Source organism: Diospyros lotus, chromosome 3 (assembly GCF_014633365.1).
Source record: "Diospyros lotus cultivar Yz01 chromosome 3, ASM1463336v1, whole genome shotgun sequence".
NCBI classification, from domain to species: Eukaryota; Viridiplantae; Streptophyta; class Magnoliopsida; order Ericales; family Ebenaceae; genus Diospyros; species Diospyros lotus.
This window is the reverse complement of record NC_068340.1, coordinates 29,717,511-29,920,085: the sequence shown is the minus strand read 5'-3', so window position 1 is coordinate 29,920,085 and position 202,575 is coordinate 29,717,511. Positions and strand designations below refer to the sequence as shown.

Sequence of the window (202,575 nt, the reverse complement as noted above, 5' to 3'; positions counted from 1 at the left end):
CAAGATCAGATAGGCCAAATCCAACAAGGAGACATATGCAATAATGAATAATCAATCTGCTCATTAGCCATAAAAAGTCTTTCCCAAACTGTCAAAAGATAATGAGTAGCTTAAAGTCCTAGGTACTGGTTGGTAAACACTTCATAGAAGAAGATGGGGATGCTTATGCTTATCTATTGCTGACACCCTTAATAAGAAGGAACCAAAATACATGTTTCCCATCAATTTACACGACAGAAAGAGGATGCGGAGAATTAAGCACTTTCTGCTTCCCTTTTCATTCCAACTACTAAGATGCAACCTGGATGGACCATTGGCCCAGGAAAGAAGAACACAATAAAATTTCACAAGTTCTATTCCATTTGCACTTTCTGACGAGAGCAAAACAAACACACACACACCCTGGCTCACGATGAAGTTAAAAGCAAAGAGCACAAGCAGACTTGTTGTCTTCAAGTTGCAAACAAGAACCAGAGGTAGACCCACCTCCATGCTGCAAGCAAAATGAATAAAGTAAACAATAGCTTCACCAGCAGAACAGGGTCCTCGCCGGCAATGTAACAAATCTTTAATCTGCCAGAGCGATTCTGCTCTATTGAGTTCAGCACTAATCCTTAAACTATAACCAGATTAAATTTACAAGACTACAACCAAATATTACCAAGACAAACCAGTACATTTATATGCTGCTATCCTCATAATCCATAAGCATTTACCAGACAAGGCAGGTACCATCAGAGAGAATCTGGTATCAAGAATCAGCAACATCAGCTCCCATTCAACTATTGGCCAAAATTTACTTTTTTCTTAACCTGGATCAATTAAGTAACTAAACTTGAAGGAAACAGTACCATTTCCCAAGTTGCATCCTTGCCCGCTCCCTAGGAGAAACTCGAAGTCTTGATCAGAGTCGTAGCAGAAATGCCTCAAAGGCTTTTATGCAGGAACCCAGCATGAGCTAGCACATATAATCCTACCCTTCCATCCCTGCAACATCCATTTTCCATCTTCATCTATCACAAAATCTTTGTGCAATCCTTCCTTCACTTTACTCCTCAGTTTCTTCAGAAGCCCCAGATTTAATGGAAGGATCCTCAAGCCTGCTCTTGTGTTCCTAACCTGCCACTGCTTGTATGTCTCAGGCCTCTCGACCCTTTCCACACCCTCACAAGCAATTATATTCATGACCTCACGCCCATAGAACTCTTTCTCAAAGTTCATCCTTTCCTGATCTTCTAATCTTGTGTTAGTGTCAAACATATCAAACAATGAGGAGTAATGAAAGAGTGCCTCACGAAAACGAGTGATGAAGAAGGGCGCACTGTACGGCCCGTTCATAACACAATGGACGAAAATGTCCGGATTAATCTTCCTGATTAGCCCAAGAACAGCGTCCCTTGGACTGTCTACCACAACCGTCTCATCAAGAAGATTCTTAAACCGGACGAGACAATTCACAGCAAGCACCTCGTCACTGTTTATGTTGAGGTCCTCCAGTTTGATAGTTTCCCATTTCTGTGCAATGGCACAGTATTGAAATGGAACATTAAATCGTTTACAATACTTTGCCAACCGACGTCCTGTCTCCTCGACAAGTTCTGCGGGATGGAAACCAGGTTGAGGAAGCTCTATCCCAGTAATTCGAAGCTCAGGGGCACCACCAGGCAGGGTATGTAGATATTTGATTAGGATGGGCCATTGGGAACCATAAAGGATACCGAAATCAACAATATGAAGTTTTTTTTTTGTTGATCCTGCGGCTGTATCCAAAATCATTTGGTTTGCAAATAATATTGCCATCTTCGAGAATGGGCAAGCTGAAAGAAAAAACTGGTAAGCTTTTAAAATTTCAACAGTTGAACTCCTCCTGGTAGCTAAGGCCGCATAATTCTGGGTTCCAGTTCCCGCCAAGCGAGCCTGAAGACCGTTAGCAAAGACATGTGCCACCCTCTGTATCCCATTACCCAAAGGAGAAGAGTGCAGCCTAATCTGCCTTACTAGTTCGTTCGCAGTCCTGCGATCATCAGCAGCAACAGATTGTGCACAACTAATCAATAGAGCCCTTAATCCCACGGCTTCGTTTTTCTTACTTTGTTTCCAACCACGAGTCCTTCCGCCACTAGGACCATGCGGTTGTCCAATCAGCTGCAAACTCATGCTTGCTTCATTTTCCACCACTTCTTTGACATCACAGCATGCATGGTCACTTTTTACTTCGCCGAAAAGAAAAATCCTATCGAACATGTCAGACAACTCGGCATCTTCTTCCTCACAACCTGCCCACTGCTTTCTGCTTCTCTCCTCTTCTAAATTACTATCTTCCCTTTGATGATTCTTCTTACCCCTCGAGCTATTAGGTGATTGTTCCTTCTCGTTCTCCTCCACCTTGACTACCACCTCAGAAGCCATTTGCATTGACCTTGCAGGCAATCTATAGCTCTCCGAATCCGTAAACAGCTGATCACTACTGGGAAGGAACATACTAGCTTCCTCCACCCCTCTCTTGAACTGCAGAATTGACTGGCTATCCCTAAAGACGTTGGAAACCAAATGGCTAGAATCCATTGGGTCATTAGCATCATTAACAAGTGGACGACTTTGTCCACATGGATTTTGATGTCCACGATCAACAATCCAACCAGGGTCAATGGTGTTGTCACTGTTAGTATTGCTGTTTGTACTCCGATCACTAGAACTAGCAAACAAAGAATCATCTAAGCTCGAGCTTCCATCATTTTGATTGAAGTAAACAGGCAGTTGATTGGTGGAAGTGGGGTACTTCTCGCCAATAACTTCATACAAGGATTGCTCAGTAGCTTGGAGGGCCAAAGGATCATGGAACATACTGGGCATCTGCTCAATGTTCTCCTCCATGAGAATTGAATTCATGTACTTAAGAACGTTAACAGAGAAGTCGCCATCATCAAGAGAGTCACCTTCGGAGGTTCTTCCCGAGGTCCAAGCAACATAGCCAGGTTCAGGATTTGGGGGAAGGGGGCAAAGATCCGAGAAATTGTTGGAATATACTGTTTCATCTCTAAACTTGATTGTGTTTGCAAGACTTTCAAAATGATGAAGATTGGGAAAGAAGGCATTACTATCAAGTTGGTATCCCTTTCCAGTATCAGATAATTCAGTGAGGTGTGGATCCATGATCATCTGAGCTTAAAAATCTTAGATAACAAATGATACATGACCACCTCTTACCCAAATTAATCACTTTCTAGACTAAAATCAATAGCTTGCCAAAAGGAGGGAAAACGGCTAGGCAAGTCAACACCGCCAACACCCCAAAAAAATAATAATAATAAATAAATAAAAATTTCTTAAGAACACACCCTAGCACCGTAAATATTTTTATACGGAAAGCTTAAAGATCATCGTGGCCATGGCTTGAAAAAAAAAAAGTGACTCACTGTATGGCAGATCATATTATCGGGAAAAATAAAAAGTTCAACAACTGCATAGAAGAAAAAGGCACGGAGAAAGAGAGCCTGAAAAGGTTGATTCTGTTGCTACCAATTAATTCTTAACATCAATTGGCAGCAGAGAAAGAAGGTGAAGAGGGAAAGAAAGAAAGAAAGAAAGAAGAGAATCCCAACTACAGGAAGCCATTGAAGTCCATGAACTCACAAAGGAATTAAGCATAGATCGAAGGCAGAGAAATCAAATGACATGAAAGGAAGAGAGATGTCTGGCAAGTACCTTACAGAAAAGAGGAGAGAGAGAATGCAGTGGAGAGCGATGAACACTTTCAGATGAATTGAAGGGTTAATAACTGTTCGTTGGTTTTAGCTTTTTCTGAAATGTTGTGAACCTTCCTGGAAGCAGGATGCCACTGAAGGTTCCGAGACTGGAGGAAGACGATTGGCGAAGGACTTGAGAAAAATAATTGGCAAGGAATTGAGAAAAATAAAACTTAATCCGCCAGGAAAGATTAATTTACGAACAGCAACGACTAGATGTTAACGTTACCAATCGTTTCAAATACAACATGCCCCAATTAGAACAAGAAAAAGGTCAGCGATACACACTCTCAAACTTAAATTATTCCTTATCTTACTCATCAAATATCATTAAGGATCCCTTTTGAAATGCGGAGCAATGCTATGTTGCCCACTGGCGGGCAACATAGGATTGCCGTCATATGCGTGTCCTATAAATAATGATTACTGTCGTTATTAACGTGTCAAAAGGTCGAAGTCTGGAGGTTAATGACCGAATTACACGACAGATGAGGTGGACGCGCATTGACCACAAGCTGGTTTCTTGTAGACAACGGAAAGCATCAAATAAATATAATTATAATAATAATAATAATAATTACAATATGTAGGTTAGATTGGTCTGGATTGGGCCCTGCTGTTGAGAGAGAGGGCTTCGTACGGGTAGACTGGGTCAGGCTAGGCCCAAATCTTGTGGGCCTAGCATCTTTAGGGCCACGTCCACTTGCTAAATTAGACTAGGCTGGACTACCCAATAAATTTAACATGTCTTACCTCCACCGTCGTCTTCGCAGTTCTAAAGCCTAAACTAGCAATAGCAAAAGGCCAGGCTACTCCTCTCGTCTAAGACGTACATTAATTTGAAACATGAATATAACATAATGTCAAATGCTAAACTACAAACTGTAACCTTATTCTATAAATACAACAAATGAATTTCAAACTATATATGATGCCAGCAACAGAATTGCTACCCAGAAAGAAAAACCAAAAGTCCCAAATGAGTTGTATGAACAAGAGACTACCGGCATCAAACAACAGTTCCACCGGCACTCTCTCGTTCTGCTAATAATTTACGAGCCCCAATATTCTATAAGCTACAAAAACTGTTTAATTAGATATGTACATATACACACCTCTTTTCACGTAAAAAGAATGCCAAGAAGAGAACGCATTTGAACGGGAGGAGACCGCCTCTGTTTAGAAAATGCATGCCACGAGCTCCGAGTTGATGGAAGTAGTAGTAGTACTCAGAGAAGATGGAGAGACTCCGGCAGCTGTTTCAGGTGCTGCTTTGGTTGTTGCTGGGACCAGTAAGCATGGGCTGCCAGGACGCGGTCCAAGAGCTCCTGCGGCACAGGCTCGCCCCTCCTTTGCTGGGGCGATATTCTTGCCGTGTGCACCAGTGTTTTCCACTTATCCTGCCCACCACACATCACATTTTGATCAATCACAATTCACAACCATAGGATTAATTAGGGGTAAGCAACAAGTCATTTATAGCGCCTTTTGTTGTGCAATCCGATCCGATCCGATCCAGGCGCTAATGATTCATCGGCTATGTATATTTTAGGCAACTAAAGAGAAAACATTGTCCAATAACAGCAACATAGCAAGCTTTAAAATCCCAAGATTCCAAGTTGTTGAAGTCAGGTTTTTCTAGATACTCCCAAGTTAGATTAGAATATTTGTAATGATATTTGGCTGTGGAGGGTTAGTAAAAAGGAATGGATGTCCTTGTTTTATGGAAAGTTTTTTGTAAGGGCTGCTAAAGGGAAAGTTGTAATAGGTATGGCCCCTCCTTAAATCATGGGATTATGTCTTTTGTGTATATATATCAGCAAGTATCAATGAGGCATTATTAAGTTCTGAAAAACAGGAAAGTGTGCTCCTTCCTTTCTATGCTATAATTCTAACAAATGGTATCAGAGCTGTCTTCTTGAGGGATCTGTGAGGAAAATTCTGAGAGTGTTTGTGAGGTGAGAGATCAAACACTTGAGAGAGTGAGATGGCTTCCAGCAATTTCCTAGGGACGGGTCATCCAATGTTTACAGGAGAAAATTATCACATATGGGTGATAAAGATGAAGGCATACCTCAAGGCTTTAAATTTGTGGGATGCAGTGGAAGTAGGAGCAGATCCTCCGCCTTTGCTGCCTAATCCAACAATGGCTCAGATTAAGAATCATGAAGAACAGAAAGCTAAACAACCAAAGGCTCTCACATGCATTCATTCAGCACTGTCAGATGTTATCTTCACCAAAATAATGACCTGTGAAAGTCCTAAGGAAGCATGGGAAAAGCTAATATCAGAATTTGAAGGAAGTGACAGGGTAAGGGCTGTTAAACTCCTAACTTTAAAACGTGAATTTGAAATGCTAAGGATGAAAGAAGGTGAAACGGTGAAAGATTATTCTGCTAAGCTCATGGAGCTTGTAAATAAGATAAGGCTGTTTGGAGAGACTTATGAAGATAGTAAGGTGGTAGAAAAAATTCTAATCAGTTTGCCAGCAAGATTTGAGTCCAAGATTTCAGCCATTGAGGAATCTTGTGATCTCAAGACTTTAACAATTGCTGAGTTGATTAGTAAACTGCAAGCACAAGAGCAGAGAACAAGTATAAGGGAGGAAGAAGTATCTGAAGGGGCATTTCAAGCCAGGCATAAAGGGAAACAGCCTGCTAAAGACTCAAAACAGCCTACATCAAACAAAGGAGGTAAAGGAAAAGGTATTATGGGGTCCAAGGAATTTGGAAAAAATGGCAAGTTTCCACTGTGCAACACTTGTCAAAGGACCAATCATCTGGAGAAGGATTGTTGGTACAAAGGAAAACCTCAAATAGAATGCAGGTTTTGCAAAAAGCCTGGTCACATAGAAAGAAATTGTAGGGCCAAGCAAAGTCAATCTCAAGGTCAGTCCACACAACAAGCAAATTTTATAGATGAGCAGGAGAATGAATCTGCTAGTCTGTTTATGGCTTTCCAGGAAACACAAAACTCCTATAAGCAGACTTGGTTTATTGATAGTGGCTGCACTAGTCACATGTCCAAAGATGAGCAGATTTTTTCCAATTTAGATAGGTCTGTGAAGACAAGAGTAAAGCTTGGAAATGGACAGGTGGTTCAAGCAGAAGGAAAGGGTTCAGTGGTAGTAAACACTAAGCAAGGTACTAAATACATTCATGACGTGCTATTTATACCTTGTTTAGCTCAGAATTTATTAAGTGTAGCTCAAATGCTTGCAAATGGGTACTCATTATCATTTAAAGGGAAATTCTGCTATATTTATGATCCTCATGATTGCTTGATTGCTAAAGTGGTTATGGTTGACAAGGCCTTTCCTTTAAACTGGAATGTTGTTGGTGATAGTGCTAATTTTGCAAAGATAGATGAATCTGTGGTATGGCACAGAAGGTATGGGCACTTTAATTTGGCTGCTTTGAAATATATGCAAGCAAATGATTTAACAAGGGACCTACCTGAAATCCAAGTGACTAGTGATGTGCGTGGTTCTTGTCAATTTGGAAAAATGCATAGACAAACATTTCCTGCTAGTGCAACATGGAGAGCTAAGGAGAAATTAGAGTTAGTGCACACAGATGTTTGTGGACCAATGAGCACAGAATCATTAAGTCAAAACAAGTATTTTGTGCTCTTTATTGATGATTTCACTAGAATGACTTGGGTATATTTCTTGAGAAGCAAAGGGGATGTCTTTTCTGTGTTTAAGAAGTTTAAGACTATGGTTGAGACTCAAAGTGGATGCAAGTTGAAGGCTTTGAGATCTGATAATGGGAAGGAGTATACTTCTCATGAATTTGAGAGGTTTTGTGCAGATTTGGGTGTTAGTCATCAACTAACAGTGAGCTACTCACCACAGCAAAATGGAGTTTCAGAGAGGAAGAACAGAACTGTTGTGGAAATGGCAAGGTGCATGATGGTGGAAAAGAATTTGCCTTTGAATTTCTGGGTAGAGGCTATTCATACAACAGTGTATTTACTCAACAGGCTGCCTACTAGATCAGTGGATGGGAAGACTCCAGTGGAAGCTTGGTCAGGGTTAAAACCAACAGCCAAACACTTGAGGACATTTGGTTCAATTTGCTATGTCCATGTGCCCTCTGCAAAGAGAAGCAAGCTAGATCAGAAGGCTGAAGTGGGAATTTTCTTGGGCTATTCATCCATGTCAAAAGGCTACAGGATTTATAATATGCAAAGTCAAAAAGTTTATGTGAGCAGGGATGTGGTGATTGATGAGTCTCTACACTGGAATTGGGACAAAGGTCTTGCTGAAAAAGACAAAGTTTTCTTGCAGAAAACTGAAGGGAAATCTGATTCACCACAACTTTCTGTTTTGACTTCTAGAATGAATTCTGACAAGGCTGCTGATTCCCCTCCTGATTCTCCTATTCTCAAGACAAAATCATTGTCTGAGGTATATGAGAAATGCAATTATGCAGCCTTGGAGCCTTCCTCCTTTGCTGAAGCAGTAAAGTATGAAGAATGGAGATTGGCAATGCAGGAGGAGATTGATATGATAGAGAAAAATCATACTTGGCAGCTTGTGGACAGACCTGAAGTAAGAAATGTGATAGGGGTGAAGTGGATTTTCAGGACAAAGTTGAATCCTGATGGCTCTATTCACAAGCACAAGGCTAGACTTGTTGTCAAGGGATATTCACAGCAAGCTGGTGTAGATTATGGTGACACGTTTGCACCAGTTGCAAGGCATGAAACTATAAGGTTGCTATTAGCTTTGGTTGCTAACTTGAAATGGGAAGTGTATCACTTGGATGTAAAGTCAGCATTCTTGAATGGTGAGCTGCAGGAGGAGTTATTTGTTGAGCAACCAGAAGGGTTTCAGGTTTCAGGGATGGAGAACAAGGTTTACAAGTTACAAAAGGCTTTGTATGGCCTGAAACAAGCTCCTAGAGCCTGGTACAGCAAAGTAGACTCACACTTGCTGCATTGTGGTTTCACAAGAAGTGAAAATGAAGCTACACTCTATGTTAAAAGGTTTGAAACTGGAGAATTGTTAATCTTATCTATCTATGTTGATGATATGTTAGTAACTGGAAGTAATTCAAGGCTAATAGCTGAATTCAAGAAGGAAATGGAAGCTGTATTCGAAATGTCAGACTTGGGGCTTATGACCTACTTTCTAGGGATGGAGATTAGCCAATCATCGGCTGGCATCTTCATTTCCCAAAGAAAGTATGCACTTGATTTGTTGAAGAAGTTTAATATGGAAAGGTGTAAATCTGTTGCTACACCTCTGGCTCAAAATGGAAAGCTGTCAAAAGCAGAAAAGGGTGAAGATGTGGATCCTAGCCATTATAGAAGTTTGGTGGGTAGCCTCTTGTATTTAACTACTTCAAGACCAGATATCATGTTTGCAGCAAGTGTGTTGTCCAGGTATATGCAATCACCTGGTCAGGTTCATTTAGGGGCAGCTAAAAGAGTCCTAAGGTATGTCAAAGGTACTTATGATTCTGGAATTTGGTATACAACAGCAGAAAATGGAAAGCTGCAAGGGTTTTCTGATAGTGACTGGGCAGGATGCCTTGATGACATGAAAAGCACCACTGGTTATTGGGTTCAGGAGTTTTTTCATGGGTTTCAAGGAAGCAAGATGTTATTGCTCAGTCAACTGCAGAAGCAGAGTACATAGCTGCTGCTGCTGCTGCTAACCAAGCCATTTGGTTAAGGAAGGTTTTGGCAGATTTGTTTCAAACTCAACAGGAAGCTACTGTCATTCAAGTTGACAATAAATCAGCCATTTCAATGACTAAAAATCCAGTGCAACATGGGCGTACAAAGCACATAAATGTCAGGTTTCATGCCATCAGGCAAGCTGAAAAAGAAGGTGAAGTGCAGCTGATTCATTGCAGCTCAGAAAACCAACTTGCAGACATTATGACTAAGTCACTTGCAGCTGGAAGGTTTGAAGATTTAAGGGTCAAACTGGGAGTCTCCAAGAAAAATCATGAGGAGGAGTGTTGAAGTCAGGTTTTTCTAGATACTCCCAAGTTAGATTAGAATATTTGTAATGATATTTGGCTGTGGAGGGTTAGTAAAAAGGAATGGATGTCCTTGTTTTATGGAAAGTTTTTTGTAAGGGCTGCTAAAGGGAAAGTTGTAATAGGTATGGCCCCTCCTTAAATCATGGGATTATGTCTTTTGTGTATATATATCAGCAAGTATCAATGAGGCATTATTAAGTTCTGAAAAACAGGAAAGTGTGCTCCTTCCTTTCTATGCTATAATTCTAACACAAGTCATCCCTTTGCGGGCACAATCTTAATAGTAAGTTCTTTCTGAAGTGAAAGAGTGTAATGACTGGAAATAATTGGGCAACCTCATTTAGAAAAACTTCAAAATTTCAAGGCAACCAAATTGATGGGTGCATAGGAGCTATCTAACTATCAATATCAGTAACTAGTCCAGTTAAAAATGGAACTCTCTAGTTCAAATGCAGGACGGTGGCAAATCACTTCCATACCTTCAGATCCACATAAGTTCGATGGTTCACATTATCAAAAGCTCGCAGTTTGACGTCACGCCATCTGCAGAGCAAACACGTGTGATTAGGGGCGAGACAACAAACCAAATAAGTTTAAAAGAGCACATCCCCAAGTAATAAAAACAACAAGGTGCAATATCTTCAGATTCATTAATTGTTTCTAAAGTTTTTTTAGTTGTACATGCCAATCGACTTTGCTTGTGCTCATGAAAGACTTGATGGTTCAGGCATAAGGTTAATAAAAGACTTTCCTGTGTTAGGTTTGACCAACATACCTTCCTGTTCCAAGCTTCTCAACAGCTTGAACCAATGCCTCCACTTCAGAAACTGAGAAAGGTCGACGAACCCGACGCTGCACGGCTTCAGACTTGATTTTCATCACAGGAACCACAGCCAGTGCCTCAGCTTTGATTGTTGGAACAGTGAACAACGCTTGGGAATTTGCTGGGTTTTTGTCTATTGACAAATCAGGAGGAGAGGGCATCAAATCATGATCACTTTCAAGAATGTTGCTTAAATTTGCCAAGGGAAGATCTGACAGGGAATCAGAGGTTCTCTTTCGAACTGCACTTTTTACTCCGCTAGATGCAGGTGTGTACCTGGTGAAGGCAACACATATTATCAACTCAGAGACAACTGAGCTGCATGAGCTGTCCTTAGAGCAGGTTATATGGCAATATTATCAGATCAGATTACCCCTATATGGCAATGGTAAAATTTAGCCCATAAATAAAAACTCTACTTGTGGAGTCAGCATTGCTACCTTCATGATGCTATACAGCAAGGGAAACAATAAGTTCTACACATTCTAATTTCCGGGACATCCTAAATTAAATTGGGGCAAACTCAAAGATGTAGTAGGACAAGAAGTAAGGATCTCTAATATGTACTAATAGTAAATGACGTGTATGAAATCTTGTAGCATCTAGGATTCTAGATTACCTTTTTAGTGCCTGAGGTGTGCCACTGCCACAGTTGAGTAGAAAGGGCCGATTTTCATGATTCACAGGCCCAGTAGCTTGGGAAGCATTAGGTTCCAAAGAGAAACCAAGAGCATCAAGCTTGCTATCATGAGATATTCCAGTCTGCAATAAAGTTTTGTTGTCATCTCTAATCTTCTTACCCTGAAGAAGTACACCAACTCTCAGTCCACCCCCTAATATGGAAGTCACTGCTTCCATAACTGTTCTCTGCACAACAGAGAAAATTGACTCCACTTTGTTAGCACTAATCCAAGGATAGAAGAGGAACCAAATTGCACATGAAAGAGACTTTGCAATATCAGGCACAACTAATGAGGCACAAACAGAAGAAGAATGCACCAAGTGTGCCAGAAGGGATTACATGACAAGAATTTCACACAAGTGTGATGATCTTCCCAACAAACCATGAATTTTCTGAAAATGGGTTAAAGACACGGGCTCCATGGAGTGCCTCAAAGCATGAAATGCGTGAAGTTCTTCACGTGCATGACAATGTTAAGATTTAGTTAAGTAAAACATAATTCTGTAAAACAGTCATGTTCAAGACCATGATGCATATGACATACCTTTAATGAACCGACTGTTGCCGACTCTGAAATCTCAATAAAAAGATCTGGAACCTTGAAGGACTTGATCCTAAGCTTCACTGTTAAAAGGATGACAAATTCATGTAAGAACCTTCAAATATCAGACACCAATGAAAGAATATATGAATAACTGCTTCAGAGGCTCTCATACATTGGGAATCACTGGAGCTAAAGGGTGTACTTTTACCTGCCTCACCAGCTGATGTCCGAGGCACTGTATAAGGTTTAGATTATTAGTGAAGAACCAAAAACAACACTAGTTCCAACCACAGGTGAAAAATAAAAAATCCCAAATAGAAGGGAAGGGATAGGAATAGGAATAGAAGTAGACACCTCCATGCTCTCTTGAAGCCAAGGGAGTAGCACCAGAACCGAACACCTTATCAGGTGTACTAGCTATTCCTTCAGTACCAACCCCACCATGCGAATTTGATGCTGAGCAGAAATTGCGAAATTTCCTCTTTTTGAAAGGATAATCCCTTTGAGACTTTTTCCCTTTGCAACAAATTTCCCAGTTGTGGTTGACAGGCTTTATTACTGAATCTAGAGACATAAATATAATGAACTAAATAAGAGTATTGAGAATAACAATAATGACTGCATACAATCATGTTTGGAGGACTGAGTACAATTAATGAGCAACCGCTCACCAGCATTAGGACATTCCTTATCCTCCAAATTTGGAGTTACTTTCCAATATTCTGATGCCAATGATTTCCCTATTCTTTGATTGCCAATACATGGTGAAGGCCTGAAAGCCTCTGATGTGATGCTAGGTTTAATGCATCTGGAAAAATTTTGATCATCATCTCTAAAAACTAACTTTACATCTTCCTGATTTGCACTAGGACTTTGATCAGGACATGAGAGCAACTTAGGGGTATTCTCTACACTAACAAAAGGAGGAGATTTCCCATCCCTAACTACCAGATCACAGAAACAACAGAAATCAGCACTGCTATTATTTGATACACTTTCTATCTTTGGTGGACCTATTTTTATCTGTCCCTTACTTTCACCCTCTAATGTACAATCAAAAGATTCCACATGCCCACAGGAAGCCGCAACTACTTTGTTGGCAAAGCTTCCGTGTTGAAACTTGTTTTTGGCATCAACCAATTTTATATCTGATATATCTGAACCAACCTTATCTGACAGAGTAGTTTTTTTACCAGATGCATGTTCCAAGCAATCATCATAACAAACACATGATGGTTCCTTTAAACTATTATTTAGAACAGGAGATTGATGGCCATGCTCAGAAAAAGAAAAGCTCCTATTGGGGCTTCCTTGGTCAAAAGTTTCTCCTTTTAAAGGAACTTCTTCATCTTGCTGCTCTTTCTTAATTGGATCTTTCAAATTTGAGCTCAGGTCTCTTCCAGGTAATTTATTATCTGTAGGATCACATTCTTCAGCCAATGAAAACAGGCCAGCTGCAGTAGCCAATGCGTCAAATGAATACAAATCCCTCCTCTAAAGCAGAAAGACAAGAAATAAAAGTTAGAATAGCTTGGAAAAGGAAAAAAGAAATGTCAAAAGATTGGCAGGGAGTGTATATTTACCCTTGCTGATCTAGTAGTTTGAGGAATGGGAGGCACCTGATAACCATTAAATCCATACTCTAATCTCTTCTGCAGTGCCATCTCCTGGAGATCATACCAGAAGCTCAACAAATACAAACAACCAGCCCTCTAAAATACCATTCACCATCTAAAGAAGCCATAGAAATTAACATGTGATAATCATCTAAGCTCAGGCACCTCAACAATCCCCTGCAAACAAACAAAAATACCAATCTAAGGTAATGTAAGGAAAAGGGGAAGATCAAAATTGATGGGGATCAAGGTGAGGAAAAAAAGATATCATGGCATGGAAAATTATGATGTATAGACAAAGAAAAATGGCAAGTTGGGATCTTTCGAAAGACTATACTAAGTTAATTTTGAGTATAATTTGTTGTTACATCTATACGTAACATACAAAAAATGAGGCAAAAAACATGCAGGTCGTCTATCAAACTAAAGTACAAAGCAACAGAGACTAAAATCTGTTGAAGAAAGAGCATCAGAATTTAAATGGAAAAATCCTGCAAATCTGCACAATCTCTTAGAGATGATGAAAAGGAAAATATATATATACATAAGCGCCTAGAGCAACATTCACCATTTCCCCAGAAGCCAAGAACCTAATAAAGGAATAAATTACAACTAAAGAGAGCAATCACATCCTTGTCGTCTTCTGATTGCAGGAGATACAAAAAAAATTCCTTATTTTTAAATGCTAATGCCACAGCTGAAGAAATTACAATCAAAGCGAACAACACCAAAAGTTGTACCACAGCACTACTCCAACTTAAACCATCAAAAAGTCAAAATAGACAACCGAATTGGAGTATAACAGACATTTCAACTGTAAAACCATAAAGGATACCAGGAAAACAATAACTTGTAGTTCTACAAACAGCCAATCCAACTGTAACTTATCACAAAATTTATATTTTCTTTTAGTTCTCTCAACTATAAAGCAGAGGAAAATGTGTGTAGAAATAGCCAGGAAGGCATGTTTCTCATTATTTAACAGCTATATGCCGACATGCATTTCCAAACTCTTGGAAACTGTAACAGCAAGTCCAACTAAAAATATCAAAAGAGTCGTCTTTTCTTGTTTAAGCAACAATCAAACAAAACATAAATACTGCGTTGGAACAGATCCGACAAATTGTCCCACTTTCCATAATCCAAATGGCTTTATCTACAAGAATAGAATTGGATAGACCTACTCCAAACTGAAAACATATGCAATCAGAACATAAATAATGTGTAGGAACAGATTCGACAAAATGTTGCACTTTCCATAGTCCAAATGGGTATATCTGCAATACCAGAATAGGATAGGCCAGGAATCAGAACATAAGTAATGTGTAGGAACACATCTGACAAATTTTCACTTTCCATATTCCAAATGGCTACATATACAAGAACAGATCGGCTAGGCCTACATGAAAAAGAAAACATATGGAATAAGCATCAAAAGTTTAAATTTAACCAGGGCATAAATGGAAAAGATGAACCTCAGGCAAAATTCTTGTAGTTTGCTGGATGGAACCAATTTCACATTGCTGAGGCATGATTATATGATCCATCAGATGCACTGAGGATAATATCCATTGGCCAAGATTATAAAACATGACCAATAGAAACTCCAAAAATTAGTCAAAGATAACGTGATCAGAGAACGGGCAGGAGGGGGACTATTCATAAACCCTCATAAAACCCTTATAGAGAGGACCAAAAAGATTGGCGTCAGAAACAATACAGAAGACGAATGTAAAAACCAAGAAGAGCAGGTCAAGCCAGGTAAGAATGGATCTCAAACATCTCCCTGATCTTGAAAACCTTCAAACCACACTGCACATCAAACCCACTGGAAAAGGAATTCAAGATGGGAAATACAAGTCCAGAGCAAAAAGGGTGCAATCAAATGAGTTAAAATTCAGATGGAAACTATCGCACAACAGCAAGACATTAAGCAAAAATAATGCTGCCTTTGGCTGGAGAGAATCATACGGAACGCCCAAGAATCTGGCCAAGAGATGCCAATTAAGTTATTGACCTCGCATGTAATTGGGTTCGAAAATTTCTCCTTTTCCTTCGGTTTCCGGCAACCAGCCTCACTGTTTAAGGCCAAAAAACACGTAATTTTCCGAAACATAAACCAAGAAATTCGACCTTCTCACCTCTTCGGGCCGGTACTCACGAAGTTTCTTTCACAATCCAAATTCTTTCTCAGAAAATGAACTTCACCGACAATTCATACAGAATTCCCAGGTGGAGCTAAGATCGGAGAGTTGTCGGAAAATTCAAAGAACAGATCCCATCCGAACAAGAATTCCGAGCGATCACGAGACTCTTCTCGGTTCGCCTAATAATCTACGTTTCTGCCTCTCGAAACATCCCATTCTCTAATGTTCTCGGCGAACAAACACACTGTTTCAAATGCCTTCTATGTCTTTCTCTCTCCTCACAATCTCACAGATGGTATAAACCCTCCAAAACCACCCACCCTTTAGCTTAAACCCCAGTTCTTATACAAATACCGTTGGCTTCCCTCCGGTTACCGGCTATAGGCAGGTTGCATGAACCACCTGAAGACCGGTTCTTCGCTCGAGGCTAACCCACACACTCTTCTCTAGTTCGTCCTGATCGCCCCACGTGGAGGCTTCTCCAATCGTGCATGGTCGAGAAAAACGTTGCGTCATGAATTTGCATGGTTTTTAATCTTATTCTGGATTTCGAGTTTTCCTTTCTAAATTTGGTCAAGTTTTTATTGCAATTTACAAGATTCAATTTGATTATATATATATATATATATTACTTTGATTTATCAAAAATATTATAAGATATGACGCTTCTATTACGGCATGAACACGTGATGGCAAAACGGGGACAAAATACTTTTTGTTTAATGTTGTCATTCCCACGTGATTGAAGAAAACCTCTCAAATTCTCACGTGATTGTCTAAATCTTCTCCAACTCAATTAATTGCGTCATCCTGTACCAGCTGGACAAATATTAACTTGAAGGATTCCACCCAAGAACTACTGCCGCTTCAAATTCAAGTTCATTAATATGAATTATCATTATTATATAAACTCCCATATCTCAATGCTTTGTAAACCCATTATCATTAGAGTCAGGTTTGGGTTAAGAGTTTTGAAAGTCAAAATATTTTTGTTAAGAGTTTTAATTTCATAATTTTTTTTAAATAAGGTTTTAAATGTTACAACTCGATCAGGACTCCTCTTATAGTTCACGATTTAATTCAATTTAAGTGATTTAATTCAATTTAATTTTCATGCTAAAAAGAAGGCGGGACCGGAAAAAAACGCCTTTTAAAAGAAAGTTTCTACTTTGATAATAATAATAATAATAATGATGATGATTATTATAATAGTAAAAATTTGAAGGATGCCTTCCCTTTACACTACGTGGCTTGAGCTGGAGTCAGACTGGCCTTGGCCAACCAAAACATGGGAAAATATTGGTTTTGATCTATCGAATTTTCTTTATTTATTAATTATATAATTATTATACACGCATGTGTCAGTCCAAAAATCATTCATCAATCATCTCGACTGACACGTCGTGCAACCTTATAATCAAGTCGATTGACCGATTAAGGGCAATCATCTCAATAATCGTTCACCAATCACCATTGCAGAAACTTTTTATTGCAGAACAATCGGTTTGACATGTGATAATATTAATTTAAAAAAAATAAAATAATATATAAGGGTATTGTTTAGTATGTAATAAATATATTTTATTTGTAAAAACGTATACTTGTTGTATTTTATGTTTGAATTAAAAATTATTTTATTAATTAATAAATACTTTAAAATATAATATACTTATTATTAATTATTTAAAAATTAAAAATAAAATAAAAAAATGCGTAATATCTCAATGAGTATTTATCTCACATTCTCAATTAAGGTTTGGGATTTCTGAAATTTTATATTGAGGTCATTGTTCTTTCTTTCTTTCTTTTTTTTTTCAAGAGGGTTATTGTTAAATATTATTTGAACACAAATATCTTTTGTTATATATTTTGCAGGTTAATCTTAAAATTATTATAAAAATATACTATAACACTATTCATAGAGGCATACCTTGAGCTTGAGTTAGGGGATATAAGTCTAAAATCTGAATACTAATTTTTTTTTAATATTACTTAATTATCTCTCTTTTTTTTTAATTTTAAGAGAGATAAGTATTATAAGACATAATAATTTATACGTATAATATCAAAGAGTCAGATAATTTAAAAAATTGAGGAAGTAACAGTTGCCCACATTCACATACATATAATTCTGCTTCTGTCTCGATGCATAACTAATTACTTAGGGTGTATTGCATCAAAATTATTGTTAAACACTAAGGGCATGTTTTTTTTGTTATTTTAAGATCGTTTTTAGTTTTTAATTTTTAATTTTAAAATAATAAAAATATATTTATTTTTATATTTTTAATAATATATTTTCGAGAACCAAAAAAAAGTTTATAAATAAAATTTAAAATAATAAAAAGTCGTTTTAATTGTTTTCATCACAAACACGTTCAAAATTTCAAAATGCGAAAAGCGCTACAGACAAAAAGAACCCGTTTTCAACTATCTCAAAATAAATATTCAAAATACAAAATTAAAAATATATTCAAAAGTCAAAATTAAAAATTAAAATACGAAAAAAATAGTCCTAATTTTTTTTCAACTAAGTTTAAACATTTATTAGAGTGAGTCTTACACGTATTTTTATGTGTTTATTTATTGTGGGTGATTTATGTTAAAAATCATTAATTAGAAATTTTGTAGGTTAATCTTAAAATCATCACAGAAATATACGATAATAACAGCTATGGAGACATGCTAGAGACATATTTAATTATTTGGACTTACATATTTTTATGTTTTTATTTGTTGTAAGTCATTTATAATAGAAATCATTTATTGGGGTGAGACTTAACACATACTTTTATGTGTTTATTTGATGTATGTGACTTATTTAAAAATCATTTGCTAGAAATTTTGTGAGTTAATCTTAAAATCATCACAAAAATTTATGATAATACCAACTATAGAGATGTATTAGAAGCACATTTAGTTACTTGGGCTCTACTACATCAAAATTATGATTAAATAACTTGAAGTTTGCTTAAAGGTAATACTTTTTTTGTCTCATCTAAATTTAAACATTTATCCGGGTGAGCCTTACACATTTTTTTATACTTTTATTTGGTGAGCGTTACTTATGTGTTAAGCTTATTAATAATATGAGGATTTTAAACTATTAAGTAATGTAATTTTTAGTTTTTCAATTAAAATTTTAATATATTTAATTATTTAACTATTTTTTTATTATCTTAAATTCTTGGTATTAATTTTTGTTAAAATATAAATTACACACGCATTACAAGTATGTGAAGGGGATGGAGAATAGACAAGTAAGCAAATTGTTGAGACTTAATACGTAAGAGTAAGAGGGTATTTAGATTATTAAGAAATACAATACTTAACTCCTCAACTAAAATTTTGACATATTCATTTATTTAATCATTTGTGTTTGTTGCTTGAAGTTCTTTAATTAATTGAAAGTTAACGATTTAATTAATCGTGACAAATAAAACTAAATCTCTTTAACAAGTTAGATTAATTTATACACATCAGACTAAACCTTTACATATAATTATTTATAAGAACTGCAAAAATAAAAATTATTTCCCCACATTGTTGGTGATTGAGGTGATGGTAATGGTTGCAGTCATTTTAGTATTTGAATATTAGAGAGAAAGGGAGAGATGGAGGGTTGAAAGTGAAAAAATAGGGAAATAAAAGTTATAAACTTCTTGATAGAATTTAAAATTTTAATCATGGCGACGGTAACAAGTAAGGATAATCAATGTTGGCTAGAAATTTGTGAAAACAAGTGAGGCAGAATCTACTGATAGGTTTGGAGGGATGACAATGGTAAATGGAAATGCCTTGGTAGGTAAAGTCACAAATTTGAGAGTTTAATTTTTAATTCACATTGCTTAAAAATGGAAATGTAGTATTTAGGCCGTTCAACTAAAATTTTGACATATTCCCTCGTTTGCAAACCAACCCGTAATCATCAAACCGCCCGAAAAGGCAACAGGGGTATGATCCGTGGGCCGCCACTCCCTCACTCTCGACAACTCGTAGCCTCTTCTGTGATTAGATAAAAGAAAGATAATTACAACGCCGCAGCAAAATTGCCGGCCTCTCTGTGCTCCGTTTGAAATCTCTGGACTACCAAATCTATAGCACAGACCCAATCTTTCTCTGCGTTTCAATCGCCTTCGTTAGATCTACGCCAAAGCTTTCATATACTCCGCTGTACGAAGTCAACTGCTCCTCTCCTCTTCTCGATCGCATCTCCAACCCTAGCTAACACTCTGATCAATTTTGGAAATTTTGACAGTTTACTGCAATTCGAACTACTACTTTTGGTGAAAAATTCGCCGAATTTGTTCAGTATGAAAGCGAGAAAGTCCGCCAAGTCCAATCTTCAGCAGCAGCACCAGAACGGGCACTTGTCTCCGTTCAAGTTCGCGAAGTTGTTGGATCCGGAGGCTTCTTGGGACAAGGTTCGCGGTTTCGATCTTTTAGATTGTTCAATGGAATAGTTTGCTTAATATGTAATATATATATATGTATATATATTTATTTACTTGTTGGATAGTAGTCCCTTGTTTCTCGATTCTTAGGTATTTGGTTCGATCTATTTAGCGGTGAATGTGTTTGGATGCTTCGGCACTTCCTCGTATTCTGAAGCGAATAAAGAAAGCACAGTATTGCAGTCTTCTCGAGTTCAGTTGCTGCTTTTATATGTTTTACATAATAGTAGACGAGTAAAGTCTTCGCCAGTTACATTCTTGAAAATCTCCAACATATAAAGCTAGCAGCCACATTTTTTAATTTTAGTTTTACTTTTATCTTTCATATTTTGACTTATTTACGAAGACCAAACAGTAAGAGGTCAGAATCCAGAGACCGAAGACTAGTGTTTCACTTTATCCTGGTGGAATTTGAAATATTCTGAAAAAAAAAAAAGTAAGAGTTATTCTCAACTGTCTTTATAGCCTTCTAGACTTTTTAGTTAGAGGTCTTCGTAGTAGGAGATGGGAATTTGTAGTGGAGTGATGTGCTGCTGCTTGTTTGCATATTTTAATTTCATACACTAATGATGATGCCAATCAATGCAAGAAAACAGAATTTACAGCAAGGTGAATGTTCTCAATTTTTAAGTTTCAGACAGGCATGATTTCAAATAGTGGTAATTGGTAGATTTTGAGTTTTACCTTGTTCTAAGTGTATAAGTTAGTGATGTAAATGGAGGAAGGAAATGACAGATGAAAAAGTTACTGATTGCTGAATAAATTCATACATAACCATCAGACATGTCCATTGAATTATGTCTTGCTAGAGCTATAAACATGTTCTTATTGCTCAAGATGGGAGGTGAAACTTCAATCCTTTAGTTCAAAGAAATTTAGAATTACCTAGCATGTGATTCTTAGTGCAATATAAGTTGGGAAGTTTTGAGGTCTTGAATGGGCAATTTTCCTTGACTTGAAACGATTTGATAAATATTATTCTTTTATTCATAATCTAATATGTGCACCATTCTTTTGCAGGATCAACTAGGAGATGTATTGCATTGGATTCGACAAGTGGTAGCCCTCATATGTGGGTTGCTTTGGGGAGCCATTCCCTTAGTTGGGGGCATATGGATTATTGTGTAAGTTGATAGTTTTACCCCTCTAGCAATAGTATATAGTGTATAATTCCATTTTTTATTCTACTTGAAAATTTCCTTTATAATGTATTTGACATTTATTAGCAAGTGCATAAAAATAATAGGTTCTGAGATGTAATGATGATATGGTTCCATTGATAAAACCATGACAAAAAATTTCATAATGTCATAATGGCTTTAAAAGATAGAATTGCTTCCTTCTAAGGTTGTTGGGTTTTGACCTTGTCTAAGTTAGGCTTTCATTTCATTGGTAATGCTTATATTCTATTTTGGTAGAACAAGACATCTAGTGTTTTCATAGATGTTTGTACTTCTTTGCCTTTATGGTCTAGAGTACTGACCTTCTGTGCTAGTTATTGGATGATAATGAGCTGAGATGACCTCTATTCATCAGAATCTCATCACTATAAACTTCAACACTTACTACTGCTATGAACTATTTTGGGAATATTATATTCACATATTATGAAAGGGTTTTATGTTAAGGAAGATTAATTTTTGGTGGTTGCCTTTTACAGAAACATGAATCCTATATGTTCAGATGGGACTGTGTAGTCAGATACCTCCCGGCATGGCTGGATATTGCAACCAGTAATGTCAACTGAACTTGTAGAATGGCGTTGAAACCAATTGATGCTTATTGTTAGAGCTTTATATTCGCTGAGATTATTGCCTTAGGTGCTTATTACATTGCTCAAGCAATAAACGGGGAAAAACTGTCTTTAAGTGAAGCTCGAGCTTCTTTAGCTTCTTGTTGTGTCTCTTCTTTTATTGACTCTGCTGTGCACAATACCTGTTGTGCCAAGGTCACCACATGAACTTTCCTTTTTTCCTTTTTCTCTACATTATTTTCCCCAGTTGGAGTCTTTAAGAAAGGAGGTAGAAGAAGATCAAGAAAATCTTGGTGGGAGATTCTTAGACAGGCCAAATTACAAAAAAATTCCTGAACTTTACCTTGCGTAGCAATTATATAACAAACTTTATCTTTTATCAAAGATATACCTGAACTTCCATATATGTAGTGTAGGAATTACATAACACTGTCAAATTAAAACTAACGGAGCAACTTTCCATCCATCCGCAATTTGCCATCATGGAATCCTTCTATCCCAAAATCACCATCTCTTCTCTCTGGTTTTGGGAGAAACCATTACCACCCACCCTTTCCTTTTTGCCCAAAATTACCATCTCCAAGACCTTCCCCAAAGTGACAGCAGCACTGATTCACCCAACACTTCTACTCGATCCAATGCCCATTCTCACAGAAATAGGAAATAGAAATTGACATCCAAAACCAAATCCAAAACGCCATTGTTGGTCTTCATGCCTGCCAAAGAGCTCATCATAGACACATACAGGCTTGCGACATTGGCCAGAGATATCGACATGGACTTGCATCCAAGCCCCTCTCTCCCTCACAACACTGAATCACTCAACACTTCTACTCAATCCTATGCCTGTTCTCACAGAAATAGGAAATAGAAATTGACGTCCCAGACCAAAGCCAAAACGTCGTTGTTGCTCTTCATGCCTGCCAAAGAGCTCATCATAGACATGTACAGGCTCGCAACATTGGCCAGAGACATCGACATGGACTTGCATCTGAACCCATCTGTCTCACACATTATCTTCTCCTGGCCATCTTCTGCTTCTCCATCGTTTCATACCCGTCTTTCTGGTCATTGACGTTGCTTTCATCAGCTTCCTCCTTGTGTGGTTGCTGCCAAACAATGCTGTTCCCCTTCCTCTCCATTCCCTTGCCGCTGCTTCCCTATCTCACCTCTGCTACTTTGTCGGCGTTTCGAGATTGTGGAAACAACCCATCTTTGGATTCTGGAAACAACAGAGTTTGTGGGATGAAATCAGTTTATCTCAATTGGGAGTAGGGTTTATCACAATCAAAGAATTGAACTCAATAGGCATCTGCTTACTGGTACATAGAGTTTAGGGTTGGCAAATCATGGGCGAAAAGTTGCTCTGTCAATTTTAATTCGATGGTGTTATGTAATTGCTACAGTTATGGAAGTTCAGGTATATATTTGATAGCAGTTAAAGTTTGTTATATAACTGATACACAAGGCAAAGTTTAGGATTTTTTTGCTAATTTGGCCTCTTAGATATAATGAGCTATAAGGGCCTTACAAAAGATAAGGCCATAGATAAATTTATGTAGCTGACTCCACATTGTAGGATTAAGACTTGATATGTTGTTTATTTTGCCTAATTTGTGGAAAATTCTGTTTAGGTTTCAAAATTTTCTGTTTTATGTTACTGAGTAGATATAAAAATTTTGTTTTATGGTGCTAAGAAAGTTATGTCTTCTGTATAAGAACAAGAAGTATTTAAATTTGTAATTTTTGAAATGTTTGAATGGAACTGGGGAAATTGTTGGAAGCCTTTTATCTCCATTAACAAGGGGTGGATAGTTATGTTGTTTGGTTTATTGATTTGGTGATAGAAAGGAAAAGATGACCAAGGAACGCGTTATTCTAGTCCCTTCCTGGGGAAGTAGTACAAGGGAAACCATTTTTTGATTTCTGACCTTTGCTGTTTTTTTTTCCCCTTTTAAAATTAAAGAAACAGGATGAGTTTGGAGGGATTTATCTTTTTTTTTTTTTTTACTCCGCTTCATTATTTTTTGGCCCCCAATAGAGTGCTGTAACATTTTGGTAAATTATGCAACTTATGTTGTTTGCTTGTGGTGTGTGCAACTTAGATTATTGAATGGTTAAGTATGGTACAGTTGTATGGTTCAAGTTCATGATATGATTTTATATATGTAAGTAAACATGACCCTGGATGTAACGCAAAAATAGGATAGGATTCTTACACCCGCCTTAAATAATTGAGTTTGGAGATACTTGGAGTTGGTTCAAAAGTGAGGCACCTTTACCTGACTTCTGAAGAAGACATTCTGGTTCAAGTATAGTTTTTAAGCTGGATAGTGTTGTGGCATGATACGGGCAAAGGGGATAGTTGAGGTTGAGGAGGATTTTATCTAGTCTTTCAAGAGACTTTGAAAGATAGCATTTGTTCATTGAGTCAGTGGTATGCATTGATCCATGTTTGCTCTTCTGCTTGCTTGTTTTATATACACATGCACACATATATTTTATTAAATGTGACCTCTATGTTTTCTCATTCCATAAATTTTTGATTTTTTTTATTATGAAAATTGCTTCTTCTCTTATTATTACTATTTTTGAAAGGATGGATAAGGTTCAGGTTTATTGTATCCTCTTACTTTCATGTATTCCATGGGAGGCAACAAAAAATACTTTCTAGAATTTTATATGCCATGAGATCTGCGTAAGCAGCAATGCAGGAAAGTCCTTTCAACTTTTTAATTCTCATAGCCTTAATTGGTACTGCTTCCTTGTTCACTGGAAATTGAATTGGTCGTCCATTAAGTTCTATTAGTCCTCGTGTCCCTAAAATAGCTGTTCTGGAGAGTTCCCCCCAGAGAGGTCTATCTTTAGACTTTTTTTTTTTTTGGCTAAAACTTCTATCTTTATACTTATGATGTGGTGTACTATAATAGGCTAAGCCAACTGGATGATTTGTACTCTCTTTGCTATACTTTTAGCTGGTTGTCAAGTTCTTATTTGTGAGGAAAAAAGTGGCTGATTCTGTAAACTCTTGTCCTCAAAATAATCATGGATTCAACATACAGAAGCTGACAATGAACTTGTAATACCTGGTTTGTGTCTCAGGTTTCTGGTTATTTCCTCTGGGATTATATATGGATATTATGCAATGATATTAAAGGTTGATGAAGAAGAGTTTGGCGGTCATGGAGCTCTCCTTCAGGAGGGTCTCTTTGTTTCTATAATGCTCTTTTTGGTATCTTTTTCTTTCTTTCTTTCTTTCTTTCTTTGCTGTTGTTTGTTCTACAAGTACCTTTCCTGGCTCACTAACGAGCTAACTATTATTCTTTTTCGTTCATCAGCTTGTTTGGACTCTAGTATACAGCTTGGCACACTTCTGATTGGACTCTGGCCGAGGACTACCTATGTGATCGTTGAATTGTCTTAACACTTTTGTTTGTCCGAGCTTTCAACTTTCTGCATTGAAAACTTGGAAGTTCCATGATCTTCATTGTTAAATTTCGGGATTTATATTTCATGATTGTGCAGAACTTAGTTTTGCAATGTATGGGATGGAAATAGTTGCTTTCAGGTCAAGGTAGATCAGCTGTTTCCATGATAATATACATTGTTTGTTCATCAAGCCGTGGAATGTGGCAGATTGTGTCTGTATTCTAACATGTGAAAGTTTTGTTTTCGCTGTCTTCGTTGGCATTTCTGGTGGGCATTGTAAAAGTGACAATGTTCTGCAATAGAACACAGAGAATAATGCAGATCAGGATTTTTCGCTTTTCCCCGCTTAACAGTTTTTAAGTTTCTGTTATCAGTTGACGAAGCATCAAACATATCCCAGAAACTATCTGGGGTCACTTCACAAGCTTGGCTTGTAACTTTCTCCATGGACGACAAAAAAAACAAAAAAACAAAACAAGGGCTTCTATGTAAAACAAATTTGCGTCTGCCGGGAGTCGAACCCGGGTCTATTGCTTGGAAGGCAATTATCCTAACCGTTGGACTACAAACGCTAGACTGCTAGTTCGGCCTACAATTTTTACTAGTTCTATAAATTATTTTAATAATAAAAATAGTCTGTCATTTTGGTCGAAAAATGAAAAATTTACTTTTAGAGTAAACTAAAAATATACAAATCACAGAACAATCACGTTCATGCAAAAAGTAGATATTGAGTCAATATGACAGGTGCAATAGAAGGTGGGCACTTATTGTAAATATAAGCGTTGGCCTTCATTCATTGATTCATGGCATGGGACGGAAACCAGAAGGAACCAGGCAATGGCATCCTATTTCCTCACCCCTTATTCTGCAGACTGCTCCTGCATAATAATAGTAATAATAATGATAATAATAATTTAGCCACATTGCCCCCCCCCCCCCCCCCCCCCCCCAATTTAACGATTCGACCACCTCTCCTCTTCAACAAATCCTTCCTCCTGAAATTCACGTTTCAACCACCCAAATGGCCATTCTCTGCTAAACTCAATCCTGGACGCTCGTTGCTTCCTCGTTTGACGCCCGGCACGGCCTTGCCCCGCTCCGCTGGTCGGCGCCTAGAGGAGGAGGAGGACCACGAGGAGCTCCAGATCAAGATCTATCACCGCCGCAGCAAGGCCTGTTCGTCCGCCACCGGAAATGTACGAGCCGTTCGATAAGCACTTCCCATGGTTGGTGCCCCTCTTCGTGATCGCCAACATTGGCCTCTTCGTCCTCACAATGTACATCAATGACTGCCCCCGCCACTCCTCCAAATGCTTCGCCGCCGATTCTCTCGGCCGCTTCGCCTTCCAGAGCCTCAAGGAAAACCCTCTCCTCGGACCCGCTTCTTCTACGTAAGTCCTTTCAAGTTTCAAGTTGTCACTGCGTCATACTTGTCCAATCTGATCTTCGTTTTCCGGTCTATGGTTTTTGTCTTAGCGTTTGGAAGAAACAAAATAGTTTTGAATTTGGTCCAGTGTTGTCGTTCATGTTTTCAATTATCAGTTGAATTTAGAAGGAATGCTTGTTTGCTGATTATTTATTGTGCAAGCTTTTTATATGAACAGGGATTGTTCGATAAATAATAGTTTAATTTCTTTTTTTCATATCTGATCTTATAGAACTTTTGACAGAGTTTTCACATTGTCTGATTAATTAGACTCCAACTCCAACTTTATAACTGTTTGTTGACGTGAGCATGGTAAATCAAGTATATCTGATTTGCAGCCTACAAAAATTTGGAAAGAAATGGCAATATCAAGGAGTAGGATGTTGGAAAAGGGTGAGATAGGCCTCCTGCAACTTCATGAAACTTTGATCGAAGATTGGTAAAAAAATCACGCATTTGATTAATGCCACGTGTTTGTCTTCACAAAACTGCATGTAGAAGTACACTAGAAAATATGCCCCCCCCCCCCCCCCCCCCACACACACACACATTATCTATGTTGATTGTCGTTTCCCACTAGGTGGGGTCCACTACTTGAATTCGAGCTCTCTAATGATCTCTATGCCATTTCTTCATTAAGACCATTTTATCCGATCTCATCTCTTTTATTGGACTTGAGTGATACAGTGAGCCCCTAAAAGGGTTATGCTTATGCCCCCAACGACTCAATATTTGTGCAGAATTCATGTCGAAAGATCTATTGGTTTTTATGGTAACTATTGGCTAACTAACACAACCTTCGTTTATCCAAACTTGGGGCTCTGTGAATAGGAGAAGCCTTCAGCATTGCCCCAAGTTAGACCCTAGTATTTATTTCTTCGTCAGTCCTCATAATTAAGAGACGACATCCAGTTCAAACAATCTTTACCCAAAGGTTTTAGTGGAGTTACTTGTACCTGACTTATTTTGAAGCTGTTAGCTGGGAAAAAAATTTAGTCGCAGGTCTTGGTAGCTCCCTCTGTAATGCTCCACTTTTTTTTTTGAGCGTTAAATAATTTAAATTTTTTGATAATATATATATATATTTTATATAAATTATTTCTCAATAATTTTATTTTACCTTCTCAGCATACTAAATAAAAATCAATAAGATAAGCCAAATAATCATCATAAATGCAGAAACTTAAAATCAAAACCTGATATGGTATATAATTGAATTCACTTAATTATAGCATAAGAATCTGTATCATCATATCATTGAATACTTAAATACATAAAGACTTAACATCAAGAGATAACAATTAAACACCTCATATACAAACTAATGATGCCTCAAAAATACATCAAACCGTAATGATTATACATGATCATTAATATAGTACAATCTTCTAAGAACATGTCATGAATCCTCACGAAGGAGCATACATCCAAACAACTCGCTAAATCCATTGGCCACGTCATCAATAATTCCCTCGCTATAGCTGCAAATCCTAATTGGAACGTTAAATGTTCTAGGGGCACAACCCATTAAAAGATGAAACTTTTAGTGAAGGTCCAAAATATATATGTATATGGATGTATGATGCAATAACGTGAACAAACATTCGCCCTAGTGTAATTTTCCTAGCCCACAAGCCCGATACGGAATCCTAGGTAGAATCTTGGCACCTCCGACAAGATAATCCTAACGTTATTCCATCAATTGTTCTTGGAAAATTAAACATCAATATGACAATAATATCGTGTCATGCAAATATCACGACTTTCCATGTAATATGACAAAATGAATCACATCTTTCATAAATATTATACATATATAAGTAATCATATATTTCATAAATATCATGCATAATAAACAACCATATCTTTCATAAATATCATGCATAATAAACAATCATATCATACAGGATATGACAACTCATCTTTTGACATTTACTTGATTTTTCTCAAAAAATGCACATCACATCGATATGCGTACCCGACCTCAATTATCGTATCAACTCCCAAAAGTTGCACCAATTACTTTTTCTTAAGCACATAAATCATAAAAAAACATATTTAGTCACTAAATATTTCAATATTCCAATTTCTTTCATTTTCCTTCATTTTCTTCTATTTTCCTTTCTAAAAATCCGAATAAATACATTCAGGACTATTTTCTCGAATCTTTTTCCACAACAATTCATAATATCCAATGAACTTCAAAAGAAAAATACTGAACTTACCCGAATGTTGCGTTTTCATGCTAAACAAGGCTGTTCGGTGCAAAAACTAAGACATCAGGAAGGTAACCCTCAAAACTTTTTGCACAAACCCTCGTAAAATAATTTTCTTGATTTTTTAAATATTTTTGTAGATTTTTCGGACGACCCATGCGCCCGCACGTGCCCACACGCGCTAGGGCGAGCGACGACGCGTGGTGATTAGCGCGTGCCGGCACGCGCCGGTCTTCTTCTCTGGCGACGGTTAGCTGAAAAATTTTGCCGACTCCACCAGCTGGTTCTCCTCCTCCATTCAATCATGATGGCACTATTTGTGGCCTGAAAGGAGCACCCGAAATGCCTCAACCGAAAGCTTAAAGCCTTGGCCATCACTATCGCCTCCCAACTCCAGCGACTTCAATTACCTCCTCAAACCACCTCCAAAATGCATCAAAGTTTTCAGAATTGCTCTTCAAGCTATGGGAAACAAAAGTCCCTTATTTTGAAATTCCAATTCGTTCGATTTCGTGGCCTGATTTCAAGCTTCAAGGCTTCTCATTTTCGGTCTTCATGGATGCCTATTTATAGGCGAATTCGAACCCTTAAACGCTCTTACTCTGCCAACCCAAGGCCTTAAGAGCTTCTACCTCCCTCAGATGGCCTTGGAACGAGCCCTTGCTAACCACAAAAAGTAATTTGCAGGCACTCGATCGAGCGACCACTTTCAGTCGTTTTTTCTTACTTTTTCGGCCAACCCAATGGTTGTTGTCGAATCTTCCTTTACAAAAGATACTCCCCTGACCATCTCTCGTGTAACCCTGTGGCCAAAATTGGCCGTGGATGACCGGCCATATGCTGGTCATTGGCCAAATTTTTGGCTTTTTGCACTTTGGCCCCTTAATTTTTGGCCTTTACCTTTTTGGCCATTTTCATTTAACCCTTGAACTTTTCATAATTGCATTTAAGACCTTTAAGTCCTAAAATATCTATTTGACATCTGAAGATTTCGAAAAACTGCATTTAGGCCTGAATATTCGTTTTGGCTCTAAACCTTTTCGTTTCTTCTTGAAACCACTGAAGGGTTGTTTCTTTTGAAAAACCAAAGCCCTCACAAGCTTTCGTCGACTTCTCAGAAGTCGCCTATAACATGTCGATTTTGTAGTTTGAATGGCAGCTATATTTTAGCTGTACCGAAAATCGTTCCGAATTCCATTTCTTTCGATGCCATAAATCATGTCTCGAAATACTCATCACGACTATATCATTTTCCTTTCGCATCTTGGCTTCGGGGCACTCCTTGCAGTCGATTCTGTCATTCATACAATAATAAATTACCCCCTTATACCCTCAATTTATTTGAAATTTCACTTTTGCCCCAAGAAAATTTACTCTTGAATCTTTTTGAAATTCTCGAGTATTACAGCCTCTATATAAAAAACCTTACTAATTTCATCTGTTTCATTTGTTCAGGCTACAGCGAATGGGGGCTCTAGTGGTGGATAAAGTCATTGAAGACCACCAGATATGGCGCCTGGTCACATGTATGTGGTTACATGCTGGGGTCTTCCATGTTCTTGCCAATATGCTGAGTCTGCTGTTTGTTGGGATTCGGCTAGAGCAGGAGTTTGGATTTGGTATGTATCTTGGCATTTCCTGTTTCACCTTATTATTTGTCTGTGCACTATTACATAATCTCAAGATTCAAATTGTCTTAAACTAAAATTGGTGGGAGACACTTATATGAGCATGTAAGTAAGTTGTAAGGACCTTATTGAAGATAAGTCAATAGACAGAAATGACTGGCAAGCTAGAATTCTCAATCCTACATAGTGGGATAAAGGCTTGGTAAGTTGTTGGTAGTTGTTCTCTGTGCTCTTTTTCATATCTTGTAATGTCTGCAACTAGGCTATCAAAAAGAGCGATTGATGCGATTCTGTTATGAAGATAAACTTTCCAACCAAGGGTTCATAAGATAGATTTGTTCTAAGCTTTTGACTTGACTGTAACAATCTAGGTATTTGTATAAAACTTTTAAAGCGCATTTTCTTCTTAAACAAAGGGAAAGAACTCAACTTATTTCTTGGCATGTCCAAAAAATATAGAGGTTTCAAGTGGAACAACAAATTTTTTTTTTTTTTCTTTCTTCTACGTATGTAGTTTGAACCCTTTTTAATGTTAGTTTGATCCTTGAACAGTGCGAATTGGGTTGCTCTACGTTATATCTGGAATAGGCGGGAGCTTGTTGTCGGCGTTGTTCATCCGGAACACAATTTCTGTGGGTGCATCTGGAGCACTATTTGGTTTACTTGGAGGCATGCTTTCAGAACTTCTTACAAATTGGACGATATATACAAATAAAGTATTTGAAAACTATTCTTTGCTTTCTGTTTTGTGTTTGCCTTAATCAGCAACATCCAAATTTTTATTATGTTTCGTTTTTCCTTTTTCATCAGTTTGCAGCGCTACTGAGTCTCGTTCTCATCATTGCAATTAACTTAGCAGTAGGAATCCTGCCACATGTGGACAACTTTGCACATATAGGAGGATTTATGAGTGGGTTTTTCCTTGGATTTGTGTTCTTGATGCGCCCACAATATGCTTGGGTGAGAGAAAGAAGCTCTCCTCTTAACTACTTTGGGACCGCCCCTAAATCTAAATATAAGGTCTATCAGTATGTATTGCTGGTTCTCTCTCTCATAATTCTTATTTGCGGGTAACTTCTCTTCTCTTCCCTTTCGTTTTGGTGGCAACCTTTTATGATAATCACTTGAAGGTCATCTTTGCTCTTGCTTTCTAAATGCACAGTGCTTGGATATGCTCTTGCTTTAATCAAAATAACCCATATATTTCTAGTTATGGAAATGTGCCTGAATGAATACGTAGGTATTTCCAGATCGTGTCAGGATAAGAGATTTTAGCTGCTTCCTTTTTTTTTTTTTTTTAATTTTCTGGAATCCAAATGTAGTCCATACTGGCAATTCCTTGTGACTATAAGATGTTGTCTATCTGGCTTTACAAATTCAGGGAGTCCTCTTCTGACCAGATGCCATGAACTTTGGCAGATTCGCTATTGGCCTGATTTTACTCCTCCGCGGGATTGATATGAATAAATACTGTTCTTGGTGTCATTATTTAAAATGTGTTGATACCTCTTTATGGAAATGCCAACCAGAGCAACAAGGCTGTGAGGTAAACTCATTCTGCCCATTCACGTTGTTCTTTTATTTTCAGTAATCTCATACTCCTCTGTCAATATTCTTTTCTGAGAATGAGTACCACAAATCTAACAAGAAGGACAACAGCAAGCCTTACAGGAACTTTAATTTGTCAATTATTTTTATCTATATCCTTATCTTTTGGAAAGCCCTTATAATTATGAGTTGGACTGGTGATGAAATTGCTGAATATAAACCTGTTGAATAGGTATGAATATTTTTCCTACCATGATTTTCATTTCGTTTCCGAACTCTTTCCTGTCGCTGCAGACCAGAACTATCGGAAATCAGGTGATGATGAAATGCCTGAGCAATGGGAAGAGCAGTATCTACATGTTGGATGGTCATAACAGCAGCCCAAGTCTGGAGGAGCTGTGCTTCGAGCTTTGCAGTTGACGTGCACGTTGATGCGCAGGAGATGGCCGAAGTCGAAGATAGTTTGAGCCTTCATTCTAAACAATCGAGAGTGCATCTGCTTCACTTTTTACATCTCCATCCATGTACTATAATTCTGTACAAGTATCCTTGTTTCCAGAGTTACATAATATCATCATCTTCCCACTTGGATTGGACTATTGTCGTCGTCGAGATCTGTTTGTTTATCAGTGCTGTCTGCTTTAGAATGGAAGGAATGATGAGAAAATTTTGCTCGGCTTTCTGGTTTATTGGAGAACTTTCTGTTACTTCATCCATGGCAAAACTGAAAAGAAACTATAAGAAGATGGATAGGCAAAAAGAAGGATCTTATTTCAGCTACAAATAGAGGTAAAATAAGTATTCCCTCAGAGGCTCCCTTTATTTCTCCCTGCTAAGGTTCGTTCCATGTCACATGCATAGATAGAAGCGGTGTTCTAATATATGCTTCCAGGTGACTTCTTTGGACAATTACCATTCAAAGAATGTTAAAAGAAGCCCACGTCAAACAAATGAAATCTGAACAATGCAAAATTAAGATTCCATAATAAATAAACAAAATAAGTTAACGTGACTAAATATTTACGTTATTATGCCATGTAAATAGAGAAGATATCATGTTATACGTCAATATAAGTGTTTGAGTCAATGCTAAGAATAGGAAGTGTTCATTTTTTTTCTAGTGAGTTTACCTCTCACTAATTTCCATAGCTCAAATTTGATTATTTAATTCTCCTCTAAATTTGTATTTATAATCAATTCTTAGAGTTCATCCATTTTTTTTTTTTTTTGGATTCAATTGCCCATTTTTGTTTATGTTTCTCGAAATTATTCATTATCCTTTAATGACCTTAATCAATAACACAGGTTTTTTTTTTCTAATTTATTCTCAAAATTTATATCATCAATCCTAATTCCTCTTAAGCAAGAAATTAGTTTGCTTTCAAAGTTTAAATAGACAATTCTTGCTTAATAAGAAATTGGTTTGTTTCCAATTCATTAATAAATCCTCATCATTAATCTCAAATTCTCTTCCACAATAAATATATATATATATATATATCATTTTGATTTATGGCAATTTATTTGAAATCAAGATTATTATCAATTCAAATTTCCAACCCAATCTGAAAAAAGTAGAAATTTGACTTATTACACTTAATTATTATATATCTATTTCTGAATCACTAGATATTATATTTAATGATTTAATTTAATTAGTTTCATCATGTATTATGTGACTTAATATAAAATTCCCCTTGTCAAGACAAAACAACAATGAAAGAATAACTAACCCTACCCGCAATGCAAATTTAAAAGCTTTGAGTTGTAGATTCCATAACATGAGTTTTGGATCAACATCAAGTGTTCTATAAACTTTTTGAACTATTTCTTTCTTGCTTGCAACAAAGCAAGAACTTTTTGTCATAATATATATATATATATATATATAATAATCTAAACTACACAAATTAATAAAAGGTAATTAAGAACCTTCCGCATTCTGTCTTTCCCTTGACCATTTTGAATTTGCAATTGTATTTTTCTTGTTTTCTTCTTCTTCCTCTTCTCCTGCCTGCTTTATCCATTCCTCTACTTGGTTTTGTTCATCACATTCTTGGTCCATTTTATTTGATTTTTGGTCTACATCCATAGACGTCTCTTCAAGCTTTTCTTTCTTCTCTTTTCCCATTGCAATTCTTCAGCAGTTTCAATTTCTTCATGCACTGCATATATATATATATAGTTTTATAATCATCTTCGCTCTTGAAAAATTACCCAATTTTTTTTATTTTCAAAGATGTAAAGATTATACATTCGAATCTTTAATAAACATTTATACTTTGTTTCAAGTGTCCGTAACACCAGAAACAGTATGTTGTTTTTCTTCGTTTTATATGATTTTCTTTTTAAAGAATGAGGAGGATATATGCGTTCCAAAATTTTAACCATAACCACGGGGGCAAATGTGTAATTAAAATTATGTACGGAAGACTAATCTCGAAACTCTCCGCGCCGCTTATTTCTTTCTCTAGCTGCCGTCTCTTTGCCCCCAAACCCTCCCTCGCATTGGTTTCACCGGATCCAACTCCATCTTCAATCGTTCGAAGACCAGAGGTGAGTTATCGATTTGCTTCCCTTAATTTAATAAATTTACAACTTTCCTTCTCATTACAACTCTAGGGTTTTGGATAGATGGATGACGTTGGGCCATCGGCTTCTGTTTTCTCTGTTTTATCGGCGGGGAAAAGTTGGGCAAAGAAAGATGCGCATAGAATTTGTTGGCATTCTGTGCCCAGAATGTTCCACATAATTTAAGCGTTCGACTTATTCTTTAATTTCTTTTTTCAAAAATAAACTTCTTGGGTTTTCTGAGCACCCAAACAGAGACGAGGAATTTTGTCGTTTGTTCTCCTTTGATTGCGTTTGTAGCCGTTAGTCAATTTTTTTTTTTTTTCGTTTTCTTGGCTCTAGATTTCGCTGGCTTGTGGATCGGCTTTACTTCTTGCGATTTACATTTATGTGTTGGGTGAAATTATTCACATCTGATCTTCAACTCCGTTAAGATGCTCTCTGATATATGAGTAATTAGGAGACGAGAAACATGCATCATCTTTATTTTCTTGTTGTATTTCAGTGTCCGATGTTTGCTGTGATGTGATGATCTTCCTTCCCTTGTAAAGTTTCGTAATAGCATTATTTTTCGATAGAAATTTTTAACACTTCATGTTTTCTGCTTTTTCCAGAGTTGCGTCTATTTTCTCTGGCAGTTCTGGCTTTCTCTTTCTCTCTCTAGTATTGGTTTATTAGAGAGGATAAGAAATGGCCAAAAAGAAAGGAAAACGTACTGTTTCTAGCTCCTCCGTAAGTCCCAATGCTGATGTCCCTCCCATTGCCTCTCCAAGTGAGATAACCATATCCAAGTTGAAAATGACTGTCAAAGAAACTGGGTATTCTTTTGAGAGTGAAGATAAGTATGAAAATACAAGCAATGAAATACTGCATGAAGAAACTGCTGTATCTGGTATGAAGAAAGAAAAATTTGCAATAGCAAAAGAGAAGAATAAAGGTGCCGCAATGTCAGAAGAAGAAAAGCATGAAGAAAAGTCTATGGATGTAGACCAAGAATCAAATATAATGGGGCAAAAATGTGATAAACAAAATGAAATAGGAGGAGTAGATAAAGCAGAAGAAGAGGACGAGCAGGAAGAAGAAGAGGACGAGGAAAATACAAATGGAAATTCAAATAACAAAGAGAATGTAAGGGCGGGTTCTTTGGAGAAAGTCAAAAGATTATGGATGCGGCGCAAAAAGGAAGTGGCATATATGGGTTCTGAGATTGAGGCAACTAGAGCTGAAGATAAGCTAGGTTCATGGAGGAATAAAAAGGCATCAAAGAGGATTGAAGGCATGGGGATGGTTTTTATATGCAACTCTGAGACGAAGAAGGATTGCTATCATTACAAAGTTCTTGGTTTGCGCTCAAGCAAGAAAGAAATAGTTCAAAAAGTTTATAAAGGTATGAGACTGTTTTTGTTTGATGTTGATCTAAGACTAATGTATGGAATTTACAAAGCCAAAGGACCTGGGGGATATAATCTTGAATCGAAGGCTTTCAAGTCAGCATTTCCAGCACAGGTTAGTTGTACTTTTATCATCGTTTCAATCTTTCGGTTAATTACTTGATGTAAATTTGATTTTAAAATGTTTAATTTATTCGTGACCACATTTATTTTTGGGACCTTATTTTTGCGTTGTTTAGATTTACTTGGTTAATATCAGCTATAGATTTAGATCTTTTACACTCTTTGACTAGTAATTGTCCAAAAAGTTCCTTGGAAGCATTTAGAGCACCACTCCTTTATGTGTCAAATGGAACATTTGGAGAGAGGAATAGAAGAGCTGTTGAGGGTGCAGTAGAAAGACCATTACATTTTCTTTTGGGAACACTGTTGTTTTAGCTCTATTGTGGCTGAAAGGGGATCCTTCTTTTTGCCTATCTTTTTTTAGTTTCTTTTGGGAACATTGTTGTTTTAGCTCTTTTTTATTCTTTTGGGTTTGCAGTTCTTCCCTTTATCGGTGCTCCCTTGTTAATGAAACCTATGTCAAGACCCTAGGTTTCGAATCTAGGATTTCTAGTTGACAATCGAGAAAGAAGAAAGAAAGAGAGAGAAAAGAGAGAATTTAGGGAGAAAACAGAGAGAAGAATAGAGGGAAACAGAGAATAGATAGAGAGAGAAAATGAGAGAACTTCAATTAATTTCTTGATAATCCCGGATCTAAGTGGCATAGCTTTATATATGGCTATCCACAACAGCTACTTGATATTTGCAGCAGTTATTTATAGTAGTTTTGGTATTTATAGTAGTTATTTGGTTGTATTGTCAATAAATTGATAGATTCTGCTAGCAATTGTAACTGTAAAATAAAACTTCAATTGCTACTTTCGGCTATCTCCTAATTCTTTGGGTCACGCCGTTTCCCTTCCCTTCAAAATTTTGTTGTCCTCAAAAAAATCAAAGAAACTGAGCAACTTGAGGAAATTGAGCTAGGAGATCTTGCAGAAATTCTCAAGTATTGTTATCTGGGTGCAAATGAGTTCGTTGAACGAGCACTTGAATAAGGAAAACTTGGTTCCTATAGATGCTTCTTGAATATAGCCTCTTTTGTCAATTACTGCAATTTTGCCTTCTTTGCTGCCTGCTTAATTGTTGCAGGTTGCAACATCTTCAATGTTGGCCTAAGTTCTTCACTAAGGCCACTTATTAAACTCAAAACAAAATATGCTTCCAAAAGAGAGGGGTTGGTAATGATCATTAGTGATTTAAGTTCTTCAAACTTGGTTTGATATTCCAAAACTGTTCCAACCTATCTCAACTTATTGAATTCTTCTATAACATCAGTCATTTCCTTGCCCCCAAATCTCTCGCAAAATTTTCCACAAGTCCTGCCAAACACATTCTTCTCTAAGCCTTGCCCAACCTTGAAACCATGCATTAGTTGCATCATTCAAGTAGGCTGAAGCCAGGTTAACCTTTTGAGACTCTCCTATGTTGTAGAACTAAAAAAACTTTCGACGTCTCCTTACCCACCATCTAGGGTTCTTGCTTTTAAACATAGGAACAACACTACGAGTATATGAATTATTCACTGAATTGTTTTTCATCCTTCTATCATTCATCCTATTGGCCATAAACTCCCTATCATGCATATTTTCAACTTCTATTACAGGAATCTTGTTTGTTTGAGATTTAAGCTATTACCTTCCAAGATTGGATCCCCATTCTCCTTGGGTGGAAAATTGTCCAATAGGCTTAACTATTGAATTTTGGAAAACATTTGCAAGAATCCATTTAGCCTTGTTAGAATGTTGTCTCAAGTAGATCCAGATTTTAAAGCAGTCAAATGAGTCGTTTTTTATGGGTTTAGTCAGGCGGTTTCTCAGCTTGTAATTAGTTTTAAGTTTGAGGGTAAAATCGGGAATGTCTAATCCTATTTATAAGCCTTAGATATTATCACCTATTATTCTATAAATAGGGTAGGGGTCTAGGCTTTTGTTAGGTTGCTCATTTTCTCACGAGTAAGTTCAAGAGTAAAGGCTGTGTGTTCAAGAAATAGTCTTTGTAATCTTGGAGTGACTTGTAATCGTGAGGCGAGTGTTGTACTGCTATCATTCTGAATTAAAGAGGCTGCTATCAGGAGGCTTTAAGAGGCTGGATGTAGGGTTGTCCTAAGGGCAATCCGAACCAGGATAATCTGCTATGTTCTTCTTGTGGTTTGGTTTAATTTTCTGTCATATACATTATGTTTTCATTGTCATTCATTTGTTTTCTGTTATCATTGAAATCCGAGTGTGTGCGCAAGGGTGAGGTTGAGAATTCTGTCCAAGAAATCCAACTCTAAGTGCTCCTAAGTTAACAAGCCTCTTGGCCAAACGCTCCATCGAAGCATTCGACTTGTTTTCCAATGACTGAATACTTTCTTGATTCTTGCTCACCCCAGACTCCAATGCTTCCATTCAAGTTTTCAAATTGGTAAGTGGGGAGTTAACTTGGTTGACTTGGGCCTCCAGTTGTTCAAGTACTGTTTGCCATAGCTCCAAAACTTGCAAATGTAGGCTGTCGTGAATAGAAATCTGTTAGATCCTTAGATCTAAGATGGGGTTCTTTCGGAAAAAACCAAAAATAGAGAGAATTGGAGGGAGAACTAGAACATAAAGAGCTGAGAGAGAGAGAGATGATTGGAATTTAGATTATCATTCAACAACTACCCAATCCTCTAGGTTTTAGCCTATTTATAGGCTTTCTAAGCGTTTAGTTATTAGAACAACTGAAAGGTATAAACAGGGAAAATAACAAAGCACAACAAGAAAAAAATACATATAATACATAATTACTATTATATCCTATCAAGTCTCTTGCGTGAGGCTTGAGATCATAGAGAATTAAGAAGAGTCAAGAGAGAGATAGAAGAGGGTTTTGGATGGAAATGAGAGAGGAAAATAGAGAGAATTCAAGAGGGAAAGTGTTACTCATGCAACATAGTACTCTCGTCCTCCTACAACCGACCTAATATAGGCCCTTCCCACTGGTTCACATCACAACCGTGGGGAATATTCTAGCAACTAGCTAAGTAAATGGCCATGTGGCTGCGGTTATTATAAGGAATTATAAGAAATTTCAAAATTGCCATTAGGGTCATAACATTTCCCACTCTTAGAAATTATTCTTGTCCCCAAGAATCTATAATAGCCTTGTAGCCTGCAAAAATTGAGCGAGCAGCTTTGGTAGATACTCCCAGGTCGTGTGGAGAGGATCCTTGTGAGACCACCTTACCAGCACCTGGGTTAAGGGCATCGAGGCTCGGTAAACCACCCGCTTGTCTAGGATGGCTTGACGCTCCACCAACTCTTCTTCTTCTTGTCATGGTCCTAGGGTTCAGCCTAAGACTAGAATGGAAATCGGAAGGATCCAATACTGTTGAAGTTAAGAACAGAATGTATAGAAGGGAAATTGAAGAAGAATGGGGGGAGAAAATTAGAGAGAATTGAGGGAGAATGGAAGAAGAACGAGGGAGAGAGATTAGAGAGAAATTGGAATTTCAATTATCATTCAATATCGGAATCCCCTCCATTTACATCAGCCTTATATAGGCATATTTGTCTCCTCACAGCCTTGCACATGCAGCCATGTGCACCTAACTAATTGCTAAAATATCCAAAACAACCTATTCTACCCTATTATAATAATACTCCTTTATTATATCCCTATCACAATATTACCCTTCTAATTCTCCTAGGGACATGACAATTCCCCCCTCCTTAAGAGAGTTCTTGTCCCTAAGAACTTGCCGCAAGTAGCCATTACTCTTCATCCAATTCCAACATTCTCTATGCGGATGATCCTCCTTTCTTTCTTTCTACTTCTAGGTCTCTTCTTCTTCATTCTTAGGTTTTCAAGATCAATTCCAAGTATGAATTGGCCCAGAATTTCAATAGGGAAAACTTTATTACCATCTAATACAAGTAAGGAGAGCAGATCTACAACCATAGTTGCTATTATTGTACCCCCATTCAAGCCATAGCCATGCTTTGCTATAAAAATATCAACAATAGCCTCGAAATGCAGCAATGGGGGATTGTCGACTTGACTTGTCTTGAATGCTCATACCAAGGCTGTTTGTGAGCATTAACATTAGGAGCTGCTGCAACTTCAATTCCAGCCAACGATTGCTCCATGATTGACATCTAACCAAGTGTCTTAGCACTAGTAAGAGTGTTTGAGAGGCTGTCAATTGATTGAGTGCTGTTGGGTTTTTGCATGGAAGATTAGCTCTAGAAGTTGAAGAGAAGAACCTATTAGAATGAAGATATTTTTCTGACTGTGTTTTATTCTAAGTTAGATTAGTTAACTTAGTTATTTTATTATGAGGGGTATGTTATTCTTTTGCATAGGCTAAGTTCTAACCTTGTAATTGCCGCCTCCCTAGTTTATAAATAGGAGGCGAGAGGCTTGCAGTCGGTCATAACATCACATATCATTCTGTTAGTCTCTGTATGCTAGTGATACTGCAGAGAGAGAGAGAGAGAAAGAAAGGCTTAGAGATAAAATCAGTCCTTGTATTATCTTGAGAGAGTAGTGAACTTGTGTGAGGGAGAGAAAGAAGGTTTTTGTATCTTGTTTCAACCGGTTTCTAGTGGATTTATCTCTCGGAGAGAAGGCTGGATGTAGGATTGCTTTAAAGCAGTCCAAACCAGGATAATTCTGTGCTTCTTAGATGGTTTGATTGTTCTTATCTTTCATTTCTTTACTGTTTTCAATTCCTGTTATCTATATTCTGTTGTTATCTTGATTTCCGGGTGAGGAGTGAAGAGAGATTGGCAAATTTAAGTCTTGAATCAGTTTCTAAGAGCTCCTAATCATAACAAGTGCCATCCTCCAATTCCTTCTCCTCACTCTCTTCTTCCACCTCCTCTTCTTCCTCTTCTCCTTCTTCCTTAAAGTTGGACTGATCTTGTTGTAGAATCCCAAAAACATCACCATCGAGAACTTCTTTTCCAAAGGAATCGGTGTGTTCCTTCAATTTTCCTTTTGTCTTTGCTGCCTTATCAATTTGTTCATTATAGATTCCCTTTGGATAATGCCATTCACTTTTAATATCATTTCTAATATTGCACTTCTCCTCCGGCTGCTTCATTTTTAGGAATTTCTCTTTGTTAAAACTTCCGTGATATCATCAAAGTATTCCACCGGAAAATTGTAATGATACTTTTTAATAAGTATCATCGCAAACTCTTGCAGTTTCTCGCGTATCATAAGACCAAATTCCTTGCCCGTATCATGTATCTCATTGCTTGTCCCTTTGTCCCTATTGCTGCCAACTGAAAATGCAACCTTCTTTGACTGCCATTAAGGCTCCATTTTCGCTGAAAATGAAACATTCTTTTGTTGCAATTGAGGCTGCTCTGTTGCTTGAAAATTAACCACTGAAAATGCAGCATCATTCGGCTGCAATTGAGACTCCAATGGTCTCATGTATGCACTGCTCCCCATGGCCGACTTTTCACCAACAACATACTTCGACGACCACAGAATGGAAGTTCTGTACATGCTTTTGTTTTGCCTATTATAGCAGTTCCTATGCTCACCTCAATTGCAACTCAATAGTTGAAGAACACCTGCTCTACTTCGCCTCCCTTCAAACAAAGTTAACCAAATTTCAAAGCTTAAATCAACCTTTTGTTCCTTTTGTTCACAGCCTCAAGTGCCAATAATCAACTAGTTGGATAAGCTGGAAGAATCCACTTCTCACACGGAATTCGCCGAATCCATTGTGCCACTCTGATCTGCAACTGAGTTGCCACTTAGAGCTGACTAACACAATGGATAAACAGCCTCTTGACTCGCCTGCTGCAAGCAGTCTCTATACTTGCTGGAATTGCGTCGGTAACACCGACCAAAATGGTAGCTAAATCTGATCTTGCCTTCAAAATTCAAACCGAGAGTCGTCGGAATGTTGCCTATGAACGATTAGAAATTAGTCATGAAGCGTTGGAAATTAGCAACGATGGAATGGAGTAATCACAGCCTGAGGATCCTTGCACTCGCCACCAAGAATTGGTAGGAGGACTCGCCTGACCTACTTCCCCTCCCAGCAAGTGTCTAAATTCACCGCCCATTCAGAATCGACTAACGTAGGGGATAACACCCTCTGGACTTGCTCGCTATCTGCTCGCAATAGCTATAGCTTCCAGATCACCTGGATCTAGGTCCACTTCACGCCTTCACTGCTTGCTAGAATTGATATGTTCAGTGATCTTCCCAGTCGCACCTCTTCTTTCGGCCTCGGCTGTCCGCCTTCCTCTTCAAGACTCAGAATAGGAGTGCCTGTTGCGCCTTCCAAGTTCGAACTGAGGGTGTTTGCCTAGATGGCTAAGATCGGCTCTGTTCGCGATTGCTATGGAGGCAACGATCGCCTCCCGCCGACTATTTTTTGTGTTTCCATTTTGTACTTGTTGGTTTCACCATGTCAACTAAGTGATGGAACACAACTATATCAATTATCTTCATTCACCACCATCTCATGAAACTTCTTCATATGAAGATGGTGTTGAAACTTCATTTCATCATTACTCCGTCAGAGGATATTATCCACTGCCGGTCCCAAGCCCGGATAAAGGAGGATGGTTGCGTTAGGTAGTCGACAGCCAACGTAAAACCTAGTCGGATCCAAATATGAATTATAGACAAACTATCTGTTGGGATGTAACCCACATAGAAGTCTAGAATTCATGTAGCCAACCCCACATAGTGGGATAACGGCTGGATATGTTGTTGTTGTTGTACCCAATCACCGACCACGGTTGGAGGACCACTGCACTCCTTGAGTTCGCCTTGATTGACAATCGAACTCGTTGGAATATTTTCTTCGCCTTACTAACGCACCTGCAACAGTCTCGGAAAAATCAGTCACAAATGAACCTACTCTTCCGCTTCTATGAATCGTCGGAGCTTCCTTTGGAGACGTCTTGTCTGCTCGTCCACAATCTCCCACCAACACTTATTGAATTTCAACCCAAGAATCATCAAAGGCACTGTCCGAACCAATTGGCCAAGTCGCCTCCAGCACAACCTCCCAAATGGATTGACTCAATTATTCAATCCATTCTTTGTTGTGTCCAGGATCACTTTCTACGATCCTTTCCGTTTCGCAACCAATTCACCTACTTTTCCTTCAGATCCAAGCCAGCACTCCCTTCCTCGATCTGGACCTTAATCACGGAAATTGATTTCATCAGCCTTCAACTGGAATCAAAACCATAGCTAAGGATTGACTGTTCTGATACTATTTGTCATGGTCCTAGGGTTTAGCTTAGGACTAGAATGGAAATCGGAAGGATCCGATACCGTTGAAGTTAAGAACAGAATGTATAGAAGGGAAATTGAAGAAGAATGGGGGGAGAAAATTAGAGAGAATTGAGGGAGAATGGCAGAAGAACGAGGGAGAGAGATTAGAGAGAAATTGTAGAAAGAAATTAGAATTTCAATTCTCATTTAGCATGTGAATCCCTTCTATTTACATTAGCTATATAGGCATATTTGTCTCCTAACAACCTTGCACATGTAGCCATGTGCACTTAACTAATTGCTAAAATATCCAAAACAAACTATTCTACCCTATTACAATAATATCCCTTTATTATATCCTTATCACAATATTACCCTTCTAATTCTCCTAAGGACGTGACACTTCTTCACTCACAATAGGTAATTCCAGGCTAGCCGTAGCTTGTGGCTCGATGGACTTCTTCAATAGGGATACATGAAATACATGATGCATTTTGACCTGTGCTAGTAACCTTAGCCTATAGGCAACCTTCCCTACCTTAGCTTTTATGTCATATGATCCAAAATACTTTGGACTTATTTTAAAGGCCGGGGTGGATGTAAAGGGTTGTTGTAGAAATCTCTTCACCCGCAGATACACCTTATCACCCACTTCAAAAGACCTGTCACTTCTTCTTTTGTCAGTATTTTGCTTTATCCGATTTTGAGCTATAGTTAATTCCCTCTTTAACACCTTCAGAATCTCTTGCCTCTATTGTAAATAGTGTTCCACCAAAGCCATGGTAGTTGTGGAGCTTGTTAGGGCTGGAATTAGTAGGGGTCTATACCCGAACATTACTTTAAAAGGGCTCCAGTTGATGGCATTGTGGTGGCTAGAGTTATACCACCACTGTGCTAGCGATAACCACCTGTTCCAACTCTTAGGCTTAGTGAAACACATACATCTCAAATAAGCTTCTAAACTCTTAGTGACTCTTTCTGTTTGGGGGTGGTAGGCTGTGGACGTATGCAACCCTACCCCCAAGCTCTTAAATAGCTCCGGCCAAAACACACTTGTAAAAATCTTGTTCCTATCCAAGAGAATAGACTTAGGCACCCCATGAATCTTCACCACGGAGTCCATAAACTTTCCTACAACCTCTTGTGCTGAGAATGGATGGGTTAGACTGATAAAATATGCAAACTTGGTCAGTCTATCTACTACTACCAATACCACATCCTTACCTTTTGATTTGGGAAGTTCTTTTATGAAATCCATAGAGATTCCTTCCCAGACTTGCTTTGGAGTTGCCAAAGGTTGTAGCAATCTAGTGTAAGCCACATTCTTGTGTTTGCATCTTTGACATGTCTCACACTATAGCACAAAATTCACTACTTCTCTTGTCATGTAGGGTTTAGCCTAGTATTGAATTGGCAATCGAAAGGATCCAATGGAATAGAATCAAGAATAGAATGATTGGGGAGGAAAAATGGACAGGAATGAGGGAAAGAATGTAGAGAGAAATGAGAGAGAGTGCAGAAGGATTGAGAGGGGGGTTGGGAGAGAATTGTAGAGAAAGAATTAAGAATTCATTCAATTAATTAAAGCATAAATCCTTCCATCCTTAGCTGTGGCTTATATATAGCCTAACAACCCCTCACTTGCACCCATGTGCAATGTAACAAACAACTCAACTGCTTATTAGCTAAAGACAAAGCCCAATAACAAAAAATACAAAGGAATTGTAAACTTCTATTATTATATTTACTAATCTATCCTTAGGAATTCCTTAGGGTCATGACAGCTCTCTTCTACCCTGTGTTAGAGTAGAAACACAACAATTCCCCTAGACTTTCTCAGCCCAATGACTCACAGAAATCTCTCACTACCTCTAAGAACACAAACGATAAAAGAAGGAAACAAGAACAATCGAAAAATAGTAAAGAACAACAAGAGATTTATCCTGGTTTGGTCTCAAAGAAAGACCTACGTCCAGACTGAAGCACCTCTTTCCAATCCACTATCTTGAAACAACTATTTGGATGATTACAAAGAGTACCCTGAATCCACTCTAGCCCATATACCCTGAAAAATAAATGGATTCCTGAGATTACAAGACTTATGCCCAACCTTACTCTCTCAAACTCTCAATCGATCCCAACCCACAAGATAGAAATAGAGAATACTCTTAGAATGAAGCACCCCACTGCCTATCCCCACAATCCCTATTTATGGACCATAGGGATGTGAGTTTACAACTGCCTAACTGACTGACTAGAATTAACAAACGAATAAAACTCTGTCAGCCGCCCTTCTAGAAACATACCTTCTAGAAGAATACTTATTTTAACCCTAAAACAGAAAAAAAAACATACAAATGCCAATATACATGAACTCTCTGTTTACAAATATAATTATAATCTAGTACAAATGTCATAACAAATTCTCCACCCATTTGAACTTGATTAGGCTTCTTCTCGGTCCTGCACCTTCATTCACTGCCCTGCATCTTCAAATACCTCCTAGATCAATTTGTAGAATCTTCATGCAGTGTTTCAACTTTGCTGTAGGCACAAATTTTGTAAACATGTCTGTTGCGTTTTCTTCCCCTGCAACCTTGGTTAGAATTACAAATTTGTTTTCAATAATTTGTCTTATAAAGTGGTGTCTTACATCTATATGCTTAGTCCTTTCATGGTGTGCTTGGCTTTTAGACAAGTGAATGGCACTTTGACTATCACACATCAAAGTGGCCTTGACTTCTACACCTAGGAGCTCACTTACTAGACCCTTAAGCCACATAGCCTCCTTAATTGCCTCTGAAACTGCTATGTATTCAGTCTCGGTAGTTGATAATGCTACCACATGTTGGAGACTAGATTTCCAACTAATTGTTGAGTTCCACAGCCTAAAGACATAACCGGTTGTTGATTTTCTTTTATCTATATCAGCAGCATAGTCTACATCCGAAAAACTTAGGATACTAGCTTGTTCTCCTACTCTTGCTCCACCATAGGTCAATGCATTATTTATAGATCCTTTAATATATCTAAACATCCACTTGACTGCCATCCAGTGAGGCTTTCCTGGATTGGCCATAAATCGACTTATAACACTCATACCATGTGCCTAATCGGGTCGAGTGCATACCATGCTATACATGATACCTCCTACTACACTCGAATAAGGAATGTGCTCCATCTCCCTCTTCTCTTCTTCACTTTTAGGGGACTGATCTAGGGATAGTTTAAAATGGGCAGCAAATGGCAGGCTGACTGCCTTTGCTTCAACCATTCCAAATCTAGCTAATAACTTAGCTAAGTAGGATTTTTGAGAGATATATCTTCCTATGATGCTTATCTCTAGAGATTTCCATTTCTAGAATTTTTCTAGCTTCACCGAGTTTCTTCATTTCAAATTCAGCCCTTAGTCTTTTCTTAAGCAGCTGGATTTCTTGTGTGGACTAACTTGCTATTAGTATGTCATCCACATAGAGCAACAAGTATATGGAAATGCTAGGAGAGACATGTCTAAAATAGATACAACAATCATAGGAGCTTCTAGAGTACCCTTGGCTTTACATAACCGAATCAAACTTCCGATACCACTGTCTTGGGGATTGTTTAAGTCCATAAAGGGACTTTCTAAGAAGGCAAACCTCTCCACCTCTCCATTAGCTTCAAAACCCTTTGGTTGATCCATTAGTATTCTTTCCTCTAGGTCCTCGTGAAGAAATGCGGTTGTTACATCCATTTGCTCAAGATTTAAATCTAATTGAGTAGTAATGGCTAATAAGATTCTTATAAAGGTGTGTCTCACAACCGGGGAGAACACCTCATTAAAATCAATGCCCGGAACTTGGGTAAAGCCTCTAGCAACTAGTTGTTAGATTCCAGATCTGACCGGCTAGCCGAGAGTAATGTAGGAAGAGGAAATAGAAGACTCGAGATAGATGGGAGGGAGAATAGAGAGAAATTTAGAAGGAATAGAAGTGAGGAGGAAACTAATTTCTTGATTTCATTCAACATACCCAACTAAGCGCCTTGATCAGATTATATACTAATCAAATCAGTTAGGCGCCAAAAGCCGTTGGTTCTCCCATGTGCACAAGTGGCCATGTGCACCTTACAAGTGGATAGTGGTCTACGCGCGTCTTGAATCGCTTCACGCAATTGTGCATGCTGGAACAGTTTCTCCAGCTAAGCATACTGCTTTATTTACATACTATCAATGCAATTATACTATGACTTCTACCAACACTAGTTAGCGTAACACTAGTCTTGCTTTATACCTAGGCTTAGGATTTTCCCCTGCTCCTCCTTTAATTTTGTACAGCCATTTGCAGCCTACCACTCGCTGCCCTTTTGGTATTTCGACCAACTCCCAGGTATGTTTCTTCTTGAGGGATTCAATTTCTAACTGCATGGCTGCCAGCCATTTGTTAGCATCCTTTGAGGCCATTGCCTTTTCATGGGTAAGGGGTTCCTCTCCTATAACTTATGCTGCACTAGTAAAGGCATATGCCACTAGGTCTGAGTAACCATATCTTTGGGGTGGCCTACGAGTTCTTGGCTGTCGGTCCCTTGCCGCACTATACCTATCGGGATTAGGATGATCCCCTAGGCTAGAATCTGCATCACTGTCACTAACTTCCCCTTCAATTTTGGAAGGTTCTTGGTCCTGGTCATGGTCACCTATAGGTTCAGGTTTAGGTATATTATGCTCATATTCAGGAGCATCTTGAGGTAAATTAGGGCTAATTTTTGAGATCTCCATTTAAATGGCCTTTGTATTTCCTTCTTGATCATGTTGAGATTCATCATTTCCTAATTTTATGGTAGACTCATCAAATTTTACATCTCTGGAGATTATGGTTCTCGGTCCTTCTGTTTCTAAGTTCCATAATTTGTAGCCTTTAACACTAGATGGGTACCTAATAAACAGGCATTTATTGGCCCTAGACTCTAATTTTCCTTGCTTCACATGAGCATAGGCTAGGCATCCGAATACTCTAAGGTGGTCTAGGCTTGGTTTATGTCATGTCCACCTTTCATAAAGGGTTTGGAGGTTTATGGCTTTGGAGGGTGTTCTGTTAAGAACATGGGCTACGGTTGCAACAGCCTCTCCCCAAAAAGACTTGGGTAATTGAGCATGGAAAAACATGCATCTTACCCTTTCCAAGAGGGTTCTATTCATTCTCTTGGCCACCCCATTTTACTTGGGGTTTCCGGGAGTTGTAAGGTGCCTAATGATCCCACCATCCTTACACATTTGATTAAACTCTTTATTACAAAACTTCCAATCCATTATTGGTTCTTATAACTTTAATCGATCTACCCTTTTGATTTTCTACCATACTTTTCCATGTCCTAAATATCTCAAAGGTATTATCTTTGGATTTTAAGACATATACCCACAACATTTTTGAATAATCATCTATTATTGATAGGAAATATCGAGAGCTCCCATGAGTTACAGACTGAGCTGGACCCCACAAGTCTGAATTTATATAATCTAGGGGTGCTTTTGATGAATGAATCGCTGTTTTATTGAATTTAACCTTAGCTGCCTTCCCTAAGATACAGGATTTACACTTGCTTAATTTTAAGGACTGCCCTGATTTGCAAGTTCCTTGAGCCCTTGCTCACTGATATGTGACATTCTTAAATCCCACAAACTTGCCTTGGACTTAGGGTTAGAATTAACTGTTGCAGCTTCACCACATAATGTGGTGGCCTGCAAGAGATAAATCCCATTCTTTAAAACAACCCTTATACAAATTAGAGATCCTTTTGAAATTTGGACAGCTCCACCCTCACCTTTAAACTTAAGTCCATTCCTATCCAGCTCACCGAGAGAAATCAGATTTCTCTTTAATTTAGGGGACATATCTAACTGATGTGAGAGGGTTCTAAGAGCGCCATCATGAAGTTTTAACCTAACATCTCCTACCCCTTAAACTTTACATTCATGGTCATTGCCAAGCAAGACCTTTCCACCATTGGTTTCCTTAAAGTTTTGTAACCAATGTTTCTTTGGAGTCATGTGAAAGGAGCAGCTAGAGTCCAGGACCCACTCTAGGCTATCTGCACTTTCACAAACAATTAAGGCTTCTGAACTATCATAACCTGAGTCACAATAGTTTGCCCCTCCACCTAAATTCTCCTTCTCGGCTAGGTTCTTCTTTCTCTTTGGACAGAGCCGTTTAATGTGACCTTCTTGCTGACAGAAATAGCATTTTATTGGGCCTTTTTCCACTCCTAGATTTAGACTTTGATTTACTCTTATTCTTTTGGTATCTTTTTGAGCTTCTTGACCTAACTGTTAAGGCATCCCTAGGAGAAGTTTTGTCACTCATCTTAAACCTCAATTTTTTGGAATTTAATGCACCTATGACATTTTCTAATATGAGTTTATCTCTACCATGTTGAAGGATGTCTACGAAATTCTCATGAGACTTAGGCAGTGAATATAGAAGTACTAAAGCTTTATCCTCATCTTCATATTTCACTCCTATGTTTTCTAGGTCTAGGCAAAATTTATTAATTTCATCTAAGTGTTCATGCAATTTTTGGGGTTCTTGCATTTTAAAATTAAAGAACCTGGCCTTTAAGTATAGACGGTTGGACAGAGTCTTTTTGAGGTATAGGTCTTCAAACTTCTTCTAGATTTCTGCCACTGTCTTCCACTTCGAGATTTCTCGAAGCACTTTGTCTCCAAGGCTTAAAATTAGCGTGCTGTAGGCTTTCTTGTTGATTTCCTTCTAAGCCTTTTCTTGCTCTTCGATCATCACCGGTACTTCTTTCCCAGTGGTCGAGTCTACAGTCTCATCCTCTTGTTCCAGAGCTTCCTCTAATCCTTGACTGCAGAGAAGAGCTTCCATCTTTATCCTCCACAAATCGAAATCGTTTGTCCTATCAAATTTGTCGATATCAAATCTTGAGGCAGTTGGCGTCATATCGATTTTTGGAGATAATTATGTCTCCTTGAGTTTCTTGAAAATCTTGATCACCGTAGAGGCCTTCTTGGCTCTGATACCACGTTGTTAGAGTAGAAACACAACAATTCCCCTAGACTTTCTTAGCCCAATGACTCACAGAAATCTCTCAACGCCTCCAAGAACACAAACAATAAAAGAAGGAAACAAGAACAATCGAAAAACAGTAAAGAACAACAAGAGATTAATCCTGGTTTGGTTTCAAAGAAAAATCTACGTCCAGATTGAAGCACCTCCTTCCAATCCACTATCTTGAAACAACTATTAGGATGATTACAAAGAGTACCCCGAATCCACTCTAGCCCACATACCCTAAAAACTAAATGGATTCCTGAGATTACAAGACTTATGCCCAATCTTACTCTCTCAATCGATCCCAACCCACAAGATAGAAATAGAGAATACTCTCATAATGAAGCACCCCACTGCCTATCCCCACAATCCCTATTTATAGACCATAGGGATGTGAGTTTATAACTGCTTAACCGATTGACTGGAATTAACAAATAATAAAACTTGGTCAGCCGCCCTTCTAGAAACATACCTTTTAGAAGAATACTTATTCTAACCCTAAAACTGAAAAGAAAACATACAAATGCCAGCATAGAACTCTCTGTTAACAATAATTCTAATTTAGTACAAATGTCATAACACCTTGGCCAAAAAAAAATAGTTGCCTTACTTTTTGGTAGGTGACTTGGATCCCTGAGTGGCCTCCCACGGGCGACTCATGTAAGGTAGTTGTGATCCTCCTTTTGAGTGCCTCATCATCACCAACCACCAATCTTCCCTTAAATCTCACCAACACATTAGAGAAGGTGTACCTTGAACTTCCTGTTGGCTGAACTGCAAATTGAGCTGTTATATCCTGAACCCATGGTGTCTGGTCATAGCTCCCTACCACCTCATTTACCCACTTAGGAACCACCATTGTTATGGATTGACATGGACCCTTCTCCTCCTTTCTAGACAAGGCATTAGCCACCACATTTTCTTTCCCCTTGCGGTAAACAATAATGTAGTCTAGATCCATTAATTTCAAAATTCCCTTCCTTTGTAATTGAGTGTGCAATCTTTGTTGGGACAAGAATTTCAATCAGCCACCACAATTCTTGTCCCAACAAAGATTGCACACTTTTATGATCCATGTTAATTATGAAGGGTCTGGCCTCCAAGTAGTGCCTCCACTTCTTAATAGCCCTCAGCACTGCCAAAAGCTCCTTGTCATAAACACTTAGGCCAAGGCGTCTCGGAGCCAAAGCCTGACTGATATAGGCCAAGGGTCTTCCCTCCTGCATTAGCACTGCCCCTATTCCATTTTCACATGCATCGGTCTCGACCACAAAAGTTTTAGAAAAATCTAGAAGGGCTAACACTGGGGCTTCTGTTATAGCCTTCTTTAGTGTTAAGAAGGTTGTCTCAGTTCATGGGTTCCACTGGAAGTTGTCTTTCTTGAGGAGCTCAGTTAGGGGTTTACTAATGAGGCTATAGTTTAGTATGAACTTCCTATAGTACCCTGTCAAACCAAGGAATCCCCTTAGCTCCCTCACTGACTGTGGTCTAGGCCACTCCACCATAGTCGTGACCTTGTTAGGATTAGTGTTTGCCCTTTCCCCAAAAATTATATGGCCTGAGTACTCCACTACTTTTTCAGCAAAAGTACACTTTGATAGCTTAATGTTATGTTTTGCATCGAGTATAGCCTAGAAGATTTAGAAGAAATTAGGGGAATTCTCGAGTGAATCAAGCGGCTGAAATTAACTAAGTTAGAGAGAGTCTAACTTATGTAGTATTATAAGGGGTAGATTAGAGATTGTGCTCTCTTCTATTTAGTCCTTGTAATTATCGCCCTAATTTGTCTATAATTAGAAGGCATAGGTGGGCAGTCTCGATCTATCATTCATGTTATGCTATACGAGTGAATTGCTGTAAAGTGAAAGGAAAGGCTTGTAGGGAAAGTTCTTTGTAATCTCATAAAGCATTGTACTCGTGTGAGAAGAGGGTTCTTGTACCGATTTTATCAAGATTTCATAGTGAATTGCTCTCGGGACTCAGGCTGAATGTAGGATCGCTATTGGCAGTCTGAACTAGGATAAACCGATTGTCTTCTTGCGTGGTTTACATTTTTTTTTCATTATCTTTTGAATTTTGTTTATACTCTGATTTCTTGTTTTTGTTATTGGGGTCAAAACCGTGTGTGTGGTTGTGAATTGGCAAAGATTGAGTATTTCCAGTGCTCCCAATTCAACACTCAACATACAGCTTGTTAGAAGTCAGGACCTCAAAGGTGGTTTGAAGGTGGGTTAGGTGCTGTTCATAATTTTGGTTGTATATAAGGATGTCATCGAAGAAAAATATGATGAACTTCCTTAAGTAAGGTTGAAAGACTTGGTTTATTAAGGCCTGAAAGGTGGCTGGGGCATTTGTGAGCTCAAAGGGCATTACCACAAACTCATACAACCCTTGATGTGTACAAATTGCTGTCTTGGGTATATTAGAGGGTGTCATCCGGATTTGATGATAGTCGGATTTTAGGTCTAGCTTGGAAAAGATTTGGGCCCTAGACAATTCATTTAAGAGGTCATCAATAAAGGGTATTGGAAATTTGTTTTTGATGGTGTTGGAATTGAGTTGACGGTAGTTAACACAAAACTTCTAGGATCCATCTTTTTTCTTTACAAGTTGTTGAAATTGAGAATTATAATCTTTCAAGAATCACTTAAGAACCGTACCGAACTCAAACAACATTCAAGACTGAAAGTAGATAATAAAAACAGACCCACCTTACCGCTAAACCCTATGAATATGCCAAGCTATGTTGATGCACATTATAATACAATATCAACTGGGCATCATTTAGTGTATTTTTAGAATATACTATAATTTTAGTTTGCTTTTTTTATTATTTTTGATTTATCACTTGTATATTGCTGGTGTGAGGTTGCCTTAATCATTTTGTACATGCGATATATATATGATCAACAAGATGAGTCTGTTTTCCATATAAATTTGATGTTCGTATAAAAATTAAATCGACAACGAAAGCATCGCTCGCCTTGTTTGCGACAATAATTATAGTTCATTTTGCGACAATGGATGGTAGCAGGATAAATCAATTGATATGAACAGTAAAGCTATGCCGAATGAGTCGTTATCAAGATTAGGTATTTGCTCCAACTAGATACCAGGCAAGTACAGATAGTAAATCAACGAAATATTTTGAAATTATAAGAAATATCAACGTCTATTGCCAATAAAGAAAGTTCGATGTTGACCGCGATAAGAGAAAAATATTACATATCTTGAAAGTGCGAACAATGGCATTGTATAATTAAGAGAAATACAGCAAAGCACTATGATATTAAATTCGAATATAGCCTTCGTGCTCTATGACATCGAGATGGGGACAGTAGTGGTCAACTTCGCGATCGATGCCTTGATTGCGCCACTCCCAGAGTGCCATGTCATCCTCAGAGCGATCTGAGATAACCCAGTCAGCTATCGCCGCTGCATTGCCCGGCATTCCATACCCACAACGAATGTACTTTCGTTGATCTTCCTCGTGTTGCATCGCCCTCCTAGTTCTGATATTAATGGAAAATTCTGCTCTCTCGCCATTTTCCAATTTAGCCGAGAAATTGTAGCATCTGGTTGCGGTTGTCAGCTTGAGGTGGGGACACATCTTTCACACTTCTGGGTCTTCTTCACATAATAGGCAAGGCGTACCGCGGCGTAGTCTGCGTTGAAGGCTCTAATGACTTCCAGATTGTCGCATAGGCCCAGTTGGTCAGGCTTTACCCTGGCCATCACAACATGAACTGCGACGACCCTCATCGTCTGTCTAAGCATCGATTCGATCCAGGCCTTTCCTGCTGTGTAAAGGTCCTCTACGGCAATGTCGCCGGGATGGATTAGTTTTGCCAACCTTGGAAGTTCTTGAGGGAAAATCACCGGCATCAGGGCCACGGTCTCCCGCCAGTCAGACGCTGGGCTAGCCTCCTTGACCGCATCAACGAACGCGTCACCACTAGAGTACTCGAATGTGTAAAAAAGAAGAACCACACGCTGATGGTGTTTCGGGCGGTGGCTTAGCCAACCAACAATAATGTGGGCCTCAAAGTCGCGACCATCCAAAAAAATGGTCGCACCTGGATTGACCGAGAAAACTTTATCCAAAAGAGGTTCCAGAAACGGGACGACGTCATTTGTTACAACGTATGAATCTGTGATCTTTCCATTTGAAACGTCTCGAATGATCACCGGTGTATTCTTGATTTCTATTGAAGAAAGTTCTCGGACAAGTTTATCCGGCATAGTGGATATCCGCCACATATTGAATTCGTGAGACACGACGGGCACATTGTCGGAAGTAAGTGTGGCATCAAATTCAGAGAGATTGCGCCTGCCCACCTCTCCGAGGGCAGTGAGCAATGAAGTTTCAGTGCACTCCTGTATGCCTTTCCCTAGGTTGTACATGCCCCGATGTTCTATAACTTGAAGAGGTAGTTGTTGCTTGAGGTGTTGAAGAAGATTTGGTACAGAGTGGCGGGCGAGGGCGTCCTCCACAGTGACGCCCACCGGAAGATCCCACTGGAGTTTCCACTCGGGCCAGCCCGTACCTTTCACGCGGAAGGGCTTGCGCTGACAAAGGACCTAGCGACTGCAGGAGAACTTATCACTATCCATTTTGACAGGTGAATTGCCAAAAGGTTGGGCACCTCGCTAGGCCACTTGATAAAGCGAGATTGCATTGTTGAACCATCTTGCAGTGGGTAGCTTTAAACCTACAACCAAGAATAAAAGGCTTTTCAGTGTACTATTACTGTGGCGTAAGAATAATAGTAAAGATATATATTTTGGATAATTTAATTATAATACAAAAATAGATATCATGCACAAAGTGTCGTTAACTTTAATAATTATACTAGATTTCTACGCTTAAAATAAAATTTTGAATCAATTCTTATGAATATGAAATATGAAATATGACGTGCTTTTATTGATTATGAGTTTTTTATTGAAAGAATCGATGGAATACCGGTCAATACGGGGCACAAACAAGGAGCATTTTATGGCTCCATCGAAGGTTTATTCGATAATCTGTTGTTGAAATAGATTCAATATGAAAAGTCACAAAACATCAAAGCAAAACAGAATCTCAATCCTACAGCATCCCATCATGGTTGCTGATACAACAGATGGAAAACGTTAGATCGGTGCAATCATTTGTTGCGATCGGGAAGAAGGTCGTCGAGTTCGCCGAGAATTGCAGAGAGAGCATCCTTATCCGGTATGACGAAGACGTTCGATCCAAAGGGCTTCGTCTTTGTAGTTCCGACCCAGAAAGCAATGCTGTTTTCCAGGTTGCCGACAGCTGTCAGCATATCCTTATCGTTTTTGTCATTTCCGCACGCGATATGGAGGCCGATTGTATGGGGGAGGCCGCCGACAAAGGCGAAATAGCCCTTGTGCTTGCTAGGCGTGTCCACGGGCATAATACAGTGACCCTCCGGAATGGCGATCGCCCGAAAATGGCGGTGTGAAGGATCATCGATGCGCGGAAGAAGCGATGAAAGGAGGTCTCCAGCCTCTTGGTAACGTTTGTGAGATTTCCACATTTGGCAGCCGTAGAAGTGTTCCATCGGGATGTTGCGGATTCCGGGGATGCCATCGAGTTTGTTCTCCATAATCGCGTGGACGGACGACCAGTTGGGCACGCGAACGGGTTCAAAGCGTTGACCTTTGAAGATTGTGACCATTCCGTCATTGCCTTGGAAACCGATATTTGGAATGGCTTTAAAAGGAGAGTTAGCGATTTCCTCGCATTGGTGTGCAGATGTGAGCAACTGGTAATGCCCCTTGCACGCGATCGCAGTCAGGTTGCTGATGATGTTGCTGGCTGGATTGATCTCCCAAACTTGGTGACTTCGGTCTTGCATGAAGGTGGTGCCGTCGTCGTTGAAGGCGATCAAAACTCGCAGGGAGGAATTGGCTGCCATGCATGTCATCCACCCTGTCATGTCGGGAATAAGCTTGCTAAGCGACATGATGGGGAAAGGGTTCAAGTGAACGGCGAACCGTAGTGACGTTCAAAACTAGCAACGCAAGTGGCGTCCCGGGGATGTTGGCTTTTAATCGCAGGAAATATGTCGTTCACGAGGAACGGTATGATCTGGGCGAGGTTGTTATAGCTGGCACGCGGACAAATGGTCCCTGCTCTGGAGCGCCTATAAATCGGAATAGCTTTTTGTCCTCGTTGACCTCCTCAATCACAATTACTGCCATCTCATTTCTTTGTCTGCTTTTGTTGCTTGCCTCGTGGCTATCATGCCTGCCTGTGACGCCACATGCGCTGCAGAAGTTGCCTTCCCAAAGGTTGACTGGAAGAGCGAGCTTGCCTGCCTTAGCGACGTATCTAATCCAGTCGAAGTGATCAAAGTCGCCACTAGCAGTGGGCTTGGTGGTGTCTGCAATGTCGTTGTCGGTATGAACCCCCAAAAGGTCGCCGGCTTGGGTGAGATCCTCGAGCGCATGCTGAGTTTCAACCAACGTATCGCTGTCGCCGTGGCGGAAACTCCTTTTCGAGATCTCGGGATCGGCTACCAGTGTGTCATCTGCCATCTGGATATTGCCAATGCAATGATAGCCACTTCCAAGGGAATCAGCCACTCTGTTCGCAAAAGGATCAAAGATGAAGTCGCAAAGGACATCAACGAGGGCGCCACCGTCCATGTCTTTGTTCAGCCAAGAATGAGCTCCAGCAACACTCCAGTCTCTGTCCATTTCACCCTTCAGTTTGTGGGAGCGGGGACCACGTCCGGCAGCCGCATGATCGAGAGCTATAATTTCATGAAAGGCAATGGAACAGTGACCGCAAAGAATTTGAGAGACCATTGGGAAAAGCACGAAATTGAGAGGCCAGCCATCCTCTCGCCCACATCCAAATTCGAGCTTCTCTTCACCTCGCTCCCCCACAACAGCAAACTTGCTGTCATCGACTTCACCCATCTCGGCCTTGTCGAGTGCGATAATGAACTACTCGGCAGCACGATTTTCGGCATTGCCGCTAACAAACCCGGTACGATCGTTTATCAATGCGACAAGGTTCTCTGCTTGGAGGTCGATGTCCAGGCGCATCGCGCGCTGGAAGTACTTCACCGCCTTGGGGAGCAGGCTTATAGCAAGGGCTGTGGCACTAGCTTTGGTCTTCACACCGGTCTCTCTTCCTACCTTAATCTTTCCACTGCCGCACTCGCCACGTTTTTCAAACGCTCGGATCTTTGTTCCCTTTCGTTGAGCGATGTTTTTGTCCTCTTCTGCGACCATGCCACCGGCGCCTACACCGCTAAAGAGAATGGCCTTCCACTCACCGCCTTCTCCCCCATGGATACTAGTCAATTCGAACTCATGGAGCTTCAGACCGTCAAGGAGTATGTTCTCGGCCTTTTCGACGCGCCGACGATGGTTGCTCCTCGCGATTCAAGCTGCGCCAGTTTCTGCAACCAATATATCCGCTTCCGGGAGCCGCATCCCGCTGCAGAGTTCAATGAAATTGGTGTTTTGATCCTGAGTGCCGCTGCCCAAATGCTCGAACGCTACGCCAAATTCCTCGAGGATGGTGCAAAGGATGACAGCGAGAAGGCGCAACTTGCGTCTATATTCAGATTTGGTGCGCTCAAGCTCGACTCCTGAATATTTTCTTCGACAGTTTCTTGTAAAGATTCGCTTGTCTCTGATATTTTCTCAAATGTGTTGGATATTTTCTCAAATGTGTCAGTTTCCTTCTTTCCCACCGTCAAAGAAACGTATAGTTTGATATTTTACCAATTATATTATCTTGATTATGAATTTCTAGTATAACAAAATCCTATTTTGTGCGCTCTACATTGATAGTTAACGAAATTGACATTTATTATATTAATTTTATTACGGTTTTATATTATTTTTTGTTGCTATTATTATAGTTATTCCTTTTCAACCATTTTGGCGTTGATTGCAGTATCCGATTTTCTATTATTTCCTACTCGGTAAGACTTTGCATTGGAATGGGACCTTCCTCCTGATTTTGGGGCATGCTGATCCATAAAAGTGCGACAAATTGGCAAGAAAGTAATAATGAGTGTTTTTCATCAACTGTGGTTACACTATCAAAAATTATCGACACAATATTTAATTTCTAGATGCTCGTTCATAGCTCATTAACAGGCTGAGTCGTTTGTCTTCTCGCTCAGATGAGTCGCAATTATCTCCAATCCTTAATGGATATAGTTCCATACAAGCGCCCACACTTCACCGTATTTGCCATCACTAACCCGCCTAGTCCAAGAAATTTGCATCGCGCAATTTCTAAAGCTTTTGTTTGCTATGCTGAGTTCTGCGAGTATTTGTTGCAATATCAGCAGAAGTGGACGGATTGGGTGTTTGACTCCGGCTTCGCAGAAGCCATTGAAGATGTGGCGTTGGCATTCCAGATCGCACCGTGCCTTCATGGTCCCAATCCGGGCGACTTGCAGGTATTGGCTTCTCATCACACCCCGATTTTCATTTATACGTCGTATAGACGTTTGCGGTGGTTCGTGGAAAACCGATGCATTGCTCCACATGGCGGTACTGTGTTGGCCTGCATGATCCCGCCTTACATCAATGATGTCTCACTGCAAGAAATGGCATGCGCACATAACGAGGTTTGTCCCGGCAACTACAGAACGTCCGCGACCGTCGAATGCTTTATCACCATCCAACTCAATAGTCGGTTCGTTGAGGAACGCACATGCAAAGTGCGTGGGTGAAATGATTTAGAAAGAACGTGCCGCTTCTTTCGTCGACTGGCTGACCTCTTTAGCCAGTACGACATAGTGGCTATTGGGTCGGCGTTATTCTACGATGAGTTCCATCGCACAATGACCTTTGATGCTCCCCCATGCCGCGTTGATCTCTTGTACGACTATGAGATTTTTCTTCAGGAGAGCGAAGCGCATGATGGCATAGGGCGTTATCTGAAATGCGCACCGCCGCCTAGTGTTGCCATTGTCGGAGGTGGGTGATGTGAATCAGGTTGCTAAAGCCTCACAAGATCTGTTGAGCATTCATGGAGGCCCAATAACAAGATTACAAGATTTGGGGTTGATAGATTGAATGATTGATCGAGAAGATTTACAAGATTGCAAGATTTGGGGTTGATTGATTGATTGGCTGATTGATTGACAAGATTGCAAGATTTGGGGTTGATTGATTGATTGACAAGATTGCAAGATTTGGGGTTGATTGATTGATTAATTGACAAGATTTACAAAATTTGAGGATGATTGATTGATAAGATCCAGGCGCATAAAAGGGAATGGTTGAATATTTGACCACTTCTCTTATTTCCTACTTTGTTTTTAAATCTTTTCTATTTTAAATAATTCTTGTTTCTTTATTATCAGATTATGTTATTTCCTTCTTGTAATCAATTCCTACTATGCCTAGGATTTGATTTATTTCCTTTTAGTTTAGGATTGGTGCTCGGCTATATAAGCCAATGTAACCCGAGAGGAATTTAGTTTTTGATCAATATTAATAGTGAGAGTTTTCTCTTTGGTTCTTCAACGAACTACTTTGAACTTATCAAGATTTTATCTTGTGGCGTTCATTCTTGACTTATCACTCACGACTCTTCTCATCTATCTTGAGTGTGGCGTCAACCCTATCTTCTTATACCTTTGGTTCTTATCTCTTTATAGATAACGGGTCAAGGTCCTTTGTTTTTTTTTATTGTGAATCTGTTTTAGAACGATCCTTGGCAAATAAACCATTTTTGATCGTCGGGTCTCACCTTTCTTCGTGGGGTTCACATCATTTGGCATCAGAGCTTGGCTCTAAATCAGGTATGAACTATCCTTATTTTTGCTTTTATTGTTTATTATTTCTCTTTATTCTCTCACCATTGTTTGTTCTTCGATTCTACAACTTTGCCTATTTCTTCATCTTGATTTGTTTAAGATTTGTTATTTATCATTATATATAGAAAAAAAAAGTGGAAAGTTGGGAATTCCAAAAAAAAAAAAAAGGGGGGGGGGGGGGGAAGTTGGAAATTCCAAAAAAAAAAAGAAAAGGGGGAAGTTGGAAATTCAAAAAAAAAAAGAGTGGAAAGTTGGAAGTTCAAAAAGAAAAAGAAAGTGCGAAAATCGAAAATTCAAAAAAAAAAAGTATAGAAAATTCAGAAATCAATTAAATCTGAATTAGTTGAAGTGTTGCTTGTCATCTAAGTTTTGATTGCATAAAGTGTGTATTCTGTCTATTCAAAGCAGTCGATCCTAGTTGCATCAAAATTCGTATCTCCTTTTCCTCTGCCTTTCTTATTCATTGTTTTATTATAACTTTGTTCTTTCGGCTTCTTAAATCTTGCCTATTTCTTTTTCATCCTTTGTGAATTAACCCATTCTCATTCTTAGTGATCTGATTGGTTGAGGTTGGATTGGTGCAAGGAAAATTTTGATTGAGTTCATTTGAGTTCAATAAAGAACTAAAAGAGGAGGCTAAAGAGTGGAAAAAGGCAAGAGAGTGTGAGCTCATAAGAGGGTAAAAGCCAAGTTTGAGAATACATGAGTGTGAGTGCTATCAATCTTGAGAGGAAACACGTGAGGGAGTGTTTGTGAGGTTCCCTAACTTTGTTTTGCAGGGTATTAAACATGTCTCAAGAGAATGAAGCTCAGGAAAAGATAGATTTCAAACTCTTCTTTCAGTCCTTAGAGCAAAAATTTGAACGAATGGAGATGAGGTTTGATGAGATAAATGAGAGAATAGATAAAGTGGAATCTAGTTCACAAAGGGGGCAGCCACCTAGAGCTCCTACTGTGCAACGAAGAGAAAGGCATCCACCTAGGTATGATTATGAAGATGATTATGGGGATGACCTAGATGATGATGATCGTGTCTCTAATGTCAGTGTATGCCGATTTAGGCGAGGGAATAAAGATAGAGGAGTTAGACATGGATAAAGGATTGATAACAACTTAGACAACATTAAGATGCAGATTCCATCTTTCCAAGGCAAAAACGATCCAGAAGTTTATTTGGAGTGGGAAACAAAGGTTGAAATGGTGTTTGCTTGTCACAACTACTCTGAATTGAAAAAGGTAAAATTGGCCACCGTTGAATTTACTGATTATGCTATTATTTGGTGGGATCAACTTATTTTGAGCAGGAGACGGAATCGTGAAAGGCCCGTTGAGACATGGAAAGAAATGAAGGCTATTATGAGGAGGCGATTCATTCCAAGTCACTACTATAGGGACTTATTTCAGAAGTTGCAACGCCTTACTCAAGGTTCCAAAAGTGTTAAGAGGACTACGACAAAGAGATGGAAATAGCCATGATTCGAGCCAATGTGGAGGAGGACCGACAAACTACCATGGCCAGGTTCCTAGTTGGATTGAATTGTGATATTGTAGATGTGGTAGAATTACAACATTATGTTGAGTTAGATGACATGGTGCACATGGCCATTAAAGTGGAGCGACAATTGAAGAGAAAGGGGTCCACACGAATTGGGCAAAATTCAGGTTCTTCTTCAACATGGGAATCAAATTGGAGTGGGAAGGATGAAAGGCCTAATGTTGAAATCTCAAAAAATAACAAAGATGGAGGAGCACCAAATAAGGTAAAATCTGATACTCTACCCCCTAGAAATAGAGATATCAAATGCTTTAAGTGTTTGGGGACATGCCATATTGCATCTCAATGCCCAAACAAGAGAGTGATGATTTTGAAAGATGATGGTGATATTGAGACCGAAGATGAGTCTGATAATAAGTCTGATAATGAGTCCATGCCACCTTTAGAGGATGCAAGTGGCATTGAGTACCCGGTTGATGGGGAGCTCTTGGTGGCAAGGAGAGCTCTTAGTGTGCAAGTTAAAACGGATGCGAAGGAGCAACGTGAGAACATTTTTCATACTAGATGCCATGTCAACGATAAGGTATGTAGCATGATTATTGATGGGGGGAGCTGTACTAATGTGGCTGGTACTAGCTTGGTTGAAAAATTAAATTTGATGACTTCGAAGCATCCTAGGCCGTATAAGCTACAATGGCTGAATGATTGTGGAGAATTTAAAGTAACTAAACAAGTCTTTGTTTCATTCTCGATTGGGAAGTATACAGATGAAGTTTTGTGTGATGTGGTGCCAATGCATGCGGGCCATATTCTTTTGGGACGACCATGGCAATTTGATAGGTGTGCAATTCATGATGGTTATACCAATAGATTCTCCTTTGTACTTAATGAAAAACCAATTACTCTTGTACCCCTATCCCCAAGACAAGTGTATGAAGATCAAGTGAGGTTAAAAAAAGAGAGTGATAAGAAAAAGGAGAGTGAGAGTTCAAGAGTAAGAGAAACTGAGATGATGAAAAAGGAGAGAGAGAGTTCAAAAGTAAGAGAAACTGAGACCAAACAGAGAGAAAAGGAGAGCAAAAAAGGAAAAGGAGTTTCGGTTAGTGAGGAAAGAAAAGAGAGAAAACAAGTGAACTATTATGTAAGAGAGAGTGAGTTCAAAAAGGCTTTGTTTCTAAATCAGCCCATGATTGTACTTTCGTACAAAGAGGTTTGTTTTAGTACTACTGACCTTAACCCTTCTTTTCCTAGTGTTGTTTCTTTTTTGTAGAAATTTGATGATGTGTTCCCTAAAAAGATACCTATTGGTTTCAAGAAAGTTGTATTTGATCCCGTGATTGGGTTTGGTGGCATATAAGAAAGGAATGATTTCCTGTTCAAAGGCGTTCAAAACAACTTTCAAGGGGAGATGTTCCATTTCAAGTGCTTGAAAGGATCTACAAGTTCCATTTCATGTAGGTGACGATTTGAGGACAAATCTTTCTCAAGAGAGGGGGAATGATGTGAATCAGGTTGCTAAAGCCTCACAAGATCTGTTGAGCATTCATGGAGGCCCAATAACAAGATTACAAGATTTGGGGTTGATAGATTGAATGATTGATTGAGAAGATTTACAAGATTGCAAGATTTGGGGTTGATTGATTGATTGACAAGATTGCAAGATTTGGGGTTGATTGATTGATTAATTGACAAGATTTGCAAAATTTGAGGATGATTGATTGATAAGATCCAGGCGCATAAAAGGGAATGGTTGAATATTTGACCACTTCTCTTATTTCCTACTTTGTTTTTAAATTTTTTCTATTTTAGATAATTCTTGTTTCTTTATTATCAGATTATGTTATTTCCTTCTTGTAATCAATTCCTACTATGCCTAGGATTTGATTTATTTCCTTCTAGTTTAGGATTGGTGCTACTGCTCGGCTATATAAGCCAATGTAACCCGAGAGGAATTTAGTTTTTGATCAATATTAATAGTGAGAGTTTTCTCTTTGGTTCTTCAACGAACTACTTTGAACTTATCAAGATTTTATCTTGTGGCGTTCATTCTTGACTTATCACTCACGACTCTTCTCATCTATCTTGAGTGTGGCATCAACCCTATCTTCTTATACCTTTGGTTCTTATCTTTTTATAGATAACGGGTCAAGGTCCTTTGTTTTCTTTATTGTGAATCTGTTTTAGAACGATCCTTGGCAAATAAACCATTTTTGATCGTCGGGTCTCACATCAGTGGGTTATCTAGCTTAGTCACTGCAACAGAATTATTGCGCACTGGCATTAGAGATATCACTCTTTTTGACTCACTTGATGAGATCAGGAATATTGGGGCGCCGCCGATACCTTATGGTGACGTTCAGACTTCTTGACTTCGTTCGGAGTAATGCCCTTCTCAGCCAATCAAATTTGTTTGGCGTACTATTTGGACAAGTTTAGGATTGCGTCCGACGCACGTTTTCCTAACGCAGGCAAAGATCACATAGTTCTGTATTACTGGCGGAAACGCTACACATGGCCCGCCAGTCAAGCTCCCCCATCTATATTTCAGCGGGCGTACGCCGGCTGGAAGGTACTACTGCGTGAAGGGTGTGAACGGGATGGCCGGAAACTTATCTCTTCAATGAAAATCACTTCCATGTTGAAAGAGCGGCGTTACGATGAAGCCTGCGAAGCATGGCAGGCTTGGCTCAAAGAGTTTGGTCACTTCACATTCCATGCCGCACTAGTGGAGATCTTCACTTGTGCTGACCCCCCTCCTGGTGGCAAGGCGTGGCAAGGACCCGATGATTTTGAAGTTTTCGGGATACTAAGATTTGGTTTCGGACGAGTTTCGTCTTGTTACCACCGCGCCCGTTTTGCAAAGATCCTGGAATGGGTAATCAATGGCTACGAGGAGGATCAACATCTTATCATCGGCGACGTCCGGCTTTTGCTGGCACGAATGCGGACTGAAATATTTCAAAAAAGCTAGGCACAAACGTGATTGTGTTTTGATCCTGTGCGCTGCATAGGCGAGGAGGAGGGAAAATTCAGGGTATGCTTAAAGAGCGACCAATCTCATGTTTTTGACCGGGTCATCATTAGCGGCAATACCGGGAACATGCGGATTGTACCCCAATTGGCCGGCGATGAGACCTCTTTCAGCTATGATATCCCGCACGCCATCAGAAACTTGGCTGCCGGTGTCACTTCAGGACTACTGATGGTCACCAAGCATAAGTTTTGGATCAACACTGATTTCCCAGTCGCGATCTGGACTGACGTGCTTGTTCGAGAGTTGTATTGCGTCGATATTGAATCGCCAGCGGGAGTGGGCTTAGTCCTATTTCATTATGCTTTGAAGGATGATCCTTGCCTGCTGATCCAACCTTATGACAAGAAGCAGCGGTGTTTGGAACTGGTTGGGGAGCTTGTCGCAGTCTTTCCCAAGTTTGCTGCGTACTTGGTCTCGATTGATGACGACTATGGTCGGTATGTGTTTCATAACCACCCAACGGACAGTTTCGACGGCATTTCCTCCAAGCTGAATGATCCGGCTAAGATGAATGTACCCAGCGTCTTTTTTATCAATTTTTGGATGCAAATCGCATAGAGAAGGACAGGGGGATATATTTGGTTGACAGCGACTACTCCTTCATCGGAGCCTGGGGTGAGGGGGATGTGCAGGCGGGAATCAACGCGGCTTGCGCTGTTGTCCGGAGCATCGGCGGGACGCTCGCCCCCCTCAATCCTCTGGACTGCCTACTGAGCAAATAGAAATATTAATGGCGACTGCCTCACCCTTGTTCTATTGTCTTTCTGCGTATTAATCTTGTAGGTTTGTGATAGCCATTGATGTAATGCAAATCATATCAACTACATTTGTGCTTTTGGATAATATTATGAGACTCGTTTTTATATTATTCTAGCCAATTCGTCCATCACAATAATATTATTAAACATAATTGCACTTGAATGCGATGCGCAGAGCTTATTTCATTCCAGTTTTTGTGAAATTATACACCTTCTCAAATGCTCAGGGGCCATTCCATGGGCCTCATCGCTAAGTATAATCTGTACCATTTTAAGTTTTGCTGAAACTTCATTTGAAAATTGGCGATCCCGTGTCCATTGCATATGTATTTTGTACAGTGATGGCCAAATGCGCATCATTTGAAGAGCATTTGCTGGCCACGCAAATCAAGATGATTCCGACTTATACATCCCATACATGAGGTTGCTGCTCCCCTTGGCGGATGCGACGATCCGCCTTGGTTGTCGAAGACCTAGGAGAGCAGCGATGGAATATTACGTTGGATTGGATGTCAGTCTCAAGAGCACACACATCTGCGTTATGAATCAGGATCGGCAGGTGGTGTGGCGCGGGAGTGCGGACACGCAGCTGTGGATGATCGCGGAGCGGCTGAAGAGATGGAAAGGTCATCTTGCGAAAGTCAACCTTGAGACGGGCTCAATGACGCCTTGGCTTTACCACGAGCTGAAGGGTCTGGGTTTTTCAATGGTCTGCATGGATGTGCGACGTGTTGTAGATGACCTGAAGGCACGGTCTGAGAAGACGGACAAGGCGGATGCACAGGCGCTTGCCGAGATGCTGGCAAGCAGTTGGTATTCTGCGGTGTATGTGAAGACCATGGAAAGCCACCGGCTGAAGGCGTTGCTTGGCGCGCGTGAGCAACTGGTCAATGTGAAGTGCCAGCTTTACGGGTAAGTCCGTGGGCTATTGCGTCCTTTCGGTATCAAGATCTCGGCGCGCGCTGGCAGCAAACGGTTTGACGAGGAGGTTCGGTCTTCCTGCAACCGGCATGATGCGCTCTATATCGGTGTCGCGGCACTTCTCGACATGCTTGCGCGGGTTGAGGTCGAGCTAGCCGGCCTGGACAAGAAGGTGTGGCAAATAACGGCTGCATCGAAGCCGTGTTGGCATCTTATGTCGGTACCAGGTGTTGGGCCGCTCACCTCCCTGGCCTTCGTGGCGACAGTGGAAGACCCGTGACGATTTAGAACGAGTAGATCCATCGGCTCCTACGTTGGATTAACGTCGAAGAGGTATTAGTCGGGCGATTGGGATGTGACAGGCTCGATTTCGAAGCAGGGCGATGAGATGTTGCGGCACTATCTTTACGAGGCTGCGAGGTGCCTACTCACGACATTGATCGCGCCGTCAGCCTTGCGAAGCTGGGGCTTGAAGCTGGCCAAACGGCTGGGTCCCAAACGTGCCTGGACGGCAGTTGCCCGCAAATTGGCAGTCCTGCTGCTTGGTCCTTGGAAAAGGGAGGATCATTTCTGCGCCGCGCCGAGCGGCAAGGCTTTTTAGAAACCGAGATCGTGAAGTTCATTTGCAGACAAAGTCCTCAATGTCCATGAGGTGAAGCGACCGGACCGGGACGGACGAATGTGAGACAGTTAGATGCGGAACCGAAGCAACACCACGTTTTATATACTGCATCGGCCCCTGGATATAAGCCCCGGATAGTGATGGCGTACAAGGACATGCCGCACATTGAAGAGAACCATGGGACGCTTGTGATGCTTCGACCGGATTGGACAAGGGTAAAGCGAACAAAATTCTTGACGCAGCAGCCAAATGTAGAGAACCAAGCCTCACTAAAGCTGACTCACGGGATTCCCTTTTTGAGCAAATCATGATTGACCATTGCAAACGGGAGAGTTTGCATGGGCCAGCCGATCCGCCTTCGAGACGATTATTGTTCATCCGACCTTCGAGCGCTTGCACGGGCGAGTAAGGATGCCGTTTGGACGCAGCGTCTTCTGGCGCTTTCTCTGGTTTATGACAGACGCTCGCGAGGAGAAGCGGCCGCCTTTGGCGGTGTTGGCCTGCAGATTGTCTACGACTGGTGCATTCGGTTCAACGCCCGTGGCCCGGAAGGCCTCAAAACAGGTCGAGCGCCAGGCAAGCAGCCCTTGTTGAACGATCGCCAACGAGCAGCCTTGGCAGAGGCTCTCGATTGGGGTCCGACACCCTATCTCCACGGTGTTGTGCGCTGGCGGCTCTACGATCTGGTGCAATGGCTGTGGGAGGAGTTCCGTGTCTCGGTGAGCGAGCAGACCTTGAGGTCCGCGCCATGGGCTATCGCAAACTTTCGGCTCGCCCCAAGCATCATGCATAGGATGCAGATGTTATTGAGGAATATAAAAAAACTTCCCCACTGCAGTGGCGGAAATCGCCAATGGCCCCGCCAAGGGCAAAGTGATCGAAGTCTGGTTTCAGATGCGCGCGTCGGCCAGAAGAACAAGATCACCCACCGCTGGGCCAGATAGGGCACGAGACCATCTGCACCGCACGACCAGCGCACGCGTTTAGCCTACATCTTCGGAGCGATCTGCCCCCAACAGGGCAAGGCAGCAGCACTGGTGATGCCATGGTGCGATACACATGCCATAAACCAGCATCTGATTGAGATTTCCCGCAACGTTGCCGACAGTGCCCATGCCATCCTCATTATGGACCAGGCAGGATGGCACATGTCCAATAACCTGTTCGTCTCCAAAAACATCACCATCCTGCCCCTGCCACCCAAATCGCCTGAACTCAATCCGGTCGAAAACATCTAGCAGTTCATTCGCAAAAACTGGCTTTCAAACCGCGTCTTCAAATCCTATGACGACATCGTCGATCATTGCTGCCACGCTTGGCGAAAGCTCCAGAGCCAGCCATAGAAAATCATGTCCATCGGTAGGCGGCAATGGGCACATGGGTTCTGATCAATGAGGGTTGGTATTATGGGTATGATGCCATTGCGTTCGTCAAAGAGCGGTCGCCCACTTGCCTCGAGCAACATGTCGCTTTGCTGTCGGCCATCAATCGCTTTCGTTTGAGCATTTGCATATATTAGTTGTGCAGAGAACAAATGTCGCGATCGCTATCCTGTTCAAGATTTGAATTCGTGTCCCGAAATAATTGCAAGGAGGTCATGTTGGCAACTGCACAGTTGGAAAGGAGATCCCCAAATCTACGATGATCAAAATTTCAACAAGTATCTGGAAAAATAGGATGTTCCATTATTGTGCAAATTGCAAAGAGCACCTTTCGGCTCTAGGATCTTCTTTCACTGTTCCTGAGTGTGGAATACGAAAGAGCACCGATAGTTTAAATAGATGTTTCAAATGTTCAGAAATGCTATCTAGATCATGCTTTGAAGGTTCAATACTGTAAGTCTCTGTTATAAAGTCGATTGCACTGAATAAATCTTTGACGTCTATTTCTTTCGTTGTTGCTAATATATATAGCTTTTATCTTCAGTACGGAACTGGCAGGAATCAATGTCCCTGACATGGCACTTACTTTTGGCGAAGTGTCGATCGCCTTTTCTGAGCTTTTGAGGCGTTAAAAGGCCAAGAAGAAGAAGGCCAAACAGGTACGAACATGCGAAAACCCTCCCGCCCAATTTTTCCAAGCAACCCATCTGAGCACTGGTCCTCCGGCCGCAATTTACGAAACTTGTGGTACGTTGATTGTGGCGCGTCGGGCTGCTGGTAGGGCCTGCTTCGTCGGAGCAGATCAGAAATCAGACCTACAAGACTAATACGCATATTGAAGGAAACCTACAAGATTAATACGCATGTGGATTGCCAAATTCGATTCATCTCCCTCTAGAGGTGACATCGATCATTTTCTATTACCTCTTATAATAAATGGCGAGCCATGATGCGGTTATCGTATATAGTTTATATAGTACTTTAACGTCTCTATGGAGCGTCTATGGTTGTACTATCGTCTTGAACTGATTTGTATCCAGAATGATTATGTATTTCCATTTAATGCTATATCTATGATGTCATAGTGAGTGTTTATTTCTGTTAAATATACGATATGTATTCATTTATAATTTTGCAATTAAAATTATTTGTAATCAAGATCTGATAATACAGACGAAGTGACATTCATTGTAGTACAAGATCAACTGTGGAATAGATTGATATTCTGTACGACGTGGTTGTTACAAGAGGAAAATCAACAGAACAACAACTTAAGATAAACGTTGCGCCTCATATCACGCCAGTATCATCTACTGGGGTCGTGAGATAACAGTTGAAAGACTTGTATGGAAACAGCAAATTGAAAATCCCAGTCCCTGGACAAAGGTTGGCATGCGCGTGCAACCCACGCCCTCAAACTAGGCGCTCTGTCTTTATGCGTGCTGGGGCAAGTTTCATGAGTTCATCACCCGCATGATTCATTCGTACAACACAAATGCAAAATAATTAAAGTGAAAGCAGATTCCTTGTCTCGACCTTTGGACCTATCCTTTAGTGAGTGAAGTTTGAATCACCTTTCACGTTTTCCAGCTCAATGCTTTTTGCAAAATTTGAGTAAGGACCTTTATTCGAGAAAAAAAATCAATAATCATACATCTATTATCCAGAGTGTCTAGTTTGAGGGCGTGGGTTGCACGCGCATGCCAACCTTTGTCCAGGGGCTGGGATTTTCAATTTGTTGTTTCCATATAAGTCTTTCAACTGTTATCTCACGACCCCAGTAGATGATACTGGCGTGATATGAGGCGCAACGTTTATCTTAAGTTGTTGTTCTGTTGATTTTCCTCTTGTAACAACTGCGTCGTACGGAATATCAATCTATTCCATAGTTGATCTTGTACTACAATGAATGTCACTTCGTCTGTATTATCGGATCTTGATTACAAATAATTTTAATTGCAAAATTATAAATGAATACATATCGTATATTTAACAGAAATAAACACTCACTATGACATCATACATATAATATTAAACGGAAATACATAATCATTCTGGATACAAAGCAGTTCAAGACGATAGTACAACCATAGACGCTCCATAGAGACGTTAAAGTACTATATAAACTATATACGATAACCACATCATGGCTCGCCAATTATTATAAGAGGTAATAGAAAATGATCGATGTCACCTCTAGAGGGAGATGAATCGAATTTGGCGACCCACGTGGGTATTAATCTTGTAGGTTTTCTTCAATATGTGCATTAGTCTTGTAGATATGATTTCTGATCTGCTCCGACGAAGCAGGCCCTACCAGCAGCCCGACCCGCCTCAATCAACGTACCACAAGTTTCGTAAATCGCGATCGGAGGACCAGTGCTCAGATAGGTTGCTTGGGGAAATTGGGCGGGAGGGTTTTCGCATGGCCGTACTTGTTTGGCCTTCTTCTTTTTGGCCTTTTAACGCCTCAAAAGCTCAGAAAAGTTGATCGACACTTCGCCAAAAGTAAGTGCCATGTCGGGGATATTGATTCCTGCTAGTTCCGTACTGAAGATAAAAGCTATATATATCAGCAACAACGAAAGAAATAGACGTCAAAGATTTATTCAGTGCAATCGACTTTATAACAGAGACTTACAGTATTGAAGCTTCAGAGCATGATCTAGATAGCATTTCTGAACGTTTGAAACATCTATTTAAGCTATCAATGCTCTTTCGTATTCCACACTCAGGAACAGTGAAAGAAGATCCTAGAGCCGAAAGGTGCTCTTTGCAATTTGCACAATAATGGAACATCCTATTTTTCCAGATACTCGTTGAAATTTTGATCGTCGTAGATTTGGGGATCTCCTTTCCAGCTATGCAGTTGCCAACATGACCTCCTTGTAATTATTTCAGGATGCGAATTCCAATCTTGAACAAGATAGTGATGGTGACATTTGGTCTCTGCACAACTAATATATGCAAATGCTCAAACGAAAGTGATTGATGATCGACAGCAAAGCTGCATGTTGCTCGAGGCAAGTGGGTGACCGCTCTTTGACGAACGCAATGACGTCATACCCATAATACCAACCCTCATTGATCAGAACCCATGTGCCCATTATCGCCTACCGATGGACATGATTTTCTATGGCTGGCTTTGGAGCTTTCGCCAAGCGTGGCAGCAATGATCGATGATGTCGTCATAGGATTTGAAGACGCGGTTTGAAAGCCAGTTTTTGCGGATGAACTGCCAGATGTTTTCGATCGGATTGAGTTCGGGCGATTTGGGTGGCAGGGGCAGGATGGTGATGTTTTTGGGGACGAGCAGGTTATTGGACATGTGCCATCCTGCTTGGTCCATAATGAGGATGGCGTGGGCACCGTCGGCAACGTTGCGGGAAATCTCAATCAGATGCTGGTTCATGGCATGTGTATCGCACCATGGCATCACCAGTGCTACTGCCTTGCCCTGTTGGGGGCAGATCACTCTGAAGATGTAGGCTGAACGCGTGCGGCGCAGATGGTCTCGTGCCCTGTCTGGCCCAGCAGTGGGTGATCTTGTTCTTCTGGCCATCACGCGCATCTGAAACTAGACTTCGATCACTTTGCCCTTGGCGGGGCCATTGGCAATTTCCGCCACTGCGGTGGGGAAGTTTTTTTATATTCCTCAATAACATCTGCATCTTATGCATGATGCTTGGGGCGAGCCGAAAGTTTGCGATAGCCCATGGCGCGGACCTCAAGGTCTGCTCGCTCACCGAGACACGGAACTCTTCCCACAGCCATTGCACCAGATCGCAGAGCCGTCAACGCACAACACCGTCGAGATAGGGTGTCGGACCCCGATCGAGAGCCTCTGCCAAGGCTGCTCGTTGGCGATCGTTCAACAAGGGCTGCTTGCTTGGCGCTCGACCTGTTTTGAGGCCTTCCGGGCCACGGGCGTTGAACCGAATGCACCAGTCGCAGACAATCTGCAGGCCAACACCGCCAAAGGCGGCCGCTTCTCCTCGCAAGCGTCCTTCAAAAACCAGAGAAAGCGCCAGAAGACGCCGCGTCCAATCGGCATGCTTACTCGCCCGTGCAAGCGCTCGAAGATCGGATGAACAATAATCGTCTCGAAGGCAGATCTTCTGGCCCATGCAAACTCTCCCGTTTGTAATGTTCAATCATGATTTGCTCAAAAAGGGAATCCCGCGAGTCAGCTTTAGTGAGGCTTGGTTCTCTACATTTGGCTGCTGGGTCAAGAATTTTGTTCGCTTTACCCTTGTCCAATCTGGTCGAAGCATCACAAGCGTCCCATGGTTCTCTTCGATGTGCGGCATGTCCTTGTACGCCATCACTATCCGGGGCTTTTCGCTTCATATCCAGGGGGCGATGCAGTGTATAAAACGTGGTGTTGCTTTGGTTCCGCATCCAACTGTCTCGCATTTGTCCGTCCCGGTCCGATCGCTTCACCTCATGGACATTGAGGACTTTGTCTGCAAACGAACTTCACGATCTCGGTTTCTAAAAAGCCTTGCCACTCGGCAATACTAAGGAACTAAAAGTTTACGGATGTTAATTGGCCTTGCTTCTATGATTGTTAATTGGCCTTGCTTTGAACCATTGATTTTTGTTTTGACATCAAAGATTACGGATGTATCCTTGGCCTTTGAGTAAGTCTAATAAACAGTCTCCCAAACTTCTTGGGCAATACTAAGGAACTAAAAGTTTCTGCTGATATCTAGTTGTATTGTGCTCCATAGTCACGACATGATGCGAGAGTCTTCCACATCCCATGTACTGAAGCTTGGGTCAATTTCTGGTGGAGGATTCCCAGTTAGGTGAGTGCTCTTTCCTCGGCCTATAAGAAGGGTTTTGATCAGCTGCGACCATTGAAGAAAATTCCTACCATCTAGTTAGTAGGATTGGTGAACACTTGGTAGTTTGCCGGCAAGAGGAGGTTGATCCACTCGAACTGTTTCTCCAATGATGATAGTTGGTGAAGAAGATGGATTTGCTGATGTTTCTGACAAGGTTATGGAGGAAGAACAGAAGGATGAATGGTTTAGATGGCTGGAACCCAAAAAAACGGGTGCTATTAAGGCACGAGCAATGAAGGCACTAAAAAAAGGATTGTGCAATGAAGGCACGGGTTACTAGAAGAGAAGGCTTGGATCAGCAAGCTCAAATACCATGTTGGAAAAATGAATCAGTATTCCTTACGATTTTATTGATGTCAATAATAAAATTTATACAGGAGGTTCCTAAGAATTCTCCTATATTTTAGGACTATATTACATTCCTACTTTATAGGACTAGATTATTTACCTTCTATCTAGGACTAGATTACATCAATTTAAATACAGTAAGAAGATAAAACATAAGAATAAATACAAAAGATAAAAGAATAAAAACAACCTATCTCTATTTTGATTTATCTTGTTCTCGGCTGCCTCCTTGCTGTTTATCTTCGGATATTTTAACAGAATTGGACTGGATAATTCTTTGATAGTTCTCATTAGGCTGGATTAGCTATTTATATACTAATCCCAGCTGCAGTTTGAAGTTGGTGCCAAGCAAATTACAAGGTACAACTCAAGCAGCAGCTTGTAAGGTACAACTGCCTACTTAACTGCCATACAAAATGAAGAAGGAATCCCTTTATAGAACATTAGGGTTCCTGACAGATAGATGTCACAGGCATACATCTCATCAGATGCATGGAAGATCTCTTCATCGCAACTCTCATCTCCGACCTGATTCATACCCGGCATATCTAATGAGTCAATGTTGTGTTCCAATTCCAATTGTTCCTCAGTTTCCTGCAAGTCAGAAATTTGAGGAAGGACTCTAGCACCAGTACCTGCACTGATGGATGATCCTTCAGTCGGAATTGCCTTATCCAATGCTAATTCTTCAGCTTCTTGCAAACTGGAAGCATTAGGTAGGATTCCAGTGCCTACTCAAATCAGTTCTACAGTGGAACTTGAATGAAGTTCCACTGGTAGACTGATATGAAACTTCTTTGATATCAAAATCACGATTTCATCCAGCTTTTGGTTGAAATTAGCAATCTTCTATCAATTGTCTTAATTGTCTGTACACTTCTTTCCAAGGAGTGCACAGCTTCTCTGGTTGCCGTATTCTCCAATTGCTTCATGTAAATGCCTTCTGCCATCTCCACAGTTTAAACTCTTTGAAAATTTGCCTTTGCTCACCTTAAATAAGAATCACAAGTCAGCAACTTAGGGTCGTCTGCTCTAGATTAATTGCTAAGGATCACCTAGACTAATCAGCTTTTAAGGACCGCCTTGTCACGGCTAGGTTTTCCTAGTGTTTAGAATGGGATTTTGGAGGAAATTGAAGAAGAAAGAACAGAATGGAGGGAGAAAACAGAACAGAAAGAGGGAGAAATTGAGAATAAAGGAGGAGGGTTCAGACAAAATAGAGGGAGATAAGAATTGAGAGGGAAAACAGAATTGATTCGTTCAATCAATCACTACCTATTCTCTATTCAACAGCCTATTTATAGGCTGTTTACAGCCCTGTTGTTATTACCAAACTAACAAACTCAAGTACCACAGCCCAAGGTACAACTACGGGAAAATACGAACAAGAAACGATTACAACTAATGCTCTTGGGGTCATGACACACCTCTGAAACAGTTTCCTGTACTCACATGAATTCGCCTCTGTCCATAGTCAAAATAGAGAAATCAGCAGTCTCCTGAGAGTCGTTTGGTTCTAGATCAGCTAATAGAATTTGCCTGGATTGCCGAAAATTTCCTAGCTCTTCTTCGCCTTCAAAATCTGGACCTTGATCAACTGCTAAAAATTGCTGGAATCACAGCCGAGAATCAACCGGCTCTGATTCCAAATGTCAGATCCTTAGATCTGAGCTAGGGGTTTTTAGGAAGAAAACAGAAATAGAGAGAATTGGAGGGAGAATTAGAATAGAAAGAGCTGTGAGAGAGAGAGAGAGAGAGAGCGAAATGATTGGAATTCAGATTATCTTTCAGCAACTATCCAATCCTCTAGGTTTTAGCGTAGGATAGAGGGAAACAAAAAATAGAGAGAAAATGAGAGAACTTCAATTAATTTCTTGATAATCCCGGATCTAAGTGGCATAGCTTTATATATGGCTATCCACAACAGTTATTTACAGCAGTTACTTGATATTTGCAGCAGTTATTTATAGCATTTTTGGTATTTACATCAATTATTTGGTTATATTGTTAATAGATTGACAGATTCTGCCAATGGTTGTAACTGTAAAATAAAACTTCAACTGTTGCTTTTTACTATCTCCTAATTCTTCGGGTCACCACAACCTAGTTGTTGGGGGGAGGGGAAGGTGAAAGGTGGCCAAGCCCCAATTTAGTCCATCCCATAGTTGAAGAGCAACAATTAGCTTCTGAAGCACAACATAGCAACATTCGGGCAATGCAAATGAAGACCTCTACCTGTTCAGGGGAGTACCTTGGGGGGCTAGGGGGCTGAGCAGGGAGTTCCATCGGTCAAGTTGTGGAGATGCCATCAAACTTGAAAGCATTCTATAAGAAGGTATGGCAAGTGGAATGCTCGGGATTTCTATCATCCAAACCATGGAGTTGGCACATTCATTCTTACAATGAGTTTAAGTTACGTGTTTAGTGTTTGGGTAAAGATAGCTTGATCAGCCAAGGTTATGCAAGCATCTTTATAAAAAGATTCCATAGGTAAGGCACCACATGCGTTATGTTTCTTAATTGGGCCTCAATCCGTGTGGGAGAAATTGTGGAGAACTATGTGCCACTTTATGGGGCTAGGCATTTGGGCAGATGCACTGTGAAGAGCTCGATCATTGGGGAGGGAGATTACTGAGACATACTACCCTACTGAGACTGGAACCTTGATATTCACATGAAGACTTAATCCTCAGGGAGAGATATTATGGAAATTCAGGTAGCTAATAAGAGTTTATTTGGCATGAATTATTTGAGCATATAAATGGAGATCATTCAATTATTCGAAGTAACATCAGCCACTCCCAACTTGGTATTAGTTCACAAAATGCACAAACCATCAGGATAGACTGTTTTATTGTGAATGTGAGCTAGTTGTTACTTCACTGGCTATTACTTTTGCATTAGTGTTGTAACTCTGAATCATTCCCTGATTGAAGTTGGCTATCTCTTTTTCTAGTGTTGTTACTTCAAGCCATTTGTATGTTGTTACAGAGATTTGCTCTTCATGCCTGTTTCTGGGCTGTGTCCCTTTAAAAGGAGGAAATATGCAGAGGTTGTCTGAGGTGGTGAAAATAATATGTTGAATTTTTCCTTTTTATGTTCTGGATTTGTGTGTTTGTTGATTATGCAGAGAGCTCACGAAGACCATACCTGTACTTTTATTTTGGCTCTCCTTTCCAGGAGAGAATAACTGCTGTATGCATATTTTGGTTATGTTTGAAAAGCTGGGATTTTTTTGGTAGGTTCGATTTACTGTTCTTGAAGATTGCTTGCCACTATCAGAGCAGAAGTTCAGAAGAGTTATTAAAGATAACTACTACACAAGAAACAAGTTCAATTGCCAGCTGACCTCAGAGCAGGTCTGTTGTAATTTTACCCTATTATCTCAGAAATAATACCGTCAAAGTATTTGCTTTGGCATTTAATTTTTCTGCTGATTTTGGAAATTGTTTGACCTTGTATATTGTTTCATTAGGTCGAAAACTTGTGCAAGCTTTTTACTGCTAACAGCAGAGGCTCCAAATCTAAGAAATCGGGCAGCAATATTAGAGCAGAAACCCGCTCATTCATAGACTGGGACCAAAGTGGGTATCAAAATCTGGATATAGGGAGGCGTCCCACTTTGGTTGCTGACGGGCTTCATCATGACCAACCTATTATAATGGACCCTGCTGCATTTACTGTGGTACTTCCTGAAACCCATGCATTTGTTGAGCCTCACAGAATTGGGAGGCAGAGGCTAGATGAAGGGAGGCGGCACTATTCATTGGTTGCGGACCCCCGGTACCATGACCTTCACCGTATGTACAAATCGACACTAGCACCTCGATCCCACCTCTCACCATTACCTCCATCGCCAGCTCCATCAGATGTTAACTCATGGGAACAGCGTTTGGGGGGGATTGACTCGGGGTCTTTAGATTTGGAGCTAAGGCAGCAGGATGAGATTCGAAGCCGTGATCCCTATAACTCATTCCGAGCATCTTCATACCACAATGCTCTGTATTCTCCAGGTGTTCCACAAGAATATGCTCCTCCGGGACGTCAGGCTGAGTACCGTTCTGCAGGTGTTCCAAGTATATATAATTTGCCCGGACTTCGAGCAGAGTACCGTGTTTCAGGTGTTAAAGAATATGATCCTCCTGGACTTCGGGCAGACTACCGTTCTCCAGGTGTTCCGATAGGATATGATCCTCCTGGGCTTCGTGCTGAGTATCGTCTTTCAGGCGTTCCAAAAGAATTTGATCGTCCTGGACTTCGGGCAGAGTATCGTCTTTCAGGCGGCGTTCCAAAAGAATTTGATCCTCCTGGTCTTCGGGCGGAGTACCGTTATGCTGGACCATCAGGGTATGCCCGATCTGATTGTGTTCCGTACCAATACTAGAACTCGGTACCGTACTGTCAAATGATGGTGTGATTCGGCAGCTCCTCTTGTAGTTGCTTCCTTTTGCCCTTAAAGATGTTAATGTGGCTAGTTCCCTTTTGGGCATTTTCACATCTAGAGCAGCTTTAGCTGATCTTATTCTCCTTTCCGAATCGAACCTTTTGATCTGATGTTGTTTGGAATGGTTGGTTGGTTGCACGGGAACTGCTCTGAGATGTATCGGATTGGTTGGGTTTTGTTTGTTGGATTTTCCTATTGAACAAATGATGGCTATTAACTATTAATTAAATATTTTTATGTTTTAGTTATGCTACATTAGATGAGGTTGTGTGTCTGGATTTAAACTGTTAACCAGTAGTTCGGCGCGAAGCCCATTTCACAATGTATTACGATTTGGGTTCGTTGCATTGGGCCTTCGTCTGGGCCTCGCAGCCCACCACAACCTGCTTTGGATCTTCCCCTTACTGCAAAATTTTGTAATCCAATCTATGCACACAGACAAATATAAACAAGGCACCAGCTTTTGGCAAAGTGTCCCTCTTTCAAAATATTCGTACGGAATCTATCACAACTTTGTAACAACGGTATTGTTATAAATTAAAGAAATTTTTATACAAAATGTAGAAACTCAAAATCAGACGTTCAAATTGTATTATGATCTGATGAAGCTTGACTCCTAACATGACGACTGTTTTCACACTGATGATGGATTTACCACCAGCCACATCTTAATATACACTAATCCTTCCAACAATACTTTACTATTCACGAGTGAACAAGACATTTGAAAGAATAGAAGTAGTAATACAAACAAATTAGCCCTTAGGTTTGGGGCACTGCCTGGATGATTAAAGTTGGTTGTGGGGTAGTTGGTCCTATCCTCTTTTGCCCCGTCTTTTTTTAGGACATGCATGCTGTAGACAGTAGTATGTGTGCTTCAGTGAGTTTGTGGCGTACCATGAAGAAGATTCCTTCTTAAGTATGGTAAGTGCTTTGGTCCCCAAAGGAAAGAAAAACACTTTGCTTACTTAACAAACTTGTTGTCTTTTAATGGGGGGATTGCTTCAACTTCAAGCCAATTCCCATGGAGGGAGGGGAGGGAGTACTGCAACTGCAAGGCTTTCCACGAAATTAGATCTCCTCCTTGAATTGGTCCCTGCAAATCAAAGCCATGATAAAAAGAATAGCACGTCTTGTTTTGTTATAATTTTGTATTATTTTTATTCTTTTAAATTTGGCATGAAACATAATAATAATGTTATACAAGATATAATAATCATTAATAAGAATGATTAGAGGGTTACAGTTTATGTCGTTATATCTTTTGTTTTTGGATATATATATATATATGGGAGTATTTTTCAAATCAATTTAAATAGCTCGTGTTTTTTTTTTTTTTTTACCAACATATTGTATTGAATTGTTGTTGATTTTAAAATTAACTAAGTATTTTTTGAAATGAACTCTTTGTTTTTCATTGCATGCGAACAACAATTCATTCAACTTTTTCTTTTCTGATTTTAGTGGTTGTATTTTGATTTATAGGTAATGTTTGTTAAAATGAGTAAGATAGAGTTATATTAAAATAAAGTTGTAATGTTTTCAGGATCAATATATGGTCAAGTAAAGCGGAAAAATATTTTAAAATTTTTATCAAATTATTTGTTAAATTTTTTAGAATATATTGGGAGACATATAGGTCATTTTCTTTTTATTTATAAGATGTAAGATAAATTTATCTGAACAATTCAAATTAAAAAGTCACGTGACTTTTTTTTAATAAATATAATATAAAATACTTTCTATATTTTATTTTTTTCATCCAATATATTAGTCAACAAACACTATGTTAGGGGAAAAATAATTAATACTTTCAATGATGTTAACGTTCAACCATTGCTTCCCTTCCATGATATATTTTTGTGGGCCTTTTTTGTTTTTGTTTTTGTTTTTTGTTTTCCTTTTCTTTTTCCTATAGAAGCAACATTAATTAATTTCTTTTTTAAGTATCGAAATCCCAAGTTTAAAGAGCAAAGTCAATTTATGCAAAATGGTGCCTAAGATTGAGTTTCTGTACAAATGTAATTTTATGTACTTTAATCTTAATTCGAAACAACTGTTGTCGGGATGATAACTTTAAGAGAATTAATTAAATCAATTGGACTTTAAAATTATCTATTATTTAGCTATTAAAAATATATATTTTTTTGTTTTAGTAAATGGGCCAAAACAAGGAAATAATCAAGTAAAATATACAGTTTGTCTTTTACTTGTTGTTAATTAAACAAATATATATATATCATGAATCGGTTGCTTAGCTATATATCCCAAATCATGAGCAGGCTTACCCACTTAATGTGCCGAGCTATTATTAATAATAAGGCCATGCACCAAATGGCTCTACAACACACACAAAAGAAAGAAAGTAAAGCAAGACAATATAAGGATAGTGATGAAATTGGGAGGAAACTTGTATCAAATGCTGTCTGAAAGCAAAATAAATTAAATGAAGAAGATGACTTGGTTGTGATGCTACTAGTACGTGCAATGCATGCAATGAGGTAGGGGTTGAGTAGTAGAGAGATGGAGCAGCTAGCTAGCCCAGCGGTGTTGGAGTCGAATCTGGGTGTGGATCAGATTGATCAGGGCAAAGTCCCTGTGTACATTTATTCCAAAGTGGAAACTTTGTCTTGGGTCAGTAGTCAAGCAAGGAGGCAAACAGATGATGGACAAGCCCATGATATATATATATTTGTCCTCTCAATCTGATCACCCATCAATTTGGTTTCAGTCAAGAGGTGAGGTGAGAAGTGAGAACACTCACCTTCCTACTTGTACCTCTCCCTCTCCCTCCCTCGTGTAGTTGTGGTGACATTTATGCCAGTCTTCTTCTTCTCTTTCCTTCATTTTGTGCCATCTTGAATGGGGAACTTGGTCATCGCGCCGGCCGGTGTAGTTTTCAGCAATTGAAAATCTTAGTTAATACGCGAAAAAAAAAAATATATATATATATGATAGGTGACTATATATATATATATATATATAAAGAATAATGACAGTTAATTGAAACATAAATTTTTTTTAATTATTATTTTTATATAAAAATAGTATTTGTAAAATCTGGAGTGGAGCAGGGCACTCCAGTCAAGATCAAATACGTGGGCCCAAGCAAATAGAACAAACAAACAAAGTTGGTTAGAATATTTCAGTGTGAAATCAAAGGTGTTGGGGATGGTTTTTGGCCATCAGCGTGTCATTATATTTATCATTTTGTTAGATTTTTAAGTTCTCTCTGAGAAAATAGCTAGTCGATTTTTCCTTTAAAATCAAACATGAATAAGAACAGGTTATATATATATATATATATATTGAATTAATAATGTCACATGGAGGCACATGGAGGAGGAGGGAAAGAAGGATGATATATATATATATATATGGGGATAAGGAGGATAGAAAATGAATGCATCAAACATACCCAAATCACATTTCCTTGTCTTTCCCCCACCCACATGCACATTTATGTGTATATATATATGTGTGTGTGTGTGTGTGATCCCATCCTCTTGACTTGATCTCTGATAGTAATATGTCCAACATGCCATGTTGTTTATCCTCTCGCATATAGACTATCTCCAAGAGCTTTTTTGACTGACTAACATGGATTTCTTTGACATCCCACGTGTTCACAAAGCAAAAGAAAATTCCTTCACTTGGGCTAACACCATTCACACTGTACGTACCACATCTTCCATTTTCACGACACATTCATTGAGCCTAAAATTATATATCTGAAATATATATATATATATATAACAAAAAGAAGTGCACAATTACGTACGATCGAGTCATTTTCGTAAACTATATTATAATCATTCATTTATAATAATATATTTCATTTATATACAATAATAAATTAAAGAGACCCATTTTTAGTAGGTAAGCGCCTTAACCTTGGTGGTGTGTGAGTGTGAGAACTGAGAAGGATGATGAGGCCGGAGCTATAGCCACCAACCCTAAACTAATTAAAATGCTCCCTAAAATCAAGGCTGGATTGGTGGTGGTGGTGGTATGGTCCTTATATAGGTGAGATGACAAGCTTGCCCTTGCAACAACATATGATCATGCAGCTAGCGCCAGAGAGTTTGGTGGCACTAATGGCATTCAAAGTCGTCAACCAAAAGACTTTTAATGGCCCTTGAAAGGCCTTCTTCATGTTTGTTGAGCCAGCCAGCCAGCCAGCATAACCATTCATTCATTCTCTCTAATTTCCAATCAAATTCTTCAAAATGCATGCAAGCCCTCCTGCACTGCACTCACTGCACGGCTTGGCATTATCAATCCATCCCATTATTTCATTCAATTCTTTAAGTTATCCTTTTTTTGTTGGTCTTCACCAATACATTCAAATAATTAATTTAAATACCAACTACGACTTTTGATGCTTTGCTTTTATTTCATTTTTTGGTCTGTACATCATTATCATTAAAAAATAAATAACACTAATTATTATTTTAAGGATGATAGTCATATCTTTTTTTCAAATAAAATATATTTATTATACCTTATTTTTAATAAAAAGAAATTTCTCTTATTAAACATCTCTAATGATATTATATGCGGAAGCACACTTAGCACAAAATAATAAACATTGATATTGATATTATACATAAACTTACATTTTAGATATTATAAACTCTTATAAATTCAACCCGCATCTAAATACTTAGACCCATATATATATAAAAGTAAAACGAATGTTAAGAATGACAAATCACTTTATATATCTTAAAAAGAGTTGGAACGACAATAAACAAAATACAGTCTTTCTTAGGGAAGGACCACGCCTATATATCATACCTAGCTAAAATAGAGGAATGTCCTCTATATATGTCTTCATGAGGCCTACATTTTTACTATGATTAAGTTTTCACAAGTATAAAAAGATAATTTACTGATTATAAATTTAAATATATAGATAACAAGCTAATATTAATGTTACAACATACGTTGAGTAACTTAAAAACGAATTATTTAAGTGTCAAAAACTTATTATAAAAGAAAATTCCTACCACAATTTCCTTTTTTCTAATACCTAATGGCAAATGAATTGGTACGTGCGCGCGTGGCTCAAGACGTGCATGCGCATAAAAGTGGGCTCAGTGAAAGCCCAGCCCAGCCCAGCCAACCTCAACTCCTTGAATCGGATGGATCGCTGATTGCGGGACTAATCGGGCCCCACTTCTTCAACGTCGGATGCTTTGTGCTTAAATCTATACTTTCGGTTCGTCGGTGTCTTCTAGTTGAGTTGGCCTCCAAACTCCGATTCTCAGTGCCTCCCGTACGACGTATCTTTACTTGGATTTCCTTCGATCATATCCATCTCACGGCCCACATTCACTTTAAGTGAGCCCCCGCGTCAGTGATCTCCAAATCTCAGCCGTTCGTTCACCATCCCGCGCTCTAACCGGATTTGTTCCCGCTTCTCAGAGCAACCGCGTTCTTTACCTTTTGCTTTTCCGCGTTGTACCCACGTGTACTTACCACTTCATAGCTAGCCGTAAATTGTTCTTTTATAATTTAAAGTATAATATTTTAATATCAATTATGGGGATAAGTATATTTCAAAGTCATCTAAATGTATGTATAAAGGAAAGATAATGTTAAACTTTAATAAATATATTTTATTTTTAAATCAGGTGTATTATTTATAGTTTTAAAATAATTTTATTAGTTATTAAAATATTATAAAATACGATGTATTAAATATCAATTAATAAACAATACATCTTCTCTAAACACAATTTGTATTTATTAAAATTTAGCCATTGTCTTAATAGTTAGCATTATTTATAAATAAAATATTTAATAGTTCAATTGCAATAAATTAATGCATCTATTTTTAAATAAGGTGCACTTGTTATTTTCTTTTAGCCCTAAAATAGTACTCTTATTTAGGTAATAATAAGTAGATATTTTGTCAATTCATAAAAATATTTAAAGGCTAAAAATAGTATTACAACTTATCTAAGAAAAAGATACATTTATTATTATTAGGATATATTTACTGCATCTTAGTTATTGTCTGAAAATACGATTTTTGTAGCTTAATCATTATTTTTAAAAGCAATTAATGCTTAGTATTATTCATTCAATTCAATATTATGAAAATATATTGTTTTGAAATTTTTATCTAAATTGTGCCACTATGTAACGCGGGTAGTACTAATGGTTAAAGTATAAGAAGTAAACATTATTTTTAAATAATGCATATTTATTATATTTAAAAAATAATTAATTAATGAATAAAATTATTTAAAAATAAAAAATAAAACCTAACAAATACATGTTATTTAAAAATAAAATTCTCTTATTACATAATAACATATATAACATTATGACTCATGGGAATATAAAAAATGAAAGTTTGTTTATCCAAACAATTTTCCCTGATGAATTTTCTCTGCCACTGTTAAGAATTTCAAATTTCATGTTAATAATTTCTTCTTTCTTGAAAATTTTTTATGCTATTTCAAAATTTATTAAATTTTTGATTTTCCGAGTTGGCAAATCCACGTCACTTCCCAAGGAAGAATACATGGGACTTCGAAAGTGATTAGCTTCCAGAGATTTACTTTATCCAGGCAAGCTTTTTCTATTTCCACGTTGACTCTCCCTCATCACCGCTGTCGTCTAAGATATTTTGACGGGTGTAATTTTGTGCACACACTTCAATGGAAGCGCACGTAATTTTTGTCAATTTTATAGTACTCTCGTTTTTCTTTATTTTTTTCTTTTTCTCTAATAAACCTCTTCTTGTCTTATTGATTGTCGTGGAAAAAAAAAAAAAAAGAGGTGGTCAACGAGAATGCAGTGGCAAAATGACCCTCAAAGAGGAAAGCAACGAAAGTATAGGAAGGAAGAAGAAAGAAAAATAAGATAAGTTTCTGAGAGAGAAAAACTCTTTAAAATAACTTTTTTTATCCCCATTTAACGGGGAGTTTAGTTCACTCCCATTATTTTCACAAGGGTTGTTTGGAGTGTGATTTTATGTAGTTATTTTATTAATCATATTATATATATAATTATTTTATATATTTTGAGTTACATAAAAGAGTATTATGACCAAAATATTCTATGCCTCACATGTATCTCACACGTCTTTATACGTCTCATGATGAATTTTTTTATCATTAGTATATTTTTATGTAATTTAAAAAATATATAAAAATATACTAATAACATTTTTCTTACTTTATTGCAAGCGATCTCTGTTAATTTTGTGGGACTCTTATTTTCTTTTTTCTCTATTTCTTCTTTTTCTTCAACAACTTTCTTGTAGCTGCTGCTGCCGCCTTGCCTTGTCACCTCTTGTGCTCCGATTGCCACTACATTCTCATCGTCTTATTGCCACTACATTCTCATCGTCTTATTGAACGACGCAAAGAGAGAAAGATCTAACGACGGTCAATGTGATAGGGCGATAGTGAGAGGTAAAAAAAAAAAAAAAAAAAGTGAAAAGCAGAAGTACTACTACTACCAGCTGGATTCTACGTGGATCCCACTCACGAAACTTTATATTTCACTTTGCTAAACTTCAACGCCATTGGAAGGTATGTCTCACGCTCGAAATCCGAGCGTGTGGCTGGAACAAAAACATTTTCCGGTTTGATAATTACAAGAAGTGCCACTCATCCGCCCCCAATGCCTCCATAAGTAGTCCACCTTCCCCTCACTTTCTTCCTCACCCCGCCTCTCTCTCTCTCTAGCGGTTTCGTTGCCTTTATCTTTGTAGCCGCTAAGAAATTAATGGCGGCTATCAATGTGGCCTGCATCGTCTACTTTCTTCTCTCACTGTTATGTCTGGTTGAAGCCAGAATCCCTGGCGTTTACTCCGCCGGCACTTGGCAAAGTGCCCACGCCACCTTCTACGGCGGCAGCGACGCCTCCGGCACCATGGGTATGTCTCCAATCCCAACTCAGAACTCACTATAACCATTTCCTTCCTAAATTCCATATTGTTCTTCTTGTTACCTAAAAAATGCAGTTAATTAGCTGCATTGCATACTGCATAATCAAATTAGGGATGGGATTCTGAGTTTTTTTTTATTGATTGCTCCATTTGTGAGCAGGTGGAGCGTGTGGGTACGGGAACCTGTACAGCCAAGGCTATGGCGTGAACACTGCGGCGCTGAGCACGGCGCTGTTCAACAACGGGTTGAGCTGCGGCGCGTGCTTTGAGATCAAGTGCGCCAACGACCCCAAGTGGTGCCATTCCGGCAGCCCGTCGATCTTCATCACCGCCACCAACTTCTGCCCGCCGAACTACGCTCTCCCCAACGACAATGGCGGCTGGTGTAACCCTCCGCGGCCGCATTTCGACCTCGCAATGCCCATGTTCCTCAAAATCGCCGAGTACCGCGCCGGGATTGTTCCCGTCGCTTTTCGCCGGTAAACGCCTCTCCCTAGTTTACTCTGTTTTGGAGTTTTCACAGCTAACAGAAGAGCAAAAAAGAAAATAAAAAAAAAAAAGGAAGAGTTTTTCTTTAATAAACGCGGAATGATGAATCTTTTCTTTTATGTTAGATGATATAAAACAAAGTTACATGCAGCACTTTCAATTGTGCTTGAGATGAGAGGTACAATACAATTTTTTAATCATAATAATAATAATAAAAAAAAGAAATATATTTGGATAGCCTGAATTTTAGGAAGTAAGAAATTAAAGAGATAAATAAGAAAAGGCCATACGTTTCTCCGTATCTTCGGGGCGTCGTTTGGTTGGGTCGGGTTCTTTATTGCGCTTTGTCTTCGGTGAGTCAGATTAACCCATTTTGGGTCTGAGTGGATCAAAGTAACCACAATGTTTGTTCGTATGGTTGGTGACGCCCGTTGGGGCACGTGACTCGTGACTCTGCCAGGTGCACTGTTGGCTAGAAATGCTCTCAATTACCTAACTGCCCTCGATGCTCTCTGCTGTCACAATCAGCGTAGTACGGTGTCGTTTAGAGACATCCCATGATATGAAAACGCGTTTGCGTGTGGTCCATTTTCTCGTCTTGGCCGTGCGCCATCAAAGCTGCCACGTCAGTCAAATAGAGGAACTGGCCTCCTTTCCTCTGTCAAACACCAACCCCTAGGCGGTGGCGACACGGTCTCCGACATCCGATAGTCGTCCTAATTTTTTGACTGGGATAACGATCTCTTTTTGAATTTTGTTTGTCTGCGCAGGGTGCCGTGCCGTAAGCAGGGAGGGATAAGGTTCACGATCAACGGCTTCCGATACTTCAACCTGGTGCTGGTGACCAACGTCGCCGGCGCGGGAGACATCGTGAGGGTGAGTGTTAAAGGGACGAGGACCGGATGGATGACCATGAGCCGGAACTGGGGCCAGAACTGGCAGTCCAACGCGGCGTTGGTGGGGCAGGCCCTCTCTTTCCGCGTCACTGGGACCGACCGGCGCACCTCCACCTCCTGGAACATCGCCCCGGCCCACTGGCAGTTCGGCCAAACTTTCGTCGGAAAGAACTTCAGAGTCTAATAATGGCAGCGTCTTCATGTCTGAGAAACAACAGTTAATAGTCGTTATGGATAATGATGATGATTGACTGTTAATCACATCTACATCTAGCTTTTTTTCTGGGTCTGTCCAAGACAAAACCAAGAGCGAAGAAGAATGTTAAATTTTCCGCTTTGATTTGTTTGTTTTGCTGTTGGAGAGAAGAGCGAGCGCAGCACTCTCATAATTTGAATGGTTTTGGTTGGGTTGGGTGGGTGGTTGGGTATATGTGAAAGGAGGGAAAATGTAGGCAAGGGGCTGAGGCGGCTTCAGAAAGAAGAATGAAGCCCGCAGCCCCCTATACTAGGGTCGTGATAGTGTAATTTGCATATTCTCTCTCTCTCTCTCTCGCTCTCTCTCTCTCTCTCTATATATATATATATATATGTGTGTGTGTGTGTGTGTGTGTGTGTGTGTGTGTGTGTGTGGTTACTGGTTAAATGGTGATATGGTATGTATATAAAAACATTATTATTATATTTAAGATGTGAATTTTGTACCGTCTTTATTTGGAACTGAATTTGGATTCATAGAACTGGTTTCTGGAGGAGGCCAAAATGTTGGGGACCCTGTGGAGTTGAGGAATTGCACAAATGAGTGGGAATGAAAACAATTTATAAGTTACTCCAGCCTCCATCCAGCACAGTAGAACTGGAGATAAACTCAACAAGTAATTCGGTAAAAATGTCCGTATGGGATATGGTTCTGCACCAACCAAATCCCATAACTCATTTGTTTAGACTACACTTTTGCTCTGAAAACCATCAAAACAACCGGTGTTAAAATCACAGTTACGTAACCAGCCCCATCTCTCCGCGTTGGTACCCACCAAAGCCGAAGGGCGTGTGTGGGTTGGGGCATTTAATTGAAGTTCAGTATGTTTTCCAACAAATAAATGAATAAGCAAAGTGGAAAATGCAGTAGGGGGAGTACGGGGTCCATCTTATCGTCTTGATTTTGCACCAACCAACACGTTCCACGTAGGTAGCATTTTTTCCCCCTCAATCTCTCAGATGTGTCCGGAAGATCACTGTAAAACTCATCATGGTTGATCAGAAGATCTGCAAACCACTCAGTTCCTCGGCGCTCGTGTTGGATAATAGTCTCTGTACTGCAAAACACCAAACCCTTAGTTGAAGAGAAGAGAATGGAGGCGGCAAGTGGAGCGGACATGGCGATTGAGTGATTGGATTTGGATGAGTGAGCATGATGAGGCAGAAGCAGCGGCGTGTTTGTTTGTGGTAGCAGAGCATCTCTATCCGAGTCACAGGAAGTGACAGTTTGGCTTTGGCCAGACCAAGCCCCAAAAAAAAAAAAAAGGCGAGGGGGGGGGGGGGGGTGGCGCGAGAGGAGAGAGAGGGCCTCTCGGCTCGGCTTGGCTTTGGCCTTTGGGAGGGGACAAATGAGCAGTAGTCTTTTTGACTTGTTCTGGGCTGGCCCCTCCACAATTGGGTTTAAACTCTCAAGTAAGATCCTCTTCCTAGCAAATCCATTTGTATACAGTCGTCAGCGATGGACACATCACGTGAAATGGTGATGTTTTTTTTTTTTATAACAATGCCACTAACTATCACTATTTATTAGTAAATTGACGGGTATCCATAATACTTCATCATATAGAGTATATGGTAAATAAGATCATGGATTTTGTTTAAAAATAAATGAAATTTTAAATTGCCAAAAAGACAACTTGCAACTTCTCCATCTTTATTATCACTACTAGACTAGATTCATAATTCTTGAAGTGATAAGGGGGCAAAGGGATTCTGTTAATTTAATTGTTTGTATGGGTGGTGTGTGTGGTTTACGAGTGAAATCAATGGAGGTTGTCACTCTCACTCTCACTTTCACTATCACTCTCACTCTCATGTCATGTGGGTATCCAATGCAGAATACTTGCCTGTTCTACGATACTTTATGCATATTTTCAACACACGCCAACAAAGATCCATCAAAGATGCATGTTGACGTTGCTTTTTTGTATCGCAGCCTTTTTGTCTGGACTACACTGCATACCCTGAAATGCGGTGCCCTAATAACATCGTCCCAAATGTTATTTCACATGAAATATGTGCATTTTTATAAAATCATCTAGACATAAATAAAACAGAAGTTTTGTGTATAATCTTCATATATAAATATATATATATTAAAAAATAAAATAAAAATGCATACTTATGAAAAATATCATCGTCACCTTTATTGGGCCGGCCGAGAAGATTTTACGAGTATAATAATAAGTTTAAAAGCATGGGGTTGCTTGGGATGCTACGTACTACCCAAAGAGGCTAAAAAGGCAAAGAGGGGGGGGAGCCTTGGATGCTTTTCATGTTGAGAGTGAGCGTGGGGACAGCGCAAACAAACATGGCCAAAGCCAAGTAATTATTTTGATTAGCAAATAATAGCGCGCTGCTTGAGAGGAGCAGGTTGGATGAACAGAAGTGGGACATTTTTATTAGAGCTGGCAGTGGCTGCTCTGCTCCAAAGTTTCTAAACATAAAAAGCTTCCAAATTGTAGATGTGTTCCACAGTTTTCATTACTTTGTAACACAAATTCTGGTAGCAAACGGAAGACATGCACGCAGGATTGTGAATCAGCCCATAACCTAATCTGATCAAGAGTCCTAGAGAAGATTTATATATAGATATATATAGGGTTTAAGGGAGCATCATTAAAGAAAAAATGACTTGTTACACAATTCAAATGACTTGATTAATTTGTAAGGTTAAGGGCAGTATCATTAAAGAAGTGACCACCCATAGAAATATTCTTGAGATAATGGTTGTTTTGATAGTTAAAAGTAGTTGGCCACGGTAGAAAGTCCTAGTGGAACTAGGAGGGACCACAGAATTTATAAGTAAAAAAGAGCACAAAAAAAACATCAATGTGTTCTTTTTAACTTTTCCGAACTAATTTTGGAGAATAATTCTTGGATATAGCGTTTGTTTCTGGATATTGGGTGGGTGAAAATAGTACAAGAATTGAGGGTCCTGTCCCATAAGAGATATGAGAATCATGCTGCCCATACCTGCATAGACAGACCGCATTTGCCATTTGCTGTGCTGTGACACTGAATTCTAGGCCTCTCAACTCTCAGCCATCTACCTATGTATGTATGATAAGAAACATTTTCCAGTTTAAAAATTCACTTATTTGTAGATCGAATCAATTCTCTCATGTCCATTCGCTATCTCATGCCAGTTGCTACATTTGTTTCCAATCAAACATATTCTTTTATTTATGTCTTTGACCATTTACTCCTTTTATATATATAAATATATATAGGGAGTTTTTGGGTTGAGGAGGAATGATTTTAGGGTCATCGGCTTGAGTCCAGGCAGTCATGACTATGGGCTAGAACTCATTTTGGGCTTTTACTAATGGGCAAGCCCAGGGTGATCCATGTGGGTGGCTTGTAAGTTACCTACCGGATTTTCGGAATTAAGATTTTTGAAAGGAAAATATATATATGTATATATAAAAATTAAAAATACATATTTATTTTCTTTCTATTCTTATTTTTTGGTAAAATTCCCTACTCCAAACATAATTAAATTTACTTTTGTTGAATTGGAATTTATTTGCCTAAACAATACATATAAGTACATAACATTTGTATCGTTCGCTCTTAATTAGAATATTTTTTATCAAGTTTCCACTGTATAGACTCAAGGAGCACATACAATAATATACAGACTACACACGCAATTCATTGTTCAATCAATGAATCCCATAATTTTTAAATTAAATTGAATTGAAGTGCAGACATATGAGTTCACAGTTTATTGTTCAAGTGGATAGGCATTTGTTCAATTTTAACTCCATGATTATTCAAATTGGACAAGTGTTAGTTCCAAAATTCATCAATTCAGCCCCTTGCTAGATCTTGTTAGGCCATGGGGCATCAAAGTTTGAAGAATGGTTTCTGCAAGACCATGATGAGTAGTAGTAGTAGTAGACTAGTAGTAGTAGTTGAGAACCACAGTTTTCTGATATATCCCCATAAAGTCAGTTGGATACAAGAGGAGGCTAGGTTGAATTTGAACTACAAAACTCAAAAGACTTAAAAAGTGTGTTGTTAGAAGGTGCAACTTCCACCAACTTTTACCCCATTCCTCACAAAATACACTCACCTATACCTTGACCACCTTCTTGCAGTCTCTAATAATCCTTCTAGTGGAAAGCATAGCATTTACGCTAATTCTCGACTAATCTAAGTACGGTTAACCTTCTTTTATTTGAATTTAGACTTATCTTTCTACAGAAAAAGGAAAAAGAAAAAGAAATTTTTTTCAAGGGGTTTTGGTACTTCAAAAATCTGACCAAAACCCAATAGTTTGGCTGGCTCGGCATGACAACATTTTTTAGCCAAATTGACAGAAGACATATCACCAAGGGAAGGTGGGTTTTAGCCAAATCCCACCTGATGGGGCCAACATGGGTCGCCAAAAGTCATCAAAGGTGTGCTGCTGCGCCATTTCACACACCTCCACTAAAGCTTTTTCTCTTCCCCAATGTCGTTTCTCTATCTTAATCCATTGTTCCTCCAGTGGTTTCCAAGACATGGTTGCTTCTCTCCAAATGCATCCTACCTCATACTTGGATCTGAGCAAAGAAAAAGAAAAGAAAATCTAAACTATACCTGAAGCCTGTATTATGCTAACATAATTAATATTGAACTTGCACTGGAGTATATAAATATGAACAAATGATCTCATTGCTTGACTCCTTTCCTCTGGAAAAAGAGCCATGATATATATATCATGTTACAAACAAGAAAATACAAGTAACGGAAAAGCAGAACTCAGTCTAGGGAGCTAAGGTTAATTGATACAAAATCATTTGAATTCCTACTTAATGTTACATACAACAAAACACTTTGATGATAGTCCAACAAGACAACCGGGTGATTCCTCTGTTTGTTACAAGCCTCCTTTAGATACCGAGTTGACACGACAGAGGGTTTGATTTTTGATTGTGTCAGCCAAAACAACTGTACAGTTATTGAACAGATATAGGAAAATGCCGAGTCCTCATACGCTATCTCTGGATGAAATGAAAGCGGCTTTTCTTGATTCATTTTGTAAAGAGTGGGGAAGCAGAAGGCCTGGGATAAGCAACCGTTGCTTTTCCATTGATCGCGCAGTCTGCACTTCGCCTCCGAGGCCTGGGCCGACTGCTTGGATCAGTGCTGCAAGTATTTCCTGCACCAATAGAATCGTGAAGCTGCCGTAACTCTTTTACGACCTCATCCATGGTTGGCCTAAACTTGGGTTCTGTGGAGAGGCATCGCAGTGCAACATTGGCTGTCTTATGGGCTGCATCCAACGAATACTGGCCTTCAAGGCGATTGTCTATGATGCGGAAGATTTTACGTTTGTTGGCCAGGTATGGTTTGGCCCATTCCACTAGGTTGTGTTCCCCAGACGGCCTATTCTTGTCCACTGATCTTCGTCCACATATCATTTCAAGGAGAACAACCCCAAAACTGAAGACATCGCTCCTGGCGGTCAAATGACCTAAGAAAGGTGAAAAGTAGAATGAGCAGCAACCAGAGATATATCCATGCCCATACAGTACAGAACAAGAATAAGAGAAGGTTTGAAATATGAACAATCTCTTTGAAGGACAGCGAGAAGTGGTATTCCTTTGGGCTTTTTTTTCAAAGGTACACCACCTATCAAGTTCAGTCCCCAAGGAAGAAGCCCCCAAAAGATTAAACTGGTCAACTATCCTGACTATCTCTTGAAATACATTAGGCTGCGTTTGCAGTCAGACCAAAATCACGAAATGCTGGAGCTCACAAGACAATCATTCATACTGTGAGGAAACCACACTAAATGAATGACAATCTAAAGAGAAGCTGGATACTGCTCTCAATCTCCTTCTACTGGAAGGGAACCAATCTTAGATAAGGAAATGGGTTGAATTAGATTAGTGGCTAGCTTAGAAACTCTAAGAAGGTGCTCTGAGAGGAGGAGGAATGGCAGCACAGTTGGATAAAATAAATGTTCCATGTGTGTCCCTCCGGAATTAGAAAAATTAAAAAATCTTTTAAGGGTGACTATGTCATAAGAAATAACAATCAGAAAGAAAAAGGAACTAAGCATCCACCAAATCATACCAGTTGCAAGATATTCTGGAGCGGCATATCCATAGGTCCCCATAACCCTGGTCGATACATGACTCTGGTCACCTGTCGGCCCATCCTTGGCTAACCCAAAATCAGAAAGCTTTGCATTGTAGTCCTGACAGTAATTGATTAAATTAAAGGCTATCAGGAATTGATCATATTAGCTTTTCAGTAATAGGATTTTAGTCTGGCAGAAAAATGTTGCTGCAGTCGCATACCGAATCAAGCAATATATTAGAAGGTTTGAAGTCCCGATATATGACTTTCGCGCTGTGAAGAAAAGCAAGACCCTTTGCAGCACCAAGTGCAACCTTTATGCGAAGGTTCCAAGAAAGAGGCTGGAAGTAAGAACCTCCTGCTAACAAACAATTTGGGGTCTTGTCATCACATTTTCTATGAGTCAAAGTCTGGATTATAACTCCAAAGATGGGTGGAAAGAACTCACTCCTGAAGAGATGATTTTCCAAGCTGCCCCTGGGCATAAACTCATACACCAAAAGCTTATGTTCATCCTCCAAGCAATAACCAATAAGCTTCACAAGATGAGGATGATAAAGCTGTCCCAGGTAATTCACTTCTGCCTGTAGAATCAGTAATAAACAAGAAGTAGATCAAACATACAGGTGAAGGACCAAAATCTGTTCTGGCAACTTTTTGACGTTGGCAACTCAAGCATCCTATTAAACAGGTTATACGCATGATTTTGCACAAAAGTTGTTACTTGTCCCAAAAAACGCAAACCCTCGTTGGGCCAAATTCCTACAGTAATGGATTTCATTTCATTCTAATAAGAAGAGAGAAGATCATGGCAAATGAGCCACTCACCAACCATTCCTTGTGACCCTGGAAACCGTCTTGGTTAAGCTTTTTCACAGCAATGATCGTGCCAGTCCCTGGCTTTGCAGCCGCAAAGGAGTTTTCATCGATCCAACCCTTGAAAACTGGACCAAAACCGCCCTCTCCTAGAACACTGTCTGGACGGAAGTTCCTTGTGGCCATCCTCAGATCTGCATAACTGAAGTTCTTCAAATTAGAAGACTGCAAGATTTCGCCCTTGCTTCGAGGAGTTGGCGGCACAGAAGCTGATGACAGTTTACCGACTGAACCGCTACGATCAGCCCCATCTGCGCTAACATGTCTCGAGCTCACCCCTGTTTAAGCCAATGTAATATATTCACAGATGTTAATTAGCCCCAATTGTAACGCTGAGAAGCGACGAACAATTTTTTATATGGCAAGAAAAGACAAAGTTCATGATCCAGAAAGAACTATCCTCAAGAAAGTAAATTGAATTTACAAATTCAGGTAGCTTCCTTTCTGGACAATCATGGATTACGCTTAAACTCAGCAAATTTGTAAGAGTATATCTGCTGAAAATGTTACTTATCATAAGATTCACAACAATGGTAGCTACGACAATTAAGAACAAAAGAGCCAGACTGTATATATCACCTTGAAACATTGAAACCGATCCTACTATCAGAATAGGAATTTAATCTAACTATAACTATATAACCAAAACCAAACTCAAAAATTCAAATTTAGAAGAAGCGAAGGATCAAAACAAGGAAAAAAAAAAAAAAACTGAAAGACTCATGAAATCCGACCTGCAAATGCAATATCAGAATAGATAAAGAAATACATAAATAAGCAATGAAGAAACAAAAGCCCTCGCATAGTTAAGTTTCTGAACATTTCACCTGTGTTGCAGGGGCTCTCGGCTTTGATCTTGGCACTCAAGCAAATCCCCATTGATGCCAGCCAAGAAATGGAACAACCCCTTTCCCTCCCAGCTGTCGCCAGACCCTCCCCAAAAATTAGAGCTTTCAGTTCTATAGAAACTTAGAAAAAGAAAAGAAAAGAAAACCCACCAAAAGCAGATCTCGCTGTCAACAAAAGAAGGAAGAATTCAACCAAAAAATATGATTTAAAAAACCCAACTTTTGCTCCTGAAGAAAGTTTGGTGCAAACAAAACCCACCTCTTCTTATTCTCATGGGCTTGCAGAAGGAAGCAGAGAGAGAGAGAGAGAGATTAAAGGGAGCTTTGGTTGCCCTTGCTCGTCACTAGAGATTGCATTTGTAAAAAGGGCCTTTAATGGTTGGTGTTGGTCCCAGCAACCGAGTTTGGGTCTCTCTGCAGAGAAGAGAAGAGAATAGAATAGAATAGAATAGAATTTCTAGTGCGGAAGAAGTCAGGGCTGCCCAGGGAAAGGAAGGGATAAGGGTAAGGCTATATCCCCAGTTTGGACGCTGCTGTCAAGTTGTCTTCAACCGGTATATACACATACTATGGTGTGTTTGATTGAAAAAAAATAGAAAAGAAAAATATTTTTTAATTTTATAAAAAATAATTCTCACCTCTCCTTAATTATAATTTTTTATAAAATATACTTTAATGTGTTGTCCTATAAATATTTTTTATAAAAAATATTAAGCAATCAAATATGCACATGAAAAATTTTTGTGACCATTTTCATAAAAAATAATTTCAATCAAACACACCCTTATTTTCATTCCCCTCTAGATTCTATTTATCTAATTCAAATATATTCCCAATGGTCCATCCATGTCAGGACATCACCGGCAGGACTTTATATTATATTATTTTTATTTCTTAATATAAAATAACATAATTCCATAATCAAAATTTAATTATTTATAAATGATTTATGATTATGGGGCACTGTAACCATGTCAGTTACTGTTTGCAATTTAATCAAAGCGTAGGAAGCAACATCACTTGGGCTGGCAATGGCAATGGCAAAATCAGATTTCCTCTAAAATTCTATTTTCCCAACATCACATGAATAATGAAACCACCACACCCTCCCAAGATTGATTGTTTGCTTTGCTGCTTCTGCACTGCAGCAAGCACCACAATGTAGTAGTAGTAGTAATTTATTAGTAAAAGAATAAAATGAAGAAAGGGTTCCGAAATTGATATAAAAATAGCATATCAAATTACTCTTTTCTTTATTCTCATTCTTAGCATTTTCTTCTTCTATAATCTGTAGATATATTTGATAATAAAATTTATAAAAGTAGGTAGGACGCCTGTGAGTCACCTATTCTAGCTTGCTAGTTAGCTCTACATCCAAATATGTACGTATTTTTAAATTGTCAGAAATCTAACAAAGAATATTCATTGATAAATAAATAGTCTTCCAATCCAATCCAATTGGCCAGGCCGCCATGAATATAATTATGGATTTTGATTTTCTCCACCACAAAATCATTCTCGTACGAGGCTAAGCCGCGTTTGTTTGTTTCAAAAGAAGTGAGCCTGAGCTGTTCTTGTCCAACTACCCCCCAGTCGTTGAATATGACCCCCCCCCCCCCCCCCCCGCCCGGGAATCTTAGATGCGGGCCCCACATGATGCCCAGTGATCTGGCGCCTTGCATGGTCGCCACGTGTAACAAACCGACACTGAGCCGCTCTCAGCTTAGCCGTCCGTTTCAGTTCACGTCGGAGTGGGAGACCAGACGACTGAGTCCGTGGGTATTAAAAAAAATTAGTAATAATAATAATTTTACGCAGAACATACTTCGAGATACAAAAATAAATAAATAAATGAAAATAAAGGTTAGAAAATTTAGTTGAATGATTATTATATTAGCTTTAGCTTAGTTGAGTGGAGTGGAGGGTGACAAGCGTTTCATGTTTATGCTGATGATGATTCAAACGTAGCTTCCTATACTGTTACTATTATATTATTATAAACAAGAATAATATTATTTATTTTAAATAGAGATAAATAATAGTATCGTGTGACCATTTATGTGAAAATGTTTAATTAATATTATATATTTATTTAAAAAATATAAAAAATAAAATCTATCAAATCTCATTTATTTTTATCAGTCAAACACTTTTATATGGGTTGTCATATCACTACTATATTCATCTTTACTAAAAATGAATAACATTACTCTATAAACAATTTACTACCTATTTTGATTTTGTCTCTAAAACTATGATTGCTCCATTCACACTCTATATTTTTTTCTTTATTTCACTCCTTATTTCAGTTATTTATTTATAAATTTTAATTCTATTTATTTTATCTTATCTATAATCTTCACACATATACAAAATTAATAATCAAATACACAAATCAATTACTAAATACACAAAATAATTAAATACACGCATAAACAAAATCAATAATCAAATACATAAATCAATAAGTAAATATATAATATTACTCATCCATTACAAAAATAAATAAATAAAATTTTCCAAAATCACACTTACCTTGCTTGATCTAGCCCTCGTCGAAGACGTTGTTGTCATCGTTGTTGCCACCCATTTTCACTATCTGTAACTTATCTTTTTTGAATTTGTTGTCATGTTTACAATTTCATATCTAGTCAAATTTATCTTTTATTGTGTCTGGTCAAATCTCTCCCGACGTTGAGATGGTCACGAGAAGAGATGATGATAATGGCTTGGTTGAGAATGCTCGCTAGATTCGGTGAGAAAATTGAATTTTGTTAAAATTTTGACGGCTCAATTTGATGATAGCAAGTAGCGTTAGAGGTCAATTTTTGCGTTTAACTCGTTAGATTTTGGTTTGAGAAAGCAATTTGACTTCCTCGTTAGAGTCACCTTTAGTGCAGGGCCCATCAATTCCAAAATTAAGCTACAGACATGTTGGCTTGGCTTCTTGTGGTCAGGGATGGATCCAAGGGGGCTGAATCTAACGGGGGGCTTATATATATATATGTTTGGATTGGGATTGTCACGCGCTGAAACCTGTGTCATCCCTTTCTAGATCCGCCACTCCTTGTGGTTGTGGAGGCACAACAAACCCACAAGCCTGTCCAAAAGTCCTTGCTTTTTTTTTTTTACAAACTACGCACATCATCCTCTTTTCTCATTATTTTATATTACCCAGGAAAAAATACAAACATATCATGGATTTTTTTTTAATTAACAATTCTCTAAAGATAAAAATTTGGATAAATTCATTTTTATGTGATTTTTATTTAGTTTTCTTGTTTCGTCTATCTCTCTTAAATGACAGATAAATAAGGGACTGACTTTGTATATGGGTGCAGTGACATATGACAAGTGATCTCATTTTTAATTAGACATATTTGAGAGGTGGGGATGCTTTAAAAGTTGCATGCATGCCTAATAGGCTTAATTAATTTTGATTTTTATATTAGAGGGACATTTGACTTTGCTTTTACATAAAGAAATAAAAGAGTTCAATGAGCCGGTCGAGTTGGAAAGCTATACAGAAAATTCTTATTTGCTATTAAAATTCTCACTAGTGTGAGACCCAGAATGACTGCTGCCAAGCATTTTAAGATATTTTAGAAATCAGATTGGTTTGGCAATTGAGGCCACAACTTGGGGGGGCACCGAACCAGGTCAAGCGCCCCAAATTCTCATTATTTGTTATAAAAAAAAAGAAAAAAGAAAAAATCCAATTGGGGAGAGACCCACAACGACTACTGGCAAGCATTTTAAACTGTTCCAGAAATCAATTTGTTTTGACAACTGAGGCTGCAAATTGGGGAGGCTAAACCACGTCAACCAAACAAACAAAGCCGGGCACAACTGTTTGTTTACTTTAATTTAATGTATGTATCTAATTGAATTATGAAATGTTAACTTCGCGACTCGTCACTTTAATAACTTCAATTATTAGTGCAAGTCAAGAGAATCTTTGACCCTAAAGCATGGCCCATTGTCTTCTTCTGATTCAAACAGATACGAGACAGCTTACACAGACTTGTTTTGCTCCACAATGACTTAAAAACTCTCTCTCTTCCTCTCCCTGTTTTTAAGTTAAAGCTGACTGGCCTAGTTATGCCTTTCATTTGGGCACGGCACAGGTTGACCAGAACATTTTTCTCTAAAATGGATGACAAATTGAGAGAAATTCAGGGAGGAAAAGTGAGATGTGGGACATTATATCATTTCTAAATCAATCATTTTTCAATTTTTAGAGGCATTTTTTTATCTATACTGTCATATATGAAAAAAATAAAATAAATAAATAGCTCAGTGATCGAGGACATAGCATAAGTACTATTTTTAACTCATAGAGTAATAGATTTTATTGTTATTTTTACTTGTTCTTAGTGTTATTTTACCTTGTAGATTAATTAGTAGGGGCATTTATGTAATTAAGGACAATTTAGTTAGAAAGTAGGGTGTTTGCATTCCTTGTATTTTAGCCGTTGTTCCCAGCATTTACAAATATATTCGGAGCATTATTTTTTTTTTCTCCCTATTACAATATGGTATTAGAGCGTTAGGGCTCGTCTTATTCTTTTCGATTCTCATTGTCGTGTTCCGACCTTTTTTGGTGACCGACAATTTCGTTTTCTTGCCCTCTTCTTCGTTCAAAGACTGCGATCAATTTCTTTCCTTCTGCTTCAATCAATCATCCATAGTTGTTCTATGGCAACAATAACACCATATCTATCTTTCTCGTCAATGAGCAATTCTGCCATTAATGACTGCTCAAGCCCTTATTTTCTACATCATTTTGATAACCTTGGGTTGCTGCTTATTAATCAATCGCCGACACAAGACAATTATGCCTCGTGGAGCCGCGCAATGTTGATTGCCCTCTCAATAAAGAATAAGTTAGGGTTTGTTAATAGTTTGATTTCTTGGCCATTAGGTGATGATCATTTTCTCAATGCCTAGATCAGAAACAATAATATTGTGATATCTTGGATATTAAATTTTGTTTCTAAAGAGATTTTCATAAGTGATATTTTTTGATTTTGCTCATGATATATGGATTGACCTTAAGAAGAGATATCAACAAAATAATGGCCCTTGAATTTTTCAACTTAGGAAAGAATTGATAAATTTAACATAAGGACAGTTGTTTGTGAGTGCATATTTCACCAAACTTAAAGATCATTTGAGAGAACTTAGCAACTATAGGCCTACATGTTCATGTGGTAAGTGTTCTTGTGGTGGTACAAAAGCACTAGCTGGTCATTATCACACTGAGTACATAATATCCTTTTTGATGGGATTAAATGACTGCTATGCACAAGTTAGGGGCCAATTGTTGCTAATGGATCCAATACCACCAATTAATAAATTTTTTTCCCTAGTTATTCAGGAAGAGAATCAGAGGAATATTCATAATTCAATTTTTGATCCGATTATTTTCTCTGTTAAGCATGATACAAATGGGCTTAATCATGGTAGATTTCAAAAGAAAAAAAGGTTTATATGTACTCAATGTGGGTACAATGGACATACTATAGACAAGTGTTATAAGCTCCATGGTTATCCCCTAAGTTATAAACCTAAACAGTGGAACAATAACCCTAGTCAAGCTCAGATTAATTCTAATCGCATAAAGTCTGTTGTTGTGAGTCAAGTGTCTAGTTCAAGTGTTTGTCTTCCTCAAAACTAGCGGGTAGAAGGTTTTATGTAGTCACTAAACCCACTGCAATATCAACATCTGTTGAATGTATTGAGCTCTCATCTTACAAGTGTTAAGAACAGTGTAGAATCTCATGATGCCTTTTTTGATTAGGCGTCAAGTATCTACCTCTCTATTTCTCTCAGTCATTTGCTTAGTTGTCCTAGATATTGGATATTGGACTCAGGAGCCACAAGTCATGTCTGCTTTAATCATTTCTTTTTTGTTGAGATGAGGCCTATTCAAAATACCTATATTATTCTTCTTGATTATACTTGGATTTTAGTTCAATCTGTTGGTAGTGTTAAACTTACTCTACACATAGTTTTAGACTATGTTTTATATGTACCACAATTCAAGTTTAACCTAATTTCTATGAGCACATTAGTTGGGGAAAATGCCATGAGTCTCAATTTCTCCTCTTATGCCTGTATTATTCAAGATACACGTACACCTTGAAGATGATTGGCAAGGGTGATTTGATTGAAGAGCTATATGTGTTTGATGTTGTCACTGGAGTTTTTTATAGTACAAGGATAGATAAAGGAAGTACTCGTCTTGCCATAGTAGCTAATGTTGTTAGTAAAGCTACATGGCATAGTAGCTAGGTCATCTTTCTTTTAAAAAGATGGACTCAATAAAGACTCAATTACATTACAGAAATGATGACAATGAATTTTGTTTGGTATGTCCTTTGGCTAAACAAAGAAAGTTGTTGTTTGTTTCACATAATCATCTATCAAAGTATGCCTTTGATCTTGTTGATTGTGGTACTTGGGGGGTTCATCATGTTCCAACCTATGCTGGTCATAGATACTTCCTTACATTGGTTGATAACTGCACTAGATTCATTTGGGATTTTCTTATAAGGCATAAGTTTGAGGCTAGAATTCATTTGGGTTTTTCTTATAAGGCATAAGTTTGTTTGAGGCTAGAACTATTATTCCCAAGTTTTTCTCTTTGATTGAGACACAATTCAGCAAGGTGATTAAGAAATTACAATTTATTGAATATTTTGCCTCTAAGGGAGTTATACATCAGTTTTCTTGTGTTAAAAAACCTAAACAAAATTCAGTTGTTAAAAGGAAGCATCAACACTTTCTAAATATAGCCAGGGCATTGTATTTTCAGTCCATGATCCCTATTAATTAAGTTTTGTGGGAACTGTATCCTTATTGCTGCTTTCCTAATCAATAGAACCCCTGCCCTATTATCCATTCCAACACACCCTACCAATTGCTGTATCAATCTCCTTTAGACTATAAATCTTTTAGAACTTTTGGTAGCCTTTGTTTTGCTTCTACATTTCCTTCCCATAGAACCAAATTTCATCCTAAAGTTACTGCTTGCATCATCATTGGCTATTCTCCTAATGTCAAAGGCTACAAATTATATGATCTCAACACCAAATCCATTTTTATCTCTCAAGATGTGCAATTTCATGAGCACATTTTCCCTTTTCATTCCATCATTACCTCTGCTGAAGTAGTTGATCATTCCTTGATTTGGTTCTTCTAGCACCCTTGACTGACTTGCCTTCTTCTTCTGCTCCCTTACCTTCTCCTTCTCAAGCCCCGGCAGATGTTGTTCCTTGCTCTAATGAGCCTGCTCCCATTCTTGTTCACAAGTCCTCTAGGATTATTAGACCACATACCTATCTGCAAGAATACCATTGCAACTTGTTAGCCCATAAACCCATTCCATCCACTCTGTTCTCATATCCTTTGCACCATTATATTTCTGATCCTAGCCTTTCACCTCAACATCGTTCTTTTTTCCTTAATGTCTCATCCAACTTTTGAACTTTAATTTTATCACCAAGGAGTTCAGTATACTCACTGGAGGGATGCTATCTGTTGAGCTAACTTGTTTTATTTAATTTTCAATTAAGTTTTATGATTAACAAAAAAAATAATATTTTGTATATAATTATTTTTTATTAATTTATAAAATATTTTGATATAATATATGTATTATCAAAACTAGTATTTTTCATTAAAATTATTTTTCAAGTAAGTAAAAATTCATACAAATATTTTTTTTTTCAAAATTTGGACCAAAAATTAATTTTTTTACCATTGCTACAATGCATTATAGTATTCTGACCGTTGTGAAGAGTAATTCGACTGTTGTGAATAGTAAAATCGACCATTTTGAACAGTATTTTTTAGAATTTCTATAAATACCCCATCCCCAAACTCATTTTTGAGATATCTAAGATGGTGTTCTCTTTGTGTTTCAATTTTCAGTTTTGAGTTTTGATTTCATTTTCAATTTTGTGTTTTGAGTGTCTGTTTTGAAATTTTTAAAAATGCGTTCTTTTTGTCATTCTGAAAAATTGTTTCTCAAAATAGAAAATTGAAAAACGCGTTTACTTTAAAATTTTGTAAAATGTTATTTTATGATATTTTATTTAAAAAATTTGATTCAAAATAAATTATAAATATTTATTAATAAATTATAAATTAAATTTAAAAAAATTAAAATATAATATTAGAGATAACTAATAATTTAATCACATGTAATGTATTAAAATTACAAAATACTTTCTAAAATCATTTTAAGTTTGACTCAACTATTAATTTCATAATAAGTTTTTTTTATCTACAAATTGAAATTATCTACAGATTTAGATTATCACAACATAAATATTAAAAAAAATTATAAATAATAAAAGTCAAGGAAGGAAGAAATGGCAGAGGGCGTGTGAGGCGGTGAATGAAGGAAGAAATGGCAGAGGCGGTGGCGGAAGGAAGAAATGGCAAAGGGCGGTGGGGGTGGCGGTGGAGGGCGTGGACGACGAATCTGGGTGTGGCGGTGGTGGTGGCGGTGGCGGGCATGGACGACGGATCTGGGTGAGGCAGTGAAGGAGGGAAGAAATGGCAGAGGCGGTGGCGGAAGGAAGAAATGGCAGAGGTGGTGGCGAAATGAAGAAATGGCAGAAGGCGGTGGCGGTGGCAAGCGTGAACGACGGATCTGGGCATGGCGATGGCGGTGGCGGACGTGGACAACGGATCTGGGCGTGGCGATGGCGGTGGCAAGCGTGGATGGTAGTGGCGATTGAGAGCTGGAAGAGAAGAGGACCGAGAGGTGTTTTCTGTGTTTTGGAATCACTCGCTGGTTTTGGCTGAAAATGGCCAAAACAGGATTTTGTTGTTTTGAGTTTTGTGTGTAAATTTTTTTGTGTTTTGAAAAATACAATTTTGAAAATGGGTAAGTAAACGCGTTTTGGGTGTTTTGAAAAATCGAAAACAAAAAGCGACCCGAAAACAATAAAGAGAACAGACCCTAAGTGCTTCCATTACATATGCAAAGTACCCGAAAGCTCTCAAACACTCTCAAGGAAAGCAATCAAGCAATCTGAGGCTCTCAAAATATTATTACACATCCACCAAAGAGCCACAAGGCAAGAGGAGAAAAGTTTTTCAAGTCTTTTACGACAAATTCAAATTTTTCTATTTGAGGTTATAAATTTATTTAATTATTTATATTTCATTTGTCTTGCATAATTTGTTCTTAATTAATTATTTATTTGTGTCCAAGTGTGGATAATAATTTGTAAACTTTTGAACTATTGTTGTGGATTGCATAGGTTTTCTAGAACCATTAAAATCTAAGTGAATTTAATTTTCAAGATAAATTAGGGTGAAAACCTTAGTATAGTAATTACCTAGAACCCGTTGTAATCTGGGGTGTGTATCTAGTTTTCAATGTGAGATAGTGTGGAAACCTGGGTGAAATGGATTTAATGGAACTTCAAGGGTGGTTATATCTCGAGAGAGTGGACTACCGTGTAGGGACACCGAACCACTATAAATTATTTTGTGCCTCATTTTATTTATTTTTGTTATATCTTGTGGCTTACATTTATCATTAATCTCAAACATAATTTATTATATTTATCAAATATATATTCTCTAATAAAATTATTAATTAAGAATATTTATTAAAATTAAGAAAAATTTTAATCACTCAATTCGCATCCTCTTGAGTGTCCATTCCCTAAGAAACCAACACTATGGATGCTGAATTGGTTGCTATGCATCTCAACAAAACCTGGACAATTACTATTTTACCCAGGGATAGAGCCACGTGAGGCCCAATAGTAAGGGCAACTGCCCCACTAGGCCAATTTTTTTTTTTTTTTACAATAATATACTATTAGAAATAAAAAATATTATATTATATTTTACTAATAGAAATAAAAAAGTAAGTATTGAAGAAAACAAATATATAATGACTTAGTAGTAACCATTATAGCATTTTTTTACAATTTGCTTATAATTTTATTTTTTTTACAATGAAGATGCAAATAAAACTAAGTATTGAAGAAAATTGTGAAGCAAATAAAGCAAGTATGGAAGAAATTTATATTGAAGAAAATGAACAAATTAATAAAGCAAATATTGAGCAAATTGATATTGCACAACTTTCTATAGATCTCAGGTTAAAAGCTACAATAATGGATTACAATGTTAATTTTCGAGATCAAATTAGAAAAGTCTACTTGTAAAGAGATTTGTGTCAGTCTTGAAATCAAGACAATTTATTCCAGCTTAATTCAATGAATTTGGTAATTGGTTGCAATATAGTATAAGCAAAGATGTCATATTTTTCTTATACTGTTATCTTTTTAAAACAAATAATGTAGAACAAGAAGATGATGATTTTTTTGTGAAAGAGTGATTCAATAATTTTTTTTTTTTTAAAAGATAGACTTTAAATTCATGTTGGAGATGTTAATAATACACACAATTAAGCTTGAAATAATTGTGAAACCTTAACGAGTCAATAGCAAAATATTGAGACAATTTTTTTCAGACCGTTAGAACAAACATTGTGTAATTATCGAATTCACCTGAATGCATCAATTGATTATGTTCGATTTCTTCTACGGCAAGAACTAGTTTTTCATGGTCATGATAAATTTAAAGATTCAAATAATTAAGGTAATTTTCTTAAACAATTACAAATTTTAGTATGAAAAGCCGTAAGTAACAATTATAATTTTTTTTTCATTTTAATATTATCATTATTATCTTATTTTTAAAATTATATTTTTTATATTTAAATTCGCCCCCACTAAATCAAAATCCTGACTCCACCCTTGATTTTACCTCCCAATAAACATGTGATTAGATGCAAGTAGATTTACAAAATCAAGTATAAGTCTAATGGTTCTATTGAGGAGCAAAAATCTCATGAAGTGGCTAAAGGGTGCATCCAACAGAAGGGGTTGAATTTTATTGAAACATTTTATTCGGTTGCCAAGTTAGTTACTATCATTATATTACTTGTTGTTGCTGCCATGCAAAGATGGGCTCTTGTTCAATTAGATGTTAATAATTTTTTTTTAAATGGAGATATTTTTTAAGAAGTTTATATAGATTTATCTCTAGGATATAAGCCTCATGTTCCTACTGGGGGAGAAGTTAGTGTGTAGATTGCATAAGTCTATATATAGTCTCAAACAGGCCTCACAACAATGATTTTCAAAATTTTCATAGGCTTTTATTCAATTTGGTTTTCAACAATCCAAATTATATTATTCTTTGTTTACCAAGAGTAATGAATCATCTTTTATAGCTCTTCTTATCTATGTGGATGATATAATCATCATTGGTTCTAATCTTATCACTATAAACTCCCTCAAGATTTTCCTTCACAATCAATTTAAACTCAAGGACCTTGCTCGTTTGAGATACTTTCTTGGGTTAGAAATTACCTTATCAGTCAAATAGATTTTCTTTTCTCAAAGGCATTACACTTTTCAACTCTTGGAGGACACTGATTTTCTAGCTAGCAAGTCTACTTTTTTACCTGTGGTTCCTAACCTTAAGCCCAGTTCTCATGAGGGTGAATTACTTAAAAACCCTTCTCTCTATAGAAGGCTCATTAGCCGATTGCTTTATCTTACTATTTCTCAGCCACATATCACTTTTTCGGTTCACAAATTTAGTCAGTTTGTTTCTCACCCTAAGGTGTCTGCATTTCCTTGTATTTAAGTTGATGTTCTCACCATTTACAAATATATTCGAGGCATTATTTTTTTCTCTCCGTATTGCAATAAAGAGTGTTAGTCATTAAGAATATTTAAAAAAAGAAAAGAAAAAAAGCTTCTATTGAAAAAAGACATCTAAAACTACATTATCAACCTTTTTGCCTTTAAATTCACATATTAGATAACAAACAAACCATTCAAGTAATTATTGAATACTGTACTCTTGGGATGACGTCCCCTCGCAAACATCCCATATCACCCAGCCCTAAGAAAATGATAGAGGGAGTCCCCAAAGCTAAAGATCCAACACGGTCTTGTCGCTTTACATGAGCGCAATATGACTTTTCGTGCAAGCCCGCGGTGTGCTGGGCTCTGCCCCCTGGAGGCTTGAATACTGTACTCTACTTGAACAAGATACGGAGAGAAGAGCTGCCGTAGGTGGTTGCGGCATTTTTTTCCTAAAAGAAGACGCGTTATGGGCAGAAAGAGCTTGGGAGTTTCGTGTCAAGGACTTGCTTTAAGGACATTGGAGTTGACCCTTGGCCCAGTGCCCAGTGCCCAGTGGGCCCTGCCTGGACGAAGAGGTCTACGCAGAACATGTCCAAACCGTCTCTAGTTTAAAGTGGCAACAAGAATACAAGTTCAAAACTATTACATCAGCTGGATTGCATCAATTGACTTGAAGATTAAGACAGCCAAATACCATCCCTTCAACTCTCAGCTTCGACTTAAGAGTGAGTTTTGAGCTAAAGGTTGAGTTGACATGGTCAAGAGATTATTATTATGCTGAATGATTAAATGCAGAGGACGCAAATTCTGGTCTCTGCAAATACCATACAACTTCATTCCAAAGTCGTCTGATTAATAATTTTTTATTATCAATTTATTTATATGAAAATAAATTTTTGAATTTTCAAACCAAAAAAAAAAAAAGCAGCTCAGCCATAAAATGAATCAGTTAGGGTTAACTCTGTTTCTCTGTTGGATTAAAGGCAAACCTATTAATAAATTCTCCGCCACGCCTGGACTAACGACAACCCTATGATCATGACTCCAACCACAAGACCTTATATTTATGACCATTCATGCCACTGCTGTAAATTAACCCATTGATTGTATTGACTATGAAAAGAGTAAAAGAATTATTTAGGTTAAGAAGGTTAGCAAGGCGAGATTTTATATAATTCTGGGGGCTTATTATTATTTCTTTAAAAAAAAAAATTACCAAATGCTATTTCACAAAACACTTTCTTGAGTTTATCCATTTCTCAAATTAACTAACAATAATAATCATAATAATAATAATTTTTCTAAGCCTAGTATGAAACGAGCAATCAATGTACACGGGGCAGGACTCGGACTGTAGGAGCGACACATTAATTTTAGACTCGGATTTGAAGATTATAATTAGGGAATTAACTAAATAGACCAAAATAATCAAATTTATGATTAATTGCAAACAGATACTTCTAAATTTTAGGCTATTTACCAAATTATCGTAAAAGGCATATAGATTGATGTTTATGACAATAATTAGACCTACTAAAATATTTTAAATTCCTATTGAATTTTCTTAACAATGGTTATTATTTTTGAATAAAATTGGATTTACTTTAACTAATTTGGGACACTTCAATCTTTCAAATTCAATTTAAGTTTATTATATATAAATTTGATTGCTTTAGTTTGGTCACAAAATTGCTTTATGATTGACCAAAGGCTCACTCCTAGGTATGAGGCACACTCCATGCCCATGTGTTGCTTCTGAGGGAGGGGTGGAATGAAATATTTTATTTGGGACAGATAATAGTAATGGAACAAAATGCAATCCCATTCATTTTCATTTAAAGTCCTCTCTCTCTCTCTCTCTCCCAAATTGAAAAAGTATCAAGTAAAATGAATATAAAGAGAAAACTTACTTTTGTTTGGAAACAACAACATTAAACTTGGTGGACTTTTAAAAGTTGACCCTTAAATCACATGCTTGTCTTTCCATCATAAGTGCCTTCATTTTCATCCATCTCATTGTTCACCTAAACAAGAAGAAACATTTTTCATTACATCCTAAAATTCCTACTCATTTTAATTCCATTACATGTCTCTCCCACACGAGAGGGGAAAACACAAAAACCTCATAGTAGGGGCGCCGCGGGGGGTTGAGAGAAGAATCCACAGCTATGTAATACAAAAGTGGTCGCTTCCAGCAGCCAAAACAAAACTATAAATGGTAACAAAACAGCAACTAAACGTTGAACTCGTTCATGATGTACATAGAAACCATCATGTTCAACAAAAAAACAGAACAAAAAGAGATCCTCACAAGTACATGGATAATATTTAGGGTTCATCTTACATAAAACCACGATGGCTACTTGTTTATTCCAGGCGAAAGAAACTCTCTAGGACGAAGCTGCAAAGATTGCTGTACCATTACCTGGTCCCCCAGCTATTTAGTTCTTCTTCACGGTGGCAGACTTGATGATGTCAATGAATTCAGGCTGGTTGGCATTGAAGGGGGGGTTCATAAAAGACAATAGTCAGCAACAAAATTCACATGCAAAGAACTCATCAATGTCACAAAACATAAAGGTAAAAAGAAAAATGACGAACCCACCTTTAGGGACGCCCCGCCAACCAAAAATCCATCCACATCTGGTTGTCCCGCCAGTTCCTTGCAGTTTGCTCCGTTCACAGAACCTGTAATTATTAATGCTTGTCAAAAAGAGGATACCATTTTCTTTCAATTCCTCTTAACAACTTGGGCGTGTACGAACCTAGTCCTGGACAGACAATGGAACTAGTTGGCCTTCTCTTTCACTACATGTACGGTGCCCTGTATCCTTTTCCTTCAATTTTTGTTTCCCACGAGGTAAGTGCTATTAATAATAACACCAATGGATGGAGACCTCTAATTCATCCTTCTTTACATTGGTTTGGTTTTTCTTAGGAGTTCTTATTCATCCATGATAAGTAAAAGGACATATAATAACATGGAGTTGCAACAGCCAACAGCTAGTTTTTTGCCTTGCAAACCAAGAGAAGAAGAAAACCAAACATAAGCAACCATCACTGTTTTGACTATGAAGGTGGTAAGTAGCTTATCAATCCCAACTCACAGGGCAGCAAAGATAACTACCAATCATGAATGTACCAACAATGCAACATGTTCTATGATGGATGGAGTTCTTGGGCTGTCTTATTTCCTAATAAACCTTTGTTGCTTAAAGATGGAAACAAAGAGAAAGAGTACCTCCATAGATAATACGGGTTGATGCAGCAACTTCAGCGCTAACCTTGTCATGGAGCCATTTTCTCAATCCAGCGTGCACCTGAAACAAATACATGGCATCTGCTATAAAAAGATTATATCAAAGAAATACCTCATGCATCAAAATACCAACAAAAAATAAGTTAAAAAATGACAACGGAGCAGTATGAGAAAGCATTCCATGTGGATACAATAAGATTGGATTGCATGGCAACAAATACATAGGTGTGCTAAGCACATTCTGAATGGGATCATCAACTTTTTATGAAGTATATAAAAAGTCTATAACTAAGATATTAATTGGTCACAAGGATGGATGCCTCAGTATATTGCCAAACTGTCCAGAGGAAGCCTCCTAGACTAAAGGATTTCTTTTGACTAGTAACGAAGTAGGAGCCTGACAAACTGCAATGTGCTGAACAAATCATCTAGTTGCACAAAAAGCCAGGCCGTAGCCTTGCCAGCCAGAGTGAAAATCAAGTAGGAGCATAACAAGTTGCAATGTGTTACACAACAGAACTCAGGAGGTTTATGTTATGAATTATCACATCTGCCGCTTATTCTAGCAACTATGCGTGAAAAAAGGAAATAATGAATACATTTCATAACAAGATGCCAAGTATGGAAATCACAGCATTATAATCTAGTGCATAAAGGAGTTTTAGACCAACCCCGCCCCCCCAAACCCCCACCCAGCCAGAAGGCACACTAGATTAATATACACAGAAGCCACACCAGATTCGAGATCTATTTCTCATTTCTAACTGTTTAAGAGAAAGGATTTCTTTTGCCATAAAGCTCACTCACATTGCCATAAAGGATTTCATAACAAAAGCTAATCTAGAACACGCTTGAGGATCCTCATTGAAATAGGGTCAAACTCAACCACCAGGATGAGGCAACTTACTTCCTGAGCCTGAGCAGGGGTAGCAACCTTTCCGGTACCAATAGCCCAAACTGGTTCATAAGCTATAACAACATTAGACCAGTCCGATATTCGCTCTGCAATAAAATGATTGAAAATTATTTGATACCAGTATAGCAAGAACGTGAAACTACAAAAACCTGCAACTGACAGTTAAAACTTTTGAAAAGCTACATTGAACAAGGATACTGAACCAAAAGAACAAAATAAACTTGTATTGATAGATGGCTAATGGCAGAAACTAGAGAATGATATTTAACAAGAAAGAAGGATGCCATTCAGAAAATTTCTAGAATCATGCTACTAAAGCAAAGTACTAACTAAAATATAATTCCACAATATGCTATCTGGACAACAGAGAACCACAAACCAGCAATAGCTTTTGTTTGCACAGCAACCACTTCCATTGTGCACCCTGATTCTCGCTCCTCAAGGGTCTCCCCAACACAGGCAATCACTTTCAAGCCTAGAGAAAGTGCATATGTAACTTTTTCTCCAACAAACTGCACCGTAAAAAAAAGGGAACAGATCGTAAGGGCCAAGATGATAGATCGCTCAATGAAACAACAATCCAAGTGAAAATCACCAATCTGTGACAAAGCATTTGCAAATATAACGTACAAAATTACCTCACTTGATTCACTTAATAATTGTCTTCTCTCAGAGTGACCAAGAATAACCCAAGGAACACCCAAATTGACAAGCATTTCAGCACTGTTCAACCAACAGAAAGCCTCTTTAAAACAGAATAATCTAAAACTACATATTGAATCGATTCAGTTGTCTGTCCATAATAATCAGGATCCAACATAATTAATCGAAGCAAATAGCAGAAGAGAACAAACTTTATCAAAAATTACATTAAACTCGACCCCCAAAAATTTGGTGGTATCATATCACAGATTCAAGCGTGTCAAGTTATTCATTGTCAAATCAATTTTTTTTTGGGGGGGGGGGCTAATCATTGTCAAATTAGTTTTTACTTTCTTTTAACAGGGTTTTCAATGGATAAGGAGGGTAAAATCAGAAGGAAAGAGAATTATAATTTAGAATAATTAGCATGCATGCAGAACCTCGACCACAATAGGACATTACATGACAATCAGTAAATCTGGACCCAATAAGTAATGCATGCAACATCATAGGAATTTGAAATTTGTTTATGAATACAAGAAATAAATCGTGCAAAGATGAAACAACTGTCTCAGCCTCAGCATCAAAGATGTAATTAATGAAGATAAGACACTTAATATCTTACTTTAAACTCCCAAGGAAAGAACTAAATCAAACTTCAACTAGTAATGATGACAACAACAATATGCAGAATGCAAATAAATGGAATGGTTCCATCTAGCTGACTTGAATTCAAAGAATGTTAACTGCTTTTCATAAAGAATATCAATCTAACATTTGGCAAAGTAATGAATCCAATTAAGTGGAGAATAGGATCAGACCATCACATACCTAATCTCACCAGTAAAAGCCCCCCCCTTTCGAAACCAACAGTTCTGTGCAGCAATTTGGAAATCAGGGCGCAATAAGCTTTTTACCACAGGAATAAACACAAATGGAGGGCTCACAACAACCTCTGCAAGAGAAACATGCATAAATTTGGAGATTATAGATACACCTGCACACCTTAAGGGGAGGAAAGGCAAGAATGCATGTGTTTATGTAATTTAGAGAAACTTTTATACTTTGAAGAAATTCAAGTGTACATTTCTATGAGGGAATGTCTGTTTTAAATCTATTACTATAGTTAAGGCATGAGATAACTGTAAAAGAAGAGATAACTTGCAATAGGGGAAGGATATCAATCCCAATCTGTTCAATTCAATTGATAAAGCTATAGCATTTCATGTAGAATTACAAAATATATGATCAGAGTATAACTTTTCATAAAACACTTCAGACGATGTAACATAATTCTGCAAGTATCATAAGTCCCGTTAAAGTCGGCCTGTCAGTGACTTGACAAAAGTCCAAACCAACTGCTAGCATATTTTATACCAAATGCAATCATACCCATGATAACGACACCCAAGCTACTTCTGATCAAGATACCAACACAAACTACAATAAGTAGCACCAAAACTTGCCACCATATAAAGATTTGATTTCAAGAATTTAAAAATATTTAATTCATGTTAGAACTTTTCAGATTATAATTTTTAAGAATATTTTAAGCCCATAAAGTTCTTGATAAGATGCATGCATTCACAATTCAAAATTGGAGTTTTTATAATAATAATAATAATAATAATAACAACAGATATCACAAATGTCAGGGTAAAGATATTTCTCCTACTTGTTGCATCTGCATACAGAAGCGTGCGTTATAAAAACAACAATTTTTTTCCATCTTGAAAGTACAACAGACTTGCAAGTTAAGTGGAACACTCCATGAAGCTACAAGAAGGCAGATCAATGCTAACACCATCAGTAACATACAGCCTCAAAAAAAAAAAAAAAAAAAAAAAATCTACTTCAAACTCTAAATAACTTGGGAATACACATCTAACCTCCCGAAATCAGAGAATTTCCACATGATTTCATATATAACATTCAATCAAAAAATTCTTTTTGGGAGGGGAGAGCAGGGTAGAGGGGGGTTTGATATATACCAACTAGTTGGATTAATATGAAACATGTGATACTTTAATAAGCAATATTACAATCAAACTGAATTTTCATTTTAAGGCTAAATTAAAGAAATGGCAACACCATGAAATATAGTTAAAAATGTAGCCAATTACTTAAATAAAACAATAGGAAAACAAATTCAATTGAAACTCACGAAAACTTACCAACAACATCTTCAGAAGGTACTTCAGCTTCATTCAGAGTGGTAACAATCTTTTTCACCTCCTCGGTTGTTCCATTCTGCAAGTAAATCAATTGTAAATCTTAGTGAAATTTGAAATCTCATTACCAACAATTCGCTTGTCTAATGAATGATGTATGAATTTCTGAGAAGAAATTATCATAAAAGCCCCGCCACCCGGTATCAAGTAACTTCTTAAGTGGTGCATCATTCAACACTTATCCAAACCTGTTTCTGAGTGCCCGTGCTATCTGGTGACCTTCAAATTTAGCATTGCGTTCATAATCTAGGTGAAATCAAGATTACACGGGCATAAAGGAATCCGAACATCAAAATTGTTTCTCAAGGTGCGACCCACAAGCTTTTCTAGCCACTGTCCTACATATTGAACAGGCCAAAGGCACTTGGGGGAATAAATACAACACTCGTGTAAGGGTGTTCAGATTCGAGAATCACATCATCGTTAAACAAACAAAATCAAAGTTTCAGTATTACATTGGTAATGATTAGTCCAGAAGAATTACAGATCAGCGGTCAAATCCCCAAAACTTATCGTACAAATGTGCTGATGCGCAAACTTAATAAGAAACCAAATCCAAAGATCACAATCGCAGGATCCAGTAAACGGATCGAAATAAAAACAATTGGATCAAAGGAGAAAACAGAAAAAAAAAAAAAAAAATGGAGATCGTAGATTAATTTCAGATACAGATCTGGAGATAAAGGAGCGAGCAATTAGGATGAGATCGGAAACATACGCATTTCCAGTTGCCACCGACGAAGAACTTTCTGCCCATTTTGGGATTGAATTAGGAACACGATAAAGATCGCCGAAAAACCACAACCTGTGCTGGACGGATAGAGAGATGATGGCTCTCGATTAGTTCCGTATGATTTTTATAGGCGAAGTCTATGGGCGACGAGGAAACAGGGAGCTCGTGTCTTTTGCCTAGGAAATGTCGATCTTACCCCCACTCTCTTCCCATAATATCCTTAAAGCCGGCCATCCCCCCTGCCCTTTCGTTACATATTTTATCTAATTTTTCCTTATTTCCCTTTTTATTCTAATTTTTATTCTATTTTATACCTTTTTATTCTATTGTTGTTGTTGTTGTTTTATGTATCAACTCAAAATGTGAGGGAAAATATATATATATTTTAAAATATTAATCCAAGTATTTGTATTTCTAATTGAAATAGTTCGAACAAAATAAATTTATTCTAATTTGGCATGTGGACCATAGTTCTAAATTTTAATAACCAAAAAAAAAAAAAAAAAAGTCAATACGGGTTCTTATTTTGTCAAAAATATAGGTATGAACTGATATATAAGGCACGGACCTAAAAAAAATAAAAAGAAGCAAAGGATAATTTAACGGAAAGAAGGCCGAGTGTGGTTAGGCCTTCACGAGATCTTTTAATTTTTATAGTGGGCCTTGAGAAAATGAAATTAGGCCCAATCTCATCTCAAGCCAACCAGTCCTGACATACATTCTCTCTTTTTCTTTCTTTTTATATATATATATATATATATATTGTAATATTATAATAATAAATTAAAATAAAGAATAATCTCAATTTAATTGGATTGTCACCAACAGGCACTGGGCAGTTTGTATACTCTTTGCAAACAAGAGAGGATCTCATGGTGACAATAGTTTTTCACTCTCTTAAATTCATATTAATTTAGAAGGCAAGGTGTGGTGAGAGTTTAGGTGTCAGATATGCGGGGCCAATTTCTCGTGGGACCTTGCAATCTTTGGAGTTTTTTAAATTTGGTAACATTAATTGTAGAGATGGAAGAGAAAAGAAACAGAAAGGAATTCACCTATTCCTCTCATCAAGTAATATTTATTAAAATAAATATGATAAGTTTATATTAAAATAAATTTAAAATATTTTTCAGAATAAAATATAGAATGATTAAGACTGTTTGTTAAATTCTTTATATGTTATTTTCTAAAATGCATTAGGGGTATATAAGTTATTTTTTTTATCTGTAAAATTAAAGATAAATTTATCTAAAGAGAAGAGTGACAAATTTATCTAAATAATTTGAAATAAAAAGTCACATAATTTTTTTCAATGGGTTACTAAATAAATTTAATAAATATAATAAAAAATATTTTTATTTGATTTAAAATATTTTTCATATACTACTTTTTGTAGTCTATATATTAATTAACAAACACCAACTTAGTTGATAAAGAATGGACAGTTCATTAAATTTATAAAAAAAAAAAAACCTAATAAAATATAAAAAAAATCTTAAAATATTTCCCATCTTTATTTTGATAATTCCATAAAATATGAATAAAATGGTAATTTTCTTAATTTTTTTTTAATGACAGTTAAAGTTATTACTATGTTCAAAAGAGAGAAAATAATGTGACCAATATAACAATCACCTTTAAGCGTAAAATTTTAATATTATTTTGATAACACAAAATATAAGATTTTTACTTGTTTAATATAATAGATAGATAGATAGATAGATACGTGAAGTGGTCGGTCAGGCTGTCTAACCAAATTATTTGTTTTTGCAATAATATTATATATGTGTAAGTATTGTCATTTATCACAACTAATTAATTAAGGTGGATGTTAAGATACTTAAAATATGTTAGTTTGAAAGTGTCTTAATACCACTGTCCTTGAATTTTACTAATTTAATTAATAATGTATTGAAATTTAAGTACTAATGCTTTCAGAGTGGTTACTAGTAGTGCATAATTCTGTACATATATAATCATAATAGTAATAAAAAAAAAAACATATTTTGGAGTTACAAACTCCACAAGTAACAGCGGTCAACGGACGTACTTGCCCAGTTCCAGTTGCCCTCGTGTACAGGGCAGAAGCGTCATTTCAGCACATTCAAACTTTGGAAAATTCTATTGACAGCCATAGTTTTGGAAAATGCTAGTGGTACACTTTTATGTATATCTTAAACTATATAAAGATATATCAATGATAAAAAAGTTCCTCATGAGACGCTTAGAGGCGCATGTGAGACGAAGGATATTTTGGTCATAATACACCCTTATGTAAGCCAAGATATACAAAAATGATGTACATCTAACATGATTTCATAATTTTTGCTCTTTGTAGTCACACTTAATTAAAACTCTACATTTGCTATTCATGTCACCTTTATTACTCTTTATAATTATTTATATTTCAAAATTATCCTCGCACACACACCTATTTCGCACAATCATAGCCACTTTTGAAATCAAACCCTATTCTTCACACCAACTTCCATCATTTGTCACCCACCCTCTTTCACTCACTTTCTTGTCATTTGTCACTCTTTTGACCGTCTTTTGTAATAAATGATTGAATAATATCAAATGATTGATCAAGTACAAAAGTGATTTCATTCTCACAATTATCATGATATAAAAAGAAAAACAAACCAATCAAACATAAATTATAAAAAAAATTTGGTGGGGTTCAAAAAAATCTAATATTCGAGCAGAGTTGGGAAAATTTAGGGTTTCGAACTCCAAGATTTGGGGAACCCTAAGTTTCCCAAACTCCACATTAAGGTTCTTGGAGTTTGGAACTACAAGTTTCACACCCACATTTTAATTATATGTACATATATATATATATATATATATAGCGTTCATGACATTCAATGTTCAAGCTATATATATATATATATCACACCAATTGCAGACAAGCTCAATAGTAATATTCAATCTTCAATCTTCAAAACCACAACCAAACACGCAATATGTATATGCGTGTATCTTTTTCGACAATCTTCTTCGATCAGAAAAGATGATTTGAATGTTTTCTCTGACAAGAACTTGAACCTAAGAGTTCAGGGGGCCATGAAGAGCGATCGCTACAAATTAGTATGGTCGGCGTGAATGACCGACCTATTTCTCTAACTACTTCCTCGACGATCTCCAATTCTCCAATTATGTGTGTGTCTATGTATATATGTGTGCGCATTTGGATGTATCACCATTGTTCTTTTATTTCACAATTGTATTTTTATTTATTTTTTGTTTTTGCCACATTATCTTTGACGTGAATGAACAATCGCGAATAGTGGCTCGCTAATTTATTGAAAGAGAAAGTGGTTAAAATAATAAAAGAGAAGATTGTTATAACGATAAGGGTAAAAATAAATTTATAAATAAGAATATTTTAAGTATATTAAAAAGTAATTGTGGAGTAGAAAATGACTGGAAATAGAATTTCCATCAAACTTTCCAGGCTTGTTTTGCCGGTCTCCCCCCTGCCCCCTGGGTCTCTCGGGGCCTCTCCTTTATCAACGTGGAACTTCCCAGAAAGCTCACATCAAAAGCAGAACGCGGCATTTTCTTGAACCTCCGCCCTTTGGACTTCTTTATATTTCAAATTAACTACTGGAACCTTAAGCTTGATTCTCCAAAAGCTACATCTTCGCGGTCTCCCATCGATTGAGAGATTAACCTTTGCGAGGCGGGGATGGAGCTGCCGCGTCGAGTTCCGGTAGCCGTGCACGGTGGCGGAAAAGACCTCGCAACGAGCAGTTGGCTGCCTGGAATTGGCGGCACCGGCGGAGGAGGGTGCCGGGTCGGTGGTTATAGTCAAGAGACTGAGCGTGATCTGGCCAGTATGGTTAGGGATTTCTTGGAGTGCGGTAGTAGTGGAAATGAGTCGTGGTACAGCAGCGACAGCGATTCTGGTCCCTCCGATCTCGCTTCTATTGCCGATGAGATTTTGGTGAGTCTCTCTCTCTCTCTCGTATAAACTCTCCCGTTTTTGTCATCTCTTTATTTTGTAGTATTGCACCATTTTTGGAACCTTAAGAAATTAACTGGGTCATTGCTGCTGTTTCTTTTATATATTCTCGACTGTTACCTTAATCCGGCAACTTCAGCGCGTGATGGTTATTCCTAAATGTTAACTTAAACTTCGATTTAGCTTATAAACAAACGAGGAAATTGAATTATTCTAATTATATGCTTAATTCAGATCAGAACACGACTAAAAGTTCTATTTCTATTGAGAATTAAATGGTATAAGTGATCAGAACATATATGACAATCTTGAATTTACGTGTATGCCTCGAACAACCCCAATTTATAAATTCTACTTTGCATGAATTGAGATGTCATCTTCCCGTTAATGCTATAATATAATAATTGAGAGTTGCAAAAGTTGAATTAGGCCTTTTCTATGGATTGTACGCCTGGAAAGGTTTTTGAACTCAAGGAAATCCAGAATTGTTCCAATTTCCCCCACTTATTGATTTCTCTCTCACACACGTGACTCATTGTGGACATGGAAGTCTGGGCAAACCCACACGAAGCGATCTATTTAAGTTGGAGCTGGGAATCTCCCAAAGCATTGACATTCGTCTAAAACTATTTAAGTTGGAGATTTTCATGAGATCAGGAAGAAGGATACTAATTGGGATGGGGCGGTGAACTGGACCAACTATGCTAAGCGAGTCCATTCATGCACAAGCTGAGTGGTTGCTAATAATTTTTCTTGTATGGTAATGCCTCGCACAGTGCCAAGCAATAAAAAATAAAAATAAAAATAATTGCCAGTATTATTGAGTCTCCCTAGGTTCACTGTGCCTCAAAATTTTATAATATTTGTCTTAAAAGTTCGAGAATGGATCGATCAGCGGTCTCGCAACTCCAATTTGCTGGGTTTCAATGTCTCTCTCTGTTCTCATTCGTAAAATACACCTGCCCCGCACCATGCTAGGCACAAGAATGACTATTGGTAATTATTCTTAATTGGTAGCTTTTTATTACAATTTAATTAATGTTTTAGTCTCATTGTAAATTGTGTCGCCATCCTTGACTGATTCCCTGATATTTCAACAGTTGCATAAACAGTCAGTCGATCAGTACGAGAGGGATCTTATATCAGTGGTTCATTCCTTAATTCTCTCCATTGACGAGACCGACCATCAGTTCAATTCATCTTACTCGTGTAATGCTAGCTACATCAGGTTCCTCCTTGTAATGCTCTTGCAGTCTTTGGGTTATGATGCAGCCATATGCACGACCAAGTGGCAGGGAGTCGGCAAAATTCCTGGAGGTAGGTTTTCTTACTCTCTGCCTCCACCATTGCAGCTTCCCGGATTTTGAGCTTGAAGAGCCTCTGTCAATGCTTGCTGGATTATTGAGTACTTTTTCAATTGAACCAAACAGCATGGATCTTTAATCTCTCTGTCACCAGTTGCTGACATTTTTATTTCTTACAATAAAGGTGAACACGAGTTCATTGACGTGATCAACCACAATGATGATGGCTGTTCTGAACGATACATCGTCGATATTGACTTCCGAAGCCACTTTGAAATAGCTAGAGCTGTTCGATCCTACGATGTGGTTTTGGGAGCTCTTCCTACTGTCTACGCTGGTTCCATGTCCAAACTCAGATTTTTCCTACAAGCAATGGTGGGAGCTGCAAGATGTTCCCTCAAGCAGAATTCAATGCCTCTCCCTCCATGGCGGTCGCTTGCATATCTGCAAGCCAAATGGGAGTCTACCTGTCAGAGGGTAATCGGTCCATATAATAAGCAAAGCACCGAGGAGATGAGCTCTTGTCCCCATCAGCAGTGTAGCGGGCTATTAAGGAGGCTGAAATCTTGTATTGAATCTGAAATCAGAGCAGGGATGAAAAACGAAGGAAAGGAGAGACTTCAGCCTGAGAGGTGGAGGAATTTCTCATCCAGAGCATGGTAAAAGGGATGGAGGTTTCGCTGGATAACAGCAGGTCATCTTGCCCGGCAGGTATTGCAGTTTTGAAGATAGACGACTATGTTCCTTCTGACTTGTAAAAAATGCTTGCTGTAGCTGAAGGCAGTAAAAGTTGCCGAGATCTTTTTTAGAGTCTTTAGACTGATGGAATAAAACATAGTAGCCATGAGTAGTAGGTGGTTTCTATGGAAAAATTTTGATCATCTCACTCGCCCAAGAACCCAATCTTTGTATCGTATTTCTAGCTAGCGCTGTTGTTTTGTTTTTGATTTTCTTATTCTCCGTGCCAAGTAATTACTGATGTTCGTTTCATAGGCTATCGCGTAAAAACCTAACCAATGTGTAGATAGAAGAGTTTGCTCCTCTCACTCCCTCTCTCAACAAAATAAAATAGAGTAATAATATTCATTTTCAATTTACAATTAGGGATGACAATTGCAATAGAAATAGTGGGGAATTGAATCGGTGAACGCGGTTAAATTTCGTTCGATTGGTTAATAATTTGGTTTGGAAAAAAATTAAACACTATTTCAATAAATATGATTTAGTTATGATTTTCATTAAATTCAAATCAAAATTTGAACTGAATATATGGGTAACCGAATCAAACCGAATTGAATATACATATATATAATATATATTTATTTATTTAATATATTATATATACACATAATATATATATTGACTAATATATTTTTTTATAAGTATTTTAACTAATGCATTACAAATATATAAAATATTTAATATTTATAAAGTAATTAACAAATAAAAATAAAATATAATCTTAAATTATTTTATTTTTATCAATCAAATAATTATTAATAAAAATAACTAATTAAATATTTAAAAAAAATAAAACTTGGAGGGAGATTATGGATTAAACTAAAAAAATCATAGTTAAAATCAAAACCGAACTGAAATTGAATAGTTTGGTTATGGTTTTTAATTTTTAAAACTAATGAGTAATGGTTTGATTTTAGTTTTAATAGTTTAAGTTTGATTTAGTTATAATTTTGACAAAAATTGAAATCAAACTAAATTATTACCAACTCTACTGGAAATCCATATGGAGAGAAATATATGGAGTAATGTTATTCAAATTTTGGTTAGATAGATTGTCACATCTTTTCCAAGCAAATATTTTTCTTCACATAGGCTGTTACATCTTTTTCAAATAAATATTTTTCTCCACATAGATTGTTATATTATTGTTGTTCATCTTTAGTGAAAATAAATAGCATTACTCAATAAAATAAGATAAAGAAGTAGAAGAAGAAAATCCCTTCCAAATGTTGGCTTCGATCATTGAAACATTTGGGCTTCTTCGGTCAACAGTTTCGAAAACATTTTTTTTTGTAGAGCACGACAGGCTATTAATCAAAAAACAAAAAAAAAAAGGATAAAAAGCCCAACAGACTTGCAAGTTAAGTGGAATACTCCGTTATGAAGCCTTGATTAAAAGCTGGGGAGATCAATGCTACTGCCATCGATAACTTAACGACCATTTGTGCCATGGCCTTATAATACTTCTGTTTGACTTCAGATTGATCGAGCTACTGTGTCACAACACTAAGTTAAAATGTTTATTGGAAATGACAAGTTTTATTTGGGATATAACTGTCTTCAGAAAAAAAAAAAAAAAAAATTATAACTGGAGATATGAAAAAACACTAAAGATTTTATTTTGAATAGGCTCTTAGTTTATTAGAAAATTAAACTCTCTATAACACAATACAATGTGATGAATAAAACTAAAAATAATTACTCTTGTTTATAGACTAAAATGATATAAAGTCAAGTTTAATTAGGATTCTACAACTAATTATGATTTCTTGATAAATTTAACACTCCTCACTTATTTGATTTTTCAAATATTAGATTGTGTTGGGATATCTTTTCATACCAGGCTCTTGAAACTCGTTCTTGTCTAATGAATTTTTTTTTTTTCAGTTTGCAATTATAAACAAGATGTTTATCTAAAATACATGCAAGTGGTTGGTCCATATAAATACCCTTGCCAAGTTTCCTTACTCAAAAGACATCTCATATGATCGATTTTCATAGTTTTCTATCTTAAGAGCTGTCATGGTATGTACCATACCAATGTTGAACTTGTCCACCATTCTATATTCCTTTTCACTTTCATGAGACTAGTAGTCTATTCTTGGGTTTTAGAGTATGATTTCAAAATTCATTTTTTATGAGAGCATTTGTCTTCCTATCCATAGTAACATACGTTTTTTTCATGTATTTTGTTTCATCAAAGTAAATAGGTTCTTATCTATCAAGTGGATTAAGAAAATAGCATTTATAATACTTACAAAGTTCTCATCCTTATACCACACATGTTGGGTTTTTTTGGGTGTTGATTTTTTGACATATCTGGTATGTTTTATTATTATTTTTTTTTATCAATTTTGTGGTTACTAGTAATCCCCCTTTTATATTACTTCTCTACTAATGAAGTTGTACCTGAAATTCATGGTATACCCAACAAATATGTATTTCTATGTCTTTGTATCTAATTTTATTATCAATGAGTAGAGTATGTGGACATACTAAATAAATCTAAAGATTTTAAGAAGTTGCATGGTTGGTTTCTCTCAAAACATATTCTCATATGGAGATTTCATATTTGTTGGATTGGGTGGCACCTTGTCAATCATATACATAACAAAAGACAAACCTTTTGCCTAAAGTGCCTTCGAAAGATTATTTGCATGCAACCAACTTTTACATATCTCAATCAATTATCAATTTTTCTTTCAATTACACCATTCTACAAGGATGTATTAGCAAAAGAAAATTCCTTCTTGGTGCTGACAAAATGATGTGAGCTCATTGCAAGTATATCCTCCTCCATTATCTATTTGCAACTACTTGATTTTCTTTCCAAGTAAACCTTTTACAATTTCTTTGAATTTCAAAAATCTATTAAACACCTAAAAGACTTTTTCTTACAAAGTAGACCCAAGTGAACCTTGTAAAAACATGCACAAAGTTAATCGTGTAACAAAAATATAAACGAGTTTTGGGTGGTCCCATAACATCACTAATAATCACTTCTAGAGGATACCTACACATTGAGAGTAACTTGTGAAACAAGTGTCGATGTGCATTTTCATATTGATAGCCTTTGGATATTTATCTAGTGCATTTACATTTTAATGGCCTTCGCATACTACTTGTCTAGTACAAAAATTGGTTATACTTGACTACATTCTAACCAAATTTTTGGTGTACCATCACATTTAATTTTATCAAATTAAGGTATATAATCCTCACATGTCACATGAGTGTATTATCATAATTATTCATCTTGTTAATGTAAGACTAATAAGAATCAGATAATACATTAATGTCATTGACTCTTCTATTGTTGAGAACAATATTAGTCTGAATATTCTTGATATTATGAAGAAACTTGATATTTCATGGATCAAACAATACATACATAATTACCATATATATATCATCAACTGCAATAAATATTGAGAAAAAGTTTTTTCATACCTGAAACATGGAACATGCTCTGAAGTTTGATAGAATTGCTCTTATTTTCATCAAATACCATTTTCCTCTGCTTTACAACCAAAGCATCCATCAAATGTTATATATATGGATAGAATTGTATCAAAGTTTGATAGAATTGTACGTATATATGGATCAAACAATATATACGTACAATCATTAACAAAATTTTGTTAATGATTGGGGTAGATGTTGCATCCATCAAATTTTATTCTCTCATGAATGCAACATCTACCCCAATCATCTTCATTCTTTCTAGTTCTCAACTCCAGCCATATTGTTCTATTGGACCTTAACTCGACAATTCTTCTTAATGTGACCAAGCTTTTCACGGTGATTGTAGTTGAAGGACATCTTCTATTTGGAGGAGTTGTTGTCATTGTTCCCAAATATTGAATCATGCATCTTTTTCTTTTTTTCCCTTTCCCTTAGAAATTCTTTTTGTGCTAGCTTTTTCATCTTTCATGGAGATACCAACCATCTACTTGGTTAGGGATTCTTGTGAAGACGAGAGATTCTCAAATACCTCCAAGTATGGTTGTTGTGGACACCCTTAAACTAATGTGACAAAGAAATGTACTCCTTCTTTTAACTCCTTGAATAATTTGATGCTTCATTCATGCTTTAGAGATCTCCTTTAGATTAAACAAGGAATTTTTTTAATTTAATTCTTCATCTTCAAAAAATATTGACAAACTTTATCTTTTTTTGGAACAATATTGTTGTCACCATCTATAATATCCCACAAATTCTTGTCAAGAAGATATGATTCCGTGCAGCTCTTTCAAATTTGAGAATTTGATGATTGAGCCAATAATTCCATACTTAATCCAAATGTGTGTGCACCCGAATTCATTAAAAAATTTCTGTAAAAGTATTTTAAAAAAATTAATCGATAATTAATCTTGTCAGAAAGTTTATTGTCGGTGATAATTAAAATTTTGATACGCTGTTCAACTAAGTCTTTGAAGAAAAATAAGTAGATATAAGTCAAATCAACTAACCTCAGCACATATCAATAATGATCTAAACCACCAGGGAGGGAACCAATAGAGCTTTAGATTAGAGTTGACTTCGATAGCATGTTGAGAAAAAAAAAAGATCTTGCTCTCAATACTTTCTTGTATTAATCAAAAAATTAAACTCTTTATAATACAATACAATATAATGCAATGAATAACACTGAAAACAACTGCTCTTGTTTATATATAGACTAAAATAAAATAAACTAAGTTTAAAAGAATTTCACAATTATTTACAATTATATATGAACAAATTCTAATTTGAAATTATTTTTGCATAACGAATAGTTGTTATTTTATCTACAGTTACCAAAAGAATGGAGCAAGAAATCAAAAAAAAAAGAAGTGAAAAATGTTCGTAGCAGTGAGTCTAAGTTGCCTTTCCTAAATGAAGCAACAACTAGCTAGGATGGCCTAATTCTCCTTTTGGAAGGGGTTAATAAAAGTGGAGTGGAAGAAATTATGAGACAATCCTTATCATAATCCTCTGATATCTAAGCCATCAAACAAACAAACAAACTTATAATTGTTTAATCCAACGGCTCCCCAAAGTTAAAAAACAGTACTTGGCGTGGGCATAAAGGCCTTTCTTAGGATCATATATGGGAGGATAAAATGGCAAAAATAATCAACTCCAATATCAAAAAGGCATAAAGATTCCTCAAGGAAAATAATCAAATAAATTAAAAAAAACATAAAAATGCCCAATAAATAGTAAATGAGGTTTACTAAAATCAATTAATCAACAATATGATATTCATATATATGGTTCACTACAGGAAAAAGAGGTATTGGCGGCAAAGTTTTTCCGACAGTTTTAATAAGCGTCGGGAAAACACCACAATTACCGGCGATTTTTAAAACCGTCGGTGATGGGTCAAAATGACCGGCAGTTTCAAAATCGCCGATAATGGGTTACACATCTCTTGCAATTTTTAAAAATCGTCGGTGATTTTTGAAGTATAACCAATGGTTTAAAAAAACCGCCGGTTGTGTTTAACCATCTTCGGCGGTTTTAAAACCGCCGGGGATAGGACTATATAAGACCCAGCCCAATTCTCTCCCGCGCGCACCCGGCCGCATTGTTCTTCCCCTCACCCCCTTCGATCTCTTCCAAAATCCCCCCCTGCAAACCCTAACATTATCTAGCTCCGCCTCGCTGCCTCCCTCGATCGCCCTCGCTGCCTTCCTTGATCACGCTCGCTAGCTCGCCTCGCCCTCCCTCGCTCACTCTCAGTCGTTCTCGCCCTCGACCTCGCCTGCTCGCTCTCCTCGCCTCGCCCTCCCTCACTCACTCTCAGTCGCTCTCGCCCTCGACCTCGCCCTCCCTCGCTCACTCGCCTCGCCTCGCCCTCCCTCGTTCACTCTCAGTCGCTCTCGCCATCGGCCTCGCCCTCCCTCGCTCACTGATCAGTCGCACATGCAACCAGAGAAGTGTTGATTGGAATTGGGGTAAATTACAGTTCGATTGCTCCGCGATAGTTGTTCTTCCTTGATCAGGTTTGTCTCCAGCTTGTGTATAATGTATCTCTATCGTTTATTTATCTGTCTATACATATGAATCTTGCGTGTTATCCCAGATCCTCTGTTTATCGGTTGAGATTTAGATGATAATTCATTCTATTAGATCATAATTACTGATCAACATTGTTGTTTTTAGAGTTAGTGTTGATTGGAGTAAAATTGATTTGATCATTTCAATGATTTTTAATTTTAACAATAAAGTATTATTTTCTAATTATAAACATTTATTGACTTTTATAGTCTTAACATTTTAAATTTAACAATACAATGAATAAGAAATAAATTACACCATAATTAATAAAGTAAAATATTTATGTGATTATGGTTCCCTTGTCAAGATTCCAGAGTTTACCTATACTGCTGACCATCTACAGATGATGCTCAAATAATGTTACTCTGCATTGCTTTTGAATTTCTTAATGTGAGTTGTCTCCTTTAAGCTAAGTGGTTTTCTCATTCCAATGTGAATTTCCTGTGCAGATATGTCCTCTACTGCTTTTATTGAGCCACTGCCTGTCATCGATTTTGTGGCTCAGCTTCTGAATAGGGAAGTTTCTCTTAGACCATTGTCTGATGCTGATCGTGTGAAGGTGAGTACGACATTCTTCAGGTTGTTTTCTTATCAACTTTTTTCCTCTACCATGACACAGGTAGAGAAAAGAATTGTTTGCCTCAAGTTGGTCAATGGAACATGATGAATAAGGTTAGCATTCTTAAAATTTGATTGGATAACCTTGCATTTATTTTCTGGAAATTTAATGTGTAGGGATTTCTTAATTGTCTTGATTGTGCGACAAGTTTTATTTCTTCCCACATTAGTGATGTAATATGTTAAGGAGAAAATTGTCATGTTTGTCATTCATTTTTTATCATAATGCGCAATGTTGCTGTAAGTAAATATGTTGGATATTTGATTGATGCTTGTAGCTTATCTGTTTGGCTCATTTTATTGATTACCAGTGCTAGCGAAGACACTATGCATGCATAATTTATCTTATTTCTTTTAACGAGGGTGGCAATTCATTTTTTATTTGAAAAAAGAAAAAGAAAGAGAGTTATGGTAATGGTGGAACAGTGAACAGTTGGATCTGCATAAACTTTTCAAGGAATGTGCAAGACAGTGTGGCTCGTAGTTTTTGTTCTGAGCTTGCACAAATGTGTGTAATTTCAGGAATGGTATGGGCCTTTTCATGTATCTTAATTTACTTAAATCATTTCTTGTAACTGTTCCGTTTTTTGGAGAACAAATTCAAAATTTGACAAGGTGAAGCAACTCTTTTTTTTTTATCATTGTGATGACATTGAGTTGTTTCATCTGAGCCTTGGGGTGGTCTGAATAGGTATTTCATCGCGAACCTGTGCTTCCACCAATCAGTGCCCGCCCTGATCAGGTAGAAAGGGTCTTGAAAGCTCGGTTCCATGATGCTATGACCAAACTGCATCCTCAGGGCAAGGAGCTGGACCTGCTTATTGTCATTTTGCCTGATAATAATGGTACTCTATATGGTATGGAATTCACATTGGTTCAAAGAATGCTTCATATTCATTTCTATTTTGGGTTCAACATGTTGCATTTCTTCTGTTGAACTATATTATGTCTTCAGGTGACGTGAAGCGGATTTGTGAGACAGATCTTGGCATTGTTTCCCAGTGCTGTTTAACAAAGCATGTATTTAGGATGAATAAACAATATCTTGCAAATGTGGCCTTGAAGATTAACGTGAAAGTTGGGGGAAGGAATACAGTACTTGTTGATGCACTCTCAAGGCGCATACCTCTAGTTAGTGATGTACCATCATTTTTGGGGCTGATGTTACCCATCATTTCAATGAAGCTAGTTGTGGTTGCATTATGGTCATGATTTGCAACATAGTTGCAGGTCAGAATAAAGTTGATGAAGATTGAAATTTGCTGGTGTTGTTTTGTGATGCTTTCTGGAGTAGGACTTATGCAAAATTTGATTTTTCCTCATCTCCTACTGCTATCTTTTAAAAAGAAAAAACATTTTGTTGCTGATTCTGGATTATCTGTGCCTATCTGATACTAAGATTTCTTATTTTTCAGGGGAGAAGGGAATCAGTCCTAGAGCTGGAAAAGCTCTACACTACAAAGGATCCTTTTTCCATCGCGTTGTCAAAGGATCGGTGGCTCAGGTATGTCCCTAGTCCTTACTGTGCTTGGGAATTATTCTGTGGATTGCGATTAATTACGTGTGCTTAGCTTTCTGTTTAAGCATGACTTAGAGTGGTCTTTGTCTTTTTAGTTAGCTATCCTTGTTTATGCTGTAGGACACAGGGCTGACGGTCACGACTGCTTTTCTTGTGATGTAGTTTTAAGGTTGTACTTACTGAGTTGTCTACTTAAAAATACTAAAGTTTGCAGTACCTAACCATATTTTATATAAAGGACGCCTCTTAATTATCATTTCTTTAATTTTTCTTACTTATGCTGCAGGGTGGTGATCTTCTTAAACGAGATGGTATGTATTCCTTGGGCAGTCTTTTTTTATTATTTCTATCTATTTACTAGTCTTGGGCAGTCTTTTATTTTTTTATTTCTATCTATTTACTAGTCCATTATTAAATGAATTTTACTGCATAAAATTTGTATAACTGGTATAAATGCCAAGATAACCGGTCCATGATGTTGAATAGCTAGCTTTTGTTTAATTTGGATGAAAGCATATGTTGGACAAATTATTTTAGACAATTCTTTGAATTATGCCACTTCATTATGTTTGAACACACTTTTAGTTTTCTGCATTTTAGTTTTTGCGGCGATTCACCTTTGCCGGCGGTTTAAAACCGCCGGTAATAATATCATTACCGGCGGTTTAAAAACCGCCGGTAAAAGTGCATATTGACAACTTTTGCCGGCGGTTTTTAAACCGCCGGCAAAGCTTTGACTTTGTCGGCAGATTCCAGTAATTGCTGAAAATTCTTATTTTTACCGATAGTTCAACAAAATCGTTGGTAAATTTTTTTTTCCGGAGGTTAAAAACCGCCGGCAATATTTTCCGATGGACGTATTTCCGGCAGATAAAATTACCGCCAGTAAAAATTTTACCAGTAATTTTTTTACTTTTTCCGGCAGTTTTTTAACCGCCGGAAAAGATCAAACCTCTTGTAATTGTTGGATTTAAAATTACCCTCTCAGTTCTAAATATTTCATAGAACTTTCTTTTAAATCACAAGTGTCGTTATTATGTTAAATTCAAAATATTAATTATGCTTTTTATTATTTTATAAGTTAATTGGTAACAATATTTTCAATTATTACCCTAAAATATTTAATAAGTTAATAAGAATAAAATTATATTTTAAATAATTTAACCAAACACTAAATTTTTTTCATAATAGAATAATTCTTTTTTATAACAGAATATTACTCCTTACGAATTACTTATGATATTTGAGAAGGTACGAATACATTTAATCTTACATTACAAAAACTACTCTTATCATTTTTTGACTCCAATTAAATATAAGAAATTGACAAAAATATCCTTATATATGAAAATCTCTTCCTCTTTTTCAATTTTATCTTATTTCCCCTTTATGGATGCTACCATCTAGGCATCGCTGACAACCTTTTATTGCACTATAGTCTCTCTTAATAAGGGTTATGCTACACGAACAAAAAGGTGGACAAATCGGTAAGCAACTCTCTATCTAAATTACAAATTTGTCAATTACTTTTTCCTCCAAATTTTCTACCCTACTCTCACTCTCTCTCTCTTCTTTTTCTCTTCTTTTTCTCTGTTTCTTCTTCATACTCTCTCTCTATCACACACACTCTATCTCTCTCTCTTTTTCTCCATCGTTGTTCGTCGCCATGATTGTTCTCACTGCCATTGTAGTTGTCGATGCAGCAGCTTTGGTCGTCTTTCACCATGGACGCAGCCACCTCCGCTGACGTTCGCCTCTAGCACAGCCTCAGTCGTTGTTGTTCGTCACCGTTGAACGGCCGGCATCAAAGCTTCTGGTTGCCGTTCTAGCAACTGCCGATGCCTCCATCTCCTTTATCTCTTTCTTTCTTCTTGTTCTCATCGTCGTTCGCCGCCATGGCAAAAGACGGCGAAAGTGGCAGTTGGTGGATGAGAACCTAATCGTGCTAAGGAAGAGAATCCACGAGATGAAATTGATGGAGAGGAACTAGTAGTCGTCAAATTGGATGGAGTGGGAGAAGAATTACTATGCAGGATACAACGATTTTGTGTGTGAAGCAATGGGGTTTCTTTAGGCCAAGCTGATGGACACAAGGTCATGTTTGGCCTTGGGAATGGTAGCGCTCGTTGGTCTCAGCGTGCCGACTTCAATTGTCCTGCTTTTGTTTCATTTGATGGAGATGAGCAGGGAAGTTTTAGCTGTTGTTCATCTCATCACTTAGATGTTTATATACATATATTAAAAAGAATAAAAAAGAAGAAATTGATTGACAGTTTAATTTTGTAAATACTTAGTTGTAAGGGACAACTTTAATCTGCAGTATTCATCTTGTTGAGGTGTGACACCCAACAAGTCCAAGGCAATGATGTTTGGTCGGCTAAGTTATCTATCATAGGCCTCGGCCCCAGGATTGATAGTTTTTTGGAGAGGTCCAATCCCACAAATAAGTGGCCCAACAAGAAGATCGCCTAAATACATTTATCTTGTGTTTGAGGAAAGCTGGGCTTGGCCCAACTGCTCAAACCAAGGACCAAGCCCATTATCTAAAGCCCACAATGCTAAGTCTAAAAGCCCACATATATATACCTAAGTTTAACCTAGCTTCTTCATTTCTGTTGAAGGTGTCTGTTCTCTGGCCGATTCCAACGGAGGTTTGGTTTCTTCTTCTGATCAATTCCATGCAGGTTTGTTTCCCCTATCTTATCTCAACCTATCAAATAACCCTATGGTTATCCTCATATTTGAAGAAATATATCTGGTTCTTGGGAAGTGATTTAGAGATTCATTTTTGAGGAGAGCCGAGAGAGAGGGAAAAGAATGAATGCGAGAAGAGAGAAAGAGCCAAAAGTGAGAAGAGTGTTCTCCTTGGTGGGGTTTCTTCGTCCTTGTGTGGGTGTGCGATTCTCTATTGTGGGTTTTGTGATTGAGGTTGTTTTGGGTGTCAATTGAATCGGTTCTTGGGTTGTGCTTGGAATTGATTCTAGGTTACCTTTTGTGGGTGTCGGATCAATCAATACTGAGCCTTGCAAATCTACCTTCTTCTTCTCCATTGTCAAGCAACAACAGGGAGTTTGTTGTTTTAAATTTTTAGTTTCTGTTCTTTAAGTTTTACTTATTATTTTTGCTATTTCTTTGCCCTAACTATCAGATCTTGTGGTTGTTTTGCGAGGGATAATCTCTACAAAGTGGTATCAGAACCTTGGTGGCTTCATGGGTGGAAGAAATCAACAATTTATTGGCCGATTTCAAGTCTGGAACGTCTTGCAAAAACGTAACCTGGATTTGAATATCCAGCTAGATCTTTTTGCTCCATTCAAATATCAGCGCGTGAGACTCTCCATAGGTTTCTCGATGTTGAGGCGCACCAGTGGGTGCGATGCGTCACTCAACAACACCGACAACAGCGGTGCGTGGTGACTGTAACTGCGGCGCATGGCGGCTTCAATGACTGCAACTCCTAACAGCGTGCTCATATCGACAAGCACGTCACTCCTATGTGGTCGGTTCTTTCAGATTCTCCTTTTCATTTACGGACTGAGTTATTAGTCTGCTTGGTGAGAACTTTCATAACCTAAGTTTAAATTTCCAGCAACTAGCAGGCCATCGGGTGAAGGTGGCCATTAGGTTGGGGGTTACCCTGTGGTGGTAATCAATACATGTTGTTAGAACTAGGGTTATATATGTGATTACTTACCTTCATTAATTGTGATTTAATCTTCTGTGAGGTTGTTGTTTTTTGTTGATTTTCTGTTTGTTTAAGTTGCTGCAAAACTTGTACCCTAACAACTAGTTATTTTCATGTCTTTAGAATTTGTTTCAATTGACATTTAAATGACCCAAAAATAGTCTACTTGAATCTGTTTTTTATCTTGTTTTTTGTGTTGCATTCTTGTGTGCTTTATGCATATCATGGCTGCACATCACTTTGAGTTAAGTGTGTTTAATGGAAAAGGTGATTTTGTAATTTGGCAACAGAAAATGAAAGGAATATTGGTTCAACAAAAGGTTTCAAAAGCAATTGATAACACTTTTGATAAATCTCTCACTAAAGAAGAAAAGCAAGAAAGTGATGAGTTAGCATATATCTCTGTCATCTTACATTTGTCTGACTCAGTTTTACGCAAAGTTGGTAAACATGATACTACTCAAGAACTTTGGAAAAAACTAGAGAAACTCTATTTAACCCAGTCCACTCCTAACAAACTCTTCTTACTTGAAAGTTTCTTTAGCTTTAAAATTGACCCCTCGAAAGATATAGATGATAATCTTAATATTTTTAATAAACTTGTTCAAGATATCACTAATTGTGATGAAAAAATTACCGAAGAATATAAAGCTATCATTTTTTTAAATGCTATTCCCGACATATATAAGAAGGTCAAGAATGTTATTAAATATGGGAGGGAGACCCTTACCCCATATATTGCAATTGAATCTCTTAAATGTAAGGAAAGAGAAATGAAAGTTGAAAAAAATGAGAGAAGAGGTGGGGAAATACATCTTGTGAGGGGAAGGCCTCAAACCAATGGTAGTGAGGGACAAAATAAGAGTGGAAAGAAAAAGGGTAGAAGTAGGTCTAACTCACAGGGGAAGGCAAAAGGTAAAAAATGCTATAGTTGTGGAAAACTAGGGCATTTTATAAAAAACTACTATATAGAGAAAAACAAACAAAAAGAGAAAGAAATGAGTGAGACCAATGTTATATCTTCTCAATGTGATACTGGGGAGGTATATATGTTGATGAACCACCCTCTAAAATTAATCTATCTATGAACTCCCATATGCATAAGTGGATCCTAAACTCCAGTACATCTTTTCATGTCACATCTCATAAACACAGGTTTGAAAACTTGCATGAGTCTGATCATGGGCATGTCATTACGTGTGGTAATGTTGCTTATAAAGTTGTTGGTGTTGGTGACATAACTGTTAGATTTGAAAATGGCTTTGTGCATACACTAAATGGAGTTAGGAACATTCCACAAATGGGTAGAAATCTGATTTTTGTAGGGAAATTAGAAAAGATACGTTTTACGAGTGGGGTTGACGGTAGCATGATTAAAATATTTAAAGGTACTCTTAGAGCCTTTAAGGCAATTAGAAAAAATGGCATATATATATCACATATGTTAAAGTAATTAGTGGCACTACTCCCACTATTGCATCAGTTGACACTGATGATCACACATAAAAGTGGCATAATAGGTTAGCCCACGTAAGTGTTAAGGGACTTAAATTTTTTAACGATAAGGGTGTGTTTGGTAAAGATCAAGTGTTAGATTTGCCATTTTATGACCACTGCGTGCTTGGAAAACACCATAAACTTTCTTTCTCATCTAACAGTCATAAGATGTCTAGGGTCTTAGAGTATATTCATGCAGACTTATGGGGTCCTGGGAGCAATCCCATTTTTGGAGGCAATAAGTACTTTTTGTCCATTATTGACGACTTCTCTAGGCGTGTATGGGTTTATTTGTTAAAAGAAAATTCTGATACTTTTCAAAAATTTAAAAATTAAAAAATTCAATTTGAAAATCAAACTGGCAATAAAATAAAATTTTTGAGAACGGATAATGGTCTTGAGTTTTTTAATGCTAATTTTAACAATATATGCATTGAGAATGGCATCACTAGACATAAAACAATCCATTATACTCCACAACAGAATGAAGTTGCTGAGATGATGAATATAACTCTACTTGACAAAGTTAGGTGTATGATGTTGAGTTCTGGTGTGCCTAAGTCATTCTGGGGTGAGGCTATTATGACTGCTTTCTATTTGATCAATTGGACTCATTCTGTTGTTTTGAATGGTAATACTCCTTATGAACGTTGGTATGGTAAATGTGCGGACTATTTTGTGTTAAGAACCTTTGGTTATGCAACTTTCTCTCATTAGAGTGAGGGAAAACTAGATCCTAGATCTAAAAAGTGTATCTTCTTAGGGTATCCTAAAGGTGTTAAGGGATACACGTTATGGGATAGAAACCAAAAGGGTGTTAAAATTATTATTAGTCGGGATGTCACATTTAATGAAGTAGATATGCCATGTCTTAAGGATGAGTCTGATTTGGTGAGTGAGAAACAACAAGATAATGAAGAGCCCGAGGTTGAGGTGGAAAGAGCGAGTACCCATATTTCCCATTACCCCTAGTAAGGTGGAGAATGATACTCAAGATCAATCTATTACTGAGGGAGAAAGTAGTGAGGATGTGGAAGAGGAACATCCTGTTGACTAAGACCCTTTAACCGATTACAAATTGACTAGAGATAGGAGAGAATACCACATAGGATTCCTCAAATATTAGGAACCGACAATAGTCTTGCTTATGCCAGTTATTAAGAATTACTTGACAAATAGCCAAATACATATGATGAGGCAATTAAAAGTGAAAACTCTAAGGAATGGGTCAAAGCAATGAAAGAATAAAAAATCAAACATGGGAATTAATACCTAAGCCAAAAGACAAATCTTTAGTGGGTTGCAAATGGATTTATAAAGTTAAAGAGGGTACTAGTAGGAATGAACCAATAAGATTTAAAGCTAGGTTGGTAGCTAAGGGGTTCACACAAAAGGAGGGGGTAGACTATAATGAAATCTTTTCTCCTGTTGTCAAATATACTACTATAAAAGTAATGCTTGCCTTAGTTGCACATTTTAATTGGGAACTTGAACAACTAGACGTAAAAACTGTATTCTTGCATGGGGACCTTGAAGAAAAGATTTATATGTCTCAACTTAGGGGTTTTGAAGACAAAGATAAATCTAATCATGTATGTTACCTTAAGAAATCTTTATATGGTTTAAAACAGTCCTCTAGGCAATGGTACAAACACTTGACTCTTTTGTGCATTCCATTGGGTTTAAAAGGAGTGAATTTGATCACTGCTTATATTTTCAACAACAAGATAATAACTATGTGCTCTTATTGTTATATGTTAATGACATGCTTTTAATTGACCCAAATTTGAAGGTGATAAATGAAATAAAAATAACTCTAGATAAAGAATTTGACATGAAAGACCTATGAAATGCTAGAAAAATCCTAGGGATGGAAATTGAGAGGAATATGTCAAATTCATGTTTATTTTTACACCAATCATCTTATGTTCTGAAAATATTGAAAAAATTTGGTATGTTTGATTGTAAACCTGTTTCCTTACCTTTGGCTAGCCATTTCATATTGTCTAAAGAACAGTCACCTGTTAATGAAGAAGAAAAAGAATACATGAGTAAAATACCGTACTCTAATGTCATTGGATCTATAATGTATCTAATGGTGTATACTAAACCTGACTTAGATCATGCAGTTAGTACACTTAGCAAGTTTATGTCTAATCCTGGTCCTAAACACTGGGAAGCACTAAAATGGTTGTTAAGATATCTGAAAGGTTCCTGTGACATTGGCTTAGTGTATAAACATAAAACTAAATGAGTGAAATTAAAAGGATTTACAGATTCTGACTATGCTAGTGATAGGGATAATAGAAACTCCATGTCGTCTATGTGTTTACTTTATGTGATGCTTGCATTAGTTGGAAATCACAACTTCAACACATAGTTGCACTTTCTACCATCAAATCTGAATATATAGCTGCCACTAAAGCAATTAAAGAAACGTTGTGGTTTAAGGGTTTACTTAAAGAACTAAGTGCTTTAAGCAATGGCGTGATTGTATATTCAGATAGTCAATCTGCTATTCACTTGTGCAAAAATCTTGTGTTTCATGAACTCACTAAGAAAATAGATGTCAAACTTCATTTTATACGTGACATTGTATCTCGATATATTGTTAAACTTGAGACAATATTGTCTTAGTATAATCTTTCAGATATGGGACTAAGGTTCTCACATGGCAAAGTTTAGAAATTGTCTTACACTTTTAAACATTGGTAAAGGTAAGTGAATTTTCAATTTATTTGGTACTTGTGTCAACTAATAAATTTATTTGCTTGTGTGGAGGCCTTGTTAGGTATCAAGGTGGAGATTCAACACAGCTGTTTGGTTTGAATTTTGATCCATTAATTAATTAGTGAAATGTATTATTATACGTAGCTGAAAGTATGTACACATATATGGAGTGGGTGTTTATCGGCCCAATATTGATCTCTGGTAAATAGTGATGACCTTCTACTCCTTAATTTGGTGATTATCTTCGTTTCTTTAAATTCAACATTGGCATTGTGTGTTCCATTGCAATGAAGCTTGGCTTCCCATGATGATCTGTCTTTCCTATCAAATTGAATCTCTGCAGGCTTAACACCATAGATGCATGTATGGTTAATTACTAATAAAATACTCTTCTTTTTAATTATATAGAGGATTAAATGTTGATGAAGGTAACGGCATGGGCTAAAAGGCAAAGGCAGCTGATTTTAATAATTATATATAAATATATTATATATTTATGTGTTAGTTTAAGTTTTTAAAACTTATAAACAAAATAGTTAACTCATATAGTATGTTAAGTGTTTTTATGATTTATGATAGGTTAAAATGTGTATTTTTTTGGTTAAAATTTTAAAAATATTAAATGCAATATAATGAACAATAAATATTAAAAATAAATATACATCTTTCTATCAAAATGGTTGGGAACGACGGTGAGAACGAGGAGAGAGAAAGAAATAGAGGAGATAGAGATGTCGGCGATGGCTGGAACGGCGACCAGAAGCTGTGACGTCGATCATTTAATGACAACAATTGAGGTTGCGTCGGAGATGAACAGCAGTAAAGGCGGCTACATCCATGGCGAAATATGGCAGACGCAGTTGCGATGGTGACTACAACGACGATGAGAACAGCCATAGCGACGAACAACTGTGGAGGAAGAAAGCAAGAGAGTACGAGGAAGAAGTAGAGAAAAAGAAGAGAAAATATGAGAATAGAGTAACAAATTTGGGGGGAAAAGTAAATGACAAATTTTTAATTTAGACTGAGAGTTGTCCACCAGTTTGTCCACTGTTTTATTCGTGTTATAGCATAACCCCTCTTAATAAAGCCCTATTGCCATCACGTGACTGACAAGATGGGTTTTTTCCACATTGTAGTAGTGTTTAAACTACTAGGATAAGCGATTAACTATGACAGTCCAACTAAAAGAAGAGAGAAATGAGAAAAAGAAGAAGAAGGAAGAGAGGGAAGTGGTTCGGCTATGGTGATAGTGACAGGATCAATGGGAATTGACTACAAAGGCTATCTTTCACAACAACAATAAGTATCCCTCAATTCTTCTTCTCTTTTCTTTCTTTTTAGGCAAGAAACAACTCACTATTACCATCACCTAACAAAATCTCTCTTGTGAATTAGGAAATTCTCATTGCTTTTGATGAGTTCTCCAATGAAATCCCATTGACTATGATGGGGCACTATAACAAATTTTGGATTAAGAGACATTTAAAAATATCTTAATAGATAGTTTATTGGGGCATTTTAACTATTAAGGCACTAATAATAATGTCACGTGTAATTGTGCCCCAAAAATATATTGAGGCACTTATAAATGTCTCAAAAATAATTATAAATTTAAGTTTATTGCGACACTTAAAAATGTCTCAAAAATCACTATAAATTTATTTTTTACATCCCTCACAAGGCCTTCTCTTAACTCCAATTTACCCCTCATCTCAGCTTAAACCCTGAACATTTCCTTCTTCTTAGACGCGCATGACTACCTAATCTACACATCATCTTATTAATATATGTATCTATATTAATTTTATAGTATATCTAAGTTTCATTAGAATTATTTTATCAGAACCTTTAAGATTTGTCTATTAGGGCACTTCATCAAAGTGTCTCGTTAGAATTATTTTAATAGGACATTTTAAAAATTTTGCCATATTAGATTTGTCTATTAGGACACTTCATTATCATGCCTCATTAGAATTATTTTATTGGGTATTTCTTTAAATTATGCCTTAAAATAATATTTTATAAGGCACTTAGATTTGTTTATTAGGGCGCTTAATTGTTGTGTCTCATTAGAGTTATTCTATTGAGACACTTTTTTAGATTGTGCCTTAAAATAGTATTTTAAATAACACTTTTTAAAAGATACCCTAAAAAAGATGTTTCAACAAATCATTTTTGTTATAGTAAAGGTTTTTAAATTCACAACACGACCATAGTGGTAGTTGTTGGCTTGTGGTCGCCTATGCATTTGCCGACCACTATTTGTTGAGTTTGACGGAACCTAAGTTCATATGGGTTGGTCAAACAAAAAGTTCAACACCTAGATTCATCTAGATTTATGTTTGAATTTAAATCTGCTAAATTTGTGTTCTAATCTAGATTAGTTATGACAATGGTAGTTGACATTTTTTTTTTTAATTATTCAAAATTAGATGAGAGGGGAGAAAAAAAAAGAGAAGATGAAAATAAAATAATTATTTTATCTATTTATTTAATAATAAAAATTATTACTATTTTTAAACAAAAAAGATAATTATTGTAATTAAGTATTATAATTTCTTTTTATAAAAGGGCTCGTACCTAGAGATAGAAAATGGGTTGGGTGGCCCATGGGCAGGCCCGGCCCGCTCGCTTGCCTCATAGACTGGCCCGTTACTGTAGCAAATAGGCCGGGCCGACCCGACTAGCAAAATGAGGGTCGTGCTAGACCAGCAATATGTGGCCCGCGGCCTGGCTCAGCCCGGCCCACCAAAATGGCCCATGGGCCGGCCCACCAACTGGTCTGTTAAAATGGCCCAACCCGGCCCACCAAAAATAAAAAAAATATTTAAAAATTTTTGTTTGTATTTAATAATTATAAACATAATAATTAAAAATTATGTTTCTTGCAAACATAATAATTTTACAAACATCAAAATTATAAGTAAATACTAATAAACATATTTTAAAAAATATTAGTTACATTTGAGAAAAAAATAAAAAATTATATATAAAAAAATTAAAAATAAATTGCTCACAGGCTGGCTCAGCAAGTTCATGGCCCGGCCTGGCCCACTTTGGCCCATTTATTAAGGGCCACAAGGCCGTGTCGAGCCTAAGTTTCCATTTCCTTGGCTCTACTCATCTCGCTCGTGGGCCAAATTCGGCCCGGCCCACCAAATGGGTGGGCCAAGCGGGATGCGGGCCAGGCTGGCCCCGCCCGCCCATTTCTCATCTCTACTCGTACCCTAACAATCAATGGTTTGTTCACTTGATCTCACGCTACACAAAGTGCTATTTCGTTTTCCCTAAGAATAAAAATATCATTTTGAGTCTCTTTTTTTATTCACCTCATTTTTCTCTCCTCTCTTTCTTTCCTCTCACCACTGACTCGTTGTCTTGGAGTCTTATTGTGCCATACTTTCATCACCACCTTGTCAACCCGTTACATCGCCACCATGTCACCTAGCCTCATTGCCTCGCCACCTTGCCTCGTAGTGGGTCAAGGGAGCGAGGTAGGGGGTCAGTTATGGGAGAAATCAGAAAAGAGAGAAAAATGAGATGACGAGAGAGATCCCAAATGACATTTTGACCCTAATTGAACAAAATCGCACACTTATAAATAACTAAATCCAACCCTCACAAGCAACCACGTAAAAATTTTCCCTTCTATTTTCTCCCGAACCAAACATCCTCTCCCCATTTCTTTTCCCAGAGACCCAGACGGCGGAAACCTCTGGATATGGCGAATCCCTCTCAAACTTCCGTTAGGTTACTACACTTTGCCGTGTGCTTCGTCGTCATTTGCCAGGCTATGGCGCTTTACTCCATCGGCGTTAACTACGGTACCGTCGCCGACAACCTGCCGCCACCAGCCCAAGTCGCCGCCTTCATCAAAGACCAAACCTCCGTCGACAGAGTCAAGATCTTCGACACGAGCCCCGACATTCTCCGCGCATTCGCTAACTCCGGCATAGCGATCACCATAACCGCCGGCAACGGCGACATCCCAGCCCTCGCCAAGCTCCCCGCCGCCCAGTCCTGGGTTGCCAACAACGTCCTCCCCTTCTATCCACAAACCAAAATCCACCGCATCGCCGTCGGCAACGAAGTCATCGCCACCTCCGACAAAACCCTCATCGCCCACCTCCTCCCTGCCATGAGAGCCCTTTACTCCGCCCTGAATCTATCTGGGATTACAGACATTCAGGTATCGACGCCTCACTCTCTGGGCATTCTATCAATATCGGACCCACCCAGCTCGGGTCGGTTCCGCCGCGGGTATGATCGGGCCATATTCGCCCCGATTCTAGAATTCCATCTCCAAACGAATACGCCCTTCATGGTTTGCCCGTACCCGTTCTTCGGGTTTACCGATAAGACTCTGGACTACGCTCTGTTCCTACCAAACGACGGCGTATTCGACGAGGCCACAGGTTTGAACTACACGAACATGTTCGATGCCCAATTGGACGCCGTTTACTCGGCGATGAAGAGGGTTGGGTACGGCGACGTGGACATCGTGGTGGCGGAGACCGGGTGGCCGTCCGCTGGGGACCCGAACCAGCCGGGCGTCAACCTGGAAAATGCGGTGTCGTATAACAGGAACCTAGTCAAGCACGTTAATTCCGGCGCCGGCACTCCGTTGATGCCAAACAAGACCTTCGAGACGTACATCTTCTCCTTGTTCAACGAGAATCAGAAGCCGTCGACGTCAGAGCGGAACTTCGGTCTGTTCCGACCGGATTTGTCTCCGGTTTACGACGTGGGCATTTTGCGCGATGGCCAGGTATGCGGCATCTCATCGACAACCAGCTAGTGGATAGCTGTAAGAATTCGCGCTGGACCTCAATCCATTGCATGCTGGAAACGTGTCACTTTTTTTCTTTTTTCTTTTTTGGCCTTTTGCTTTTCCCAGAAGGAAATACGAATAGAACGATGAAAGTAGAATTTATTTATTTATTTATCCTTGGGGATTAAGAGTTGCTTTTGGGATGTCTTCAAGGATTCTTCATTTTTTAATATATTATTTAAAATATTTTTCAATCAAATGGAGACCAATTTGAATTTGATTTTAGAATATAGCATACTTATTTAATTCACTGAAATTTTAAGAAATTGTGTTTCACAGTGGACTAGTATTCTGAATTTATGTGTGACTTAACATTTATTTTTTTTTTTACCTATATTTAAATGCAGAAAGGTGGCTCCACTCCAGTGATGCCCACGGCTGAGGCTCCGTCGGATTCGGGCAAGAAGTGGTGTGTAGCGAAGGAGGAAGCCGCCGACGAAGCCTTGCAGGCGAACCTAGACTTCGTGTGCGGCTCCGGCGTCGACTGCGCCCCAGTACAGAACGATGGCCCATGCTTCGAACCCAACACCGTCCGATCCCATGCATCATTCGCCATGAACTCTTATTATCAGATCAACGGCCGGAACGACTTCGACTGTGATTTCCTCAACACCGGCTTCATTACCCTATCCAACCCCAGTAAGTTCAACAGAAAATTTAAAAAAAAGCTGCTTTTTTTACTTCTTTTAGGTTCAGTTTTAATTGGGATCAACAAATTAATTAAATCTTATTGGAAGTTACTTGACTAAACACCGATGGACCGGCCGGCGGATTGCAGGTTACCAAGAATGCAAGTATGCAGACTGAAAGAGAAGTGCAGCGGCAGGTGGTGGCGAGTGGCTTATCGATCTCTTTCTCCGCCCGGAATTAGTGTCATTTTGTAGCTGCTCACTAGAACAAGCTGATGCTCTATATATTTATGACGACATATGTGGATAATCTAAAGCACCCATATATATATATATATATATAAATCTGAAGCTTTGTATGGGATTATGCTTTAAGAAGCTTCTTCTGTTGCAATGAATTTTCATTGCAGCTTAAATTCGCATATATTAATTGGGTTCATTTTGTTCGAGTAATTTTTATTTTTTTTCACAAGGGAGGATATCTGAAAAAGGAGACGAATGGAAGCAAAGTAGATATTTGATTGCTGAAGCAGACTAAAGTGGATATTAGAAAACGTCACTGCTGCAGATCCAATCAGAACCACCGACACCGAGAGAAGCCGATAAGATTTATATATTAATTATTTCCATCAACCATATATCGTAGCCTTTCAGACAAACCCAAAATAGATGGAAAGCAACTGAGATAGATACAGTAACATGTTGTGTTTTCTTCTCAAGTTCTTAAATTTAAGTTCTTGTACTGACATAAATACAGCAAAAATCATTTTCTTTTGAAGTTCTTAAATTGAAATTCATTTAATAAATAAGTTGCGTTTTGAAAACTGCCCCTTTTGGGCATTGCTCCTTCATCAGGGTAAATATTATGTTGTGAGAGATTTTTCATATTGAGTAATGTTTCATTGGTCAGCAGAGAATAATGGGTGGCTTAAAGTTTTTAAGTTTAAATTTATTCTCTACGTAATTATTGTGAATTATATTTAAATTTACTTTTCTTATCAAAAATTAAGAAATCAAACGACGAAAATCTCCACAATAAAAAGGACATCCAAAGTACGTATTTCACCCAAATGTGATGAGAATTGGAAAAGATTTAACCATTATCTTAACATATAAACATTAACAAGATAAAAAAAAACAAAAATTATAGAGATAGATCATTCTCTACGCTTTGTCAGTTTTGCCCCCTTTTTCCCCATTTCAAGACAGCAGAAGAATACGAAACACTAGAGGGAAGGAGCTGTGATTGAGAGAGAGAGAGAGAGAGGGAAGGAGCTGTGATTGAGAGAGAGAGAGAGAGAGAGAGGAGATGCCGAGGACCGGATTCAGAGGATCAGTCACAAGTCCGAAGGTAGACTTGATAGTGGACATGGGCAATCCCTTCCTCAATCTCACCGTCGACGGCTTCTTGAAGATCGGCACTGTAAAATTCCTCTTTCCTGCTTCTCCGTTGCCATCATCATCAAATATCAGTTCTTTCTTCGCCTTTGGTTTACTTTCTCTTTAAATCTTCCAGGTTGCAGTGGCAAAGACGGCGACCGAGGAAGCATATCACATCGTAAAAACAGGTTCCGTTTTTCTGTCGTTCTTCGCCTTCGTCTTTGTGTCCGTCCATGTCTTGACTGCTTTGATATCTGAATTTAGGGGCTTTATAGTTAATATCCGAATTAATTAACTTCTTCGAGTGAGCTATATGTGATGGAATATTGATGGGTTTTCCTGATATTGACTGCGCGGGTGGGTTAAAACAGATGGAAAGGGTGTATTTTACACTCACCTGTATAAACTGTTAGGCCTTAGTTGTATGAATCAAATGATGTTTTTAGATGATATACTTAGTATGATGCCAAATTTTGCTGTGGCCTTTTGAAGAGTTAATCTAAATTTAATGGCCTGTTGTCAATGTTACTAGTTCGTTATTATATTTTACGTTCATTTGCTGTTCTTGATTTAATGCGTTGAAGTAACATGGTTTTTGCAGGGAGTATTTCTCAACACAAGCTTGAGAATTCGGTGAGAACTCCTTGCCTTCTACCTCATTTCAACTACAGTTTATTAAGGTTTTCCTATTACTGTCGATGGAAAATTCTCCTTATTTGATTTTGAGCACTATCTGTGTTTGAGTGATGCTTCACTTGATTGGGAACTTGTCCTGTATGTGCTCTTGTTTGTAATCCACACAAATCTGTAGATTGTTCTGTTTTTGGGTACACCCTGCTTATATGGGCTGTCAACGTTGATTCATTAGTCCACTGAGATGTGAATATCTGGGATCTCATACCTGATTCCTAGTGGTGGACTGTCTAAAAAGCAGGCATATTCTGCATCTAATTGTGTAACTAATGCAATGGCGCTCTGGAATGCTAACTAGTAGTAAGGAAGAAGTTTATGCAACTTATGGCAATGGCACTCTACTTGTTTTCCCATTGTGACATGGTTATTGCTTTATTGGTTATACAAAACTGTTTTCTGGCAATAATAGGGAAAGTCTTCTTTGAATTGGTAAGGTTGCTGTTTTGTGATCAGAATGTTACGTGTTTGAGTTGTAGAAATAGCCTTTTCACGACTCTAGTAAAGCAAGCAGTAGGGATGCTCTTCAATAGCAAGGAAGATGCTTATCCTGCTAATGGAAATATTGCTGCTTTTGGAGGGATTTAGAGGCCAACGTTCTTATTAGCCATTTGCAGCAGTTTTCATACAACTAACTCTTCTAGCTGTAACAACTTGAAATCTGATGCTTAATCCCACTAAAAGAAGTCCTCCTCATTGCAGTTAAAGAAGATGTGCAAGGAAGGTGCTTATTGGGGTAAGTAACATTCAAATTTGGAACTTGTTAAATGTGAGAACTTATTTATTGGATGTCGAGCAGCTCTAGTGCGATTGGTAGCATGATTTACCGGAAATGCACTGCCAGGAACTATAGCTGGAGTATATGTAGGAATGGAATATGGCATGGAGAGAATACGTGGCACCAGGGACTGGGTAATTTCTACAGTTTGTTGTTTAATTTCATTCCATCTTGTCATCCATGTATAAATTAAAAATTCTTTTCAAATTCCTCAAGGACAACTAGCCTCTTGAGTTCATGTTGAACTTTGTAACACGTTTTGATGTTTTGGCTCATCGTCATTTTGAGTTTGAGCAAGTAATCTTTAATTGACCACGCCCCCGTCTTGTACATTCTTTATCTTTCAAAATTTCATGTGTTGCAGAAGAATGCAATGCTTGGAGGCACCTTGACTGGGGCCTTGGTATCTGCTGCCAGCAACAATAAGGGAGACAAGATCGTGATGGATGCCATTACTGGAGGTGCGGTTGCTACCGCTGCTCTGATCGTAAACTCTCTCACCTGAACAGCAATTCTCCCACCTTTGCGAATGTGAGGAATAAATACTTGAAATGTTTCTTCTGTTAATAAGGGATGACAATTTCCTGATTATGCGTGGTGCTGCTGTTCTGTACTGCTGAATCTATTCAGAGTATAATAACTTTGGGTCAACAACTGTTCTGTTATAGTTAGAATTCAAGCAGCCAATTCCACTTAGTGAGATTAAGGTTTCTGGTGACGAGGACGACCACGATGATAACAGTTCTTGAAGACAAACTTCCCCCCTAGAGCGGTGATATAGGTGTGTGTTAGGGCATGACCCTGCTATAGTTTAGCTTAGCCATGGAGATATATATCTGGTCCTGGTTTTCTTTAAATTCTGGTTTATTTTTGTCAAAATTCCAGATCTAACTCTGTAAAGTTCTAAACAGAATGTCCAAAAGCAAAAAAAAAATGATCTAATTTTCAACGGAGGGAACAGATGGAGGTGAGTGATATATGAACCGGAAATTTTCAACAAATGCTCTCATTTAATCACTGAAATTTCCACGTTCCAAGTAATTGAATTTGCCTCCACTCAGTTTCAAAGATAAATTGAAAGTTCACCAAATATTATCATTAGTGATCAGACTTTTCACACTGCAAATTAAGTGTATAAATTCCATTTGTCAATACGTGCAAACATCAATCTGTCATTCGAAATGACATCCCTATTTTGGTAAGTATAAAATTGCAAAATCTCATCATATAGAGTAGTGACCTTAAATTCAGCATCTCAGAAAGCCCTGGCTAATGAGCAAAAGCAGGATCGAAAATGGGCGTCAGTTACGGCAACTCAGCAACCGTTTGCAGCTATGATTTTTGCAGAACACGAAACTGATAGCAGTAACTGTGATATCCTTCCATGTTTATTGTGTTCGAATTTAAACATGAAATACAAGCATTGTCAGGGGAACAATTGAAACCCAAAAATTTCTTACACAACCAAAGCAACAACAAATTAGGTTTTGAATTGCTCGATCAGCTTCAAGAGGCCATATGTCTCAGAATCTGGCCTGGCCCCTCCCAGAATCATCCGTTTTAATAGATTTGGTTCATAAATCTTTGCCTTGACATAAGCCTTCATCAGGGCATTGTAAACAAAAGTGTACCTAGTATAATTTGCGTATTTTAATTCTTCAAAGAGCTTCTCAGCATTCTCTATATCACCCTTCTCAGCAAAGCTTTCGACTATTGAAAGAGTAGTTTCCAGCCATGGGGTCGATCTCCTGATCCTGGTGCTTGCTGCCAAATTCTTCCCCAACTCTAGTGTTTTCAGTGCTTCATTCACTAACCCGGCTTTCAAGCAACCAAGGGCAAGGTGTCTATACGTTATGGCGTTAGGTTTGCACCCATTTTCTGCCATTTCTTTATACAGCTTTGTTGCTTTAGTAATATACCCAAGTCTGCAATAAACAGACATCATTGAATTAAATTGCTCTGTTAGTTTCAGCCCTTGCTCTGACTTCATCTCCAACCAAAGCTGTTCAGCACAACTTAGAACCCCAATCCTCCCAAATGCTTCAATCGCCAGCACGAAACTCCTTGACTTAACATGAGGCAGTTCTCGCAAAATACCCCAAGTTCGCTCCAGCTCTTTCTCCTTGCCCAGATACCCGTACAATATGAGGAGGACATCTAATGTTGACCAGTTATTCCCTGTTGCTGACTTCTCCACTGCTTCAACATAGGTCTCACAAACCGTATACAGTCTTGCCACAGCATGTGCGGTTGCTAATATACAGAAAGATATCTCATTTGGCTCAACATTTGCTTGCTTCATATCACCAAATGCTCTTAGCAGTCCTTCGATATTGTGTTCATTAGCTTCAATTTTCATCAGGATGTTGTATGTAGAGACATGTGGATCAACCTTATCAGCCTTCATTTGTCTGAGGATCCTTGTGATGGCTTTCTTACGGCTTGGCGAAGAATGAAGGATGATAAGGCGGTTGAAAATCAAGTATGAGATGCGATGACCCAGATCCCTCATTTTCTTCATGTATGCAAGTGAAAGCCGTATCATGCCTTTATCCAAGCATGCAATGATAAGATTGTTGTACAGCAACTCATTTTGGAATTCGGATGGGACACAAGAAAAAAGTTTCTCCCCTTTTGATACACCATGAAGCTTAGCCGTGAATTCTAATAGATATGAGTAGTCTAGTTCCTTTGGCCTGTAGGGCCTCTCCCTGATCACCCATTCCATCACCTGTAAAAGGTTGTTGGTAGATAGTAAACCTCAGACTCAATTAAATGCTTGTTCTTGTTTCTACATCCTACTGATAGAACTTATAAGTAGTTATTAGAATGCTATTTCATGCTCAGATTATGCTTACTAAAATAACTGTGAACGTACAACATTTAAACATAATCTAATATACAGATCATACTTAACGGGACAGCATCACAATGACTGTTTTTCTTTTTTTCTTTTTTGTTCTTGTTCTTTAAAATCCTAACCCCTAGACAACTCTCTCTCTCTCTCTCTCTCTCTCCAAGCATAGAAATTTGATAAAATGATCAATCAATCCAATTTCTTGAACCCTATAGAATGAAGAACTAATTTTTGTGTAAAATCTTCCTAATGAGCACAGGTATTTAGAAACTGGGTACCAGCAATACGACCCAAAATTCTAATAGATGCTTCAGTTGTCCACCCTTCAGCAACTAAATAGTAAACCCACAAAACGGATTGGCCGTGGCAATGAAATTAGTCGATGCGTTTCGGTACATTATTGCCTACAGTATTAATTCAATGGAGCAGTTGACAAAAAAACTTGCATAGATAAGTTCAACATTCCCTGCATTTACCTAATTGTGCAACTGGCACAGTTCTTTTCGGCACATTTACAAACAGGTGGTGAGCTTTGTATAGCTATGGAAGGGAAGAGAAAATCTTTTCACCTCGAGTGCGCGTTTGTTCAGTCGAAGCTTGCGCAAACGGTTGATGGCGTGAAAGATATTGCCTCTGTGGACGGGAAAGCCGTCGCCCATCCAGCTCTGGAACGCCGCCCCAACAGGGTCTCCCTTCGGGAGCCTCTGTATCCTCCAACACAGGCTCTTGGTCTCTTCTTCTCTCTGGTGACTGGAAACCGGACGGTCGTTCTCAGACGACTGATGAGGCGTCGGGTTATAGGAGGAGGAGGAGGAGGAGGATAAACGCAAATGAATTTGGTTGGGAGAAGAAGAGAGGTCAAGTGTTGGACATTTTGGGCCAAAGAAGCTCCTACGACACAGAAGGGCTACTGCTTTCATGCTTAACCATTGCCAAACTCACTGATAAGACCGTCGTCCTCACAAAGCGGATAAATCAGCAATGTGTTCCAGAACGAGGAGGATTGGATCGCCTCAGCTCAGCCTCAAGAAATAAAACCCAGTTCCACTACAACCTCGCTCTCAAAATTTCGAGACTATCATCCTCCAGCCAGCCCCCTGCCCCAATAAGAGTATTAATTAATTAAATAAAAATAAAAAGAAGACATCTTTCTCGATCGGCGATTCATCATGATAATAAATAGTGAAGACTGAAGAGAAGAATGTAATTTGGATTTTGTCGCTAGGAGGAACAGAATTTGTGAAGGTAGTATTTGTTAATTAAGGAATAAAAACTATTTTAAATTTTTATTTTTTTTAAATGTGTTTGTTAAATTTTTTTTATAATTTTTTGAAAAAAAAATCATATCTAACATTTTCTAAATATGTTTATTTATTTTTTAAATAAACATATATTATGCTTTATAGATAAAAAAAAAATACATATGTCTTTCAATTTATTCTAAAAAATTTAACAAATAATTCAATAAAAATTTTAGAATATTTTTTAAATTTATCTTAATTATTTTATATTTTAATTTAAAAAATATTTTAATTTTATTTTAACAAATGCTACCTATACGTCCCGCCACTAATAACTAATAGATGAGGGAAATAACTTCTAACTGGGTTTCATGCTTTTATAGTATAAAAGTTTTTTTTTTTTTTTTTGATAAATATTATCTTTATTTAGTCATAGGATTTTTTAGCTTAGTCGCCAATAAATTATATTATATTTACATTAATTGTAATGATGACGTTTGACTATTTTACTTAACTTTTTGTATTTTCAATTAGTTTCTCATTATGAAATTTGAACATTTAATTAGTCCATGCTTTTAAGGCAAGATGAAAAAAATGGTTTTTAGTTATTTTAATAATTACAATAATATGTTTTTATTATAGAACTATTATATCCTGTTATTTTTATTTTATTTTTAATTTTAAATTTTTTAAAATAATAAAAACGTGTTTATTTTTAATTTTTAAAAATAAAAAAATTAAAATAACAAAAAATCATTTTAACTGTTTTCATCACTCATAATTTTCAAAATATAAAAAATATTACACATAAAGAGAATACATTTTTAATAATTTTAAAATAGATACTTAAATTATAAAATTAAAAATAAATTTAAAACTTAAAATTAAAAACAAACAGGAAGGAACAATCTTATATTTTGGAGGAATAAACTAGTTAGTTAAACCAATGAACTAACATGGAGACACATTATGAGCGATCCCAAATTAATGGCTGGCTATGGAATGGAAAAAAGTAACCCCAGGAGCAATAAACTAGTTAGTTAAACCAATGAACTAATATGGAGGCACATTATGATCCCAAATTAATGGCTACGGAATGGAAAAAAGTAACCCCACGACAGCGCTATATAACCAACCAACTATTTTCTACCTACACCACACACATATATATATATATATATATATTGCTGCAACCAAGTGTGTCCCATTTAGGGTCAAGTTCATTGAATCAAAGCATACCATAAAATAAAATAATTGGATGTGATAGTGACTTTTATAACCATAAAATTTGGTATTTAAATATTAAAATTTTCAATACTTTTTTAAAAGAGTTTTTGGTGTCCTTTTGACTTATATATTTTATACATATAAACATCAGAGCACTCTAAATAATACTATATAGGAAATGAATAGTACTATATAGGAAATTCTTGAAAAGAAGCTCCCTTCTTTGCTCCGTCGACTTTCAGGGAATTTATTATTATTCACCCCTAACGCTTGATTGAATATATATACATTATTATACACAAATGAATACGTACGCAATAAAAAGTCTAGCTAGTGCATTAATAAATATTCTGCATATAAGAGTATCATTGCATCCTTGTGTGATTTTTAAAAAGTCTAATTGTGTGGTTAAATGGAGCTACTCTCTTTATATTTTTCGCCTTCATTTCATACAAGTGAAATCAACCAGAGAGAAAGAGAGAGAGAGAGAGAGGGAACTTTTGCAGAGAGCAGCGGGAACGCAATCTTCATTCATATTTCATAGGCATCAATTTGTAGAATTGATACAAACCAGTTAACACAGACATCAAAAGCAAAGCATACACAATAATTTAACACTCACTCACATACATACACATACATACATACATACGTACAAAGACGCTCCCCACGGGACAAGACCTGAGCATCGATCGATCCATCTGTCTCTTATCTGCAATCCAAACGAGGGCTTAGCAGAAGCTAGCTCAGCTCTTCCATGGCCGCCAATCTTATTTTTTACAGTCAAACCCAAACCCAAACCCGGAGACACACTTAAAACTTCTTTATTTTGGTGCTTTAATTTGCGCGCTGGATTCGCGTTTACGATCAACAGTTACAAGGGTCGCACTTGCAGTTGGATCCGCAGCTGCAGCCGTGTCCTCCTTCTGTTCCCACGCTCTTCTCAGACCCCTCCGAGAAGCTGCCAAGTCGCAGATCAGTTTTTAGAACCCAAAATTAGTCATCGTTTATCACTCACTCGTATCAAACTTGAAAAAACAAAAGCAAAAACAGAAAAAAGAAAACACAAACAAACAAAAAGATGAAAAATGAAAGTTTGATATACATACGACTTGGCCGGTGGCGCAACGCCTACTATGAGGGCCGCGGTGGTGGTGGTGGTGGTGTTCTTCTCTATGTCGGGGTACATGCCGCACCTGCAAACCGACGTCGTTTCTCAGTGCCATACCCATACCCATGCCATGCCAGGCCCTTGTTACCTATCTGTTCTGCTACTTTTCCTTGTTTTTTATGTATATATATTTTGTACTGTTGCTGGACAATAATCTTTTAAAATAATAAAAATACGTTCCTGTTATATTCTGGAATTGGAAATTTTGGGATTAAAATTCCTGAGTGGAGCTTTGTAAACTAGTTCATCCAAAAAGAAAAGAATTCATTCAGGCGAGTTTACTTGATTTTTTAGAATTATTATTATAAATTAGTTTTAAAAATCAGAACTGGACCGGCTTTTTTTATAACTTAAAATTGATGGGCGAAAAGAGAAAAAGTAAAAGGAATACCCTCCACAGCCGCTGCCGCAGCTGCAGCCGGAGCCGCAGCCACAGTTTCCTCCGCAGCAAGACATCTCCCCTCCCCTCTTCTTCCTTCCGACTAGCTGAGAGAAATTCAACGGCTGAGCGAGCAAGCGAGCGGCGAGCTTCCCCAAATTGCACGCATCGTAGCTCTCTATTTATAGTGGGTTGAGGCTGGTCGTGGAGTTGATCCCACCTTACACGTGGCAGAATCGTAGTTGGGTTACTGCCTTGCTTATCGTGTTTCCAAATCCAAAGTTCGTCTCGCGTGTTCCCACGTAGGGTCGGAGGAGGAGGAAAGTTGCAAATCTTTTAAGATAATAATTTGAAGTTTACCTCAATTATTAAAAGATAAAAAATAGGAATATCTTGTATTGTACCCTGGATGAAATCGATCATAGTCCACGTAAGCTACCCGTAGAAGAAGAGACAAAGACAAACAATCAAGAAAGTTGAATGTGTGATTAAACCCTAATAAGTATAGAAGTGAATAAAAAATTTAAGTCCCCCATTTGTTTTTCCCTTTTAATGGAAAATATATTTTTGATAATCAAAATAAAAATATTTTAAATTTAAGTGTATATAAATGTAAAGCTAATATTTGTATAAATTTGAGGTTTTCTTTTTAGATGTATGTATAGTATTGTAATTTTTATTATTTTTGTTATCCTTCATCCCTATCTCAATTGCTTAAATTTGCCTTCTCTTTTATGGAAATTGCATGTATATTGTAAGAACCCTAAAACTTTGTTTTATTTTATAAACTGAACATGATTTCTTTATTAAAATTAAAATTATAGATATGGCCACCCAAAGAGTATAATATTGCAGGCCTAGCTGGAAAGAAAGTGACTAGTTCTTTTTTAATTTATTTATGGGGGTGACGGAGAGAGGCATTGGTGAAGTCCCCTCATTTGTATCTGTTAATCTTTGGAGTTTGGGATTTGGATGGAACGGGTATTACTAATTATTATGAAAAGGAATAAAAATATTATAATTAGTGATACGGACGGGGAACAGAAATGAATGAAAGGGCATATGATATGATGATATAGAGAAGGATTAAGCTACTTGTACATAAACCGAAACTCTTACCGAGGCATGGGGCATGCTGCATGCTGCATGCTGCTGACGCAGACAGAGAGCCAGACCATATAAAAAAAATAAATAATATGAATTTTTGATAGAGACAGACCTTATGACGTTTAATAATTTTTACAGTATAAAAAATATAATATAATATAATATAATATATTTTTCATAATAAGTACAGTATCCATGAATTTTTAAATGCCATGATGATGATGATGATGATGATGATCAATAATTTCACAATTGCGAGGGTGGGCCCACAACTGCCAGATCAAATTTCCCCGCCAAACGAGGGTGCCCAATTGTCAATGGTTGCACAGAAAATTAGACGGCAGACTGATGATGCCAACCCAATTGTCATATATATGCTCAACCACCCACTAAACGACGAGTCGACGTCCCTTTTTTAACTTCTTCCCCACTTCACTTTCAAATCTTTTTAACTAAAAATTATCCCAAAATTCATCAACCTAATCTCTCACTAATTATTATTATTATTATTATGTAATACTCTTTGTGTTACTTATTAAAAAATAACAATTTTACAAATTTGTTATTATTCCCGTTTTCAAACTAGTGAGAGCAAATTTTAGTTACTTTTTAAACCAAGTCTCTGCTGTGCTGTGCTGTGTTAATTGTTATAAACAATTACTCAATAATTATTCAAAAACAGAGGGCCCAGTATGAGTAAACATCACAACTTTTATATATATATATATATATAATGTAGTGTAATGGAGGCATCACTAAAATTTGAAAAGTAAAGCTGGGTAATTGACTAACTCGTCCAAAACTAAAATGCGATTTGATTGGAAGATTGCAAATGAAATTCCTTTCAGCAATAATGGTAATGGAGGAGGCTTCCTTCCTTTCAAGCTTTCTGTTGATATAAGGACTCATTCATAACATACAGTTCCAAGGATGCCAATACTTATCTGCCTCCGGCCACCACGGATGCTCCTTCCTTCCTTCCTTCCTTCCTTCAATACTCCCCTCTTATTAGAGCATCCTCAATTCAATGTTGGGCACTAAATTTTTCAACATTAAATTTGTGTTCACCCTAACATGCTCAACATCAAATTAGTGCAAAAGATATCTTTAAAGAATATTTTATAAATAATTATTTAATCAATATTAATTAATTTAGTTAACTTAGCATAATATTATTAAAAATAATTAGTCACATTTTATAAAAAAAAATTAATAATGATTTTTTAAATTTTTTTTACAAAATATGTTATTCTAATTAATTTTCCAACTAATTTTTTAATTAATTATTTTCACCTAACTTTTATCAAACTAATTATTTATCTACCTAATTATCTATAGATCTCATTTTTTCAACTAATATTTTAAATAAAACAAACTATTTTTTCCATAAATGTTCTTTTCACTTAATATTTCAACTAATTTTCTCACTTTATTTTATTCACATATTTTTTTCCCACACATTCACAACTAACTTTGCTATATAACACTACCTAACTTTTATTTAATGCATGTACCTTTTATTCAATTATTTTTTTTATTATAAAAGACAACACACTACTATCTATTTTCTCGTCAACCTAGCTACCACGAAAATGAAAGAATCCATCTATCTTCCAAATAGTTTCAAAGTTGGTCCATCTCAATTTTTTTAAACTATGTTGTTGTTGTTGTTTTTTATTTTAAATTTTTTTATTTTCATCATATATTTTTAATTTAAATTAATAAAATTATTATTATTTTTTATTATATTATTGAATTTTTGCATTAAGAATATTTTCTTTCTATCAAATAATTATTAAAATAAAAAACTTTCATATACATAAACAAAGTTAGTTCATTTTATATTAACATGATATTTATAATATATATATTAAATATTTTAAAATATATTCAATATAATACTCATTTTATAGATTTTAATAAAATATTTCTATCGATATATATTTTTTATAAAAATTTAATATATATATTTAATTATTAATTAAGATATACAAATATAATAAAAGTAATAAATGATATAAAGGAAATAATTTATTTTAAAGATATAGTAAGAGGGGCAAAATTGAAAATAAAACCAAAAACAAATTTGGTATTGGTATTGCTTATATATACTATTCACTAACACCAAATTTGATGATTGAAGTTTGTGTCCAACACTAAGGGCGCGTTTGATAGCCCAAATTTTTTAAGGAAAATATAGTTTTTCTACTCATTTTCCAATTTTTGCATTGTTTGATAGCATTTTTTTTTTCAAAAAACTCATTTTTCTACTAATAGTCATGTGAGACCATTTTCCTTCAAATCAAGGAAATCAAATTTCTTTGGGGGAGGAGATGGAATTTTCCAGGCAATTGAAAAATGAAATTGGGCGGCTGCTGGGACAAGCAGGGAGACTGTGGGTTTGGGGGTGGTTATTTAATAAATATAAATATATAAATAAAAGTGAATATATCAAAAATTTAATAATTAATAAATATAAATATAGGGGTGGTTATTTAATATATATAAATATATGTATAAAAAGTGAATATGTCAAAAATTTAATAATTAATAAATATAAATATATAAATATATGTATAAAAAATAAATATGTCAAAAATTTAATAATTAATAAATATAAATATATAAAAAGTGAATATGTCAAAAATTATATATAAATTATTTCTTTAGAAAACAAAAAAAAATTAATTTTGTAGTTTCATTTTTTGAGAAAATAATTTAATTAATTTAAAATATGTTATTATTTTAATTTTTCTATATAAATTTTAATATTTTTTAATACATTTTCACCATTGAATTTCATGGAAAATGTGTCATTTTCCATGAAAAATAATGCCTATCAAACACGAAATGCCAAGAAAATTATCCAATTTTATGGAAAATATTACCAATCAAACACCAAAAGATGGAAAATAACATTATTTTCTAGGTAAAAAATTATACAAATCAAATAGCTTAAATTTCCAATTTCTAGGAATTTATTTTCCCTAAAATTCATTTTCTTTCTACTCAAATTCCACCCTTACAATCAAACGCACCCTAAGTTAGTATATTCATGAAAATATATTTTGACACCAAATTGACCCTCCTCACCAATTTGGTGTTCAATTGGAGATTCTCTTAGATAATAATTTTTTTTTTTTGGCCATTACATATTAATTATTTTCTTGTCTTGAGATAAAGCTTATCATCTCATTAAATGAAAACAAATCTTTTTATACAGTAATGATTATTATTAAAAAATTAAATTTATAATCTTATACTTTAGTAAAATATTAATTATCATCTAAATTAAACTTGATTGATGAGAACACGTACCCTTGATTATTGCACCCACATGTCCCTGGGATTTTATTTTTTTTTTTTAAATTCTCCTAGGGTGTTGTTAATTAAAGAAGACTTTCTGCATGATTTTCCTCATTTTAATATCATATTTTCTCTGTTTTTAACCCATTTAAATTTGAATAGTGTTGGGTTATTCATTATATAGACCAATTCATAATCCTCCTCCATGCCGTCCATCCGTTTGTTGCTATAAAGTGGGGAAACAAATTAACATGGATTGTTCATGGATATCATTAGATTCATTTCTAATTTGACCTTTTTTTTTTTTATGAAAATTTCTTACTCTTGTTGAAATTTATGAAAATAAAATAATTTTTTTAGGTTTAGACGATATTATGTCATTGAAAAAAATTCATTAACAAACTTAAAAATAGCCAAAAGTCCAAAATAACTATTTGGGCTAAAAGGCATAAATTTTTATATAATTAAGATACAGTCGTACACAATATACAAATTAAATAATTTTGATATTAAAAAATCTCTTCAAAAATTCTACAAAATGAATAAACGATTATTCACAAAAAATTATAATTCAACAATTTCTCTTCGCATTATCTAACTATTTTTTTTCTAGTTAAATAAATTTATTATTATTTTTCGACAACAACATGTGGAGATCACACGATAATATGTTCAATTATTGTTCATCCGTAACTTAGATAAAAGGACAAAAATAGATAATTTCACGTCTCCGCGATTAAATTCATCAATATTGCATTTTTAATATAGTTAGTTCATCATAAGTGATGTCTACCTTAATCTCTAATTTGTCAATACCCAAAAACTAAATTAATTTTACGTGGATTCCCACTAAAAAGTTTCACAATTCACAAGCTAATTAATGAATAGAAATATACTATCAAGTTCATTCATTTATGAATTAATTGGAATTTGAAAATTTAAGTAGAAGTTAATTACTTATATTAGTGATTTGTAATTAAAGCGTATATCAATATGGCAGGCATAGGCTTACTCCTCCTCCTCCTCCTTAATAATTAAAGACACGAAATAGCCTTTAAAAAAAAAAACACATCCATGAAATTAAGAATCCAAGGACTGGATTAGCAGAAGCTGACGGCCATCTTATTTAGACATAACATAAACCTTGATACATTAAAATCTTTATTCCGTGCATGCTAAACCATAGCTGCCACGTCAAGGGCACACCTGCAGACGTGTACAATGAACATCCATCGTTTAGTTCATGAAGAACCAGAAGAGAACTTTAACTACGTACATATATATATTAATGAATGCCTGGATTAATTTATCATATTTTAAGTTGTATTTTTCTATGTATAAAAAAATTAATGATTTAATAATTTGTACAAGCAGACTGTGTACATACGTTACGTACTGTTTCATTTGCAGCATTTGCAGCCGGAGCAACCGCAGCTGGGGCCGCAGGTGCAGCCGGAGCCACAGCCACAGTTTTCTTCGCGGCAGCCCATTTTCCTTCTTGCTTAGTCGAGGAAGAGAAGATCCGATGGGGTTGTGCTACTTGCTAGAACTCTGAGCTCACCAAACGAGGCCTTGGGTTTCAGTTGTGAGGATCCCGACACGTATTTATAGAGGATGTTGGCGAGAGAAATGTCTCATCCGCCCTACACTTGTTCAAATCCCTGGATTATTTTAATTTTTTGCTAAGTGTCAGTCGCAGTGTTTGTTAAAAATAGCACAATAACATAAAGTTAGAATATTTTTTTAATTAAAAAATATCTCAATATTTTTATTAAATTATTTTGATAAATTTCTTAAAATGTATTGGAAGCTATATATCTTATTTTTTCTTATCTATAAAATTCAAGATATATTTATTTAGAGGTAAGAGAGATAAATTTATTTGAATAATTTTAGATAAGAAGTTGTGTGACTTCTTTTTTAATGATTGATAGATAAATTTAAAATATTTTTTATATTTTATTTTTTAATTTATATTTTAATTAATAAATATTATCTTAGAACATGGTTTTTTTGGTGTTTAATTTAAAATTAAATGTAGGGATTTATTTAGAAAAAGCAAAAGAAATGATTCGTAGCTAGCTACATTACATAATGGGGATGGAGAGTGGAGCATTTGATTTTGTGAGTTGAGGGGATAAGATTCTCCAATAATGGGCTGAAAAGAATGGTCTTCCCTTCGTTTCCATCTCTTCACTCTTTAGCATCTCTTTATTCTCATTCTCATGTCAATCAACTCGTAATTAAGAACATTGTTCTCAACTTAATAAAAATAATATATGGTTGGATGAGTTCTTTTGTTTGGCCTTAAAAATAACAAAGGGATGCGTTTGGGGCTAGGACTTGGGAGACTCCTCTCTAGGGTTTGCAAATTTTAATTGAAATAATTGAATTGAATTGATCAAAATTATCAATTCAGTTCGGTTTGATTCGATTTTTAATTTTTACAAAGTTCGATTATGTTTTTGTGTTCAAAATATTTGAAATAATTAAACCAACCTATAGGGATTTATCCTCGCAAAACCCACAAGAAACCAAAACGTTAGGGCAAAGAAAATCGCACAAAACAGTAAGCAATAATGCAGAAAACAAAAGCTGAAATCAAAGAACAATAAAACTCCCTGTTTGTTCGACAATGGAGAAGAAGAAGATGGATTTCCAAGGCTCAGCGTTGATCGGTCCGTCACCCACAAATGGCAACTCAGAATCGGTTCCAAGCACAACCCAAGAACCCCTTGATCAACACCCAAATCTGCCTCTATCGAAAACCCCAACCGAGAATGATACACCCACAAAAGGATGCGAAACAACCCCACTAAAGGAACACTTTTCTCACTCTCGGCTCTATCTTTCTTCTCCGATTTTCTGCACACATTTTTTACTCTTCTCGTATACTCGATAGATATAGATAACCCTCGAAGAACAGATAGCAGGCCATCAAGATGAGGATCAGCCTCCTAGGTATCCGGAAGAGATGAGAAAGGGATGGGGGATAAGGAAGAATCAAACCTGGAGCTTCAAACGGCCAGCGACCAAGTCGCAGCTCTTCCATCAGATCAGCTAGGGCAAGATAAGATAGAGTATGGGCTGAATCAGAGCTTTTAGATAAGAGGCAAGTAATGGGCTTGAATCAGTGGGCTTAGTCCATGTTTTGAGCAGCTGGGCTAAGCCCAGCTTTCCTCAAAAAAACAAGACAAGTGTACTTGGGCCATCTTCTTGTCGGGACCGCCTATTTGTGGGTTGGACCTCTCTTCATCCTATCAATCCCGGGCCAAAGCCTATGATAGACAACTTACCCGACCAAAAAACATCATCGCCTTGGATTTGTTGGGTATCACACCACAATATAACCAAATTTCAAAATGATGTTGTTTATATCTTGTACCATCGCATTAAAAAAAAGAAAAAAAAATGAGAAGACCCTAAAATTAATCCCTTCCGTTTATCTTCAACCTTTCTTCCACCACATTTCCTTTCACCTTCGCTCGTTGACGTCATTGTCCCACTCTCCAATCAATACTATATATCATCCTTGTCTCTTGACATTCGTTGTCGTCTCAATCAATCCTAATTCTCGACTCTTCTTTTTACTTCAACCAACGACTTGTGAGTTGAATGAAAAATTAAGTCCCTTTCACATTCGACCTTCCTTCCACCTTCCCTTTTGTCTTCGACCTTTGCCCGTCGTCTTTGACTCCCATCAACTTGAATCTCCTATCGATCATTGTCGTCTCAATTGATTCAGATCCTTCTCCTTTGCTCCAACAAGCGACTTGTTAGCAGCAATTGAGACCAACCCAATTATCATTTTTTTATTTTTATTTTTTTATGTTTGCTCAATTTGTTCGTTTTTCAATTTGTTTAGTCAATTTGATTTAATTTGTTTAGTAATTTGATTTTTTTAATTACTAAATTTATATAAATTTAAACTATCAAATTTATTATTGCATCCCAAGTAAATTTGAGGGGTGTGCAATAGTTGGTGTAAATGGTTTAAAAAATAATTTTTTAAATTAAATCAATAATGATGATTTGATTATTTATCAAATTATAACTAAAATGTCACATTTTTCAAACCATCCAAACAATAATTTGTTTGACAGTTTAGAGGGTTTGAGGAAAATAAAAAAAATATTAACAAATTAAAGCTCAAGAATTAATGTACAACTAATAAAATTAAATCAATCTTATAAAATATCAAAAATCACATGACACATAAAATATATGTGTGTGGGGGGGCAAGTTTCCATTTACATATTCTAAGCTCCGTCTTTGTCTTGAAGGGTTTATTTGAATATAAACCTAAATTCAAATTAATTCGAATTTGCAGGTCAGTTACAAAACTGATATCCTTATTTTAGTCCATTTATTTGGAATTTGAATTTTTTGGTTTGGTTTGGTTTGGTTTGGTTGTATTATTTGGAATAGTTTTTAAATTTGGTTTCAAGTTCAAGATACGTAGATTTGAACACAAAAAAATAAGAATTTCAAATTTTATTGTTATTAGAAATATATATATATATATAGTTATTATAAAAAAAGAAAAAAGAAAAAGACCGAATCAAAATATATGTGGACTCCGTGACATACTGTACAAGTAAAAATGTATTTAGATAATATTGTATGAAATTGCTTACCAGCAGGATGCATGCATAATAATAATCTAGAAAAATCAGCTTTCAGAGAGGACTTTAAAGAATCATTATTATTGTTGCTTATTAGTTGACCCGATCAACTGAAACATTATAAAAAAATAAAAATAAAAATAAAAATAATGATCGCTCATTTATAATTATATGCTATTTCCTAGTAATGACCTCTCTTAATTAATTAATATATGATGTGATGAAAAGACATTTGCATAACACTTTGTTGCATTTCAATTTCTCATTACCCAAGTCAAGACCATTAACGTACAATCAATTTATAATATAATTGTGAAATGTCTTAATTTAAAATAAAATAATAAATTGTTCCCGCTGATATTATTATTACACATAGGAAGGATGAGACTCGGACCTTATTTTTTAGGCTTACATTTGTTTGTTGGACTTAATCGTCCAAATTGGATGCTTTTTGTTTTTGTTTTTTTTTTTTATCTTTTTGCTCGGGTGGCTCGAAATGATTCACATGCCATGGTTCCCACTCTGCCCCCACTAAATGCCCAAAACAGGTGGCAATATATAATTGGGTAAAAATGGCCACGACTCAAAAGCTAGCCCCCCATCAGCCTCTAAGAATTTGCGATTAATTATTATGATATATGTATCGCGTACATCCACATCATTGATCACCATCCATCATGGCGCATCATCACATCTCTTTCTTTTCTGCTCGCGCCCACAGAGGATCACTCCCGATCTCTTCTCTTTGTTGCTCAGCATCATTCACTTGCTTTGCTAGCTTACCCAAGCTTTGCTCCCCGTCCGCTAAAACTGTGCGCTTCAAATCCAGACCGAAAATGGCTACTTCCTTCAGTTCCCGTTTTGCCCCCATCACATTCCTTTATTTGCTCATCCTCACCTGCAGTTTCAGCCCCATTTTGGGGATTAACATCACCAATCTCTTGTCTTCCTATCCAGATCTCTCCGACTTCGCTAACCTCCTTTCCACCACCGCCGTCGCCGGAGATCTGAGCCACCGCTCCTCTATCTCGCTCCTCGCCGTCCCCAACTCATTCCTCCGGTCCTCCGATCTGACCCGCCGCCCCTCTTCCACCAACCTCGCCGACGTCGTCCGCTACCACGTCCTCCTCGAGTTCCTCTCCTGGCAGGACCTCCGCCAGATTCCGGCCTCCGGGAAACTTGTCACCACTTTGTACCAAACCACCGGCCGTGCCACCAGCAACTTCGGCTCCGTGAACATCACGCGCGACCCTTCCACAAACGCCGTCTCCGTCCGCTCCCCCGCCGCCTACTCGCCCTCCAACGCCAGTGTTCTTTCCGTCATCAAAACCCTTCCGTACAACATCTCAATCTTCGCCGTCAGTTCCCTCCTCGTGCCCTTCGGCTTCGATCTAATGGCGTCGGAGACGCGGCCGCCGCTGGGCCTCAACATCACCAAGACCCTCATTGACGACCACAATTTCAACGTCGCCGCCTCGATGTTGAACGCTTCAGGCGTCGTCGGAGACCTGGAGAAAGACGAGGCCGGCGCCGGGGTCACGCTCTTCGTGCCCACCGACGACGCTTTCGCGAATCTGCCGGCGACGGCGAGCTTCCAATCTCTGCCTGCCGATAAAAAGGCAACAGTGTTGAAGTTTCACGTGCTGCACTCGTACTATCCGCTCGGCTCGCTCGAGTCGATTGTGAACCCGGTTCAGCCGACGCTCGCGACCGAAGAGACTGGCGCCGGAAGATTCACATTGAACATATCGAGGGTGAACGGCTCGGTGGCCATCAACACCGGAATCGTTCAGGCATCGGTGACTCAGACCGTGTTCGACCAAAACCCAGTCGCCATTTTTGGGATTTCAGAGGTTTTGTTGCCCAAAGAGATCTTTGGGAAGAACCCAATCCTGGGGAGTAAGCCTGGTACTGATATTGGCGGCGGTGCTGAGCCGCCCGATATTTCATTATCGCCGGAGAAATCGCCGGGAGAGCATGGGCCGCCTAGTCATTTGACAGCTCCGCCGGGTTTTCGCGAAGAAATCCGATCGGAAGCAGCCGATGACGGCGTACGGAGGCTCTTCCTCGCTATCTGCTGTATAGGATTGTACGTACTGGTATGAGATTAATTACTTTCCGTCGTAATTATCATTTTTTTGGTTGGGTTTCTTTGAATATTTGGAATTTATCATACAAGTAATTGAATTGGGGCTTCGAAGGCGGCCATTTTTTCTGTTGTTCTGATATTATTTCTGTTGATGTTGATGATAAAATCGGCAGAACTGCACCGATTTTGCTTCTGGATATTCGTTTCTTAGTTGTAAAAATCTTGAATTCAAGCTTGAATTTTGGAATTCCCTCTTAACTACCAGTCTGTCTAGTTTGATCTCTGTTCTTTCCGGCACGTGGAAAAAGAGAAAGGCGACGCCTTTGCTTCATTGGACACAACGAAATCGAGAAAATCAACAGATTTATCGCCTTGAATTCGGTAAAATTCGCCAGAAATGAAGATCCAAATCCAAAGATCCAATCCTTTACAATGCACAATTTGTTTGATAAAAGCCGCCATTCTTTTCCGCCAAGTTCCGGTTTCTTGCAGAGTTTCCTGAACCGACCAAACTCTTCCAGCACATGCTATCCCTTTCTGCTTTTCGCCTTTTGTTTTTTTTTTCTAAAGAATATTTTGTCACTATTGTTTTGTCACTTTCTTTTTATCTTTTTCCATCGCCAGCCATTTGTTCGGCCATTCCTTTCCTTTAGTGCCAATTCGCCGGCTGCCGGAGAAATGACTGGTTCAGGGTTACTTTGGTCAAATTACTGGGCGATTCTACGGTTTAGCCGCTGGGATTGTTGGCAAAGTGAACGTAATGAGGATGTACGGTCCCGCGATTTGGACGGTGAGGATGGAGAGTCAGCGGAAAAGCTGAAATCCCGGATTATTCGTGCCGTCGGATGTTGATTTTGAAGTGATGCTGGGGAGCAGCGTACGATCAGATCTCCAAGGATTGGGATTATAGTATGTTGGGTGGAGGGGGTGGGATGGGGGTAGGTACTACTACTACTACTACTACTACTCACTGAGAGAGAGCGTAGATGATGTTGCGAGATGGACGGTGCGGATGGGGCCGCCCAGTAAAAGCTTCCATAAATGCGCATGTGGTGGTCAGTGGTACCAACTACTTGGGCTCCATTGCCGACGCCGGACTCACAAGGAGGCCCACATGTTCAATTTACATCCAACCCCCAAAATAAACTATCTTAGTGCCACGTACAAATGTAAATGCATATTAAAAATATAATTTACACTAAAATAAATGGAGCCTTATTTTTACTAATTTTGAAATTTATGTTGGTCCTAACATAAAATTATCCAAAAACATTTTTATTAGGAAAAATGAAATGCGGTCACTTGAGTTGTAGTAACTAGAATAGAATGACACCTATGGGCTATAATTTGTACTAGTTGGCACATATATTTGATATTTCAGAGCATTGGCTGAATTGCTATTTTATTTTCTCTCTTGATTGATCTACTTAATGTTGTTAAATCGAGCAGGCCCATTTAGTAGTGATCAATGATGGGCCTGGGTTGATCGATCTACTTAAGGTTTTAAAATCGAGCAGGCCCATTTAGTAGTGATCAATGGTGGGCCTGGGTTGATCGATCTACTTAAGGTTGTTAAATCGAGCAGGCCCATTTAGTAGTGATCAATGGTGGGCCTGGGTTGATCGATCTACTTAAGGTTTTTAAATCGAGCAGGCCCATTTAGTAGTGATCAATGGTGGGCCTGGGTTGATCGATCTACTTAAAGTTTTTAAATCGAGCAGGCCCATTTAGTAGTGATCAATGGTGGGCCTGGGTTGATTGATCTACGTAAGGTTGTTAAATCGAGCAGGCCCATTTAGTAGTGATCAATGGTGGGCCTGGGTTTCATATGGTACGTGCCCAGTCAGTAGCTCGTTATGAAACACAGATTTATGCTATTTTGAGCTCTATCCTAATCCGATATTGTTAAATTCTTTTTAAACATAATTATAAATGCATAATGTGACTAATTAATTTTATATTATAATTAAGGATAATGCGAAGTATTAATTTTAATTTTAAGATTATGATTAGGGATCATAACTGCATATTATTTCCATTTATTTATTGCATCTTATTTTTAGCATATAAATAATTAAATTAATCAATAATAAATAGATCATATTTTAAAATATTTAATCAATCAATTATATTATTTAAATATTAAAAATAATATATATATTTGATGAGGGAATATTTATAGGGAGGCGATTTTATTGTACTACCCTAAAGAGGTTACCATTAACTTAGAGCCATGTGTGCCAGTAAAGGCCAATATGCGATCGCCACGTGTCAAGTCTTAGGAGGTCCACTTATCCTTATAATCTTTATTATGATTTTGAACTGACAAGAGATAAAGAGAAATATTCAGTCAACCAATAATATCTCTAAATATCCTAAGAATTATCTCTATTAGGAAATATTATTTTTTTTCCTCATGGAAAGGGGATCAACCTCTCTTTTTGAAATATATCTTATCTCCTAAGAGAAAGGCTAACGGACATCTATAAATAGAGCACAATCTCTACAGGTAGGGGAATCTGATTCCTAAGGGACTCTTCTTTTATTATCTTCCATGACTATTATACTCCTCGAAAACCCTATGAACTGACTTGAGCGTCGGAGGGATTACGGGGAGCAAGTCCCCACCCTTTTTGCAGGTACTTGGTTCGAGACAGAAGAAGATGATCGGTTCTGCATCATCAATTGGCGCTTACCGTGGGGCCGTTGTCTTTCCTTTCTGTCTATCAAGCACAATCTCAAGCCGCATAAAGCCAAGTCAAATCAATTGAGAAAGAAAACATTACATATTTGCAATAATCTCATTAATGGTACGTTCTTTCGTTAATATTTATATATCTCTCTGTTTTGTTTTTTAATTATTATTTTATTTAAAATAAAAAATAATTGAAAAAAAGAAAAAGCAAGAAAATCTCTCGTAGGAAGAAACTGCGAGTGGATGCTTGGCAAAAACAGAAAATAAAAAATGTCAAGAGACATCATATGTATCAGTCATTAATTTAGGTGCGCAATCATCAATTTGTGTGTATATGGCTTCTCGTTGAAGCAGAAGCAGTAGGCATTCTATAGATGATATATATATATATATATTATATATCATAAGACTTTTTGTGGAAGCAGGAGCAAGTTTGGCAGGATCATAGAGAATCATAGATTTATCTACATATATATATATGTTGGAGAAAAGCTAATCGTGGAAGCCTGGAGTAAGAAAAGAGGTGTTATATTATATATATAACATTAATGGGAAGCTTCCTGGAAAATGGGGCAATACCAGAAGCCACCATGGGAGAGCCAGATGATGGCCGCAACAAGCGAAGACGGTGGCAAAGAATGAAGCAAGGTCGCCGATGAAAAATACCGTCAATGGAGGTGAAGCTGCGGGCATAGAAAGCCTCCAACAAGTTGCTGGCATGGATGGAGGAGGTGACGCGCAGATCAGCGACAACAGTGTTGCTACCACGACGGTGGCTAAACGACAGCGAACGACAACAGTGGCGTTCAGCGGCGAACGATGGCCGCAGCAAGCAGCGATAATGGCAAACATGGTCGCTGAGAAAGCTCCGTTAATATCACTTTAGTTAAAGCTTATTCTGCTTGTTTTATCATTCTAGTGTTTTAACTATTATTTATTGGAGAATTGCTAGATATATAACAGAGGCAAAAGGTTTTAATTTGAACCAGCGAGGAAGAAGGAGAATCCAATGACCAAGTTGTCCCATGCCATATGGCATATTCAAGAGATTTTGGGGATTTCTATTTCTCCACACCTATTTCTTGGAGGATATTCCTTCGCAGCGGCAGCGGGGGATGATAGCTCAAATTGAAGAAGAAGTAGAGCACCCAAGAGGGAAAATTGGAAAACAAAATATTGTTATTCTTTAATTGCGGATGATGTAGATTTTATGTCGAACCGTGAAAATAAAATATTATTATTCTTTAATTACGGATGTAAATTTTATGTCGAACCGCGAGAACAAAATATTATTATTCTTTAATTGCGGATGTAGGCGTTACGCCGAATCGCGAAGACAAAAATTATTATTCTTTAATTACGGACGTAGGCATTTCGCCGAACTGCGAAAATAAAATATGGATATTCTTTAAAATCTCGTCATCAACTACAAATCCAAGCCAGCATGTGCACACGAAGACCGAGGGTCCGAAAGGCCTCGACAACGCAAAAACAAAGGATCAGATATGATCCTCGGGGGGCCCCGAACCCCCGAACACTCAAAAACAAAGGATCAGATTTGATCATCCGGGGGCCTCGAACCCCTGAACACTCAAAAACAAAGGATCAGATGTGATCCTCGGGGGGCCCGAACCCCCGAACACTCAAAAACAAATGATCAGATGTGATCCTTAGGGGGCGCCGAACCCCCGAACACTCAAAAACAAAGGATCAAATGTGATCCTCAGGGGGCACCGAACCCCCGAACACTCAAAAACAAAGGATCGGAAGTGATCCTCGGGGGCCCTGAACCCCCGACAACTCAAGACAAAAGGATCACATATGATCCTCGAACTCCTGACAACTTAAAATCAAAGGGGACCACCCCTAACAATTAAGGAACGAGTTCGAGGTTACGCACCTCGACCACCAAAGGCTCGAAGGGGACCACCCCTAATAATTAAGGAACAAGTTCAAGGCTTTGAACCTCGACCATCGAAGACCAAAGGGGACCACCCCTACTAATTAAGGCACCAGTTCAGAGGCTACGCACCTCCTCCAAATGAAGACCAAAGGGGACCACCCCTAATAATTAAGGAACGAGTTCGGTGCTTTGAACCTCGACCATCGAAGACCAAATGGGACCACCCCTACTAATTAAGGCACCAGTTCGAAGGCTACGAACCTCCTCCAAATGAAGACCAAAAGGGACCACCCCTAATAATTAAGGAACGAGTTCGGTGCTACGAACCTCAACCATCGAAGGCTTAAAGGGGACCACCCCTAACAATTAAGGGATCAATTCCAGGAATCACTCCCAAAACAAAAAGAAGGTTCAATGTAACCCCCCATTCGGTTCGAAAAAAACCTCCAACGAAACCCGAAGGATTAAGATTCTCGCTAAGCAAGCAACGTTACCTGAAAAAGTTGTCTCAAATGGATAGTAAAGCTTATCCTAGTACACCTAAATGGTTAAGGGCCAAGATTTTATGAGCTTTGGAAAGCAACCGAAAGAGAGAAATCTCAACCACTACAGCTTCGGCCAGCAGCTCCGAAGACGAGGCATGCAGCCTCGGCCAACGGCCCCGAAGATAAGGCACGCAACCTCGGCCACCACAGCCTCGTCCAGCGGCCCCCGAAGATGAGACACATGGCCTCAACCAACATAGCCTCGGTCCTAGGCCCCCAAAGCCGAGGCACGCAGCCTCGGCCAGCATGGCCTCAGCCCTAGGCTAAAAATAACAATAAAAATATATATATGTGTACTAATTTGAGAGCTGACCCTTCTCTACCATAGGAAAATCCCCGAACGTCTCTATCACCTCAAGCGACCTAAATCACCCTCTGCATGGGAAGAGTGAAAGGGCATTGTGGGACTTGAAAAGCGAATTCAGCATCCGAGATTGCAAATCCAATTTTTAATAGAACATTTTTACAGAGGCTCAGAAAAATAGTGACAATTACTCCTTCAGCTGCCCAACCTCCTCACTCGATCAGCTCAAGGAGTGGGGGGCAAGTGATGAGGGAATATTTATAGGGGGCAATTTTACTGTACTACCCCTAGGAGATTACCATTAACTTGGAGCCATATGTGCCAGTAAAGGCCAATATGCGATCGCCACGTGTCAAGTCTTAGGAGCTCCACTTATCCTTATAATCTCGATTATGATTTTGAACTAGCAAGAGATAAAGAGGAATATTCAATCAACCAATAATATCTCTAAATATCCCAAGAATTATCTCTATTAGGGAATATTATCTTTTCTCCCCATGGAAAGGGGATCAACCTCTCTTTTTGAAATATATCTTATCTCCTAAGGGAAAGGGTAACAGACATCTATAAATAGAGCACAGTCTCTATAGATAGGGGGATCTAATTCCTAAGGGACTTTTTTTTATTATCTTCCATGACTATTATATTCCTCGAAAATCCTATGAACTGACTTGAGCGTCAGAGGGATCACGGAGAGCAAGTCCACACCCTTTTTGCAGGTACTTGATTCGAGACAGAAGAAGATGATCGACTCTGCATCATCAATATTAAATACATCTAACCTTAAAAAAGATATATACTTATTTCCCCTAGACTATTACCCTTTAAAGAGCAATTATTAGAATTACCATTCCAAATAGAAGATGCGGGTCTGACATCTTCGGCAATACATTTGGATCCAGCAAACGGCTAAGAGCAGGTGCCAAGCCGAAGATGTGGAATTCACGTACAGAATTGGCACGTGCTGTTTGGTGCTGGACATTTTCCACCAAATAATATAATATAATATAATTATTATTAATTTAAACGCCGTTCATAAATTAACTTATTAATAAGATTAAAATAAAAAGAAGTGGGCAACGAACGGCAGTCGCCGTGCTAGACCAGACCTGGTTTGGCAACAGCATATCACCTAATCCTCCTCATATAACAAAGAAAGAAAGAAAGAAAGAATCACCACTTCTTAAACAATTTGCTACTGCCAGTCCAGCACGCGAATCTAACAAAACAAATATAGCAAGCGGGATGTTATGGCTGGCTGGCTTATGGGAGTGCCCGAGGAAAATTTCAGTATTTTCTATTAAACTGTAGTTAAGTTGATGAACCACTCGCAATCCCCTTTAACCTTTAAGAGAGAAAAATACAACTCAAAATTCATACTTTTTACTTTATAAATCTGACTGACGCACGCGTTCTTTAATGAATTCAAATGACATATTGTGACACCATTATCTTGTTCTTTTATTTTTTTTTATTTTAATATTATATAGTTTATATCTTATTATTATTGATAGGTGAGCATCTGTTTCTTTTATCAAGGGCTTCCACTACTTGATGTGTTTTCCCAAATAATTAAAATTCAACCTTTTGACCTCTATCTTCAAATTTTGAAAACTTTTAAAATTCTTCCTTCAACCCATAAAATCGCATTATTTGGCCGAAATCAGACTTTTAAATTGAACAGCTTATTTTTAATGTTTTTATTTAGTGTTTTTACTAAATTCAGTTGTTCCATTTAAAAGAAAAAAAGAAGAAGCAATTTTTGTTCGATTTCAAAACTTATATTTCAATTTTTAATTAAATAAGCCAAGTTGACCAAAACCATGTTTATTTTAAGTTATTCACAAAATTGCGACTCCAATAAGTTTAGATTGAATTTTTATCAATTATTTTTAACATTTATTGTTGACCAAATATAAAAATAAATTTTATAATTGAGAAATTATTTTTTAAATCTTCGAGAGCCTGTAAGATAAAAGCTAGTTAGAGGGTCGCAATTTGTTTATTTTTCCTTACATAAATAATTCGATACTTAAGTGAGTTCAATTAAAAATTAGAAGAGAACTCAAAGAGTTATTATAGTATTTTTGACAACCTTGAAGATGAGATGAGAGAGTCTCAATTCTTTTGAGATTGAAATTACCATTGTCTGTTCTAACATTTAAGACATATATTTTGGAGACAACTTAATGCATTTCTAACAAAGTAAGATTTAGAGGGGTCTTTTCTCAAAGAGTGCTCTCTTTTAATTCCATAAGCAAAAGTCATTAGAGTGTATCTCAAAAACCTTTTTTATAACATTTAATACATATTTTGAAAGTAAATTAATGTATTCCTAGCAAGATAAGATTTGAATGGATCGTCTCTAAAAGAGTACTGTTGCAGAAGTAAATTTATCAGAGTGTCTCTTAAGATCTCTTTTGTTAGGCAAGTCTCCTTGAGTCTTTTTCGAATTTATTCCAATCTCTTGGGTCTTTGAATTTGTCTTGAATTTAGCTCTATTGGGCCATTGTGATTGCTACATCAACATTGATTATTTTGATCAATATGATTAATTTATTTTTTAAAATTTAGTTTGGTTTGATCTTATTATAAATAAATTTAATTTAATTATTAAGTCCAAAATAACCGAATATTAAGCTACTCATTGTTGCATCACTATGCAATTGTAACATAGATAAAAAAAAAAAATCTGGTATTAAAAAATATTTTATGTCTTCATCGCATTTATATCACAACCCTATCTAATGAATATATATATAAAATCACAATGACCATCACACTCACACACGTAAGGAAATTTGCTACGACGAGACCCCATACATACCACAATACTAAATCCTCGTCTAAGGCTCAGCCCATTGGGACGGAAACGCGAGACCAACACCAACCTCCGTTCCTGGAAGCAGTGAAAACCTCCCTGGAACTAGCCAAACACGAAATTTCAAATTCAAACCAGAACCAGAAGAAGGCCCGCAATTCATTTGACGTTGACATCAGCTCTCCTCTCTCTCTCTCCCATGGAGTCCCAGTCTCCTATCGATTCAAAACCCACGACGCAGATACAGACACTTTACACTAACCTAATCTTTTAGAATCTCCCTGTCTCGCATCGTCATTTCCAATATTTCTTTGAACTTTTCGCCCCTTACTGACGTACCAATCTACAAAGTGCCATTAGAAAGATACAGATACAGTATTAGTTGCAGGAAGTGGATTAGTTGCAGGCCCATTTTTCTATTGTTCTAACCTCCTTCACGAAAGTAGTAGTGATGCAAGCTTCGTCCTCTTTGTGAATTTAGTTTCCTGTTTTATTCGCGGATCAGAAATGTCAATGGTAGGGGGGATTCACAGCAACAGTGGCAACATGGGTTCGCCAATTTTCCATGAGTTGAAGAAGCAGGCTTCCTTCTTCTTCAAGGAGAAGATCAAGACGGCCCGGTTGGCTCTCACAGATGTCACACCGGCTCAACTGTGAGTTGTCCTAATATAGATTAACCGTGTTTTACATTAGGGATCCAGATCTTAAGATTTAGTATTAGTTCGAGCTTGATTTTGATTAGAGATTACTTTTAGGCTTGTTTTATCTCTTGTAACTCTTTTTTTTTTTTTAAATATGGCAATCGTATAATTCATTCAAAGGAATACAAAATGAATGTTTTGAATCTCTTGTTGCTTCTTACATACAGAATTGTGAAATTGGTAAGAAGTTACTGAGCTTTTTGATTTGGGTTTTTGGCAGATTGACTGAAGAAGCCACTAACGCAAATCCATGGGCTCCGGACACGCGAACGCTGAAGACCATATCGCGGGCTGCTTTTGAAGTTGATGATTACTGGAGAATTGTTGAAATTCTGCACAAGAGGTTTTTGTTTTTTTTTTTTTTGTTTTTCTTGGGGGGATTGTTTTGATCTGTTTATTTTTGTGTTTCTGTAATTTTTGTGTTTTCTGTGGATCAGATTGGCTAAGTTTGATAGGAACAACTGGAGATTGTCATACAACGCTCTGATTGTGCTGGAGCACTTGTTGACCCATGGACCAGAGAGTACTGCAGAGGAGTTCCAATCTGACAGAGATGTTATTCGAGAGATGGGAAGCTTTCAATATATTGATGAGAAAGGGTCTTTCAACTCTTTTCTTTGTTCGGGGTTGTTCTGTTTTTCGGTTTTTTGTTCAGTTCTGAATCTCATCTCAAAGGGGCTGTGCTTTCCACATGCAGATTCAACTGGGGCCTCAATGTTAGGAAGAAATCTGAGAGGATACTGCAACTGCTTGAAAAGGGTCCTCTTCTCAAGGAAGAGAGAGACCGAGCCCGGAAGCTGACAAGAGGGATTCAAGGTTTTGGAAGCTTCTCCCACAGGGCTTCTTCAGCAGAAGGGATTCTGCAAGAATCATCTCATGGAACATTTGGAAGGTCTAATTCTCAATTTAATGAGAATGGAAATCAGGAAGAACAGATTTCATCCACAAAAGATGAGAATCTGATTGAGCCAAATGCCAGGTTCATCTCCAGCAAGAAAATTGAGAATTCCCAGATGCCTGAAAGCTCCGGTGCACCTGCTCGACTGAGTTTCAAAGAGAACATGGCTCCCGACGAGGAACTTCTAGGAGGGGAATCGGGACCCCTCTTGAGAGATCAGGAAGATGATTGTGGCATCGGAATATCCACAGAAGCAGATCACCCTTTTCATGACACTGAGAATCAAGCTACCGTCTCTCTACTTTCTAGGCCAGATCAACTCTTGCAAGCTTATTGAGACTTAAAATAGAATTGAGATGAGTAGACAACTTGCCTGCAAATTTTCTTTTACCTGATCTTGTTGTATTTGCAATAATAGTTGAGGATTCCTTGTATCTGTCACAATGTGTGTTGAGTCCCAGATGTAACTAAAGAAATGCTATGCTAAGAGCTCTACGGTGTTTGGTGGTTAAACATTTGTATTGCCGCTGTCAATTCGTTTCAGAAGCCAAGTTGTTACAAAGCACGCAAGCAAGAAAAGAGATGGACAAATTTTGATGCATCTGAGTTTGCTTGCATGTCTCGGAAAGTAAGTTCATTGAATCAGTGAAACAATTAACTCAACATCCACAATCTGAAGAAAAATGCAGAGGAAAACAAAGAGAGAAACAGATTTTGAGTCTAATGCCTAGATTGTTTTGTTTTGTATAACCAAAAGGATAACAACACATATTCCATTGATTAGATTGAAGCTCAACTACTAATCCTAAATTTCATTGGTCATTCTATTCTTTTGTCCTGTTTCCTCTGCAAGAAAACAGATTAAATTGAACTCAAACTTGGAAAACAATCTACAGCAAGCACTGACAGCTAATAAGTACCACAATTATCCATTCATATAATAAGATTAACCACAGCTTCTTCAAACCAACCCCACGCCCGGTGAGGCAGAATTTAAGTGTATACTAGGGTTGAGAGACTGATGTCCGACTAGAGCTTAACTTTGAAACTGAAGGGGCAATAAACATGCAGGCCTATATTCTCAGGGCTAGAAAATTATCCAATTTGCACTCATAACAACAAGATCAAATCGCAACAAGCATGAACAACTTCCCAAATGAAACATCCAAATTAATGGAAATTTTCTCGTATTTGGATAAGCCAATCCAGTGCAAAAAGTCAACAATTCATGCTTATGAAAATTTGATAATGCAAGAATCTGACTACCATCCTCACCAGTCTCCCGGTCACGGCCCCAACAACAAAATGACATGGGAGATAATAGAAGATTTTCAAGCAGCAACTTTACACGGCTTACTCTTCTCTCAACCTGAAGACCGTGAAGCATTTCCTGTGCACAATGGATGGCTCAGATTCATCATACTCTGCCTTTGCAACGCACTCCTGCAAGTGAACATCATCAGTAGAAACTGCCATATATCTAATCGCAGTTTTGGGTCAGCACTTGTATAAACATTGTCGCTCCTATTTTCTTTTTCTTCTGTTTTTTTTTTTTTTCCCCCGGGGTGGGGGTGGTTGTTGGATTCACACATTTAGAAACGCACACTTGATCATAAAGAGATCATATATCTTAGACTCGTGAATCTAACTACGTACTATCAAACGTCAAAAAACTATAGTATAATTGAATCTCATGAAGAAAGAGGCCAATCCACACTCCAGAATGGCAATGAGCCATAAGTAACGTATAAATATTCATAGGTGCAAACTAGATAATAGATACTGTTATGAAATCGACCAAATGAGAGAGAGAGAGAGAGAGACCTGATGGTTCGTTGTTCAGCAGCCCGCTGTGTCTTTAGCTTGAGTTTCGGTTGAAAAAGTTGGGGAGTGAAGCCTGTTGAACAATAACACACAGGGAAGAAGGAAGAGAAGAAAAACAGGGGACATTAGACCCGAATTTCTTATATACACTTAGGCTCCGTTTAGAATGAATCTCAAAGAAGGAACCCTTCATTACGAGGCCCAATTCGCCAGGCCATGTTGGCCCTGGATGCCTGATGCCATAGCTGTCTAAAGTCCAGCCCGTTCAACTCAAGAAAAATGTTACGTTGTTCGATGCGACAAATGTGAGAGGACGGGCGTGACCTCCCCTCCCCTCCCCCCACCCCCTCTTACTAGTTTGTATAGGATTTTGTCTGATGCAAGCAAGAGAATAGATCTCTTCAACCCAATAAGTCTACACCCATCTCACTCTTGAAACCATTACACATAATTAATACATAACCTATATTTTGCACTTTGTTCAATAAATCATAAATTGTAAATCGTACAGAACAACTAAGGACACGAAAATGTGTACACGAGTTTAGTTCTAAAGAAAGTCTAAACACTAATTGTCAGATATAATTGTTTACACATGAATTTAGTTATATATTGGTAGTAATTATTTTATATTTGTATAAGATAAATAAATGATAGATAAATTTATCAACGATAATTAGGAGATAGACCGAATTTATCTCTTTCTATTATAAATATGATTTTTCTCATTTATTTATATAACTAGTTATTTACAAATGAGTGCTTTCTCGCATAGAATTAAACACAATTTAATTTATAAATCTTTCTCTTCATATATTATCTAAGAGTTAGTTTTGGGGTATTTGTACCGTGAGTATGAGTGGTGGTTCTAACAATAACTACACACTGACTGTGGGCATTAAAGAGTTACTGTTTGGAACATTTAAAAGATTGTAATACAAGCTTAAGTTTGAAGTATGTAGATAATATATTTTTTTTCCGAGATCTCTATATATAATCTCTTATTAATTATTGGACTAACTTTAGGAATGTTGTAATAATATTATTTTTTATTTTAAATAAATTATTTATATATATACAGATTTATGAAAATATTATTTTGCTGTTTTTATTTAATGAGATGGAGTTGCATGCTATATATGATTATGCCATGCCCCCTATTCCTTGAGTTTTGGTTGGATTTGGTGTGATGGGAAATCTCTGTGCATGTTAGATGATACCGATGTTGGTACAAGCCAAAAGGATATCAAAATTTGGGGGGGAGATTAGGGAGGACCACAGGCCTAATGGGAAGGTGATTTGGGTACTTGTGCTGGGATGACGATGATGACGGATTGCTAGCTAGCAAGCTATATATTCTTAAGGGTCAGGGAAAAGGGTGAGAATTATTATATAAGAAAAAAGATAAAGATATAATAAGGTATGAGCAGCAGCAGCAGCAGCAGCAGGGGGAGGAAAAAGTCTGAGAGAGAGAGAGAGAGAGAGAGAGAGAGAGAGAGAGTTGAAAATAGGGGGTGGCTGGGTGAGATGATTGTTCGAGATTGGGGGATCATCAGACACCTCAAGACATCATAATGGGAGATGAGCGCAAGCGAAATCATTAGGCATGAGCTTGCGGCTGCAGCTGCAATTATTAGCCATGAGAGTCTGTGTTGCGTTTTGCACTTGCACTTCCACTCCCTCCCCCTCACTTTTAATTAATAACTAAGTAGTAATAGTAGTAGGAGTAGTAGTGTCAATATGATTTGATTTGATTTAATTTGTTCAAGTTTTTTTCTCTCTTAATTTGGGTGCCATTTTATTTTTTTTTTTTTGGAACGATTAAGGTTCAAGTATTATAAAAAATAATACTTCTATACTTTTTTATTATTCACCTAACCTCACTCAATTATTATGAATATAATACTTCACACAATGTGATTTGATCCAACATTACTTAATTATTATATATAAAAAATAAAAAAGTAGAAAAGAAATTTAAATACAAATTGTATACTAAAGTTGATCCATAAGACTTGTTCAATGCCTCTTCATTGCAGTATTTTAAATTTAACTTCCATGTTGGGTTGACCTAATTGATGAGTTTCATGGAAGAGAATGGGAATGAGAATCTTTTAAAATTATATTTTGGTTAATATGAAATGGTCGATTCTGTTGAGAATGCCTAATCCTCATTACTCACAAAATGAATCAAAATGAGACCATTCCATGATATATATATATATATATATATATGTTTTCATTTCACCACTATACCCTCAATTTATAAATAAAATTAATGCTTAATCCATCCCCAGCTATCTAACTTTTAAAGAAACGTGGACTTCAATATTTCAATTAAAATTTTATCATATTTCATCTTTCAACTATTTATTTTCATTCTTTTTAGTCCTTTATTTAATTAAGAGTTAATGGTCGAATTAATGATGATCACGGAAGAAAGAAATCTATAGTACACGTCAGATTAATTTTTTAAGGTGAACGCATAAGAGGTCCCTAAATTATTAAAAAAATATATAATTTTTAATCTCTCAACTAAAATTTTAACATTTTCTCCTTCAACTATTTGTTTACGCTACTTTTAATCCTTTAGTTAAGTAAGTCTTAATGGTTGAATTAAGAGTGAGAAATAAGATGAAATCTCTACAACAAATTAGACTAATTTTGACAAATTTATTTTTTCTATACCACTATTTACAAACTCAAATTGTCAATATATTGTGTACAATCACAAGTTTGTTTATTCAAGAAATCAAACTTTGTACAACTATTAATTAAATTTATCTTACAATTCCATTAAGCAAAAAGGAATTTGTTAAAATTCCTTATTATTATTGATTTAGCTACTTACTTTCAATTAATTAAAGAACTAAAGGGAATGAAAATAAATGGCTAAAATTTTAGTTGAAGGGTTAATTTTTTAATAGTTTAGGGATCTTTAAGTATTCAATCTCAAAAAAATTAATCTAACATGCAATAAAAATTCCGTCCTACGTATCACTGTTAATTCAACCATTAACTCTCACTTAATTAAAAAATTAAAGAGAATGAAAATAAATAATTAAAAAATAAAATATCACATTTTCTAAAATTAAATACTAGCCACGTTTGAATGGGCAGTTGTCCTATATTCTTCTTCTTCTTCCTCTTTTTCTTTATATTCTTCGTCTTCTATATTGCATTGCCACCTTTGATTTGAACCTAAACCAAAGCCTCCAATCTAAATCGTATAGCCATCGCCACCAACTTGCCTCCTCCATCACCGTATTCTCCTTCTTCTTCCCTCTTTTTCATCATCTTCTTCTCGTGCTTTGCTTCATGGCATTCATTAATCTGAACCCTAGCCACTGACACTCGCCACCCCCTTCTTCTTTCCCTATCTTCATCATAATCTTCTTCTTCTATGTTACTTCGCAATCGAAACTAGACATTGCCACTCATTACCCCCGACCTACCTTCCTCACTGACCTCTTATTTTTCTTCTTCTTCCTCTTTCTTCATTTTTATCTTCTTCTTCTTCTACGTTGGTCCCCACTGTCGCAATGACCCTAGCCATCATCCTAGCCTTTCCTTCCCCGTTTTTAATCCTTTTCTTTTTCTTTTTCTTCTCTTTTCTTCATTTTCATCTTATTCTACGTACGTTGCTTTGTAGCCGTCGACTTATTCTACCATCAATTTAATTCTGTTGCCACCACCCACCTTCGCCACCGATCTTTATCAACATCAATATTTTGAATTAACGTTACTTGAATTTTAATTCATGTATTTGCCATTTGACGAATTTTTATTCAATTATGTAAATTTATATCAAATTAAATGTGTTTTTAGCTCTTCAAAACAAAACAATTTTTTCTTATATTCAATAATCACATGAATATATTATTTTATTCACACCCAATAACATAAAAATAATAAGATTTTAAAACTTTTCATACTGTAGGGGTATTTTTGTAATCTGATTAGTGTATCAAACTTTTGTACCTATCAAACATAACAACAGAATTAATTAGTAATTTTATTATCATTCATATCAAATATAGCAATGAAATGGAACTATTTTGTATAGCCAAACGTGAACTTAGAAATATTCACCTCTAAATTAAATTTTAATATAAAATAATATAAATATTGCATAATTTTACTGAAAAATACAAAAATTTTGTTGGCAAATATTTTTTTGCTACCTAAACCCAAATTAGAAAAGATATTAGTTAGAGGAGCGGAGAGTTGACCCAAAATTAATTAATTAATTAATTGAGGTAGCTAGCTAGCTAGGTTGATTTGGTGTTATCTTTATGATTGGATTGATTTTAAATTTAAATTTATAGCTAGGCTCATCCTAATTATAATTAATTTGGATGTGTATTAATACAAAACATAAACCAATTAAACCCTCGTATGTGTGCCTCTAATATATATATACAAATATTAATAAGTCATATTAATTAATCTATATAAAATTAAGTTGTACTTGCGTAACAAAAGTTGGGAGAAATCAAAAAACGATCTTAAATCTTTAGCTGATTGAGAAAACAAACAAAAGAAGATATGATCCAAAGTCATAATTAAGTAATTAATGTTGTTTTATATGGTTGACAAATTAAGTAAGACAATTGCCATTTAGTAGAGGGGTGGGGGTGGGGAAGGGATAGAGGAAATTAAGTGGATGGGTTAGCAGCAAGGAAGTCGATAGATTCAAGGGGCCTGGGGAATCCTAGGTACAGAACCCTATGATTGATTGTTTCGTGCTTTGTACTCCACAAACTTATCAATCCATTTTCTATTCCCGGCCGGATATTGTGCAAAAATACAAGCAGCATCATGCATGGACTCTTTTTGGGACCCCACGTGATCATGTGTATATATATATATATATATATATGATCCAATGGCTGGGACTGGGAGATAACCAGCCGTCGGATCGGATGCATATATGTTTGCTGCACGGTTTGGAGGCTGCTGGATCCCATCTAATTAAGCAATGAGACCAAGTATTAATATAATTAATAATTTATGGAACAGGTGAAGCATTAATAATATTGTTTCTAAGTTAGGCTTATCAACTTTGACCCCTATATATGGCTATGGTCATCAACCTACTGCTCATCATCATGCATATATATACTTTAGGTTTAAGGGCTTAATTTGATAATTAAAAGGCTCATTTGATAATTTTAATTTGCACCTCAATCAGATTTAAATAGAAAATATTTCATATATATATATAGCTAGGAAGATTTATTTATATATAAAGATAATTGAGACTGCGATGCGAGTAGCATCATAGAATTGTTCGGCCATAGCTAACCACGCTTTATGACTAAGACATACTAAGTTTTTATATATATCCACCACGTATAATTGGAGTTTAATTACCTTCAATCGAAAAGAAAAATATTTTTTTTTTACAGAATCGGGCATAAAAATAATATATACGTATCCATGTTTTGTGGCTAAAGATATATTAAATTATATATAATTAACATATATATATCCACTCCATAATTTCATATAAAAATAATATCAAAATAAGCTAGTGAGAATGGTAGATGATCTCTTTAATGGATTTTTTTCTCAATGCATGAATAAAAATATAGAAGTCGTGTCATTTTATAAAAAAAATCTCTTAGTGTTACAATATCCATTACTTACAAAAGCATGCTAATTAAGAAACAGATTGTACATGTATAGCTTAGCTAGCTAGCTAGCTAGTTTACATTGATTTTGAAAGAAGAAGAAGAAGGAGGAGGAGGAGGAGGTGATGATGATCAAAAGGGCTGTTAATTCGATAATTTTGTGGCTTCGATTTAAAGAAGAAAATATTTAATATATATATATATAGCTAGAAATATACATATAAATAAGATATATGGAGGGTTTTACGTGAGATTAAAGATTGTGATAGATTACTCGAAAATGTCGCGAGAGAATAAGAGGCTTGGTGAAATTGTAGCTAACCACGTGCAGAGATGCATCAAAGTTCGCAGAAATCAGAAAAAGCTAGCGATTGCAATTCAAATGCAGATTTTACGAGTTTATTTAATGTCTGACTTGTCGAAAGGAAAAAGGAGAAAACCTCAACTCTCTCAAAGAAAGCCAGAGACTTTCTTAGATAAAAGAGCGAGAGATGTGTTGTGTTTTACGTGCATTGGATCCTTCGCCGAAGTGGGTATGAAAACCATCTCTCTCTCTCTCATCCAACCCGTTGAAAAGTAAAATCCAAACAAGTCCTTAAACAATTTGAGAACGATGGGGAGTTGATATGATTGTATTCTTGACTCCCACCCATTCTATATCTTTCATCTTTTCCATCTTCTACGAATTGCTCCAATATTCTCTCGTACGCTTAAAACTCGCGCTGTTTCTCTCTCTCAGTCGAAGAATCCGAAAGCCATGGAATTAGATTCTTTGTCAAGACCCACTTCCGAATTTCAAGATTACACTCAAAGTGCACCTTCAGAAGAAGAAGAAGAAGAAGAAGAAGAAGAACAAAAGAAAGCCGAGATCTTGGCCTCTTCTTTAAGGATCAAGATACCGTCGACTTTCGTAGAATTCAAGGAAGATGATGAAAACGACGGAGGGTTCAGAACTCCAACATCGCCGGACCAGAGAATCCCGTTGGTGCCGCAGTGCCCGCCGGCGCCGAGAAAGCCCAAGCCGCCATTGTTGAAGAGAAAGGCGTCATCTCCACAAATCCTACTTGTCCTGGACAGCGAATTTGATTCACTGTTTACTCCTCCTCTTATCATCACGGATCTTGCTGCAAAGATGAAGAAAGTTAGAACAGTAAAAGCCGCCAAATAACGTTGCCGTTTATATTATGTCAACCAGATCATAGATCAGTAGTTAGATTAAGGGGGTAGAGTTTCCATTAGTTCCATCGATCTCTTAATTTGTATAATGTCCAGAGTTCATTTTTCAAGGTGTTCAATGGGGTTACGCTCGTAACCCAGATCTGATTCCGTAAGCTAAAGCTACTAGTTAAATATCATTTGTTTACACATCGATCGTTGTTAGTATTCGGGAGTTTCACCTCTATCTAATTAATCCAGTTAGACTGTCTTTTTATCTGGTACAGGAGCTAGAAAATCGCTCTCTCTCTCTCTCTCTCTCTGATGGGTTAATGAGCAATGGGATCGTATTGACTTAATTTCCCAAGAGATCCAAACATGCTTCATTGGATTCACCAGAAGGGTGAAGAAAACCATGATGTATATTCTCTGCGGGGCATAAATTTATCAAATAGCAATTGCTGTCTCTAACTCCAATGCAACTTAATTAGTTGGGGAAAAAAAAAGTCAAGGTTAGTTTTGCTTCTGGCTGCCTGCTTAATTGTTGCAATTATTTAGTTGGTTTGAATAGCTTTCTTAAACTTTCATGCCTCCTTAAGCTTTAATCACATGAGACAAATAAATAAATAAAAGCTAGCTAGCTATATAGATCCACCTAAAAGAAACAGATCCAGTGTAGCCACAACTAGAAGAAACTGCGTTGTTTCCGGCCGGCTGGCAGCATCTGGTTGATACGGATTTCACATGCTGATAATATATTCAAGAAAATATTGGATTTTGTCTTCTAGTTTTTACTTATTTTCCCTTGGCAGTTTGTGTTATATTGTTTCCCTGTAATTTGCAACTGCATGTACTGTGTGTTTTCACATAGAAGAAGCTTTTCTTCTGATCTTCAGACGTTTGAAATAATTAAAGTTTCTTATAAGATATCCAGAGAAGATGGAAGAAGAAGAAGAAGAAGAAAAGCTTCTTTCTAGACGCGCTTATATCAAAATAAATTTAATATTAATTATATAACATGATATGGCTTGCTTATATTCATCATGTAATGAGAAAGAATAAAAAAAAAACACATTAATTAAAGTGAATCATTATTACAGAAATCTTGTCGCCATATCAATTTAATATATAGCATCGTTCTCCTTAATTATATAATATACATATATATGTGTGTGTATTGGAGTCTAGGGTATTAAAAAGCTCTTTTGTTAATAAAGATCCTTAAATAGTTTCAAAGAAAGATGTAGAGAGAGAGAGAGAGAGAGGCAGGGAGAGGAGTGCAAATTAACGGGCTTATTTATTCCCTTCAGGAAAAGTGTAGTTTTACATATTTTTGTATAATAATAAATACCGCTAAAAATAATGTGATAGTAGCATCTTTATATATAATTAGAAGGTGCTATGTTAAATTTTGTATTTGTAATTAAGTACATATATATAAATACCATCTTATGTACAAATCTATTTTTGTAGTATTATTATATATATTATTATTCTTAATGTTATGACCATAACCATAAATGTATCTAGCTGTATATGGGTTTGTTGTCGTGGATGGGTTGATCCATTCTCCATGTCGATCTCCTTTCTGGGCCGGCACTGGGCATTCTGATGGACTAGTATTGGAGAAGTAATTAGCAGACAGATGGATGAATCTCTTTATCTACCACTGGCAGCCTGGGTTGGGCCTACCTTCAGCCCACTGGACCATCATCCACAGTAATTTATCAATGGCCAGTCAATCTTCACTATTCTTTAGACAAGATTATATTCTTGAGATTACCGCGCTCTGAGCAATCTCCCATCGCTCGTGCTTTTTATTTTAAAAAAGGAGGTAAATTATAAATAGAGGTTTTACCTCACTGCACAAGATAAGGAATCGAATTCACAACTTATTAGTGCGAATCTCAACTTATCATAGATCAATCATATCAGTTCTGAGAGTGACAAGATTATATTTTTGATTATATATATACTTGCACAGAATAAAAATATATCTTTATTACACCAGGCTATCTGCGCTGTTTTATTGCAGAATAATAATAATAATAATTATGAGAGCATAACACTAATACTTTCATAATTATAATAATTAGAATATCCTAATGAGTGCATCAGTTTATTTTTTTTGGTATATCATTACGGTTTGAAAGGGTTTATCCACAGTGAAGTGCCATAAATCCTTAGCGATCCATTGGATTCCATGAGATGGACCTCTAAGCAAGAAAACTGGAGAAAATGTCGAGAACCAATTGATGGCTTTGAACTAAATCATTTGGATGGGTCTCCACTGGCCATGACCAAAGTTATCGTGTTTAGTTGAAAAATGCTGGGAAAGAAAATCTCTCAAAAGTCAAAAAAGCAAAAAAGAGAAGAGCCAATATTACTGTTTTTAAGCATTCAGCTAAGGGCTTCGATTTTTTGTTGAACAAAAATTATAGAGAAAAAAAAAACAAGATGCTTGAAGCCCAAGGCTGTATGTATACTCTCTTTTTTCCATACCAAAGCCATCTTTTTTTCAAACTCCTTCAACATTGAGATTTGCAGTTTCAATTTTACCCCCCCCCCCAAAAAAAAAACAGAAGAAGAAGAATATTGACGTTACCTTTAGCCCCATGACTCCAGATTTTTTATTAACCAAAAAATAAACAAATAATTAAGTGCCAAACCAGGAGGCTTTGAACCAAAGTAAAAGGTGCACTCAAGAAGGAAGGGGGGAAGATTTTTAACATTCATTATGCTTATATTGCCAAACAAGAAAGCAAAAAAAGTGCCACTCTTTTCGCCCCTTTATTATCCTGACCCTTTTTCTCTGTATTGAAGGGATAATTGGAGGATAAATAGACTGATGAGCGGGACACGAGGCTATCACTTTACCAAAGAGGTAAAAACAAAGAGATTTGAGAGAATTTTGGGTGGGGAGGGGGGCAAAATTGTCATTTGAATGGAGGACAGCTTCCCTATCCCTCCTTTGTTGGCTTTTATTATTTTTATAGGCAGAAAATTATGCTGTTTCTTCTATGCCATCAACCAAATCAAGAGAAAGCACAGAAGGGTGCTTAGGAATGATAAGACCCCTCTAATCATTTGTCACTCTTTTTGACTCTTACTCGTCGTTCTCTCTCTCTCTCTCTCTCTCTCTGTTCGCCATTTTCTTGACCGAATATAACCACCTTCTTTCTGTGGTGTATATGGGTTTTACTTTGTTCATCTTTTCTCCGTTTCTGTTGTTTAACAGTGGAGCATACTGGTGAAGTTACAGGCCTCTATTTCTGATGGCACGCCAGGTATTTGTTTGTTTGTCTCAGTCAATTTGTTCTGGATCTTTTGGCTGCTTGTTCGCTATTTTGCTCGGGTTGTCCGGCGTTTTCTTCTGATTATTTCTCTGACGATGGGTCTGCCTTCTACTATTCTGACTGATTTGATTTGATCGCAGGAGGAGGGATGGCCACTAGGATTGCAGCCACTGAATGTGAGAGTGAATGGACTGTTCAGGAACCATGATATTTTCGGATCTTTCAACAGTTTGCTCAGTGGTTCACCTACTTCCTCTACCGACTCTTCGTCAGATTTAGATACAGAGGTCAGTAAAAACTGCCACAGAATACTATGGCAGAGCATTTTTTTCATGTTGTTTAGGATTAGGCAGAATAAAACTCTGGAAATATGCTATTTGGAAATGAACTGCTTTTCTTTTGTCATTTGAAATCACTTGCTTTTCTTTTCTTGATTTCAAGTTTGCAATGGAATGATCTCCATCGAAGTGAAAAATTACTGATTTATTTGTTAGAAATGAGGGAGTGAATTAGAACTTTCTTTGATCTTCAATAATGAAGGCCTAGGGGAGAGTAAACAGTGAGGTAACAAGAAGTTCGCCTCTTGCCATGAGAATTCTTGTGATTGGAATCAAATGAGTTCAAGGGAATTTTCTTTTAAAGCAAATATTCCAGGAAGTAGATAAAGTTTTCAACCATTATCAGCTAATTGGATCCTTCTACTATATGATTCACTGATTCCTAATGTCACTTAGCACAAACACACAGCCCAACCAAAACTTAAAATGTTCACCTTCTTGAAGGAATGTGCATCCTCTATGGTGCAATGCTTTAGAATGGAAAGGTTGGGCATGAGCAGGTTTGCCAAAACTTCTCCCGATTCGAACAGGAAAATCTTCCTCATTTTTCACCAATACTTAACCATGTGTCTCCCCCAAATCTCAATATTCCTATCTGTTTTTTCTTCTATTAGAATCCATAGGAAACTCCTTTACAAGTTTCAAGGTTACTAGTTCAAGTCTGGTAACCAAGAGTAGGAGACCAAGAAAACTGCAAAAGATTTTAGTCTTGCATGAAAAAAGATAGTTTTTGTCGTGGATAATTTGTTACCTGAGCAGATAATTGGGACGAGTTAGTTAAAACGGAAACAAAGTTATGTCTGAATCCAATTCTGCACCTGAATAATGAACAACAAATTTCCCCATACTCGACACATTAGGGTCAAATTGGATTGAGCACGGGTATGATACAATAATGAGAAAAACAAAGGGTAACAACAAGAATATAGCTGCTACTATGAGCACCACTTGTATGACTCTCCCGTGATGATGATGGTAACAATTTTGGAAGCCTAATTTCTGAAGATGCATAACTGGTTCTTACCGCACTATATTTATGATTGGCTTCAGTCCACAGGCTCTTTCTTCCATGACAAGAGCATAACACTCGGGAGCTTAATGGGTGTTTCCAGAATTGTAGATCTGCCCAGAAGAAGATCAACAAGGGGAATGAGATCAGAAGTTTCAGGCGGCCACAAGGCGGGCTTCAGGTCCAGAGCTTGGTGTTTCTCTCTTTGCCCCACAGACAGCACAGATGCTGAGTCGACAGCGAACAACAACAACAGTAACAGTAGTAACAATGGTAATCCACCATCGCTTGGCCACTTTCTTGCAGTGGAGAGGAGGGCTGCTAATGAAAATAGGAGGAACCATATCAACCTTCTTTATGGTCCTGATGATGAGATTGCTTTGGCTCAGCCCGAGAGTGCGCCGAACTCACTGTTCGTGGATGGGCGGGTGGCTCCTCCTTGTTCAAGTCCATGGCTGGGATCAGATGGTGAGAGGAGGCCGCATGGCAATGGCTGTGGAGTTCCAGTCCTCTTCTCCTGCGTGTGTGGACAAGCCATCTAGGAAATTAGCTAGCTTGCCCAAAAACTCTTGTGTTTCTCCCATTGATGATTGATGATTTGATTTGTAGAAGAGATTTTGTTTTGCGGCCAAAGGTAATTTATTTCCACTGACTTCACAAGTGAACTCTTAAGCTCTCTATCAATCCAAACTTCACGCTCCAACTCAATTTCGAAAGCTACATGCAGTCTGGTACGCGTCAATAGTGTAACACATAATACATTTACATATATATATATATATATATAACTAATCCAAGCGAAAAGATAAAAAATTAAAAATTAAAATTAAAATTAAAACAAGAACAGAACATGATATCTAGTTCATGAATGGGGCGGCCTTACAAGTATTATCTGGTTTGTTTAAAAATATAAAAATATTATTATATCCGTCTTTGTTTAAATCAAATCAGTTTATCACCCAACGTTCTGAAAAGAAAGAGTTTTGTTGAATGATTCTAACTCCTTACCTACCAATATATTATTATTGTCACTTGAAATTAAATTAAAAAAATTGCAAGCCCACAGCTATCACATCACATCGCATCCCATCCCATCCCATCAAGAGGAAATAGTTGGGTAGCATTAATTAAAAATCATTATTTATGCCACATTCCAAACCAAACCAAAACAAAGCAAGTTGTACGTTAGGATTAGGTGGCCTGGCCTCCTTCCTTTTCTTAATAAGACTGCCTGCCTGCCTGCCTTATCCGTAATGCCAAATAACCCTATCTATCTTCCATCTTGTATTTCAATTGTCAAGTGTTGCATGTCTGGAAGAATTAGCAAGATTTCCATAACCCAGAGAGAGAGAGAGAGAGAGAGAGAGAGTAGCAAAAACATGTGAAGCAACACATGGAATTATATTTAAAATACAAAACTTTGTACCAACATTTTAGTTAGTAATGAGGGAGGGAGGGCCAACCAATTATAATTAACTTGGAGGAGAATATTAATTCTGTAAAATTTGTAGTTATAATTTTTGAATAATAATAATGAATTAAATTATTATTCTATATATTCTGCGTCACGTAGTCGCTGGCATGGCATGGCATATTGGAGAGTGGAGGGAGGGGAATCTCAGATCATCAAAATCAACGCGTCCAGTCCAGTCTAGATGAAAAAAAAGAAAGAAAGAAAATCTCTGTCTATCCGTCCGTCTCCCACTTCCTAACGTTATGTCACTTGTCAGCATGCATGCATGCATATATGGATGGTTGGATTTAATGAACAGCGAGAAAAATAATTAGAAGCAGAGAGGAGAGGAGGGCAGAGACAGGCAATAGGAGAAAGAAAGAAAAATAATTAGGAGACATGATCACGTGACATCCAGAGCATCGCGACAGGCTTTCTCTAAATTATTACCTTCTTCTTTCAATGATTGTTGATTGAATATATAAATTCGAAATAAATCAGTCGCATTACATTTACATAGAACGAACGTTGGTGGCAGGCAATTTGCCTAGTCCCGAGTCCGTTTCTTTCATTTCATTTCATATATATATATATATATATACGGATAAGGCCACATTTTTCGCCGCGCCGCTCCTTTCTTTCCCTTTTTAGTCTTCAATTCAATATGTATTACTCTCAAAACTCATTTAAAATATTCATTAGACTAGACACAACATCAAGAGATTTGAAATAGTTGACGACGCCTGAGAGTTCACCTACAATATCTACTCTCACAAACATCTTATCTTATAGGAACAATTTATCAAATCGTATAAAGATTTCTAGTAAAACCTTAGCTAAGCTCCTTCACAATAAATAGAGCATTATAAATTAATTAATACCCTCCCCCCCTCTCGATTAACCTTTGATCCATTTATGCTCGGAAAATCAACAATTAATTACCAGGGGGGGGGGGGGGGGGGGGGGGGGTAAAATGAGGCCACTCGTAGGAGAGAGATTCAAACTTAATTAAAGGTAGGCAGGCAAGCAAGCATTTCTCCCATCACATCACCACCAACCATATATATCTAATTAACTCTGGAACGCAGCTTTCTAATATGAAAATAACTACCGCTCTAATCGTAAGCTTTCAAAGCAAACCAAAGATTACAACAACAAGAAGAGCGCAGAACTTAAATTTTCACCCATCCCCATCTGCAGATCACTTCCTTGCTTATTCAATAATTTCAAGAATCAACGATGCAGATGGCGATCCATGCATGTCTCAAAAGGAATTGGAACCCTAATTTTGCTGGGCATCAACCCAGCAAGGTTTGTCAATCCACTCATTCTCGGCAGCAATCCTCCCGGAGCCCCGGCCACCAAGTTTACCAAAGGAGCCAACCGCAGACAAGCCTTTGAAACTGCTGCTGCCCTCGCTGCAATTCCAGGACTTCCTCGACCATACTTTCGAGGATGCGATGCCATGGTCAGTATCATCACCGCTCTTGAACTTGGCAACCACAAGTCGAGCAATGCTGCTCCGGCAAAAAGGGCAAACTGGAGCTGCAAGGCATGCTGTTGTTGGGTTCGGCTTGTTGTGGCAGCACAACGCTAGCATGCACTGTGCACACATCTGGTGGCCGCAGTCTTGCACTTGAAGCGAGCAGACTTGGTCAAAGCATATGCAGCATAACTCAATCTCATTTACCTGGCATCATACCATTCGTTGTTTCACTCTAATACCACTTGTTGATATAGATATAGAAATCCTATCTCTACCAACTTTGAGTTGGGATATCCAAATTTGAGTTTAAGGCAATCTCAACGTTTTGATTGTGAGATGTTGCTTCTTGGCATATAATTCAATTTCAACAAGAATTTGAACAGGAAATCAGCTTTCATCACTCATTGAGTAGGATTAAAGCAAAATTACCTCAGAACCATTGTCGTCATTTCCATGATCAGAATGTGATGGAGATGGAAGCGAGAATGATGTGCCCTTCAAAATGTTCTTCTCCCTCTCCCTGTTTGCCTCCATTAGGGCCCGTTCTAGCAAAGCTTTTGCCTCTGCATTAAGCTCGCTAATGAACTTCAAAGGCGATGGCCATACAAGAGGCTCTGCCGATGAAGGATTTAGCAATGCTGCACATGCGACATGCTTGTACTTTAGAGCAACTGTGTAAGGCATTCTCCTGTGCCAACCCAAAACCAAAGAAAAGGCTTATTTTGAGACTTTAAGCAAAAATTGGCAAAGAGAAAGAAAGTGTGTAAAGTTATGCATAAAAAAGCAGGCCAAATTTTACAAGTTGAAGTTTTGCACCTATAACGCCTTCAGATCCAACTAAGATAAAGAAACAACCCAGTACAGGATAACCAGCTGTGTAAAAAGATGTAAATTATCCTCTGGTCTTCTCTGACATGGCTTTTTTCAATTTGAAGGAGATGAAAACTTATAGGAATTATTCTGGAATGAGGGAATGCAAAATGGCTATACCCATGAGATAGACTGAAATATGTTCACGCAATAGAGATTTTTTTCATGTAGCCAGCCCCACCTTCTTGGATTAAGGCTTGTGATGATGAGAAATTATGAGATATGTTCAAGTTTTGCACTTACGATGCCTAAACAACTTTGGAAATGGATTATATCAATAATTCCTAAACAGGAAATGATCGATTGAATTAGCAACAAAGATATGAATCTGCATTATTCATCTCAAAGATCAAGTCCAGTAGAAAGTTCAATACCCTGATCCGTCTCTTTGAAGCCTATCAGCACCCCATGCCAACAATTCTCGAATGCAATCAAGAGAACCCCCTCTAGCGGCCAAATGGAGAGGAGAACTTCCAGGAAATCTTTAAACAAGTATGGAAAACAATTTTAATCATATACCCAACTAAAACCATAAATTGAAACATAACTAAAATCCAAATAGAACCATACCCATATCTGCCAGTTGCCGCACTCACAATGGCTCCATTGTCTAAGAGAATATGTACACATTCAGGCTGGCTCCTGCGAGCCGCCAGGTGCAATGGAGTTGCCCCTTGACCGTCTCTAATATTTACAAACCGCGAAAATCCCCTGGAACCCAATTCAATTCAGGGATTATCCAATCAAGAATTGTGCTAATCAATTCAATCCAGAGAGAGAGAGAGAGAGAGAGAGAGAGATACCAAGAAGCGGCCACATGAGAGGAACGGGCAGCAGAGAGAATGGCTTTAAGGCAATCAGAATGGCCATAGTAAGCAGCATAATGCAAGCAGGTTCTTCCATTAATTGAATCAAAAGTCAAAATCTGGTCAAAATTCCACGATCAGCCTAAACAATCAACACAAGTTCACGAATGACGAGGAATTTGAACCTACATTAGCTCCAGCTTGAATGAGTTTCTCAACACTAGCGATCTTGCCATGCATTGCTGCCAACATTAATGGTGTCTAAGCCATTCACAATCAACATAAATTAGAACTCAGTAAAACTGCAAATCCATAAATCAAGCATTTATCGGCTACCCAGATGTCACATTCTGTTTGCAACTCTAAATTTATGTAAATTGATGGAAAATACTGAAATTCCCCTTCAATTTTCTTGCAGCCAATCGAGCGTTCAAGCATGCTCACCTGCTTATGACGGTTCAACAAATCCGGATTCACGGATCTATCCACAAGCATAGACAAAATCTGAAACAAAACCACCAAACAAAATTGAAAGCCAATCAAAATCCTGGCAAAGGGAATTTCGTATTTCAACAAGAATAGGAAAGCCCACCTCGATCTGCCCATTGGCGGCTGCGACGTGAAGAGCAGAATGGTGATCGTACGTAGTGGTCCGGAGGATTCGGGTCGGGTCTTTCTCCAAGAGAATCTCGACAGTCTCCAGGTCGCCAGACTGAACCGCCCTGAACAGCTCATGTTCTTGGCTTCCCGTGCAACTGAGCCCCTGACCCATCGCTTCCTAATAACCTTGCCGGAGACTCTCGACCTCAGTCATTAGCCGCCGTCCACGGCGGCAGAAGTGATGGTGGTGGAGGCGGCGCCGATGGTTAGATGGCAAGTTCGCATTTAAGCACCGACTCTTGTCCCCGCCTCCGTGTCTGTACAGAGTTGGAGGGGGGGTGGAGAAAGAGAGAGAGAGAGAGAGACGGGGTCGCGGGCAGCTGACCGCGACGGATGGGGGCAGTGAATAGGAAACAGACGCAGACGCTTGGGGCAGCAGTCAGATATTATTTTGGGGCTGGTTGTATTATTAAAAGTTCCGATTTAGTCAGAGCCTCCTCCTCCTGTCCGAACTCCGAAGGTGAAAGTAAGTTTTTACATACACGCTCGCGCCATGCCTCAAGATCGATCAATCAATCAATCAATCAAAATGGTGCTAGAATTATCAACCGTCGGATATTGCGTTCTTCATCTGCACCGTCGGATCAGGCTAGCCTTAAACCAACAGGCGGATGTGGATCGCAGTCGCACCTTTCCATTCTGGAAAGTAACAGTCCTTCACGTCTGACAGTGAAAAATTATTATTGCCGGTACGCGTATTTGATTTCTACTTTACATAAAAAAAAATCTCATATTGAGACTTATTTTATAAAATCGAAAAGAATAAAAAATCCTTGTCTAAAATATAAATTTGTAAGAATTGTCACTACATAGCCCAACGCTCGCCCCTCTCCTCTCTCTTTTTTCATGGTTGTACGATAACTGACTATCGTTGAATGCAACGACAATTGATAAGACAACGATACTAGCAACAAAATGTGACGTGACGATCGCACGATCATAAAAAAATGGAGAGAGGTGAAGGCTGGTCAAGGGCATTTGGGTCTTTTTGACCTCATTTGGTAAGTCCGTCGAGCAGTATAGAATAATCCCGCGTATTTATCTATTTTAATTTTCTCATGAGATAATAAAAAATTATGTTTTTAATAAAAAATAAAAATACTACTTAATTTCATTTTTGGCTTTAATTGGACATTTTGTTCTTCTCAAATATTTCCTAATCCCACTTTTTAATTCAAAAAATACTACTTGTACTTCTAGAGGCCGTAAAAAGGAGCTCAAATAACAAAAGTACCTTAACTCAATTTATAAAATTGCAAAAGCCCTTGTTCATCCTCTTTCTCTTATCTCTCCCTTCACCTAACAACTCCATAGCTACATCCTTTCTCCCCTCTTCCCATGCCCACCTCCAATAATCACCATGTGCCACCATCCCCTCGTCTATCGCATGTGACCACCACTGCATCCTTAGTCGTTTGAGTATTAGGCCTGACTTAAGGCTCAGGTTTTAGGGCCCTCAAAAAGAGGGCTCCAATTTTCAGAAACTTCACTATCAAGAGTTGTGTAAATGAATTATATATAAGATACAATTGAAAGGGGTTTCAGAAGCCTCATTGTTTCTATTCTAAGTTTTAACACTCAATTATATCCTTTATTTAGTGAATGTTTTATCAATTAGATTGCTCACAAAGGAAATGCATTTTTTTAATTTTATAAAATAATATCAATCAAAAGCGGTAAAAATTGCAGCGGCAGTTGACTACTTTTAGGATTAAATTTTATAAAAAATATATTTTTTTAAATACATGGATAGCTTATAAAATATTAAAATTAAAATTAATAAAATCTTATTTAGATTCAATTATGCCACAAGAAAGATTAAGTAATTTAACTATATTATCAATTAAGAAAGATTTATTTTTAAATTAAAATACAAAAATTTAATTAGTGATTTTATATCTCAAAAAATAAAAAAATATTATTTAATAATTTTACCATTAAACAAATTATAGCCTAGAGGAGCCGACCCTATTGAGCATACAAATATTAAGGGTGGGTTTCTTTTATTTTTTTTAAACCAAATACTATAGAGAAAAGCCTGAAAAACATATTAATGTTTCTATTAAATAAACAAAAGTATATTATCGCTTGGAGATATTAAAACGAAAGTTAGGGTTTGTTTGGCTAAGCGATTTGACCACTTATATGCTAGTTATGTAACTTATAAGTTATTCAACATTTTTTGTTAAGTATTTGACAACATTAATAACATAAAAGTTATGTAGCTTAAACACTAATATAATAACGTTTGAGAAAAGCTAATAGCCCACAACTTTTGCAAAAAAGTTGCCACCAGCTTATTGTGTTAACCGAGTCATTTACTGTTGGTCTTAATAATGACAAATATATCCCAAGAGAGGGGGTGAATTGAGATACATATAAATTTTTCGATAATTAAAATAATGGTTGATGACAGAATATTATGTTTCGAAATATAGGGTATATAAGTTTCAAAATGAACCTTTTTGTTTTACAAGTTTCGAAATCTACTATATATGTTTCAAAATATATCTTACTGTTATAGCTTATTTCGAAATATAGAATGTGTGTTTCAAAATATACTTTTTTGTTTTACTTGATTCGAAATTTTTTACCTTATATTTCAAAATAATGATATTTAGCAAAGATAATTTATATAAGTAAGAGTATACCAAAAGTGTTTGATATCAAAGATAGATACTTATGTATATGAAAAAACTTATGCTTAAGGAAAATATGTTTTAGACTTTGATGACAATTCTTGTACTTCAAAGAAAACTTGTTTTAGCTTTTAGAAACAATTATTTTGAAAGCTTGAGCAATAAATAACAAGCAAGCAAAATAATAAATTTGGTGCACACAAAATATATAGTGGTTTGGCACCCCGCCTAGTCTACTACCTTCAAGCTTACCCACTTGAAGGATTTTTCAATCCCAATCACTTTTACTAGTGATCAACCATAACAAGGGTTTTACCATGGTTCAACCCAAAATCTTACACAATGAGTTTTTATGGCTCAACTCAAACCTTTCACCAAGTGAGTTTTTACGAGCTTAACTCAAACCTTACAATAAGTGAGTTTTAGGATCAACTCAAACATTTTCCACAATGAGTTTTAGACTTAACTCAAACCTTACAACAATCAACAATATAAATAAACTTTTATCTTTACAATCCAATAAATTTATAGCAATGAATATCTTACCGATGGCTGGACAAACCGCTTAGCTTGAGGTGAGGAGAGCTAAAGTGATGAGACTCGTTGTTTGCACTTGCTTTTCCTTTCACACTTGCAATCCACAAGATTAGGATTTGTAGAAGCTCTTCTTTGAAAACTTGAATAAACATTTTGATCTCCACTTGTGCTTGTGTATGTGTCTCTAGTGTGTGCTCTCTTGTTCTATCTTGTTTTTGTCTTCAAACACCTGTTATTTATATCAAGAAATAAAAATCTAGTCGTTTATAGCCGTTAGAGATAAGATAGAAAAATAAATTTTGAAACATATCATACAGGTTTTAAAACATCACAAATTTACAATAAAGTTTCAAAACGTACTTCTCATGTTTCGAAACATACAATATTTCTAGCTGGACTTGCACTTAGAGACAACAATGAGTGGGAGACATAATATATTCCCCATTAACATACAATAATGATCTCCATTTCAAATTTGAATTTGAATTTTCAGAGCATAGAGAAAACATTAAGCAAATAATTTTAATAAATACAAAATTGCAGCACACATGCATCTCGATTTTTAAATGATCTGCTTACAAAAATGTTAGAGGTTTCGAAACATAACATATAGTTTTCGAAACATGGTCCAAAACCTGATTTGAAAACAAAAGCATCACATAGATGTTTCGAAATAACATACACACTTAGAAAGTATTGAAAATCTTTTTCAAATGAGATTTCGAAACATGCACAGAAACATGACAAATTTTTAAAAGTTTTTGCTCGAAAACACAATTCATAGCATGTGTACATTACAGCATATTTAAGTAAATGTTTATTTACTTTAATACATAAATGTAAATAAGAAAGTATCCCCTATTTAGATTCAATAAAAATATCAAAAAAATCAAAATTCATAACAATAAAAAAAGTAAAATTTTGGTTTTAGTATAAACTCAGGATTTAGCAATTTTACCACCTTCAAAATACATACTTTCTATTTCTTAAAAAATTTATTAAAAAATATTTTATCACCAATGGATATTCGTTATTGAAATATTGGGAGATAGTTTTCCAAAAAGAAAACATTTTCAAAAATATGTTATAGTTGGTCTTTTGCTTTAAAACAATTTTAGCTTCATTTTGACCAACGATTTCAAGGCTAATTTTGAAAATCACTTTAAGAAATTCTTTTAAATCTTAGTACTTGTTTTTGCAAATTTCTATATGTATAAGAATGAAATTAATTTGGTTTTCATTTGAACAAAATAATACTTGATATTGAAATTGATATTTATTGAAAACCATAACCTTGACTCATGACTTAGGGATTAAACCAATATATTTTTTTTATCATCAAAACTAATATACAAAAGTTAAACAACATTTACAATTTTGCCCTCTAATATTTTCAATATTTATGCCATTGTCCCTCGTATTATAACGTTACTTTGCTATCTCTTTCCCATCTTTTCCCTTCGCAACTGCTATTATCTTCATCGTTCATCCTCGATTACTGCCCTTACCCTCGCCCAGCTTGACAACCGTCGTCGTCGCAAATTGCCTAGTGTCGTCTCCCTTTTCCGTTGCCGACCGTCCATTGCCCCATCGGCCGTTGCTCGTCGCCAACCCCACACTCATCTCTTTTATTCATGCTTCGCCTCCCATCTTCTTCGCTGCTGTCTGCGTGTATGTATGTGTGTGTATATATATATATATAACATCAATAAACATATATATACATATAATAATAATATTGTATTAATATATTTTTAATAATTATGCATAATTTATTAACATTTAATGATAAAATTTTATATCATTCAACAATATATCTATTTTCGTCTTTTTATCAAATTATAATAGTTTATCAATTCTTTTAAAACAAACACATAACTATTAACTGATAGTTTAAAAACACATTTATCCAAATACATTATCAATTCAAACGCTATGACTAATTTAAATACTATCTGGCTTAAAAGCTACAAAAAAAAAAGAAAAAAAAGACTAGCCAAACTAAGGGTTGATACTAAAACACCAGAGTTCTCCAGTTGTGTTATATTCTAAGAGAGATTGAGTGGCCACTTAAAACATATAAATTTAAATTTGAAGGCAAAAATAATTAATAATACTAATACTAATACAAATAATTTATAAGATATAGCTTTATGTTGTAAAAGTTACGGGTTTAAATAGTATTTTAAAAATTAATTTTTACAAATCTAAAACTAATCTTGCATTGATTCGTTATTGGATATTGTTACAAATCTATAACTGAATTTTGAATTAATTTATAATTGAAGATTATTACAAATCAATCACCATTATTATCATGATTTTATATTCCTTTACTTCAAAAATATAGCTTTGATATAATAAATTTTTATGTTACAAGATTAGTGTTAAAACCAATATTAAAACCACATTTAAGTTACAAATTTTATGGCCTATATTATAAAATTGTCTATTTTGTGTTTTAAACACAATATTTTTTTTTTTTTGGTCTTTTTCTCAATTTCTCTTTCGTTAATTTTTGAACATTTTCTTTAGCCATTTTCTATCTCAAGTTTCTACATTGATTAGGTATTTTTAATCTATTTTACTAGTGCAAACATAAGAGAAAAACTTGTTAAAATTTAGGATGATAATTATATAAACACCCTTTACACCTTAAATAGAGTGTAGGTCACAGTACTTGTCCGTCTCAAGCAATCAGTTGGACTTCCTAATTTACAATAGTCTAAAAGATATTTATGGAGAATTCAACTGTTGACATTGTCATTGCTATCGTTGTTGTTGCCACCACCGTTGCCACTACTTCCTCATTTTATCTTTGCCCCATTTGCTCCTCAGAATACCTTTCTTGACACTTCCAAAAATGAGGACAGAGGTAAGAAAGAGTTTTATTCAACTCTAGATGTGCATGGAGTTAACTTTATGCTAATGGAGCCAAAACCAAGTGAAGGAGCATCAAACGTGGACACATGCAAACAATATTTGTAAACATATCATTTTAATTATATTGAAAATTTTGTTTTATGATTTAATGAAAAAATATTTTTAATAAATTTAGTTTAATGATAATAACTAAAACCATAGGAGAAATTCTGAAGTTTACAAAATTTTAATCGATTAATATGTTCAAAATAATTGAATATATGAAGAATCACTAAAGCTTTCATGTGAAAATCAATCGAGTAAACCATAAGTATAATTGACTAACGCTTAGTATATTTTCAAAATAAACGATTGCATATGTAAATAATCAAGTAAAAATAGGATGCACTCGACTAACTAAACCCTTTCACTACAATATGTAATACATCTTTTTGTCATCTTTAAATTAATCAAATAAGGTATTTTTAATAATCTAGTAATCATCTATTATACTTGAGTGAATCTGCTTTGTAATTAAGTAATCTTTAATTAAAGTTTCTATGCATCCTTTTACTCGAGTGAATGATTTTCTGTAATCGAGTAATGTTGCTTTTGTACTTGAGTGGCTACCTTGTTTAATTGAGTAAATATAAACTGAAATCTAGTTAAGTCTCTGGACTTAAGAGTTAATAGAGTAATAGTCTTTATACTCGAGTAAATATTGTTGTGTAATCTAGTAGATAATATATTTTTCTAGGCTTAAAAAATAATTGAGTAATAAAATCTTCATACTCGAATAAGCATGAAATATAATCAATTACATAATATGTATAATCGAGTAAGGATAAAATTTAGTTGAGTAATGCAAATTTATATTCAAGTATTTTTTTGTCAAAATTTAAAAAATATAGTCATTATACACATTTAATGAAGCTGGTTTTTACTTTTAAGCGCATTTATTGCAAGATCCACAATGGAATTAGAGTTTGTGTCTCTAGAGTTAATTAGTAATGAGACTGAGTGGTTGAGAAATTCTTAAGAGATATTCTTTTAGGAATTGAACCAATACCATATGTGTTCATGCATTGTGATTCTTAAGCTGCAATAACCATTGTAAGAAATAAATTCTATAATGGTAAAAATATGCATATTTAATTAAAACTATTATAACTTTTATGAGTTATGTATTTAGAGAGTAGTGTACATTTGATAGTCACTTATATAGTGTGGAGTTGGTTCACTTATCAAATTTGTTAGGAAATCTTTAGAACACTCATGAAAATTTTGGATGTAAAAGGTGAAATCCCCCATCTTTAAGGGCTCCTCCATATTGCTCTATGCACATGGGAGGGATTAATCACGATACACGGCAGCGCATCAGATAGGAGACACAGTATATGGCACCCACAAGAAGCTATCCCCACAGAAGGGTGAAACTCCCACACTGCGACTGCCATGACTCAAATCTACATTCTTGGATACAATCTGTTACCTAAAAATTAATCGTGCTATGTCCGTGGAGGCAACGCATAAAACCTGGGCAGACAGAAGGCCAATCAAAGCCAAATTGTGATGTACAGTGAAAACTAAGGGGCATAGTGTGAACGCTAAAATAGACAAATTCTCAAAAAGAAACCTTGATTTATAGAAGTCATTATACTTCAGCAATATTTATGAGGATTTCTATTTAGTTGTTATAATAGGTTTAGTTTAGGTTTAGGGACTAGATTCAACGTATTATACTTTGTTACTCAGAATTTTTTTTATTAAAGTTTTTAAAATATGAGAGGAATTGTTGTAAAAATCAAAGCGTTTAAACAATATTTTAAAAACTAATTTTATAAATCTATAACTGAACTTTAAATTGATTTGGAATTGAAGATTATTACAAATTTATTATTATCATTATCTTATTATTACAAATTTATAACTAAATTTTGAATTGATTTGTAAGCGAAGATTGTTACAAATCCATCACCATCGTTATCATGATTTGAATGTTTCTTTACTTTAAAAATATAGTTGTTGTATAATAAATTTTTATGTTACAAAATTAGTATTAAAAGCAAAATTAAAATCATATTTCAGTTGTAAATTTACAGGTTATATAAACCTGTCAAACACAACAAAAAAAAAAAGCAATCTTTTTTTGTCTTTTCTCCATTTTTTGGGGGTCAATTTTTAAAACTTAGTCATTTTCCTTCTCAAGTTTCTACATTAGCTAGATATTTTTAATGGTATTACTGTGACTTCTTTTACTAATAGTAATATAAACACCATTTACACTTTAAATAGAGATATGATAAATATTTTTTAGATCAATATTTGCACGTCTCAAGGGTTATACTTCTTATTTTATAGCAGTTTATAGTCAAAATGACTTTTTGGGTGTATTGGAAAAGCCATATGATAAGCCCCAAGAAGGCTCCTTGGGCACCTTAGGGTTATTTGCCTTATATATATATATATATTTATATTTATATAATAAGACACAAAAAAATTTTAAAATGTCTCAAAGGAAAGACATTTCAATAGCTAAGATCAATTTTTTGAAAATTTGATGGCTGAGATTAAGAATTTTCCTACCCACTGTCTCTCTCCCTCTCCCTTTGTCTTTCTCTCTCTCTTTCCTTTCCACTCACCTTTCCAACCCTCTTCTTTCTTTTTTTTTCTCTCTTTCTCTCCCTCCCACCCATCCCCCTCATACTGTTTGTCGCCTCCTAATCGTCGTCGCTCCTCTCTGCTCAAAGCCGTCGTCGTCTGAAGCTCCATTGCGACCTTCTCGCTACTCAAAGTCGTCGGCGCCTTAAGCTACCTCTACGCCACCATCGCCTCAAGCTCCATCGCCACTTCCTCACTGCCTCAATGCCGTCGTCGTCTCCAGCTCCATCGCATCTTCCTCACCACCTCTGTTGAATCGCCTCCCCTACCATGTATTTTGTGTGTGTGTGTGTGTATTTATGTATTTTGTGTGTGGAATATGTTTTGTCTGAGCTCACTGTCTCAAGGGAAATAAGTTTTAAGGCGGAGTTTATGTATTTATGTATTTAACAGAGCTTCCGCAGCAGCTCACTGTGATGTCTGGGCTCTTTCATTGTAGCTCCCTCGAGAAGCTTCTTATATAATATTATATTTCGCGTATATATAAGCTCTGTATAATATTATATTTCGTGTATATATAAGCGTCTTATATATATATTTCGTGTATCAATGTTCTGTTGCTTGTATACATAAGCTCTGTTCCTATATATAAGTTTTAAGGCAGAGCTTATATATATATTTGGTGTATTGTAGCTCCTAGATTGTTGCTCCTAATTTCTTTTTCTTATATATGTATTTTGTTCTTTTTTTTTACTATTTTATTTGTTAATCTGTTAACTGTTAATTGTTAATATTAATCTAATTTTATTTTAATCTTCCTTTACTGTTAACAATATTAGTAGATTAATCTTCCTTCACCTGCAGTTAAATGTTAACTGTTAATTTGTTATTTTATTTTAATTTGCTATGGAAAGGAAGATTAAAATAGTAGATTAAAATTATTGATGTTATTACATTATTGTAATAGAGTATAATATTTATCCTTCAAAAAAACTTTTAGTTTGTCAGTTGGGTCGCAAATAATTATGTTAGTCTCATAGTGATACACGAAACTATATACACGGGTAATCTCATGGTGTAGTCTCGTAGTGATGCCCGTGTATTAATTATAATTATTTTAATCTTAATATTTATTAGATTAATTAAATATAGCACGTAAACTCTCAATCAAATTTTGTGTATAAGTTCATGATCTAATACAATGAAGATGTTCAAGTAGATGAGTTGAGCTATGATTCACAGAGGTGCTCAATTTTTCTTTAACGGACATAATTTTAATGTTGATTAATTTGTGACATTTGAAAAAAAAAATTAATAAATTTATTTAGTGACCCAATGTTGGGATTCGAGAATGATTTTGCATGCCTTGATGTTATGTTGTAGGATTTAATGGATTGGTATGTTGATGTTAGGTGTAAGTTGTTTGGGTGTTATGTGTAAGTGGTGTGGGTGTGATAGTGTATAAGGAAGAAAATGATAGTATTTAACCTAAGGCATCTAAAGGAGACTTGAGCCATTCGGATATATTAGATGCTTGGCCATATTCAGATGAGGCATGATGCATTCGGATGGCTTGGGAAAGCGTTCGGATGGAGATGCCACACATTCAGATGTCACTCTCATGTTTTTTTTTTTTCTCTCATGCATTTGGATGTGGGCTCTATAGCATTTAATGCAATGATGTCAAAGCAGGAAGCTTTGATATTATTATTAAAAATGCAAATATCTAAAAAGAATTAATTTATTCTTATTATTACAATAATTTTTTTTAATTAAAATAATATAAAAATAAAAAAATTCTCGACCACGCATGATTGAGGAACCCAAGATTCAGGAACACAAGGGTTCTCGACCACTCACGATCGAGAACCCAAAGCTTCCCCGATCGTGCACGGTTGAGGAACTTAAGGTTCTCCGACCCCGAACCGAAATTCCCCTATTGATATCAATAACACTAACTGATGTGCAATTTAATTTTAATTTCTTTTAGATATATTGCAGAGTATTGACTGTTATGCATTATTTGATATTTATTTTTTTTTAGTAATTTTAAAATACAGGCTAGTATATATTGTTTGATATTTAATTTGTTCAGATTGTAGAACACTTACTGATGTGCTTTATTATATATATTTAATAATTGTAACATCCCGCATCGAGCGATAGGAAGGACCGGAACAACTTACCCTGATGGACCTACACGAACTTCCCAGGGGGTCACCCATCCTTGGATTACCCCAGGTCAAGAACACTTAACTTGGGAGTTCTT

The 202,575-nt window shown here is 37.2% G+C and overlaps 19 protein-coding genes, 1 long non-coding RNA gene and 1 other non-coding gene across 33 annotated transcripts; 12 read left to right on the top strand and 9 right to left on the bottom strand.

Annotated features, from left to right (window-relative positions):
* Window positions 1-245: 245 nt before the first annotated feature.
* LOC127797496 (scarecrow-like protein 33) lies at window positions 246-4,008 on the bottom strand. The gene has a single exon (XM_052330451.1). It carries the CDS (start codon window positions 3,157-3,159, stop codon window positions 937-939), a length of 2,223 nt encoding a protein of 740 aa, XP_052186411.1. The 5' UTR covers window positions 3,160-4,008; the 3' UTR covers window positions 246-936.
* A 283-nt stretch (window positions 4,009-4,291) lies between these two features.
* Window positions 4,292-16,021, bottom strand: LOC127797497 (telomere repeat-binding protein 5-like). Of its 5 annotated transcripts, XM_052330456.1 has the most exons (11): window positions 15,552-16,021; window positions 13,378-13,587; window positions 12,466-13,288; window positions 12,149-12,358; window positions 11,967-12,029; window positions 11,795-11,874; window positions 11,188-11,435; window positions 10,521-10,844; window positions 10,225-10,288; window positions 5,821-5,881; window positions 5,007-5,146 (listed from the first exon to the last, which is right to left on the bottom strand). In XM_052330456.1, the coding sequence occupies exons 2-10, from the start codon at window positions 13,456-13,458 to the stop codon at window positions 5,822-5,824; spliced, it is 1,953 nt and encodes a 650-aa protein (XP_052186416.1). In that variant the 5' UTR covers window positions 13,459-13,587; window positions 15,552-16,021; the 3' UTR covers window positions 5,007-5,146; window position 5,821. The 5 variants fall into 5 exon arrangements, with proteins under 5 accessions (XP_052186414.1, XP_052186412.1, XP_052186415.1 ...); XM_052330454.1 differs by lacking the exon at window positions 5,821-5,881 and having other exon boundaries at window positions 4,292-5,146; window positions 14,886-16,013; XM_052330452.1 differs by lacking the exon at window positions 5,821-5,881 and having other exon boundaries at window positions 4,292-5,146; window positions 15,552-16,013.
* A 3,455-nt stretch (window positions 16,022-19,476) lies between these two features.
* On the top strand, window positions 19,477-25,532 carry LOC127797930 (uncharacterized). 2 transcript variants are annotated; one of them, XM_052331132.1, is made up of 5 exons: window positions 19,477-19,730; window positions 19,816-19,981; window positions 21,032-21,135; window positions 24,867-24,996; window positions 25,103-25,532. In XM_052331132.1, the coding sequence occupies exons 2-5, from the start codon at window positions 19,871-19,873 to the stop codon at window positions 25,139-25,141; spliced, it is 384 nt and encodes a 127-aa protein (XP_052187092.1). In that variant the 5' UTR covers window positions 19,477-19,730; window positions 19,816-19,870; the 3' UTR covers window positions 25,142-25,532. The 2 variants fall into 2 exon arrangements, with proteins under 2 accessions (XP_052187092.1, XP_052187091.1); XM_052331131.1 differs by having other exon boundaries at window positions 19,477-19,981.
* A 161-nt stretch (window positions 25,533-25,693) lies between these two features.
* On the bottom strand, window positions 25,694-25,765 carry TRNAG-UCC (transfer RNA glycine (anticodon UCC)). Its single transcript has one exon. It is a non-coding gene; the product is annotated as a tRNA-Gly (tRNA).
* A 270-nt stretch (window positions 25,766-26,035) lies between these two features.
* LOC127797929 (RHOMBOID-like protein 1) lies at window positions 26,036-32,601 on the top strand. Its single transcript, XM_052331130.1, has 6 exons — window positions 26,036-26,587; window positions 30,294-30,457; window positions 31,019-31,182; window positions 31,277-31,536; window positions 31,886-32,012; window positions 32,309-32,601. The coding sequence occupies exons 1-6, from the start codon at window positions 26,391-26,393 to the stop codon at window positions 32,432-32,434; spliced, it is 1,038 nt and encodes a 345-aa protein (XP_052187090.1). The 5' UTR covers window positions 26,036-26,390; the 3' UTR covers window positions 32,435-32,601.
* A 1,817-nt stretch (window positions 32,602-34,418) lies between these two features.
* LOC127796477 (uncharacterized) lies at window positions 34,419-78,264 on the top strand. Its single transcript, XM_052328631.1, has 4 exons — window positions 34,419-34,570; window positions 35,200-36,091; window positions 76,810-76,926; window positions 77,043-78,264. The coding sequence occupies exons 2-4, from the start codon at window positions 35,276-35,278 to the stop codon at window positions 77,949-77,951; spliced, it is 1,842 nt and encodes a 613-aa protein (XP_052184591.1). The 5' UTR covers window positions 34,419-34,570; window positions 35,200-35,275; the 3' UTR covers window positions 77,952-78,264.
* A 7,441-nt stretch (window positions 78,265-85,705) lies between these two features.
* LOC127796698 (expansin-A6) lies at window positions 85,706-88,018 on the top strand. The gene is made up of 3 exons (XM_052328998.1): window positions 85,706-85,911; window positions 86,084-86,402; window positions 87,183-88,018. The coding sequence occupies exons 1-3, from the start codon at window positions 85,761-85,763 to the stop codon at window positions 87,490-87,492; spliced, it is 780 nt and encodes a 259-aa protein (XP_052184958.1). The 5' UTR covers window positions 85,706-85,760; the 3' UTR covers window positions 87,493-88,018.
* A 4,188-nt stretch (window positions 88,019-92,206) lies between these two features.
* On the bottom strand, window positions 92,207-109,080 carry LOC127796697 (probable serine/threonine-protein kinase PBL9). 8 transcript variants are annotated; one of them, XM_052328994.1, is made up of 7 exons: window positions 95,625-95,875; window positions 95,345-95,485; window positions 94,470-94,795; window positions 94,090-94,225; window positions 93,863-93,999; window positions 93,636-93,759; window positions 92,207-93,030 (listed from the first exon to the last, which is right to left on the bottom strand). In XM_052328994.1, exons 1-7 carry the CDS (start codon window positions 95,638-95,640, stop codon window positions 92,588-92,590), a joined length of 1,323 nt encoding a protein of 440 aa, XP_052184954.1. In that variant the 5' UTR covers window positions 95,641-95,875; the 3' UTR covers window positions 92,207-92,587. The 8 variants fall into 8 exon arrangements, with proteins under 8 accessions (XP_052184954.1, XP_052184949.1, XP_052184950.1 ...); XM_052328989.1 differs by having other exon boundaries at window positions 93,863-94,225; window positions 95,625-95,879; XM_052328990.1 differs by having other exon boundaries at window positions 93,863-94,225; window positions 95,345-95,476; window positions 95,625-95,879.
* Window positions 109,081-109,235: 155 nt separating this feature from the next.
* Window positions 109,236-114,998, bottom strand: LOC127796699 (triosephosphate isomerase, cytosolic). The gene is made up of 9 exons (XM_052328999.1): window positions 114,831-114,998; window positions 114,056-114,131; window positions 112,713-112,836; window positions 111,878-111,962; window positions 111,619-111,751; window positions 111,231-111,325; window positions 110,306-110,384; window positions 109,670-109,752; window positions 109,236-109,553 (listed from the first exon to the last, which is right to left on the bottom strand). The coding sequence occupies exons 1-9, from the start codon at window positions 114,867-114,869 to the stop codon at window positions 109,506-109,508; spliced, it is 762 nt and encodes a 253-aa protein (XP_052184959.1). The 5' UTR covers window positions 114,870-114,998; the 3' UTR covers window positions 109,236-109,505.
* A 3,372-nt stretch (window positions 114,999-118,370) lies between these two features.
* Window positions 118,371-121,074, top strand: LOC127796615 (uncharacterized). The gene is made up of 3 exons (XM_052328851.1): window positions 118,371-118,797; window positions 119,916-120,132; window positions 120,304-121,074. Exons 1-3 carry the CDS (start codon window positions 118,540-118,542, stop codon window positions 120,780-120,782), a joined length of 954 nt encoding a protein of 317 aa, XP_052184811.1. The 5' UTR covers window positions 118,371-118,539; the 3' UTR covers window positions 120,783-121,074.
* LOC127796923 (protein argonaute 1B-like) lies at window positions 120,788-129,175 on the top strand. The gene is made up of 7 exons (XM_052329325.1): window positions 120,788-120,830; window positions 127,355-127,464; window positions 127,916-128,050; window positions 128,215-128,380; window positions 128,479-128,717; window positions 128,939-129,027; window positions 129,163-129,175. The coding sequence occupies exons 1-7, from the start codon at window positions 120,788-120,790 to the stop codon at window positions 129,173-129,175; spliced, it is 795 nt and encodes a 264-aa protein (XP_052185285.1).
* An 11,228-nt stretch (window positions 129,176-140,403) lies between these two features.
* LOC127797745 (glucan endo-1,3-beta-glucosidase) lies at window positions 140,404-142,839 on the top strand. Its single transcript, XM_052330882.1, has 3 exons — window positions 140,404-141,725; window positions 142,136-142,427; window positions 142,567-142,839. Exons 1-3 carry the CDS (start codon window positions 140,679-140,681, stop codon window positions 142,593-142,595), a joined length of 1,368 nt encoding a protein of 455 aa, XP_052186842.1. The 5' UTR covers window positions 140,404-140,678; the 3' UTR covers window positions 142,596-142,839.
* A 776-nt stretch (window positions 142,840-143,615) lies between these two features.
* LOC127798084 (outer envelope pore protein 16, chloroplastic) lies at window positions 143,616-146,122 on the top strand. Its single transcript, XM_052331389.1, has 6 exons — window positions 143,616-143,840; window positions 143,934-143,985; window positions 144,399-144,430; window positions 145,190-145,223; window positions 145,332-145,399; window positions 145,630-146,122. Exons 1-6 carry the CDS (start codon window positions 143,727-143,729, stop codon window positions 145,768-145,770), a joined length of 441 nt encoding a protein of 146 aa, XP_052187349.1. The 5' UTR covers window positions 143,616-143,726; the 3' UTR covers window positions 145,771-146,122.
* Window positions 146,123-146,375: 253 nt separating this feature from the next.
* On the bottom strand, window positions 146,376-149,330 carry LOC127798083 (pentatricopeptide repeat-containing protein At1g07590, mitochondrial-like). Its single transcript, XM_052331388.1, has 2 exons — window positions 148,692-149,330; window positions 146,376-147,996 (listed from the first exon to the last, which is right to left on the bottom strand). The coding sequence occupies exons 1-2, from the start codon at window positions 149,040-149,042 to the stop codon at window positions 146,746-146,748; spliced, it is 1,602 nt and encodes a 533-aa protein (XP_052187348.1). The 5' UTR covers window positions 149,043-149,330; the 3' UTR covers window positions 146,376-146,745.
* A 1,758-nt stretch (window positions 149,331-151,088) lies between these two features.
* Window positions 151,089-152,319, bottom strand: LOC127798119 (metallothionein-like protein type 2). Its single transcript, XM_052331445.1, has 3 exons — window positions 152,153-152,319; window positions 151,700-151,786; window positions 151,089-151,551 (listed from the first exon to the last, which is right to left on the bottom strand). The coding sequence occupies exons 1-3, from the start codon at window positions 152,215-152,217 to the stop codon at window positions 151,458-151,460; spliced, it is 246 nt and encodes an 81-aa protein (XP_052187405.1). The 5' UTR covers window positions 152,218-152,319; the 3' UTR covers window positions 151,089-151,457.
* Window positions 152,320-157,653: 5,334 nt separating this feature from the next.
* LOC127797722 (uncharacterized) lies at window positions 157,654-159,577 on the bottom strand. The gene is made up of 3 exons (XR_008022270.1): window positions 159,563-159,577; window positions 157,950-158,214; window positions 157,654-157,759 (listed from the first exon to the last, which is right to left on the bottom strand). It is a non-coding gene; the product is annotated as an uncharacterized LOC127797722 (long non-coding RNA).
* Window positions 159,578-161,862: 2,285 nt separating this feature from the next.
* Window positions 161,863-164,672, top strand: LOC127798068 (fasciclin-like arabinogalactan protein 4). The gene is made up of 2 exons (XM_052331368.1): window positions 161,863-163,277; window positions 163,892-164,672. Exons 1-2 carry the CDS (start codon window positions 162,015-162,017, stop codon window positions 164,117-164,119), a joined length of 1,491 nt encoding a protein of 496 aa, XP_052187328.1. The 5' UTR covers window positions 161,863-162,014; the 3' UTR covers window positions 164,120-164,672.
* A 7,021-nt stretch (window positions 164,673-171,693) lies between these two features.
* LOC127796414 (epsin-3) lies at window positions 171,694-173,680 on the top strand. The gene is made up of 4 exons (XM_052328550.1): window positions 171,694-172,188; window positions 172,457-172,579; window positions 172,674-172,835; window positions 172,934-173,680. The coding sequence occupies exons 1-4, from the start codon at window positions 172,043-172,045 to the stop codon at window positions 173,469-173,471; spliced, it is 969 nt and encodes a 322-aa protein (XP_052184510.1). The 5' UTR covers window positions 171,694-172,042; the 3' UTR covers window positions 173,472-173,680.
* A 7,388-nt stretch (window positions 173,681-181,068) lies between these two features.
* On the top strand, window positions 181,069-182,028 carry LOC127797767 (cyclin-dependent protein kinase inhibitor SMR12-like). The gene has a single exon (XM_052330908.1). It carries the CDS (start codon window positions 181,352-181,354, stop codon window positions 181,760-181,762), a length of 411 nt encoding a protein of 136 aa, XP_052186868.1. The 5' UTR covers window positions 181,069-181,351; the 3' UTR covers window positions 181,763-182,028.
* Window positions 182,029-184,673: 2,645 nt separating this feature from the next.
* Window positions 184,674-187,064, top strand: LOC127796459 (uncharacterized protein At3g17950-like). The gene is made up of 3 exons (XM_052328613.1): window positions 184,674-185,036; window positions 185,186-185,332; window positions 186,434-187,064. Exons 1-3 carry the CDS (start codon window positions 185,025-185,027, stop codon window positions 186,932-186,934), a joined length of 660 nt encoding a protein of 219 aa, XP_052184573.1. The 5' UTR covers window positions 184,674-185,024; the 3' UTR covers window positions 186,935-187,064.
* Window positions 187,065-188,736: 1,672 nt separating this feature from the next.
* Window positions 188,737-192,076, bottom strand: LOC127796157 (putative E3 ubiquitin-protein ligase XBAT31). Its single transcript, XM_052328154.1, has 8 exons — window positions 191,600-192,076; window positions 191,452-191,511; window positions 191,197-191,268; window positions 191,005-191,126; window positions 190,772-190,912; window positions 190,576-190,683; window positions 189,761-190,019; window positions 188,737-189,535 (listed from the first exon to the last, which is right to left on the bottom strand). Exons 1-8 carry the CDS (start codon window positions 191,777-191,779, stop codon window positions 189,128-189,130), a joined length of 1,350 nt encoding a protein of 449 aa, XP_052184114.1. The 5' UTR covers window positions 191,780-192,076; the 3' UTR covers window positions 188,737-189,127.
* Window positions 192,077-202,575: the final 10,499 nt, after the last annotated feature.

Excerpts from the sequence above, each read along its gene's own strand:
- LOC127797497 (XM_052330454.1), bottom strand. The coding sequence starts at position 13,458 with ATGGCACTGCAGAAGAGATTAGAGTATGGATTTAATGGTTATCAGGTG. Across the intron at positions 12,359-12,465 it reads TAAGGAATGTCCTAATGCTG|ATTCAGTAATAAAGCCTGTC; the intron begins GTGAGCGGTTGC and ends TTATGTCTCTAG. Across the intron at positions 10,845-11,187 it reads ACACCTCAGGCACTAAAAAG|GTACACACCTGCATCTAGCG; the intron begins GTAATCTAGAAT and ends TGCCTTCACCAG.
- LOC127797929 (XM_052331130.1), top strand. The coding sequence starts at position 26,391 with ATGTACGAGCCGTTCGATAAGCACTTCCCATGGTTGGTGCCCCTCTTC. Across the intron at positions 31,537-31,885 it reads CTCATAATTCTTATTTGCGG|ATTCGCTATTGGCCTGATTT; the intron begins GTAACTTCTCTT and ends GAACTTTGGCAG. Across the intron at positions 32,013-32,308 it reads CAGAGCAACAAGGCTGTGAG|ACCAGAACTATCGGAAATCA; the intron begins GTAAACTCATTC and ends CTGTCGCTGCAG.
- LOC127798068 (XM_052331368.1), top strand. The coding sequence starts at position 162,015 with ATGGCTACTTCCTTCAGTTCCCGTTTTGCCCCCATCACATTCCTTTAT. Across the intron at positions 163,278-163,891 it reads GTATAGGATTGTACGTACTG|CCATTTGTTCGGCCATTCCT; the intron begins GTATGAGATTAA and ends TTCCATCGCCAG.
- LOC127796477 (XM_052328631.1), top strand. The coding sequence starts at position 35,276 with ATGGCCAAAAAGAAAGGAAAACGTACTGTTTCTAGCTCCTCCGTAAGT. Across the intron at positions 36,092-76,809 it reads AGTCAGCATTTCCAGCACAG|GTTCGATTTACTGTTCTTGA; the intron begins GTTAGTTGTACT and ends TTTTTTTGGTAG. Across the intron at positions 76,927-77,042 it reads GCCAGCTGACCTCAGAGCAG|GTCGAAAACTTGTGCAAGCT; the intron begins GTCTGTTGTAAT and ends TTGTTTCATTAG.
- LOC127798084 (XM_052331389.1), top strand. The coding sequence starts at position 143,727 with ATGCCGAGGACCGGATTCAGAGGATCAGTCACAAGTCCGAAGGTAGAC. Across the intron at positions 144,431-145,189 it reads AACACAAGCTTGAGAATTCG|TTAAAGAAGATGTGCAAGGA; the intron begins GTGAGAACTCCT and ends TCCTCATTGCAG. Across the intron at positions 145,400-145,629 it reads TACGTGGCACCAGGGACTGG|AAGAATGCAATGCTTGGAGG; the intron begins GTAATTTCTACA and ends CATGTGTTGCAG.
- LOC127798083 (XM_052331388.1), bottom strand. The coding sequence starts at position 149,042 with ATGAAAGCAGTAGCCCTTCTGTGTCGTAGGAGCTTCTTTGGCCCAAAA. Across the intron at positions 147,997-148,691 it reads TGAACAAACGCGCACTCGAG|GTGATGGAATGGGTGATCAG; the intron begins GTGAAAAGATTT and ends AACCTTTTACAG.
- LOC127796157 (XM_052328154.1), bottom strand. The coding sequence starts at position 191,779 with ATGGGTCAGGGGCTCAGTTGCACGGGAAGCCAAGAACATGAGCTGTTC. Across the intron at positions 190,913-191,004 it reads TCTCATGTGGCCGCTTCTTG|GGGATTTTCGCGGTTTGTAA; the intron begins GTATCTCTCTCT and ends ATTGGGTTCCAG. Across the intron at positions 190,020-190,575 it reads CTTCAAAGAGACGGATCAGG|GAGAATGCCTTACACAGTTG; the intron begins GTATTGAACTTT and ends GGGTTGGCACAG.
- LOC127796699 (XM_052328999.1), bottom strand. The coding sequence starts at position 114,869 with ATGGGCAGAAAGTTCTTCGTCGGTGGCAACTGGAAATGC. Across the intron at positions 111,326-111,618 it reads GCAAACAAAAGCTATTGCTG|AGCGAATATCGGACTGGTCT; the intron begins GTTTGTGGTTCT and ends ATTTTATTGCAG. Across the intron at positions 110,385-111,230 it reads CCCCTGCTCAGGCTCAGGAA|GTGCACGCTGGATTGAGAAA; the intron begins GTAAGTTGCCTC and ends TATTTGTTTCAG.
- LOC127796459 (XM_052328613.1), top strand. Across the intron at positions 185,333-186,433 it reads CGTCAGATTTAGATACAGAG|TCCACAGGCTCTTTCTTCCA; the intron begins GTCAGTAAAAAC and ends GATTGGCTTCAG.
- LOC127796697 (XM_052328989.1), bottom strand. Across the intron at positions 94,226-94,469 it reads AGGGTCACAAGGAATGGTTG|GCAGAAGTGAATTACCTGGG; the intron begins GTGAGTGGCTCA and ends CTGATTCTACAG. Across the intron at positions 93,031-93,635 it reads TCCAGAATATCTTGCAACTG|GTCATTTGACCGCCAGGAGC; the intron begins GTATGATTTGGT and ends CACCTTTCTTAG.
- LOC127796414 (XM_052328550.1), top strand. The coding sequence starts at position 172,043 with ATGTCAATGGTAGGGGGGATTCACAGCAACAGTGGCAACATGGGTTCG. Across the intron at positions 172,189-172,456 it reads GATGTCACACCGGCTCAACT|ATTGACTGAAGAAGCCACTA; the intron begins GTGAGTTGTCCT and ends GGTTTTTGGCAG. Across the intron at positions 172,836-172,933 it reads CAATATATTGATGAGAAAGG|ATTCAACTGGGGCCTCAATG; the intron begins GTCTTTCAACTC and ends TTCCACATGCAG.
- LOC127796698 (XM_052328998.1), top strand. The coding sequence starts at position 85,761 with ATGGCGGCTATCAATGTGGCCTGCATCGTCTACTTTCTTCTCTCACTG. Across the intron at positions 85,912-86,083 it reads CGACGCCTCCGGCACCATGG|GTGGAGCGTGTGGGTACGGG; the intron begins GTATGTCTCCAA and ends ATTTGTGAGCAG. Across the intron at positions 86,403-87,182 it reads GTTCCCGTCGCTTTTCGCCG|GGTGCCGTGCCGTAAGCAGG; the intron begins GTAAACGCCTCT and ends TTGTCTGCGCAG.
- LOC127798119 (XM_052331445.1), bottom strand. The coding sequence starts at position 152,217 with ATGTCTTGCTGCGGAGGAAACTGTGGCTGCGGCTCCGGCTGCAGCTGC. Across the intron at positions 151,787-152,152 it reads TGCGGCAGCGGCTGTGGAGG|GTGCGGCATGTACCCCGACA; the intron begins GTATTCCTTTTA and ends GTCGGTTTGCAG. Across the intron at positions 151,552-151,699 it reads GTTGCGCCACCGGCCAAGTC|CTTCTCGGAGGGGTCTGAGA; the intron begins GTATGTATATCA and ends GCGACTTGGCAG.
- LOC127797767 (XM_052330908.1), top strand. The coding sequence starts at position 181,352 with ATGGAATTAGATTCTTTGTCAAGACCCACTTCCGAATTTCAAGATTAC.
- LOC127797496 (XM_052330451.1), bottom strand. The coding sequence starts at position 3,159 with ATGATCATGGATCCACACCTCACTGAATTATCTGATACTGGAAAGGGA.
- LOC127796615 (XM_052328851.1), top strand. The coding sequence starts at position 118,540 with ATGGAGCTGCCGCGTCGAGTTCCGGTAGCCGTGCACGGTGGCGGAAAA. Across the intron at positions 118,798-119,915 it reads CTATTGCCGATGAGATTTTG|TTGCATAAACAGTCAGTCGA; the intron begins GTGAGTCTCTCT and ends ATATTTCAACAG. Across the intron at positions 120,133-120,303 it reads AGTCGGCAAAATTCCTGGAG|GTGAACACGAGTTCATTGAC; the intron begins GTAGGTTTTCTT and ends CTTACAATAAAG.
- LOC127797930 (XM_052331132.1), top strand. The coding sequence starts at position 19,871 with ATGAAAGCGAGAAAGTCCGCCAAGTCCAATCTTCAGCAGCAGCACCAG. Across the intron at positions 19,982-21,031 it reads CGGAGGCTTCTTGGGACAAG|GATCAACTAGGAGATGTATT; the intron begins GTTCGCGGTTTC and ends ATTCTTTTGCAG. Across the intron at positions 21,136-24,866 it reads GGGGGCATATGGATTATTGT|GTTTCTGGTTATTTCCTCTG; the intron begins GTAAGTTGATAG and ends TTTGTGTCTCAG.
- LOC127797745 (XM_052330882.1), top strand. The coding sequence starts at position 140,679 with ATGGCGAATCCCTCTCAAACTTCCGTTAGGTTACTACACTTTGCCGTG. Across the intron at positions 141,726-142,135 it reads GCATTTTGCGCGATGGCCAG|AAAGGTGGCTCCACTCCAGT; the intron begins GTATGCGGCATC and ends ATTTAAATGCAG. Across the intron at positions 142,428-142,566 it reads CATTACCCTATCCAACCCCA|GTTACCAAGAATGCAAGTAT; the intron begins GTAAGTTCAACA and ends GGCGGATTGCAG.
- LOC127796923 (XM_052329325.1), top strand. The coding sequence starts at position 120,788 with ATGGAGGTTTCGCTGGATAACAGCAGGTCATCTTGCCCGGCAG. Across the intron at positions 127,465-127,915 it reads CTGATGCTGATCGTGTGAAG|AAAAAGAAAGAGAGTTATGG; the intron begins GTGAGTACGACA and ends ATTTGAAAAAAG. Across the intron at positions 128,051-128,214 it reads TGTGTGTAATTTCAGGAATG|GTATTTCATCGCGAACCTGT; the intron begins GTATGGGCCTTT and ends TGGTCTGAATAG.